This window comes from Trichoderma reesei, assembly GCF_000167675.1.
Source record: "Trichoderma reesei QM6a unplaced genomic scaffold TRIREscaffold_21, whole genome shotgun sequence".
Taxonomy (NCBI): Eukaryota; Fungi; Ascomycota; class Sordariomycetes; order Hypocreales; family Hypocreaceae; genus Trichoderma; species Trichoderma reesei.
The window spans coordinates 170,726-393,204 of NW_006711168.1; the positions used below are offsets into that span (position 1 = coordinate 170,726).

At 54.8% G+C, this 222,479-nt stretch overlaps 60 protein-coding genes across 60 annotated transcripts; 27 read left to right on the plus strand and 33 right to left on the minus strand.

Moving 5' to 3' along the window:
- Positions 1-725: 725 nt before the first annotated feature.
- Positions 726-1,511, plus strand: TRIREDRAFT_123396 (uncharacterized protein; the record flags this gene model as incomplete). The annotated part of the gene is made up of 1 exon (XM_006968088.1): positions 726-1,511. A coding segment is annotated over one exon (411 nt), but the record flags the coding sequence as incomplete, so codon positions are not given.
- A 271-nt stretch (positions 1,512-1,782) lies between these two features.
- TRIREDRAFT_5249 (fructosamine kinase) lies at positions 1,783-2,926 on the plus strand (the record flags this gene model as incomplete). Its single annotated transcript, XM_006968051.1, has 3 exons — positions 1,783-1,969; positions 2,081-2,765; positions 2,830-2,926. The coding sequence occupies 3 exons, from the start codon at positions 1,783-1,785 to the stop codon at positions 2,924-2,926; spliced, it is 969 nt and encodes a 322-aa protein (XP_006968113.1).
- Positions 2,927-3,183: 257 nt separating this feature from the next.
- Positions 3,184-3,996, minus strand: TRIREDRAFT_5250 (uncharacterized protein; the record flags this gene model as incomplete). The annotated part of the gene is made up of 3 exons (XM_006968052.1): positions 3,184-3,393; positions 3,495-3,858; positions 3,959-3,996. 3 exons carry the CDS (start codon positions 3,994-3,996, stop codon positions 3,184-3,186), a joined length of 612 nt encoding a protein of 203 aa, XP_006968114.1.
- A 444-nt stretch (positions 3,997-4,440) lies between these two features.
- Positions 4,441-6,708, plus strand: TRIREDRAFT_110586 (uncharacterized protein; the record flags this gene model as incomplete). The annotated part of the gene is made up of 1 exon (XM_006968089.1): positions 4,441-6,708. The coding sequence occupies one exon, from the start codon at positions 4,441-4,443 to the stop codon at positions 6,706-6,708; it is 2,268 nt and encodes a 755-aa protein (XP_006968151.1).
- A 432-nt stretch (positions 6,709-7,140) lies between these two features.
- TRIREDRAFT_51130 (uncharacterized protein) lies at positions 7,141-8,240 on the minus strand. Its single transcript, XM_006968150.1, has 3 exons — positions 8,132-8,240; positions 7,404-7,689; positions 7,141-7,329 (listed from the first exon to the last, which is right to left on the minus strand). Exons 1-3 carry the CDS (start codon positions 8,139-8,141, stop codon positions 7,305-7,307), a joined length of 321 nt encoding a protein of 106 aa, XP_006968212.1. The 5' UTR covers positions 8,142-8,240; the 3' UTR covers positions 7,141-7,304.
- An 867-nt stretch (positions 8,241-9,107) lies between these two features.
- Positions 9,108-9,965, plus strand: TRIREDRAFT_23048 (uncharacterized protein; the record flags this gene model as incomplete). The annotated part of the gene is made up of 2 exons (XM_006968059.1): positions 9,108-9,437; positions 9,564-9,965. The coding sequence occupies 2 exons, from the start codon at positions 9,108-9,110 to the stop codon at positions 9,963-9,965; spliced, it is 732 nt and encodes a 243-aa protein (XP_006968121.1).
- Positions 9,966-10,062: 97 nt separating this feature from the next.
- TRIREDRAFT_80890 (uncharacterized protein) lies at positions 10,063-11,542 on the minus strand. The gene is made up of 3 exons (XM_006968151.1): positions 11,272-11,542; positions 11,046-11,208; positions 10,063-10,877 (listed from the first exon to the last, which is right to left on the minus strand). Exons 1-3 carry the CDS (start codon positions 11,526-11,528, stop codon positions 10,248-10,250), a joined length of 1,050 nt encoding a protein of 349 aa, XP_006968213.1. The 5' UTR covers positions 11,529-11,542; the 3' UTR covers positions 10,063-10,247.
- A 652-nt stretch (positions 11,543-12,194) lies between these two features.
- Positions 12,195-13,481, minus strand: TRIREDRAFT_67205 (uncharacterized protein; the record flags this gene model as incomplete). The annotated part of the gene is made up of 1 exon (XM_006968152.1): positions 12,195-13,481. A coding segment is annotated over one exon (1,287 nt), but the record flags the coding sequence as incomplete, so codon positions are not given.
- Positions 13,482-18,201: 4,720 nt separating this feature from the next.
- Positions 18,202-18,943, plus strand: TRIREDRAFT_67300 (uncharacterized protein; the record flags this gene model as incomplete). Its single annotated transcript, XM_006968090.1, has 2 exons — positions 18,202-18,277; positions 18,525-18,943. The coding sequence occupies 2 exons, from the start codon at positions 18,202-18,204 to the stop codon at positions 18,941-18,943; spliced, it is 495 nt and encodes a 164-aa protein (XP_006968152.1).
- Positions 18,944-20,663: 1,720 nt separating this feature from the next.
- Positions 20,664-21,656, plus strand: TRIREDRAFT_23050 (uncharacterized protein; the record flags this gene model as incomplete). Its single annotated transcript, XM_006968060.1, has 3 exons — positions 20,664-21,033; positions 21,147-21,215; positions 21,334-21,656. Exons 1-3 carry the CDS (start codon positions 20,901-20,903, stop codon positions 21,654-21,656), a joined length of 525 nt encoding a protein of 174 aa, XP_006968122.1. The 5' UTR covers positions 20,664-20,900.
- Positions 21,657-22,375: 719 nt separating this feature from the next.
- Positions 22,376-23,419, minus strand: TRIREDRAFT_110593 (uncharacterized protein; the record flags this gene model as incomplete). The annotated part of the gene is made up of 2 exons (XM_006968153.1): positions 22,376-22,971; positions 23,128-23,419. 2 exons carry the CDS (start codon positions 23,417-23,419, stop codon positions 22,376-22,378), a joined length of 888 nt encoding a protein of 295 aa, XP_006968215.1.
- Positions 23,420-24,871: 1,452 nt separating this feature from the next.
- Positions 24,872-26,470, plus strand: ypt1 (ras GTPase). The gene is made up of 5 exons (XM_006968091.1): positions 24,872-24,951; positions 25,242-25,365; positions 25,421-25,468; positions 25,535-25,762; positions 25,894-26,470. Exons 1-5 carry the CDS (start codon positions 24,941-24,943, stop codon positions 26,089-26,091), a joined length of 609 nt encoding a protein of 202 aa, XP_006968153.1. The 5' UTR covers positions 24,872-24,940; the 3' UTR covers positions 26,092-26,470.
- Positions 26,471-27,486: 1,016 nt separating this feature from the next.
- TRIREDRAFT_110595 (uncharacterized protein) lies at positions 27,487-30,369 on the minus strand (the record flags this gene model as incomplete). Its single annotated transcript, XM_006968154.1, has 2 exons — positions 27,487-28,348; positions 28,415-30,369. The coding sequence occupies 2 exons, from the start codon at positions 30,367-30,369 to the stop codon at positions 27,487-27,489; spliced, it is 2,817 nt and encodes a 938-aa protein (XP_006968216.1).
- A 6,744-nt stretch (positions 30,370-37,113) lies between these two features.
- TRIREDRAFT_67360 (uncharacterized protein) lies at positions 37,114-38,441 on the minus strand (the record flags this gene model as incomplete). The annotated part of the gene is made up of 3 exons (XM_006968155.1): positions 37,114-38,091; positions 38,183-38,351; positions 38,404-38,441. The coding sequence occupies 3 exons, from the start codon at positions 38,439-38,441 to the stop codon at positions 37,114-37,116; spliced, it is 1,185 nt and encodes a 394-aa protein (XP_006968217.1).
- Positions 38,442-39,054: 613 nt separating this feature from the next.
- On the plus strand, positions 39,055-41,687 carry TRIREDRAFT_67467 (uncharacterized protein; the record flags this gene model as incomplete). The annotated part of the gene is made up of 2 exons (XM_006968092.1): positions 39,055-40,920; positions 40,989-41,687. The coding sequence occupies 2 exons, from the start codon at positions 39,055-39,057 to the stop codon at positions 41,685-41,687; spliced, it is 2,565 nt and encodes an 854-aa protein (XP_006968154.1).
- A 5,662-nt stretch (positions 41,688-47,349) lies between these two features.
- TRIREDRAFT_27357 (uncharacterized protein) lies at positions 47,350-49,327 on the plus strand (the record flags this gene model as incomplete). Its single annotated transcript, XM_006968067.2, has 5 exons — positions 47,350-47,627; positions 47,743-47,841; positions 47,903-47,970; positions 48,038-48,454; positions 48,528-49,327. Coding segments are annotated over 5 exons (1,662 nt in total), but the record flags the coding sequence as incomplete, so codon positions are not given.
- Positions 49,328-50,159: 832 nt separating this feature from the next.
- Positions 50,160-50,945, minus strand: TRIREDRAFT_110599 (uncharacterized protein; the record flags this gene model as incomplete). The annotated part of the gene is made up of 1 exon (XM_006968156.1): positions 50,160-50,945. One exon carries the CDS (start codon positions 50,943-50,945, stop codon positions 50,160-50,162), a length of 786 nt encoding a protein of 261 aa, XP_006968218.1.
- Positions 50,946-51,676: 731 nt separating this feature from the next.
- Positions 51,677-53,029, minus strand: TRIREDRAFT_110600 (uncharacterized protein; the record flags this gene model as incomplete). The annotated part of the gene is made up of 2 exons (XM_006968157.1): positions 51,677-51,902; positions 52,137-53,029. The coding sequence occupies 2 exons, from the start codon at positions 53,027-53,029 to the stop codon at positions 51,677-51,679; spliced, it is 1,119 nt and encodes a 372-aa protein (XP_006968219.1).
- A 760-nt stretch (positions 53,030-53,789) lies between these two features.
- TRIREDRAFT_80904 (uncharacterized protein) lies at positions 53,790-56,090 on the minus strand (the record flags this gene model as incomplete). Its single annotated transcript, XM_006968158.1, has 3 exons — positions 53,790-54,977; positions 55,045-55,874; positions 55,952-56,090. The coding sequence occupies 3 exons, from the start codon at positions 56,088-56,090 to the stop codon at positions 53,952-53,954; spliced, it is 1,995 nt and encodes a 664-aa protein (XP_006968220.1). The 3' UTR covers positions 53,790-53,951.
- Positions 56,091-56,662: 572 nt separating this feature from the next.
- Positions 56,663-57,521, plus strand: TRIREDRAFT_67356 (t-snare, syntaxin; the record flags this gene model as incomplete). Its single annotated transcript, XM_006968093.1, has 2 exons — positions 56,663-56,941; positions 57,033-57,521. 2 exons carry the CDS (start codon positions 56,663-56,665, stop codon positions 57,519-57,521), a joined length of 768 nt encoding a protein of 255 aa, XP_006968155.1.
- Positions 57,522-58,048: 527 nt separating this feature from the next.
- On the minus strand, positions 58,049-58,831 carry TRIREDRAFT_67295 (uncharacterized protein; the record flags this gene model as incomplete). Its single annotated transcript, XM_006968159.1, has 1 exon — positions 58,049-58,831. A coding segment is annotated over one exon (783 nt), but the record flags the coding sequence as incomplete, so codon positions are not given.
- Positions 58,832-59,529: 698 nt separating this feature from the next.
- On the plus strand, positions 59,530-61,328 carry TRIREDRAFT_51153 (glycosyltransferase family 4). Its single transcript, XM_006968094.1, has 4 exons — positions 59,530-59,795; positions 59,889-60,024; positions 60,092-61,079; positions 61,147-61,328. Exons 1-4 carry the CDS (start codon positions 59,545-59,547, stop codon positions 61,323-61,325), a joined length of 1,554 nt encoding a protein of 517 aa, XP_006968156.1. The 5' UTR covers positions 59,530-59,544; the 3' UTR covers positions 61,326-61,328.
- A 471-nt stretch (positions 61,329-61,799) lies between these two features.
- TRIREDRAFT_80911 (Gamma-glutamyltranspeptidase) lies at positions 61,800-64,051 on the minus strand (the record flags this gene model as incomplete). The annotated part of the gene is made up of 7 exons (XM_006968160.1): positions 61,800-62,271; positions 62,375-62,915; positions 62,998-63,053; positions 63,119-63,167; positions 63,231-63,332; positions 63,387-63,711; positions 63,845-64,051. The coding sequence occupies 7 exons, from the start codon at positions 64,049-64,051 to the stop codon at positions 61,800-61,802; spliced, it is 1,752 nt and encodes a 583-aa protein (XP_006968222.1).
- A 1,379-nt stretch (positions 64,052-65,430) lies between these two features.
- On the plus strand, positions 65,431-67,227 carry TRIREDRAFT_72287 (uncharacterized protein; the record flags this gene model as incomplete). The annotated part of the gene is made up of 1 exon (XM_006968095.1): positions 65,431-67,227. One exon carries the CDS (start codon positions 65,431-65,433, stop codon positions 67,225-67,227), a length of 1,797 nt encoding a protein of 598 aa, XP_006968157.1.
- Positions 67,228-67,523: 296 nt separating this feature from the next.
- On the minus strand, positions 67,524-69,691 carry TRIREDRAFT_67272 (sexual sporulation-like protein; the record flags this gene model as incomplete). Its single annotated transcript, XM_006968161.1, has 2 exons — positions 67,524-68,879; positions 68,951-69,691. 2 exons carry the CDS (start codon positions 69,689-69,691, stop codon positions 67,524-67,526), a joined length of 2,097 nt encoding a protein of 698 aa, XP_006968223.1.
- Positions 69,692-71,454: 1,763 nt separating this feature from the next.
- TRIREDRAFT_67476 (uncharacterized protein) lies at positions 71,455-72,543 on the plus strand (the record flags this gene model as incomplete). The annotated part of the gene is made up of 1 exon (XM_006968096.1): positions 71,455-72,543. The coding sequence occupies one exon, from the start codon at positions 71,455-71,457 to the stop codon at positions 72,541-72,543; it is 1,089 nt and encodes a 362-aa protein (XP_006968158.1).
- A 531-nt stretch (positions 72,544-73,074) lies between these two features.
- On the minus strand, positions 73,075-75,065 carry TRIREDRAFT_67448 (aspartylglucosaminidase-like protein; the record flags this gene model as incomplete). The annotated part of the gene is made up of 4 exons (XM_006968162.1): positions 73,075-73,738; positions 74,009-74,528; positions 74,599-74,798; positions 74,911-75,065. The coding sequence occupies 4 exons, from the start codon at positions 75,063-75,065 to the stop codon at positions 73,075-73,077; spliced, it is 1,539 nt and encodes a 512-aa protein (XP_006968224.1).
- Positions 75,066-76,351: 1,286 nt separating this feature from the next.
- TRIREDRAFT_123408 (uncharacterized protein) lies at positions 76,352-78,187 on the plus strand (the record flags this gene model as incomplete). Its single annotated transcript, XM_006968097.1, has 6 exons — positions 76,352-76,472; positions 76,627-76,649; positions 76,724-77,001; positions 77,062-77,148; positions 77,224-78,057; positions 78,122-78,187. Exons 1-6 carry the CDS (start codon positions 76,438-76,440, stop codon positions 78,185-78,187), a joined length of 1,323 nt encoding a protein of 440 aa, XP_006968159.1. The 5' UTR covers positions 76,352-76,437.
- A 668-nt stretch (positions 78,188-78,855) lies between these two features.
- On the minus strand, positions 78,856-80,063 carry TRIREDRAFT_80920 (alcohol dehydrogenase; the record flags this gene model as incomplete). The annotated part of the gene is made up of 2 exons (XM_006968163.1): positions 79,940-80,063; positions 78,856-79,856 (listed from the first exon to the last, which is right to left on the minus strand). Exons 1-2 carry the CDS (start codon positions 79,998-80,000, stop codon positions 78,856-78,858), a joined length of 1,062 nt encoding a protein of 353 aa, XP_006968225.1. The 5' UTR covers positions 80,001-80,063.
- Positions 80,064-83,287: 3,224 nt separating this feature from the next.
- Positions 83,288-84,022, minus strand: TRIREDRAFT_80922 (uncharacterized protein). Its single transcript, XM_006968164.1, has 2 exons — positions 83,782-84,022; positions 83,288-83,623 (listed from the first exon to the last, which is right to left on the minus strand). Exons 1-2 carry the CDS (start codon positions 83,870-83,872, stop codon positions 83,466-83,468), a joined length of 249 nt encoding a protein of 82 aa, XP_006968226.1. The 5' UTR covers positions 83,873-84,022; the 3' UTR covers positions 83,288-83,465.
- Positions 84,023-84,855: 833 nt separating this feature from the next.
- On the minus strand, positions 84,856-86,238 carry TRIREDRAFT_5270 (uncharacterized protein; the record flags this gene model as incomplete). Its single annotated transcript, XM_006968053.1, has 1 exon — positions 84,856-86,238. The coding sequence occupies one exon, from the start codon at positions 86,236-86,238 to the stop codon at positions 84,856-84,858; it is 1,383 nt and encodes a 460-aa protein (XP_006968115.1).
- Positions 86,239-87,794: 1,556 nt separating this feature from the next.
- TRIREDRAFT_110615 (uncharacterized protein) lies at positions 87,795-88,584 on the plus strand (the record flags this gene model as incomplete). Its single annotated transcript, XM_006968098.1, has 2 exons — positions 87,795-87,942; positions 88,040-88,584. The coding sequence occupies 2 exons, from the start codon at positions 87,795-87,797 to the stop codon at positions 88,582-88,584; spliced, it is 693 nt and encodes a 230-aa protein (XP_006968160.1).
- A 505-nt stretch (positions 88,585-89,089) lies between these two features.
- Positions 89,090-91,650, minus strand: TRIREDRAFT_67483 (N-terminal binuclear Zn cluster-containing/DNA binding domain-containing protein; the record flags this gene model as incomplete). The annotated part of the gene is made up of 2 exons (XM_006968165.1): positions 89,090-90,856; positions 90,976-91,650. 2 exons carry the CDS (start codon positions 91,648-91,650, stop codon positions 89,090-89,092), a joined length of 2,442 nt encoding a protein of 813 aa, XP_006968227.1.
- A 5,035-nt stretch (positions 91,651-96,685) lies between these two features.
- Positions 96,686-98,980, minus strand: TRIREDRAFT_51171 (uncharacterized protein; the record flags this gene model as incomplete). The annotated part of the gene is made up of 2 exons (XM_006968166.1): positions 96,686-98,099; positions 98,155-98,980. 2 exons carry the CDS (start codon positions 98,978-98,980, stop codon positions 96,814-96,816), a joined length of 2,112 nt encoding a protein of 703 aa, XP_006968228.1. The 3' UTR covers positions 96,686-96,813.
- A 1,057-nt stretch (positions 98,981-100,037) lies between these two features.
- Positions 100,038-103,557, minus strand: TRIREDRAFT_67473 (uncharacterized protein; the record flags this gene model as incomplete). Its single annotated transcript, XM_006968167.1, has 5 exons — positions 100,038-101,360; positions 101,556-101,805; positions 101,861-101,896; positions 102,905-103,320; positions 103,378-103,557. 5 exons carry the CDS (start codon positions 103,555-103,557, stop codon positions 100,038-100,040), a joined length of 2,205 nt encoding a protein of 734 aa, XP_006968229.1.
- Positions 103,558-105,739: 2,182 nt separating this feature from the next.
- TRIREDRAFT_110620 (NAD/FAD-binding-like protein) lies at positions 105,740-107,441 on the plus strand (the record flags this gene model as incomplete). Its single annotated transcript, XM_006968099.1, has 3 exons — positions 105,740-105,965; positions 106,025-106,445; positions 106,508-107,441. The coding sequence occupies 3 exons, from the start codon at positions 105,740-105,742 to the stop codon at positions 107,439-107,441; spliced, it is 1,581 nt and encodes a 526-aa protein (XP_006968161.1).
- Positions 107,442-108,111: 670 nt separating this feature from the next.
- Positions 108,112-109,222, plus strand: TRIREDRAFT_80932 (uncharacterized protein; the record flags this gene model as incomplete). The annotated part of the gene is made up of 4 exons (XM_006968100.1): positions 108,112-108,401; positions 108,464-108,533; positions 108,601-109,048; positions 109,115-109,222. 4 exons carry the CDS (start codon positions 108,112-108,114, stop codon positions 109,165-109,167), a joined length of 861 nt encoding a protein of 286 aa, XP_006968162.1. The 3' UTR covers positions 109,168-109,222.
- A 591-nt stretch (positions 109,223-109,813) lies between these two features.
- On the plus strand, positions 109,814-110,562 carry TRIREDRAFT_23059 (ribosomal protein L24/26; the record flags this gene model as incomplete). Its single annotated transcript, XM_006968061.1, has 3 exons — positions 109,814-109,832; positions 109,907-110,019; positions 110,108-110,562. 3 exons carry the CDS (start codon positions 109,814-109,816, stop codon positions 110,384-110,386), a joined length of 411 nt encoding a protein of 136 aa, XP_006968123.1. The 3' UTR covers positions 110,387-110,562.
- Positions 110,563-111,832: 1,270 nt separating this feature from the next.
- On the minus strand, positions 111,833-114,387 carry TRIREDRAFT_110623 (uncharacterized protein; the record flags this gene model as incomplete). The annotated part of the gene is made up of 2 exons (XM_006968168.1): positions 111,833-112,130; positions 112,190-114,387. The coding sequence occupies 2 exons, from the start codon at positions 114,385-114,387 to the stop codon at positions 111,833-111,835; spliced, it is 2,496 nt and encodes an 831-aa protein (XP_006968230.1).
- A 4,843-nt stretch (positions 114,388-119,230) lies between these two features.
- Positions 119,231-119,997, plus strand: TRIREDRAFT_5275 (uncharacterized protein; the record flags this gene model as incomplete). Its single annotated transcript, XM_006968054.1, has 3 exons — positions 119,231-119,491; positions 119,556-119,624; positions 119,740-119,997. 3 exons carry the CDS (start codon positions 119,231-119,233, stop codon positions 119,995-119,997), a joined length of 588 nt encoding a protein of 195 aa, XP_006968116.1.
- Positions 119,998-120,348: 351 nt separating this feature from the next.
- On the minus strand, positions 120,349-122,178 carry TRIREDRAFT_67324 (uncharacterized protein; the record flags this gene model as incomplete). The annotated part of the gene is made up of 1 exon (XM_006968169.1): positions 120,349-122,178. The coding sequence occupies one exon, from the start codon at positions 122,176-122,178 to the stop codon at positions 120,349-120,351; it is 1,830 nt and encodes a 609-aa protein (XP_006968231.1).
- A 1,953-nt stretch (positions 122,179-124,131) lies between these two features.
- Positions 124,132-127,981, plus strand: TRIREDRAFT_67286 (uncharacterized protein; the record flags this gene model as incomplete). The annotated part of the gene is made up of 5 exons (XM_006968101.1): positions 124,132-124,291; positions 124,351-125,793; positions 125,915-126,154; positions 126,338-126,642; positions 126,740-127,981. The coding sequence occupies 5 exons, from the start codon at positions 124,132-124,134 to the stop codon at positions 127,979-127,981; spliced, it is 3,390 nt and encodes a 1,129-aa protein (XP_006968163.1).
- A 1,377-nt stretch (positions 127,982-129,358) lies between these two features.
- On the minus strand, positions 129,359-130,714 carry TRIREDRAFT_67215 (ribose-phosphate pyrophosphokinase; the record flags this gene model as incomplete). The annotated part of the gene is made up of 2 exons (XM_006968170.1): positions 129,359-129,739; positions 129,794-130,714. The coding sequence occupies 2 exons, from the start codon at positions 130,712-130,714 to the stop codon at positions 129,359-129,361; spliced, it is 1,302 nt and encodes a 433-aa protein (XP_006968232.1).
- Positions 130,715-132,720: 2,006 nt separating this feature from the next.
- On the plus strand, positions 132,721-133,262 carry TRIREDRAFT_110628 (uncharacterized protein; the record flags this gene model as incomplete). Its single annotated transcript, XM_006968102.1, has 2 exons — positions 132,721-132,852; positions 132,948-133,262. 2 exons carry the CDS (start codon positions 132,721-132,723, stop codon positions 133,260-133,262), a joined length of 447 nt encoding a protein of 148 aa, XP_006968164.1.
- A 147-nt stretch (positions 133,263-133,409) lies between these two features.
- TRIREDRAFT_5278 (ras small GTPase, rho subfamily) lies at positions 133,410-134,142 on the minus strand (the record flags this gene model as incomplete). Its single annotated transcript, XM_006968055.1, has 4 exons — positions 133,410-133,691; positions 133,802-133,957; positions 134,012-134,015; positions 134,075-134,142. The coding sequence occupies 4 exons, from the start codon at positions 134,140-134,142 to the stop codon at positions 133,410-133,412; spliced, it is 510 nt and encodes a 169-aa protein (XP_006968117.1).
- A 433-nt stretch (positions 134,143-134,575) lies between these two features.
- TRIREDRAFT_80941 (uncharacterized protein) lies at positions 134,576-136,465 on the plus strand (the record flags this gene model as incomplete). Its single annotated transcript, XM_006968103.1, has 2 exons — positions 134,576-134,658; positions 134,734-136,465. The coding sequence occupies 2 exons, from the start codon at positions 134,576-134,578 to the stop codon at positions 136,463-136,465; spliced, it is 1,815 nt and encodes a 604-aa protein (XP_006968165.1).
- Positions 136,466-136,665: 200 nt separating this feature from the next.
- TRIREDRAFT_110631 (uncharacterized protein) lies at positions 136,666-137,370 on the minus strand (the record flags this gene model as incomplete). Its single annotated transcript, XM_006968171.1, has 2 exons — positions 136,666-137,085; positions 137,197-137,370. 2 exons carry the CDS (start codon positions 137,368-137,370, stop codon positions 136,666-136,668), a joined length of 594 nt encoding a protein of 197 aa, XP_006968233.1.
- A 1,973-nt stretch (positions 137,371-139,343) lies between these two features.
- On the minus strand, positions 139,344-144,480 carry TRIREDRAFT_67350 (uncharacterized protein; the record flags this gene model as incomplete). Its single annotated transcript, XM_006968172.1, has 6 exons — positions 139,344-140,102; positions 140,271-143,475; positions 143,566-143,800; positions 143,954-144,079; positions 144,156-144,261; positions 144,397-144,480. 6 exons carry the CDS (start codon positions 144,478-144,480, stop codon positions 139,344-139,346), a joined length of 4,515 nt encoding a protein of 1,504 aa, XP_006968234.1.
- A 12,734-nt stretch (positions 144,481-157,214) lies between these two features.
- On the minus strand, positions 157,215-158,020 carry TRIREDRAFT_23062 (uncharacterized protein; the record flags this gene model as incomplete). Its single annotated transcript, XM_006968062.1, has 1 exon — positions 157,215-158,020. The coding sequence occupies exon 1, from the start codon at positions 157,674-157,676 to the stop codon at positions 157,215-157,217; it is 462 nt and encodes a 153-aa protein (XP_006968124.1). The 5' UTR covers positions 157,677-158,020.
- A 13,030-nt stretch (positions 158,021-171,050) lies between these two features.
- On the minus strand, positions 171,051-172,017 carry TRIREDRAFT_23063 (uncharacterized protein; the record flags this gene model as incomplete). The annotated part of the gene is made up of 2 exons (XM_006968063.1): positions 171,755-172,017; positions 171,051-171,689 (listed from the first exon to the last, which is right to left on the minus strand). Exons 1-2 carry the CDS (start codon positions 171,800-171,802, stop codon positions 171,051-171,053), a joined length of 687 nt encoding a protein of 228 aa, XP_006968125.1. The 5' UTR covers positions 171,803-172,017.
- Positions 172,018-173,232: 1,215 nt separating this feature from the next.
- Positions 173,233-174,006, plus strand: TRIREDRAFT_42462 (uncharacterized protein; the record flags this gene model as incomplete). The annotated part of the gene is made up of 2 exons (XM_006968072.1): positions 173,233-173,626; positions 173,813-174,006. Coding segments are annotated over 2 exons (588 nt in total), but the record flags the coding sequence as incomplete, so codon positions are not given.
- Positions 174,007-175,093: 1,087 nt separating this feature from the next.
- Positions 175,094-176,872, minus strand: TRIREDRAFT_110636 (uncharacterized protein; the record flags this gene model as incomplete). The annotated part of the gene is made up of 5 exons (XM_006968173.1): positions 175,094-175,379; positions 175,445-175,518; positions 175,578-175,742; positions 176,555-176,584; positions 176,642-176,872. The coding sequence occupies 5 exons, from the start codon at positions 176,870-176,872 to the stop codon at positions 175,094-175,096; spliced, it is 786 nt and encodes a 261-aa protein (XP_006968235.1).
- Positions 176,873-179,204: 2,332 nt separating this feature from the next.
- On the plus strand, positions 179,205-181,070 carry TRIREDRAFT_51197 (uncharacterized protein). The gene is made up of 2 exons (XM_006968104.1): positions 179,205-180,063; positions 180,123-181,070. The coding sequence occupies exons 1-2, from the start codon at positions 179,432-179,434 to the stop codon at positions 180,631-180,633; spliced, it is 1,143 nt and encodes a 380-aa protein (XP_006968166.1). The 5' UTR covers positions 179,205-179,431; the 3' UTR covers positions 180,634-181,070.
- A 2,307-nt stretch (positions 181,071-183,377) lies between these two features.
- Positions 183,378-184,602, plus strand: TRIREDRAFT_110638 (uncharacterized protein; the record flags this gene model as incomplete). Its single annotated transcript, XM_006968105.1, has 4 exons — positions 183,378-183,549; positions 183,640-184,044; positions 184,140-184,292; positions 184,379-184,602. 4 exons carry the CDS (start codon positions 183,378-183,380, stop codon positions 184,600-184,602), a joined length of 954 nt encoding a protein of 317 aa, XP_006968167.1.
- Positions 184,603-185,891: 1,289 nt separating this feature from the next.
- TRIREDRAFT_67446 (threonine synthase-like protein) lies at positions 185,892-188,006 on the minus strand (the record flags this gene model as incomplete). The annotated part of the gene is made up of 4 exons (XM_006968174.1): positions 185,892-186,833; positions 186,923-187,131; positions 187,292-187,667; positions 187,935-188,006. 4 exons carry the CDS (start codon positions 188,004-188,006, stop codon positions 185,892-185,894), a joined length of 1,599 nt encoding a protein of 532 aa, XP_006968236.1.
- Positions 188,007-192,996: 4,990 nt separating this feature from the next.
- Positions 192,997-195,230, minus strand: TRIREDRAFT_123422 (GTPase-activating protein; the record flags this gene model as incomplete). The annotated part of the gene is made up of 7 exons (XM_006968175.1): positions 195,215-195,230; positions 195,105-195,126; positions 194,994-195,003; positions 194,781-194,921; positions 194,257-194,720; positions 193,325-194,196; positions 192,997-193,254 (listed from the first exon to the last, which is right to left on the minus strand). Exons 2-7 carry the CDS (start codon positions 195,115-195,117, stop codon positions 192,997-192,999), a joined length of 1,758 nt encoding a protein of 585 aa, XP_006968237.1. The 5' UTR covers positions 195,118-195,126; positions 195,215-195,230.
- A 962-nt stretch (positions 195,231-196,192) lies between these two features.
- On the plus strand, positions 196,193-199,342 carry TRIREDRAFT_80956 (uncharacterized protein; the record flags this gene model as incomplete). Its single annotated transcript, XM_006968106.1, has 5 exons — positions 196,193-196,427; positions 196,485-196,775; positions 198,025-198,065; positions 198,119-198,282; positions 198,335-199,342. The coding sequence occupies exons 1-5, from the start codon at positions 196,384-196,386 to the stop codon at positions 199,340-199,342; spliced, it is 1,548 nt and encodes a 515-aa protein (XP_006968168.1). The 5' UTR covers positions 196,193-196,383.
- A 1,047-nt stretch (positions 199,343-200,389) lies between these two features.
- On the minus strand, positions 200,390-204,069 carry TRIREDRAFT_67418 (uncharacterized protein; the record flags this gene model as incomplete). Its single annotated transcript, XM_006968176.1, has 4 exons — positions 200,390-201,490; positions 202,137-203,244; positions 203,318-203,400; positions 203,617-204,069. Coding segments are annotated over 4 exons (2,745 nt in total), but the record flags the coding sequence as incomplete, so codon positions are not given.
- Positions 204,070-211,677: 7,608 nt separating this feature from the next.
- On the minus strand, positions 211,678-213,071 carry TRIREDRAFT_67523 (uncharacterized protein; the record flags this gene model as incomplete). Its single annotated transcript, XM_006968177.1, has 3 exons — positions 211,678-212,050; positions 212,164-212,514; positions 212,587-213,071. The coding sequence occupies 3 exons, from the start codon at positions 213,069-213,071 to the stop codon at positions 211,678-211,680; spliced, it is 1,209 nt and encodes a 402-aa protein (XP_006968239.1).
- Positions 213,072-216,103: 3,032 nt separating this feature from the next.
- Positions 216,104-220,009, plus strand: TRIREDRAFT_80958 (uncharacterized protein; the record flags this gene model as incomplete). The annotated part of the gene is made up of 6 exons (XM_006968107.1): positions 216,104-216,253; positions 216,348-216,392; positions 216,535-216,930; positions 217,123-218,716; positions 218,771-219,522; positions 219,592-220,009. The coding sequence occupies 6 exons, from the start codon at positions 216,104-216,106 to the stop codon at positions 219,823-219,825; spliced, it is 3,171 nt and encodes a 1,056-aa protein (XP_006968169.1). The 3' UTR covers positions 219,826-220,009.
- Between the last annotated feature and the right edge of the window lie 2,470 nt (positions 220,010-222,479).

The following is a 222,479-nucleotide window of genomic DNA, read 5'->3' on the forward strand; positions in this document are numbered from 1 at the left end:
GATAGTACTTTATTTCTTCAGCCTTGTTAGCTGCCGCAGTGGAGCCTGTAGATATCAGGAGTGGGAACTCAGAGCGAGCGAGCACAGCGGCAGATAGAGAGAGCGATCACAAAAGATGCACCTTGTGACGAACTTTTGGACATCTAATGTTTTTTTTTTCCATCACTTGATTGATGAATTCATGCCCGAAATAAATATCTTGGGCTTTACCTCGCCAACGAAGCAGTAGCCAATAAGGCAATGACAATCACTGAAGCAAGGCCCGTCACAGAAAGATTGCGAAATTCCGATGCTCCGCCGACAAAAAAACCAAGCTCCAGAATTTCTAGCACGTTCACGAAACTTTTTTCTTCTTCTCTCTCTGAGCTGCATGTACCTAATCTGGGACCTGGAACTAATACTAGACTAAGCGTGGACAGGGGTGTGCGTCGGCATTGTTCGGGTATGTGGCAGCCAGTCATCTTTCACGAATCCCCTGGCGCTCTCGATGGCGAAAAGAAAGGGCTTTTTTTTTCTTGGTAGGTAGGTATGACTGGGCTGTAGTGCAGTACTGTACAAGTCTGAGACGGGGTGCTTGATGAAATGTATATATAGAAGCTGGCCCTTCTGCTCTCCTTCTCTCGACTCGATCTGATATCCACAGGATAGAATAAGCTTCTTCTACTGCCTTTCACTTTTGAAAAAAAATATATAAATCATCTCGACTCGACTTGTTGACTCGACTCCGTCAACACACTCACTACTCAGAGCGTCCATCAAACCTTACACGACTCTTCCACACAACCACTTTTGCAACACAAAACCCAGAACCACATCTCCGGTTCACCACCTTTCTCTACAACAACAACAACAACAACAACAAATCTTCTTCACACAAAAACCATCACCATGCCTTCCAAGGGACAAAGCTGGTGGGCCCGCCACTGCACCCCGCGACCCCCCATCAACCCCGTCGTCGCCTGTCCCTGCCACCACTGCTTCAACATGGTCGCCGAGGAGCTCGACTACCCAAAGTCGTCCCACAGCTCCCAGGCCAGCACGCCCGCGCCCTCGCGGCCCGTCAGCCCGACCGGCCGCGTGAGCCCTGCCTCGTCACCTTCGGTGCAGCAGGTCCCGATTACCACCGCGCACATTGAGAAGGCCGCGAAGCAGTAGGCGTTTGATGAGAGGACTTGAGAGCTTTTTTGATTTCACGATTCGAAAGCGTTGAAAAGAAAAGACATGGCGACTTTTAACGCGGTTTCATATTATCGACATCATCAGCGGACGATTTCCAAACAGCGAAAAAAAAGTTCTTTTCTATAATACACGGATATTGGATGGAGGATGGCGAAAAGCAATGACCGGCACTTGTGCTGATCGCTTCGGCATCCGGCCCCACTTTAACGGGCGTGGTTGGACGGGAGAAGGAATAGAAGGGATTAATATGTGATGGGAAGGAAACAAACACAAAGGACGGGAGGGATAATAGTAGCAAGCGGATTCTGGTTTCTTTTGTTGTTTGGGCAGCGATGGTTTGGAATACCCCCTCTTGGTTGATTTTTTTTCTATAGATGTTTATATACACTTGGTTCAAATAATTGCATTTTGAACAATCATTGTGACTCTCATCCTTGTGACTGTGATCGACATGAGGCGTTGCTTAAGCCTGTTGACGTCACTCGCCTGCATACCTATCAACAGCGCATCTTCCATCTCATTGCAACAACCACAAACCACTCATTTTGCCATAGAATCACCAAACATTTATCCTCACCCTCCGACTTGTATATACACGTAACAATGCCGTCCTCTATTGATCCGGCCATCCTCACCGCGCTCAACATCGACAAAGACAGCGCTACACTCTCATCCGTCGGCGGCTCAGGCTTCTCATCCACCCTCAAGCTCTCCACCACCAAAGACGGCCAGCCATTCGACTGCTTTATCAAGACGGGCTCCGGCGAAGGAGCAAGAATCATGTTCCAAGGTCTGTTGATCATACCTTTTTTTTATTTTTTCCATCTTCAAATCTCACTCCCCTTGACCCCTTGAACAATCAAATGCTGACCTCTTTTGTAAAACCCCCTACATAAACCAGGCGAACACGCCTCCCTCAACGCAATCCACAACACCGTCCCCAACTTCTGCCCCAAATCCTACGCCCACGGCCCTCTCGCGCAACAGCCCAACAAGCACTTCCTCGCCACCGACTTCCTCCGCCTGGGCTACGCGCAATCACCAGGCTCCGGCGTCTCCTTCGCCGCCAAGCTCGCCAGGCTGCACTCCACGCCCGCGCCCGTCCCAGAGGGCTTCGATCGGCCCATGTTTGGCTTCCCCGTGCCGACCTGCTGCGGGGACACGGAGCAGGACAATTCGTGGCGGGCTTCCTGGGCCGAATTTTACGCTGACAATAGGCTGCGGTGCATCATGAGGCGCATCGTTGAGAATCACGGGCCCGACGACGAGGCGGCTGACATGCTTGAAACGGTGGCCGGCAAGGTCGTCCCGCGCCTGATTGGAGACGACCGCATCAAGATTACGCCCGTGGTGGTGCACGGCGATCTGTGGAGCGGTAATCATTCGTCGGGGCAGATTGCCGGCAAGGGCGGTCGCGAAGAGGTTGTCTTTGACCCGTCTTGCGTCTACGGCCACTCCGAGTATGAACTCGGCATCATGAAGATGTTTGGCGGCTTTGGGAGTTCGTTCTGGAGCGAGTATGAGAACTTGATGCCCAAGGCGGAGCCCAAGGGCGAATGGGATGACCGCGTTATGCTCTACGAACTGTGAGTACCTACATCACTTTACTGCACATCGAGAAGCATACGACTGGGCTGACTGCGTCTCAAGATATCACCACTTGAACCACTACTCGATCTTCGGATCAGGGTATCGTGGAGGAGCCATGTCAATCATGAAGAAGCTGGTATCCAAATACGGTAGCTAAGGTATATATCAAAGTACTCCGATGAATGAAGCGAAAACGACAAAGGAAGAAAATCCGCTAGAATCACGCAAAGCGTGTATACATGCGCAGAGGCAGGTAGACAAGATGTGAACAAACGCCGTCCCAGTGCTCGCCATGGTGTTGCAGCCATCTATACCGAAGCACAGCAAAAAAGGAAAAAAAAAAAGAGTCAGAAAGAACGCAAGCGCCTCGAAATCGCCCGTGTGCCCGCTATACCGTACCCCAATGTTCATCTCTCAGGCGGCCAGCATCGCCTGTCTCTCTGGCCGGCTCTCTTGTGCCGCCTCGGCTTCTGCTGGCCGTTCCGACACCGGCAGCTGCGCATTCGGAACCGTGGGGAGCTTCTGATCGACGCCCGACATCTCGGCCTCGAGCGCGGCGAGCTCGTCCTCGACCTCTTCCTCGTCCTGCGCCGTGATGCGCGTACCCAGCATTTCGCTGATTTCCTACACCGACCAATAAGTCAGCCAATGACCAGAATAAAAAAAAAAAAACGCATTGTCCACTGCTGAAAAAACATCAGAGAGAAAAGGGCGGAGATCAATACATTCTGATACGCAATCGCCTCGGCCGTCTCCCCCATCAACTTCTCCACGTGCTCGATGCCGCCCATTTCGGCGTGAATCTCCGACAGCACCTTGGTGCCCTGCTGCAGGCCAAAGACGACGTCCTTTTGGATCTGCGCAAACTCGACGCTCGCCGTCAGCTTCTCCAGCTGCTCCAGCTGCGCGTCCGTCTTGCTCAGCAGCGTCTCCTGGTACTTCTTGCGGCGCAGCGCCAGCAGCGCGCGCTTCTTGTCGCCCTTGGCCAGCATCTGCTTGGCAATGTCCGTCTCCTTGTCCGTCAGGATCGTGATGCGCCGCTGGTACTGGTGCAGCCGGTCGCGCTGGATCTTCATGTCCAGGATCGCCCTGGTTCAAGGGTGCACAGGTGCTCGGCGTCAGCTTGAGGAGGGTTTTGACTGGGAGAGTGAATCAATGCGGAGAGAGGAGCAGGATGGAGAAGTCGTACTTGTCCTGGTCGGTGATTTTGCTCTGTTTGCCGCCCATTTTGAGGCTTCGCGATGCTCTACTCTATGGTACTCGAACTGGCGATGCTCCTCGTTGTTTGACCGTCTGTTTGCGGGCGAATTTCAAGTTAAAAGAAGTGATGCGACGAGGGACGACATTCAGGCGGACAGGCGGTCCTTGTCGTCATTGTCTGGGAGTACCTTGTCAGAGTACCTTGTGACACGGAAAGCTTTATCGATAAGCAGGGGCTGTTGATAGGAACCGCAAAGCGAAAAGAATTTGGCACAGGGTTCAAGCTGGACAAGGTATGGTCTATGCGGCGGCTCCACCAGAATGATGGATGTGAGTGCTTCATACGGTTAGTGGCTGTCTAGGCCTCATCCCGCCTGGTGCATTCTTGATAGCGCAACTTTTTCTTTTTCGCAAAATCATCAAGAATCAAAACTCATCTTCACCCGGCTATTCAACCACAGCCAAGGCATCATGGCGCCCAACTTCAAGTCCCGGCTGAACCTCCGCCAAGGTCTCGATCGCGACGTCTACCAGATCATCAAGAAACTCGAAGAGGCCAATGACGGCAAGCCGTTCAAGACCATCACTGCCGCCTACGATGCCATCAAGCGGTCCAACTCGAGCCTCAGCAGGCAAAAGAAGCGTCCTCTCGAAGACTCCATAGAACGGGTCCTGCAATTCCGCAAGGAGGAACTCGAAGAATCGGAAGACTCCGAAGCCGCTATCGAGGAAGCCGAGTCGAAAAAGGTCGACGACGATCGATTCCTGCTCAATCGCCAGTTGACAAAGCACTGGCAAGTCGAGCCGGTATCTCAGGGCACCTCCGAACAGCCTGCGGCCAAGAAACGACGGATACAGACCGAGGGCGACGAGAGAGATGGCGCAGTCAGTGGCCCCGACACCGGCACCGAGGCGGCAATGAACGGAGACACGGCCAAAGATGCAACAAGGGGTGCCGACAGACTCGACAAGACGGCCCCGAAAAAGTCACCCAAGTCTACCCGATTCAGGGTCGAGCAACCGGAGGAGCCACTGCCCTTGGGAGGCGTTGGCGAGATGCACCGTCACCTGCTGCGTCAAACGCGATATCTGCTGAGGTGCCCAGAGCTCTACAAGGGAAATGGCTGGAGGCGAGTGCCCGGAATGCTGCTGTTCGGCCCTCCAGGGACCGGAAAGAGGTCGCTCATCCGCACAGTTGCGGCCAATCTCGATGTCCCGATCATAACCGTCAATGGCTGTCTTGAGGATCCCGAACGCGTGGAGAAGAGCTTGGCGGAAGCTTTTGACGCCGCCATCGGGCTGGCCCCGAGCATCGTGCTCATCGAGGACCTGGACTGGCATATACCGAAGCCGGGCGGCTCCAACCACAACGAGCACGGCCGAAAGGTGCTCAATCACTTTGCACGGCAGATGCAACGAGTCCAACAAGAACAGGCCAACGTCTTGGCCATGGCGACAACATCAAGGCTGGCCGATGTCGACCCCGTTGCGCTGGAGGCTGGCCTTTTTGAGAGGACAATTCAGATGAGGGTGCCGGACCAGGACGCTCGGCATGATATACTCAAGGTTGTCACGCGAGAAAAGATACTAGCCGACAGTCTAGATCTGGAGGAAGTAGCCAAGATGACGCACGGTTTCGTTGGCGCAGACATTATCATCATCACAACACTGGCGGAACAGGCGGCACAGGAGCGAATCCTCAACTCAGAGGATCCGGATGGGCGACAGCTGGAGATCCTCACTCGACCTCCCCGCAGAGACCAGATGGAGGTGTCCGACATCTCACTAGATCTAAAACAGCCCGCATTCGAAACACTGCCCATTGAGCCGCTGACACTCGACGACTTCCGCCTCGCCATCAAGGGCTTCACGCCGTCCCTGCGCAGAGAGGGCTTCACCGTCATACCCAGCGTAACCTGGGACCAGGTCGGCGCGCTGGAAAAGGTCCGCGAGCAGCTTCACATGTCCATCATCGGCCCCATCAAGAACCCGGAGCTGTACCAGGAGTTTGGTCTCCGCCGCCCTGCCGGCGCGCTCCTCTGGGGCCCTCCCGGCTGCGGCAAGACGCTCGTGGCCCAGGCCGTCGCCAACGAGGCGCAGGCGTCCTTCATCCTCATCAACGGCCCCGAGCTGCTCAACAAGTACGTCGGCGAGTCGGAGCGGGCCGTCCGCGAGCTCTTCCAGCGCGCGCGCTCGTCGACGCCGTGCATCCTCTTCTTCGACGAGATCGACTCCCTCGTGCCGCGCCGCGACAACGCCTCCACCGACGCCGGCGTCCGCGTCGTCAACGCCCTGCTGACGGAGCTCGACGGCGCCCAGGACCGGTCGGGCATCTACGTCATGGGCACGACCAACCGGCCCGACATGATTGACGCGGCCATGCTGCGCCCGGGCCGTCTGAGCGTGCGCCTCTTCGTCGACCTGCCCACGCCCGACGAGCGCGTCGACATCCTCCGCGCCATCTACAAGACGGCCCACGCCAGCGCCTCCGAGGCCGAGCTCGCCCGGCTGCCCGCCGTCGCGCTGGACCCGCGGTGCAACGACTTTAGCGGCGCGGACCTCGGCGGCCTGCACATCAAGGCGGCCGAGTGCGCGCTCCGCAAGTTCATGCTGGGCAAGAAGACGGCGAGGGAGATTGACGAGGAGGACTGGGAGTATGCGCTGGAGAACACGCGGTGCAGCGTGCTCAACCCGGAGTCGTACAGGAAGCTGGATCGGAAGCTGGGCAAGGGGGAGTAGGTAGATGCTGGGGCCGTTGTACACAGGAGATGGATGGCACACACAAGATTTTGGATCAATGATGTTTGTAGACGATACCAGGCGCATATGCATAGAAGTATTACTGATTGTTTCGTAGAAGGCATTAAATCACGGCCTTTTCTTCCCCCCATTAGACAATGCCTTGATGCAATGATACCTCACCTTGGCCCTTTATCTGCATTGGAGGGTCACAAGCGCAACACACATGGCAAACGGCTATTCGGGATCCCGTCAGCCAATACCGGGTTGCCGCTGAGGCCCCCTGTCCGTCAAACAGCTTTCCCGTCCAATTCCCCCACTACGCAAACCGAAGCACATGGAAAAATTTCAAAAGCTCTCACACCACACCGACAGCTGCTGCTCGTGTCAATCATGAGTGAGCAAAAAAAAAAAAAAAAAAACCACCAGCGTCGAGTCGCCCAAAAAAAGCGGAGTTGGGTATTAATGGTACAAGCACAGTGATGGTGCTTCGACTATTCTAAGCTGTGTCTGTGTCTATAGTACAATCGCCGCACCCCGTCTATCGAAATGTCTTGTCATTACTTTTCTTCATACTCTTCGTTTTCCTTCTTCGTTTATTTGGTAGCGTCCTTGAGGTAGCTAGACAATTGGCGTTAGCACAGGGTGAACTTGGGTCAAGAAACGGAGAATCATGGAAACGAGGGGCAACATACGCAATCAGGTCGTTGCGGTCCTTCTCCTTCTTCAGGCCGCCAAAGGCCATCTTGGTGCCGGGGATGTACTTCTTGGGGTTCTCGAGGTACTCGAACAGGGTCTTCTCCTCCCAGGTGATGCCGGCCTGCTTGTTGGCGTCGGTGTAGGAGTAGCCCTCGGCGGAGCCGGTCTTGCGGCCGAAGAGGCCGTGCAGGGCAGGGCCGATCTTGTGGCCGCCGTTGGCCTCGACGGTGTGGCACTGGGCACAACGGGTCTTGAAGAGGTTGGCACCCTTCTTAGCGTCACCTGCGGCAGAAGCGTCAGCAGCTTGTTTTATTTTCCCTTTTTTCTGCGAGATCAAGAAGGTTGCGGTTTGCCGACGACGCTGTCAAGGCCGGGGAGGGAAGGAATAGAGAAGGGCCAAAGAAGTCTGCTGGTCGGAATGACGCAGCGCTGACAACGGGGTGACCGGGGCGTGTCTGGGCCGGCATCATCATCGTGGCTAGCATCATCGAGCCGCCCTTGAAAATGACGCACGGCGCCGGAAGGCCTCAATGTTGTGCCAGATGACTGGCGAGCACAAATCGCACTTCATTGAGCGCGCCTGTGTTCAGAGAGCAAAAGGCACCACCCGATCGAGTTGTCAAGCATCGTGGCCGGCCTCAATGGCAACTCTCGCCGTCCCCTCGGAAACGTCTCGGCAACCGGATTTGTGTGTGTGTGTGTGTGTGCATAAGGCAAGACTTACCACCAGCCATTTTGAAGTATGGGTATTAGGTAAAAAATAAAAGAGACGTTAAAAAGTCGTTAGGTTGTAAGAGTTGGAAAATCCAAAGAAGAACCGGTTGATCTGCTTTGGAGACACAAAGATATGATTTTTCTCTGAAGATGAGAAGAAAGAGAAGAGAGAGAGAGAAGAAAAGAAGTATAGGGGAGAGAAGGAAGGCAGACCAGGAATTTCAAGGCAGACGGAGAAAAAAAGTGCAAAAAGTTTATGACAGCACCATGCCGTTGCAGAAACCAGCGGTGATGCGCCACAGCCTGTGGCTCGTGCGCAGCCAATCAGCGCGTCCCAATTACACAGTCAGGCGCATCGATCGGGCGACTCCCCCCGGGTAAAGTCGGGCGGCCAACGCGGCGTTCGTCATTTTTTTCGTGCTCAGGTGTCAAGGTTCCTTTCTCGGGAGGTTCGAGCAAAGACCAGAAAATAGGGGCGCCACAGTGAGGCTGGTGGAGCCCACTTCTTTTCGCTGCTTCTTTCCTGTTCCTTGATTGCCCTTGTTCCCGAGCTCTTTCCGCGCGGATCCACACGATTTTAGTCCCTTTTTCCTCTCGTGCTTTTCTTCTTCCCGCTTCTACCCCGGCGAAACATCGGCAGAAGGACGGCGTTTCTCCGCCCGCCTTTTGTGTCTGGGGGTTCTCCACTTCTTTTCGACTCCCGCTAGTTTTTTCCTGGTGGGATGAGCAGAGAGAGAAGCTTCATAGCAAGCAAAAAAGAAAGTGAGAAAAAAAACACACCCCCAAAGCTCTGGGCGGTGGTTTGTTTGTCACTTCTTTCTGCTATTCCCCTTCTTTGTTCCTACTTGACACTCATTCTTTTCTCTTCTTCCATCATTGACTGAAACCCACCGCTACGACGAAAACACATCGCCATTCATCCAACACCTCTCCCCCCTCCTCCGTCACCGCAAGAATCGAACAGCCCCCCCCCTCCTCCCGCAACGATGGTGACGAGAGCCGTCATCCCGCGCTTCCTGCTGCCGCTGCAGGGGCCGCTCTGGCGAGGCATCCGGATCCCCCTCTCGCAAAACGTTCACATCCGCTTCGTGTCGACCGACAAGCCCATCGTGCTCGAGAAGCCCGCGCGCTTCAACCCGCCGTCGCACGGGTCGCGGCTCAAGCGCAACGCCGTGCCCAGACACTACGGGCCCGCCCTCACCGAAGACGAGGTTGCCGCCCAGAACAAGAGGAGCTACCCGGGCATGATGGCGCCCGAGGGAACGTGGGCGCACTGGTTCTGGCATAGCAGGCTGCTGCATACGTTCATCACCATGGTACGACGACTCAATGGGATGGGGGGGAAGAGAGAGAGAGAGGCTGTTGCCTGTGTCTTCGGCTGAGAAAAGAGAGAGAGAGAGGGACGTGTGGGCTGACGTTTTAAATCCTTCTTTCGCGAATAGGGCGCGCTGCTGGCCATGGGCCTCTACACCTTCTTCATGAACTACGCCTACAACTCCCCGTTCAAGGACCTCGTCCCGCCGATATCCGACCTTTGGCAGCACCCCACCTACTTCTTCTCCCAGTGGAAGAACGTCATCCTCATGCACGAAAAGGACAAGGCTCTTAAGGCCTCCGAGCACCGGAACCGACACCTCGACGACGTCGCTAAGCGCAGGTACTTTATGAAGATGCACGGCATCGAGGCCAAGGATCCCGTCGCCATGGTCTTTGGCAAGGACGAGCCCAAGTCGGAGGAGGCCCTCGAGGCGGCCGCCATGGGACGCGAGCCGCCGGCCCAGCCCGAGGAGGCTGGGGCTGAGGCCCCTGTTGAGCAGAAGAAGAAGTGGCTGGGCATTTTTTGAACGAAGAGGGACAAAAGGGTTTGGTCGGAATCAATACGATCATGGGTCATATGTGCATTGATCAGGGCTGGGCTAGATGCTCCCCCCCCCCTTATCTGTTGTAGTAGTATTAAGAGGTTTTATTTTCCCCCCCAAGCACATTAGGCTTTCAAGCCATTCTCCAAAGGTCAAATGAGACCAAATCAGACATGATGTACCAACATATAACACAAAGAACAAAGCAAATGAAATAGCAAATGACCGCAGTTCCAGAGATGATGCCAACAGAGTGTGTAGTGTGCTTTACGCCAGATCAACCCCTTCCAGCCCGTCCAAGACCTCGTCCGCGACGCCCCCCTTTTCCAAGACGGCCTGTATGATGCTATCCAAGACAGCAAACGGGGTCCCTCCCAGAGGCGCCTTCCACACGCCCTCCTGTGGGACCTCGTCCGATGTTTGCTGCTGCTTCTGCTGCAGTGGCACGTCAGCCGTCCCACTCGCCGCCAGGTTCGCCGTGCTGGGCACCCCCGGCGGCGTCAGCCGCGAGGGGGGATCAATCGTCCGCATCGCCACCAGCCGCAGCTCGCGCCCGGAATCCACCTCCATGCTGCTCTGCCCGCGCTCCCGCCTGACCTCGCACAGCGACACCGCCAGCGCCGAGTCCGCCACCGCGAGCTCCTCCTTAGACGGATCGAACAGGATGCTGTCGCCCACGGCGACGACCAGCAGCGTGATGGACGGCCGCGAGCCCGCCGCCGCGGCGCCGCCCTGGCGCGGGTACAAGAAGGGCGCCGCCTCCCAGTCGTCGTCGAACATGGGGTCTTCGTCGCCTTCTGATTTGAGCCGCGGCAGGCGTGTTGCCAGCAGTGCGAGGTGTGTCGTCAGGGAGAGAAGCGGTAAGGGGTATGACAGTGGCGGTGATATCAAGAGAATCTGCGAGTTTGCCGCGTTAGCATCACATCCCCTCGAGAACTCGTTTGCCGCCCCCAGGCAGCAGCATTTTCCCGATCCCAGCCCCCCCCCCCCCCCCAAAAGCAAAACAAACAGCCTGCAAACTCTCGGCGCCCCCCCGCCCCCCCTCTTCTCTTTCTGCGCACTCACATCTAGATATAGCCTCCAGTGGAAACGCCGGTTGATCCATAGCTTCTTCGCAAGCTCCCCATCCGCAAGCAGCGCCTCCCTCAGCAGCTCGGCCAGAAACACCGTCCCCGCGTCGTCGTCCCTCAGCCCGGGGATCTCCACCGTCATCTCCAGCCACTCCCCCCTCGCCTCGCGCCGGTCCTCGTCCGCATCGCCCCCGCCGACGCCGCTCGCGCTCTTGACGTACTCGCGGTACCGCTCCCCGTCGTCGCCCAGCGGATCCGCCGTCTTCTCAATCTCCGCCTTGACGCCCACGATGGCCTCGGTGCCGTCCGCCAGGCACACCCGCGCGCTGCCGTTGGTCCCGGGCAGGATCCCCGTCTCGGCCGTCAGCGGGCGGAACTGCTTGGACGTCCTGCCGTCGGGGCGGATCGGGGGGCTGAGGGAGAGGGAGCTGTGGAGGTACGCAAGCTCTGCGGGCGACAAGAGTGTTTGCTGGGCCATTGTCACCGCGCTTCCATGTGTGGGTGTATAGTTGAGAATTGGGGTATCAGGGGGGGCGTGATTGTCTAGGTGCGGTGCGGAATGGCAGCTTGTCGTAAGCGATTTCAATGTTGATGCAAGGTTTTTGGACTGGACAAAAAGTTGCATCTATCAGCTCACCTAGGTGGATGATAAGATAAGATAGATAAGCTACGATGCGGGGGTGGGGCAGCTCTATCAAAAGTCGACCTCTTCCATACAGCGCCATGGCACATGGGCAGCTACTACAATAGATGATGGCAGCAACTAAGACGATGTTCTTCTAAGGCTTGAGAAGAGACATATAAGCCAATGATCCAAGTTAATGAAAACTTGTTAAGATACTACCTCTTTGATTGTATCGAATGGGTGCCCGTGCAAGTGAGTAAGGTAGGTATCCAAAAAAAATCGGCCTATACTTGAGATCCAGCTCACGACATCATCCAACACACAAATTACAACATCCAGGCTAAGGGAGAGAAGCTGCTGTGAACCCATTCTCTCATGCGCTGTAGTCCTAATCTATCTTCGTTTGCTATACCCGCTTGACATGCAATATCCTAATGATGCTCCTAGCACCATGGAGAGAAAAACATGCTAGTACTCCTGAAACTTACAAACCACAAAATCTCATGAGAGGATAGCCAATTAGCCTTGTCGCACTAGATCCAAGCAAATGTCGTCCATGAGGTCCGCCCCCAGCGCTGCAACCAGTTGTGCCACGCTGTGTCGGATGCTCGACGTCGATCTGATACTGCTGCGATTCCAGCCAGCCAAATCCGATGTCTCGAAGAGCGGCCCCGTAGGGAAGATCTTGAGCGGTATGTGATCCAGGTTCAGTTTCTCCATGGCGCTGAGAGAAGGAATCCCCGGCATTTTGGCTTTAAACAGGGAGCCATAGACTTCCTCGTCGTCTGTATCCGTGTCGGTGTTCCCTGGGCTCGCATCTGAAGCCGCCGGCATCTCCGCATCGTGGCTAGCAGATGCGGTTGCAGAGTCTGCGGACCGCGAGTCAGACGTGTTGGGGAGGGCTTCCTCCAAGCCTTTGGCAAAGCTCACGTAGGTGTCCTTGCCAAGGATGTCCAGTATAGCCTTGTCGAGGCGTCTCCAGTGCAGAGTGTCCGGGTCGAGGATATACTGCGGGCTGTATTCAATCTTGTACTTCATTTTAGGGCAGCTGTGGATGTAGTAACCGGGATACCACCATTTGTAGTTCTCCTCAATCGCAAGAGATATCTCGTAGAGAACGCTCAGTTTGCCAGGGGCAAATGGATGAATGCTTTCGTGGTACAGAAAGTACACGGAACTGACGCAGTGCGGTAGCAGGTCAAGCACCCCAACAGCCACCAGAACACCGTCTAGGCGATAGCATTGGTGGTAGGAACCTAGGCGACGCTTTCGCCCGTCAGGTCCGACCATCAACCGACGCCGCAGGGGTGAATTGCACAGAAAGCGCTCAAACGACTGCTTTGTGATTTCGTGAGGCTCATCCCCATGGACAACTCTCTGGTAGTTTTCGTAGACGAGAAACTTCTCTTCTGTGAAGATGTCATCTTCAAGGGTTACAACCCATTTGTGAGCTGGCTCCGGCGGCGTCTTCACTCGGCTCAGCTCAGCCTCGTGTATACGCTCCGTGAGGCAGAATTCGTTGTCACGCTTCTTGGTCTCTTCGCGTGACCTTGGGTATAAGCGTGCAGCCTGCTTCATGTATGACTCGCCAAGTACGTGTTTGTTGAAGCGATTGATTGTGTGACGCTGGCTTCTGGTAGGGTAGAACTCTTCGGAGTCCAGCCGGATGGTATAGTGAGGACAGCAAGATGCTCTCTGGTTTGGGCGATACAAAAGTCTCCCGGATCGCCTCCAGCCACGGTCCAGCATCCTGAGATAAAACTCCGGACTAAGAGACGAAGTATTCGCATAATACGAAAAGCCTAAGCGCCCAAAAGAGAAAGAGGTGATTAGCCTGACCCAGCCTACATAGGTATACTCTCCGAGGCTGCACAGCGCTTCGAGAAGCCAGAAGCAGACAGGGCTTTGGCTCTTGTGGTACGAAGTCCTGGATACAGCTAATTCACCAATGGGAATGGAACTCACTCTGCCCTCGAGTGCCGCAGTAACCGCATTTCGAAGAATTTGAATAGCCTATGCATTCTGTTAGTATAAACGGAGCCTCAGGGATTGTTCAGTGAGAAAGGGTTGAGAGTCTCATGCCCACAAGGCAGCGCCCGATTTCTCTACAAACAACATCATGATGGTCGTGTATAGCGGTGTGTACGCATTCATGACGTCGCACCAGTAAAGAGGACGTATGAGAAGTAGCGTTGCAACAAAATGCTATCAAAGAGGTTGCAACGTGGGGGACTGATGATAGACGGGATGGGGGGCACGATGATGGGAAACGGAGTTTAGAGGCTCGAATCACAGCCACTAGGCCACCCTCATGTCGCTGCAACAGCGCGACTTCCACGCTCTGTGTACATGAGAATGCTGAGCGACTCCGAGACAGCCGCCATGGTGCTCATGTTCATGTTCATGCCAAGCTGCATGCATATGAAAAGGGGTAAAAGAAGTGAAGTCCGAAAGCAGCTGAACAGGGAGTTTGCAAAAAGGCAAGACACTTTGCCGAAAAGGACTGAAATGCTCCGAGCCAACGACATGCACTGAAAGCAGCACGTGTTGATAGAGGAGGGCAGACGAGGAAGAAAAACGCCGTTTATTGACTCACCGATTGGGGATATAAGCTCGCTGCTCACAGAGGAAGCGTCAGGGGTCTGCCCACCATCTTGGTCCATGGCTGGCCTGGCTCCTCGAGCTTTCCGTAACAGGCAAGTTGGTGCGTGAGTCGTCAAGAGGGAGCGAGAGCGAGAATTGGATAGCGTAAGAACCGTAGCTCAAGAGGCGAGGACTTGCGTGGACAAACGTGGACGGTACTCGTATATGGCGTAGAATAAGAGTAGATGCCAAACGCCGTCAAGGGACCAAGCAATAAGGTAATGAGCAAGAAGAGGGATACAAGCAAGGGACTCTCAGTTGCCGTCTTTTTGATAATCCGGTAAACCTAGCGATTTAACGGGTGGGGTGGGATGAGGGTGACCCAACTGCAGTCATGGCCGCTTCTGCCTGGCCGTCTGTCTGGATGTCTGGTTGTCGATGCTGATGGTTTCAAGGCGTCCTGTTATAGGTACCTAGTGTTGAGCTGCCCCTGGAAGAGACAGCAGGGCCACGGGCGAGAACGCAGTTGCTTGGCTGGGTGAATCAGGGCAGGGCCGCTATCACTGCTGCCAGCGGATGGGCTTTGCGATGGATGGAAAGAAGAGAGCGACGATGCAAGCATCGCCAGCGCGCCTGGGCGGAGTAGGAAGAGGTTCACTGCTAGAGGAACAAGGTTGATGAGGTCAACCTCTCTAGTCGCCGTGGCGGGGCAAGTGAGGGGTTCTGAGTTCTGGGCTTTAGGTGCAATGTGCTCGATTTTTTAGTGAGTTTAGTGGACTTCCAGGGCGCGGGATTGCGTTGACAGCGCCAAAGACGCCAGCTCCAGCGGTCCGCCCAGACGCTAGCTGCTAAGAGGAAGCGCAACATCGATATCACGACATACCTACCAAGTACCTTAGGTGATACGGAAAGGACGAGACTTGGGCTCTGAATGCTACAGGTAACATGTGGATGGATGGAGACAGTGACAGCTCATGAATTTGGCTAGCTGGTAAGCAGTAGTTATCATGCACGGTAGGCAGAGTATTAGTCCATCTTGCAGCTACGGTTCCGACTGTCACAAGAAGGGAGTCAAGTGGAATCAGTTGAACTGCCCGCTTATAGGCGGGAGGCGTGTGAGCGTTAAGAACACAATACTAGCAGCGAGCTTAACCTCGAAAGCGTGGCAAAGCGCTGGCATTTCGTTGGACTTGTTCGGATATGCATTTCTCTGCAAGGGGGAAAGAACACGAGACGACGGCTGATCTTCACCGGATGTTGCAGCAGAAGCCTCATGCGACCATCTTTCGATGCCGGCTAACCAGGATGCATCTGCGCTGCCAGCGTCAGCATGATTCATGTATTTGGATGATGGGACAAGGCAGATGAGACATGTCTACATGTACGGACCTGGACGTCATGTTGACTTTTGCTGCGACGATGATACTATGTCAGTACTGTATGTACTGGAGTTTCGTATATGCATTGGTACGGGAGTTGCTCGACATTGACCAACAAATTGAGTTGATATTGATCGCTCAAGGGTGCTCGTATGGAGCATTTGGCCCGGCGCTATTGGACGAGGGCATCGGATGCACGTCGCCTGCATGGAAAGTGCCAGGGGGATCCAACTTTGGTGGTGCTGGTACATGTATGTACTGTATCTCAATCTTACTTTGAGAACCCAACATCCAAAGCCTGCTGCCGCCTTTCCAACCGGTTTGCTTCCCTCCCGCTTGTTGCTTGTACTATTCCAAGTCTCCTATTTGACTCGAAGCTGTGGCATCATGAGAAGGGATCCCTCGGGAGCACCCGAGAGACTTCGAACCTATTCTGGTCTTCAGCCCGTACAACGTCTCTTCCATGCCTAACCCTGCAAGAAGACCGTTGAAATGCTCGCCATCACTGATAGAGGTACCTTGTACCTCAGATGGCACACTTACCTATTCACTGTATGGCTGAGCAGACCTGAGCATCTGCTGTACACATGCCCTGCTACCTTGGTTCTCCCCTAGCACGTCGCCTTACCTCGCCTCTCATCATGACCGCCAACCTCATCATCATCATCACAGCTCCTCGTCCCTCGTCTCCAACACCCAGAGCCCTCACCACGTCCCGGCGCCACCGGCCCTGACGCACGACATGACTGGGCTGGCAGGCCTTGTCGAGCTCCATCCCGCTCACGACACTAGTAAGAGAGAATGGCAACTTAGTTTTGACTATGTAGCTAACGCGGATCCTTCCTCGGCCAGACCCCATCGAATATTGCCATGGCACGAGACATGCAGATGATAGCCTACATCTGAGAGACCGTGGTTTCAGGCCGTTGTCCCCCATTTGCCCACTGCCTGCCTGCCTGCGGCCTTCTCTTGTCCTTTTCCTGGTTGGTAGGATGGTTGTTTGTCACTGTCTTCAAATAGCTACACGTACAAGTGCTTTGATGCATTGACGGGAGTTGGTCTTCACTTGACGGCCTCGCGTTTCTACGAATGTTCTCCTTCTTGCTCCCTTCCCGCGTCCTCCGGCACCGCCTTGTCTATGTAGCTATTATAAAGCAACAGGCCGCAACCCCGAGCCGCCTCGCCATCCCGCGCATCTGGACGCACGTGTGCCTCCTCCCGTCGCCTGAGCCTAGTTCCATGCGGCCGTGTCCGGCTTGCTACCCCTGATATTGCCGCAGATTGCGCTGTCGGATATTATTTTGACTTGAGCTCTGCCAGGACCGCTGCAGCCTCTGTAGTACCGAGAAGTGCCTACTTGCTCATGTTGAGTTGCATCCAACAGCGCCAGCTTCCGGTTGCCCTTGGCCGCCCCCAATCTTCTTGCCTCTGCTAGTACTGCCTCCTTACCTACCTCAAGGTCTTCTACCAGGTACCTTTGCAAATTAGAGGTGGTACTTGTGCGCTTCACCTACACTGTAGCGGCATCACAAGTCCATCTTTGCTCCCCTTTACAGTACCTCTAGAACATATCACCGCCCAGTATCAACCAACCAACAGCCCCCCCGGACGAGAGTGCGCGACAGACTTTGGCCCCATCTCCGCGTTCTGAGCCAACATTGAGCCTGGCAAGCCCTTGGTCCCACTCCTGTTCCCTATTCTGCCCTCCAGCATCCAGCTCCAGCAGGGGAGAAGACCAGCGCCAGCACCCGGGACCTCCAGCTTCGAATCACACTGCGCAAAACGCCGCGCTTACAAAGTACTAGTTCCGCCGTGGGACGACTTACTAAACCCCCTTCTCCAGCGTGCTGCCCTGCCATCAGTTTCGCTCCTTTTCTGCAAGCCCTTTCAGGTTCAAGTTGCCACTGGCTGTGTCGTTTCGTACCTGCAGTTCGCACCATTGAAGGGCCAGAGTACATAAGGTACCTCGTTCAGTAGCTGGTACAAGCATCAACTGCCCTCCCCCGCAAACTTCCAAGGCACAGCGCACCTGCCCAGCTCGCGGGTCCCCCGACGCGGCGCCGAACATCCTGCTAAAGTTCAAGGCCATCAAGTACAAGTACACCAACGTACAAGCACGGAATACTTTTTTCTCTTCCGGCCGTGTCTAGAACGCCATCTCGCCCGCAGAAAAAAAAAATAGCAGACTCGACCTGGTCACCACCTGGGCCTGCATTCGCTTGCACCCCTGTCCTGTCTCTGCCCATTATCTCGACCGGCAAGACTGAAGAATCGACGTTGAGGCCCGTTTTCCTGCTCTCCCATCTCAAAATCGACGACGATGCAGCATCTGCTACTGTGACGCTTTCCCTGCCTCTCCGCCTGACGACCACCTCTCGACCGCCGGCAGAATCCCCCGTTTCCGGCAGCGTTTTTTCTTCCTCTCTCTTCCTCGGCCGCCTCTACTCCGTACCTCCAGACGAGTGGCCAATCACCTCCGGGTCATCGTCAACCTCTGCACACCCATTTACGTACACTCAAAAAATCGCAAACCCACGAGCACGCTGGCGACGACGGCTGCAGCAATGTCGGGCTCGGCCTCCAGCGGCGAGGGATCTAACAATCGGTCAATGCAGTCGCGGACCGGGCGGAGCAAACAACGTAAGTCGTCTCTCGAGTGAAGAGTGCAGCTTGTCGCATCCCAGATGCTCTCCCCATCCCCATATCCGAAATCGTGTTCCTCTGCTTCGTCTTGTTTAACCTCCCACATTTCCTTCCTTGTCTCCCATTGTTCTGTGCGCCGGCCTGCCGCTGTTGCCTTCTCAGCCGCTTCTTTGCTTGTCTGCTTTTGCTTCGCTTCGCCGACGCCAAAAGCCCGGGATCCCACTGACCCATCTCCCTCTTGCAGGGTACAATGCGCAAGGAGAACGACTTGTCGCCGGCGTCGTGCCGCTCAGCGCAGATCGCAATCGTGTCATTCTGATCCAGTCCACCCGGCGCAAGGGCTGGGTCCTGCCCAAAGGGGGATGGGAGTCGGATGAATCATGCCAGGAGTCTGCCGTGCGGGAAGCCTGGGAAGAGGCCGGCATCACGGTCAACATCGAGTACGATCTGGGCAACTTCGAGGAGAAGCGGCCGCCCAAGACGTCCAAGGACCGGTCTCGCTACTACTTTTATCAGGGCACCGTGGTGGACCAGCTGGACGACTGGCCTGAAAAGGACAAACGAGAGCGCGGATGGTTCACGTATACACAGGCAATCGAGGTCCTCGTCAACAGGCCCGAGCTCCAGGAAGCTTTGAACCGCTCCTCGATGAACAGGACATGAGCAGCCGTCCTGCCGAGGCCATGTGCTTTCAAGAAGACTCCTTACAACGAACCACTCCACCCTCGCAGGTTTTCCTTGTACATTACACATTCTCCCCTTCTCCTACGACCTCCGAGGGGATTGGCCAAGAAATGGCAGGTTCCTTGAGGACATGGAAGCGTCTTCATCGCAGCGGACAACCTGCGCTGCAGCCTTGAACCAGAGCAGATGGCCGAAGGGCCACGAGCACAAAGAAAGACGATGACAGTTGCTTGCATTTCTGGCTGCAGGGTCTCGGCGGCTCGTCTTAGCCACAGACGCCTAGTCTACTACTACAGACTTTTCCAACTCACAAGATAAAAAACAAAACCCCAGCTAACCATCCAGGGGTGCGATGAATTTTTGATTTCGGCTCAGGCGTTGCGGCAGGGTTTTTAACATAGAAGCTACCATGCAGAAAGAAAAATACTAAGACGGGGGCGGGGCCCATTGGGGTGTATTACAAGGCATCGACCAGATAATGCGCTTGACATAGGATACACAAAATTAATTCTTTGCAACGAAGACGGTGCCAGAGGTTGACGGAGCGGTGGCTGGTCGCGCATCCGCTTGTCGTGTCCTGTCGTGTCCTGTCGTGTCTGGGCTGCGAGATGATATTTTATAGAGCAGCCCAGACCTAAAGAGAGGGAATTGAGGCCATAGGTAGACATGACGAGGGAGCTGTCGTGTGCGCTGGAGCCAAGTAGGTAGTAGTAGTACCTGCTTTAGCTCTAGGAGGTACTAGGTAGGCTCCGGACACCCCTCATTCTTGACATGTACGAGCATGTACAGGTAGTAGCTGTACAGTATGGACCACCTCCAGCTGGAGGTGAGATGGGATGCATGGCCGATGACTCAACAGTCATTGTCACCATTGATTGTCACGCCAAGATCAGCGTGGCCCTTATTGGAGATCGCGTGCTGCTGGGCGGAATCTTGATTGTCTCTTGACTTTAACCGGGCATGGGGGTCGTTGCCAATGCAAGCAGATATATGCATGCAATTACAACTACCAATCAACTTAGTACCTAGGTAGGTAGTGGTAGCATATTTGCCCATTCGGAGTTGATGTAAACCGATAGACCGACGAGAACCTTTGGTGCAAGGTGCGCCGAGGCCTTATACCCCAGGACGAATGCGGATCATTGAATAAAACCAGTCGGTGGTGCCTTTGGTCATCACATCATTGTATGACAGCTATCGTAGGCTGCATCACGGCATGTTGGTACTACTACAAAGTCCCTTGACTGACTCTGTCTGATATCATCAAGCATGAGGCGTCCACGAGCCACCCCCAAGCAACCTCTCAACGCCAAGCATCAAAGGCTTCGTCTCCTTCCCTGTGAATCCAATTGAGCCACAGTATTCTATCTAATACTCACCTTGAAAGGTCAAGAATTGACCAGCTGCATCATTTTGCTAATAGGATTTCCCTCTCACTTATTCGCATGCCTTTCCCTCTACAAACCCTGAAACTTGTAGGTCGGTACTAATTCCGTCCTCTGACGTACGCGTACATGGTCTTAGACCCCCCACGAAGCCATTTGGGTGCAAGTCAAACCGCTGACACGTGATGTTCATCTATCGATAAGAGCACAAGGCGGGTATCCTTGGCTGGCGATAGCGAACCAACCTCGACCTGGGGTGACTGCCATAGCCTTACGTTGTGTTTGCTGCTCTTTACCTACCGACTTGCTGCCTCTACGAACCCACCTTTGCAAACGGCCATGTTGTTATAGATACGCATTGCAAACGGACCATTATAGCAGATCCATGGACGTCTGAACCGGACCAGCGACACGACACACACACAGAAGATAAAGACAACATTTATTCGCTCCCTCGTCAACCCGATACCCTACCCGACGCAAACACGCACACAGAGAGGAGCGATTCCCCCCCCTCCACCCTCCCCTCGTCGCCCACGCCCCATGCTATCATGATGGAAAACCTCGCCATTTCAGACGCCCCTCCTCACCCGCCTCCTCCCGGGGGCCCGGCTGCGCAGCCTTTTGCGCAGCTGCCGCCGCAGATGTTCACGACGGCGGCGCAGCTGCTGGATCTTACTGATAGTATGACTTCTCTTTTGGGCTGACATGAGTTGGCTGGGAACATTTGTGCACCTATGGAGGAAAATAAGAGACGGGCAAGAAGAGAAATGCTGTGCTAACAGGGGTTCACGTAGAGAAACTCATGGTGGTTTTGCGTGATGGGCGGAAGTTGATTGGAGTATTAAGAAGTTGGGACCAGTTCGGTGTGTAGTTCCTCATCCCCTGCGAGCTATCAAGCCATCCGCAAATTTTTGGGAAACAAGAAAAAAGGGGGGGGGAATCCCTTTGGTCATCTAACCTGTTTTTTTTCTTTTCGGACAGCCAACATCGTCCTGCAATCGACAACGGAGCGGATATTCGCCCCTCGTCCCGACAACCCCCGATCAGAGTACCCGTACGGCTACTTCGCCGACATACCGCACGGCATCTTCCTCGTGCGAGGCGAGAACGTACTGCTCCTGGGCGAGATTGACCTGGACAAGGACGACGACGCGCCTCCCGGGTATCAGCTGGCGGAGGTGGATGTGGTGAAGAAGCTCGCGGAGGCGAAGAAGGCGGCGGATAAGGCCAAGGAGAAGGCGCGCTTGAAGAAGCTGGTGAGGATCGGCTTTGAGGGGGAGAATCTGGGAGACATTTTCTTCTGAGCGAGAGGAAACGGGGTTTTTTTTCTTCGCTTGGAATTGGGTGTCCAATGGAGGAGAGGATATCGTATGGGAAGAAGGAGAGGTGAGGTTGGAAAGGAGGGGGGGAAAAAGCCGACAGCAGGGAATTCTTGCTCTTTGCTCTTGCAGATGGCCTTACATCTGTGAATTTCTTTGTTATTTCGTTATTTGATGCGCTGCGGCAGAAGGGCGGTCCGGTGGCAGAATATTGTGAAATGCCCCGGACCGAGGGAGTGAGGCTGGTGCAGTTGAGCTCATGTGCAAGAGAAGAACTACTATGTGGTACCTACCTAGACACCTGTATGTCCTAAAGGGCTAGATACATCTATTCTATGTAACCGCTGCTTTCAAGATGATGGTATGGAACAGCTTCGGTGGAACTTGTCCATCATCATTATGTAACTTCATTACCACAGCGTTTCTAACCCGTGAAATACTCACATTCGAAGCTGTGTAGAGAGTTCTTTGCTAGTAAATACATAATCATACAGATACCCTCTGAACGGGTAAAATATCGTTACAACGCATCCGCTTTTTTCTTTGACCGTAAGGACAACCAACTATACCCGACTCAGGTGGAGAGAGACCGGCAGACAAACGCAACCATCAACGCCAGAAGAACCAGACCATTTCCTTTTTTCTCCTTTTCTTTCAGTTTCCGCAAAAGCACGCCCACTTCCCCCCCAATTTCTCATATCTTCTCAGCAATCCCAACGGCGCTTGCTCTCAAACATGGGTATTGGTGTGTCGCCCGAGTTCCTCATCCCGCCGCCCAGCAGCCAATCCGTCAAGCCGACAAACTTGGCGCCCATGCCCTTCTCCCAGTCGCCCCCTTCCTGGGCCTGCTCAATGGTGTGCGTCAGTATCCTCCCTTCGGCATCAAAGTCGAAGATGAAGAGCCCCGTGAAGGCCTTGTGCGGATCGACGCCCCGCCGCAGCGAGGGCAGCGAGATGCCGGACCCGGAGCCGGACTCTTGGTCCTTGTGCTTGCGCTTCTCGCACCAGCGCACGACGAGCTGCTCCGGGATGGCGCCGGGCCGGCGGGGCAGGAAGGTGAGGGGCTCCGAGGTGACGCGCTCGGCGAGGATCTCGAGCTGGACGTTGCCGATGATGGGCACGCGGTTCCAGGCGATGGGGGAGGTCCAGAGGGCGGCGGTGTAGGCGACGCGGCCGGAGACGGCGGGGAGGTGCGGGTGCGTCGACGGGAAGAGGCGGAGGGAGATGTTGGGGGCGAGGATGTCCTGCGGGAGGGGGGACTGGAGGAGCGTCGGGAGGTGTTCTTGGAGGATCCGGAGAGCTGGCGGAAAAAACAAGGTGTGTAAGTAAAGAAGCTTTTGACTTGTCTGACTTCCTGCGGCCACACTTCTCCGTCTCTTGGCACCTGCTTTTCGCCATCGATGTAGAGACGATGGAACCTCGCAGGGGTTATAGACCCAAGATTGATTTTACTTACTTCTTCCCAGTTTTGTCTTGTTGGGATCCGGCGGCTGGTCTCCTCGGCCTCGCACAGCGCCAGTACTCTCAAAGTAGGTCCTCGGCAGGCTACTTCGAGTCTCGGACTTCACCCTCCGCAGCAGCAGAGCATCAGGCAGCGGCTGCTGTTCAGGGACCGCCTCTGCGGGTGGCCGCGCAACGGCCTGTGCCGGGGCATTCGCTGGGCCGAAGCTGGTGATGCGGCGGACTGAAGCGCCGGGCAAGGACCGGGGCAGCGGGCCGGTCAGAGTGTTGCGCAGGGGCGCGGCCATTGGATGCGGTTGGCGCTCCTGGGGAGGAGCCGCATGAGATTCGGAGATGGGACGAGGGTTTTGCTTGCTGCTTGTTGTTGTTTATTGCTCGTGTCAAGAGGTGCAATGGATGGATGGGTGATGCTGCGACGGCATTGGACCGAGGGGAGCCGGGGAGATGGTCCAATCTTTGTTTTTTTTATTTTTTTGACTACCTAGTAGGTACGCCTTCTTGGGGCTTCGGTAGTGCGGTCCAGTTGCAAGGCGAGGCTACTCGTACAGCGGTTCGAGTGGGCTGCTTTAGGGAGCATCGCTGCGGGGCCGTTCCGCTATTCCGGGTCACGGAAGGGACGCTGGAGTGGAAAGGTCTTGGGCTCTCCAGAGGCTGTCAGGTAAGGTAAGGTAGCCAGAGCAAGCACAAGCACAAGCACACGGAAACGGAGGAACTCGGGATGTCACGCATGATGTCACAGTGAGAAGGCAAGCCTCGACGGGCCATGAGATCATGGTGGTTTGCGACGGGATTCCCATGTCTTCCACGCCGATCCATTGTGCGCGAAGTGGTGCTGCCGATTGGGGAAAAGCGACGAGACGAAATGGCGAATTGGCGGGCATGGCTGCATCTCAGGTGATCACGGTCTTGCGAGTGCGAATCATATCTCTGAATCACATGCTGCCGCCTGGTCCAACGTGCGCTGCTCTTGTGTGCGGCAAGTTGTGGCCAAGTGCAGGCTGCAAACCCGGCGAGGTCACTTGCAGTAAGAGCATGAACATGTCGGCAAATCTCGAATTTCTGTCTGAAAGTAAGGGGGAAGATAAGACGAAGCAGTCAGTGAAGCTGCATGTGAAATGGGAAAATGGCATCTTGTGACAGCGAATGGAGGCGCTCTCCCATAAAAAAGGGTCGAGTTCCATTATTACGGGGTTGCGGTCGCAGGCAGATAAGATAAGGTACCGCACTGGGACTCCCGAGGCCGCACCAGTTGCACAGCCTTTTGGTGATAGGTAGTGGTACAGAGGCAGCAGACGGAAGTCCATCCAGGTTCTTGATGCCTCGTTCAACGGCAGTGATTCAGTGTTCTTCATGACGGAAATCAGGGATCAAAAGCGATATAAACGCTTTGCTCTCTCCGGGGTTCTTGGCAGTACCCCCAGCATCCGTCCCCTGTGTTCAGTGCTCTAGCGCAACTGGCTCGCCAATCCACGGCGAGAGGTACTGCCTCGTACCTAATAATAGCGTCAAGGTACCTGCCACTTGCCAATTCCTTACCAACGGAACTGAAACCCCCCAGCCCGAGGCTGACTGGCCGCTGCACGTGACCCGCGCTCCCACCGCCCATCCCATCCTCCCAGCCCAGCCCAAAGTCCAGCCAACGAGCTTGTCCTTCCCTGACGTACTCGAGACCTTGGCCAGCCGACGCTCCTTTGACCTCGACCAACCATCCGCCTCGATCGCCACTCGACCATCTTGCATCTCTCCAGAGCCTCAGAGCCTGCTTTCGTCTCCTGTCCCAACAGCAAACGCAACACCAACCGCCCATCATGAACCCTGAGTGGTACGCGCCCATTCCCCCGTCCTCCGTCGCTTGATTGCGATACTCTCCTGAAATGCTGTCTGTCGTAATCTGGTGCTAACGGATTCTGCAGAGTACCAGTGCCAAACGGGCAATTTCCGTCGGTCCGCTGCGTCGAGTCCATCGCTGCGTGCAGTGCGGTGCACTTCTGCTCGGTAGCAGTCCGGCGATGGGCTGGAACGATGCCTATGACGACGGCGCCTGTTCCAGACAACGGGAAGGGGATGGGAGATGAATCTTCGCTGACACGCCGCTTCCACCAACTCCAGATACGACTACCTCTTCAAGCTCCTCCTCATCGGTGACTCCGGTGTTGGAAAGTCTTGTCTGCTGCTGCGATTCGCCGATGACACCTACACCGAGTCCTACATCTCCACCATCGGTGTTGACTTTGTACGTCAAGCCTCGTCTTCTGTCGAGATCATCAACTTGCTAATATCTTTGGCAGAAAATTCGAACGATAGAGCTCGACGGCAAGACTGTGAAGCTGCAGATTGTAAGTTCTGCGTGTATCCTAGTACACTGATCTGATGCAGTCGGCTGAGACTTCTCAATCATTTAGTGGGACACCGCCGGCCAGGAGCGTTTCCGAACCATCACCTCTTCCTACTACCGCGGTGCGCACGGCATCTGCGTCGTCTACGACGTCACTGATATGGACTCCTTCAACAACGTCAAGCAGTGGCTTCAGGAGATCGACCGGTATGCCACCGAGGGCGTCAACAAGTTGCTCGTAGGCAACAAGAGCGATATGTCCGACAAGAAGGTGGTTGAGTACACCGTTGCCAAGGTGAGTTAGCGCTCAGCTGCAGCCTGGTGTCACTCACCAGTCACCTGCGTCAAATGCTGCCTGGCATCTCCAGGCTGCCGTCTCTAGGCCTCTCGGCTCTCCGTCATTCTGAAGCTAACGGCCGAATCCAGGAATTCGCTGACAGCCTGGGCATCCCCTTCCTCGAGACCTCCGCCAAGAACGCCAGCAACGTCGAGCAGGCTTTCTTGACCATGGCTCGCCAGATCAAGGAGCGCATGGGCACCACGACGGCCAACAACACGAAACCCAGCGTGCACGTCGGCCAGGGCCAGGGCGTCGGCAACTCTTCCAGCAGCAGCTGCTGCTAAATGTTTCGTGTGTTTCTGCTTTGTCGTGGCCCGAGAATGGTGACAGGATGATTAGAGCAGTATGACTTCCCATGGGGAAACGACTGGACCATGTTTGTTATGACATTTCCCTCCATGATTCTAGGGTTTTCTCAGTTTGCCCCCAATTTCTGCGCATTAGAGTACATCATGTCTCATTGGATCTCGCCCCCTTCGGACGCACGCACGCACGCACGCACAACGTGGCAATCTCGCTTGCTTTCTAGGACAGACACATTGGGGTCGGGCGGGAAAGGGAGAAGGACGATGAAACGGGAGGAAGGACGTGATACTGATACACTCTGGGAACAAGGCGCAAATATCAAGAGAGACGAGGACCTTACGGTTGCGCTAGCTGTACTTTCACGTCTTCCCTTTTTGCCCATAATGACCTCCTCCCACAACGAGAGGTTTTCCATTTGGGAAATTAATGGACGCTGATGGAAATTGTGGCCCCTGCAGCAAGCTTGTTTTTTTCTATTATCTCGGTCTCTTTATTTCTTCCTTTATTTACATTGGTATTATCTGTTTGCTATTTCCATGACTTTTCACTCGTTCGTTCACTTGGTGGTGCTCCGTTGCGAAAGGCTTATCTGATTTTGTGTCTTTTGTAGCCTTGCTCTTAATCTTAAGGGACATGGCATAGGTACCTTGATCCTCTAGGCTGCCACCATGTGCAAAGTCCTGAGAATGAGGGCTGGTAAGTCATGTGTAACCTCGCTCGCTCGCTCGCCTGGCAAGACAAGGGGGTGGTTTGCCGAAGCGAGAGCGATAGGGGGGAATGACCTTTTTCCTGAATAAGGGGCTCTGTCATAGTACCAAGAGTATCTGACAGCATCAAAGGGGGGAAATGGTGAGATCAAAATGTGCGCAGTGCTTGAGATGACACTGGCTCTTCGTTAATGAAAAAAATCGTAATTGATTAATGTGTAGGTATCTGAACGGTCTGGCGAAAACTCAACAAACAACTGAAAAGCCATTTCGCAGCATGTCGCCCCCAATATCCTCTATAACTTTGCAGTACACTTGTCTAGGTATATTCGTGTTTGTATGTTGCACCCTGATACAAGCCAGATCACTCCATAATTCCATCTAGAACAAACGCTAACATTCGAACGCAAGAGGTCATGAAAGACCACTTCAATCAGAGACGGGAAATGGGAAAGATGATCAGGGCAGGCGTAGGTAGAAAACAGTGGCATGTAAATGGGTTCATAATTCGTAATTGCCAGAGAAGCAGCCCAGCCACAGGCCAGGCGCGACTCATGGCAAATCAAGACGTTGCGTGATGAAGACAAACAATGATGACGGAAAAGAGAAAGAAAGAGAAGGGAAAGGTGGCAAAGATAGCACGCGCAACGCTCGGCATGGGCACCGCTATTCCAAGCCTAGAAACTTGAGAGCTTTCCGGGTGTTATTCTTCGGCTCGGCGGGTTTCAAGAACATGGGCATGAGCCTACGCTCCTCCAAATCCAACTCGGTGTCTTCGCAGCCACTATCAAAGGTGGCCATTGATAGCGGATCACCACGGAGTTGTCGTCGCGTGAACCCGCGGCCTTGCACCGTGTCTGACTGGGGAGTCAAGATATTGTCCGTGAATGACTGGCGCCGAGAGGATAGCGTCAGCGATTCGGGGCTGGAAGTGGCCCCAGCCGATGTAGGCGACGGCTCGATTTCAGTTGACATCGAGAACCGGGTAAACAGGACATCCAACGGAGCGGGCTTCGATTTCCTGCTGTTTCTGTTGGGCGAGGTTTTGATCTGAGGCGAAGACTCAGAGTCGCCGTCCTCGACCTGGATATTCCAGACGGTAGATACGAACTTTGCAATGTCTCTGTCAGTAGCTGTAGACGCAAGCAAGAAGTTCGCGTTCGAGACTGTGATATCCGAGCTCGATGGCTGTGGCGATAGGCTGAGCGTTTTGGCACCCGCTTTGGCCCCGATGGCAGGGCCTCCAATCTGTGTAAAAGGCAGACGATCTGGCTTGTTGGGGTCCACAATCTGGGCCACCTTGATGAAGTCCACGCCTGCCAACTTTTGCAGAGCCAATATGGTGTTTAAATGTTCAGGAGGGTACTCCAACATGAGGTACCGAATTTCTGGGTGGCGTGCCAAGTACGTTTCAAGATGGGGTATAAGCAACGTCGCAAGAAGGTACGGGTTGGTAAACGGGTTATCGGACGTCTGATTCGTCAGGGGAAGAGCCGTGAATGCTTGCATGGCATTGGCAAGTAGGTACCTGTTGGCCGGTTAGCCTCTCCGTTCACCAGCTATACCGTGCGCATATCGTGTAAGGAAAACCTACCGGAAATCTACCCGACCGCTGCGGCCCTGGCGGTCGCTCGCTTTCGTGCCGATTGACTCTAGTCGCTTGATGATTCCGGACGAATACACTCTATCCACATCTTGTTGAGACCCAATCGCCAAGATGTGATCGCCTCTTCGGCTCGTTTCCCTCTGTGAACCCTGAGACTCTGGTTCTCGAAAGACCGGCTTCCACATCCCACCGAACTCGGGAAGGACAGAAAATTGGAATTGACGGTAGCCCTCAGATTCTGGGGAGAAGTACTTGCTCAAGATCGATCGAAGCGAGTTCTGGATGGCGACGGCAGTCTGCCCAGATACGATGTCGAGATCGCAGAATCTGTTCTCTTTTGTGTTGCAGGGAGGCGGTGTTTGTGCTGGCGTCGGAGGCCGAACGACATTAACGGTGGGAACGATTCTCTTCGGCGGATGCACTGTTCGTGTGTTGGTGAAAGGATCCATATCATCATCATCTGCCGTATTCAATACAGACGTCTCGTGGGCTCTGTCGTGATATCTTTGGTCAAGTGCGGTTGGCTGGTGAAGAGTCGTTGCGCCGGGAATGCCCGAGGATTGCCAAGAGGGCAATGAGGAAGGCGACAGGATGGGATAGCTGCCAGCCTTGAACGACTTGATGACCGAAGACAGCAACGGGCTGGGTGTCTGATCTTTGAAATACACGACTAGGTCTTCCAGCCAAGGCAGTAATGGCTGGAAGTGTTCCTCAGCCCCCAGAAGGACTCCAGAGGTGTTGTGGCATTTCCTCATACTTCTATCCTGGGCGTTTTGGTCAACCTTGGTCGATGGTTGTCGGCCTTTGGATCGAATCGTTCGTCGTCGATCGATATAACTGATCCTCCGGATAAGCGAAGGCTCCTCTGAGCCTGGGATCATGAAAGACTGGGAGCGGGGGGCAGCATCTTGCTCTGCTTCCATCTCCGTGGAAGCTCCTGAAATGCAGAGGTCTCTCAACTTGGCACTGAGCGGGTAGATTCTATCCAAAGACCTGACTCTGTGCGGCGCCCCCTTAGAGCTCGAAACTGACGCGCGTACGTCGGATGTTGTAGAATCTCCGCTGCCCCTTCGGCCATGGGTGCGGGCATTGAGCAATTCGGATCCGGGAGAGAGCATGTCAACGTCGCGGTGCACTCCAAGACTCGAGCCGAGAGGCGATTTGCCAATGATGCCACAGGGAGACGCCGGCCTGATATCCGCAGAGTCCAGCGCCAGTTCCTTTGACGGTCGGTTGTAGTCAACAGCGGCAAATGTTGGCGCCTCGGGGATCAGAGGGCCGCCGTCATCTGTAGCCTCTTCGTCCTCAACCTGCGCGCCAAAGAGAAAGAATGGAGCGGCGTCGCCAAATCCATCTGAGTAACCGTACAGTGGTAGGCTGAGACTTCGCGGTCGAGTAGTCGCGGCAAGGTCGAGCAAGTCATGTGGTTGTAAGTTGGCTGTCTGTCGGTCCAGGTCATCGGCGGCTCTCATGGCCCTCGTTATGGGATCATTGAACTCTTCGTTGAACGCTGCGGCATCTCCAGACATGGCGTGGCTGTGAATCTGGCTCTTAGCCTCAAGACCAGCCAGACCGTCCTTGGCCAGCTGGGTGTAAACAGCCTCCGCTTCGATCCTGTCTCCACTCGTCTCGTGCTTCATGATGGCTTTGATACAGAGGGCGTGGGCACTAGGCGTGCCCCCGTTAAGGAATGCCAGTCGCTTGTTCGACGTCGTAGCGCCATGTAGGAAGCAACGTGCAGCTTCATGACGGGCGGCAAGGGCATCGTGAACCTTTCTAACGTAGGTCCGCACCTCAAACTCCTTGTCCGAATCATCACTGGAAATGTAGCACTGAACCGCGGGAAGGATGAGTATCTGGGGTGAGGTTGGCAGCAGTCGGAGCTGAGTTGACACAACGTCAGGGGCGCCTTCGAAGGCAACAACGCTGCCATACTCGTCCATTCTGACGTCCGCCATGGCAAAGACTATGTTCTGATCGACGTCCAAATCAAGGCGGGACGCGGATAGATGAAGGAAGAGAGTGGCTCAGGGAACGGGAGCGGAGCCGCAGAAAGTCGGCATGAATTTCTCGGCTGTTGATTGCACGCAGGGCCCAGGGCCACGGCGGAGGTGCTGATGGAGAACAGGGACGAAGTGGAATGGCGGTGGGTGAACGGCCTGCTCCCGCCGTGTTTCAGTCTTCCTTTCCCTGGTTGTCCTTTAGATGTTCGGTGAAGGCATGACCACAACAACGCAGCTAAGGCTCCCAATTCGCCGAGACAGGTGAAGCTACGAGAGCCCGAGAGCTTGTCGGGAGCTAGAGCTGCGCTTTTCTATCGGCAGCGGCGAATCCTGGAAAATGACAAGTGACGGTAGGAGACGTCAGCAGGGGTAGCGAAGAAAGGGTTGACTTGCAGGGCCTGGATGACCAGCAGCAAGGAAGTGGGCAGGACTACCGAGTACGATGGGAGAAGCCTCCGGGGGGGCAGTGAAATCCTAAAAGGGCGATAGGAATGGTCTTGAAGAGAGGAGCAGAGAGGAGAAGACAGGAGAGGAGGTGAGAATCAAAGGAACAGATGGTGGACAAGAAGCGAGAGGGGGAGAACAGGCGAGCATCAGGAGGAGGAGGAGCGAGTTGATGTATGTCGACGTCAGGCTGGTCAACGATGGAGATGCATGAGGATCTGGAGGTACTTCGCAAGGTACCGTAAGGAAAGGTAAGGTACCTTAGGTACACTCTTCGCTTGGTGGCACAGAGCAGTTTGTCCCAGCGTCGAATCAGAGGCGAGAGAGCTTCGTCCAGAGCTTCTGGCGGCTGGCAACAGCTGCTGCCGCCGGGTACCTGGGCATGCTAGCACGAGTGCCCAATACCTGCAGATCGGTGCAGGCGGCGAGCGTCGCGGAAGTACCGAGAAAGATGCAGAAAAGGTACAGGTACGATTACGGAGCACGGAGCAGGTCGTCCTGCATTGCACTTGCCTCAGACCGCACTGGCCACTTGGTCTGCACCTGCCTCATATTGGTGGCCTGTAACACCCCGTACCTGCCTGAAGAACGAACAGAGAGACACAGCACAGCACAGAGGGCGAGAGGTAGGTACATGTCCATGTACAGCCTGAAGAGCAGGTACAAGATATGGGCGCACAGGACCAGGTACAGAGTACGAACGAGTGCGCCCAGCCTGTTGCCAGCGCCACTGCAGATGTCGTGCGTGTGCGAGCTGTGCTCATCGTGCAGGTCGTACAGAGAACCTGTCCGGCAAGCGCGTGCACTAAACGGCAAGTCTCTCGAGCACAAGCCGGGACTTGACCACCGACTCGGCTCTGCGCCCCACTAGAGCAGCAGGAGCAGCAGGGATCAGCTTGGCCCAAAATTGGAGCTTCATCCATCGCCATTCTGGTTGGCGCCAACATGAAGCTGTCTGGTGTGCTGTCGCCCGTATGACGATGGATGCACCACTTTGTACTAAGACGACCACCTTGCTGCTCCTGCTGCGACCATGACCAACCCCAAGCTGCTTCTGCTTCCTCCTCACACCTCTTATTGCCGTCAAGCACCACCTCAGCATCAACATCACCACGAAAGATATGTCCGAGTCTGGAACCACCCCGCCTTGCCTGGCAAGGTAGACAGACGCTCGTTGGCAGCGGGTGCGTTGGCGCACGGTTTGCTGGCCGAGCAAGGATACGGCTCATCAACTGCTCTGTCCGTGTGTTTCGTCTTCTTTCCCTTTCTTCTTCGATTCCTATTATGGAGTCGCTGTTGCGCGGGCCATGGTACAAGCAGTATCCGATCCACGGAGCATCAACCACTCCGTTCGTCCAGTACTTGGGGCAGATGCTAATACTACCTACTCCTCCGCATTCCTCGAGACGGAACAACAAGAAACAAAGACACGGCTCGGCCAACCTGAAAGAGAAAATGGAATTTCATCTGTCTGATGCCGCTAGGCCTCCGGTCTCCATCCTCCCATCTCAGTCCCTCGGCCGACGCGGCCATACTGCCATGTCCAATTCGCCAGTCTTCGTCTGTTCCTTCAGCGAGGTGGTTGCATCGCGAGAAAAGGAGACTTCGAAGTCGCTATTTTAGGGTTTCTGATCTGACAGTACATGTTGTGTGTACCCTTCCGGATCTTGGTGGGAACCAGGGGTTTGTTCTTTCGGGCTTGGGGTGGGCAGGACGCGAAAAGTGGCTGACAGGGGTATTCTGACATGGGGAAACGGCGATGCGAAATGGAATTGGACAGTTCATCATGCCCCCTGTGGCCAACGACCAGGTCCTTTGGACGCCAACAACGACAGAACGTCCCTACGGGAGCACAACCTGTCACCTCAGCAGCACTTATGTTTGGCTGATCCGAACATGCATCACTTCAGGTTGCAGAGTGCCCGTTGGTTCTCTCGCTAACAACTCCCAGTGCACATGTCATGGAACAAAGTCGTCTCCGACCATCTCACCCCATCGCCTCCAGAGGATTCAAGACTCAACGCACCATTCAGCCCACTCGCCCACACTCTCGTCAACCGGACGCCGGGGACCCCACACAGCCAAGAGTCGCTCAAGAGACATTCTTGCAGGCGACCATTGGACAGCGAGAGGTAGTACTCCGTAATACAGGCTAGTGGTACTCGTACTCACACCTGCAGAAACATTTAGCCAGCGGAGAAGTCTGGCGTTGTCTCGACCAACACAGGCACCAGGGACGATCATGTCTTAGACCCGATCGGCAAGAACAGCCTACTTGTACAATGGCGCTGCGGAACTTGACTGTCGCATGTTGAAGTGAGTCAGCATGAAGATACAGTCAATGTGCAATCCATGCGGGATAGGACTCCTGCGAGAGACTGGCAAACGTCCAGTCAATTACTTGGCATAAACGAAGAACGCGCCGTGACACACGATTGATATCATGTTGGGCATCGCCCTGTCCAGACGCTGGGATTGGGGGATCGAAAGGACAGCTGACCTCGGTCTAGCAATCGTGACGCACTGCTTCATCGCCGTCACAGCTCCACCCGTTTCGATTGGCTACACTCCAAGGATGCAGCCGCCAGCGTCCGTATTACCATACCCGCGCTTCGGGGAGGTGTTCTCGGGGAACATGACAGTTTCAAACCATCACCCGGAGCCAAAAAGGCACGGCACCAAGCACGAACTCGAGGTTCGACCGCTAAATTCCCGGTGGTGTCGGTCCTGGTGGTGGCAGCACCACGACCTCTGCAGTCAACTAGCTGTCTCCCGAAGACACCAGGCGACATCCTTGCACGCGGACGCAGTTGAAGCAGCGTGTGCGTTTGCTCCCCAATCATGATTCAACAAACAGACTATCAGCACTTGCCAAACGATGGTCAATGCCAGCAAGGGCGAGCTGCCGGCTTTCCCACCTAAAGTCTCCGGCATCTTGAGTCCTTCCTCTCGCCGTTGGGTGCGCATCGCTCACAACATGGTTGCGCTGAATGTCCAGATCCATGCATTCGGCGGCCTATTCTTGCGCATGTCATATCCTTGGCTTTCAAAGACCTGGGGAGAGACAAATCGCGAACTGTGGCACCAGGACGGTCCTTTGTACTACACTTGCAGTCAACAGCTCGTCATACATGCATCTTGACGCCCTTGGGTGGACCTTATCCGATTGAAAGGGTACTAGTAGTACATGTCGTGGCGAATGTCTGCTGAACTTCAGTTGTACTAGACGGCATCAAACGCCAATTCTCGTGCTCAGACGTGGACTGCTTCCATCCCATCTCCAGGAGGTCACGCCTCTAGACCAACTCCGCCAGCACTTTCCCTCAGGATGATCACGATCACACTTCCCAGTACTTGGGGAGTCCAACAGCGCCACCAAACCATGTAGTGTGGCTTGTTTCAACTTTCTCGTACCTCGTAAATGCTGAACGACGTAACCCAGGGCCTCGATGAAACATGTTGTCAACAGACCCGAGCCACCAGTACACCGTCATCAACTCACACAACTCCTGAACTTGGCGCTTCAGTTTCTAACGAACCGTTACGCCGCTTTGTGCAAACTATGAAGCTTAGCCAACAATAAGCAGGGGCAAGGCATCAAGTGACGCTCGAACGTTCATTTTGTTGGGCCCGGAGTCCCAGACGATTGTCTACTACCTACCTATTCAAGATAACATGACCACTGCTCAGAGCAGCTTTTGGCGTTTGTCTGTGGAAAGGGACATCTCAACAACATTTCCAGTGTGGTAAATAGCAATAGCGCGATACGTCATCTCTGGCTCGTCTCTACCATCAACACTTTCATGCTCGGGCTTTGTCCCTGCCACAGGGTCATTCCTGTACCGCCTTCGAGTTGAATGTCTCGCAAGGGATGAAGAGACCTTTCATGTAAGAGAATTGAGAACACATGCGACCTTCAGAAACGACGAGGGCTCAGCCACCTACAGAGGTACTTCATGTTGACTACATGACATTCAAGTCCCGGCAATCTTGCCGTCTACAAAAGACAACATCTATGAGGCAATATTATGTCAGTCAAGGCAGATTTTGCCAGCAGCACCGCAAGTCCCATAATGACCTTGGGACGCTTCGCTTGCAAGTGGCAACATTCAGTTTGAGGTCTGGATGCCACGTTATACAAGGTACGTCTGCTGGCATTTCCAGCTCATATTCACGTTGCAGGAGTTCGCAAGCGGTGCTCTTCGTTCATCGGTTTATTGGTCCAATATGTCAATTCCCATGACACTCAAAGTTTTTTCTGTACTGACTTACCTGCCAGGTAACAAAATCCGGCTGCGACATGCTTGTGCATCTCAAATCCGAAGCCCAGGACTTGTCTCGCGGGGACAGCTCAGAGGCCATCCGTTCGGGGACGGTCCGCCGCGATACAGACACGATCTTGGTGGTTGTGAGCGAGCCAAGGGGGGTCTGTGCTTCAAACACCAATTCAAGGTCGTTTCTGGGAGATTTGCATCAAGAGGCCCTGGTCAAGCCTCGTTGTACCCAACAGACATTTGGCTTTGAGCCCAAATTTCAGCTCTCGCTTAAGCAACTCTCTGTCAACGTTCAAATGGATGCAATATGAAACACAGGCCAGAATCAGGCAGGCTTACCCTATAGTATGTAGGTGTTCCGGAATCGGTAGCATCTTCGCTTCCTCGGATGACCCAGCCTTGACCTCGGCGACATGCTGCCGCGGCCAGCAGCAATCTCTCTTTGTTGCTATTCTTGCTTTCTGAGTCGAGTGTCTCGCAGATGAAGCCTTTTGCCTGGGTTGAGCTGCGGCTAACCGGGCGACCAATAGCACATGCCTTGGAGATGGGTGCGCAGAAACCCCTGAAGCTCCACAATGCAAGGATCTCCAAGTGTACATGTGCCGGACCGATGGCGAAGCAAGATAATCTGGCAGAGCAATCAAGCAAGTAATTTGCTATGCGCGGCCAATACCTGTGTGCACCGACAGAACTGATGGCTGCCAAGGGTTGCCCGTCAAACGCGTAGTTGTACGGGGCACGTTCGCGCAACTGATTCAGCAAGCGTTGCAGCGTGGGTTTGATGCAGTTGACCCTCGTCTACGACATACATACACATGGTCCGCCGGCAGAGCAAACACGATGTGCAGTTGAAGTTGGTGCAGGCCACATTCGGGGAATGTGTTTGAACTACTACTAACACCATTCGCTACTAACAAGTAGCCTCGAACTGCTGGCCATGATGCCACAAGCACGATGCCTTTGCCACGATGTTGGAAGCGTAGCGGAGTGCTACCGGAGGTTCAGAACCAACTTCAGCTAGCCTTGTGTCATTCAGGGATAGAACTGGCCCTTGACCAGCGTCTTGTCCATCGCAGTTCATCAGTGCTAGGTGCCTGATATCGGAAGTAGTAGGCATTTGTATGTTACTCTATTTGTCTAGATATAACTTCGCAGCTCCGGATGCCGCCGACTCTCGACCCTTCTTTCATCACCATGTTGCTCCCCCGGTTGCTAGTATTGCTTCGCTGTTGTGTTACCTCATTTATTTCACTACTTGGGTTAGCCATCGGATGTCGAACAAAATGCGGCTGAAAATGAGCCGTCGCATCGCCCCTTTTTCCAACCGGTACGTGTGGCCTAGGAGGCGATGCGAGCGAATACAAGTGGATGGCTTTGTGGTAAAAGAGCTCTTGTGTACATACAAGGCCGTTGCGTCCAAGTACAACATGTCATGCGTCGCCTGCCACCGGATCTCTATCCACACGAGATTGACATAGTGAGTGACACCTCATCTTACCTATCTCTCACCAATCAACAAGGGTTCTTCACTTGTTAAAAGGGGTGGTGGTCGAGGACAAGTTGCGGCGACATATCAGGTATTGTGGCAAGGTATGCACGAGTACTCACATGCAAAGGTAACTGCACGTTTGCTTGCCAAAGTGTCGCGAGAAGAGTCGGTGAGTATGGTTTACCGTTGGATCGTTTCATGTCAAATGCAGTGGATGGATTCAACAATCACGAACCTCCGTTTGCGGCACCGAGGTAGTATATCAGAGGATGGAAAAGCAGGTAGCCGTCAAGGAGGATTTCGGCGCCAACGTGTACACGTCTGGAGACAACCGCGGCCGCCCAACAGTCAACCCCTGAATCGAACATGCTTGACAGATGAGGCGTCTTGAAATTGCGACTACGTATCTACTACCTAGGCAGTATTCGTCATGTTTGATTATTAGCTGAGTGAGCTAGACTGAGCTGCATCACCCGATCAGTCCTCCATCAGCTCAGCCAGTTCCGCCTCCTCCTCTGCAGTCAACAGGCTGCCTCCCCCGGGTTGAGCTTCCTGCTCCACCGGCTTCTTGGACTCTTCAATCTTCTTGACCACCTCGTCCAAGTCGCCCTTGTTCAGGGGCCACGTACGAATGGTGCCATCGATGCTCACGCTGCAGACCTTGTCAGGCAGCCCTCGCGAGTCGCGCAGCAGAATCAGATCCGTCACCTCCTCGTAGTGCCCCTCAAGCGTGCAATACAGCTTCCCCGAAGCCCGGTCCCAAACCTTGACATTCTCATCCCGGCCAGCAGTGATGACCCAGCTCTCGGTGGGGATCACGGCGCGGACGTAGTCGCCGTGCACATAGACATCGTCGGCGGCAAAGTTGCGCGCGCGAGACAGGCACTTTGCGGTGCCGTCCGCGCTGGCGGTCCAGAGATCGCCGTCCTCAGCGTCGACATCGAACACGAGCTTGTAGACGCTCGTGTCGTGCTCGGCGATGGTGAGCTTCTCCGCATCGGGTCGGTCGTGGAAGGCCTCGGGCAGCTGCTCGAAGCCGTCGAGCGTGATCTTCCACCTGCGGATGTGAGGGTCGCTGCTGGCGCTGGCTACGACGACGGCGTCGGGCGTGCTGAGGACGGGGTCGACGGCGATGTGCTGCACGGCGAGCATCGTCGTCGTCGGGTCCTGCAGGGTGTGCAGACGCCTGCCGGACTCGATGTCCCAGACGAGGATCTTCTTGTCCGCGCCGCCGCTGATGAGGATCTCCTTGCCGGATATCCTGGCGCAGAGGACGACCTTGACGAAGTCGGCGTGGCCGCTGAATTTGCGGCCGGGCTGGGCGGTCTCAACGTCCCAGGACCAGATGTCCTTGTCCCAGCAGCCGGCGAAGACGGTCTTGTTGGCGGTGCCGCCGACGGCGACGCACGTTACGGGAGCCTTGGGGCCGCGGTAGGTGGTTTTTGTAGAGCCCGACTAGTAGTAGGTATGAAGAGACTTGGATGAGTGAAATGTCTCCTCGTAGATACGTGAAGCTGTAGGCGGCAGCTGGTGAGGAGTGGCTTACTGAGAGGTCTATGCGGCGGACGAAGCCTGCCGATTCGGCGATGAAGATGGCGGTTGAGGGCGAAAAGGGGTCTGGGACGGCAGCGAGGATCTTGGACTTCATGGCGATGGGGTCGCCATTCTTGTTGCTGGACTTGAGAGCCTTGCGCTCCCTCTCAGCGTTGGAGGCACTACGATGCTTGTCAGTCGAGGCGGCGGGAAAGTATTGGCTCGGGGACTCACTCTGTCTGGAAGAAGGCGTCTCTGTCTGAGGTTTCCATGGCGGATGGTTGTGAGGTTTCGGATTTGTAAGTTGAATAGGAGTGAGGGAAAGCAGATGATAAATGGTTGCTGAGGTGAAAAAGGGGTGAAGCAACGCCAGGTTTATATACGCTTCTGATGTTCAGGAATTAAGTCTAGGCTGCCGAATAACCACCAAATAGAATCGTGATGATCAGTTCTTTTTTGTTCTGTTCATCAAGAGGATGCAGAATGGGCAGACATGCAAGTTGATGATTAGGTACCTAATCTAGGCTCCGACCCAAGGTGTCGAATCTGATGGACCTACAAAGGAATACCTGGACTACTAACGTAGTAATGGAACCGACAGCAAATGGCGGGGCTTCAACTGCTAGTATTACTTAGGCCATTGGGCTGCTGCCCGCTGAAAATCAACCGCGGGGCCGCGCGACGCAAGACTTTAATTGACAAACGCGCTCAGACGCGTCTCCCCTCCATTCGATATCACAGACGCATCTCCAAATCTGAGGCTCTCGCCAACTCTGCAGCTGAACCCGGCTCAGTCGAACCCGAACTTGAGCTCTTCAGTCCGCCACCAGATGACCCTCTGACCTCACCATCCTCCAGAACCCGACGAGAGCTCAGTCTTCGGCAATGGACTCGACCGGCGCGCCTCGTCCTCGCCCACGGCCTGCGCACACCCAGGGCACGACTCGATGCGCCTACACCAAGGACGGCAGCCGGCTGGTGACGGTGGGCTCCAACAACACGATCCGGCTCTACAAGACGGGCTCCGACGGCGAGCCGACAAACATTGACGACTGCCAGGAGCAAAACGTCGCCGTGGCCGCGGCCCAGGACTTCTTCGTCGTCGGCTCCGAGGACGGCACCGTCAGCCTCTACTCGCTGGCCACGGCCAACTTCGACCGCTTCCTCGTGCGGACGTCGCTGCCCGTGCGGGACGTGGCGCTCTCGGGAGACGCGCAGTGGTGCGCCGTGGCCAGCGACGAGCTGACCGTCAAGGTCGTGAACACGCAGGATATCAAGCAGCTGCGGCACCTCAACGAGCACGGGCGGGCGGCTCGATCCGTCAGCCTGGATCCCAACGGCCGGATCGCCGCCTTGTCGTGCGTCGACGGCATCATATACATCTATTCGCTGACGGCGGACCAGCCCGAGCTGATACACAAGGTGGACGGCGTGATTGGCGCGGGGGAGGCAGACTCAGAGGCCTCGGTCAAGGCCGTTTGGCATCCGGACGGCAGGGCGTTTGCGGTTGCGACGCCGACGCGGGACATCCAGGTCATCTCCAAGAACGACTGGGAGAGGCAGCGCGCCTTTACCGACGGACACTCGGCCGACATCACCGCTCTCGCCTGGTCGCCCAACGGAGTCATGCTGGCGTCGGCCTGCAAGGGCGGCAAGGTGCTGGTCTGGGAAACCAGCACGCAGAACGTCATCCAGCGCTACGACTATTCCAACGTCATCGACCTGGCGTGGCACCCGTCCAAGAACATTCTCTCCTTCACCACGACGGAGGGAGAGGTCTACATCTACCCCGACTTTCTCTCCGACCAGTTCTCGCCGATGCTGAAGCTGCCGGTACAGCCAGCCCCTTTCATTCACGACCCCCTCTTGGAGATTTCGGCCAACAGAAGAGCTGCTGTGGCCAACGGCGCGAAACGTGATATTCCTACACGCCCTCGCCGGGACTCTCTGGGCAGCCTTGACTCCTACCTGCAGGACGAGAACTATGCAGATGGTGATGACGATGGCTTCGTCGTGGACGACGACGGCGCTGGGTATACCGTTGGCCAGAAGCGGGGCTATGTAGGCGATGATGTTCTTGGCGGTGCTGAATACTCCAACAAGCGGAGGCATCTCATGGAACCGCAGTATCACGAAGCCTTTCAGCCTGGATCGACGCCGTGGAGAGGGAACCGCAAGTATCTCTGCCTGAACCTCGTCGGTTTCGTCTGGACGGTGGATCAAGACGGGCACCATACCGTCACGGTTGAGTTTTACGACCACGAGTTCCAGCGGGACTTTCACTTTACGGATACCTTTCTGTACGACAAGGCATGTCTCAATGAGCGCGGCACCCTGTTTTCGTGTCCCCCAAGGGATGACCAGCCGGCAACCATCTTCTACCGCCCTCACGAGACCTGGACGCAGCGGACCGACTGGCGAACACAGCTCCCCAAGGGGGAGGCCGTCACCGCCATGTCACTCAGCGAATCCTTTGTGACGGTCGTCACGAGTGCCAACTACGTGCGCATCTTTACGCTGTTTGGGATCCCATACCGCGTCTATCGCCCCAAGAGCGCGCCCATGGTTACGTGTGCGAGCTGGAGAGACTATGTTCTCACCATCGGCAACGGCCCTGTCACCGCTGACGGCAACACACGACTTTTATACACGATTGAGAATGTCAAGAGAGACGAGATTTGCCAGAATGAGGATACGGTGGCGCTTCCTGAAGGCGCGACATTAAAGAGTGCCTTCTTTTCTGACAATGGGGTTCGTGTTCAAAACTTACATTGATATCTTGCATGGATGACATTATTAACAGTTGGTTTTTTTACCAGGATCCTTGCATCTATGATTCAACAGGCACATTGCTCACACTGCTGCACTGGCGTCAGCCATCGCGGGCGTCGTGGGTTCCCCTATTAGACACCAAGCTTCTTCCCCGTCTCGCTTCTGGACGCAAGAGCGAGACGTATTTCCCCATTGCCGTAGCAGAGAACAAGTTTCACTGCATCATCCTCAAGGGTGGCGACCAATATCCATACTTTCCCCGGCCCCTGCTCTCCGAGTTTGACTTTTCTATTCCGCTACACTCATTACCGGAACCAAAGACGAAGAAGAACAGGGTCGATGGAGAGGATGCGGTAATGGACGACGACGACGACGGTGATGATGACGAGGAAGAGGAGGGCGCCGAGACGAGGAAGCTGGAGCAACAGTTTTTGCTCAAGGGCGTGCAGGCGGCTCAGCTCCGTGACCTGGTCGACGCCACTTCCGGAAGCCATGCTCAGCGGTCACTGCTGTCGCGGATCGAGCTGGAGATTGACAAGACGCTCCTGCAGCTCCTGGCGGTAGAGTGCCGCGAGGGCGAGGAGAGGGGCATGCGCGCGCTGGAGATGGTGGAGCTGATGCGTGACCGCACCGGCCGGATGATGGAGGCGGCGTACAAGGTTGCGGAGCGGTACGGGCGGACGATTCTGGGGGAGAAGATTCGGGAGGTTGGGGAGAGTAGGGTCAGTGGGGAGGATGATTTCTGAGTGTGGCGGGAGGAGGAGGGCTCTGTTGGGATGCATGTGTGTCGCAACTTTGCATGATGCTGCACGGTGATGATTACTGGGTTTTTCTTTGGGTTGGCGTGGAAGGTTGATGGGATTACACTCGGGTTGTGGTTGGGTCTATGAGCCAGAGGAAAAGGTGGTTTGATCAATGCTTTAATGTAAGACAAGCACCGAGATGAAGGACTGGACATGACATGTCTTGGTCATATATGTAGAATGCTGACTTGATGCTTGATGGAGAGTGGTCTGTTGCGTAGATTAGATACCAAAGCAACAGCATCGACTTGTCTGGTATATAATTCTCTCTCTCAAGAGGCCTCTGGTTTATAACAGTCTCGCCGGTTTCGTAGAACAGAGACATGGCTGTCTGTGTGTTATATGACTGATGGAATATCTACCCGGGACGCTCACGATATGTGCTGCTGCCCCCTACCGATTGTAGACACACACGCTCTCTCTCTCTACATCTTACAGAATAGCAGTACCATTCAAACAGGTATCGGACAAGACAGGAAAGCTCTTGGACAAATTCGGCGTTAATGAAACGGTGCTTTTCGGTCTTCATTTTGGCAAACAGGTGGTTTCTGTAACCTTCACAAAGTTTGGGGAGATAAGGGACTTTTGCCGCAGTTTTATACGTCATATGTAAGAGCTACGATGTAAGATTCAGGACGAACGGTGTTTGGAAGAGCAGGAGCTTTGACTTGAATTCAATTTTCCCCTTTTCTTTCTCTTCCTTGTACCGGAATAACGAAAAACGAATTTTTCAAGCTTCTGGTGCGATAGAAGCACTGGTTTTGTCGCTCAAACGAAGCAAAATCAGGGAACAATAGGCACCTGAGATATGTAGACAAGGCAACCAAGTGTATTCTAGGTGCACTTACATCACACGGCTCTGGGGGATAGAACTGACTGTGGCTGGAACTATTAAAGCTGCAGGAGACCCTTGTTTTCTCCTTATTTTTTTTTTCTTTTCTGGCAAAAGAAGTAAATGACCAGATAGGAAGAGAAGGAGAATCTAAACCTTTCTCAGTTGTGGCTAAGTAATAGTTGGCGGCATCGTGCATGTGGTGGTTTCACGAAAAGAAAGAGAGAGGAATAGAGATAGAGAGAACATCTTGCTCCTTTGCCCGTCCCGAAGCTTTTGCACAATTGCCCTCCGCATCAAGAGACGTTTTTCCCTTTGTAATGACGACGAGGAGGAGGTTTGTTGAGCTATTGTGTTGTCTGCATCTCTCGGGCCAAGTTTGTGCCTTTGATTTCTGCTGGTGAGTGTTGTTGTTGGTTCATACTGTACATGTACATGACGAACAAGGAATATGGCGAATTGTCTGAGGTATGCAGCCGGGTTGGGTTCTACTAGTCTTTTGCTCGGATGTTTGCTCTCTTCATCCCATCTTTGTCTCTTTGTGAAGAATTTGAAATACTCATGGCACATGACTGGGGCAGGCGTTTCCGTCACAAGGAAATGTGCATTCATGTCCGGTTCCTTGAGCCTACTACTACTTTTTCTTCGGGCAGAACAAAGCTGGCAGGAATCGTACATATGCCGCGCGCCGCTTTGACGGGCAGTGCATATCCAGTTCGTTTGTCTGATTTGGCGGCGTCCCGAGATTGGGCAGCGGTTGTTGGCGCCCGCAGCAGCTTTCTGCATGTACATGTAATACCTCGGTTGCTCTTCCAGTCTGGTACTTTGCACGAAATCGTCAATCAGGTCTGCTTCTTGTGTCTGCGGTGAAGTAGGCAGGGTTTATGTGCAAAGGAGGAGAAAGAGGAAGTCTGAGAGTCGCAAGGACGGTGACGTTCTAGGGTTAGCTTTCGGAGGGCTGAGGATCGTGGGATGTCCTCCTGGTTTAGATGCCGATGATGGCAGGGAATGGTACAGGTAGGTAGTCAAGGAACACCAGGTGCTTCTTCGAATTCTCCTTCAAGGACATGATGTCGATATCCAGTGCTTCGCAATGCAACCGTGATGATGCCGCATACTCCTTCGATTATGGATGGAATTGACTGGCGGAAAGGGGCATTTGCTCGTACTGCCTACACATCTGTTGGCCCATCTCGCTACTCCGTATCGAGTGGTACGAAGCTGCAGCAGAGGTAGCATTGCCTCCTATCTCGAGCAGACCAGACCCGAGCGGAACTGTTCCCCTCCCGCAACTCGCATCCCTGCCGGATCGGTGAGAGTCGTACTCGTACTTGTACCTACGCATCGTATGGAGGTACATATGCACGCACGGGCGGGACAAGCGGCCAGCAAATGAAGCAATTCGTCTTGTGTGGTGCCACGGTTTGTATGCTCGGCCTAGTAGTATTGGGCAGATTGGACCCGGCTCGATGTTAGGGGGAGATTTGCAGAGGCAGACAGAGAGCAGCGCAGCGTGGTATTACTACTACTAGGTATGTAGATGGGCAGTTGTCGGCAACACACATTGATCCGTACCCTGTGCTGATCAACAGCAGCGAGGCGGTCCGGGAGTCCTCTTTGAGAAATACAGATTGCACTGTTTAGGCAACTGAAAGTAGGTGGCAATCTGGGTTGTGCGTCCATGGCGGGCATCAAGGGCTGCATGGGCAGTTGATCTTCGCATGGGATCACCAACCTTCATCTCTGCTTGGCCATGATAGGCTGCTTGTGTGTATCACGGAGGAATACTCTGAACCGACGTGGTAGAACATTCAAGTCCGGGCTAGCCCCGTGTAGCCCCAAAGGCAGCTTGAGCTTTGAATCTGTCTGGAACCGGGAAGCATGGGGGGAGGGAAGCAAGGAACTGGCAAGGAATAGGACAGAAACGCACAGACGCAGAAAAAAGGGACAGGAATGGAACTCTCCTTTGCTCCGTATCTCCTGATTGAGACAGATGGGGGATGGGGATGAGACGCCGCCGACGTAAGACTGCGAGCTACCAAAGGCAGCTTAGCACGGACGAGCTGGATAAAGGGTTCATGTGCCATTGCTTTTTTTGTCATGTGAAAGTCGAGCTGTTGGTGATGCAGCTGTCAAAGGGAGAGAAGGACAGAGGGAGGGGCACTTTGACGAGAAGGCTGTCGTGCTTTTCCCCTGCAGGATCAATCGAACAAACAAACAAACAAAGATGGTGTTCGTCATTGTTCTCATTGATTCTGCTTCTTCCGTCCTTCACTCCATCTTCTATTGCCTAGCCTCACGTCCTCCTCCTGTGTTACCGTACTAGAAGGCCTGTCAGCAAGCCACCAATACAGGCCTTTGTTATTATGGGGGGACTTCTCATCTCACCCCTCAGGTAAGATCGATCTAAAGTACCTGGTAATGATGCGCCCAGCCTAGTGGACTGACAGCAGTACTGGCTTTGTCTGGCTGCTGAAGACGAGGCATCTGGTTGGTGCTTTTGTGGTGATATCTCGAATGTTCCGCATTCAGCCTCTGGTCTTGGCCAACGTAGCTTTGCTACTGCTGCAACATTCACCTTGGTGAGTCTCCAATTGGACGGTGAGTATCAACTGGGGAAGCCTCAGCTGTCCACTTGAACGGTCAATTGTATCTGCGTAGCCAGTGATTGGTAGATGGGCTTGCTTGGATTCATCAACCTCCTTCACCAGCCCTGCTGCTCTTTGTCAAGTCTCTCTCCTCCTCTTTGTCGTGCTACCTACAGCAGTATTACGTACAGGGCGCTCCCCGTATTACCTAAGTCCCTATCTCGGCAGCTTGTCAAAGGCCTTTGACAGCTTCCAGCGGCCGATGGCTCCAATCAGTAAGCTGAAGCGTGCTTTTGTTGACATCCAAGGTCATCGGTTTGGCTTTGATACGAGCGGATCGGGATCCGGTCATCAGCCTGTCACTGATACGCGTACCAGCAGCATCGCCCGAGCTCTCTCAAACGACGGCTGGCAGTCTCTGGTACTTGTATCACCTGCGCTGCTGCTCTTCCAGCCCGAAGTTGCTCTCTGAAATACATACCTTACGTAGGTAGGTATGTAGGTATCCCGGACAAGGCGTACAAGACAAGACAGCTGCCGAGAGCTCCATTCGTCCACCGCAGCTCGGCGACCAGAAGCCACCAGCAATCCAACACGAGCACACAAGCTCCGCGCGGTATCCAGTACTTGTCGCCCGCTTAGGACCCCCCAGCCGACGTCGCCGACCGTCTGAGGTACACCGAGGTCGCTGCCAAGTATCCCGATCGGAGTGTTTCCGGCAGATTCTCGAGCGAGTATCAGCTACAGGTACTGCCGGGATACCATCCCACCCTCCAGCGACGGCGGATTAGCTAATGCACGGGGCAAGTACCGCATACCGATCCAGCACCTCCATCTCGCCGCCCGCCATTTGCAGCTCGTTGCAGGCGATCCCACCTCTGTAAACGACTGTGGCCGCCCTGTTGCACCGACTTCGCCGAGGCTCGTCGACCGCACGCGAGTTTCTGCGCTTCTTGTTTCGAGCTGTGCATCGTCGTCGTCGTCTTCGTTATCTCCATCATCTTCATTATCTTCGTCGTCTGCTCAACCGAATCAGCTCACCGTCTTGCGTGTCTCCGCCTGGCGGTTCTGCCGTTGCGGCGAGCGTCACCGCCTCCCGCCTCGCCTCGCCTCGCCTCGCCTGAAGCTCTGCATCGTCGAAGCTGCTGTTAGTGGCCTCTCTTACGCTACTAACCTACCTACCAACTCGACCACCTCCCCTCCTACTACTACTACTACTACTAGCAGCAGCATCGTGCGTGATAGGTATCACAGAGGGCTATTACCTACCTCCTACTACATAACCTCTACATAGGTACAGACATACCTACACACCTGGGCCTACACACCACAAGTCGCCGCGCCCGCGCAATCGCACAGCGTGTCTCCGTGTGCGCCCTCGCTGCTGCTGCCCGGAGCGTCTGGCATCGACAGCTGCCGCTTCTAGAAGCCCCAGCGCAGCGCCCAACGGTCCAGGGGGGGCGACTCCCACCGCGAGGCTGATATCGCCGCCTGCTGCGTCTGTGTGCCCTCTGTGCCTGTCCCGGCTGTGGGCGTGGGCGTGAGCGGCCAAAGGCAAGGCCCCCAGAGAATTCTCCAGAACTTTTGTCATCTTCGTTCGCTGCTTTCGACTCCACCCAAGCTGCGACGACACGACACGATCCGACCCGACACGCCAGCCCGTCCTGGCCTGTCCTGCCAACCCTCGGAGCTGCGTCCCGCAGACATGAGGTGAAAGGTGAGTTGAGTGTCCACGGAGCTCCTCTCGAGCTAAGGCAGCCCGCCAGCCAATGCCGGTTGTCGCAGCTCCGAGCTCTTCTTTGCGCCTCCTCGCCCGCTGCCCTGCCCTGCCCTTTGCTTTGTCCTCCGCCTTGTGCATTTCTGCATTTCTGCCTTTCTGCATCCTGCTGACCCTCGCCTTTTCCCTTCCCTCCCCTCCCCTCCCCTCCTCTCCTCTCTCCTCCTCGACCGCCGCTCTCAGAGCCTCAACCCTCGCCGTCGTCCCCCACCCCCCTCCTCACCCTCTCCCCCATTCGCACTCGACAAAGCTTCTTCCCCCCTTCGTCGCTGGCTGACCGCAATGGGGACAGTCCAGATGGCCCACAGGACTGAGACCTCTCAGAAACCGATCCCGGCAATCGATAGACTTCAAGACTCGACCGGCTCCCGAATCGTCCCCGTTTCCATCTCCGTCTCCGCGCCGCCGCCTACCATCAGCATGTCTCCACCGAGTCCCGTCGACCATCCGATGGAGGGCACGTCGCCAGAGGACAACTCGCCCACGGGCCACGGCCACGGCTCCGGCTCCGACCCCGAAGGCAGCTCCAATGGCAAGCCGCCCGTCTCCCGGGCCGGCAACGCATCGCCGCAGGAGCACGGCGCCCTCACCACCTCGAGCAACATGCCCGCCCCTCCTCCCGCCGCCGCCGCTGCTGTTCACCAGCCCAAGATCGTCCAGACTGCCTTTATCCATAAGCTATACAAGTGAGGACCCTGGCCTCCCTCTCTCCCCCAAACCCCCCTTTCCCCCTTCAATGCTTCCTTGACCTGCCAAGGAGGGCCCCGAGACTAAAGCGACAGCTGCTAACGGCGCAAATAGCATGTTGGAAGACACCAGTATACAGCATCTCATATCCTGGTCATCGTCCGCCGAAAGCTTCGTCATGTCGCCCTCTGCCGACTTCTCCAAGGTATTATCGTAAGCAGTGCCCCGACAATCCTCGCCCTTTTCTGGCCAATTCGCTCATTCTCGCCCCCAGACAATACTTCAAACACACCAACATATCGTCTTTCGTGCGTCAGCTCAACATGTACGGATTCCATAAAGGTACCTCCTGCCCCCGCTTGCTTCTGCCTCGAACCTCCGAACCTCGAATGGCTTACCATGGATGCAGAACGAGACGTGTTTCATACCGGCAACCCCGAAACGACGCTCTGGGAATTCAAGCACGGCAACGGCAACTTCAAGCGCGGCGACCTCGTCGGCCTTCGAGAGATCAAGCGTCGCGCCAGCCGACACGCTCTCGTCAACCGGGAAAACACCTTTCCCAAGACCTCCACATCTCAGCCTGGCACGCCCATTGAGCCTGTTCAAGTCCCGCCGGATAGCATCGAGGCTAGAATAGCCAACCTGGAGCACTCCCTGTACGATACGGCTGCGAGACTGCAGAGAAGCGAGGAATCGGCCCACTACATGCATGTCAAGAACCAGGCCATCATGGAGACACTCAACCGACTGCTCTTCTTCAACCAAGAGTTGTCCAAGGGGATACTGTCGCTTGTACCTCCAGACAACCCTGTACACAGAGATGGTTTGTCACACGAAACAATCAGGACGATACGCTATTCATGGGAGACGATGAAACTGACAATGAGGGCTTCAAGTCATGACACTCCAGGGCGAAATGGTGAGGCAGGCAGAAATGCTGCGCTCGCTCGACGAGCCGCACGAGCCTGTCTATTCCGCCAGGCAACAGTTCTTCGGCACGGTCGACAACGCCCCCGTGTCCCCGCGGCAGCTTCCTCAAGACGACAACAGGCGAGTCACGCTCAACGTTCCGCAGGGCCGGAGTCAGCCGTCGTACCGACCAGCCGTCCCCTCGAACCTGTCCGCCGGCACGCGGCGACCCTACGGATCCATCAGCGGCGGTGCCGGCTCCTCACCTCTGCGCAATGCCGCGCCGGCACCCCCAGCAGGGCCGCATCCCCTTTCCAACGTGGAGACCGTCCCCAGCAACCTGGCCAGACGCCATACCGCCGCAGACATTCGCGCACACGGATGGCAGCCCAACGCACCGCCTTATCCCCCTGGAGCCGTGCCGCCGCCCGTATGGCCTCAATCTCCCAATCGGCCCGAGGATCAGAGGATAAGAGACTCTCTCTCTTCGTTTTCCCTGCAGGCCCCATCGGCTCATGGACACCCGCACTCGCGGCCGGCGACGCCACCCCACGCTCCCTTTTCAAACGGCGCGAGCGGAGGGTCGGATACCTTTGGCAGCTGGTCGTGGGGCGCGGCATCGAACCGCGAGAGCAAGACGATTGGAGCGTTGAAGGAGTCGTCAGCGCCGCCCACCAGGAGGGGCAGCATGGCACACATCCTCAACCCCAGCGATACCGCTGAGCGATCAGACGAGGACGAGGACCCCCGGGGCGACGACGACAGAAAGCGAAAACGAAGACAGTGATGCCGCGCCGTGTAGCGTTGAAGAAAAGAGGGGGACTGGATCATGGCCATGGCACATGATTTTGGCGCTGGTTACAACAAGGAGTCTCTTTAATCCAGGCTGGCGTTTTTTTCGAAATATCCCTGCTCCGCACTGGTTCCTGGATGTCTTCAGGTTTCCATCCGTTGCGTTTTCATTCCTTCTACCGCATCTTTGTCTCATTTCCCGACATTTCAGATTGGATATCTTGGCGCTGCAGTAAGTCTGTAAGCTATGCTCATTGATGACGGCCTCGGAGAATACACTTTCGCCTTTACGCCTTGATTGTATATTAGCACATATTCCTGAACCGGATCATGGCCATAGGCTTGGCACCACACGTCCCTCAACAAATGCGGACAAAAGTTGCTGTATCAAGGAATCGTCGATTCGGGCTGGGAAGCCTACGGTTAAAGCAAGAGGGAGGGCTATCATGAGGGCGAAACTGGCTTTTTGTTTAGTATGGATATGGGAGCCAGAAGGCATTCATTGGGAGGTCTCTATGACAACTCGGCAAGACTGACGACGATGTGCATTACTATTGAGACTCGCCAGTGCTATGAAGGATGCTGATTCGGTGATTGGGCATTCGACAAGAGTCAGGCGGACTCTGGCGTATATAGGACGGTCTACCCGATGAGATTTCCGTTGTGGTCCGTGATAGTACAAATGACTACTATAGGATGATACCTCCATCTTTGGCATTTGTGAGGACGCTTTCTGGTGCTTTTGTGAGATTGACCCATGGCCTGAGTCGAAACGCCGACTCTTATGAGGATTTGTGTGTTCCGTAGATTCTCTCTGCTCTTTTTATTCACTTTTGCTCTCGTTTTTGCCTTTGCTTTTCCTTTTCCCGCTGCCTCTTCTTCCTCTTCTTGTTCTTTTTCGCCTCGTCAGCTGTGTTATCACTTATTGTTGTTGTTGCTGCTGCCACCTCCTTGACCGGAACAGCTCCGTCGATGCCATTGCCGTGCTTGCAGTCTTCCCCCTCGACCTCGTCCCGTCTTTCCTCTTGTCCCCCCATTTCCTCCTCTTCTGTACGTGCCCCTCCGATTCCATCCACATCCACCTTGTCACCCTCAGCTTCACCCTCAACATTACCCCCCACAGCAGCCTCCTTTTCTTCCTCCTCCTCCTCCACATCCCTCCTCGGCCTCTTCCTCTTGCTCTTCCCCAACGCACTCCTCCCCTCCTCCTCGTCACTCTCACTCTCAACACCACGCTTAGCCAGCGCCGCCGCTGTCACCCCACCAGGCTTTCCATTCTTGTTGTTCTTGTTGTAGTTCTTCCCAAGGAGTTTCCTCCGCAGCGTCTGCTCCTCTTGCGCTGCGCCGGAGTCGGTTTTCTTTTCGGGGACGTAGCCTACGCCTTGATTGGGACGGGGACCGGAGAAGAGCTGTTCGATGGCGTCTGCGGTGGGGGCGTGCTTTCTTGATGATGATGTTGATGATGATGATGAGGTGGTGGTGGTGGTGGGATTGAGGGTTTTGAGGAGGGCGGTGCGGCGGGAGAGGAGGAGGGAGATTTCGTTTGCGATGGAGGCGCGGTTGGGGGCGAGCGGGAGGGGTGGTGGTTTCGAGGAGGAGGAGGATGGCGGCATTCTTGAGTTCTCTCTCTCTCTTGATGTTGATTTTGGCTGGTGGGTAGGGTTTGGTTTTGTTTTTGGTTTCGGTGAGAGGGAGTGAGGGGGCGAGGAAGAGAAGAGAAGAGAATTTGGTATGGTTTTGAGTTGTTGAGATGGATGGGGAATGGATCGAATGAGTCTCTGAGGCTTTACATTGAGTTTAGTTTTGATCGCGAGGTGTCGTTATGATATCATTGCTAATGGGCTGATGTTCTATCGACGGTTGGAACCAGAGAAGAAAAGTCGTGATCGTCGTGGGGGAGAGCTGCAATTGCAGGACAGATGCAATGCAAGGTTGATTGAGATATCGAGGTCGGAGGAAAGATGAATGGAAAAAGACAAAAAAAAAAAAAAAGGTTGTAATAGCGTCACTCTACATGTCAGCAGCTGGAGCTATGGTGGGGCCTCGTGCAGATGGCATGGATTGATTGACACAGCTTCGTTTGGCTTCGTACAAATGCTGTAAATGGGACTGGTTGCATCTGTTAGAGAGGAAGAGACAATGTGGGAATGAAGAAAGGCCATCGGCCATTAGCATTATCTATCAAAAATACATCAGACTGCACAATGCTTTTCAACGCCTAAAACTCCCTTCGAACCCCCCGATCCCAGTAGAAAGTACAAGTCTATGCTGTTGTTCGATACGCCCAACCGTCCGTCCAGAACCCATGACATCCCTTCCCTGGCCCGCCTCGGCTGCTCAACACCTAGTACCTCGTCGCCGTCGAGTCCGTCAAGGAGAGGATATACGGCAGGTCACTACCGTCTCCATCATCAGCCAGCCGGATGACGGACCCGGAGCCATCCGACGACCTGGACCGCGCGCTGTCGGCCGACGACCGCTGGCTCGACGTGTACGTGCGCCGCAGCTGCGCGAGCCCGCTGCCGCTGCCGCTGCCGCCGTTGCGCGACGCCATGCCCATGTTCCTCCCGCTGCCGGGCGTATCTGGTGCCGTGCGGTACGTGAGGGCGCGGTTCCTGGTCCGTCTCTGGACTGAGCGCTGAGTGCTTGCCGTAGACGGCCTGCTTGCAGTCGACGGCCGTGAAATGCTTCGTGGGGTGGATGGGATCGTTTCCGCCGGAGCATCGTTGTCAATGTCGCTTTCCACCGCCTCTCTTCTATCCATCCTGCTCCCTTCGTATTCGTCTTCTACTTCGTCTTCATACAGATTATCTAGGACTGCCGGATCCAGAGGCTGTATCGATCGCAGAATTTCCGCAAACAGATGCAGCAGCTCGCGAAACTCGGCATTGCAGACGGGCTTTGTCGAGAAGCGAGCGGCTTCGTATCTCGTCAGGAAGTCGGTCACCGTCTCGTCCATGACGGCAACGCCCAAGCTGGCAAGATGCGCAATGTATTCGCGAAGGCTCATGCTGGGAAGGCGCTGCAGCAGCTCCGCGGCCTCGGGATCGAGCATCGGGGGATCGGTTTGCGAGGTCGGATCCGGCGGCGCAAGACGCAGCGCTTGCGCCTCGATGAGGTTGGGCATTTCCGAAATGACGTTGCTGTACTGCAGGTTGGCGAGATCGGGCGAGTTGGGAGACGCCCAGCCGCAGTGCTCGATGACGCCCCAGACGGGGCGATGCGGCGGCATGGGAATCGGCTCGTCGCGGTCCAGCGCCTGCTCGCTCCACGCCTCCAGCTTCGCCCGCGTCCGCGCCTCGTCTTCGAATTCGTCGTGCGCGTCGTCTCCCATCATCTCCTCGTCGACCCGCGGCCGCGCCGCATACGCAATGGCCGCGCTCCTGCTCAGCCCGGCGGCAATCATCTTATGGATCGCCTCCTTCACATCGCCCTTATCGATGGGAACCCAGGACTTTGGTATCGACGCCAGCACCGTCCGGTTCACGTACAGCCGCACGATGTAGACAAAGGCGACGACCAGCGTGGTGACGACATATCCCGACGCAATAATCCAGATGTTGTACCACTGCCTGTTGACGACGGACCGCTGGATGGCGTCGCCGGGAGTGACGAGCAGCAGCCCGCACAGCACCACGTAGAGAAAGAGGTAAGCGGACCGGTAGAGGAACCGCAAGAAGACCTTGTGATGCGCCATGGCAAACGTTCACGCGCGCGCGACGCCCCCCAGGCGCTGGATCTCAACTGATTCGTCGCCGCCCTGCTGATTCGGATAAGGGTATTGATCGCGGTCGCATGGCTATTGCTGGAGATGACGCATCCGAAACGCTGCCGTAAGTGCTGCTGAGGAGAAAGGGGGGGGGGCGGCAACAAGAAGCGATATCGTCAATGTGAAGTGGTGAGAGAGAAAGGGAAGAAGTGGAAGGGAAGAGAAAGTTGGAATCAGGAGCGAGATTGCGTGGGCCTTAGGACAGAACCTTGGAACTGACCTAGCTAATACGGGTACCTAGCACGAGGCACCACTGAGTTCTTCAGCAGGGTCACAGGGGGGTTTGCAGGCATGGATGGGTCTCCAGGGCTCGCTAGGGGAGTGCTGTAGGGGAGCTCGGGGAGCTCGAATGGAGCAGGTGCGCGCTACAAGGTACCGCCTGGAAGGGGGCTGGATGCGCGATGATGTACAGCTACTCCGCGAGCAGGCCGTTAGCGCATGCGATGCAAGGTACGCGGGACCTGCGCCGCTAATCACGGGTACCTCCGGATTGCTGGTGGACGGCAGTGCTGGGCTCGCTTGTGGTTCTTGAGACTTGCCTTGGACCTAGAAGGCCTTCAAGGTCAGGTTCCATGGATTGCTTCAGTACCTTCTAATACCAGCAGTAATACTACCTCCATATGGATGACAGGCATCAGCCGGTAAATGCAGGCTGTATGTACAAAGATATCCTACTCATTCGTTGCTCTTTTTTCCTTTCATTATTCTCGGTTGATGACAGTGAACCCTCAAACTCCGGTATCGTCTCATGCGATATGCGACAATCATGACCCCCCCCCGAAAAGATTCTCCCTTCGTATAAGTACATTTTGCTCTCCCTACCTCACTCGAAACCCATGAAACTTGACGTCTATCGAACCTGTTCCATCTCGGGCAGCCTAAACCCCCTCCGTGCCGGCTTCGACAATCCCCAATCTTCAATGGTTCTCGTTTCAACGGCGACTTCTTGCTGGCTTGTCATCAAGAATCTCGCCCTGGGCTTCTCCACTTCGGGTTTCCCATAGGCCTCCTTTGCAGTCCGCAAGTCGGTGCGCGTAAGCCTAAGATCGGTGCTGTAGGGCTCAAACTTGACAATGACCTGCTCCAGTCCCGTCTTCAAGGCCACCAGCAGCTCGTCCACCTCGGGACAATCCTTGGCTCCCTTGATGTCGGTCCAGTGCAGAGGAAACTGTTCCTTCAGGGCCTCCACCTTCTTGATGATTGATGTCAGGGTCCGGATGATGGTGGGCACATCTCGGTGCACGTTGCCATACGAATCTTCAGCCAGGCTGTTAACCGCCAGCTGGCAGAGTGCGGTGGCCGCGTTCGCGTACAATGTCGGCTCAGCATACGGGCTTCCCAGGACAGCGGCGGCGAACTGCGTGCGGAAGTCTTGTCGGATCAGACTGCCAATCCATCCGATCGACAGCAGTCTGGTAGCAAACTCCTGGGCTTGGTCCTTCAGATGGTCTGGAGAGACCGCCTCTTGCTGTTCCCTGCTCAGCACCCGGTCTTTCGCCGTCTGCCAAGTTTTGCGAGCAATGGGGCTGAGCTCTGAAGCGGGTGTTGAGCCGGGGTTCCGTGCGAGTCTCTCGAGCGCCTTTTCGATGCCCGCCTGCAGGGGAGTCTGCCTAGCTTGGCTCGTGAAGATGGGATCTTCCCTCAGGGGAGCTGACGAGCGATGCCTCTCTTCCATCGGTTGGGGTTTAGGAGCCTCGTGCGCCGCCGGTTGCCCATAGGCATCGACATTGCTCTCGATGCTCTGAAGAGTCTCCAGGCAGATGGAATAGATTTGGGACCACATGGGCCCCCCCTTGCGGTCGATGTCATTGAAGATACTTTGCCTCCGGGCCGAATCATTCTGCGCAATAAGGGCCAACTCCCACATGGCAAAGGCCTGTTGCGATGTTCCGCGTTAGTGATTGCGAGACTCACGTCTCTCTGATATAAACTGATGCTCTCACCTGAATGGAGAGCTTCTTGCTCTTTAGGCCGTTCAACAGACTGCCATTAGGATCCTTCGACTCAGATGTCAAAGGAATGCCATTCTTCAGCGGCTTCTTAACCATGAAGAGGGAGAAAGCCTTATTACCCGCTGTCCACAGGAACCCAACGCCGGCTCCTGCCACGACACAACGTGCCAAGAGGTAAATGTCCGTAGGCCACGACGACGGGAGCATGTTGGTCCGGGGCATGTTGTAGAAGGGGCGCAGGAACGTCAACCCCCACGACCAGGCAAACGATCTCAAAAAGAGAAAGTACAGGACTATCGCCCCGGGGACAGCCATGAGAGATATCTTGAAGCATTCTGCTAGAGCCATAGGAAGCTCTTCCAGCACAGCTTGCAGAGATCCCGACACGATTCCCGTGCTCTTTTGCTCCTTTACGGGCTTCCTCTCCAGCGCGCCAAGATCCAGACGGTCCACATCGTGTCTGTAGTGCTCCACGGTCTGCACCAGGGCGAAGGTGAACATGTAACAGGCGAAGAAGACGGGTCGCTCGTTCAGCCGGGCGCGATCGCCGCTGTAGTATGTGATCCAGTGGAGGTTCGCGTCCTCATCCCTCGTTCCAAGATAGATGGCGCAGTAAAGCAGGCTCGAAACGCTGTACCAGAGCGCCGTCTCGTACGTCCGGGCGCTAAGCAGCAAAGAAGCAAGCGTATAGAGTCCCGAGCCGGTCGTCTTGATGCCCACGTGATAGCTTGCGATCCGAAGAATGAGAATGGTGAGGCCGCACGAAAACAGCAGCAGTGCTCGAAAGCCGGCGGGGCCTAGCGGGAACCAGGACCAGAAATCTGCAGCGTTCGAAATCGCATTCAGTTAGATGAGAACAGCAGGGTGGTGACGCAGAAAGACGCTTGTGGTTCCTTACAAGACTCCCAGCTGCTCAGCAGGATCGATTCGAGATACGACACGGCCAACAGCAGGCCGGCCGTGGAGGAGAAGCGTCGGTGCAGAGCAGGCTGCAGAGTGTCCTTATAGGGAGCTCTCCGCGTCGGTGTACCCGCCATTGTCGCGGCGCATTCCCTCTGGGCAGTGAGTCCTCGTGTCGGGGAGAAGACGCTGCCAGCTGGAAGAGGGGTTGAAGGTGGTTTCGGTGGACAAACCGCTGCACGAAGGTATCACGTACGGAGTAAATAAAAGAAAAATCGCCGGCTCAGCAACCAGAGCTTGGAGCAGAGCTGCGCTAGGACGCGCCAGAGCCAAGTCCTATCGCAGGGCATCACGTGGCGATAAGCGGATGGTGGAATGGCAGACACCGGCTCTGATTGGCGCGCGACGGTTCGGAGTGACTTTGCATGGCGTAACTGTGCCGTCGCAAGAGCGTTACGTAGGTAGAGAGCCCCATCCGCTTCCATCAGGCGGGTTTCGTTCGTCCTCCATCTTCGCATCCCGAGATACCGCCTTAGACTCGCCGTCTTTGTTTGCTCGCAAAAGCGCTAGAATCGCATCGCGCCTCTTTTGCTGTTGTCTTTCTGTGGCGCACATATCTATACAGGAATTACTGGACGCAGCGACGCTTTTTCTCTCCCCTATTTGTGCTCTCGTTCCTCTTCCGTTCGCCCTTTGATCCGCAGCAACCATGGCGTACGACCGACTATCCAGCCTCGAGGCCGGCCAGAGCAACGGCCGCTATACCGACGACCCCGCGTTTCAAGACCTTCAATACGAGCTGAAAAACAAACTGCAGACTCTGCTGAGCAACAACCGCAAGCTTGCCAACGATGTCAACGTCCTGGGGACCAAGAAGGACACTCCCCGCTTGCGGGAGCGGGTGCACAACACAATGGAAAAGTCGCGGGAAATCTGCAAGGATATTGGCGATGGCGTGAAGAAACTGCAGACGTGGGATGATCTGACTGTATGTCCTCGCTTCATCCTTGCCTTGTGCGTGGACGAGGTGAAAAGCTGACTCATATTGCTAGAAACAACAAAAGTACGAACAGACAAAGGTCTCGAGCGATTTTCAGACGGCCTTGCAAGAGTTCCAGGGTCTGCAGAGGAAGGCTTTGGAAAAAGAGCGCGCATCCATAACGGCAGCCCGCGAAGCGCAGGCATCAGAAATCACGGGCGCCGGGGGCGAGGAACAGCTGCAACTGCAGCAGCAGCAACAGCTGTCGCAACTGGCCCCGCAGGATGAGGTGGATTTCCAGGAGGCCCTGATCATCGAGCGCGAAGAGGAAATTCGAAACATCGAGCAGGGCGTCGGCGACCTGAACGTGCTGTTCAAGCAAGTGGCGCAGATTGTTACCGAACAAGGCCAGCAGCTCATCACCATCTCGGATACCGTGGAGAATATCCATGAAAGCACCCGCGGCGCCGACGTCGAGACCCGTCAAGCAGCGCGGTACCAAAAGGCAGCTCGCAACAAGGGCTGCTGCTTGCTGCTGATTCTAGCCGTCATTCTGACCATTGTCCTGTTGGCGATTTTCGTGGGCTGAGTTTGAATTGCGCATGGCGATGCACCGGACTCGATTAGTGCTTCTCTTTTTGTCGCTGTTTCCATACGGAGTTTCTCTCTTGTCTGTTCCTGGCAAGTTTATAGCTGAGTTTTTTTTTTTTTTTTATACAGTGTCCCGCCGATCACGTTGTCGAAGTTGTATATAGGTAGGATTCGGGTCACCTGGGCATTTTGGAATTATCTCTTGAGCGCGTTTGAATGAGAATTTTATTTCATCTGTTCGGGCCTCGGCTCTTCTTTGGAAGCCTTGACATCCTGACTCCTGAGATATGGCAGGACTATCGGTGGTTTCTGCGTAGACCTGAGTGTTCCCGACGATTGGTGTGGAAACAATCGCCCTAAAATGGCTTCGTTGACATCGTTGAGGGCAAAGGTCGACGCCCAGTATAAGAATATGGCGCTAGGTAGGTCGGCAAAGAGGATGGGAAAGAGAGGAACCAAGAGAAGGGTTCGCCCTACCGCCGTTCGGATCCTCATGGCAGGAGTCTGTGGAACCTGAGGCGGCCCGACGCTCAGCAGGGCCCGGAGCTGGTCCTTTGACAGCCTCCCCCATGACGTCCGGGCAAGGAGTGCCGAGCAGATGATGGGCAGCGCAAAATAAGGGTCCATGGCAGTCAGATCTGTGAACCAGAGACAGCCCCCGTCAACCAGGGACTCGTCGAGATAGCGGCGCGACGTTTCCACGGCTGACGCAACGGCCTGGGCATCCACCAGTCCGAAGGTGTGACTGAGCCATCCCGTGGGGGCACCACAGAGGCGCCTGAGAGCTTCGGAGACGATGATGAAGGGGGCCATGCTGAGGAAGGGGGCAAACGACTTCCACCTCTGAACGCCCCAGCTCTTGTATATTCGTGCACGGGACCGCTCCGTCAGGCCAGCCACCCTCAGCCGCCAGAGTCGGGCTGCTTCCTCGCCCTGGCCCTGGGGCACAGTCGCCGCATGCCGCGCGCTCCAGGCGGTGACCAGCGGCGTCAGCTTGTTCCTGGTGACCACGAGGCGCCTTGTGTAATACTGGACCGGCAGTCGAAAGGTGAAGTTGACGCCCACGGCTACGAGGGGGATGGAGACGAACCAGGGCAGGCCGGTGTGGTGGAGGAAGGTGATGCTGTCAGCTGTCCATAGGACGGCGTCTCCTACGGCGCCGAGATGAAAGTTGCGTCGGCCCGGGGCTGTGGCATTGTTGGCTCTGCTTCGGATCGCGCCCAGCGGTGTCTGGGTAGTGGTATATGGAGGCGAGGCCTTGCTAATATGAGCTGCAAGGCCCCTGGCTGATTTGCTGAAGAAGGCCATGGCCGGTCATGGCTTGGAGATGCTGGTATCGCTCAAGCCGGAACTATTCCGGTTAGTTCCCTTGCGTCCAGCACATGGACAGTTGGAGCATTCAGTCAATCAGCAAATGACTGGATCAATGCTTCAGCGCATCGATGAGCAGTTCGTCATGAGAGCAGCAGAAGATGAAGCGTGAACAAGTCCCGTGAGCGGATCCTGAAGAAATTCAGCACCTCAGCACCTCCCCCCCCCCCCCCCCCCCAAGCTGACGCCACAGCATCAGTACAATGGGCACATACAGGCAGTTGAGTGCTGTGGCTTAGTGTCCTGTTTCCCCCCGACAGGCCCATCCTTTTAGCGCTGTAGAGCTGCTTGTGCTGACGCTGGGACAAGCTGTCAATACCGAGCAAGTCATACACGCAGGATCCCCCACATGCCTTTCTACACCTTTCCCTCTTCTCGCTCTGCTCTGTCTCGTCACGCTCTTTTCTCTGCTTCGTCTTTGCACATCCTTGTTCACACAGGCAATGCCGCCTGCTTTTGCCTCCAGGCTTGTGGCACTGCGGGCATCTCAATAACCAGCATCGCAGCGACGCGCAATCGACGCTCCAGCATCGCCGACTCGGACCGTTCCGTTGCCCATGGCGGATCACTGCTCGGCAGAGGCGGCGACATGCAGCCAGCCGCCCGGATCCAGCTTCAACTCCCCTTCGGTGGTGATCGCGGCGACTTTGATGGCAGTTGCGCCGTTGCTGCTGCTCCTGATTCCCTACTTTGGCGCCGGCATCGGATGGATCCTGCGAACCAAGACTGACGGCACGCGGAAACACCTGGTCAACCTGATGAACGAGGAGCACAAGAAATACCTGCAGCAACGCAAAGGATCGGACTCGCCCAGCACGACCAGCGACTCATTGGACGAAAACGGCGAGCTCAAGGCCTCTACAGACTGGGATGGAGTTGTTGGCTTCTTTCACCCCTTCTGGTATGACTCTCCCTCCAAGTGACCGTGGCCCCTCCCTGTCGTCGCCGTCGGCCCTCGATGCTTTGCCATTGCGTTTCGTTAACACCGCGTCAGCAATGCTGGAGGTGGCGGAGAGCGAGTTCTGTGGGCTGCGATTCGAGCGACGCAAGATCGATGGCCGAGGGCCAAGTGCTTTGTGTATACTGGAGATCGCAGCCTGGCCAAGGATGCGGTTCTGAAGCGGATCAAGGTGAGGATCTAGAAGCAGCAAGTTCCCCAGCAAGGAGAGGCAGCAGCATCACTAAACCAGGTTGCAGACCCGATTCAATATCCAGCTCCACGCCCCGACGATCCAGTTCCTCGACCTGTCCAAGACACGCTGGGTCCTCGCTTCCAGATGGCCAGTCTTTACTCTTCTTGGACAGTCGTTCGGTTCGATAATCTTGGCCTGGGACGCCTTCACCCTTCTGGTTCCCGACATCTTCATCGACACCATGGGCTTCGCATTTGCGCTCAGCTTTTCGAAACTCTTGTTCCGGCGCGTGCCGACTGGCGCGTATGTGCACTACCCGACCATCTCTACCGACATGTTGGAATCTCTGGATCCTACATCTGCAGTAGGCTCCCAGGGAGTCAATGCGGGTCGCGGTACCGGAAGTAAGGGCGCTGTGAAGAAGGCATATTGGCGCTTGTTTGCTCAGCTCTACTCTGTTGTTGGATCTTCCATCGACGTGGTCATGACCAATTCCACATGGACTCAGGGTCATGTGAAGAGCTTGTGGGGTCCATATCGTCAAGACAAAGATCGGGAACACCCCATCACAGTCGTATACCCCCCGGTGGCTGTGAGCGAGTTCGAGAAGGAAGTCGAGGTCTCCGCCGAGAGCGAAACGAAACGCGAGCCGATCCTGGTGTACATTGCTCAATTCCGCCCCGAGAAGAACCATCAGCTTGTGATTGAGTCTTTTGCCAACTTTGTCAAGACCAAGACGAAAGCTGCATCGAGGGCGCAGCTGGTCCTGATTGGAAGCGTCCGAGACGACTCGGATTCCAAGAGGGTCTATAAGCTGCGGCTGTTGGCCAATGAGCTCGGTGTCAAGGATCGCGTTCAGTTTCACATCAATGCGTCTTGGGCAGAGATCCTCGACTGGACAAGGAAGGCCTCTGTTGGCGTCAACGGCATGTGGAATGAGCATTTTGGAATAGGGGTTGTGGAGTATCAGGCCGCCGGTCTGATTGCCGTCGTTCACGACAGTGGTGGCCCTAAGCTGGACATTGTCACCGATATTGATGGTCAGCCAACAGGTAAGCATGCTGAAAGCCAAAGATATGAACAAAAGAAGGGACTGATCTGACGATTTGCAAACCGCAGGCTTCCACGGATCAACGGCAGCCGAGTTCGCGGCGGGCTACGAAGCGGCGCTTTCGCTCGCCGATCCGCTGGCAATGCGTCTGCGCGCGAGGAAATCAGCAAAGAGATTCTCCGAGGAAGTGTTTGCGGAGAGGTGGCTGGCGCAGATGGACCGGCTGGTGGCCCTTTGCAAAAGGTGAAGCAAGGGGATGTATGGTTTGGCTTTCGTGTTTATTGCAGAATACTAGGTATATAGATCTAGGAGATACCCCCCCTTTTCTTTTATTCATAGACTGGTTAGCAGGAGGGTACAGGTTATAGATGTTGCCTTGAGACGATGGTATGTAGACGGGCTGAGGAGCTCTTATGAAGGGTCATGGAGAATACACAGCAGAAGTAGAGAGAGCGCGACACGTAAATAGTAGAGCAGGGATGACGGATAGCTGTCTATGTGTATTCTATGGAAAAGCTTCATGACTCTCTACTCTGTAGATGAACTGAATGCAGGCACCGGCTGTTGTCAAGGTCAAATAAGCTGCTATAGAAGAAGAAGAAATTCAACGATATTGCGCCAAAAAGCCCATGGTATCACGGCTGTATCCAAAGTCTATCCATCCATGAAATCACATCCTCTCTCCTCTTCCCCCCCTCCCCTCCAAAGAACAAACACTCGTCTATATCGTGTATCCCGCGCTATTCTTCTGCCTCGGCTCACTCGCCGCCTCAAACACCCCATCCGTAAACCTCCTCACCGCCTGCACGGAGCTCAGTCCCGGCCTCACCCACGTCACGTTATGTCCCCTCCTCTCCAGCCCCGCCGCAACCTCGTCGTCGTCAAACAATTCCTCCAAGAGGACCGTGTTGGGCATGAGCTGGTCGTGCAGGCGGGGCCTCCGCAGGGCGCCCGCGAGCGCGGCGTCGTGGCCGTCGAGGACGTGCCAGAGGACCTGGGCGGTGGCGGAGATGATGCGGGAGCCGCCGGCGGCGCCGATGGCGGCGTAGAGGGTGCCGTTGGGGAAGGCGGCGATGATGGGGGTGATGGAGGACAGGGGCCGCTTGCCGGGGCGGATGTAGTTTGCCGGGGAGGGGGCGAAGCCGAATTCGTTGCTGACGCCGGGGATGGAGAAGTCGTTCATTTCGTTGTTGCTGCGGCGATGATGAAGGACTTTGTCAGTATGTTGACGTAAAAAGGGGAAGAGGGAAGAGTGGAAGGCCGGGGGCAACGAGTAGGGGGAGAGGGGGAGCTTACAGGATGATGCCGGTCTTGGGCTCGACGATTTGGGCTCCAAAGAGGAGATTGACGGTTGTTGTGAGGGACACGGCCATGCCGGACTTGTCGGCGGCGACAATGTGCGAGGTGCCGTGGTTCTCGGGCACGTAAAAGTCATGCGGGTTGTAGTACTTTGTGGCCTGCGTCTGGTTATCCCAGATCCTCTCGTGGATGGCGTCAATGTTCTTTGGGTCCAGCATCTCCCTCTCGAAGCCGTCCACGTCGCCGTCCACAAAGGCCGGATCGCCGAGGCTGATGCGGGCGGCATATGCGAAGCGCATGGCTTCGGTGAGACGGTGGCGGGACAGGTCTTGGTCGGCCCAGTCGTCCTGGCCGTAGCGCTCCATGATCTTGAGGATCTGGAGGCTGACGGCGCCGCCGGCGGGGGAGCCGATGCCGTGGAGGGTGAGGCCGCGGTAGGTGACGTTGTGGACGGGGCGGGTGAGGACTTTGTAGTTGGCCATGTCGTCGAGGGTCATGGAGCCGCCGGTCTGCTGGACGTAGTCGACGATGGTTTTGGCTTGTGCGTGATGGATGCGTCAGTACGGCTGAAGAATAGGCCAGTCATATCTTCATATTATCCCCCTTATTGTGAGACTTACCGAGTTCTCCATTATAGAAGATGTCAGACCCCTTTTCGGAAATCTTTTCAAGGGTGCTGAAGAGATGGTGAGCACCTTATCCAAGCCACATCTGGGCAGTTTGAGAGGACGAGGAGCTTACTCTGCATAGCGCTTCCGCGTCATCCAGGAACCTTCTTTGACCAGATCGCCTGGGCAGTGTAAGTCAGCATACGAATCTCTTTGGTGGACATCATCCGCCAGCCTCAACGAACCATCAGGGGCAAAATCCGTAGCCCAGTTCGGGTCCTTGGTGAGGAACGTCTCCCCGTCGGCCTTGACCGTGTTGCCCATGTACCGAACAAGATCGCTTGAAACTGCACCACGCTTTAGCATCACACCGCTACGTCAACGCCTCATGTTGACAGTACCTCGAAATCCATTACGAGCCACGTGAATGGCGCCCTGCATGACCGTCTTCCAGGGCAGCACGCCATACTTTGTGTGCATGTACTCGAGGCCCTTGATCTCGCTGGGCACGCCGACGGCGAGCCCGCCGCGAACACTGGCGCTGACATTGTGCTTGTACATGTCCTCATAGGCCGCGGCCGGCGCGGCCTCTCGGAAGTCAATGGCCTCGTACTCGCCGTTGGCATCGCGCAGCACGGCGAAGCCTCCGCCTCCTATGCCGGAGTGATACATGCCGATGACGCCGACGCAGAACGTCGTGCCGACCAGCGCATCAACGGCATTTCCCTAGATGCGATGAAAGAGCGCGCAACAAAAAGGTTAGCTTTGCGCTGACGGTGAGTAGATAAAAGGTGGACGGGTGATGATGGAGATGGCTTCGGGTGAGATCTTAGCAAGAAGTGCTAAAAAGGCAACATACCCCTCGCGCCAGCAAATCTCGCCCTATGGCGCTGCATTCTCTGCTTTCGCTGGCGACGCCACCGAGATGCCCGGGCGCCTCTTTCTGGAAGACTATCTCCTGTATCGCGGCGGCATGGACGGTGAAGGCATGGGGGAGGGTGAGGGCCAGGAGGAGGAGAGGTGGTAGGAGGCGAGAGCCGTGAGCAGCCGCTGGTTCTAAGCGCATGTTAGACGAGCCGCGGTGTCAGGGAAAGGAAGATGGATCAAGGGAGAAAAGAGGAATAAGTCTAAGATAATGAGAATGGAATAAGGAGCAAGGAGTAGGATGGGATGATATACAAAAAAAAAAAAAAAATGAATGTACACGTAAGAAGAGATGAAAAAGACAAAAGAACCAAGGGTTGTCACTCACTCATTTTGGATGTCCGACAGAGATCAGATGGGCGGTCGGTTGTCGGGGCCGGAACATCGGCAGATGCTGCTATTAATAATGAATACCCCAGACGACAAGGCTTCAGGTACCGTATTACTCGTGTCGAAAGGGAAAGGCGGTAGTAGCAGTAATAACGAGGAGAGTATTAAGCAAGGACGTCTGTCCGTTATCGCCAGTGACGCGACTTGTCGCCTTTGCCTCGGGCCTCTTATCTAACAAGCGACTAAGTGCGGCACACGACTCACTCACTCACTCACTCACTCAGTCGCTGCATGTCACCGTCTCTGGCTGTGGTGGAGAGACGGGAAGCAAAGTCAAGATGTTGACGAAACAAAGATGGATATCCGTTCAAGTTGTTGTCTAACAGAGACCGACGAAGACGCAAAAGAACAACGAGAGTCGCTGAATGTACTATTCGGCACACGATTCCAAAGAGCCGGAACCGGATCCATCACCTCAGCCCGCCCCAGAAGCACGAAACAACTTACCTGCCGCCCTGTGGATCGTCCGGCTCCGCATTGTACATGATTCAGTAGTAGTACTACTGTATCAGTCAGTGTCACTGGGTGCTGCCAGAGCCATTCAGCAGTCTCTGGCGCCTGTCACGAGGCCATAAAGACACAAGTCATGCAGCGCCTTACATACAATACTCACTAGCGCCAAATGCTGCTAGGAATGCTCGACAAAAAACATGGCAATTATGGCCACATGCTACCTAGAAAAAAAAAGAGGCTTGAAATTCCCCTGTGACCGCTTACCTTGTCAGCCACGCCACATGTCTTATCAATGCGCCAACCAATCAGATAGCCTGGATTAGCTTCTCGTCTGCCGTCTACGGAGCAACCCCAGGGGTACTTCCCTTTCGGTAACTTTATTTTTTTTTTTCCTGGGAAAATATCTTGACGACAGGAAAATCGAACCTCATCTCCAGAAACTCGGCGCAATCGACGAGACAGTTTGGCAGGCGAATCCTAATAGCAGTCTGAATGATTGTGTAGCTGGACGGCATACGATTGTTTGCCTTTGCTCAATTGCTGCACCTCCCGCACCGTCTATCTATGAGAGCACTGATACGACCCTTGGCATCGTATCCCACCATCGCCAAGCTCGTCCTTCACCAGTGCCGGCCACGACCATCACCGACTCTCCTCCTCCGTCCATTCGCACACAAAATGGCCACCGTTGAAGCCCCCGCGGCTGCTCCAGCTGCTCCAGCCGCTTCCGCTCCCTCAACAGCCGCCCCTCAAGCCAGCAGCAGCGGCGCCAATGGCAACCGACCCAAGCGGCCGAATCCCAACAACAACAGCAGCAACAGCAACCGCAACTGGAAGCAGAAGAAGACCAAGCGGGAGAAGAACATCACCGAGGGCTCCTCGGAAGAAGTGCTGCGCTACGATATTGAGGCCCTCCTAGAATCGCGCAAGTCCGGAACCAACGGCGAAGAAGCTCCCGCCGCCGCCGACGCCGACGCGCAACAACAACAAAAGGAAGAAGAAGAAGCACTGCCGGCTGAGGGCACCGAGACCGAAGTCGAGGTCCTCGAGCTCTCCTCCACCGGCGACGGCCTCGCCATGCGGCCCGGCTCCGACCAGGTCTACGTCGTGCCCTTCACCGTGCCCGGCGACGTCGCCCGGGTCAAGGTCTTCCGGCACCTGCGCCGCGAGAAGCAGACCGTCGCCGACTTCGTCTCCGTCGTCAAGCCCTCGCCGCTGCGCGACGACGCCCGCATCAGCTGCAAGTACTTTGCCTCGTGCGGCGGCTGCCAGTTCCAGATGCTCGACTACGCCGAGCAGCTCCGCCGCAAGCGCGCCATCGTCGTCAAGGCCTTCCGCAACTTTGCCAACCTGCCGGCCGAGCTGGTGCCCGCCGTGCTCGACACCGTCGGCAGCCCGCTGCAGTACGGCTACCGCACCAAGCTGACGCCGCACTTTGACGGCCCGCCCGGCTTCCGTCCGCACAGGCGCAACAACAACAACAAGGGCGGCGGTCCCAAGCCGCACTTTGAGAGCTGCCCCGACATTGGCTTCATGCGCAAGGGCCAGCGCAAGGTCATGGACATTGAGGACTGCCCCATTGGCACCGACGTCGTCCGGCTGGGCATGAAGCGCGAGCGCGAAAGGATGCAGAAGGAGTTTGGCCAGTACCAGCGAGGCGCAACCATTCTCCTGCGGGAAAACACCCAGCGGTACGCTGTCGACGATCCCGCCGCCCCTTCGCAGGACAACCTCCCCCCTTACACCGTCCGCGCCGAGAGCGAGTTCGGCATCGACATCAAGACGTGCGAGACGGACTCCAAGGCCACCACGCACGAGTACATCCGCGACCACCACTTCACCAACCCCGCCGGCTCCTTCTTCCAGAACAACAACTCCATCCTGCCCATCTTCACAGACTACATCAAGCAGCACGTCCTGCCCCCGCCAGTAACCTCACCCACGTCCTCGTCTTCAAAAGAAGAAGTAGCCCCACCATCATCATCATCACCATCATCATCATCGGAAATCAAGTACCTCATCGACGCCTACTCCGGCTCCGGCCTCTTCACAATCACCCTGGCCTCCGTCTTCCAGCACTCCACGGGCATCGACATCGCCGCCGACTCCATCGCCTCGGCGCGCCAAAACGCCGCCCTCAACGGCCTCGGCGAGGACCGCTGCAAGTTCATCGCCGCCGACGCCGGCGAGCTCTTCAAGAGCGTCGAGTACAACCCCGATCAGACCACCGTCATCCTCGACCCCCCGCGCAAGGGGTGCGACGCCGACTTCCTCGGCCAGCTGCGGCGCTTCGGCCCCAGGAGGGTCGTCTACGTCAGCTGCAACGTGCATACGCAGGCGCGCGACGTCGGTGTCCTGGTCAGGGGCGAGGGCGAGGGGAGGAGATATGAGATTGAGAGCTTGAGGGGCTTTGATTTCTTTCCTCAGACGGGACATGTCGAGGGCGTTGCCGTGCTGAACAGGGTTGAGAATTAGCAACATGTATAGAGTTGAATAATCATTGACATGACATCACGAATATGAGATCGTCAGGTTTCTGTCATGGCTTCAAGGTGCATACTGCTTCATCGAAATGTAGAGGAAATCATACGTGAATATAGCACGGAGAAGAGGACAGAGACCAAGGCAAAGAAGAAACAAGAGCTCGCGGGAGAGATTCAATTGCTGCCAAAATTGCTATATGCCCTGATGGCTGTAAAGCAGGCGTAAAAGAGCTAAACGATATCAGTAGGTAAGCAGAGGAAACGGCTGGCATCCCTCCGCAAGTGGCTCTACTCCTGACCCAGAATTGCCTTCAGAGTCTCAACCGTAAGCTGCACAACTTCTGGCCTGCGGCTCATCTTCAAAGACTCCTTGAGCGCCTCGACGCCGCCCACCTCCTTGACCTTTTCCCTCGCAAGCTGACACACTTGCGCATCCCCGGCGACCATGTTGTACATCGAAACCACGCCTCTATGGCGCAGCCCTTCGTCCTCATCTGTGCACATGCGCAGAAGCACCTCGATGCCCCCTTCTCTCTCCAGCACCAGTTTCGCAACGCTCTCGTAGCCTGTGAGAGAGGCCAGAGCGCCGCCGGCCGCGCTGCGTGTGCCGTCGTCTTCGGCGTCCGCCAATGCGAGGAGGATGTGGATTCGGTTCTTGGCTTGCGGGTTGCCGTCCGCATAGAGCGCTATGCCTTCTGGTGCCTGCATCAGGTTGCACACCAGCTCGACGGCCGCTTGGGACACGCGTGCATTCGAAGACAGCATCTGTTCCTCAATTTGGTTCCACGCGATGCTTATAATGGAGCGAGGAATGTCCGGATCACTCATGGACGCCAGGTTGGTGAGTGCCATGAGGGCTTCAAACGTCGGAAGCAAGTCTCGTCGGTCGGCCGCGGGATCGGGGGGCAGAATCGAAGCCAGGGGCCGGATGGCAGCATTGACTGGGTTTGAGCGATTGCCTCCAAAGACGAGGTTAGGATCGGTGCTGATGAGGATGCGGGCGATTGCTTGCGCGGCCATGTTGCGGCCCGTCGTCTCGGTTTCCGGAAGAGTTGCCCACGCCGTCAGCAGCAGCTTGATGGCTCCCTGTTGAGCCAGCGGGCCACGGAGGGCTTTCGTCATGGAAAATGAGTGGATGATGGATACGATCGTTGAGAGTGATCTTGTAGACCCGGTCTTGCTGTGCGTGACAAGAACAGGCGTGAGACCGGCCTCAAAGACGGCCTTGCACCTCTTGGTGACGTGCTCGTCATCATCCAGGACGTCCGGCTCAGCCAGTTTGCCCGCTGCGTCGGCGTAGGCCTTGAGTTGCGACATCTTCTTCTCCTCTTCAGTAAGAGAGGGTCGGTATCGAGTCAGGTTGAGAAAGATGCTGAGAAGCCCATAGGTCATCGGGGATCGAGGAGGTGCGTCCTTGAGCGTTGTGACGAGCTTCTTGAGCAGCTCGGGATTGTTGACAATGGATTCTTTAATCTTTGGTTGCAAGGATGCATAGGCAAGACCTTCTATAGAATGCTGCTTTCCGTCACTCTCGTCACGCAGAATCATCTTGGTAAACATGCCGGATAAATCTTCAATGCTCGTTACCGCCGCATCCACCCTGGGTTGATTCGGATCGCTCGTGTTCGGGTTTGGTGGCACAGCCTTCATTCTAGGTCAGTCAGCTATTAACAACCATCGTCTAAGGAGGAAATAAAGAGCCTTTGGTCTCTCACCCTAAGTTTGGCCAGAATGACAGCGGCCAAGTGCCGGACCTGCTCCGAATGCTTCCGCATGTTGACGGAGCCGCCCTCGCTATGAACATTGGGTTCCGAATTCATGCTGCGGACCTCGCCGTCCAGATCCTGGTCAACCACCTCCTCGAGCCACTCGACGCAGTACTTTTGTATGGCCTCTCGACACGCAGCGTTCATGCAGGAAGCGTTGAGCATCTCCAGGCAGGCCGTTTCGACCTTTCTGCTCTTCCACTTCCTCCTCATCAGCGGGCCGAGCGAGACGAGGAAGCCCTCGTTGAGGAAGAGCTCGGCGGAGACATCCGGGACGATGGGGAAGATGGCCGCCGCCACACAAAATGCCACAATGTAGTCGTCGTATGTACCCCTCTTAACGCGGTCAAAGAAGAAGGCAGACAGCCTCTCGCGGCCTTTCTCGCCCGCGGCCCTCAGGTAGGCGGAAGTCGTCAGAGTGGCATGGCCCCTGACAACCTCTGGCTGGCGCATGTCGAGATAGCACAGGATGGTGTCGACGCAGTCGCCGTCAATGAGCTTGCAGATGGACTCGTGGTTCTTGTCCTTTTCCTGGGCGTCGGCGTCGTCGTTGAGCAGCTTGGTCAGCCCGTCGAGGTCTCTGCAGGTCTCCTCATCCTCCTGGCCGCCTTCCATCAGCCGCGCAAAGATGAGCAGCGTCTGGTCCTCGAGAGACGCGGCCGGCTCCGAGTTGTGAAGGGTCTCGGCCATGCTTTGATCCGGAATAGGATGGCGATGTAAGTATGGTGACCTCAGGGTTCTGGATGCATGAAGCAAGTCGAAGGGAGAGAGATATTTCCTGTCGATAACGAGTGGATATATGTCCGGTGCAGGCTGGCGGCTGCTTTTGGTGGTCTGCGGCAGTCGAGTGAAGAAGAGGCGTGGGATGAGATGGAAGCGATGCTGGCTGATGATGCGGGCAGGTGGGAGGTAATCGAGTCAACAAGAACGTCACAGGGTCGTAGCTTCGTAGCCGAGCAGAGTGATGAGATCGGAAGGAGGATATGAGCTGGATTGGTTGCAATGCAATACCTAGTAGGTAGGAGGAGGAGTATGAGAAGGAGAAGAGTAGATAAGGTACTCGTAACAGACGGGAAAAGGAACGAAAAAGAAGCTTGAAGCCTTGCGTCCCACTTTGACGGCAGTGGGAGTTCAATGCTCAAAACCCCACCTGCTGCCACCCTCTGGCGTCACCGTCGGTGTTAGTGCTGCTAGTCGCTGCTGGTGCCGCTGTTTGACGACCAGTCATGGTGCCTGGAATGCCACCAAGAACGTACTGCCGAGTCCTTGATGCACCCGACCTATGTAGTGCTGCAATTGGGCTCAAGCTGGGGGGTGCCGATTGCGCTGAAGACGGGTAAGAAACGCCGTAAGCTCTCAGGTACCGCATCAGCCCAGGGCGACATCACCGTGCTACAACGCACTCGAATCACCTATGTGACGAGGTAAATACTAGTAGGTACTAAGTAAGGTAAGATAATTGACAATCGTTTGTGAGGAGGTTCATACCTGACTCATTCCCTGAAGATATTACCTATCAAGATATACTACCCCTAGTCAGCGCCTCGCGGCTCCGAGACCCCCATCTTCACCTCAGGCCCAGCGTCCGACTCTACATAGAGGTCACCCAACCCGCAGTCAATATAAGGTAGCGAAAGACGCAATCACTCTCTTGTCCGCTATCATCGCAGAGTCGTGGGCTTTTTCTGCAATGACGAAAGGCGTCCTTGGGGATCTGCAGGCTTAAACAGAGCTTCTCCTATTGGTCAAGGTGAGTTCAGTCTGTACCTTACAAGGTTTCATGTATGAATTATTCAACCATACCTTATCAACGCCTTCGCCTTGTGTTCCAATTTCCATGATACTTTAATGTCTCACGAATCCCGTCCCAAGTTGCATGAGCACCAGGTCTATTTGTGAAAAACTACCAAGGTACCAATTAATACTTCCATTGACTCCAGTTCATGCCAGTTCACGACGGTTACATGCATCCGTGTACCTATCCCATCACGTGCCTTGGCGTTTTCTCCACCATCAAGAGCCGTGTCATCCTTGTCGCCCTTTTTTTCCACCTTTCAGCCTTGTCAATGACGGAGCTGCGCCGTGCAGCTGCTAGCCTCCGTCTCTCCAACTCTGGCTAGCGAGGCCACGCCCGCTCATGTCATGCCAATTCTCGCTCCTCGATATCCGGCAATGCCTCGTTGATCTATAGCTTGTCTGTTTCTCTTGTACAATTCTTCTTCGTCGAACGGATAATCACCTCTCGTCGTCAGTTCTCTCGTGCATATATCCCCCCAGTGCCCACTCATCCTCGATCGAACGATTCCCACACACACGACCACCACCCAGCTCCTCCGCGTCTCTGACTTAAACAACCAATTCTTTTCCACTCCTTCTTCTTCTTTCTCCTCCTCCTCCTCCCCATCCTCCTAACTTGACCTCGTAGCTGTCTCCGAAAGTCAAAAGCCCACGCCATGGACGCCGTCGACGTCTCGGAGCACTACGAGGTCACCGCGGCCGACAACTCCCCCTCCCTCCTCTCCATCGTCCTCGACACCAACCCGCGCGCCTGGGCCGCCCTCGACTCCTCCCTCTCCCTCGCCCAGGCAATCTCCAACATCCTCGTCTTCGTCAACGCCCACCTCGCCTTCAGCAACGCCAACCAGGTCGCCGTCATCGCCGCGCACGTCAATCGCGCCGTCTGGCTCTATCCCGCCCTCCAGCATCCCTCCTCCACGACCGTCAAGGACAACTCGGGCGATGTGCAGATGCACGACGCCTCGGCAGAGACAAGTCTCCCGCCGCCATCAGCAAACAAGTACCCCCAGTTCGCGCAGATCGAATCCTCCGTCTTCTCCTCCATCCAGACCCTCATGGCCGAGACCACCGTCCAGGACCTCGACCAGTTGACGACACAGCTCTCGGGCGCCCTGACCCTCGCCCTCTGCCGCATCAACAAGGCCGCCCAGGCCCTCAGCTCATCCGACACCACGCTCTCCAACGCAGCCCCCGTCAACGCCACCGCCCCGCCTCCCGTCAAGGGCCGCATCGTCGTCGTCTCCGTCTCCGACTCCGACCCGTCCCAGTACATCCCCACCATGAACGCCGTCTTCGCCGCGGCGCACAACCAGGTCGCCATTGACACCATTTCTCTCGCCGGCGACTCGACCTTTCTCCAGCAGGCATGCTTCAACACAAACGGCATCTTCCTCAAGGCTGCCAACCCGAGGGGCCTGCTGACCTACCTCATGTTCGGCCTGATTCCCGACACGGAAGCGCGCGCGTCCCTCATCACGCCGACCCACGACACAGTCGACTTTCGAACTGCCTGCTTCTGCCACGGCAAGGTCGTCGATACCGGCTACGTCTGCTCTGTCTGCCTCAGCATCTTCTGCACACCGCCCGACAACGCTGAATGCCTCACCTGTGGCACAGTTCTTGCGCTGGGCAACTACGGCGCTAAGCCCGCCGTCTTGCCTCGGAAAAAGAAGAAGAAGAAGAAGATTGCCAACGGCAGCGGGCGAGAGGAGACGGGCAGCGCGACGGGGACGCCAAGGCCGTGATTCATGGGTCGGGCTGCTGGAAACCTCTGTATATCGGGGGGAGCAGAGGAAGAGGAATCAGAAAAGATAGCAGACATTTTGTGATTATATGAAGGAGGGCTCTTTTTCGACATCTTGTAAAGTTGGAGCTGCCCATCGAGGAGTAGGCAGTTGCGCATGGATACCCAAGCGGGATGGAGATGAAACATCACTCGAAGTTGACTCGGCACCAGGCTCTAAGTGCAAGGATATAGAGTTCAAAAAAGAGATATCTATAGGGATAGAGGAGGATAATCGCTGCTCGACTATCATACAACAAGATTACAAGGTAAAGACATGAGGTGGAATCATAAAAGAGGAATAGGGGTGAGGAGGATGAGACAGAAAGGCCCTAAATGACAACAACGCCAGTGTATGTATATGTGTATCCCCCTTCAGTGCTGTCAAAGTGACGGGTTATTCGAGCCAATGCACCCTCCGACCTGCTTTACCGTGTTTACCGTGACATTGCTCCCCAAACACAAAACGCCCTCAACCCCCTTGGCTGGCTCGTTATTCCAGTCGAACCTTACGCCCGCCTTTGGCAATCTTAGCACCGTCCGGGAGCCTCGACATTACACAGCGCGGCTCTCTCTCCAGACCGCCCATGGATGCCAGGGCAAAGGAGTCTGTGTTGTGGGCAAAGTAGAGGTAGTAGCCGTTGCGGTTCTTCTTGACGGCCATGATGCCAATGGCGCCTGCGGAATGGCAGTTCTTGACCCCCGGGTGGTCCATAAAGTCCTTAGCTATGAAAGATTCCATAATGGCATCTTCGTCGTCGTCCTGGACGTCGATGCCAGAAGGGCCTCGGCGCGTCCCATGGTAGAGACGCTCGGCGCACCTCTGGGATGCCATTGTGGTGGCCATGTGTTCCCCCGTTCCGCTTGTCACGGCCGCGACGGTGAGACTGTCGGTGTCATCCTCGGCGCAGGGTACTACGGCTGTCCCGATGCCGACCAGGGCAGCTGGTCCAAGGCGACCTCGATGCTTCATGCCGATACCGCCAGATGAGGATCCCGCTGCAATGTGGCCCCTATCGTCGATTGCAATCGCACCAATAGTGTCCGTGACCAAATCCTCTCTGGAGCTATCAGACTGGAATCGGCGCTTTGCCGGCTGCGTTTTCGAATCTTTGTTCTCGTTCGATATGCTAAGCGGACGCTTAAGACCGCGGATACTTACTGCAGCGGAAGCCACCTCTTGATCTTGATCACCGTCGGACTCGTCCGACTCTCCGTAGAGCTCGTCGAAATATTCGCCCGGAGGCTTTACCTCGTCAACGTCGGTTGCTTCGTGATTTCGCCTTGGATTAGCCTGGTCTCGGGCGGCGTCGGCGCTCACTCCGTTATCGCCATTGCCCTGGAAGGTGTTGGGGTAGTGGCGTCTCGGACCTTTGGCAGATGAACCATAAGCCAAGTCGCCAGTCGCAGCCGTAGGTGCTCCATACATGAGCACTGCAGGGATTGACCGCGGAGACGGTCGGGACACAGATTTCGGGGGAGAGGCGAGAGCGCGAGCATACGTTGTTGGATACACCGGAGGATCGGAAACGTTGATTGCGTCGGACACTGGCGTGCCGACATATGGAGAGTCTGGCTGGCCCTCGTTCCAAGTGCCCGCCATAATGGCTGCAGTATGGTCGCGCGGAAAGATCCTATGAGGGTCCGGTACCGCCATGGTGTCATACTGGCATGGAGCGCAGCCCATGTTCATCTGGCCAGCAGAGCCGGCCCTGGACTCTCTGGACTTCATCTCGGCTCTCTTCAGGTCCTCCTGCCACCGTAGAAAGCGATCCCTGGAGTTTCTGGACACGAGATACTCGTTGGCAAACGTTGCCATGCCGTGCTCCTCGGCGAAGCTTCGTGCTCCTTCGCCGACGAGGGCATTGGGAGGGACCCGGCGGAGGCTCAGGGGTTTGTTGCTTGTGTCCAAGATGAGTTTTGCCAGCGAGATGGGATTCCGAATATCTATCACCAGTCTGGTTAGTTGTAATTGTCGTCATATTGTGCAGGTCCAACGGATAGCAGTATAACTCACTTGGAACAGCTCCGCAAGCACCACTGCGTCCTAGATGGTCAACAATGGTCGCATCACATTCGACTGTGCCGTCAATGGACAGGTTGGACCCGTAGCCTGCATTGGTAATCTCTTTATCCTCGAGGATCCGAAGAGCGACCTCGACGGCTTCGGTGGCAGTGGCGCCGGCTTTGAGGAACTTCATGCCCATCTCGCAGGCCCTATGGTGCAGACAGGTCAATAAATGCGAGGCGCATGTGCAGTCGAGAGGAAAGGCAACGGCTCAGGAAGAAAGCAAGACGCCGATAGCAAGGAAGGAAAGGAATGCCTTACGCAACGCAGGCCTCGAGGTGGACATGCTCGTTTTGGTGGCTATGGAAGCCCGCTCCAGCATGGATAAAGATTGCCGGGACACACTTGGGTTGTTTCTGGTTGAGGCCGAGAACACGATCGAGTGCACCGTCAGTTCCATAATCGTGTTTCGCCATCACGGGGGAAACTTCATCATTGTCACCACCACTGCTCATGCTTTGGTCAACCCGTGGATGTAGGCCTCCGGAGTCAAAATATGTTGAAGAGATCTGCCAGGCAGCCGGTCGGGAAACGAGGGACGCGGTACTGATATAGCGGCCAGAGAGGAGCGGGAGAAAGGCGGACTAGGGCTTGATAAACCCCTTGGAGAGGAAATAAAGAGTGAAAGAATGAAACGAGAAGATGGATCTAGGAGGCGATGGGGGTTTTTTGTCCCTTTGAGGAGCGTGCAAGAGACCCTTTGGCTGTCCAGCACTGGCCAATGCCACCGCCTTTTGTTCTGCCAGCCCTCGGACCGCAGTCGCCCTGTGGCCAGAGACAACCGAGAAAAATGCTGCGAAAGAAAGGCGTCACGACGAGCCCCTCGAGGTGCCCAAAGCCGGAGCTTCTATAAATATTCAACGGGTCCGTGAAGAGGGCAGGCGGGTTCTAGAAGAATGGCGATAACGAGGCCAAAGCGGTTAAACAGTGATGATGGATGCCGCAACAAAGCAAGGCAGTGACTTGATGGCGCATGATACGGACATGAATTCGCTAGGCGACACCTTCCTTGTTGTCAATGGCGATGCTTGACGTTTGTGTTGGATCTGGCAGAGGTGACGGTTTGTGTGGCCTGTTCCTCTGCACTGTTTCTTTCATAGGTAGTTCGGATTGGCCTGGAAAACTCTTGCTCTGTTCAGCAAAAGACGACCTGGACAAATGAGTGGTGATCCGGTCATGCATGAGAGGGCATTCATTCACTGATGAGGAAGCTGACGCTTAGCGAGAAATATGGCAAGCTAAAAAGAGAAGAAAGGAAAGTCAATAGAGCCCGTCGTAAGAAATAGCAGAAAGCCCGCGCTGATGCTGGCCAGATACCGGCTCGCGCATCTCCAGGTTTAGAAAGATACAAAGAAGAGAAGGCGAAGCTATTCGCAGCCCTTGGTGCATGACGTCGGGCCAGTTGCACGTTCTGGAAGCTCCCCACAGCCGCCCCCTTAAGCCCATAACCCCGGCCTTGCGGTCGCCGGCGGGGCTGGTGAGATTCGTCAGTGGCATCAACTGGAGCTGCTCCCCCATGGCGCTCTGTTTTAGCGGTCGCCCTCACTAATACCCGGTGCCTAACGAACACCTGGGCACTGGACAGGACTGGAGTGGTCAGCACGTTACGTACCTCCAGTCGTGTATCCGCCTTCTCCCCACTCGGCTGTCCCTGCTAGAGTCCAGCTGTCGAGCCATCCGTTGCTTTGCTGTGCTCTCCCGAACTTGCAACCATCTCCAAGCTTGCAGTCACCGTCACCGTCACGAGTCTGGGAGGGTCTGCCTGTGCTGCCGGCACCTTCTGCAATCATGGCGAACCAAACTCCCGCCGTTGTCATGGACAAGTAAGAAGCCACCGCCTGCTCTCCTGTTTCCCCCCCCCCCCTCTGTCCTGTTTACCCCCCCTCTCCTCTCCTCTCCTTTAAACGGACGCCTCCCCTCGACTGCCTCCCCGTGACGAATTCTGGGCTCAAGGTTGCTAACTCAAGGCTCTCGCAGCGGCACGGGCTTCTCCAAGCTAGGTACCATCTCGCCCGTCTCTACCTCACGTCCGAAGAACAGACCCCGACTGACATGTGCTCGTTCCCCCTGCCAGGATTCGCCGGAAACGACTCCCCTTCGTTCGTCTTCCCGACCGCCATTGCGACCAAGTCCGGAGCTGGTGGGGGCACCGGAGGCACGGGTTCGGGTCGTCCGGCCGTTGCCAACAAGCCCTCGTTCCTCACCGGAGGAGCTGGTCCCAGCGGCCACCTGAGTGCAAAGCGCGGAACCGAGGACCTGGACTTCTACATCGGCGATGAGGCCATTAGCGCCGCGGCCGGGCCCGGATATGGCCTGCATTATCCCATCCGCCACGGCCAGATTGAGAACTGGGTATGCGTCTCGGGGGAGCACGAGATCAAGAGGAGACAATGGGGTCTAACGGGCATATAGGACCACATGGAACGCTTCTGGTCAAACTCCATCTTCAAGTACCTGCGAGTCGAGCCTGAGGACCACTACTTCCTCCTCACCGAGCCTGTACGTGTCCCGCAAATCAACCCCCCAGGGCTGGATTGGTGAGGCGAGGAGCCCTGAGTTGCTAACGGTTGGTAGCCGCTGAACCCTCCCGAGAACCGCGAAAACACGGCCGAGATCTTCTTCGAGTCCTTCAACTGTGCCGGAATGTACATTGCCGTGCAGGCTGTTCTTGCTCTGGCGGCTTCGTGGACCTCGTCCAAGGTCTCGGATCGATCGCTGACGGGTACCGTCATCGACTCCGGTGATGGCGTCACCCACGTCATCCCCGTGGCTGAAGGATATGTCATTGGATCCTCAATCAAGTCGATCCCCGTCGCCGGCAGAGACATTACCTACTTTGTGCAATCGCTCCTCCGAGACCGTGGCGAGCCTGACTCGTCTCTGAAGACCGCCCAGGAGATCAAGGAGGAGTACTGCTATGTCTGCCCGGACATTGTCAAGGAGTTTGCCCGCTACGACCGTGACCGCAGCCGCTTTGTCAAGCACGTGGTGACGCAGCCCGGTGGCCGCCAGGTCACGGTCGACGTCGGCTACGAGCGCTTCCTGGCCCCCGAGATCTTCTTTAACCCGGAGATCTACACGTCAGATTTCCTGACGCCGCTGCCCGTGGTTGTGGACGGCGTCATCCAGCAGTCGCCCATTGATGTCCGACGAGGCCTGTACAAGAACATTGTCCTGTCTGGTGGCAGCACGCTGTACAAGGACTTTGGACGGCGATTGCAGCGAGACATCAAGCTGCTTGTGGATGCCAGGATCCAGGCCAGCGAGCAGCGCAGCGGAGGAGCCCGCAGCGGCGGAGTGGACGTCCAGGTGATTACGCACAAGAGACAGCGACACGGCCCCTGGTTCGGCGGCAGCCTGCTTGGCCAGACGCCCGAGTTCCGCTCCTACTGCCACACCAAGGCTGAGGTATGTGACGATTCGCCCCATTGGGATCAGTTGATGATGGCAATGACACTGACAAATGATATAGTACCAAGAATACGGACCCAGCATTGTGCGAAGATTTGCTCTTCTTGGCGGTCCCGGCGGTTCATAAAAGGGGCGGATTGGTCATGGGTGGGAGGATCATGAGGAGGGGCGGGGTGACTCCGTAGAATTTAGTAAGATGATTTTTGCCCGGAGAACTGCATTATATACACATGTATCTGCTCGATGCCAGTAGTCTCATTGTGCATTTTCACTCTAGTGAGTTGTTGTCCGTAAGGTATGGATGATCTTGAATTGCTTTGAGACTACCTAGGTAGTAGTAAGGTTGAATACTACCTAGGGTGAAATACGGCAAGATTGAGCGAGACAACTAGGGTCTGGTGGAAGCCATATTGTCATTATTATTTCACTGCACGTAAGGGAGTTGACAGTATTTCATCTCATATCTCATTAAACAAGAAAAGATCTGCTCATCGCATTGTAGTTGTACATCTTTCATCGTCATCTCATCTCATCATCATGTGTATCCGCAAACCAACCGACCAACCCACCAACCAACCCACCAACCAACCAACCCAGCTCCCTACCACCAGCTCATGCTCCCAATTCGCCCGCATTGATAACTCAACTCAATCTCACTTTTCAGCTACGCCCCTGTACAAAGTATATCGAGAATGCGCGAACCGTTCAAGAAGCAAAAAGAGAAATAGAGAAAAAGACACAAAAAAAAAAAAAAAAAAAAAAAAGAGAGAATCAATTGCCACCCCCTTTTTTTCTTTATCTCGTAGGATCGACAACGTAGCGGCCGGCAATCTTGGCCTCGTGCATGAGTGTGTAAATGTCCTGCAGCTGGCTGAGGCCAATGGTCTTGAAGGGGACGGTGATGAGGCCGCGGCGGAAGAAGTCGAGGGCCTCCTGGGTGTCGGCGCGGTTGCCGACGTAGCTGCCCTTGATGGTGATCATGCGGATGACGGTGTCGAAGACGGGGGCGCTGAGCCTGGCGCCGGCGGGCAGGCCGATGCAGACGAGGACGCCCTTTGAGCGCAGGTACTCGGTTGCCTGCTGGAAGGGCTTCTCCTGGGCGGCGACGAGGAGGGCGGCGTGGGGGCCCTCGCCGTCGACGGTGGCGGCGCGGACGTCGGCGACGAGGTCCTTGCTGGTGGAGAAGTCGACAAAGGCGGAGGCGCCGAGGCGCATGCACAGGTCGCGCTTCTCGTCGCCGGCGTCGATGGCGATGGAGCGCAGGCCCATGGCTTTCGCGTACTGCAGGGCGATGCTGCCGAGGCCGCCGCCGGCGCCGACGACGGCAATGGTCTGGCCGGGGCGGGCGAGCGACTCCTTGAGGCCCTTGTAGACGGTGATGCCGGCGCACAGGATGGGCGCGACGCTCTCGAGGTCGCACTCCTTGGGGATGCGGGCGACGTGCGCCGCCTTTGCGATGGCGTACTCCTGGAACGTGCCGTCGACGGTGTAGCCCGACAGCAGGGCCTTGTGGCACAGGGGCTCGTCGCCGTTCATGCAGTAGTTGCAGCTGAGGCACGACCCGTTGAGCCACTTGATGCCGGCGTAGTCGCCAATCTGGATGTCCTTGACGAGCTCGCCGCGGGCGACGACGACGCCCGCGCCCTCGTGGCCGCCGACCAGGGGCAGCTTGGTGTCGAGCGGCCAGTCGCCCATCATGGCGTGGAGATCGGTGTGGCAGACGCCCGAGTACTTGATGTTGACGAGGACCTCATCGGGGCCGGGCTTCTGGACGGGGATTCTCTTGTAGACGACGGCTGGGGAGAGGAGAGTTGTGTGTTAGCTTGGGGTAGGTTGAATGCTGGATGTTTGAAGGGGAAAAGGGGGGGAGGAGGCGTACGTCCGCCGGTCTTTTCGACGACCTGCGCCCACTGTTCAGAGGGGATATCGATGCTGCCCATGATGGATGATGGCTGTGGTTGTTCTGTTTAAGATTGTGTGGGGTCGAGTGGTGTCGAGAGTCTTCAACTTTTGTTGTGCTGTGTCAAGTCTGTCTGTAGGGCAGAGACGAGGAGGATTGATGATGGCGAGAGTCGAGTCTGGAGAGACAAGATGAAGGAACATCTCGAGACAACAACACGAGGCAGACAGCAGCCTTTATACCTCTCAATGGTATCAAAAGCCATTTTCAGCTACCTACCTCACACACATGGGAGTAGTAATAGGTACAACCACACAACAGGCGGAGGTGATATCATGGCCGGCTCAATTGATACGAAGCAAAAGTCTCGTCCGTTTCAATTCTCCGTCTTTCGGCTGGGCGGAGCTCGTCCTGACAAGCCCCCCCATGATTGGGTGGCTGCCTCTTTTTCGCCTGGACAACGGATGCCGTGACTTGATTTTCTGTGGGCAACCAGCCAAAAAGCCGCACCGGAGTCTGTCGATTGTCCGGGCCAGCCAGCAAGAAGCGAGGCAGAGAGATGAAGCGAAGTTGGAGGTGGTCTATCGAGCACGGCTAAAGGTATGGAACGGCTCGGAGGAAGCAGACCTGGAAGCAGGGAAGGCAACGGCGCCTCTACCGGCTTACAGGGGTCTCAGAGGCCTGTGCTGTGCTAATCGTGCACTGGATTGGATCGCTATAGAACTGGAGGTACCAGCGGGGGCGCTAGGCTAGGGCGGTTGAGCTGCAGGCGAATGTCATGCCATGTCCTGTGTCATGCCATCTGATCAAGCCATGATGGAGACCATCAGATGCTCCAAAGCAAGCCACTTTTTCATCCTTCCCATGTCTTGTCGTTTTGGCGTGTTGGGGCGGTTGAAGATGTTTCCGTGCTGTGGTAGGTATCTTTGTTGCATCATGCAGGATTCATTTAAGGCGTATCTATCACATACTGTATTGTATGATGGGCAGTGAGCACGTCGTCGTGTTATCGTGTCGTCACCATGTAAGTTGCTCCTCTTTTCTCATTGTTTGCAGCAAACATGACGACTCAATTGATATCTACCTAAGGTACTTCGTATCTGGGTAGTGTAAAAGACTGGCGTATCTGTACAGTAGCATTGCCCTCTCCGTTCAGGTGATGGCGCAGGTCAAAACACCAACATCTGCATCTTCATGATTCATTCCCCCCCGTCTCCAGCTCACAAGCACGACCATCCAACGTATGTATTTACGTCGCTCTGCAAGTGGAGATGATACACGCATACGTGAGAATGGCTGTGCTGCAGCGACTCAGCTTCGTGTAGATCCGTCCATACATACATCCTACAGCAATGAGGAGAAGCAACGACGAGAGCCGAGTGGTGCGCAACACTAGGTTCAATGGAACCGGTGGCGTCCCAAGCTTGGCTTCAACCCAGCCCCCCCGAGCTGTGAATGTGAAGCAATTCATACTGGCTGGCTGGCTGGCTGGCTATCGCATGCAGCACACGCACTGCAATGACATGTACAACAGCCCTCGTCCAATGGCAACCAAGCAAGGGAGACGGGGCTTCCTTTTAGATGCGTCACTACGGAAAGCCACCGATCCAGCTCAACTTCACTTGATACGGGTATTACGCAGGCTACCTACGAAGACACAGATTGAATGCTGAGCGGCAAAACGGGCAAAAGTGGGTTCCTCCCCCTTGGTGTGAAGCGGAGGCGGGATGGAGATGAATCCGGGGATGAGTGGAGATGGTATTATATCAGTTGTCACAGAGGAGGAGGAGGAGGAGGAGGAGGAGAAAGGAGGAGGAGCAAGCTTTGAATCTCAGCGTGTGTGGGGTTGGGACGAGATCGAATGGAGGCAAAGGCACCGACATGGCCGATGCTTGAGGTGGCAGCATGGGGGTTTCCGTGATAGTCGTAGTAATAGTATGCGGCTGCCGGCTCACCTTTGCATCGTGCCATGGGGGCTACGATTACCCCAGGTTGTCCGTGTGACCGGAGGCAGTCCATTGCCTCTGTGACGTATTACCTGTGTGATATACCTCGTCGGGGGTGACATCTCGACGTTCAGGGTTTGTATCTTAGGTATGTAGTCAACTGATACAACAAATGGCTATGCTATGTATAGATAGAGCGTCAAATAGTTGACTGACAAGTGAACAACATTACCTTAGCCTCCATCATAACCAGATCACATCCCGTGTTAGTTCAAGTTAGAGGAGCGAGAGATAGTAATAGTACCTCAGCAACACTGCCTAGATAGCTGCCTAACGATAACCATCCCCATCAATCATCGACACCAACAACATCCCAGCGACTATCATTACCCCATACTTCTGTCTCCTCATGCCTTCATCCCCCGTTCCGCCGATAGATGCGGGACTCGATAGTACATAGCAAGCTCCTTCGCTCGAACGGATCACCACTTCGATGCCTCCCCCAACACAAGCCCTTCACGGGAGGCGCTTCCCCGGACCCGTTGACTAGCCCTCTCTCGTTTTTAGTCTGGATCTCATCTACCCTGTTCCTTTTGCTTTTTCCGGCCTTTTTACGTACTGCGTCTATCCTGCCTTTTTCCCTTGTGGAATCCGGGGAAGGATGCGTCCACCGACGGGACCAACACACCGTCCCACTACCCTGTACTACTACTACGCCAAATGTAAAGAAGGCGTCAATGCTTTGTCTCAGAAACCCCTCCAAGCCCGGCTCTACGGAGGGCCAGATTGGATCTACTAGATGCGGGGAAAAAGAAGAGGCGTGAATCTGGGCCTAGAAGCTGGTGCCTAGTGCAGGAGGCTTGCGGGAATCTGAGGAAGAGGAAGAGATGATTGCTGTGATGACCAATAGTCGTGTCCGGATAGATCTACTCGATCTGGTCACATACTAGCACCAGGGGCCATCGTCGCAGAGATTTGCCCGTCTTAGCATTTCTTGGAAAGATGAAAGGCGGTGGGAGCTGCAATACAAGTGGACGAGGTTGCTACCACCTGGTCTCGGCTTGCTATGCGGGCCGTTACCTGCTCGAAGCTGAGTTCTGGGAATATACGCCGTTCTACATCTCCTCCCTCACAGGTTGAGGAGGACCCTTGGGTCCGAGCCTTTCGACCGGAGTCTGCTTCTTGGACCTCCTGATTGAATCCTTTGTTCTCCATTCGACCCCAGAAAAAGAAGAGACAAACAGACAAAGGAGACAAGCATGTTCGTCTGAAATCTGCAGACCATGGTCCCCTTCTACCAAGAACTACGGACTTGAGAACTCCAAAAGAAGCCATTACTTGAAGTCCAAAAGGAGGCATTATTTCGTTATTGAAAAGGAGACGAAGCGCTGAATCGGTTGAACAAAATAGGAAAAGGAAAAAAAAAACAAGTGTCTTCTCCCGCTCCCCTCTCCGTCACCTTGTTGTCCCTTGTCGCGACTTTATTCTCCCTCCCGCTCTGCAATTCCGAAGGCTTATTTTTATCTTTTGCTCTAATATGCACAAACAGAACCCGTCCCCTACACAGATACCTCGACAGACTGCGGCACGCCGTCGGCCGTCGCCGAGTTGATCTTCTTGCCCGTCTTGGCAATCTTGGTCAGGACCGTCTCGTAGGGCAGCGCGGTGACGACCTTTGCGGTCTGGTTGTCGAGGGAGACTTCGTAGCTTTCGACGCCTGCGAGAAAGAAAGAAAACCAACCGAGTCAGTGCTGTGTTTTTCTTTGGAGGGGGAGGGGCGCAGACAGTGCTCCTACGGCATGACGGAGGAGAGAGAGGGAGAGAGAGAGGGGAGGAGAGGAGAGGAGAGGGGAGAATGATTGTTCAAGAACGTACCCTCGAGCTTCTTGAGGACTCGGTCGATGGCGCCGGAGCAGCCGCCGCAGGTCATGGTGACGTTGAACTCGTAGGTGTGCGTCTCAGACATGTTGTCTATATTTCTCTTGTCTATGATTGTTCTTGTTTTTTTTTTTATTTGGCTTGTCGTGTCGACGTGAGGTGTAGCTGTTGTTGTTGTTGTTGCGACGAAGAAAGTAGGAGAAGCGAGGTGATGCGCTAGATTTGAGAGTGGTCGGTGGAAATGCCGTTAGACTTGATAAAGTGGTTTGTAATAGGTATGGGATTGGATGCAACAAAAAAGAGAACAAAGGGGTGACCCTCTTGTCTCTTATAACGAGGCAGAGAAGGCTGACTTACCCGATGACAAGACACGGAGTCGTATTAATAATATGCTCTCTCTCTCTCTCTCTCTCTGTATTTGTTTGTATTCTAATATATCCTGGGTAAGAAAGGATGTAGAGACATCAGCTTGTTGCTCTCTCGTCACCACCGCGCGAATTGCGCCACACCCCAAAGTGTCCAAAAAAGGGCGTCCAGGGGGACTCGGCGGGAAGAATCAAGTACAGTAGACTCCTATCTTGATCGGAGTTATTTGGGGTTTAGAGGGGCTTTTGGAGGGGTTTGGGGGTCACGAGTACTTGGCGTAAAGCGGGGTGCGAGGCTGTTTTGCAGTTGAAACTTGCTCACTTGTCGGTTTTGAGGTCGTTTCAACTGCGAGTGAAAAGAGGATGATGATAGGGGGCGAGCTTGATAGGTATGATGTTGCAGGATCGGGGAGATGCTGTCCTTTGATATGTCATTGATATGTCTTTTTTTCTTCTCTTCTTTGAGCTCCTGAAATAATATATCGTCTCGTTTGATACTACTACCTGATTCAAAGCAAACAGGGCATCAAGCATGATATTCTAGCGTCGACAAAGGGCTACGGCTCCTTTTTTGCCGTGTCCTGTAAAATATCGTCACTTGCCTCACCTCTTCTTACACGTAATATCCACAGCAGACTACACACGGAGCCCTTCATAATACATGACAGCAACATCTTCATGACATAGCACATCACATGTCTCCCGGCTAGAACCGCGCCTCAACCTTGTTCAGCGTGTCTTGCAGCGCCCAGTCGCTCCTCGCCCGCCGACTCATGACGGCCTCTGCCTGCTCCCTCGTGAACCCCCTCGCCTCCACCGCCGGGTTGTATCCCAACCCATTCGCCTCCCCGACGGCCCTCGAATCCATCGCCGGCGCCGCCTCGCCATCGGCGCGCCTGTACACCGTCACCACGACGGCTCCGCCGAGCCCCAGGTTGTGCTGCAGGCAGTGCCGCGTGCCCTCGACGCCGCGGTTGGTGGCCCATCCGCGCAGGTGCCAGACCAGCTCGGCGCACTGCGCGATGCCCGTCGCGCCCAGCGGGTGGCCCTTTGAGATGAGCCCGCCCGAGGGGTTGACGAGGTAGCGGCCGCCGTACGTCAGGTCGCCTCTGCGCACCAGCTCGTGCGCCTTGCCCCTGTCGCTGAGCCCGAGGGCGTCGAGCGCCACCAGCTCGTTTGCGCTGAAGCAGTCGTGCAGCTCCACGACCTGCACGTCGTCGCGCGCCGAGATGCCCGCCTCGCGCGTCGCCGCCTCGACGGCCCGCCGCGTCATTTCGTAGCCCATCAGGTCGATGGCGCTGCCCGAGAAGACGCTCGCGCCGTCCGTCGCGAGGCACTGGCCGGCAATCTCCACGGCCTGCGCCCTGACGTGCGGCGGCCGCTTCTCGAGGAACTCGCGCGACACGAGGATGGCCGCGGCGCCGCCGTCGGACGTCGGGCAGCACTGCAGCTTCGTCAGGGGCGCGTGGATGGTCGGCGACCGCCGGATCTCGTCGAGCGTGTACACCTGCTGGAACTGCGAGTACGGGTTGTTGGGCGAGTGCGCGTGGTTGACGCGCGCAATCTCGGCAAAGTCGTCGGCCGTCGCGCCGTGCCTCTCCATGTACTCCCTGCCGGCGTTGCCAAACATCTGGGCCGCGCCCGGAGCGTCCGCGACGACGCCCCTCGTCTCGGCCATGAGCTTGAGCGTCGTGCCCGTCGGGTTGGCGCGGTCCCTCCAGAAGCTCTGCAGGCTGCCCGGGCTCATCTTCTCGAAGCCGACGACCATGACGCAGTGCGCCGCGCCGCCGGCGATGAGCGAGCGCGCCATGGCCAGCCCCGTCGACCCCGTCGAGCAGTTGTTGTTGACGTTGTACACGGGGATGCCCGTCAGCCCGAACTGGTACAGCACGCGCTGCCCGCAGGTGCTGTCGCCGTAGCAGTAGCACGCCACGGCCTGGTCCACGTCGTCGTAGGTGATGTGCGCGTCCAGCAGCGCCTTGATGCCCGCCTCGAAGCCGAGCTCGGTGTAGTCGACCTTGCCGCGCGGCTTGATGAACTTGGTCATGCCCACGCCGAGCACGTAGACGGGCGACTTTTGCTTGCTCATGGTGAGGTTAGTGAAGATGGTGACGATGGTGGCGTTGGTGATGGGTGTTGGTGATGGTGTTGTTGATGATGGTGATGAGGTTCGTTTAAGTGGAAGATGGTTGTACTACTCCCACCCCCTTGGCCTCTAAACCATCAGACCAGCGTACGAGAAGTAGATACTGAGTAGTCAAGACTGCAAACTGATACTTGTGTCCCTGATAGTATGTATATTGGTGCAGATTCCGATTCCCAATTGCAGCATCGCTTCAGAGTGCGGGGAATCCGGGGTACTAACCAGCCCGGCGAGCGATGCCGAGGTAGAACGGCGGCCCGTTGATGCCGTTGCATCAAACAGACATGGGGATTGCCCAATTTGATACAAAAAAGCACATGCTTTAAAGAGCTTCGGGTTCCGCCGTAATCTTGTTCCGAGAAAGAGGTCATCCATAGGATGCTTATCGAACAGAGATGCAGCGAAGACGCTGTAAATGATCAAGCCTTATCTTCAACTCCATGAGAAAATCATAGCAATGGCTACACCAAACCGTGTCTCAAACGATAAGCCGTCTTCCCCAGGTAGCCACGCTAGGCCCAACCAGACCTACAGTAGACTGTGCGCTGCGTAGCAACAGATGGGCCAAAAGCACCCAAAACCCCCCTTTTTCAAACCCTCCTATCAGTAGAAGCCATTCACAACACACCAAATAAACGGCGGAAAACAATGATTTACACCAAATCTGACACAGCTGCCAGAGGGGCCATTCTCGCCCTGAAAGCCACAACAGACCCCATTTTCCACAGAAATAGTAGCACAGCTCCTCCAAGGCGTGTCAGTCCGTCACGTCAATCGCATTCTAGAGCCGTGCCATCAAAGCCGGGCTTCGATCCGTTCAGCCAGACCGCTACAGATGACGGGATGCCCTTGTGGCTGACCGTCCCAAGAGCGGAAGACCGATCAAGAAAATATCAGACTCATGAAGCGCGCCGACTTATAGCTCCAAAGTGTCAAAATGCGAACGCTATGGCTTGGGAAAACTTATGTGCTGATAGGTACCTACTTCTACCTGGAGAAATGACTTATAAGTAGTAGACAATACTTATGTATTACATAGGGTCCCATAGGGGGACCCAGGAAGGATCTCGGCCGATAGTATTAGACTTCTGACAGGGCCAACTCTTAGTCAAAACGTGGAGTGTGAGATTTACGCCGGCTGCCCCGGCCGAGTCGTACGGACCCGAAGGATTGTATTATCGGCCGAGTCTCATGGGTGTCTTTAAATCGTCCGAATGGCCATGAAGCGAAATGTATATATATAAGGCCTATTGCCAGAGTTGTTCAGCTCACTTTACTGTTCAGTACATCTCTACAACAGACAAAGCATCCACTTCAGTCATACAGTTAGCCAGCCGTCTTGTGAGATATCGCAGTCTTCCATCTCAATTACACCAACAACTCATCTCACCTCTGCCCCAGCAACCTCTTACTCAACAACCATATACCAGATCTTGCTCGTCTTTTCTACAATCTTGCCTGCACTGTCTTGTCTTTTTACAACCTCTATCATCATCACCAACATGCACATCTTCATCTCCGGTGCCACCGGCCGCAACGGCCGCATCGTCCTCTCCAACGCCCTCTCCCGCGGCCACTCCGTCACCGTCCTCGCCCGCAACCCATCCTCGTCCTCTCTCCCCTCCCATCCAAACCTCACCATCATCCAAGGTACGCATCAAAATCTCAGATTTTCTGTTTCCTCCCCCCACGTTCGATGCACTCTTGCAGTCCCAGTGTGAACCATATCATGCTAACACTGGAAAAGGCACCCCCTTCTCAGAGCAAGACGTCCAGAAAGCACTCGCAACACCCCGTCCCCCCAACGCCATAATAATAACCCTCAACCAGCGCCGCACGTCCGATAATCCCTTCTCCCCCTTAACCCCAGATTCACCACCCGATCTCCTGTCCACAACCACAAAAGTCCTCCTCGGGGCACTCAACGGCCTCTTCCAAGCTTCACCGCAGGCAGCCCCCAAAATCATCGCCAACTCCCTCTTTGGCGCCCGCGAATCATGGGATTCCCTATTCTGGCCCGTCCGCGCCATCATGTGTTGCAGTACCATGAAGCTTGCCATCAAGGACCACAACGAGATGGATAGGTTGATTCGCGAGAGCGGGTTGGCGTTTGTGTGCGCAAGGCCGGCGAGGTTGATTGATGGTCCGGCGGGGGAGGTCAAGGTTTGGTCTGATGAGGGCAAAGGGTGTGGCTGGAATGCGGTGATAAGTAGGGAGAGTCTGGGGGCGTGGATGGTGAGTGCGGCGGAGACGGACGAGTGGGATGGGAGGTCGCCTGTTTTGACGAATTGATTGAGATGAAGGAGGGACGGCGAGAGGGCTGGTGGGTGGTAGAGATTGGTGCTTTGATGATGGCCTTGAGGTATAATGTGATGGCAAGAGGAGGAATGGAGCAAGAGAACAAAAATGATTCAGTTCATCAGCCATATCATGATTCCTTGCCTGAATCATCCACCCTCTATTGTAAACAGGAGAAGATTAGAAGAGAAAACAAATCGTATCTGCTCAATATATTCATACGTAGGGGTATCTCCATCTCACACACTCTCCCATATTTCCATGAGACCAAACCAAATGTGCCCGACCGTCGTACTCAGATCCAAACCTCGCAAATCAATGACCTTCCTCTCACGAAACCGTGGTCATACCGCATGGCTTAATCAAGCGTAAAAAGAGAGAGAGAGAGAGTAAAAAGAAGAAGAGAATTATAGCCCAATTACAACACCGGACGATGAAAGAAGGATTAATGAAAAGAATGAATGTATAAGAGACGCACAAATGTAAGACCGACTGGGCATCAATCCCAGCCATCCCACATGATCCAGCCGCCCAACTCCGTCGTCTCCGAATGGCCCCCCATGCCGTAGCCGTGCTGCACAAACGGCATCCTGCCATGGCCATACGCCTCGTGCTGGTACTCGTTGCTGCTGCTGCTGCCGCCGCCGCCGCCGCCTAGTGACAAAGCGTGGAGCTTGTCCAGGGTCATGCTGCTCGCCCTCAGGCAAGCGTCCAGCAGGCCAAACAGATTCTTGGTGATTTCGTCGCTTCGGATGTCGGGCCTCCTCACCGTCTCCAGCACGACCGCGACGCACAGGATATCCTTGACGTCGCTGCCGCGAATGAAGCCCACGAGGAGATCAATCGTCTTCTGCACCGTGCCAATGAGCCGCGACGGCGACCACAGCATCAGGTCGTCCGGGACGTACGCCGGGAAATCGTCCGCGGGGCTTGGCGAGGCCCGTATGCCGTGCTGGGCGAGCAAGACGCTGTCGGCAGCGGGACGGACGGCCGGCTTGACAAAGTAGCAGACGCTCAGGGCGGCCTGGATGACGTCGCGCCGCAACATCTGCAGGTACATCTCGGACACGTCTCGAAAGTGCGGCAGCGAGTGGTCCAAATCGTCCAGGTAGTTGAGAATCACCATGCACGACCGCAGATACGCGCGCGAGATTTGCGCCGGGGCGTCGGGCACCCCCATGGCAAAGGGGCGGTACAGGGCCAGCAGAGGTCGCCGCACGTGCATGTCGAGGACGACGCGGTCGCGCCAGAGCCTGCTCTTCTGCGCGTCGCTGAGGGACGCATGCCGCGGGAAGATGTAGTTGATGTCCTCCATGAACCGGTCGAGCTTCCCGCCCACGTCGAGCACCTCCTGGTAGTCGCGGATGGTATCGATGCGGTTGATCATGTGAGCCACCTTCATCCGCGTGGGAAGCGTCATGATGGTGTACATCTGTATCTGGCTGTCGGTCGCCTGGTCAAGGGGCCGAGACGGCGGCAGCTCCGTCATGTCGGGGAACAGCTCGCTGTCGTCGACGTTGCGCGGCGGCCGGCAGGAATAGTCGCCGTCTCGGGTGAGACAGGGCATGTTGGAGGCAAGCGACATGTACAGGTCCATGTCGAGGACCGTGAACCACAGCCTCCGTCGGATCTCACCCTGGAAGGGCGTCATGCGCGGCTCAAACTCCGAGGGGTCCCTATGAAGGCCCATGGACATGGCCATGCGCACGACGAAGCCCAGATGGTTCCACGAATCCTGCGGCCGCTGGATAATCATCCTCTGGGCAAACAGCAGCAGCACTTCGACTTGCAGCGTGGCAATCTCCACGAGCTGCTTGCCCTTGAGGCTGTCGAGCCAGCTCCGAACGAGCGCGCACGCAGTCGGGATGTGCACGCCCTCCACGCGCTCCTGGTGGCCCAGCCCCCTGGATTTGGTGTCGAACCTCGACGCTACCGCCAACACCGACAGCATCTGGGGAAGAAACTGCTCGGGCTGCGGATTGCCCTGCCAGTACTGGTTATACTGCTCCCAAAATGTCGGGGTGTGGAGGATCCTGTATTGCGTCTCCGAAGTGTCGAAATACGCCGCCATGAGGCGGTCACAGACTGCCTTTCTGGGCAAGATGTCCATCATTCTCTTGTGGATAGGCATCATAGAGTCGACAAAGACGGTGATGGGGGTCAGAGACTTTGCTAATTCGCTTCGCAGATGCCTATGTAGCTTCTCGAAGCTGGGGAAGGGCTCTCGCCGGAAGTTGTGGGCTATATATGCCTTGGCATCGTCAAACTAGGAGAGAGAGAAAACAGAAAGAGTCAGCTCTTGCTGCCACAGCAAAGGGGATGGATCAAGGAAGGGGGGATCAAATCGAGACTCGGACCTCCAATGGTTCATCAGGGCCAACTTACCAGGTTTAGCATCACCCGGGAGTCGTTCTGCCCAAAGTACCGCGTCCTCGTGGCCCCCCGTTTGACCGTCAATCCCCGTATCGTCTCTGGCGCCCCGGCGACGATGCTGCTGCTGCTGCCGCCGCCGCCGCCCTCAGCCCTGCTTGGACTCCGCGCGAGGATCTGCTTCTCCAGGCGCTCCATCCGTATGGACAGCTCCTCGAGCAACGGGAGGCTGGCGGGATCGCTCGCCTTGGCCGGTCTGGGAGCGGCAGCATCGCCGTACGAGGCGGCCAGCGCAGGCAGCGCGCTGTGCGAGTAGTTGCGCTTGGCTGGGCGGCCCGGCTCGGCTCCCTCAGCGTCCGAGCCATCGGACAGGTTGGCCGAGTCTTGGTCGGGAGCGTATCTGCAGGGACGGTTGGACTTTTGGCATTGCGAGCAGGGGCAGAGGCGATCGCAGCGAAGCTTTCGTTTGCGACACTCGGTGCAGGACTTGACGGGCCTGGGCCGCTTGACGCTGCGCTGCTGTTGCTGCTGCTGCTGTTGTTGCTGCTGCTGGGTCTGTGATTGCTGCTGTTGTGACGGCTCGTTCTGTGGTTGGTTCTGCTGCTGCTGCTGCGACTGCTGCAGTGCCTGTGAAGACGCGCCCAGGAGATGCTGGTGCGGCTGCTGTCGCGGCGAGGGCTGCTGAGACATGGACGAGGTGTCGTAGGGACTGGCTCCGTCACTGGGATTCGAGGCATCGACCAGCATGGCCGGCGACTGCGCCGCCCCGGGCTCGGAGACGGAGGGAAAGGTATGCATTGAGGCCATCCAGAAGGGAGGGAGGGGAGGGGCAGGAGAGGAGAGGCGATGGGACAAGAGAACGATGGGGAGGAGGGGCCAGAGGCGACTGACGGGCGTGCGACTGGATGGATCGGGACAAATGGACGAGTGGACGGCTGGGCGGCCGAGAGATTCGGCCGATCGGAGAAGGGGGTCAAAGAGAGGGTCGCATCAGGTAGTCAACCTTGGTAGAAGTAGTATGTATAGTAGTATGCCCGGGTTGTGATGAATGTCAAGGAGACGAGGCTGGTCGCTTATCTAACGGCAGCACGATGAGCATACTGGGGAGCGACAGACGCAGGGCAAGCCAAGGAGGAGATTCTGCTGCGAGTGCGATGGAATGACGGCACAGGATGAGGGATGGATGGATGGATGAATGAATGAATGAATGAAATGGATGAGATAGATGGAGGATGGATGGATGGATGGATGGATGGATGGATGGATGAAGGCAGTCGAGGCCTCAGGGAGGCGTGCTGGGACGAGGCTCTCCTCCTCTGGGAGACGGCCTGTCCAGGTATCGTCTGCGTCAGTCTCAGTCTCTTGTCTCTGCCGCTGCGTCTTGTGTCTTTGTCTGCCGTCTTTTTCTCTGCCCCCTGCCGTCCCCGTCTCTCTTTTCCTCTTGCAATCACACCCTTCAAATCCTCTCGTGGATGAAGAAAAGAGAAACACACTCTTCTGCTGGTGTCGTCTATTTCGATGGCAATCACACAAGGGCCCCAGACACACACAAGAGAGCTGCAGCTCCGCCCTGCTGTGCGCCCTTGAGCCTCTCGGGTATCAATCAATCAACCAACCAAGCTCAGGGCTCTGGCGTCGTCGAGGCTCTGGCCTGCGGCTCGGGCGCATCAGTGATGCCACTCTCGCCGGCCTCCAGGGAATCAGAGACGAGAGAGAGAGAGAAAGAGAGAGAGGTGCTGTGCTGTGCTGTGCTGTGCTGTAACTGCACCTGAAGGGGAAAAAACAAGACGGCTGGCGAATGGCATTGAGGTTGTGATCGGCGGGCTGGCGACTAGCTGCCTGCGACGTGCGTGCCTCTAGACCTGTAGCAGGAAAAGGCGCCTGCAAGAACCCATGTCGCGACGCCGGAGCAATCCGTGCCTTGTCTGTTTTTGTAAGACAGCTGGAGCCCATCTGCTTCTTTTTATTTTTATCGGTCTCTACAGTACTAGCAGTATCATTATCCTTGTTCTGTTTCTTCTATAATAATCATTAGTTGCTTTTTTCTTTTCCATCTCTCTCCATTTCCTGGTCAGATTGTTACACTCCAGATTATTTTGGCTTAGCCTCTTTATTTCTTCCCGACTTTCCAATCTCGTCCCTCATCTTCCATCTGACCAGTCATGAGCCAGCCGAATCCTAGCTTGGATTTGATAGTACATAGGTAGTATAGTAGTAGTAGCAGCTGGTTCTGGATTCGTAGCGAGGCTTGGTGGCTCGGCCGAACCGCAACCCTGTCCATGTCTCGCCCTGTCTTGTCCTGTCTTGTCTTGTCCCGTCTTGGCCTTGCTCTTCTTTTGGTATCCTCGGGGTGGGGGAGAGACCAGCCCAGCCGGAGCTACTGTTGCGAAGAATGGACAAGTCATACAGAGAGAAGAAGACAAAGGTACCAATTGCTACCTACTACTACTACAAAGTGAGATGCTACAGGCCCTCGGACATGGGATCGTGGTTGGCCAAGAGCCCCCGTCCGATCAATAGACGAACCGCTCATTGCCGGATCCAGTACGTGAGGGGAGGCTCGAGATAGACGAGTCGGGCTTGTTGAGGCTGAAAATGACGAGGTACTACTAGGCGGTCAAGGATGGGCCAGATGTCTCGACCTGTCTGTCCCGGCATCCATCGCCGCACTTCATCTCACGACGCCTGTAGGTGAGACGAAGCGGCACACAAGCTCTTACGCTGTTGATGAAGCTTTTCCATCGATGCGCCCGAACAAGCTGTGGAACTCTATCTTTGATGACATTTTAGACCTTCTCCTCCTCCTCCGTCTCCTCTTCCTCCTTACCCGTCAGCAGCATCTCTGGCGCTCCAGCATCCCTGGAATCCAGCGCCTCGCAGCCGCAGCAGGGGCGCTGCGCAGGAGGATACCTATTACAGTTGAGATACCTAGACTGCGTGCATATACATGCATACACACATACATACCGCAGGGTGACGAAATCGAGCCCTGCCGGACGGGGATTTAGACCAATCTTTCCATCATGCTCGGCAGACGGTAAGAACACGGGCAACAACAATTGGAGAAGTTAACCCATGCAAAAGACATCAAGCCTCAAGCCACCACAACTCGGCCGTGTCTTGCGGACAGAACCTCCGGCCATCACAAGCTCCCCCCTCCCAAATAGGCTTCCTCTGGCGTCTTTCTCTAGCTCCCAAGTCATCCTCCTCCTCCTCCTCCTTCTCTCCTCACCCTTCTTCTCCTTCAAGCCTCACTCTCTTCTGCGGTGAAATTAGTGCTTCTTTCAGTCAAGCCTCTCACTCACACACACTCCCTCTAGCTCTCTCTCTAGCTCTCCCTCTAGCTCTCTCATTAGTCCCGCCTCCTCCCGGCCGAGACACAAAAGACGTGCAACCCTCCTTCACCCGGGGCCGGGGGGGTTGCTCCAGAATAGTACATACATAGTCCTCACTTGCTTCCTCCCCCCTCTCCAAGGCCGCCCATTGGCTGGTCCGTAAATGTAAGTCCAAAGGGGAAGAGGGGAGGGGGGGAAGAGAGAAGAGCCCTTGCAACTAATAGCCTTGGGGATCGTCGATGCAACTAAAGCAGGCTTTTTTTTTCTATTGCCAATGATGGAAATTCAGGAAAAGACGGGCGTTGCACAGTGCTCGGCCGAGGCATTTTGAGCGCTGTTTCTTACTGTACATCTGAGAGCTTGTTGCCGAGGTCTTCTGTGTACAGTACGTAGGTAGATATGCCTGGCCATTCACTTTTCATTGATGAGAGGCCCAGTTTGGTATTATCACGCCGAAAAGGCTCCTCACGCGACACCAAACATCATCCGTGTGTTTTGGCTCTCATCTTATCTCACCGAATATCACTTTTTTTTCTCTCTCTCTTCTTCTCATACAACTACATGCAATACAGAGATGATAGTGATGCATACATACATACAGAACGAGTCAAGATCCCGTCCCGCCTATTCTGTCCCCTTGATTGGCCCTGCTGGCCATATTACACCACCCCCCTTCATTTCTCCGCCGCCTTCGTCTTGAGCCCTCAGCAAAGGCGGTTTAACCGTCCAATGACCCTCCCTATTCGTCCCAAACGCGTAGAGCGAGAGCAGCAAGGGCGCCCTGTTCAGCCCAAGACGAGAAGTGTGAAAGGATGTGAACAACAACGGCAACAAGGTTGGTTTCCGGCTGACACTGGGTTGGTTGCCAAGGCCTGTCAACTCGACTCCATTTGTGATACTGTTGTTGCTCTCTTTCTCTCACGGCTCATTCGCACAGTTCCATCATCAATCTTCAGTAATCCCTCGTGCACTGAATCAACTCCTACTGTACCAGCCTACATACCTCACTCCTACTACTAAGTACCGACCTGGCAGCTCAACCCCCCATGTCCCCCGTCCCGAAAAGCTACGACCAAGTCCCTTTTATTTCCCTTTCTACTCTCGGCCGGATCCTATAACTGCACTCCGAAATCACCACTAAAAAGGGCGGCAGTTGTCCTCAAAGTCTCGTCACATTCTCCTCTTCTTTTTTCGTCTTCCAGTGCTTCCACGCCCATCCCGAGCCACTCAGCACCATGACAGCTCCACGATAATAAGAACGTTCAAAGAAAAGAAAAGAAAAGAAAAGAAAAAAAAAAAAAATGCTAGCTATTGGCCATGCATTTACCAAGTCGTCGCACCAGCCAAATCCCAGACCTGATCGGTGCAAGTGCCGTGCTTACCGTCATCTTTTCTCATCTATCTCTTGGTGTCGGTAAGGGTTGTGAGCATTATGATTGGACTGTATGAGCGGAATGACATTCCGTCTTCAATATACTCGTATGTGTGTGTGTGTATGTTTTTTGTCTCTTATTTTCTTTTTCTAGGCTGCTTCGTAAAGGGTCTAGAACTTCGTTTACTTCTCCCCAAGGAGTGACACGACAACATACTGGCATCGTTGCTGTTCGTAAGACTCGTCCATATCATCCCCTGAGGCTTCATTTGCATGCACACCCACACACGCCAACCATAATCCTTCTTCCCGTCTTAGACAGCCCTTTTCATAGACAAAAGAGACACAGAGCATATCGTGGTTGAAGGTCTTGACCATGCTGCAATTCTAATTTGTCTCATCAAGATCAACGCCCTCTAACCCCCTTCGGCCTGAACTGCTCCAAACTCTGCTTTAACAGACACAAGCCCTTTCCCCAAACAAGTCTTTAAGCACAACAACAACAAACTGCTAAGATGGCGATCCGACTGCTTATTACGCCTCAATCCAACAAGACGACTAGAAGCATCCTACCGCCTCCACCGGCACATTTCCGCCCTCTCATCGCATCTTCTAGCCAAATCTCACCTGCCGGGGGAAGGGAAGCCGGGGGTCGCTTCTCTCTCACACACGTTGCTCATTCCGCGTCATACTAACTAATACCACAACCTTGACAGGTGAGCCGCCCGGTTTCTATATTTACAACCGCCTTGATACCTTGTTTGACTCAATTCCAGTACGGTACCTTGCAGTATCGCCTTGCCTTACCTATCATGCCTTGCCGTGCCGTGAATCCCATTATACCTGTAGCATCACCACAACAAGCCATAGTATAATCTCTGCCGGCACATGGACATGGGGAACACAAATAGGCAAAACAGGGAGAGACATACATGGCGCACGGAATTCCCATCGGCAGTTGCACCATTCGAGATCCCATGTCGATCTAAATCCTACTAGAACTACATAGATAGTCGTACACTGTACTCAGCTCTCTTCTATACATCCAACAGCGACATTTCGCATCAGCGGCCATCTCCGTACCAATCGTAGACCAACAACATCGACCAACATTCATTCACCAGGAAACACGGCTACTCCCGTCTCTTATTCCCGCCGACCCTCCTCGGAAGGCCATGCCCCTGGAAGATCCGCGGTCCCCGAATCATCACCGTCGTTGTTCTCCTCTTCCCAGTCATACTGCTCTCCAGCTGCATCGTCTGCCCCTGTCGCGTCCGCCGCCGCCTCCGCCCCTCCTCCAAAGCCAAACATCCGAACGAGCGCGCGAATCATCCCCCGGTCTTCGTTGCTCACCGGCACGGCTTCCCCGGGTGTGCCGTCCTCGGCCTCGCGGTTCTCGTTAAGAAACGCCGCGTTCTGGAGCTCGTCCACCAGCCGGTCCTCGTCCTCGTGGGTCACCGGAGGGACCCGCCGCGCAAGGAGGTCTTCCAGCTGCGCTATCATGGCGTCGAGCCGCCGCGAGCTTGGCAATGCCTCCCGCCGCTCCTCGAGCCAGGGAAGTCTGCATCCATCTGCTGTGAAGATGTTATCCTTCTCTGCCGGCGGCAGAGGATCGAATTCGTAGTTGGGCTGTTGCTCCAGCATCTTGCGTGGCACCAGCGCCAGCAGTGAGGTCTGCCCGTCAATGTAGGCCAGTCGAGCGGCGCCTAGGTCAATCGGCAGGTTGTCCTTTGGCAAAGCCTTTGCGTCGACCCGCCCGAGGCCCTTGGCGACATCCTTCAAGAGCTCAATTGTCCTAGGATTGTTCCATAGATCCTTAGCCAGATAGAGGTACAGCTTCACCCAGAAAGCGCTCGTGTCCGACTCGGCATTGATGCCCCAGACAGACGGCGGTGCGTCGAGGTTCAGCTCCTGGAACAAAGCGCAGTATAGCCAGGGCACCCGCTGCATGCCTTCGGCAAGATGCTCTCGTGCTCTCTTCTCGTCGCCAATCTGCAAGTCCGCCAATACTCGGCTCTGCAGGATGTACGCCGTGTCATCCCGGCTGCTCTCCGGATCCAGCTGATTCAGGAATTCGAGAAGCCAGTCCGCCTCGTAGGCTCTGATGGCTAAGAAGTGAATCATGTGCCTCATCGCATATGGATCGGTGCGGTCCAGGGTGTAGAGAAGCTTGGCCCACTCTAGCGCTGTCCTGTAGGTCCCTTTCCTGATGAGACTCTTGATGTAGTGATATCCAGCCAGCCACAGTTGGCGGTTCTCCGGCCGCCTAAAATTCATACGGGCCGTTCCCTGCTCGAGGTGCTGTTTGAACGAGGGCGGAGCTACTCGTCCAAAGCTGAACAGGGCGCGCTCACACAGCTCTGAGGCGAGCGCCATGTTCTGGTCTTGCTTCGCCACGCTGCTCACTTGTAGCAATGTCGAGACATGGTAGGCTATCCAGATGTTAGCGATTTCCAGATTCGACGGGGGGGACATTGCTCTTCTTACGGTATTTGACGAGGAGGTGCACCATCCTCATCGGGTCACCCATCTGCACCTGTGCGAAAAACATGTGCTGCGTTCGATCATACTCTTGGTTGTGGAAAACGGTAAACTCGACTCCTGTCCCATCGTACGTCTTGCCGAGCTCCTTCAAGGTGAGGCCCCCGGGGGAGCCCATCGGCCAGTGCTCTCTTCCCTGGATGAAGATGTTGCGTCTTCGGGACACCTCGGGAAGCTTGCGAACGTTGGGCGGTCCTCGCAGAAATGTCTCCAGGTCCACATTCTGCGGCATGAGTCCTTGACGTCGCTGCTCCGCTTCCTCTGCGTGCGCCGATTCAATGGTCTCTCGGCCAAACAGGTTTCGCATCTCATGGACCTCCTTGAGGTTGTGGAGGTTGATCTTGAAGAGGCCGTTGGATGCGGGAGTGGCGCCTGGAGCAGACGCCGCCTGGGGCTTTGGCTCAATCTTCAATTCCCTAATGGCCCTGTCGATTTCATCGTCCTCGCTGTGTTCGGCATCCTGGGTCGGAGCTGCGGCCTTCTTCTTGCTCTTCTTCTTTTTCTTCTTATTCTTCCGGCTGGTAGCGGTGAGAGCTGGCGCGTCTGCTGCCGGTGCTTGCTCTTTGCTCTCATCAGCATCGTCGGCTTCGACCTCATCTTCATCTTCGACCTCTTCCTCCAGGAGCGCAGCGAAGAGATTCGGCCGCGGTTTGGCCACTACGGGAGCGCTCTCTTCATCGTCTCCGTCGTCTTCACTGCCTTCGGGTTCTTGGATCGCCTTGGCTTCCAGTTCCCGCTGCTTCTGTAGCTTGCGAAGCTGTCGTGTCGACATGTCTCGATGTGATTTTCCCTCGCGGGGCAAAGCAAGGTTGAAGTTAACCAGGAGGTGGAGTGAATGAAAGAATACAAGCAAGATGAGAAGCTCGCAGTGTGTGAGGAATAGGTAGATGTCAAAGTAAAGATACTGAAAAGGCCGTTGAGAGTGTTTATAAAGATTGGAAATTAAGGCGACGAAAGCCACAAGTTGAAGTTTGTTGAATGTGGTTTAGGTTCGTCGCACTGACAGCTGCTAAAATACCTGATGCTTTGATGCGTCACGCCGCCTTGCGCCTAGCGGGGCTGAGCGGCGAAACTCTGTCATCTTGGACAATGGAACTTCGACATCAACGATCCATGAGAGCTTTTCACGCTCATCACCGCAAAACCATCGCCACGCCGCTCCCAATCGAGCGTCAATTGTGTGCATTTACGTTTCACTTGCTAGTATTACATGGCAAGTTGCGCAGTTGTCCACAAAGGTCTGATGAACGAGCTCAGCAGAAAATCGCTGCCTGGTGTCTCTGACCCAGTCCTGGGGATTCATTAGGATTGTACAGGTTTCGCTATATAAATCGCATGCTTGTCCTCGGCTTCATTGTCCAGTGCAAGAATCCAGCTTGATCCTAAGCGCCTTCCTCTACTCCTGAGGAAATTCTTCTGTTTTTTTCATTCATCATGCCTCTTCAAGATTCATGGAAGGCCCGGTTGCCTGTGCCTCCTGTAAAACGCAAACCAAACTCCCGCATCGTCGCCGAGTTCCGCGACCAGTGAAATCCGTAGCTCCTATCCTGAGCTGAAAGCAAAATCGAAAAGACTAGTATATCGTTTTCCAGCTGCCGCAAGGCAGCCTAGACGATGCAAACATTGGAGGGTTTTGGTACATTGGTGCAAGAAGATTAAGAGGGAATATTGGGGGTAAAATGGGTTCGTAGTCGTGCTAGGGGCTCACTCCGACGCTGATTGACGTCGCGTTGCTCATGATGTTGCCTGGAATGTGGTACGGCAAACCGCTCGCGAGGTAGCAGCGTAGAGTCGGATGGAAACGGCGGGTGCCTGGGATCAAATGATTCCTACTGGCCAGCAGCAGCAGGCTGGAACTGAGGCCGAGGACCTCCACGTCCACCGCGGCTGAAGCCGCGTCCCGCACCTCGGGTCCCGCGTCCACGACCACGTCCACGGTAGTTTCGATAGCCACCGTCGACGCTTCCTTGGCCAAACGTCTCAATGTTTCTCCGTTGCTCCTCTCCGCGCCACTCGCGTCCACCGGGCTTCTGACCGTTGTTTTCAGCCCTCTCCTTTGATTCACTAGAGATGTTGTCGAAAAACGACCTTGACTTGTTGTATGCCACCGGAGCGGCGCCATCCTGGGGCTCTGAGCCTTCCTCTGCAGGCGCAGCGGCAGGCTCGTTCGCCGGAGAGCCTGCGCCAGCTTCTTTGACAACTTCTTCCTTGTTGAACTTTGCGTTCGACTGAGCAAAGTCAAAGTCCGCATCGGGAACCTCGACCTTGGCTGGACGGCCGCCGCGTCCACGGCCACGGTTGGCCGTGCTACCTCTACTGGCGTTGACGCGCATCTCGTTGACTTTGTTGGTCAAATTATCCATGGCATTGCCGCCGGAGTTGCTCAATTGTGCCATCGCCAGTGCCACAGCTGCTCTGGCCGCACTCGTAGCATCCTGTACGCTGCTTGGTCCTGCGGCTGCAGGCTGGGGAGCAGCTTGAGCCGCCTTCTCCATCGCAAAAGGGGGCTGGAAGGGCTTGGACGTAGGTCCAGCAAGTGGGATAACAGGCTGGACACGGTTGCCCCTGGGACCAGTGGGAATAGGCCTAGACACATCATTTGCCTTCGCAGCGCCGTTGGCCGGGACTGCTGTGGCAGCTGCCTTGACCTCCTCGGCCGACGGCTTAGAATCGACCGGAGGGGTTGGGGCGTTGGGTGGTTGTCTTGCTGCTTGGGTGTGCGACTTCGGCTCTGTTGGGGGAGCTCTGGGCTTGTCTGCACTGGGTCCAATGGGAGGAGGTTTTGACTCCTGAGCCGAAGAGGGCTGTTCGGGCGCGGTCCGCGGGCCTTGAGCGGCGTCGGTACCTGAGGGACCACCAGGGCCCGGAGGAAACGGTGCGTTGGCCCATGGGCCGGGACCGCCGGGACCGGGAGGGAAGCCCTGGCCGGGAGGGAACCAGCCTGGTGGCGGAGGGTACATGTTGCCAAAACCTGGTCCACCCATCGGGCCGGGACCACCCCGTCCCCAGGATCCTGGAGGCGGAGGGCCACCATAGAAGTTGTTGGGAGGATATGGGTGTTGTTGGAATCCTGGAGCTCCGGGAGGGGCTCCTTGGGGAGCTCCCGGAGGAGGATTCTGGGCTGCTCCTTGTGCTCCGGGGCGGGCTCGGGCCTTTTGCAACGAGTTGTCAGTTCAGATGTCTTTAAGAAGTAAGATCTCAAAACACAGTGAATGGGATATTTTCCAGATCAGAAGGAAGGCAACGGAAATCTCTACAGGGTTTGCGCATTCAGACGTGACAATAGATTTACATCCGCAATATTTCATCATGGAAGGGTGAGGTGTTGGTGGCAATGAAGGAAGGACATGACTTACGCCGACAATGGCAGGGTCGTCAGGCATGACAGGGGGCTTGTTCTCCTTGATGGCGGGGTGCTCCTCAATCCGCAAGTCCTTGACATCGCTGCCGCGGAAGACGATGTACTCGTAGACTTGGTCTGATGGAGCTATCTCCTCCTCAGGCTTGCCCCTGCGACCCTCTGTGCCGAATGAGCGGACATTTTCGAGAGACACTGTCGACTCGTCCGAGTTGATCTCGTGCAAAGTGCCCACGTAGCTTTCACTAGAGGTCAGCGACCGTCTTGGTGAACGATGAGCGCGGAGATTCTCACCGAATATCGCTCTTGGAGATGAGGGAAATGCGGGATCTGGGGTGTCGCGTGTCAGCCAAAGGGTACAAGCCACTGAGCTAAGAATCCATCTGCATACCCAAGGAATTCAGACATGGCGGGGGCCGTGAGGCCACGTCAACGACGTAGCGAGCGGCGACTAGAAAATTCCGAAGTAGAAGGATAAAAGTGCGTCTATGCACCAAAAGTAAAGAAAGTACAAAGAGAGTAACGAATAGAAGGGGTACCGAGTATGAGGGGAAATCGTTGGGGGATGGAGAGGGTGGAGGATGCGGAGGGAGGCGATGGATGTGGTTTGTGCGAGGAAGAAAGTTTTGTGAGGCCAATAATAAAGGTTGGACGAAAAGCCTGAGAGCTCTGCGAGGAACCCTCTCACGTAAGCGGCCGCGTCAACCTCGGTATTAATTTGGATTAAGCTCGGGAGTGCGAAGACGGCGGCTTACCCCACAATCTGGTCATCCGCTCCATGGTTTGTACCTGATCTGCTGATGTCGCTCCATTTTGAGGCTTGAGAGGCCGACAAGCTACCTAGGGTAAGGTAAGGTATCGCAACAGTTTGAACGGGCTGCTCTTGGGAACTCATCGCAGAATAGTAACTAGCACGCCTCTATTGGAGCTGTATGGGATAATGGAAAGAGACCACAAAACAGATAAACAAATGTATCTCGACAGTGCATACTTCAAAGAAGTAAAAAAAAATAAAAGGGCCCTCGACCAAGACAATTGCCTTCCTCTAGCCGAACGGACGGCATTATGGCCCTGTTGTCATTGCTAGCGATATATGTGCGTCTGTATGGTGCAGAAAAACAAAGAATCAAACACACGATAAGTCCAGTGTTCCAACTCCGAGTCGCCGACAAAACTCCAAACAAAATCCCCACGTTTATCGAAACTTGCTGAAAATCACAGCAATGATCAAGAGCACCAAGATGGTGATGATGGAAATCGTAATCACTCGGTTGGTTGCCATGCTGTTCACCATCAATATCCTGTGCCTTGAGATTGCCGGTCATGGATTTACATTACCTCCGAGCCATCCCCCTCAACGTCTTGACACTGCGGTCGACATAACCCTCGCTGTCCAAAAGAGTATCGTGCGTATGGCGAATGACCTCGCCCTGCCTATGCAAATCGGCCAACGTCTCCGCTCCGATAGCCTCGGTCTCGTGGGCGAGCCTCTGGCTGGAGAGCAGCCTCTGTGTGCTCCGATCGAGCCTTTCAGTTCCCGAGAGCAACTGTTGTCGTTGTTCCAGGTTGATGTCCGTCGACCCGGATGGCTCGTCAGTGTAGCGTGAGCCGAATAGGGCGGCTCGATTGGACGACAGGCTCGTCAGCTTCCGGCGGCTGGTATCGATATCGGACTCGTAGTTGCGGAAGCGCTGGTTGACTTTCGCTCGCGCAGATGTCGGGATGTTCTGTTTCTCGAGGCGCATTTGGCCAAGCTGTGTTTCCAATCAACCGTTAGCCTTGGTTCTGCAGGTATGCAAGGGCAGCAGTACCAGTTCATCTGCCTCCTCTAAGGCGCGCTCAGCCTGGCTGACGGCAGCCTTGCGCGGCTCGCCTGTCAGTTCAGGAATCTGGTCCAACTTTTGCGCCAGGTCGGCCTGCACGAGCTTGAGTTCCGCCTCATACGAGCTGAAAAGCTCGGAGCCAGCATCCGTATCGAGAGGGTTCGCCATCTTGGCTGTCGGGGTCTAGGAGTGAAGGGGGAGGGGATAAGGAGTGCAGCAACAATCTGCTGTCAAATATGGTGTCGCTGTAGATGCTCAAAAGGAGAGTTCGGGTGATGGTTTCGATGGTTTGCGAAAAGGCTCGATGCGTTTCTCCGGCGATGTTAGAAATGGCCGCCGAGGAGCGCCGTCATCGTACGTATGCAAAGACGACGCTGGACAGGGTGGTTGGGCAAGAGGAGGGGGTACCGCCCTGTCGTGGGCACTGAAGTATCTGACCCGCGCACGGCCCGCGACAGGTTACTTTATCATTGTCCATCTACGAGTATCCATCTGCTTTCTGCGCCAGTGCAACACGTGCGGAGGATAAAGAGAGCGGCTAAAGTCTGGCGAGTGACCAGCGCTGTCTTAGGTAAGCGGAACATGGTCCGTGCTTTTTTCTTGGCCGATATTATCTCCAAGCAGCGGGCAGAGATTTTGAATTTTTCTTTCTTTTCTTCCATAAAGTTGATTCACCCCAGCTTCGAAGAATATACAGGCTAAGCGTCCAGACTTTGTCAATGGCGCACAGTTGAGATGCTGGGCAGATTGATGCAGGTTTTCCTACACGGCGCTTCTAAGAATTGGTGACTCGTTTCCCACGTTTGCCGATCCCGTTGAGTGCTCGACATGCCGAGGCCTGATTGCGGTCTCTTGATTTTTTCTTCTGTCAGCAGTGCTTCGTATTACGACGTAACTTGGTATTACTGGTATTACTTCCTGACTCCTGGCCCCAGGCGCTTCTAGAAGAGCAGGCAGCAAGCCCTGAGGGCGGTGACCGATTCCTGGCGACGATGAAACCGCCGGGCATCCGCTCATGCCATTTGCCTCGCTCTCGAAGCATGTGATAATGGAGGTGAGGGTGTGAAAAAAATTCATGCTCCACTGAGGAATCTCCACGTCGAGGCGTGCAACGCATCAGGCCATGGTTCTAAGCCGAGTTGGTGATGGGCAAATGCGTGCGTTATCGCATCCTGGGCAGCACTCACATGTAAGAACATGCCTTTCATGCAGCACCGGTTCGCTGTCGAGACCAACCACTCGTGCTGCTAAGACCACTCCGTCATGGTGTTCATTTCAGCTGCAGTCGGTCTGCCAATGATGTCTCTTGGCAGGTGAGGATGTGCCGCTTTCGTTGGCTACCAGTCCTGCAGGTATAGATACGCAGTGTCCCCTGCGGCCTGTGTAGGTATTACATGATAATGCATGAACTCTGTCAGCAGCCTACCTAGACTTGACGCCCTCCCATGATATGTACCTATGTATGTATCAGCGATAAGTAGCATCAACTTCAAGATCCATGGAAATCTCGACGCACCGACATGCCCTTACAGCGTGAAAGCGTCCCTCCTCCAGCCACTGTGGCGCTAGCTCAGCCGCTTGCAGACGTTGAAAAGTGCTCAAATCGCCGTCTTGACATGGCCGAGACAGGCAGCGGCCCCTGGCAGCCGTGAAAGGAGTACATAAGGCAAGCCTCTCCTGGCTGGGAAAATCCCCGAAGCTGTTCCTGTGGTGATCCGATCCCTTGCTGTCGGCGCGCATCGCCGAAGACGCACCCTATTCCGTGCTCCGTACCTGGCCTATACCTGGCCCTGCCCTGCCGTGCCCGACTCCGTCCTCGTACATAACGCGTACATGAGAGGTGCTCCATACGTGCGTCTGATGTACATGTACTGCATGCACTCGTCGAGATCGCTGCATGCGCTTCAAGTGACGACCGGTATTACGAGCTGCACTGCCGCTGCTTGTACAGTACCCTGAGCACCCTGAGCCACCCTGAGCACCCTGAGAGGTATTACATACCCTGCCTGCCTGTAACAATCAAAAAGATGCCCCTGCGAGCAGAGCCGCGGCATGTGTGAGTTGTTTGATTCTCCTGCGTCTCTCTATGCCTACCTTATCTCCCGCGAGCCCGTCGAATCAGGGCGGCGACACTTATGCACAACTCCCATGGGTGGCGCCGACAGCTTCGCCCCCCCTTGTCCCAGCCATTTGCTCGAGGTCGGACCTTTTGACATGTGCAAGTCGCTTCTCCGTGCTCTCGGTTTCCTTGTTGCCTTTTCTATGGCGCCTCTGAGGCCTTCCCCAACTCCCAAGTCCCGTCTCGTGTCCCTCACCATCTCCTGGCCCGACGACAGCAACCACCGCCCCCATGAGCCTCTCCGTTGACAGATTTACCAGGAAGAAGGTGGCCATCGTCGGCAGCGGCTGCTCGGGCATTGCCGCGCTCTGGGCCCTCAACCGGACGTATCACGATGTCTACCTTTACGAGGCTGCAGACCGCTTGGGCGGCCACACCAACACGGTGCAGTGGAAGGCTGGCAAGTACACGACGGCCGTGGACACTGGCTTCATTCTGCTGAACTCGGCGACATATCGTGAGTTGGTCTGAGACGTGCGTTGTGTATGACTACAAGTGACTCACCTCAGCATCCAGCAAACTTCTTGAACTTCCTTGGCAGGATTGGCGTCCCGACTGAACCTACGGAGTTGACGTTGAGCGTATCACGAGACCAGGGGCTATTCGAATGGGCCAGCACAAGCCTCAGTACCATCTTTAGCCAAAAGAGAAACCTGTTCTCTCCAAGGATGTGGAGGACGCTGTTTGACATTGTCCGCTTCAGCCAGTTTGCGCTGGATCTGCTCATCGATGACGATGATTATGAGCCTCGATATGGCGGGGAGCACATGATGAACCACATCAACAAGACGCTGACGATTGGCCAATACTTGGAGCGCGAGGGGTACTCGGACGGCTTTCGAGACGATTATCTGATTCCGCTGGCGGCTGCAATCTGGAGCACCAGCCCCGACAAGTGCGCCTTGGAGTTTCCCGCTACAACGCTGGTCCGTTTTCTGTAAGTCAAGGCCCCTTGCATCCATCCCTGAGGACACCTTAGACCAACGCTTTCATACTTAGGTGGAATCATCATCTTCTATCGCCTCTCGCCCCTCAGCCACAGTGGTTGACGCTCAAGAATGGTGCTCGCTCCTACATCGACGCCGTCATGAAGGGCTTTCCTCCCAATCACCTGTTTCTCAAGACTCCGGTCAGAAACGTCTCAAACGACAATATCGGCAGAGTCTTGCTGCATCTCGAAAACGGCAAGGCGGAGGCTTACGACCACGTCATTCTTGCAACCCACGGCGACCAGGCGCTGTCCATCCTCGGCGCCTCTGCCACCGAACAGGAGCGTTCGATACTTTCCTGCTTCCAGACATCACAGAACGAAGCCGTGTTGCACTCGGATGTGTCGCTGATGCCGAGGAACAAGAGGGCATGGTCGAGCTGGAACTTTCTGACACTGTCTTCACCTTCAACGCAAAAGGCCAACATGGACAAGGTCTGCCTCACATACAATATGAACATCCTGCAACGCATTCCAAGGAATCCCTTTGGCGATGTTCTAGTCACGCTGAACCCAATCCACCGCCCTACCCCGTCCAAGATTCAGGGGAGGTATTTCTACACTCACCCGCTCAATACCCCGTCCTCTGTGCGCGCTCAGAGAATGCTGCGCTACATACAGAACAGGAGAGGAATCAGCTATGTCGGGGCGTGGACGGGGTATGGGTTCCACGAAGACGGATTCACCAGCGGACTGCAAGTGGCTCAGGATCACCTAGGTGCTAAGCTCCCCTTTGAGTTCCGAGACTCGACCTATAGCAGAGGCAGGGTCCCGAGGCTCGGTCTGTTGGATCACCTGCTGCGGCTCTTCATCCTGGCATTCCAAGTGTTTGTCATCCAGATGCTGGAGAGACTGGCGCAACTGGCGCGGTCTGGGAGGCAGAGAGTGATGCAGCCGTTTCGCAATGGCCTCAAGAAGAAGCAACCGCGCAAGAAATTGGCTTGAAGGCATCTTCACACTGAGCATCAATGATTGCATTTGCCTTGTTCTTGTTTTTTTTTTTTTTTTCTATCATCGTTTGGGAGCACTACCATAGCGCATGGAGCAGAACCCGAGTTTGCATGACGACATGATCCAAAGAGTTGCTGCGATTGCAAGACTGTTTATGGCACTTTTAAGGAGAACAGCATTATCAGAAGCATCAAGACTGAGGCCAGGATATAGGGCATATAGAACAAAAAAATAGCGAAAGCATGGTTATGGTTATCCTGTCGAATCCTCCTGTGACAATGATGTCTGTAGTGGTATGTAGTAGCAGGTGGCTAGGCATCCCATCTCGAGTAATTCCAGAAGTCCTCTCAACACCATAAGATGCATACCCAATATTCCCACTCTAGAGCCTCAATGGACCAATCGATCCGTCTATGCACCATCTCTCCAAAAATGCATCACAGAGAATCAAGGCAACGGGTGCAAGTGCCATGGATACATACCTTATCTCGTCAGAGCCGGGTTTTTGACTTCCGCGCCGAACCGCTGCCCCACCATTCGCGATGTCATGCCACTGAGGATCGGCTGGATGACAGAAGCTGGCGCTAGCTCCAAATCGAGGCAAAACCATCTTCAAGCTCTCTATTCGAACCGCTTTCCCTTCTATATCGCGACAACAGCAGCCATGAATAACGCACTGCGCCTCGTGCGCAACGCCCCTTCGCGGACGACGACCTCATCCTCGTCGCAATGGGCCTGCTTCTTCTGCCAGAACGCACGGCCTCGGACGAGCAGCAGCCGCCCCAATTTCGCCGAGTTGCGGCGCAAATTCTCGAGCTCGCGGCCTCGGCGAGAGCAGCAGCAGCAGCAGACGCAGACGCAGACGCAACACCAAGCGCAGCAGCAGAATGCCACCTATGCACCGTCCATGGACAGGGTGCGGGAGCAGTATAGCCGGAGGAACAGGACGATAGCGTATGATGGCTTCTTCCGGACGGCAATTCGAGAACATTAGGCTCATGGCTTTCTTTGTGCAGCTACTACACCCTCAGTGTCATCATGGGCACGCTCGCCCTGTCCTACGGCTCGGTGCCTTTCTACAAAATGGTGCGTCAAACATGCACAAACTCCAGGAGAAGCCTTTGACCCAGAGAGAACTAACCAGGGTCTACAGATTTGCCAAACCACCGGCTGGGGTGGCCAGCCCATCCGAGCCTACGGCCAGTCCGGCGAGAACCAAGACATCTCCAGCCGCCTCGTCCCCGTCACGTCCGCGAACCGAATCAAGGTCACCTTCAACGCCGCCGTGTCCGACATCCTCCCCTGGAAGTTCGTCCCCCAGCAGCGTGAGGTCCGGGTGCTCCCCGGCGAGACCGCCCTGGCCTTTTACAAGGCGACGAACATGGGCGACCAGGACATCATTGGCGTGGCAACGTACAGCGTGACGCCTGCCCAGTGCGCCCCCTATTTCAGCAAGATCCAGTGCTTCTGCTTCGAGGAGCAGAGGTTGAATGCCGGCGAGACTGTGGACATGCCGGTTTTCTTCTACTTGGACCCCGACTTGTTGAATGACATTAACATGAAGGGCATTGAGACCGTGACGCTCAACTACACATTTTTTAGTACGCTTATGCCCTATCCATCGTTGCGACGGCTGTTGGGTCAGTCAATGGCTAACTGGAAAGCAGAAGCGCGATACGACAACAATGGCAGATTCATGCCTCCTGCTACTCAGTCATGAGCAGTTAGGATGGCCTGCACGATGCAACCAAGCGTGGATGTTGCGGTCTTTGTACGATATCATAGACGAAAGACCAGGATCATTGGGCAATCTTTTGTACATCACAACCCATGGGAGACTCTCAGCCAGGGAAGAAAGGGGGGATGGACCAGGATACGGAGTATATAGACGGGAATCGCGCTTTCCAGAGGACGTATCCATTCGTCAAGACTGGGGTAGGGGCGCAAAATGGAAAATCCAGCTCTTCATCACACCGTCTGCATGCCCTGAGCGTTCCTCCGCCTCTATGCAAGTTTTATACTCATCTTGCTGTCTCTCCGTGGCCATCACGGTCCAAATGAATAAAAGCCAGTATCTCAGTGATTACTTAAGCAAAGGTTTGGCTCCTTGAGACCTTAGGTAAGCGCCTGGGCTTTGCTTCTCTCCAAACTTGCCAAAAGCGGGAAGCAGAAAAGGTAGGGCAGGATAGATCACGTGGCTCCAACTCCACTCACTAAAAAAAAAAAAAGTGCGCCCACAACCAAAAGTTTCAACGACAATTTGTCTGCTTTAGGAATCTCTCTCTCTTCTCTTCCTTTCTTCTCATCAACCCCAACGCCCTCCACGACACCAGGATTTCCTCGTCGCCTCCCCCCAAACCGTCAAGATGGTCAAGCTGAACAAGAGTGAGTCCCATCGCTGGCCTTGCTCATGGAGCAATTGGAGCAATTTTGTGTATTAATTGTCGTGAAAATTACAGACCTCTCCTCCTCCCGGAGCAAGAGCCGTGCCGCTCACTTCAAGGCCGGCTCCGGCCAGCGCCGTGTCATCATGAGCGCTCCCCTTAGCAAGGAGCTGCGCGAGAAGTACAACGTTCGTCTCCCCCAGTCCACCACCGCTCATAGCCGCAAAAAAGAAAAAAAAAAGAGACAACAAAACTTACAAGTCTCCGCCTTAACAGGTTCGCAGCATCCCCATCCGCAAGGACGACGAGGTCACCATCGTCCGTGGCTCCAACAAGGGCCGTGAGGGCAAGGTCACCTCCGTCTACCGCCTCAAGTACGTGATCCACGTCGAGCGCGTCACCCGCGACAAGGCCAGCGGCCAGAGCGTCCCCCTGGGCATCCACCCCTCCAACGTCGTCATCACCAAGCTCAAGCTCGACAAGGACCGCGAGAGCATCCTGGCCCGCTCCAAGGTCGGCCGTGAGCTCCGCGTCCCCAACAAGATCTCTGCTTAAATCTTCTCTGATTTAAGCGGATGAATCTGGGAGCAAAAGAAAAGAAAAAACTGGTTGAGACGAGGAGATGAACACTTTTTTTTTCGACACGAAACACACTCAACACAGGGGGTTTTCTTCCCCCCCATGTGATGCATTCCACGGCAAACAATGATACGGGGCAAGGAAATGGGCACAAATTAGGTATATTCCGGCGTTTTCTAGCGATACCCCGAGGCCACACCACTTTTTCACCTGCAGGTCGCGCGGCATTTCTTCTCAAGCAGGGTAGATCGAACCAAATCGAGAATTTTACAATTCTCAATGGCCGTTTCACCAACTTTGTCGTTGTGTGAAATGCTCCATGGGAGGTGTTTCCCGAAGCCTTGGCTCCTTGTCCCACAAACTTCTTTGCTCTCGTCTCTGTGAGACCCTCACATGTCAAACTCGATTTACCTTGTCGAGGGGCTGCGGCTCACAATGGCCCAGTCTTATGTAAACTGACCTCACCTCTCTCTCTCATTACGAAGCAGAGCAGGTCACAAGCCAAGGTAGGTCTTGTGCTCGCTTCTCTCTCTCGTCTTCTCTCGTAGTTTCGTGAAGTGTTTCCCACCCCGCTAGATAATCTCCGCGTCAACCAACAATACTCATGGTTTTCGAGGTATACGACTGGCGGAGAGCAAACCCGACTGAGCTTCATTACCACGAAGCTCTGCCGCTCGCCCGAAGATTTTCATCTTGCCTTTGCTGTAACGAAGCTGGAAATTTGATGGTGAGGAACATGATACTGTCCACGAGAAATGGCCTTTTGCGCTTCTGCCCTTCGGCCCGTAGATTCGCATTGTAGGGACAGTATCAGTGTATACCTGGGCCAGGGGAGTTTCCCAGCACTCGATCGTCCTCCAATACTTCCCACTACCTACGTTAATTTATTTGGTAGAGTAGACGTCAGAAACCAGCGAGGCACTGTCCTTCCATGTAAGCACCGAGCTCTCTTCCAGCCTTTGCCATCCTATATATCTAGGCAGACGACCTTTTTGGCCGACATACACAAGCTCTTTACATGTCCACACGAAGCACTCTGAGAATAACTCCACGGCCCCTTCGCCAACAGGAGCCTTTCAGTTTCTACATTTTATCTTTTCATTAATCTAACAAATCTCAACGTACATCTATAATACAATCGAACTCTAACAATAAGTGACGCGCCTTGAGTCTGTTAGAAAGCAATGATTGGCCGCCCTTTGGCACCAGGCAAATGGTGAGGTTGACATGATGCTGTCCTCAGATTATTCGTCAAGCCAACGAAGTAAAGACAGAGCTGAAAGGAAAATAGAGCCGAAATCAAGTAGCCGGCCGTGATAGCTATTCATACAATCCATAAGTGTGCCTGCAATAAGAGATGATTCGATTGAACCTTCATGTGGCTGCTCTTTTTGCAGAAATACAGCCTTTGATGCTCCTGAGCTAGAGGACCTGGGGCCGCCTCTTCGAGCCTTGAACGCCTGGAGGTCGGTTTTCAATCTGTCGCTCTGCCACGGGGCCAGCCGAGCCATTGTCATTGGGCGTGCCCGACTTGCTTGCCTGCTCTCGAGGAGAAGAGCTGATGTTGGTCGCAGTGGGTGCGAGAGACGCAGTCGCGTGGCCGCTGTAGTGAGGCAGAACGCCCTGAGCTGTCGTAGACGAAATCATTCCAGGAACCGCGTTGCTGCTGGACGTGCCGCGCTTCATCATGTCGTGCCAGATTCCGCTGCGAGGTCTCTGTCTATGAATCACACCATGTTAGTTTCAACAGTCCAGTTATAGTGAATAAAATCGACCTACCGAGTCTGGCGCAAAGAGTTGCGACCTTTGAATACAATACTCTTGTCGTCGTTTTCGTCCGGGCTGTCACTCTCAGATGGAGCATTGGGAATGGCCGCTGTAGCGATTGAGTGACGGTTCTTGTCGATGCCACTCTTTCCGGTATCCTGAAGGGTAACGTGAACGGCCAAAGCGTCAACGCCATTGCTGGACGCGCCAGATTGCTGAGATGGATCCGACTCGACCGAAATGCCCACACCACCTCGCCTGTACTGGTGCTGACGTCGAGATGACTGGAAGGAGTCGACGCCAGTGTTGGCATTCTTGCCACCAATGTCATTTGCGGGTGCCTTGAGGGCCAGGAAGTCGGGCTCATCATGGTGTTTCGACTCATCCTTGGGGCTGGTGGCCGGAGAAGGCGGATAAAAGTCCTTGCCATCAAATCTGGGCAGACCCTTCGGAAGCTCGTGAGGAGAGTTACCCCAATACAAGTGTCGAGCTCGGCGCTCCTCGTCGGTCAGTTCTCGAGGATAAATGTAACCACTAGACCGAGCCTTCTCAGCGGTCAAGCCGGCGCGAAGCTGTCCAACAAGATAGGGCTTGCCAGTTGCGTTCTGTTCATGAGCGGATGCTACAGAGAAAGCCAGCCCGTCGCGAATAGCGTGACCGCCTACAGCACGAGGCTGGAATGGGGGTGCAAGTGCTGCGGTGACAGGCAAGGTAGATGATCTCTTGTTGGCGCCAGTGGTCTCAGAGATGCTCAGCGTCTGAATGGTCGAGGTGAGCTGAACTGCCTTGTTCTCGTGAGTGGAGTTCAAAGTGCTGTGCTGATGATCCGATTTCTGCTTGTCAGCCCGCACATTGAAGGACTCTTCCGGCAGGCTAGAAGCACTTTCGACGCTGTTCTCTGGCTTTGCGCTGCTGGGTGGGGGGGACTTTGATCGTTCTTCATCTGCAGATACCGACTCACTCGTGCCTTCCTTGGCTTGATCTTTCGGGAGGTTTCTTTGTTCATTGGCCACTTGTTCGGCCTCGACCTTTTCGAAGTGCTCAATCGAATTGCGCAACGACTGTGCATGAAGCTCCATGGTTCGTTCATCAATCTGATGCTTGTTGTACTGAAGCTGATCCTCAGCCCATCTGAGGGAAGCACGAAGAACCGAGAGCTGCTTCTTGGTGATCTGGCTGGCTCGGATAGAGGAGTGGTGCTGTCCAGGAGCTGGGGCAAGACCTGGCACCATAGGGAATGCCATAGGATGCGGCATGGCGATTGCTTGGTGCTGTGGCATCTGCGGCGTCTGTCCGTTGCTCTGAGCCACAGGAGCCATGACATGGTTGGGAACGAATCTGTGCCCAGCAGCCATAGGCGACATCATTGGGGGACCTAAGAATCCAGGATGAGGTCCCATAGCAAAGTGATGAAGGGCGCCAGGCGGGACCATCCACTGTGCATTGTGGACGACAGGCCGAGCAGCATCACCATTCTCAGCAGCGGAAGCCCGAGTGGGGGTGGCATTCTCTGATGCAGCCGCCTCACTTTGCTTGTCGTTCGCCGCTGGGTTTTGGTTCGGAGGCTGCATTGCCACCAGACCTGGGACATGACCCATCATATGAGGAGCAGGAGCCATTCCCATGGGTGCTCCCATGTTGAAGCCCATCGGCCACATGAATGGATACGGTGCAGCTGCTGCTGGCACGCTCGCCATAGCAGGCATCGGGGGCATCGCATGCATACCAGGCATTCCAGGCATACCAGGCATTCCATGCATGGCAGGAATCATTCCCGGTGCAAAGCCTGGAATCATAGCGTGATGCGGAAAGAAGCCGATGGGCTGTGGCATAGCAAACTGGCCTTGCTGGAGAGCCTCCCGGTTTGGTGGGCGGTTGGCGTTGTTTTCGGCTGCTTCCCCCGCGGGTTTGTCTTTGGGCCACCTGGTGGTGGGCGAGGGAGAGCCGCGTGTGTTGGGCACGATGCGGCCTCCAGCAGTCACTCGGACATGGGTAGGCGACACGACTGCTCGGTAAAAACGTTGGAAGCCTTCGTCCTTCTGGGCAGCAAGGCCAGTCGGAGCAGACATGGGCTGGGCGCCAACAGGTTCCGGGTCGTTGCGGCCACGATATCTCCACTCGGCCTCGGTACCATCCAGCTGCCTAGCTGCTTCACCACGGCGTGGAGATGTATTGTCCGAGTCCGGAGGCATGTCGGCAGGCTCCTCCATGATGCGTGCAAGGGAGCTTTCGAGGGGCATTCGTAGAACTTCACCTAGAGTAGCGGGTCAGCAAACAGGAACAAGCAGACGTTGCGGAGCTTGAAGAGCTTACCTAGGTCTTGATCTTGGCAAAGCTTTTCTTGGAGCTGATCGTACAGCTGCTTCTTCACAGAAGTGTTTTTAAGCTGGAGGAGTTCGTGGGGCTTGTATGTCCTCAGTGCCATTGCGAACTCGACGACGGCAGCAATAGTGAAAATCGCTGTTTCTCCTTGGATGAATAGGAGAAACGAAGTCAAAGAGCAGTGTAAAACACTGACCAAAAGCGGTTGTGCGTGTATGAAGGTGAGGCAAGCGTGATTGCAACTGGAATCTGGTTTCGTCAGAACTCTGCGAGATCAAAGAATGGGGAGTGAGCCGACTGCCTGTAGGATTGTAACTCTGGTAGGGGAACTCTCATCGACAGCAGACGCGTCGATATGGGATAGCAGAGCGTGGTGTTGCGGCTTATGTGCTACCGACCGACACAACGACGGGCTTGGCAAGAGTGAAGAACTGCCTAAACTTTCAAAGTGCAGGTGGTTCGTGAAGCAGATCAACGAGGCTCTATGAGGAGCGGTCGTAGTCGGCATAAAGGCAATGCGTGGAAATCGGGTGAAGGTAGAGAACAGGGAGATTGACCGCGTCGCCAGAAAGGAATCAAAAGGGACTTACCAGACAGCTACCAAGCGAGCAACAAGAGGTCTGTATGCATACAAAGCCTTGAATCAGGCTTCCAACAGGGTACTATCGAAGACAGCAGACTCGAGAGGGCAACAGATAGGGCGGGCGTTGAGGTAGGCTGACGATCGAGAGAGAGTAGCTTGAGGCCGTGACAAGACGTGGAGAGCTGCGAAGAAGCAGATCGAGTATGCGAAGAGCACCGACGAGCTGCCTTACTCAGGTGGGTAGCACCGTACCTTCTGCGGGAGTTGACGAGGTTAGCGAGAGCGAGGAGGTGCGGAGCAAAAGAAGCGATAAGGCACGAGGGAAAGAGGCAGGCAGGGACTTACCAGCGAGCTTCACGATGGAGAAGCTGCGAGGTCCAAACTTGGAAGCCGCAAGCAGAGGCTCGAGAGAACGTAGGGCAGGTACGAACCAAAACCAGCGTCTAGGTCGGGGCCAAAATGCAGGACCAAAATGCAGGTGACGTTGAGCACCCGCAGCTGTGGTGATCAGCCTCTCTACCCAAGGGAGGCGAGGCTGGTCGATGAGCTTTCCAGGTTTGCAGTTGAAGCTGCGCCAGGTCCTTGCCAGAACGCCTTGGCGATGCTGAGCTGCTGCAGTCACAGACCCTCAAGAGGATGTGCGGCTGCAGGCAGGAGCCAGCAAAGGGCAAGAGGGCGACGGCGAGGCACTGCCGATGAGTGTCTGCGAACCAAGAGAGATGGTATATCTAGTCAGGCGTGATGCCTCGACTGGATACTCTGGATCAGGGGCTGCAGATGAGCTTTGGCTGGATGTCGACGAGTGAGAGGGATGTGTGTGTGTTTGTGTGTGTTTGTGTGTTTGTTTTGATGGAGTTTTTGAAGTGGTTGGGGTTGCAGTGGCAGTGGTAAAGAAGAGCTGAGAGCTGGGTGAGAGGGTGCACTTGAGAAAACCTTCAAGGTGCTGGAGCTTGGGGGGAGACTCTGCTTTGTGTGGGCCACTGAGCTTGCGGTAGGTAGGAGAAAGGCTGGAGGGAAAAGGCCCTGGTTGCCATGGCACCGCACGCTATAGGGCTCAGGGACATGACACCTTGCTGGCCATTCTGATAGGCAAAGCCATCCTACTTGCTGAGGAGGAGTGCCAGAAGGGCTGCCAGACGCGTGCCGGCTGGGCAGACCTGCAACCCCCTAAGCACACGATGGCTAGTGAGCTCAGTGCTTGCAGAGAGCCCTATAGAGATGCAGGACATGATGTGATAGGGGGCTGAGATAGCCGAGTCTGCTTGGGTCTGTTCAAGCATACCATCTGAGCTCACTGCCTCCGGATAAGACTCGTTCAGTTCTTGATATCTCGCTCCAGCACATGTGAGAGAGTGATGCCTCGACATACTGCCTGCATGAACTCTGAGGCATAACTAACTGCAACGTTGGAGGTATATGACTGATAGCTGAGAAAGTCTGTAAAGACTGTCTGATAAGGCATCAGAATCATGTTTCATGACTCTATTGTCCTTGGGTAGCTCAAATTGAGCAAGTTATGCAGCCCCATAAAGTGAGATGCACTCCTATGCTCTTCCACTATAAGGTGCGTCTGTAAAGAGATGTTAGCAACTGAATATGCAGTAAGAGGGATTTTTAATAATGAATCTGTAGAGAATGATATGTCTTTACCTATTTGCTCTCTTCTTTTATGGCATATGGCTTGGTAGGCCAGAAGTTGGAAGCCCTCCAGTCTTGCCGATCCGCAAAGTTGCGACAATAGGAAACCTGGTGTTGCACAATAGAATGACAGCATAACACTCGGCAGGGCCTGGCATCTACCATGCACCCATAGAAACTGACAATACTCATGATGCACAAATGGCATTGGCATAGCTGGAGTCACCCATCGCTGTGACGACTCCCACTGCATGTGCCATCACAACTCTCGTGCATGGTCTTACATGAATCATTGCTTCGGACATATCGCCCATCAAAGAAGTGCAGATCTTCTGGTAATAATTTGTATTGTTTCAGATTAGCAGAGAACTGGCTAGGGAGAAGGTAACATGGATAGGTAGGCAGGGGGCGATGTGGTCTGTTTGTCATGATCGAGGCCGGAGTAGATGGCAAACCTGGAGCAGGGCGGAACTACAGGATCCGGTGATGTTGTCCCGCAAGGTACGCTCGGAAGATATTGAAGAGAGGATGGGCCATCACACCATGTCGCTCCGTGCTATGGTCCCATCTGGGAATCAACTTTTCCCAATTCTGAGCGGCATATGTCGTGCTATACTTTTTACGATGAACCTCGCCCCTGATGGTAGCAGCAGTTCCGAACCTCAAAATGAGCATTATGATCTATACAAGCCATTAACATCGGGAACACAGAGCACTCCTCGCCTCAGTCAAGCCCAGCGAGGATCAAAATCCCGACTCTGGCTCTGAGCTGGATCCGGCCGCCGTCAAGGACATCCTGTTCGTCAGTAGCTGGAGGAGACAAGATACTTAGCGCTTGAAGAACGTGATCCCACCAGTTACTGTAGCGTCAACCTTGAAGCACCAACACCACCACAGTGTTGAAGGACGAGAGAAGTCTATTTTCACGAAAGACTTCAAGATGATTGTGCTGCGGCTTGTAGAAAAGAAAAAGATGCGGACTGCAGATGTGGACGAGAGCTGAATTTTTCTTCATCAAGCAAACGCCCAAAACTCCAAAAAAGTGGATATCACGCACTTCTCGGTCCACAGCCCTCGTGGCTTTTGGTGTTTAGGCAGCCCTCGGCTCGTCAATGCGGACGCTATAACGTGCGACAATTGGATTTGCTTAGCGAAGCTGGCTCAAGGCGAGGCGTGAGGAGTGAACTCGGGCGAAGCCATACGCATTTCTGAGCTTCAACGGGGAGCTGTGTTGGGCATGTCGGCATCAGAGGGCTGACAAGAGAAGCAGAATACCTCCAACCCAGGCAACCCAAGCAAGACAAAGGGGATGTCACATTCTCTGACTCGTTCACGGATGTCTTCCAAACATGTATTCTTATCTGTGAATGAATAAGGTAGGATGCCTGACATGGTAGTTGGCATTTGGATGGTGAACAACAGGTCAGGAGGCGGAGGACATCTCGGAAGTGGGGTCTCGAAGCGGCACATACCCTAGACTCAGCACATGTATGCGGTCGGTACTTTGAAAAACAGTCCACGTCAACTCAGCAATTCTGAACCTCCAGAGATGTAATGATTGCAGAATCACATGCCAATGAAAGTGCGGTAAACGTGCGCCAATTCTTGTCCTTCCGGGAAGGATGAGCCATGCAGGTGTGGGTTCACCTTCTTGAGGGGAAAATATCGTAAGGAACATTCATACATGCAACCCGGGGTTTCGAATCAGGGGGTTGAAGATATCGTGACCTCGACTGTACACTCTCACGTATTTCGGACTGCCTTCTCATTCTAACGGAGATGATGCTACGCCTGACAATCTACAAAGATGCCCATCAGGTCTTTCTACTGTACTTCTGCTTCTCGGTCCAAAGGCAGTCTGCCCCTTGCAACAAGGCATCGCCACAATGCCCGTTGCTTTACCAGTTTAGGTGACGAACTAGCATATGATAGGCTCTAGTCCATCACAAAACGAACCTCTCCACCCAAAGGACAGATGGATCAGAAAACTGACGAAGCTTACCCCGCTGTCTGTCGCGAGCTATTACTACTGATACTGTAGTTCTTGCAATAAAACACTGGGGGTGGCTGGTGAAGCCAAATGCCCGGGTTCCGCGTGGAGCCGCTGACATCAAGAGCTTCCTCGGCAAGCCGGGAGAGGGAGCAGGACGGGCTCTTACGGCCCGCGGCTGAGCTGGATTGACTGGCTTCTGGTATCGGCGGAAGCTAGAGAAGCTTGAAGCTGGAGTTGGCGTTTTGAGCCTGTTTACCGTATTCTATATAGCTTGGTGGATGGCCCGGGATCTGGCAAGGGGATTGACTTTGTCCAAGGGCGGACAGATGGCTTAGTAGCTCACAGCTTGATCAGCACTAATCGACTCGTATCCGACGTCAACAACTGCCTCTCATCACCTCTTGAGCCTCATAATTGCCCTTCCAGCAGAGTCTTCCTACTTCATTCACGATCAAATACTCGCCCTCTCTCTCTCTCTCTCACTCTTGAGTCCCATCTGGACCAGTACAATTTCACAATGTCTCCCGTCAAGCCATCCTGGAAGCAGCCGTCCCACCCCGAGATCCAACAAGTCATCGCCGGCAACGCCGAGGACTTCACGACAAAGAGCTTGTCCAAAGTCTCCGTGCCACCCTTTGGCCTATTTGCCAAACTCGAGTTTCCGCCTTGCGAACTGGTCGCCGAGGCGACTTATGCTACCGTCCAGATGGACAAGGACAAGCATCTGACTCTCAACAGCGACTTGCTCTACATCAATCACTCTTGTGAACCTTCTCTTGTTGGTCAATCCCTTTGTAATAAAGTGGCAGTTCTTGGATAGTTGCTAAGAGAGTGTTCTTTAGCATTTCGATATGAGAAACATGAGAATTGTGGCGGGACCAAAGGGCCTTCAGCCTGGAGATGAGCTCACAGTCAGTTCACCCACCCCTCACTCAGCAGCTCGAAACAAACACGCAAACTGACTTGAACCGGTGATCTCTCATGCATCAGTTCTTCTATCCGTCGACCGAATGGAGCATGGCCCAGCCGTTCGATTGTTTCTGCGGCAAGCCCACTTGCAAAAAGACCATCACTGGCGCCAAGGATATGCCATCTCATTTGCTTGATGGTCTGTGGCTCAACGACCACATTCATCAGCTTCTGGAGGAGCAGGCACTGCTTCGCGAGACTCAGCAGCAACATGGACGATTGCCTGAGAGTGCGGGACATGGATTGCTTCGTCGCGGGATAACGTCTCGAGAATTGAGCGGAGAAATGAGCGGCGATACTGTGGCAAAGGCTTGAATGCTACCGGCCTCTTTGATCCGAGGTGCTGTTTGTGCCTAAGGTAAGGGAGGAAAAAAGAAGGTCTGGTAGCTGGCATGGATTCAACATCCATAAATGCCTCAAAAATTGGTGATGAAAAGTCAAGGAAAGATTCAACATCCGAAACGAGCCGTGCCTTGACCAAGAGAGAGGAAGGGAACAATAAGGGACATGCATCTAGCTATCTCGCCAAGTGCATACTAAAGAACAAGGGAAATATATGTACAAGAAAGCTGCCTATGATTTGCAAATGGCATTCGATTGAGAAAAAATGTACAAGAACATTAATCATTGAACATAACGTCAACGACCATCGCCGCCGTCATGCTGTCAGCTATGGCCACTGAGGCTGTTTCTGATCCCCGATTTTGACGGAACTTCCTCTGCCCACTCTTCACGTTCTAGGAGACGCCGTGCGCTGAGCGCTCGTATGAACCGCCAAGCCTCGGTATCAGCCATGTTCCAGGCCTCAAGAGAAGAACGCATCTTGGTCCCATTCGTCGTCGACTTGTTCAGCATGACGACACTCTTGGCTTTGTCCAGCAGAGCTCGCTCGTGAGCGACGGCTTCGTCCGAAGCAACGGGTCCATTGAGCCTATCCGGCAGCTCATCCTCAGGCTTAGGCAAGCGGTCCGCAGGCACTGGGCTTTGCGATTTCCCGTCATCCATGGACTTGTCGGGTAAGGTAAATCCAAAGTACCAGTCCAGATCACTGGGCACTTCGTTTTCGGCTGGAAGCCACAGTGAATCGCTGGTCGCAACCTCGCCAGCCGCGAGATCCTTGAAACGCATGACCCTGCGACTTGACGTGACTCCAGAGCCGAGATAGGCCATGGTGACAGCATTCAGCCATGGGTCTCGGGGTGATTCCAGGATCCAGGTGACATTGATAGACTCCCTGAGGTTGTCTACCATTGCAAAGGACCAGGGATGCGGGACAACGCCGATTGTGAAGATCTGGGGCGAATTACGGAAGCGGGATGGTGTGGAAACGGTCATGGGGGACGCTACGCATGGGAAGCATTTGGGTAAGTTGGGAGGGCATGTGGACGGCATCAGCGACGCAGGACAAGCTGCCAGAGACTTGGCGAGCTTCAGGGCGCCGGCCACCATGGCTGTGGCATGCTCTGGGTGTGGTTTCAGGACGTCGATGCCCTCGGGAAAGTTGTTCTGCCAGGCCACCAACAGGTGGTAATTGATGAGCTTGTTCAGGTTGCGGAGGGTATCTGCCTTGCTTCCCTGTTTGATGACACTGCCGTACTTGGCCTCGATGATCTTGGGGCTGTAGTAGGCAAGAGGCATCTTGGTGTGATTCACCGTGACGGTGTCGCTTGACAGAACCGCCGTGACACTTGTCGCATCGTGTACATCGGCTTTCTGTATAACGGCTTGAATGGCCAATCGAACATGACTTTCTGATCCGACGAGGAATGCGTCGTCGAGAGCAGCCCATCTTGTTAGGTTGGCGTATTGGCCTTGTCGTAGGAGGAGTAAAAACGGATCTCGTCGGGAAACGGCTGGGAGAACAGTAAAGTTCGATAGTATGCCTCCATTCACAGTGTCCCAGGCGAGCCATCTCATGAGGTCAACTTTGAGCTCGGATGATGCCGTCATTGTCTGGAACTGCTCGTAGCTGGGGCTGTTTCTGGCGTCGACAGCGCCCAGCACGACCGGACGGAACCCTTGCGCCCACCAAGCCCGGCGCCATGTCAGCAGCAGCTCGTTCTCAGCATCCCTTTCATCCTTTGTCTTCTTGACGGATGAGTCATGATAGCAATAGATGGGCGGTCGAGCTTTCAGAGGAGGAAGCAGTACCCGGCCATCGTCTAGCGTGATGGAGTTGGAATAGGGAACCGAGAGCCATCTCTCGTCTGCCACCCAGGACGATCCGTCGTACTCCTCGATCTTGTGCTGCGCAGGCGATGCTTGTGGCGACGGCGGCGGACGGTTGAAGCCCGTGGGAGGCGCGTCACTAGCGTGCGCAATGCTGGTCGAGATCCTGTGGCCGTATGCAGAGAGGCCCGGTGAGGCTGGAACCGCCCACGTCAGGCTGCCAATCAGGAGGACGGCCAGGAGGGACAACAGGATCAGCAGCGCGGGAAGACGGCGAGGCGACAGACGGGAGACTGGCCAGCCGCACGGACGAGGTGGCTTGAGCATGTTGCAGGGCAGTCAGTGGTGGCTTGTTCGTGTTCGACAAGGCGGCAGTGCGAGGGATCCCATGCAGTCGACCCAGAGCAAAGGAGATAGAGGGTGACACAGCGTTGCTCGCTAGCAGGCATTGGGACTGTTCGGAACAGCTTCGAGATCGGACGGCATGGTATCACCATCAATTGCCGGTTGTTGGCTCTCTGAAGCTCGCGTATCTGGGGCGGGATGAAGGTGACGGCGCGTGGGTGCGGCAACGAAGGTCAAGTAACATTTGATGCCGGTTTCCTCACCAGAGACGCGGGATAGGTACTAGGTAGTTACCAACCTAACAAGCAACCAAGACAACACACTAAGGTACCTACTTACTGTACTTAGGACCTGTAAATTGCCGTTATGCGGCCCCCACCTCTTCCTCCCTGCACGTACTCGTATCTGTCTGGCCTTTTGGAACAGCAGACATCATGGCAGCATCGTGCCTGATATTAAGTCCGTTAATCTCGACAAGTTCCGGTGTCAGTGCCTCTTTCTAATGGTCCAGCCAACACCCGCCCGAGCTGCCCTGTCGTCTATACAGACTCGCATCCCTCCCTCCCTGCGTCCAGGACAAGTCATACGCTAATGCCGGCCCCTGTCACGACACCAGCATTGCTCGAGCAGTTACTGTACGGCTGCGTGGGAGAGGCAACGAGTCTGTGTAACGTCGTTAGTCATGCCATCAAATCAGCGGCTGCCAGACATCAATGAATGGCCATGACGGCATTTGCAAGATACGGCAACGAGTACTTCGCAGGCAACAGCCCGGATTCCCCACCAGGCTGAGACCCGGGTATGTATGTTGTTGTGGCGAGCTCATCCTTCTATGTTTTCTTTGGAGGGGGACACTCGTGTGTTGTTGGGTAGAGGTAGGTATCGACCGCATATGGTCGTCCGCCGGATGCGAATGCTTCATACTCTTGCGAATCCGAGATGACTTCACTTGGTGTATTGGATGGAAAAGACTCCACAAGTGTGTTGAGCCTGCAGCTGTTGTGAATCGTCGTCCACGGCCTCTCCAAGTTGAAACTGCCTCAGCCTTCGCCTATCCACCGGGATTCCTCTCCACCACCCAGGTTGATTCAACAGCCAGCTTTCATGCAAGGGAGCTCGCCTCCATGCAGTCGGATAGCGTACGTGTACACAGCAGTTTCTCTCAAGGCCAAAGTACTGCAGATTGATGACGGGCTTCCGAGGAGGAGAACAATAGGCGTGTGTGCTTGTCAATAGAGTGTGTAAGTGCGTCCTATCACCTCACGATGCGCTCACTTTGCCCAACCATGATCAATACCTAATTGACTGCTTATGCACTCAGCTGCTTCTGCCAGTCACCATTTTGCTCCATATCTTCTGTACCCGATCCAGCCCGGGTTCGTTCTTTTGCCCTGTCTGAGTATCAGATTGCGTTCACATTGGGCCCGAGCCGGCTGGCCCTGCATGCAGCTGCTCACACTCGGTAACTGACTGGCAGACTTGCGCAGGAATCTGTTGCTCTTGTCTCTCCTCACTCAAAAGTCTTTGTTTGCTATTCATCCATTTACACCAATTGCGCTGCTCAAGCTGAGTATAAGGGTCTCCTGGAGTCCTCACCTGGTGCCTGCCAATTTCAGTCCCATCAGCCTCCCGCAAACTTAATTCTCTTTCTTCCTCTTCTTCCTCTTCTTCTTCTTCTTCACCATCATCGTCACCATCTTCTTCTTCTTTTCTCTTCGTCTTCTCTTTCTCAACACCAACTCATTGTTGCTTTATTCCTGCCTTTACTTCTCTTTTCCCCCGTATTTCTTCGTGCAGCTCTATAGCGAACTTTGCCATTGTGGTCTCCTCTCTGCCGCAGCATTTACCTCAAGACCGTTGCGAGTGCTGGCACTCGCTTGCGCATCTTCCACCTGCCTGCAACCAGACTGCCAAACTCTGAGGACCTCGTCAATCATGGGCTTGGAACAGTTCAATCAAGATCTCGCCGCCTCCAAGAAGCTGGAGATTCATGGCGTATCCAGGGTCCGGCGAGGAGACTCTGACGGCGAAGTGGTCTTTACCTGGGCGCCCAACGACGACACACCTCCCCTGGACATCCAGATCTTGATCCTTGGTATATGCCGTTACCCCCAGCCATTAGACAAGATCGTGCTTGTTGCTAACGCCTAGCAGATGTCGACTCTTACCCGAGAGACTCGAGCGTGTTGATCTTCACGGGATCAGAACACTCTTCACCCGATGTCTCCTCTCTTCTCGAACGCCTGTCAGCGTCTCTTGCCAACAAGAGCATCCAAACCATCATAGAAACTACTGCGGCAAAGCTTTTGACCAAGCCTGAAGCCGACGCCAATGCGAGTGAGACTGCCATAACCGATTCCAGCGAAGATGACGAATGGGAAGATCAATACGACGATTACTCGGACGACCTTTTCGAAATTCCGTGCGGCTCCTCCAGATCGCGGGTGACAAACAGCGACAATGCTTCATCCTCTGCCGCACGTCTGAAGAGAGAATTGCGAATCGCCCACGCAGCCGGTATCTCTATTGGCATTTTCCCCCGGAAGTCGGTCCGAAACGCTGAGTTCTACTCACTCTCTCTCCGAGTTAAGAAGCTTGGAATTCCCGAACATGCTCTCGAAGCATGGGGTCTTGAGCGCTGCGAATACCTGGTCCTCCTGTGTCGATTTCCAATCAGCTACCTGCCCATTTCGCAACTTATGGACTACCAACTCGACGACTTTAAGCTACAATTTCGCTTTGGAAAATGCTCCAAGCCCAAACCGACCGTCGATACAGCTCGTCTCGCCTTTGCTGTCCCGTCTGACGGAGCCCCTGAAAACCCAGAGGGCCCTTGCGAAGAGGTCAAAGATGGCAATGGGAGCTTTATACCTCTTTACGTATCCAACTCGATCAACATGCTCATGAACACTCACTTCGTGGCTTTGTTGAAGATGAGGCGACGTGACGGGTTATCATGGGACGGAGCTTTACGCCGTCTGCCAACTGGCTCACGCAACAATCCTACATTGCCCACGGCCTGTACAGATGCAAGCGCGTCTAAATATTTCGAAGCTCCAGTCTCCGAGAACGCGATACCTTCATTGAGGCACGACTATGCTTTGGACGATAATGATAAGTTCAGTCTTCCCATGGTTGCCATGCAGTTCGCACTACGGCACCTAGCCCGCTGCACAAAGTATTGCATGGTCTGTCACCAAAGGGTAGAAGATGGGTTTGAGGCTCTCAAGCCCTACGTCTGCTCTAGTCCTCTTTGCAATTACCAGTTTCTGAATCTTGGCATGGGAGCAAGCATTGAGCATGAAATCGTCAGTAACCCCTACGTCGTCGACATCCTCATTAGCTTTTTCGCCGCCGCCCTTGCAGTCCCAAAGAGCGTAAGAAAGTTGCCTACTGGTCTCAACATAAAGAGTATCTTCACCGGGAACAAGACCAGGGAAGCTGTTCGCATTGCTGCCGAAGTGTGTTTCTTCGACAAGACCATCCGCCTTGTTCCGGATGCGAAGAAGGCGAACATCAACATCAAAGTCGGCGATAAACTTATGATCGTTCTCAACACCGCAAACACCCTTCCAGTGCCGGCAATACTCGATGGAAGTAAGTAGACTAACCGATTCCCTCCCGCACCCAGCAGTCAGGCTTGCCCACCCGCTTTCATATAGATATCCCTTGTCTGACACCTCCCCCAACACAGAATATGAAAGACACGTCTGCAAAGTGACAAAGGTTGAAGGCGAGCTCTACACGTTCGAGGTCATTATCACCTTTACACTTCCCCTGAAGGTGCCGAGGTCGTCGCAAGAAGAAAAGACTACACAGCTTTCAGAGCGCAAGAAAGCATGGATCAAAGTTATGCTTCTTCGGTACGATTGTGAGATTGATTTTCTGGACGAATACAGCCGAGGCGTTGCTCTGGCCATGATCTTGCACGGGATGCCCTCCGTCCTGGACATGAGGAGTTTCCTCTTGAAGAATCCAGGACAACGCCTTACCTCCTGGAGCCGGCTCGACAAGCCTGCACTCACTCTGCTGCAGTGGATCATATCCTCTAATCGGTCTCTGATACTTCAAAACGATGCGGTGCCGCGGCTACAGGGGGGTGGCCATGCCATTGCAGACCCGAATCCCAACCGAGTGGAAGGATTACCGCCTCAATGGATGCAATTCCGCTTTCTACAAGGGACCCCGGAACGCGAGCGTATCTTCACGGGAGAGATTGCGACCCTCTCAAAGTCCGAAGAAGACACGGCAAAGTTTCCTACCATATTTGCATGGCATGGCAGCACTCTGCACAATTGGCACAGCATCATACGAACGGGCCTTGACTTTAACAAGGTCATCAACGGACGTTCCTTCGGAGACGGCGTGTACATGAGCAACAATTTTCAAGTGAGCTTGGGTTACTGCCAGAAAGGGGCCAATACTAAGACGACAAGCCCGCCACCGGTAAGATTCCGACTACCCCTTAATCCTTATTATGTACAGTGTGCTTGCTTTCAGACCTGCTGGGGACCAGTTGACTGACCTGAGTTGTGCGTAACAGGTACCGTACTGGCCGAACTCCGTGCTCAGGCCGTCCTCTGCCATCAGCATCTGTGAGGTTATAAATCGGTGCGACCAGTTTGTGCAGACTACACCCCATTATGTGGTCAATCAGATTGAGTGGATTCAGTGCAGATATCTGTTCGTCTGCGTCGAGCCGAACGCAGAAGCTTTAAAAGAGCCATTTCCTACCAAACCAAGAGAGCCTTGTGCTGGCTACGTGGCTCAACATCCGCCGAGAAAACTCCTTGCTGGTCTACACAAAGAGGTTAAGATCCCCTTGTCAGCAATACTCTCGACTCGCCGGCTCCTTGGCCATAAGGCTGATGGTGAACTCGATGACGCTGAGCTGCGCCAACCGATGAACCAATCTTTGGAGACGGATTCTGAATCGCCTGACAGCGATCACGGAGATACGGACAACGAACTGCTTTTCAACTCCGAGGATGACGACAGTGTTGGTGTACGATCCAATAAGCGGCGAAGCTCGTCGATAGACTCTGCCGACCCCAGGAGGCCCAAGCTCAGCTCTGCAGAATACTCGAAGAAGATGCCTAAGGAGAACGCAGCTGTGACGTTTGAGACGGACTTTGTGCCCGGCACCCTGGATCTGGACTCTCTGCCAAGGCTGCCAGAACCCAGCTGGGCATCGACCTCGCCAATGGCCACCAGGACCCTCAACCGCGCCATCAAGGAGCTGCATGACATTCAGAGCAAAGAAGACCTTGCATCGCTGGGGTGGTACATTAACTTTGACAAGCTAGACAATGTGTTTCACTGGACCGTTGAGATGCACAGCTTCGATCCCGAGCTCCCCCTCGCAAAGGACATGAAGGAAAGGGGCTGCACCAGCATCGTGCTCGAGTTCCGTTTCGGCTCAAACTTTCCCTACAGCCCCCCGTTTGTCCGTGTCATACGGCCGCGATTCTTGCCTTTCATGAGGGGAGGCGGCGGCCACGTCACCGCGGGCGGAGCTATCTGCTCGGAAATGCTCACGAACTCGGGATGGTCGGCAGTCATGACGATTGAAAAGGTGCTTTTGCAAATCCGACTTGGACTGACGGAAATGGATCCTCCGGCGAGACTGGACTCGATGGGAGGGGTGAGCGACACTCGGGATTATGCCATCGGCGAGGCGATTGATGCCTACCAGCGGGCCGCGACGGCGCATGGGTGGCGGATTCCGAGGGATCTGAGGAACATTGGGTCTTCTTGGGCTCCAGAGCCGAAGAAGCAGGAGTGAACGACTCTTTGCGTCTTTGAGAAGAATAGCGAGTGACAGAGAGATGAGGAAAGGAGTAGCGATGATGTGGCTGTCGAGGATGAGGCGAAGGGGGACTGCTGCGTCGTATAGCTGAGCGAGGTTTGCAACAGGAGACGAGGCATACCGTCAAACAGCTGTCGTGGAGGTGGATGAGCAGAGAGGATAGCTATTTTCCAGGACCGCCCCCCTTTGAAAAGCGAATAGGTAGCATAAGCAAGACTTCTGGATCAAGGGATCTCCGTGTCAGACGAGCTGGCCTCGTATGGCTGATCCGCACAGAAGCAGTTTAGAATCAAAAGACAATGCGTTCCATCAGTTTGTTCATTGATATCGTCATTGAATAAGAAATGGTCTGATCTTCTAACGCACTGATAGACTACATGAAAGGGTACAGTTTGAGACCCAATGCTCGATATGCTACATGATATACAACTACATACTTGACATTTTGACTCCAACCCCCTCAACGCCGTAACCATGAAAAGGTGAATAAACATCTCTTTCCACAAGCGCAAGGAACACACCTAGAATTCCGTGGGAACCTCAATACAAAGTCTACGATCCGATTTTTACTGTCTATATGATTTTACACTTTTTACTTTTTTTTTCGTTCTGATATGCGGGGATGTGCTTCCCCTTCCACCCTCCCTTTTTCTTAAAAGAAAAAAAAAAAAGCACAGAAAGAAGTCCACTTCCCTGTTTCTTTTTTTTTTTTCCTTGGATTGATTTCCCCAAAGGAAACAACGTAGGTAGATGCCCCTTTTGTGACAGCCATGCCAATGCCAAATGTCATGTGCAGATGCAAAGAAAGAAAAATGGAAGAATAAGCATGGCAGGCAGGCAGTCGTAATGATAGGGGCTACGCGCTTAAGGATGCCGCCCATGCAGAGCAAACTCGGACGAGAAGTTGTCTTGTAAATGCAACAACCTTACTTCTCGCCATGAGGATTCCCAGGCATCATGGAGAGCCAGTCATGCCGGGAGGGAGGCCCGATCGCAGCGGCCGATCAAGTAAATGCAGCAACAGTCTTTGGGACTCAAGCAGCTGAAGAAAAAGCCGCACCTCCTTTGTGGTAAAACTCCAGTTGATAGTCAAGCCTCATGGTCCAATAGTTTTTTGATATCGACCTCTCAAAGAGCTAGGGGTATTGTCGATAGAGTGAAGGAAAGGAGGTCGATAGGGGAGGGAGAATGGGAAGAAAAAAAGATGCATAAACCATAACCAACAAGCGACCCTCAGAACCATCAACCACCCGTTCCGTTTGCTCCCTCATCAGCAGTGCACTGATGGTTTCGCGTGTTGCATCTGGCTGATCCTTCAGCCAACATCAGAGCAAGTCTTCGTCCAGCCCAAACTTAGGCATACTGGAAGAGCGCGCTGATGGACTCGCCGTGGTGGACGCGGCGGATGGCCTCAGCAAACACTGGCGAAATATCGAGCACTTCCAACTTTGGGCAGAGACGGCGGTGCTCCTCCTGCGGGACGGAGTTGGTCACAACGATCTTGTCGATGGCAGAGGCGTTGACGCGGGCGATGGAATCGCCACTGAAGACGCCGTGGGTGATGAGGGCATACACCTTGGTGGCGCCCTCTCGCTTCAGCAGCTTGGCAGCGCGGGTGATGGTGTTGGCGGTGTCGGCAAGATCGTCGACCAAGATACAGACGCGATTGGCAATGTCACCGACCAGCATCATGCTGGCGTTGCGGTGATCTGTGAACTTGATGGGACGACGTTCCTATTGCGGGGGAAATGATGAGTCGCGAACCAGAAGACTATGGGGTCATATTACCTTGTGGATGAGGGCAAAGTCCATGTTGAGACTGTCCGCAATCGCGGTAGCTCGCTTGGCACCGCCGGCGTCGGGCGAGACGATGACGGCTTCTCGAAAGTCGGGGATGTGGGTCTGGATGTAGTTTTGGAGGAGGAATTTGCCGTAGAGGTTGTCGACGGGGATGTCGAAAAAGCCCTGGTACTGAGGGTCGTGGAGGTCCATGGTGATGATGTGGTCGGCGCCTGCGCAAGTGAGAAGGTCTGCAACAAGAGTGCCGGCCTGGGCGACCCATTGCTTGTAGCCAGGCTTGGGTCGGAAGCCGTTGATGTTGGTCTGGTTTTCGTAATCGTGAGTCGTAAAGCTTCGTTGTGTGAGGTCGGGGTAGACTCCGTTATTGTTGTTGTTGGAGGCGGAGCTGACGCTGGAGAGGGTGTCTGATCGCTTCGGCGCCGCGTCGCCATTGGCCTCTGCTCCAGGGTTCTTTGTGAGCTTTTCGGTGAGGCCATTGACGCCGTTGGCGAGGCCGGCGCTTCGGGGACCGCCGGGCCGCGGTGTGGGAGGGACGCTCTCAAAGGTGTAGTCCTTCTTAGCAGACTCTGACGACTTTGAGAGGGGCGCGCCAGCCTTGTTATACGGCCAGTCGGGCTGTCTCGAGTAGGGGAAGAGAGGCACAACGGCGGTCACCCGCTTGGCGGAGCCGATTTTGCAGGCCGAGATCATGATGCAGAGGTCGATGAGGTTGTCGTTGACATGGCCGGAGCCGGACTGGATGATGTAGACGTCCTTGCCGCGGACCGAGTCCTTGATCTCGCAGCGGCTCTCGCCGCCCGAGAACTTGGACAGGATGCGGTTGCAGGCCGGGATGCCGAGGAAGTTGCAGACGTTCTCCGTCATCTGCGGGTGGGAGTTGCCTCCCAGAACGACAATGTTTCTAACCATGGCGACGGCGGCGTCAGGCAGGACCGAGGCCGAGCAGGAAACGAAAGTCTTTCGAGCCGGCTGGCGAAAGAGAGAGAAGGGGTCTCTGATTGAGCACTGCGCAAAGCAGCAGCGGCAGCAGCAAGCAGCAGCAAGCAGCTGGAGAGATTTGGAGGGGTCGCGTGAGGGCTTGAGCAATGCTCTAATGCTCGTTTTTTTCTTCCCTGGCAGACCCGCTGTCCGTCGAGTGGAGCAGAGCAAATCGCAGATACACAGCCGTGGTCCAGAGATCCGTTGCCGATTGCGGCCGAAGCGGGAGAGGGCGGGAGTTGACGGAATCACAGAGCGGCGGGCGTTGAGCAGGGCGGCGATGGCGGAGCCACGAGGCAGCAGCAGATGGGCTGGAGAGGGGATTCAGAGCGGCATGATGGTGAAGAGAGAATGACGGGGAGAAGAGTGGAGATTGGGGGACAAGAGAAGGGAGAGGAGGAGGAGGAGGAGGATAAAGAAGAGAAGAACGAGAAGCGGCTCTGAGTCAGGACAGCCGGTTCGACGGCTAGCAACTCCAACACCAAAAAAAAGAAGACAAGAGAAAAAAAAAAAAAAATCTGAGGCCGGTCCCGCATCCCGGCGTGCGTCGTGGTGCCGAAACGTGCATGAGTGGGGCCCGCGCAGGGCACGCTTCAGCGGGATGCAGGAGCCTCGCACAGGCCTGGATGCGCTGTAACTCGACCGCTAACAGCCCAGGAGGGCGCCCTGTTTGGCTGCTACCAAGGCTGGCCCGCCCCTCCACTTGGCGCTAGGCGGGGGAGACGGCACTGTGACGGCACTGTGCGTCTGAAGTGATGCCAGTAGGTACTTAATTGATTGACGTTTGACCAGACGAAGTTGGTTGAATTTGGACGACTAAATTGCACAGAGCATGGCTGGCCCGTTGAAGTATACTGTACAAGTAGAGCTCAGCAGATGAGTACTTGGCATCAGTCTTACAAGGAACCGCTGGCACAGATCCTACTGCAACTCTGGCTTCCGTTTATTGTCCACCATGTCTGAGAATTGCGCCATTGCTGCGACATCACGGTAGAAGTAGGTACATGTGTACATACAAGGACATGCTGTTGGCTCAGCTTAAAAAGACGTCAAGGTACATGAGTTTAAACGTTGGTGCCATTGGACTGCGGATCGAATGCCTTCAGCTAGGTAGCAAACAAGCGGTAGCTCAGATGCGAGGTACCTACGAGGACTTACCGCCGTTTACACGCGGCATCTATGAAACCCGTGAGGGTTCTCTGGAAATCGTCAACGTGACTCCTGTACCTCAAAACGATATTTCTGGAACCGAACCCTGTTGAAGCCCCAATTGCTTGCTGATTGTGGCCGTTTGAACCTGGCACAATGTCCGGCACCATTTGCGTCAGCGCTTCACGACAAGCAAATGGCGTCACTCGACCAAAGTTGCCTACCTAGGTAGGTATTCAAGGGATCTACTACCAGGTACAATAAGCACTGTAGAAATCGCCAGCCAGCCGCTTGATGAATTCGAGCAGAAACGGTGACGCACTGCATTCCGTCTCATCGCCTCCAGGCTCGGCAGCCTGCATGTGATACTATTAATATTACGATGTACTTCCTTTCGTCAAGATTGGCTGCATGTTTCAGCGCTGCGTGAGTGCGAATACAAAGACGACGGCACTGTGGCACCCAGAGCCCACTGGAATTTTCCTTAGCGGTCTGCCTGCTGCGACGAATGAGTGAGGGGCAATTGGCGCTGCTCTGATTGGACCGCCGTTTGGCTGACAGAAAATGCTTGCTTGCTTGCTATCCTCCCATCTTTTCTTAGATGCAGCGGTTTTGATGCTCCGGTGCAGTTTGACAACTGGAGACGAGGCGAGACGAGACGAGGCGAATTCTGTTCGAGAAGCTGAGAAGACAAGGCAAATTGGCTCATTGATCTGGCTGACTGGACTCACATTTGAGACTGTTCTCGTCTCCCACAAGCTGAGGAGAACAGAGCCTTCGCCGCCATCATGAAGGTCCTCGAGGCTCAGGCGGCGGTACTCACTAATTATGAAGTGCTGCAGCATCTGACCCAGCAAAAGGAGCGATACAAGCAGAGGAAACGCCGCGGCCCTCCCAATCTCGAGACCGTGGTCAGAGAGGTTCGTCAAACCAATCGTCGTCACGAGATGAAGCCCGTTGGCCCGTTGAGCCGCTCACTGACTGACACACGCACACTCACACTTGCTCCCTCTAGCTCATCCAATATCTCCAGTCATATCCCAACCCTCTGAGCCAAAAGCCCAGCACATACACCCCCGACTGCATCTCGCGGCTGCTCGAGCGCCTCAGCCCCTACGAGCTCTCCAAGGGCGAGGTCGTCATGATTCTCAACCTGCGGCCGGCGTCGGTGGCGGCGCTCAACACCGTCATTGAGGAGATGGCGGAGCGCTTCAGCGATGAGCAGCAGGAGGAGATGGTGGCCATCATCTCAGAGGTCCTGGGCCAGTTTGACGCGGCGCAGGGAAGCGCAAACGACACGGGCGATGGCGCCGAGGCCAATGCTTCATGACGAGCTTCAGCACACATACGGCCGTTGAGACACCTTTTTCCATTTTGAAATGGACGAACAAGCAAAAAGACCCTTGCAACACCTACCCGCCAATTTCGCTCTATATACAAAGAACCACAATGGCAAGCGGCTATGCAACAAAACGGCTCACATGATTGTGCACCCGCCCTCGCTCTGTCCGCCCTTCTCCGTCGTCGTCTTGACGGCCGTCTTACAAATGTCTTCAAACGCCGGCCCCACGAGCTCGCCCGTCACCGCTGAGCACTCGACATAGCGATCTGCTCTCATCTCTTGGGCCATTCGATAGGCGTCTTGCGGGTATATGATGCCGTTTGGATCATTCTCGGACCGCAGGTCCCTCTTGAGCCCCATGACGACCACCGGTAGGGAGTCTATGCGGGGGAACGACTGTTTGACCTCGTTGATCCACTACTGGGGCATTACTATGGGTTGTATAAATTTTTTGAGAGATACGGATAGACAGGGGATTTATCAAGGGGGTTCAGAACAAAACCAAAACAATGAGAAACAATACTGACATATCTCTTCATGTTGATAAGACTCAGTCGCTGGCTGATGTCGTAGCAGATGACAATGACGTCCGGATCCAGCAGCCGCCAGTTCTCGGGGCTAGAAGTGTCGTAGAACTCGAACCTGTAGCTCTTGGAAGAGACATTGACCGAAAAGATGTACGGCTGGTCAATGTCGCGGAGGAGCGGGATCGGGTTGATGTGTTCGCCGGCCCTTACTCTCCTGCTTGTAGAGTCAGCATTACAGATGAACTGATGGGGTGAAGATGGTTGGCTACGGACGAGAGAAAGTAGGTTTTGCCGCATTTTGCGTCTCCCACGAGAAGGAGTTTGACGACTTCATCCTCCATTCTTGCCAGGAGACGCCTCGTGGACGAAGATGGGGAGAGAGTTGAGATGAGAAGAGATGACATGAGGTTGAGTCGGGATACTTTGGTACTTGGGATTCGAGTGGCGCTTGGTCCACCAGCCACAGTTGGCGGGTTGTCCAGCCACAACTTGGTTTTGAACTTGAAAATCCAGTCATTGAAATCGGCACAGAAGAAAGAAAAGAGCCCCTCAAGCAACGGAAAGGAAGAAGGGAATCAATGAGAAAGACAAAAATGATATGAAAACTTGAAGCAAGTTCATTACATGCGACCTTTCCATCAGGGAAACCTCGGCCGCAAAATCTGTGGGAGAGCCATAACCAGCCGGCCGAGCAGGGCCAGAGAAGGACTTGCTTTTCACTGCCGCTTGTCAACCGTCAACAACCTGCAACTCGTGCGAGAGCGGAGGCTCAAGATGTCGGACCAGGGGAACTACAACAGCTGGACCAAGGCCGGGCTCATCCAGCGGGTCAAGGAGCTGGAGAAGCAGCTCAAGGCGTCGTCATCATCTCACGAGCCCGCTTCAGCAGCAGCAGCAGATGAACAGCAACAGCAACAGCCGCCATCACAGAGCAAACAACATGGACAGGAGCAGAAGCAGGACGAAAACGAGCACGACGAGGCCTCCGCCGCCGCCCAACCGGCCAAGAAGCCCAAATCCAAGGGCAAGAAGAAGATGGACCCCTCAAAGTACGCCACGCGGTACATTGCGCTGAAGCTGGCGTACCTGGGCAAGAACTTTGGCGGCTTCGAGTTCCAGGCCATGGGCAACCAGCCGTCCATCGAGGAGGAGCTGTGGAACGCGCTGACCAAGGCGTGCCTCATCTTCCCCGAGGACGAGCGGATCGTCGACTTTGAGTGCTGCGAGTATTCCAAGTGCGGGCGGACGGACCGCGGCGTGAGCGCCTTTGGGCAGGTCATTGGGCTGAGGGTGCGGAGCAACAGGCCGTTGCCCAAAAAGCCGGTCGAGGGCGCCGAGGAGATGGACGTGGAACAGACAGGGCCCCTGGCATCAGCTTCAGCAGAGCAGGAGACGCAGCCGCAACAAGACAAAGACGACGACAACAAGGCCAAGGCCAAGGCAAAGGCCAAGGCAAAGAAGCAGCCGGAGCCCACCAGGCCCTTTGACGACATCCGCGACGAGATCCCCTACCCGCACGTCCTCAACCGGCTGCTCCCCAAGGAGATCCGGATCCTCGCCTGGTGCCCGTCGCCGCCGCCCGGCTTCTCCGCCCGCTTCTCGTGCCGGGAGCGGCAGTACCGGTATTTCTTCACGCAGCCGGCCTTTGCCCCCGCGCCGTCTCACGTCGACAACACAGCAGCAGCAGCAGCAGCAACCGGGCAAGGAGGAGCCAACGGCAAGGCTGTCAAGTCCGGCTGGCTGGACATTGACGCCATGCGCGACGCGGCGAAGCGGTACGAGGGAGAGCACGACTTCCGCAACCTGTGCAAGATTGACCCGGCCAAGCAAATCACCAACTTCAAGCGGCGCATGTTCGAGTCGGACATTGTCGAGGTCGAGGACGCCGCGTCGGCGCTGCCGTACCTCCAAGCGGCGGGCTTTGCCCCCGAGAACCTTGAGGCGCTGGACTCTTCGTCGTCGTCGTCGTCTGCTTCGGGGGCCAGAAAGGGGATGTATCCCAAGGTGTACTATTTCCACGTCCGCGGGTCCGCGTTCCTGTGGCATCAGATCCGTCACATGGTTGCCGTGCTGTTCCTCGTGGGCCAGGGGCTGGAGAAGCCGTCGGTGGTGAGCGAGCTGCTCGACGTGGACAAGAACCCGCGGCGGCCAAACTACGTCATGGCGGACGAGGTGCCGCTGGTGCTCTGGGACTGCATCTTCCCGTCTGATCTGAGCGCGTCGACGGCGGCCCATCGCGAGGACGACGCGCTGCGGTGGGTGTACGTCGGGGATGACGGGCCGAGCGGGCGGTTCGGCCAGTTTGGCATCATGGACGACGCGTGGCAGATGTGGCGCGAGAAGAAGATGGACGAGGTGCTTGCCGGGCAGCTGCTGCAGCATATCTCGAAGCAGGGCAATAACACTGCTACTTCGTCCAAGGCGGCGGCGACGACGACGACGACCGCGGCGGCGACCAGCGTAAAGGTGTTTGAGGGCGGTAACGGCGGGAGGCTGAGCGGCAAGTATCCTGGCATCATGAACATGAAGTTGCTGGAGAGCGCGGACGAGCAGAACGACAAGTATGCCAAGAGAAAGGGGTATGCGGATGCGGAGGACATGAGGGCGAAGAAGGGGTTGAAGAGTGCCAAGGCGGAGGAGGATATCACCATGGCGGATGAATGAAGAGATTGCATGAAGAAGATAATAAGGGCCTTTTTGGGTATATAGATTTGCTAAACGCATACATCTCCGTGGTATCTCGCACCATGACGCTGTCTCCCTCTACAAGCTCTCTCTATGAAAAGGGAGACGGCTGGTATATATATCCCATCAACACGCAACAACAACAACAACAACAACCTCTATAACTCTAGCCAACTCGGTCAACTTCCCGATTTGTCAACCCGATCCTCCCCCCTCCCCTCATACAAACACTCCCTCACGCCCCTCCACACCGTCTCGACAATCTTCCGCCTCGGCAACAGCCCCGGAAACACCACCACGACATTCTCCTCGCCCTCGACCACCACGACGAGGTAATACCTGACCTCGAAGCCCAGAAACGCCTCGTTGACGAGAATGTCCTGGATCTTCTCCGTGGGGATGAAGCGCGTCGCCGCGCCGGCGAGGTACGTCGCGGGGCTCTCGCTCGTCTGCACGCCCAGCCCGCGCAGGACCAGCAAGCTCTCCTCCTTGTGCACCCTCAGGCTCAGCGCGTAAAAGACGGCCGCCGCGACGGGCAGGAGCACAGGGAGTGATACGGATGCCGCTATGCGGGCGAGGAGCGCTCCGGCGGGCGTCGTCTGAAGGAAGGCATCGAGTGCGAAGACGAGGCGGTCCAGCGAGATCAGCGGCGGCGGCGGTTGCGGTTGCGGCTGCGCAGGCCCGGCGGCGATGGAGCCGCGTTCTTGGACCCAGCGCGCGTAGAGGATGAGCAGCGCGACGAGGGACAGCGAGATGCGCAGGGCGAGGAGAAGGAGCCAGAGGAGGCGCAGGGCCAGCGTCCGCGGCGGGAGCGTGGTGACGGTGAACTCGGCGGTTGTGGGCGAGGGGCGGCGGATGCGCAGCCGGGGGGCTGTGGTGAGCATGTTGGTGGTGATGATGATGATGATGATGATGATGATGATGCTTCAGGTGAAGAAGAAGAGGCTTTATCAAACAGAGTCGTGGGTATGTATTGTCGGGATTTCTGTCTCGTCTCGTCTCGTCCGTCCGTCCGTCTTTATCTCGATATTCCGTGGAAGCTTGGTGGGAGTGAGAGAGGGGGAGAAGGCGGACGGAGATTCTGTCAATCAAGTGGCGCCGGCCATTCTACGCAGAGCTGGTGACGATGCGCTCCAGCGGTTGTAGAGATTGAGGCGAACGAGTAGAGACGAGCCTGGGCGCGTCAATTGGGCGACGATGCCATGATTGCATGTAAGGTTAGTAGTCGCTGTCAGAGGTTGAAGCTATCAAATCTCCAGCACCAGCAGCTACAGCACCAGCTACAGCACACCTTACAGCACTCCCACCCACTAATGAAAACCCCCCCCACACCAAGGCCGGGGCCAAGGTATATAAACGACTTTCTCATCTCCTCCCAACGGCTGTAATGGTCAAACGGTGAAGGCTCTCGCACAAAGGCCCGCCACTCCCCAATCCCACCCCCGTCAGATCCCCTCCGTTCGACGCCCAGCCCGAACGCCGCGGTGGCCGCCCGCTCGTACAGGTAACTTACGATGTCGGAAACACTTTACCGTGGCCCTAAGCAATGGAGATGACACTTCAGGGAGGCTTCACTCTGCAGAGAACTCTCCCCCGTCGCGTGGCGGGCTGGATTACGATCGCGGAGGGCGTGGGTTGGGGTGGTGGGACGGAGAATGCCAACACCTTTTTTTTTTCTTTTTTTTTTTCGCATTTTTTTTCCTTTTGCACATTGATCATGATGATAATGCTTGATGAAAAAAATATACGAGGATAGAACAGTCATTCGAGATTCAGCTTAGATGCACAAATCAAGGTCAAAATCGCGGCAATGTGGTGAAAAACACACAGTTGAACCCCTCCCTCTCGATCCATCCGTCACATTCCACAGCAGAGTTGAAGCCATCACCACCCACCAACCCACCACCACTAGCACCAGCACTAGGTATTATGTACCTACTCGCCATCAACAACCTGCATTCCACCACACACACACACACACACACACTTCAGCACACACAACCATAACCAGGGCAAGCCATAATACACACCTCTCAATCTCATTAGCTACCTTCGACCAACCAGTGTGCCGCGAGGCAGCCTTGTATAAAATAGTAGCTAACCCTGCCCGGCATCTCTCCTTTCCCTCACTTTTCATTTCTGCACGCTCCCACCCTTTTGCAATCATCTTTGCATCAACTCCTCTGCCTCCTCCCACCGCATGAGACGTCGCCATCTTCCGCATACCACCTACTTGCTTCTCTTATACCTCCGCCCAGAAAAAGAAAAAGAAAAAGAGGTGCCCGTCGTCAGTCATAAAGAATCGAAGAAAGAGAAAAAAAAGATGCAGTGAAGGAAAGCGAGAAAAGAGTCTTCAAGCCGGGATATACATAGCTTGCATGGTATTTGCAAGCCGCCATTCCATAAAAAAACCATCCCCTGGACATAATGACGTTGCCAAAGCAAATGAAGAGAAAGCATCCCAGCACCCAGTTTTGCACATGCTCACTAAAACACACTTGGATAAGAAGTAAGACAGCTTCTTCTTTCCTCAAGTGGAAAGGAAGGGGGGAGGGCTTTAGAATTGATGGACCGAACGAAGAGAAGACAAAGGAATGGCCATGCCAAATATCAGAATTGAAAAGAGATATTCCCCCGAAGGGACACACAGGATATCGTCCCATGCTCACAGATGCCAGACACCGGGGGGAAGAAACCTCCTCGATCAGAAAAGAAAAGAGCCAATGAAAGCAAGCAAAGTCATGGCGACAAACGCATCGTATGCAGGCGTCGTATGCAGGCATCGCAGAAGAGCCTGACAGCGAATACCGAATAGGCCCCAACCTCTTGTGCGACACAACAAGTCGCCCACCCAAGCCTAAAACATGCCGTTCTCGTGCAGCCCCATCGACATCTTGCGGCCATGCCCCTCAATGGGCGATCGAATGGCGTCCCGGTCATACAGCACAGGCGGAGGATTGCCCGCCACGGGCGACCTGAGCTGGTTCAGCGAGTTGGCATTGCCCTCACCGCCGTACATCTCGAGAGGGGGCGACATGACGCCGATGGATCCTTTGCGGCTGCGGCTGCCCGAGCGGAGGCGCTCCGTCGCCTTGGTCCTACGCCCGGAAAGGCTGCCCTCCCCGAGGCTGCGACCGCGGTTGTGGCCCTTGACAGGGGGTTCGGGCTGGGCGAGCACCGGCACCTTGCCGTCGTTGGGAGCAGCCGACATGGGCTCTTCTGCCTCGTCGTCGTCCATGACAATCTCAATCATGCCCGAGGCCAGTGTTCCAGCCACGGGCGGCTGGCGTCGCACGTGTGGCAGCGGTGCTGGCGGAGGAGGGGGCGGCACGGCTAGATGCTGCAGCTCCTTGAGGAAAGTCAGGGGAGCCGAAGGGGGAGGTGGTGGTGGAGGCGGCACCAGGTTGTTCACTTGTCGACGCCACTCCGTCTCTACAATATCGTCGAGGCCTCTGCCCTCGTTAGCACTCGACTTTCTCCCGTATCGAATTGCGTGAGGTGGCTCATCAGGGATCGGTGCCGACATGCTTCGCGGAATCATGGGGCGAGACGGCGGTTGGTAGACAGTGGACGGCAGCTGATAGACAGTCGATGGCAGCAGTGTCAACGGCGGCTCCTCCTCTTTCTGCTGAAAGAGTTGTTGTTGTTGCTGCTGCTGCTGCTGTTGCTGTTGCTGCTGCTGTTGTTGTTGCTGCTGCTGTTGTTGTTGCTGCTGCTGTTGTTGTTGTCGTTGTTGCTGCTGCTGCTGTCCCTGCTGCTGCTGCTTCTGCTCCTCTCCATAAACACTACTGCCCAACGTGTATTTTGGAGAGTACTGGGGTGAGTTCTGCGGCGAATACTTTTGAGAAAACGTCGCCGGCACCGGCGGAGCAGGGAGATCCTCGTACTGATTCTCGTCAGACCGGATAATGAGCCTCATCGCCTTGGGAGTGGCAGGCAGGCCAATCTGCGGCCTGTTCTGAGCATACATGCTCCTCGGCGGCTCCGCCGCTCTCGGAGGCTCCGTTGCAGAGCGCGGCGGCAGATCATCCGGCAGCTTTTCGTCGTCGGCCTCTACCAGAACCGGCGGTCTCCCGGGAGAGATCTGGCTTGGATGGGGAATTCGGGGACCGAGCTGTCGCTTGGCCAGAGACTTCCTACGCTCTTCTAGCTCTCGCGCAGCCTGTTCCTTCTTCCGCTGTCTCTCGTCCTTCATCTTCTTCAGATCGCCGGCGTGCTCGGTGGAAGCGGCTCGTCCATATACTGTCTGGCTCAAGACCACGGGTGCAGCCTCTCGAGTCTCAGTCGCTTCCTTTCGTCGGCTTTCCGAATGCTCACGCCGGCTTACGGCGGGAGAATTGACGTTGTGGCCGACGCTGCGGCTGTGCTTGGCCCTGAACTCTTCCTGCGCCCGCATGGCTGCTCTAAAGTCCTCCTCGTCCTCCGATCCCTGATAATGCAGGGCTGTTGCCGACAGCGGCACCGGGGACGGCGGTGACCGCGGTACTGATCCACCCCTTCCGCGGCTGGATGTCCGCCCGCTGGTCTTGCCTTTCGCCACGCTCGCCTTTCGAATCGTGAGGGGTTCCACGGAGTTGTCGAATGTCCGGTTGCTCAGCATGGCCAAGTCTTCGGGGGACATTGGAACTGGGGATGTGGGCGATCGCTTTGGCCTTGTCCAGGATCTGGCTGAAGCCCTACCGCGGTCTTCCGAAGGGTCGCGCGACTTGGTTCGTCGCTCTCGGCTGGCGTGGCGGCCGGTGGACGCGTCTCGTGTCCGTTCCTTGCTTCCGGTCCGACTTCCAGCTCTCCTGGAATAGTGCTGAGCCGCTTCCAGGCTATGGATGTAATCATCCCTTTGTCGAGCGTTCGATTTGTGACTCCGACCAGCGCTGGAGGTGGATGTCATGGAACCTGCCACTGATGCGGAACTAGGGCCAGTACCGCGGCGACGAGACGGCCAGTGGAAGCGAGCGGATGAGGCGCCAGATTGCTCAGGAGACATTGCATCCATTGATGGCGGCTGCATCGTCTGCAGCTGCAGGCTGAGGTGAGCAGGAATCCGGTCACGGGAGCCGTTTCGCTGTGCCGAATGGACTTCTTGCAGCCTGCTCATGATGTTATGGTCGGGAGACGGCGGTCGCTCTCCTCCGTACCCTTGCACGGCGCGCTGGTACTGGTCCCTCATCATCATTGGGCTGGCCGTAGCAGCGCGCTGCATGGCGAGCCCGGTCGCCATGTTATCTTGAGGGGCGGACGACTTGCGAGAATGGCTCGGCCGTTTCTGGGGTGCGTCCACGATGCTTGCAATGTTATCCAGGGGCTTGTTGGCTTCCCCGATGGAGGGCAACCGTCCGCGGCTGAAGCCCTGACCGATAGGGCGGGCTGACGTTGGCGTGTTGAACCTGCTGTTGCCCGACGGCCGGAGGAACGCAGTCGCGGGATCATAGGCGCCTCCCGGAGAGATGGCCGACTCGGCAATGGGCGTCACTCCAGCTGCAATCGGTGTCTGGCCGCCGTCAGCCTGCGAGTAGAACTTGGCCTTTTGGGTGGGATCTCCAAAGGACGTAATCAGCTTCAGTGCCGATGCCTTGGCGACGCTGCGCTGGGGGCCCCTCTGGATGCCCGGGGGCGACAGCGGAGGGCTCAGCACCTCGGGGATGCTCGGGGTGATGTTTTGGAAGTTGAGCTGGGCAGCCGATGGAGAGGTCCAGGGCTCCGAGGACTCCTGGTCGGTACAGGCAAAGCAACGAATTGCCAGTTGCTGCTGGCCATGCTTGACCGCCCACTCGCCCCATTTGCGCACAATGGCAGCTTGACGCTCCCAGACGCTGGGAAAAGCCACGCAGGTGAGAATGAGGGCCTCCATATACCGCTTGTGCGAGATGTAGACCTCAATGGCATCGTTATAGTCGCCCATCCCAAGCATAATCGTCACCGCAACATGGACATCGCCATTCTCTAGCAGGCGCTGGACATAGACCCGGCCGAGCTTGTGCTGGGATGCCTGGCCGCCAATGCCGCTCAGTGCCAGCAGCATCCAGTCTTGGGAAGTCATGTTCTGGGAACCCGCGGCCATGATGTCTGCGTCAATGTCGCCCAGCCACTTGGCTAGCAAGATTCGGTTCGCCGACCCTGCGGGATAGCGACTCATCTCGTCTCGAATGAGGTCTTCTACTTCCTTGTTCCAGCCAAAGATAGTGCTGAGCATCTGTCGGCGCAAATCGTCATTGGTAGGATGAGATCGTTGCGTTGGCATCGGGTGCTTGTACGGGAGGTCGCTGAGCCGCGAGCGAGTGTATTTGAACAGATCCTGCACGTTGGCCTCGTCAGGACTCCTCGGTACTTCGTGTCTGAGGCGAGAGGGCCGATGCCTGGACCGGGACGACGCCAATGATGGGCCGCTGGTGCTAGGGAGTGTGTATCCCATGGAGTAGTTGTCCGCCTCGCGCTGGCCGACTGTCGAAGTTTTCATGGATGAACCAGCGGAGATGTATGTCCCCTCCGTCATTCCCCGCGACCTGAGGGAGCTGGCCTGCCTGCCAGGCGTACGAGAGCTGGCCGAAGACTTTGACAAGGATGACACGCCGCTCTGGCTAGAGGCCGCGCTGCCTGTATCGTACACCTCGTGCCTGGCTTCGGGGGCATTGCGCTTTGCTAACCGCTGGAAAGGAGATAGGTGGTCGTCATCGCTTTCAGAGATGCCCATCTCGAGGGGGACAGAGCTCGACTCGGATTCCGAGGTATGAATGGTCGTGGCAGAGTGCACCGACCTGCCCCCTGTCTCCTCGGAGGTGGGTGGAGATGGCGGAAGGACGCCCGCGGGGTGCTGCACGTTTGCCACCATGATGGCTGGGGAGTTGAGGTCAAACTGCTGCACGGTGTTGTTCGGTCCAAGGGTGAAGAGACTGGCTCCTGGGCCATAGACGGCCAGGCCTTTAACATGCTCAAGGGTCGGGATGGAGTCCTTTGTGACATGTTTGGTTCTCACGTCCCACGAAAACGTTTCCCTGCACAACGAGGTCAGCACAACAAAAAACCAAACCAGCAGAAGCGGGAGGCCGCGCGCTTAGGCTGTGTCCACTTGATAGGGGACTTACGAGTCCGAGTATTGGATGATGCGGCCGTTCTTGGACCACCCCATCCAATTGGGCCCAGCCAGGAAGTTCTCGTTCCTGCGGAGCACCCTGACGACCTTGGCGGGATCTTCGGCGCTGTACGACTTGGCCACACTCCAGACCCGCAGGTCGCCATCGTGCGTCTGCACGGCCAGCATGTCTGATTTCTGCCTCGAGGAGGACGCGTGCCAGGCGAGGGTGACAATGGGCGATGGCCCTCTCGAGGTCGTCAGGTTGTGTAAGATGGTGAACCGAGGCTGCAGAGTTGCGACCAAGAGAGATCCGTTCTGGTAGCTACATCGGATGGAATCAGTACGCCGTGGCACATTCGCGACAGACTTCTCGATTCATGGTCGAACACCAACTTAACCAATGGCAAAGGTCCGGCAGTCAGACGAAGGGGCTAATGCTGTCACTGCAATCTGGTCTAGCGTCCGAGCCGAGATATGCTCGGATGTAGTAGGTTCAAACATGATGATGTTTCCCTGTGTGTTGCCTGGAAGCCCAATCCGTTAGCCACCTCATGTCACCAGCTTAAGGAGAGGAGGGGGGGCATCTCTGGCTCCGCTCACCGAAAGCAACGTTCCCATTCCGCATCCAAGCGGCGACTGTGAGCGTCTCGTACGAAACGAAACGCGAAATCTCATCGCCCGTCATTAGATCCCACACAATGGCAGTCTGGCCAGCGTCATAGCTCACGACGAACCGGCCAGCGCCCATGTCGCTCTGGTTATCCACGGCAAGCAGCTGGACATCGTCGACATGGCGTGAGAACCTCCGGTCGATGGTGAGCGTGTCGTGATGGCAACAGACTATCGTTGGTCCCTGGGCATAGAGGAAGATGGACGCCGTGGCAGCGGACGGGATGAAGTATTTGAGATCCGCGGCGGACGGCATCTGTGCGAACTCGGGCGGCGCTGGGCGGCCCCGAGCGGTCGACGACTTGCCGGACCGATTGGAGACGGTCTGGATGTGAGATGTGGAAGACATGTCTGCGGTTTGCTCTCGATGTGTTTCGACGGCCGAATCTGTCGGGCCCAAGCTTATATTGGCCGGTCTAGACGGCCTCCTCCTCGAGCCAGCTCAGAGGGCACTGTTCCGCCCCTCCAAGCTCGTGAGACAGTACCGGCTTTGGTGTCACAATCCTGTCGCCAAGCCAAGGTCAGACCTCTTCCGAGAACGCTTGTCGAGGGATGAGTCCACAAGGTGGCGGCAAGCTGCGGCGCTCTTCAGGTATCGATCATGACATGAAACCCTGCTACTGCCCACTCCCGGACACAAGGCTCAGCGCTGCAATCCACCAGGTGACCGGTTCCGTTCGGGCCGTCGACGGGGATGGTGGAGGTTGTTGGTATCGTGGAGGCGGGAGCGTCGAAGAGGGTCGATTGCCGGGCGAGATGTAAGCTGTGATATGCCGTGGAGGATGTTCCCAGAGATGCAGGAACTTGGTCGTGACAGGCTACAGCAACGAGATGAGGTTGAAAAAGGGAAGAAGGCTGAGCAGCCTAACGGAAGAGGGCAGCGTCACGGTTTTGCATGTAAGGGCAAGCTTGGACAACGGGTTTCTGTGATGTGCTGCAGAGCGTTAGGGGAGGGGCTGATCTGATTAGCTCGGCGCTTGTTCGTACCGCCTAGGGGATGCTCCTGTTTGGAGGATCAGGCGTAATGGGAGATGCAGGCGGATGCAGGAGAGGTTTGGGCTGGATGTGGGATGCGGGATGCGGGCTGGTTGGTCACGCAGTTGGGAACAAAGAGAGCTGCTCAAGCCGCTCCGTTTCCAGGCCGTCTTTATTCTCCTTTCTTGCCCTCGAGAAGCTCTGGGAGAGTGTACAAGTTCGGATGATGAGAGGGAGAGAGAGAAATACAGACAGACAGAGCGAGAGAGAGGAGAGAGAGAGAGAGGGAAGATTGTTGAGTGGAAGAGTGAGAGAGTAAAAGAAGCAGCAGCAGTACTAGGTAGTAGTAGTAACGGGCCCCCGGTGCAAGACGGCTCCCTGGTACTTGTACAGACGTACAAACAAGCTAAATCAGATGGTACCCAGAGACACGCACCACTCACGCACGGTGAAGGCAAGCTGCCAGCAGTATTTGATGGACACGGACAGGTTGAAGAGGAGGGCTGGATAGGTAGGTAATAAGAGCAGGCTAGGGTGTGATGGGTCCGATGGAGAGGAGCCAGGCGAGCATGGCGCCTATGCGGCCTGATTGAGGCCTGTCGATGGGATGGGGTTGGCTGCCATATAAAATTAGAGTGCAGAAGCTGCTAAACGGCCGTCTTTGGCATGGAGCGGATACGGTCCGGCAGCTAAAGACCGGCCAATGTGCGTCAAAGCAGCGCAGGTACATGCGCAGGCCGACCAGATACCTCCCGGTGTGCTTCCCAAGATTTGTTGCACGGCGCCCCATGTTTCGACTATCTGCAGCATCACGGTTGGCGAAGTCCGGCTTTGTGGTAGCGGTAGAAGGGAGGTAGTATCTCTCTCTCTCTCGCTACCGACTGCGGGAACCGAGCAGAGCGTGCTACTACGCTGCCATTGTCATGGTTTGGAGCGAGGTCCAGGCGCCCTCTTTTCCTTCTCTTTTTCTTCTTTTTTTCCCGCCTCCCTCTCCCTCCGTTTCGTCCCAGCGAGCCGCCATGGGTTAGGCTCTGAGTCTCTCTGCTACGCGCGTGCGGCCGTGGTGGGCCCCCCCCAGCTAGGCATTGATGAGGCGAAGACGGCGGAGAGGCAATGGCGATTCCTGGTCGCCTCGCAGCATGGTCGACTGGAACTGGCAAGCAAGCAATCATGGGCTCAGATCCTCGAGACGGGCGGATTGAAGACGGGCGATGTACACGCGCTAGCGGCCCATGTACATACCGCTGAAGCAGAATTCCCTATAGACGGCCCTCCCTCCCCCCCTGCTTAGCCTCTCAGGTCGTCCGTGGACCCTTGCCAGACATTGGTGACGGGCCTATCAGAAGCTTCATAGGCCATTGAGTCTCTGGAGGGCAGGAAAAGACTTGGAATTGAAGCAGCGTTTGACTCCGTATGCCATGTCTCGTCCGTCTGCGCATGAGAGCGCATTTGCAAAGACGGAGCGCGATTTGCTGCACATGAGTCGTCGTGCGACGTCTGACACCTCATATGGGAGCGAGTAGACGGCCTTTACCCCGACCTGCGGCGCCTCTCACCGTTGCATCGGGGTGGTTCCACGCTGGCGATCTGGCCTCTGTGCGAGCATGCTGCAGTCTGGATGATTTGAAACGGTACCTTGCAGTTCGCCGTGATACTTGTGATACCGGGCTGCCGCGAGGGGACAGGCGGTCGTTGAGCTCTGGAGGGCGGCATGCTCGTATATTGTTGGCCAGGGGAGGGAGGGCATCACCCAATGGACAGGCGGGCAGTTGCTTCATGATGTCAGTTGCAGTTCGCTTCGTGTGTTCGCCTCAAGGGGGGGGAACGAGGCGCTCAGCTGCTTTTTTGCCACCGTATGTAAAGACAATCTCCAGCTCTGCCAGTTCATGTACTCGTACCCGCATGCATGTACTCTGTCGCTGCTCGTTTGTCGCGTCGTGTCAAATCAAGTCGAGTCCAAGTCAATCCAGGCAAATTCATAAGAGGTGGCGCCCAAAAGACGCATGGCTGGAGCTTCTGGGGATTTTGGGGCTGCGGTCCAGAGTGGGGCGCCCGAGCCCAGAGACTCAATGGCAGGCGCTGTCGAAGCGCCGAGGTGTGTCGCGCCTGCTGATTGGGCGCGCCAAATGCAGGTGCGCGGCGCAGGCTGACCAATCGGCGGCTTGATCACGCCTGCCTGCAGGGGTCCAATCGCTGGACCCCGGCCGCTAAGGCTGCTGGCCGGGATCAGGGATCGAAGCCTCACTTCACTCGCTCAGGCCTTTTTGCTGGACCTGTCACGGCTTTTGCAGGCGATGGGAACGATGGAGGTGGTGGTGCTCGATGAGAGGGAGTGGTCATTACATACGATATTCTGTACGGATATCTTATCAGGCATTGATTGCACTGACTGCACTGCACTGTACTCCGTAGGTGATGCTCACCGGTGCAATCCATCCCGAGGTCCTTGCAACTGCTCCATGTTACAGTCACCTAGAAGCCGTGTCTCAGCCCATGTCTTGATGCTTCAAACTACAGTAATACTATGCACCATCACGAATAGAACTAACATTAATACCTACAGTACTCCGTACGTACATACTACCAGCTCAAAGCACACAGCAGCCTCGGAACCCGTGGCATGACTCTCCCCCCGTCACTGCAGCATCACACGATTCTCGAGACGGCCACTCTCCATCCTACTATCTTCCTACCACGACCCCAGATCGAATCCTCTTCAGAAACTCCATCCATCTCCTCTCCATCTCCCACTAGCCTCAAAGCTCCCCGTCCTCTCACCTCGCCGCGCTAACTTTTCACCATCCATCGAGCCTCAATGCCTCCGGCACGCATGTCCGCCAACTCCGCAATCTCATCTCGCCGACTGCTTTGTGCCCAGGCATCAACCATCATCACAAAGTAGTAGTACATACTTGCAGAATGGCAAGAGACCCCCCCGGTGCGGCCACGGCTATTAGAACCCATCCACCATAGCCCGCTCTCTTAGCGAAATGGCGTCCCCATGCGCCCATTGACCAAAGCTCGTCCGCTCGTCCCTTGCCCTCAGCGTCGTACACAGTGACGAGCTCCCCAGGGCACACGTGCGACATACATTGAAATGTCTTGGAGCTCTGTTCAGACCGTGGCCCTATCATCGGTCTCCCATCCCGGGGCTCCTCTCCTCCCACACTTGCAAGTCTACTCATCCGCGTCAATTGAGCTGTCGTAGACTAAAGCTGCCACTGTAGCATCGTACCCACCTCTTCCGAAACCCCTACAAGCACACGAACCCCGAAGGATTCGAGAGAAGGCCTTTCAAGTCACAATAACAGCAAGCGAAGCCAATGCTATATCCAGACCACGGAGCGGTGATGACCTGCGCGAGACGTAGGCGCCGACCACGCTGGTCCTCTTGGGCGACCAACAACGACTTCACTCGATTTGGCAGTCTTGAGGCCCAACGGCAACGTTTTCCCTTGGATATATGGCTCTAGCCTCGCTTTTCTTTCCGCACCCTGTCGAACTGTGACCTTGTGACGCAGTTTTTTTGGGCTTGGCTTTCGTTTACCCCTGGAATCGTCTTTGTCATACTCGGTGGCTCAAACTAACAAAGCCAACACGCCACTTGCTGGATGCTTTCTTGATGCCATCGAGCATGACACCGCCACGTTTTATGCTCCCATACGAGCCAGGAAGCCAATGCTTATATGCAAGCGTCTCGCGGGTGCTGGTGTGGTGTGAGAATGAAGTCTCATACTGCTCGTCACTCCTCTTTCCCATTCAATACCCCACTGAATAGTTGATTAGCGATATCAGGAATACTCTGCCGTGTCGAAACGGCACTCAACATTCTCGAACAAGGGTCTATCTGGAGGTTGGGGATTGTCGTTATCGTTGGTGTCACGCCAGAGCGGAGAGTATTGAGGGACGCTCAAGTGAACGAGATCAGGGAAGTGAATAGTATAAGACCGAGCCACCCTTGCCCAGCCCGTAGACATTGTGTAGCGATGGTTCCTGAACCATCCGGCTCCTGGCATTTCCGGTCTCGCTTGGGTCATGAGGAGGTATGACAGACTTTCATCTTCGTTCCTTGTCTTCTTAGTTCAATGTAAAGCGAACGGAAGGTATCTACTACGAGTAGTAGGATTGGTACCAAAGGTTGTCATGTCATCAAAGATAGGAAGACCGAGAAGCCATTGTACTTGCGCGGCAATACTTGTGCTATCTGAAACGAAGACTGTCCCGACTTTCACAGATGTACATTTCTAGTGAGATAGCTCACAGTTTAATACAAAGCAAATCGAGAGGGACTTGCTTGAACAAGTCTTGGAGACTAGTGTACCTGTCTCTCGAAACCCAATATGGAAGCACGTCTCAGAAACCACGCTTTCTGTTTCGACTTCTTTATTCCCTGTGCTGATATGGACTACTTCTCACTCATTTGCACACAAAACGCTCCCTGCAGTGGCCTAGTAGTTTACAGAGTTCATCACTCGTTCTGCTGTGCAGTTGCCTCCCCCTCCTCAATGAAAGAAGGTGTTCTCCTGCAGGGTATCGTTGTATCCACTCGTTTCGCTGTCTGTTTCAGTCACTTTAATGCGCTTAGATATATGCCATGAAGTTTGATTTCGTCTTCCCAAGTTCATATATGTTTTGGTGAGAATCCAGCGTCAGTCCTGCAGAATATGTGCTGGCGTCGGAGCCCTTCAGGCCAAGTGACCCCGAAACATCGACAGAACTGGTACCTCTGAAGGTTCGGAGTATAGCGAACAAGGCTCTCTGTAAGATTCTATAGGAGCTCTTATGTACATGTCCGTGATGCTGACGAGACTCAGTTATCCCTTCTTATGTTATCCGGAGGCTCCATCATCCTATATAGCGATGGGTCCTCCTATTTGCGCCGTACCGGACCTCTATTGGAACCATGTTGGTCTATGCCACTAACTAGGCCAACCCTCTAAGTACGAGTTCCCATACACTTTCACTGGAATACAGTGTAGTATGCTGGCAATTATTATCATTAAGATCATAACAAAGAGGGCGTAAGACATTACAAGTAGGGAATTAAGGTAAGTTGATTTGTTCAGATATAGCGTTTTCCTTGCCTCTCTATCGACCGGCTGTCCCTGCCTCTACTGCTGCCTCTATTGCTGCAGTTACTGCTTGCTACTGCGGCCGCTCCCTTGGTCCTGTGGCGATATAAGTGCTGTTGGTAATCTCGCGCTGTAACAAGGTGGTCAGCAGCGATGAGGTCGGCTCCGAGGTTGTGGAGTTACCATGTGTAAAGACAAGCTTCCCACTAACTCATACTGTAAATAGATTCGCGGCGATAGAATTGGCCATGTGTTCCTGGGACTTTTTCCCTGTGCATTAGACCACTACGGTTCAGATAGAGATATGCTACGGTGCGAATAGGAGGACTCATGGTAATATCCAAAGGCCCTACTATATTGACGCCTTTGCCTTCGTCTTTATATCAGAATATCCTTCTATCTCACAAGTATGAGGACTTGGCATTTTAATAGCAGCGTATACTTCTAGATGTATATCCTTTGCAAAGGTTCTTGTAAGCCTACTTACCGGCGCCGTGTCTCGATATCAAGCTGCCACCGCTCCCTGGCAAGCTTGACCAATTCGCTTCTACCCAGGTACAAGTCAGCAACAAGAAGGATAAACGCAGACTCGTGAACGTAGATATTGACAAGGCGAGTACTCTGAAGGTGATTACGCCGGTTGTGAGTGTTCTTAGCTCAACTGGCAGTGAGTCAAAGACATGTCTGAGCCGTCATGGTCTACAAACGGTCTTGTGAGAGATATTGGTAAGGGTTTTTTTTTTTTTTTCTAAATTCGAGCTTCTGTCACTCGTTTATAAGCTTCATGTCGGCCGGTTCGCTTCTACATAGGTACGTCTCGGAGATAGGGGAGGAAGCTCAGTCTCGTAAGGATGAGTATCCAACGTATATGATAGCCACAGCTATGCCTAGATGGACATGGTTTGCCGCAATTCCCCTGGGGCTACTTTTGGACTGAGTAATTGTGATATAGAGTTGCCATCGTCACTCTCTTGCAATGTTGACTAGAATCCCCAATACTGCACAAGATCCGAGAATGTGTTCCAGGACGGCGCCATCAGAAACGCCAGGGTTGGTACGAAGTCCGTTGAGCAGTTGAGTGGGATGACTATCGCACCTCGGCAACGGACGAGGGAGCTGTGGGCCATTTCCATATCATACTACGTATATACTCCCCGTCCCCGTTCTCACTCATCAAGTTCGCAGACCTCCTTCAAGCATTCATATGTACGCCTTCTTTATCAACGTGTTCACTTGCATAACTATCACCGTACTCCTTTGACAGCTTTGTCAGTGTGATAGAAGGGGTTGTTTTACTTGAAGCTATCGGACTACGTGCACGTAGACTGTTGGCAAAGGAGCTTTGAGAAGCAATGTGGGCTTAGTGGAGGTCAAGAAAGTCTTATATGATGATAGACGATTGATGGATGGATCGAAACCAATCCATCTGTATGCGCTAGACGATAGTCTCTTGAAAACTACAACGAGGACACATCTCGCTCAGTGGCAGGTCAGATTCACTTCTATTGAACGCCAGGAACCAGGATGAAAAAAATTCCATCACAGAGAAATTTCAGCATCTAACTCGATCGTATGGTAATAACAGTCATCACATCATCCACACCAATCACAGTCACGCAAAAGACCCCAATAAGCCATCGTTAGCACTCCACGGACAACCGTCATCACCAATATCAGACATCACACAGCACCGATCCTCCACCCAGTTCTACACACCAACGCAGTCACCCATAGCGTGCATCACATCTACAGCATCAATCAAGATTGAACCCCCAACACGCCCCAGATGAAAGAACAACGCCGTCTCACAAGTGGTCCAAAACATTTCCCACCCCGTCTCACATTCGTCTGAAGGAGGATTCTCTCTCTTCCCCCCCACGGTCACAGAACATCGTCCAAGCGCGCAGCTCAGCACGGACTCCCGACGGCGTCAACTCCAGATCACAACACCTGGGGTAATTATTAGAGCTTGGACTGAAGAAGAAAACACCCTTGGCGCGACGTCAAGGCGTTTTGGCGCCGCTGACAGCCCGATCACAGCCATTCACACGGGCCATCACACGGGGCGTGTGTGTAAATGAAGGCACCGGAACCGACTCTTGGTGCTTCGTCATAATTCGGGCTGGTCATGTTGGGCTGAAAAGGACTCGCAATGCCAAATGACTCACGGCGAGCGTCTATTCGTTTTGTTTTTTGTTTTTCGAATCGCATAGCGCGGCCGTTTGCAATCGTCGTGCTGAGAGATTCTCATTCTGTTGTTTGAGCATCGTCGTTCTTAGCCGAGGTACCGACGAGCTGCCATATCCCACGTCTGATACGCCAGAATTATATCGAGTCAGAGCTCACGTGGTTGTGCATTTCCACCCAATCAGCACATTCCAAGCAGAGCATTGGCCAACGACCCGCGACGAATTAAAAGGCAATAGCGCATCTCGACAAGTCCATTGGCCTAGATCCCCCAGTAGTCTTATTATACTCCTCTCTCGCCACCCCCATACTATCCATATCTGAGGGGCGAATTGATCGACCTCGACCCTTTCTGATAGCGCGGGGAAAAAAGAGGAGGAGAAACAAAGACAGAACAAGGGGACAAAGCCCTCAAATTGGGTAAGATTTCGCGTTCCGGGCTGTGCTCCTCTTCACGTGCTGCGCCTGGATGGACCAGAGGCAATTAACCCCCAGAGAATCTCAGGAGGAGCGGGAGGCACGGAGCCAAATCCAACGGAACAAAGCATGGAAGGCTAGGTAGGTAAAGCACCAAGCAAAACCACCCCCCTCCCTCATGGCCAGTACAACGTTACGGTCCCTCCCGAAGAGAGCAAGAGGACGTACAGTACAAGACGGAAAGGAAAGGCGCATGTCGGGGTCCGTCCGGGCCAAGGGCACGGATGATCGTGGCCCACCGAGAGAGCCGTAGACCGTGCTTGGAAGGCGGCTCAGACATCAGTCAGATGGACGAGGGAGAAGAGCATGTCTGTACATACATGTAGGAGAGATGCGGCATAATGTGAACCGAGCAGCCGAGCTGCCAAGAGGGAATGAGGCAAAATACACCTCGGGGAAAGAAAAGACGAAAATCATTGACAAGGGCCGACCTCGACCGACGATTTACACACACCCCTCCTCTCCATCTCCGTCTTCCGTTTCTCTCACTTCCGTCTCCGAGATAAACAGGATATCGCAAGCAGTAAACGGCGAGTCAAAGGGAAACGTCGTACGCAGTAGCATTCAGGCGAATATCGGAGAGAGAGAAGACTATCATGAACCCTGCATATGCAGCCCTGACACCCGGCCGATAGGGAGGATCATGGTTGCGCATGCAAGCACACTCTTTTCTCCCACACAACTCACAGCTCTCACACAAGTCTGTTTGAACACGGATCTGTGCCATTCCGAACATACTTGTGTGTCTGCCTTCTTCGTCTCGTTACTCGCTATTACTAGTCCGAAATGCTTCGTAGTGAGATCTGGTCCTGAGGGAGCCCATGTGGTTGCACGCAAAATGAGGTAAGCAATCCCCAAGGAAGTCTGACAGTGTCTGCCATTGCGTATTACTCCGTGGAGTTATCGCTTATCAATTCACCGTCCTTTTGTCAAGCAAGGGCAAGACTAACAAAAAGGCAAGGCAAGTAAAACTCTCAGTGACGAAAGCTCGGAACAAACAGGCGGAGAGCAAAACAGACAATCCATGCACGCAAGCACCTCATTCTCGTCGCCCGTCCGATCCCTCCCGCACCTTGTACAGTATTATTAGTATCTGGCGGCTGCTTTTAATACCTTTACACCGACATTATCAGCTGCAAGAGCTGCCAGAGATAAAAAGATGCCCGCTGTACAACGTGTTCGCCAGCAACGGCTCATGCACTCGGTGTAGCTGCCGCCAGGGATGCATCGCTGCAAGGGAGAAGAGCAGGAAAAGGAAATGAAAGCATGACACGACATCAAGTACATACGTTCACACACCTCGAAACACACAGACTGGGCAAGGGGAAAAACCGGTCAAGCAAAGCGGTGCGGCAGGCTGGCAACGCAGCAGCAACTCAACATCGGTGTGACCTCTTTTTGTGCCCCATTTCGCGTTTTGCAGTTCTTTTCATTCGGCATCCTTCCCTCCCGTCCTTTCCCCGATCGATCGTGGCTCCGAAAAACCGTTGTCTCCCTTTGCATGTAGGTATGGAAAGGTGCAATGTATGTATGTATGTATGTAAAATGTACGTCGTGCAGTTCGACATGCACACACCCTCTGCAAGCTGCAAAAAGCTGTTGCTATCACACATCAGGGCAGCCCTCTCTCTCTCTCTCTCTCTCTCTCTCTCTCTCTCTCCTTGCCGATGTGCGCTTTGCTCAATCGTGCCTTATCTGATAAATGGCGCGCATGGCTGTGCGTGTGTGTGTTTGCTGTCGTTGACGCCCGACATCGCAAAAGATACAGTAAATGGTATTAGAGGGTGGGATGCTCATTAATCTATTTTCCTTTCTTCTTTTTTCCGCCCTTTCATCTGCGGGCCCAAGTCGTCATCACACAAGCTCCAGCTCAAGACACCTACCCAAGCAAGTAAGAAAGTAATAATCGCATATCAAATGTGAACAGTAAGAAAGAAGGGTAATCAAGGTAGTAAACAGGAAGAAGAAAGTTCAAGACCACAGACGCCCTGCATCTGAACAGACCAAGCATTGAATGAACCGTTTGACCGATCACCAACTTGAGGTATGTACTGCCTAAGGTAGTTTCGCATCTCTCAGCCCGCTCTAGAAAGCATCTTTGCAAGCGATCCAACCAACACCGCCCGTTACATTTCTTTCCGCGCACCCTAAAAGCAGGTTTTTTTTTTTGCTTTTTTCCCCCATGTAAAACAAAAAAGAAAGAAACCAGAATTACTACTCAAAAGCAAAACGAGACAACAAAAAGCAGTCACGCACGCACGCACTCACTCACACGCCCCCCCTCAGACAACAAGCACTATCCAGCCCGTCATATGTCTTGTTTTCGCATCTAAGTAGTATCGCATGTAATAGACTTTCCCTGTGCAGCAAAACGGGTACAATACCACCCCGTGGCTTTTTTTTTTCTTTTCGATCCCAGCACAGCGGACAATCTACCACTATCGCAATCACAATCACCACCCAGTTCCTCAACCACCACCACACGCCTCCCCCCCCTTCATGTGACAGTAAACACAGCACGGCGAATAGGATCGTCCACCCGCGATCCCCGGCGAGGACGGCTTTGCCGCCCGCCCGTCCGACCGTCCAGCTTGTAACATCTTGTCCATCCTTGTGCACTCTGTCCCCTCGCATCCGGGCAAATAAAAAGCAAGGCCAGCAACAACAACAACAACAACAGCGCAAAGAAAGAAAAAAGGAAAAAAAGAAAACAAAAAGCCGCCACCGAGTCGCACCGCATGCAATCGGTGAGCAAAAGCACCCTTGCACCGCTGCAGCCTTCAGCCAGCTTCTTGGTTGCTTCCCGTGTGTGGCGCTCAAGATAATACCTAGGTAGATTGAGAGCGCAACGGAAAAGATGTGTTAAATTGACAAAAAAAGGTGGCGTTGCCTTTGCAAGTTAAGTGGTGGTGCTGCGTGTGTGGCAGAAGCGAACAAAAGGGTCACCGCTTCTTTTCTTTTCTTTTGTTTGTTAATGCATGATACCATACTAAGTACCTTACCCACCACTTGTAGGAAGAGCTGAACATGGCTGGCGGGCGCGGTGGCAGCAAGCCCTTTCTCTATTGCCGGACGTCGGCGAATGAGATCGGGATGCATGTGTCGCTGAGGCTGCCAACGCAAGCCATGGCGCACCTTTTACAGCGGATAAAACACATGGCAGAGAATAGCAACACTAAAAAGGACAAAGCAAAGCAAAAAAGCCACCTCAACTAGGTAGTACCTCGTCAGTAGGTAGGTAGCAAAGGGCAAAGATCACAGAGGATGATGAAGCGAATGTCTTTGTGAAGAGTTGTAGAAGAAAAAAATGGTATTGGTAGTAAGGGGGTATCTTGCAAAGAAAGCTATCTAAACACTATGCTAATAATTCCTGGTATGTAAATGCCTGTTGCCAGTCCGCTTCGTAGCGGAGGCCTGTGTCCCAACGCCTAAAGCAGTGGTTGTATCTAAAGTGAGGTGTTCCCAGAATAAAACACACAAAAGTCCATGTCGCTCTTCCTATTCTTCGGAAGAGGGTATCCTAAAAAGTTCCAAATGCCCGCTATGAATTGATCGCTAAACCCAAAACAAATGAACTCCGATAACTATGCCGTCGTAAAAAAGAAAAGAGGAATTAGATAGAAGTAGAAGAGAAGAGACGAGAAAGGAAATGGAAGAAAAGGCTGTCGTAGAGACGATAACCCCTTGGCCAAAGGAGGGGTTGCTGGAGGCGTCCAAGTAAGGAAAAAAAAGCTCCGGGTATCGAGTGAAAGGAAAATAGAATAAGCCGTGGTAAGGCTGGTCCCGTTTTAGCCGATCTAGCTGCCATGTGTGTGGCAGAAGTCGGCTGAAGTTGGTGGAAGAAGAGAAGAAGAAGAGGGAAATGCCTCGGCGATGGATTAGGGAGGGATGAGTCAGATGCAAGCCGGACTGTGTCGCTCCCGTTCGGCATCCCGATTTTGCCCATGTTTTTTGCGCCGCGGATCAATCCTATTGATAGCGCGCTTGGAGCGGTGGCTGTGTTTAGACCACATGTGGCCCGGGTCTCGGTCGTAAGAAGAAAAAAAGTGGAAGAATTGTAGTGGTAAACAGAAGAAGAATGAGAAACAAGTTCGTAAAGTCGTACACCGGTTTGGTGTGTGTGCGTTGTTGTTGCGCAGTATTAGTGGTTATTTTCGTATGAAGCCGGGTAGAAGTAGTTGTTGTAAGAGAGACGGAGAGAGAGAGCCCTGTTCTGCGTCCAGCGCATGACCCAAAAGGAGTAACAAAACAGACAAAAAGAAGAAGCTGTTTGCTTGATTTACTCGGAGATGGGAGTCATGGAGGCAAGCTTGGACTTGGGGCTCTTCTTGGAGCCGGGCGCGGAGCGGCTCTTCTTCTTGGCGGCCTGCTTGCGGCGCTCCTTCTCGAGCATGATCTGGCGCATGCACTCGCGCTGCAGGGCCAGCTTCTCGCGCTGCATCTCCAGGACCTCGGCGTCGGTCAGGCGCGGGGGTGACTGCATCATGATGGGCGAGGACGAGGCGCTGGAGCTGGCGATGCTGTGGCTGTCGTCGTCAAAGGGGTCCGACAGCAGGAGGTCGTCGTCGGAGAGGAACGAGGTGGCGCGCTCCTCGCGGTCGAACTCGGAGAGCGACTCCCGCCTGGGCCACGAGGGAAAGGCGCACGAGGCATCGCGGGAGTTGCGCAGGTTGGAGGGGCTGATGTCGATGGCGGCCGACATGGCGCTCATGGAGCTGTATGAGCTGTATGAGCCGTACATTGTGTGTGTGGATGTGTGTGTGAGAGTTGTGAGAGAGTTTGGTGTTGTTGATGATGTGCAAAGGAGATCTGCCGTTTTCTTGTACAGAAATCCGGGGTCGAAGATGGGCTTTATCTATAGATAGAAAACCCGCGTCGACAACAATGGTGGAGTTTGCTCGGCTTCCAGGAGCTATTGATTGTATTGATCGAGTGTGTGTGTGTGTGCTTTCGGGCGAATCCGTGGGGTGGTGTGGATGCAACGATGATTATCCGGCCGAGCAAGCTTTGGGAGGATGGAAATGGAGGATTTCAGATGGTAAGCGTCGTCTTGGTTGTTGTGATGATGATGACTGCTGATGATGATGTGTAGTAGCAGGTGGATAGATGAGAGATGAGACGAAAGATGCTTGGTGATGACAGGCAACGCAGACCGGAGAACTGAGGGAAGCCTGGAGGGAGCAGAGGCACTTATATCGACGCATCACGGGCGGCACATGTGTGAATCACTTGGGAGAGAGCCGCTCGGCGCTGGGGCAGAAGGGGGGGGGGGCAGAGAGATGGGGGATTCCAAGGGGGGGGGGGGGTCGGTCAGAAGGGGAGGGGGGTGTGGCACAAGGGAGTCAGGCCCATTGTCATTGCGCTGCCAGAGTTTCTGCTGGGGTTTTATCAGAAGGGCAAAGAGGTTGCAGCAGGGCCTGTCTCCGCCCACGCCCCCTCCCCTGTCGCAGCATCTGGCCGGGGTCTGAGCAGACGATTGAGCGAGTCGAGGGAGAGAGATTCCGCACACCCCACGCCAGCCCGGCAGACGCCACGCCGCTGGGGGGACAGAGAGAGAGAGAGCGCCAGCCCAGCCCTACTGGACTACTAGTAATAACGGAGAGCTGTGGCTCCGTATTGTTGTCTGGTGCTCATTGCTCGGACAGGCAAGCCAGCTGCAAGCCAAAACGGTATGATGAGCGTGAGCCGTCCAGCACATCCCATACATACGTATGTACCTTACTTTACGAGGCACCGTCACACGCTGGCGCACGCTTCGAGTGACACACAAATGGCGGTGTTCAACTCTCGCTGCCTTTCTGACCGCCACGCCCGGCGGTCTGATTGGGCCATGGGCAAGCAGCCAGAGCGAGAGCGGCGGCGTGCTGCAGTCGCGTTCAATTTATTTTTTCCCAATATACGATGCAGCTGGCTTAATTGCTACGGCAAAGTATAGAGATACTAGATAGATTGCTGGCTGTGTGTGTGTGTGCTTGCAGAGTGTGTGGAAGCAATGATACGGGTGCGGTCATGTTTGCGCCCGTATCAGTGCGGCGTATTCCTTTTTCTGTCTCTCCCTTTGCCGTTTCCCTTTGTGCCCATCGTCTACACCGTAAGGTAGTATCGTGTTCCATTCATTCAGCTCGTTCATTCAACCTGTGCCATTCACCAGTGTCACGGAACACGTACCCCCAGCACCAAAAGAGCCCACCAACAGCAAGCCAAAACGCCAGCAAACGGCAACAAAGAAAAAAAACGACGACAACACAAAAAGCAACAAACCGCGGGCGGCAACAAGCTCCAAAGAAAGAAAGCGAAACCAACCGTTTCAAGACACGGTCCGGGGAAGAAGAAGCGCCGCCGTCTTTTTCATGCTGCTCCTACTACTAGTAGTAGCTTCTGGGAGGACCGAGCGCCGTAGTATAACAGCCAAGTCAGACGCCCTGGCGAAGGAGACAAGAGGAAACAACAAAAACGCCAAAAAGCCACTCGCACAAACAAACCCGTCGACGGTGCCGACGGGGGCTCGGACGGGGCGTGCCCTAGCGGCTGGCTGTCATTCATCATCCAGCCCTTCAATGTCAAGCCCTCTCTCTCAAATTAGATGCTGTACGTATTACTACTAGTAGTACCTCCAGCCTCTTTGCGCAGCTTCATCTTGTCAACCCGTCGCGCTGGCTGGCAGGTTGCATCGCGACTAGCATCGCAAAAAAAAGAAAAAAGGAAAAAAAATTCTCCCTGGCCCAAACCAGAAACCCATGCTCGCCTCTTTTTTTCCAAATCTCCCACCCCATGCCAACAAGTGGCTTCGCTGGCCCCCCCCTCTCCCTTGTCGCAACCGAACAGCTCTCTCTCTCTCTCTCCCTCACCCCCGGTAGTATTACGCAAACCCGCCGTTGGGCATCGGGGCACACCGCCCCAGCTTTCCGGTCAAGTCAGCCAGCAAGGGAGAGGGAGTTGATCTCGCTGTTCACTGTCGCTTTGTCGCAAGGGGGGTCCCCCCCTTCGAGTCGCCAGGCTGGTCGAACGGATGGGCTTCCCCGGCATTCCGTTTTGCTGGATCGGCCGCCCTGCTTTCGCGATGCCTTGTCTCGGTCTGGTCTGGGGGGAATCGGAATCGAGCAAGTCGATGCCTCTTTGTCTCTCCTCGCTGGTTGTGCCCTTTGGAAGGGAGGATCGCAATCTGATAGATCGCAAATAGTGCCCTCTGGGAGAGGCGCCACCGTCGGCGGGAAGAGCCCGCCCGCCCGTTCAAACGGGACTATCACTCACTATCATCCGCCCTTCTTCGAGTGGACTCGAGACAAACGGCAGCTCGCCTAGCACTGGTGTGTGCCAACAGCCTGCCTAGGTAAGTAGGTAGGTAGGTAGCAAGCACAAGCGCAAGCAAACAGCAGCAAGGAGAAAGGCAAACCGGGCTCTCAAGGGATTTGACTTTGGGGGTCATACGCGTAGCGCTTATGAGCCATGGAAGCAACCAGCAGAGGGATGCGATGCGATGCCGCGGATAAGAAACGGGCAAGAGGCCAAAAACCGAAGAGAAACTTGGAGGCAGATGCCCGAAACGGACAGGTCGGGTTCCCGTTACAGAAGGAGATGAGAAGCCTCTACCCGCCTTGTTCACATGTCCCCCAGCACATGTACAGTAAGATGAGATGGGAGCGAAAACGGGCCGCGACGGAGAATAACCGTGGGCTCGATACGGAGTAACACGCGCGGGATGGGCATCAGCAGGCTAAACGGAGCTGGAGGGCAGTACCATTACGAGTACAAACGCGTGCTCCAGCCCCAGGCAGTGAGTGGTTGGACCAGAGGCGCCGACTGAGCTTGACCGGTGACTGGGCGATGGGGGGGGCCCGGGGAAGTATTGGAACACGCACGCACCACTCTGGGGAGGACGAACACGAAGTCTCAGAGCGAGCGCCGGGGGTGGACGGTCCATGTATCAGGCCGACACTCCCCCCAGAGCCAAAGGGCTGGGCGAAGCAAGCAAACCCCCCCAAAACTGTAGCCCAACGGCCACGACAACGTCTGGTCTGACCCCGGGTCCTGGCTTCTCCGGCGGCCACGCAGAGCGAGCAGCGCACAGCCAGAGCCCGAGCGAGCCAAGGCAGTCTCTTTCCCCCCCGTTCCCCCATGCTTCGTCCATGTATGTACATGTATGTACCATGACCGCGATACGGAGACGAATCCTGCCGCCTCCTCCCTCCGGCAGGTCGCCAACGTCGCCAGCTCGAGGCATTCCCATCGCTTGTCCGCCAGTCATGCCGCACCCTCTGCTGTGGCTGCCCGCCCACCAAGCCGCAGTCTGCGCTCTGCGATTGGGTGCAGCAACCGTCCAGGCGGTCAAGGTCCCTGTGTCGCAGCCTGACGGCGACCCTCATGATGCCATGATGCCATTGATAAGGCATTGACTCGGAATGATGCCGGGTACTGCGGTGCTACCTGGGCGACACAACCACGCCTCGTCGCCAGCACACGTACCCGTAACTTTGCGACGGGGCTCCGCGCTGCCGCAGCAGCCGCACCGAAATGAAGGCGGACTGAGGGCTTTGTCCAGGTAGAGTGTACATGGCGTCCACGTAAAAGGGTGCTTGTACAGACGAGGTACCGCATGCGCGTCCATGACAACTTTCTCGCTCGCTTTTTCTGCCCACCCAACCTTGTATTTTTGTTTTCTCATGTCGCTGCTGGCGCCTGGACAGCTCACCGTGCTGCGAGGGGAAAGGACCCGACAAGAAGAAACGCCAGCTGGCCGTTTCCCCTCATGAGTCAAGTCCCCCCATCAATGGGCTTCGTGCACCGCCATTTGCTGCCCGCCCCTCAGTTGATGTGCTGGTTCTTTCTTCTGTTCTGTGCCCAGGCAGACTGACTGACTGGCCCTCGTCCGACTGGCCCTCGTCCCGTTGGCCTTGGGCTGGGGAGGAGGGGGAAGAGGAAGAAGCGAACGAAGAGGAGACGGAAACGGCGGGCTGCTATTCCTGGACCTGGAGAAAGAGGGCCATCTCTCTCTCGCGCGCAGGGCACACGCCATGTTCGAGTTGCCATGCCATGGATGGGCTGTGCGATGACGAGCACCGACCGACTCGAGGGTCAGACGCCCCCCCCCCTCCGATGAGATATGGAGAGAATGTACGATAAGTCGTATGGAGAGACAGCCTGACGTCGGCGATGCGAGCGTGGCCGTCTGCCTGCCCTTGTTGCTTGCTGGTACGCGCAGTTGCCCATACACGGCATCCATTCTACCAACACCACAGTTTGTAGATAGTTTGTAGTATGTATTCTTACACATTCCCCTAACGGAGTCGTCACACATTGAGGATCCCCCGGGGGCATGAGGCTGCGCTTACGGAGTACGACTTTCCCTTTTTTTTTTTCCCTCGGCTTCATAATCCTCGCAAGGCTGCGGCGGTGGTGGCATCGTATTACTCCTCGTGCCTCGCCACGAGTGCGACGATGCCACGCCGGCGCAGCACGTTATCTATCAGACTACCTTACCTTACCACACCTTGCCTTACCACCATCTCTGCCTCCGATACCGATGCCTCTACCTCTACCTCTACCTCTACCTCTACCTTACATATCGGGCTTGAATGCTCTTCCACTCGGCACGCAAGCTTCTGCAGTTCGGGGGGGGGGGGGGGGGGGGGGGGGGGGGGGGTCATTAATCGGGCATCCCGGCATGGCGGGACCCTGTGGCTACGTAGCATGGCTGCATAATCAAAAAATAAACCCACAGGCAGCAGCACATCAATATCCAAGTGGACATCTTGTCGATGCAGTTCATTTTTTTTTTTTTTTTTCCTTTTTGCACACGTGCTACCCTGATGTCTGGAGGACGAGATGCCAAATTGTGGGATCTTGCTGCCCACCACCCATCCAGCTCACCCACAAAGGCTGCAGTAGTAGTAGTGTACTAGTAGTAATGCTATCACCAAGTATCCGCAGCTGTTGAGTGGTGTTGTCATTACATACCTTACGGTCTTTTACCATCCACACGGTCAGCGTACTATCAATGCACGTCCGCCCAGGGAATCTCATGCGGCCTTCTTTGTTCTAGACTAGAGCATGCCTGCCTGCCGTCGGGCTGATATGTATGTGCATTCCACGTCTCGCCTCGCCTCGCCTTCCGGCCCCCCGGGGGGAAAGGGATTCCAGAGGGGGACATGTTCTCTGACGTCAGTTTGGGGCGCACAGGATACGATACGATCCTGGGAGGTGCATCGCTGCCTCCGCCGACCGCCGGGCTGGCGAGACATTGTCTATCAGTCAATACTGGTCACGATGTGTAATGATAGGGCTTGACTATCCACCATACATCGTATTGCTAGACACCATACACGCATACTGTACGGTTACTGTAGGGAATGGCTAGCCAGCATCCCAACTTGGCTATCCAGCACCCCGGGGTACTTGCAAAAAGTATAGCAGCAGCATGTTATGCGAAGTACCCTCACTACTGCTGACTCAGCGCTTGCATGCTAAGTACTCATACTTACCTCTTTAGAAAACTAACCTTTAAAGGTGCCGCATCAGGATATCAGACTATAGCAAAAAGACACTCATTCTCTTCTCCTTGCGCGCAACATTTTTCTGATGCAGTTTTTACTTATGCTTTAGATTTTCAGGTGTTGTGAACGGTCAAAGCTTATCAGTAACCAGAAGTACACCTTAGTACCTCTCACCAAAATCCTGGGGTGCTGGATAGCCAAGTTGGGATGCTGGCTAGCCATTCCCTTACTGTACAGCAAAGTACCTCCTTCAGCGCACGCACTCGCTATAACACGCCTGCACTTATACAGCCACTACCTACTACTGCATACTTACATACCTACCTTACAATTCACCTCTAGCAGTACCTTATATCTGGATGCCTCTCATTCTTAGTCAGTCAGTATGTATATTCTGCAGTATAGTGTATACTAGCAGTAAGCATTACAGGAAGGATTCCAGGCTGCAGTAAGTGTTATACTAAGTATTGCAGTAGGTAGGTGTAAGCAATTGCTGTGATAGTGTAGGTGGCTACTTTGCGATGTAGTAAAGACTGTGAAGCGCGCGCACGGTACGACGTCTTGTACCTCTCTCAGAAAAAAAGTCACTTTATCCACTTGTGTATGGTGTCTAGTGATATGATGTATGGTGGATAGTCAAGCCCTAATGATATCGCGAGACTCGGCAGGTGTTGGTAATCCAGGTTGATGACTCAACCACTTGAGATACTGATGATGATGATGATGATGATGATGATGATGACTGTGAGACAGTAGGTTAGGCTGTATCACATAGAGAAGTAGGTAGATATCTGTAAGGCGTGTATGTATGTACATGGTAGATCTCTTGCCAAGCGCCTCTGACTCTTGTAGTAGTAGCATCGTGACTCTTCCCAATGACGAGGCGGACACACCTAGGGCACGATCAAACTCCACAAAAGCTGTGAGAAATTTCTCCCAATTCGATACACAAATCAAAACAGAAAAATCAATCTCGGGAATCATTGGACAAGAGGAGAAGAAGAACAAAAGAAAAATGTTCTAGCCCCCTCCTCCCAACGCAACTAGAAATCCCCCCCCCCCCGGCGCATTTGCCATGCTGGCCGTGCATGGGAGGCATCTCAACATATTACTGCTAGTATCAAGTTGCCGCCCAGACAGACGTAGCCATGCAGCCAAAGCAGTCAGTCAGTATCCATCCGTCTTTCTTCTGAGAAAAAGCCCATCCTCGGCCCCGTTTTCGCAGCTGGGCGTGTGCAGGAGAGCGACGCGCATGGGGGGGGCATGCATCCTGACTTGCCTACGTGCATATACTACTACCGTACCAACGCATTTGATGCACATGCTTCACCGTCTTGTCCGCCAGTTGTCCGTCGTTATCTATCAACACCTACTACCTACCTACCTCACAGTAGGGTATGTATCAGGAAATGGAGCCCGTCCTCCTCCTCCCCCGCCATCGTGCAGCATGCATTGCATCGAAACAACGTCCAAACGCACGCACGCACCACACCTCCAGCTGTTTTCCTTCCCTTCGCTTTCTTCCTTCTACCTCTAAGAAAACGCACAGGCTTGTCTTGACCGCTTCCTGCAAGACGCACCTCTGACACAAGATGCGCGACACACATCGGGATGGAGTGGGTGGGTGGGGAGGGAAAGGATGTAGTAGTATGGGTCCCCCAAAGACAGAGAGAGAGAGAGAAAACGGCGGCACACCGCAGTCAGAAACGGAAGAAGAAGAAGAAGAAGAAGAAGAAGCCAACGGACATGGGTACCTTGGAAACGGATACTACCAGCGTTCCCGGCTTCGAAACGGAAACTTGTGCTGGCATTCATGTTGGCATTGATGAGAGAGAGCCCGTGCTTCCCCGTTGGCCCTTGCTCGTCCCGTCGCTTAAACGGCCCGTTTTCCCTTGGCTCTGTCTTGTCTCCTGCTAAACGGAGCAAGAGAGGGAACGGAGGGGGGACGTCTTCCATTACCTTGGCTCCACTACCTTACCCAGCACCGTAGCCTCTGATTATTACTACTACCTACTTCTCCTACTTGTTTAGCACCAAGGAGGATCAAAAACTTCTCCCCCCCCCCACTGCCCAGGGCCGGCCCGAGTCCCTAGGCTTACGGTACACTCATCTTTTTTTTTTTTTTTTTCTTCTTCTCTTCTTTGCTTTTTCCTCTTCACCTTGATGACTGATGAGCTCCATCAAGAAGAACAGAACGGATACTATTAGTATCCCGGACTTCTCCACCCGTCCCGCGGAAGATCCCGCCGTTTGATTCTAGGCTTCAAAATGTCCCTACCTTTGGAGAAGGAAAGAAAGAAACACACGCCCCCAATAAGAAGAGGAACCCAACAACCCCTGTGATCCTCTTTCCCTCCCCACCGAACCAAAGAAAAAAAAGTCCATTGTCAAATTTTTTTTCGTTGCAGAGATTTCTTCTTCTCGCTGCTTTCGTTTCAGATGTATTAAGAGGAGCAATCTCACGGGGATTCTTTTTTGCAGGGGGTTTTTTATTGACAACCCTTGCCCTTTCCTCCCATGTCACGGAACCGTTGTGACCGTGCCCCGGGGGAGGGATTCTCTGAGTCTAGAGCTTTGAAGATTTTTTCTCCTCTTGCTTCGATCTCCTCGATGCCTGCTGGGTATTAATCGTAATAGACTTGGATGTAGCTTGTATTTCTCCTTTGGTCTAGGCCTAATAACCAAGGTGTCGGCTTGACAGCTGCCGTTTAACCAAGGCTGGTAAGTAGTAACTGCTGGATTTGGATTTGGCGGGAATGTCTGGAGGTTCAACCAACAAGGGGGATGAAGATGGAAGGAAGTGTTTGTGCGTTGAGGGGATGCGACGGGATGGATTTCCCCGTCAGCACAAAAGCATGTCCGATATCACGATCTGACTAACAAGGTACGGAGTTGAATAAACCCGCGACAGCCAGGCTTTTGAAGAGCAGTCAGTCATTCTCCGGACACGCCTCAGCTTCCAAGTGTCAACAATGGACGTTCCGGATCACGAATCGCGCCTTTGGGTGTATGTAATGGAGATTGCCGTGTCTGACAAGACTCATGTGCACACATTGCGCCTTGTCCCCGGTCCCTAGCCACGAGCCTGATCCGCAATCAGAATTTTCTCATTGGGCACCGAACCCAGACTTCTGCCTCTGAAGTGGGAAATTTCTTTAAAATTTCGGAGATGGATACTAGAGGTGAAGCAGAGGAGGGTCCGGCGATCAGCGAGCACGGCATGGGACTCCATCGTGAAAGTGGACTTCTTTTGTCTTTGCTGTCTTGCTTCTGCTTCGCCTTGGCAGTGGGTTTAGACGCCGCGAGATCCACGCGTGGATGTGGATTAGTTCAAACGGATGACATCCCGGCACGCCGAAGGTTATGATTCCAGTAGGTAGGTATTGCAAAGGATGGATGGGGAGGCTTCCTCCGATGAAGCAGCTTACCTTGATACCTGACATGCAACCTGTCGCTGCTGCCGTGCCATGAGTCGTAGCATGAACAATGCTCGGACAAGTCCTACAGTAAGACGGCCAACAAGAAACGCACTACGGTCCGTTTGCTGTCCCTGACCGGGCCGGCCTCCACCGCCAGCGAGGCCATCGCCAGCTGTCAAGCCACAAAGAAGCATGCGGACGGTAATACGCATCCATGCCTGCAGGCAGGCAGGCAGGCAGGCAGGCAACAGGCAGCGAAAGCCGGGAGACCCCCCCGTCCGATGGAAACATTCTGCAGAATTTCGAAGCTTCCAAAGGGTGGGGCGCTGCAATTTCCCGCTGTAACGTCGGCATCGTGGCTCGGCTCTGGATGAAGCTAGATACTGTCCGTCCGTATGTAACTCTCTCGCCACGGCTAAATGGCACACTGCTCTGTTTCCCTCTCTTCTCTCTCTGCCGCGTGGGTAAAGGCCGGGAGAAGTAGAGGTGAGCGTAATAGGAAACATGGGCGCCAGCTTTGACCCGTTGTGCCGAAACGTCCGTCGAGTAAGAAGGAGCCGAAGGAGACGCCGTTTGGGCTTTTGTTCCTCGGTCAAGTAGCGTGAGAGGGAGTCAGTGCTCGGTGTTCGCCGCGGTCATGACTGATGGCTCGAGTCAGCATTCTCTTCGGAGTATTATTGCTGCTGATGGTGCTGTAGAGTTTTGTCGTCGCCGAATGTTGCGGCTCTGGTTCTGTGGGATACAAGACGTCCCTGAGAGAGGCCTCTTTTCTGCGACAACCGACGCGACTCCCGCTGCCGCTCTGAAGGAAGCATCAAGTAAAATGCGACGCTGAATCTTGAAAGGCTAAAAGGCGACCGCGCGACGAAGTGAAAGGAAACGCTTGGTTGGCGATGGCAGCTCCCAACAGCGACACCGAGGTCTCGGTGTTCTCAAGGGGCAAAGGGCAGCCAAAGGGCCATTCAGCCGGCCGACGGCTAGGCACCGGCAATCCTCCCTGGACATCCGCTCGCCCTAGCAATCTAGCCCTGAAGCCCCCGTGTCCGTGTCAAACGCTTCTACGACTCGTAATGACGGCCAGCTTGAATCGTGGGCAAGCGGCCAATTTGATCGTGGCGGACCGAGACCTTGGATCCCACAGCCCCTCTGATCCCCGTGCCCTGGTAAATGAGCTTGTTTCTCTTCCGGCATCTTGGGAATTGGGCCGCCTTGCTGGGGGAGGGGGGTAGACTTTCAGCAGACGGTTCGGATTTCGCTCGGGAGGACTAAGATTAGACAGTCACGATGGCGTCAAAAGAATGAAGGGGGGAGAAGACAAGATGGCAGAAGGAGAATGACAGGCCAAGGGGGGGGGAGGGGGTGCGATTGAGGGCCAGCCCAACGGCTATCGCATGAAATTGCCGAGTAATCAACGCTGTCCTTGACCTTGACCTTGTTGCTTTTTCCTCTGCCTCTGTCTGCAAAACGGCTACCAGTAGTAGTAGGAGGAGGAGACAGCTGCCACGCCCCTAGCTTCCTCAGCCTGGCGCTACCCCGGACTTTGACGAGAGAAGAGAAAAGACGTTCAGCCGCAAGCCACAGAGGACGCTGAAACAATGAAGCGATGAAAACCCCACGCCGAAGCGACAGGTGTGGCTTGTCGTCTCTCCAGCTCATGACCGGCTAGAATATGGTTGGATGGCGATGCTGAGTCATCATCGTCCTCATCCTAGTGGCCACGTGCGTGGCGCAGGCCCGCCGCGCCTCCATTCGCCGGATCGCTTCCCCGGCCCGCTTCGTCCGCATGGCAAGCACCCCCATTCAATTAAATGAGTAGGCGAACCCCTGGGCTGCGGTTCCTTGCAAAAGAGACAACTACCCCCGTCCCGGACATGGATCGTGGGTTTTTCCATTTTGGGCATACGGCCACAGAGAATAGACGAGACGAACGCTTGGGGGCACGCTCCCTCTTGATTTCCTTTCTTTTTCTTGGGCTTCCAAGGGCCACCGGTGGCAGGGGAAGGGGATGAACGGCGTTTACCAGCTCCATGGAACGTCGCGTGAGTCGTTTCCCTTGTCTCCATCATCAACCTGACAAGCTCCAAGGCCCAGCTTCTCTCCAACCCTAGTCACCGGACAGCTTCCGGGTGGACAGGAGCTCGAGCTGGAGCTATATCCATGTCGTTTCTGCCTCGTCTCTCTGGTGCTCGTTTCTTTTTTTTCCCTTACCCGTTTTACAGCTCCAATTCCCTGGAGTCTGGTTTCTGGGTCCTTGGTATCGCCGACGGACCGCTGCCGGGTTCTCTCCATCATCATAATTCAGAATTTTCTTGTTGTTTTCTCGCTACCCCCCCTCATTCATATGTTGACTCTTCTCTCTTTTAGTCTCCGAGGTGACATGTCATGCAGGAACCATTTCCCAGCTGGTTGGGTTTTGCTTTTGCTCGTATCTTCGCCGAAGCAACGGCGTCGTTAGGGTTCGCAACCGCGTTTCTGGAATTGCACGAGGGAGGCCAAGAAGAAGGAAGTCAAGAAGTCGCCTATCCGACCCGTCGGGACGGGAAATGAGATTGAAGCTCGCGGACCTGTAGAGCTTTGCCTTCAGCACCAGCAGAGGGGTGGGCAAACAAGGTCAAACTGTCAACATGGTACAGAGACGTAGCAGCGGCAGCTAGAGGCTCCCCAAGTTCGGTCCGCAGGTAGTAGCATCGCAGGGGTTTGTCCGACGCTTCTCCCGTTGTCCCCTGGCTCCTCCGTTGCTTGCCCAGCCAAATTTCTCACACGCCCTGCCCTTTCTCTCTCTCTCCGTGTCCCGTGTTGTCGGGTCCGCAATGTGCGATCCGCCCTCCTTACCCATCCTCTAGGCGCTCTCTCTAGTAGTAGTATCGGCCGAACCAGTAAAAGTGCCCTGGTCAACTCCCTGGCTCAACTCATTCCAAGCGTCCACGCTTGTCGAAATAAGGCCCCGCGGATCCTGAGCCGGTTGCGCTATGTTGAAGAGGTTGGTGATGAAGGAGGAAAGGAGCGTGCATCTCCACAGATGGCCCGAGAACTTGGTTCCTGCAGCCTGGAACCTATTTTCTTTGCCTCTTTCGCGCCGCGGCGCGGATGCAGGGCCGGGGAGCGACGGATCTCATGCAGATGCCCAAGGCAAAGGACAAGGAAAGGTGCCCAACCCAATTTGTTGGACAAGGGAAGGATTGTACAAGTAAGCAGAGAAGAGGACAGCAATTGGTGTAGAAGGATATGCGGGGAGCAGGATAATGGGCTAGGCTTCTTAGTCATTATTTGAAAGTGAAATTTACAAGTCACTAGTACAGCGCGTCATTGGTCTAGGGGTTAGGATTCAACTCTTCCATCTCACCGGTGAAAAGTTGAGGCCCGGATTCGAGTTCCGGATGACGCATTTTTTTGCTTTTTACAGCAACACCTTGTATACTTCATTTCCAGAATTTTTATGATTGAGAAGCAGATGAAATTGCTCAGCTGTTCTTTTTTTCCTCTTCTTTTCAAAGAGAATCGGGTGAAATCTCCAAAACGAGGTCAGGTTGACGCTTCCACGTCTACACAGGCACAGTATGACCCAGCTACCCGGGAGGGAAAATATGGATATGGAGGAGACAACGCTCCTCTTCTCTGGCCTGCATACGATGATGAGCAAGATGAGGCAACTAGATAGTGGACCGAGATCTTCCATCCCACCTGCGGATCATCTCTTTCGTATGGAGCAACATTCCGTGCTCCCTCGCTCGCCTGAGTCCACAATCCACTTCCCCATACGAGCCCAAACTCCATCACCGCTTCTTGGGTCACTCGACCAAAAACTCCACCGTCCATGCTCCAGATGCCAAGTCAGTACCGAGATCCAATGCCGGTATCCCTATGGGGAGGCAAGTCACCCGTCAGCCCACCAAGGGGCATGGCTCTCCCGTACTGGATGGCGTCAGGCACAAGGGGGGCAGTATATCGGTATCCAGGGTCACCGCTCTATATATATCATGCAGCACGAACAAGTCACATGAATCTCCATCCCTAGTCGACAGACTTCGCTGCCGTGCCGGTCGAAAGATATGAGAGATTGGGATAAGGTTCCCCGAGGAGGTAGTATTATGCATGTATAAAGTGTATATCTGAAGGCCCCCCAAGCATCCAAACGCCGAAACACCGCTGCCTATGATCCAAGTCACGGAACATACAAAGCCCCCCCTCCCCGCAACCGCACCCGCTCTAGCTGCGCAAAGCATCTAATCGGTTCCTCATCTGATCCATCATTGCCTCTGCGTCTTCCTCGTCCTCCTCTTCCTCCGCCACCGGCTTCTGCGGCTCCGGCACCGGGGCAGCGGGCATAGATGGCTCCTTCCGACTGAGGACTTCGCCCAGGATCTTTTCAATCTCGCCCTCGGCCTCTTCGTCCTCACCCAGCAGGTCAACGTCCTCGGGCAGCGTCTCGTCAACCATCTCCTCGATGATGCCCGCCTTCATCAGCTCGACGCTGAGCTCCCGCATCGTGCCGGACAACTCGGGCAGCCGGATGAGGTGGTTGACGTCCTTCATGATGCCGACGCTGGCCCGGATCGAGCCCTCAATCTTGCGCACGGCAAAGGCCTCGTTGACCTGCATCTGCACCGAGTTGAGCTGCGCCTTGGACGTGATGAGCCGCGCCGACGTCTTGCGCGCGCGGACCAGCTCGCGCGCAAAGTCCCGGACCTCCTTCTGCGCCTGCTTGGCTCTCGTGGGGTCTCGCTGGGCGCGCTTGTCGGCCGCTAGGATGAGGTTCTTGGTCTTGATCTCAACCTGCTTAACCTGAGCAATGTCGCGATCGAGTTTCCGGATGTTGGACCGGATCATGGCGTTGCATTTTCGGGCCTGTTGGAGGTGAAGGACTGGTCAATGGCAAGGTTCTAGAGAAGAGGCTGGGTGGAGCGCCGTACCTGTGCCTGGGGGTCCGGCTTTGCGAAGAGGGACTTGAACGCCTCCATGGCTGGCGCCAAGTGCTGTGCGAGTTCAAGGAGGGGAGGGAGTAGAGAGGGCGACTGGCGGGAAGGATGATGTTGTGCGCGGGCTCGGCGCCCAATGCTGATCAAGACTTGAGGCTGGCCGTCTGTCTCATCCGTAAATGTGCGCTGAGGTAAGGAGGCCAAAAGCACAAGGACGGCGCTGGTGGAGCCCGAGGCTGTGGCCGCAAAGGTGCGTGGTGACGAGGATCGTGGTTTCGCTCGGTGAAGACGCAAGGCGGAAAGAATACTGTAGAAGCCGTCCTGGCTGGGAAGACGCAACTCGTCACCGTGCTGTGGTGAGGCTGGGGGGAGGATGCGTCAGCCACAGCGTGGCTTGAACCGACCACTTGCAGCCGCTTTACTGCGTATGTATTACCCCGCTGCGACCTTTGGGAGGCTGGTGCAGTTGCCGAGAATGGAAGGCCTCTGTTGGGCAAATACTTTAAAGTTGTGACGGTGATGTTTCGAAGAAATGCATGCTGATGCTCATGTAAACCATTGTTGAAGTAATCTTGCAGGCCTTACCTAGTACTTGATATCAAAATACCTGCTCAGCCCTCAGACTATGCCATGCTTATTATGTTCTGTTGCTTATCATACCAAGAGCTGAGCTTCAACCCCGCAGCAGGTACATGTTGGCTGCAATCGTTGGAAAAGGTAATTGCACTTGCTACCTACTTACCTAGTCATACCGGGAAATGGCTACCTTTTCTTGCAGAACATCGACATCGATAACTACCTACTATCCTAATAAGAAGTACCATCTACCGTACCTAGCACCTGTATCTGATGAAGAATGCCAATCATTACAGCTGGCGTGGCGCGCCCCAGCCATCCAGCCTCTCTGGCAGCGCCGTCCGTTAGCGGGGTACCTGCTTGTCGCATCAGCCGCCGCACTCGCGAGGGGTACCGCCGCATCGTGCCCCTCATCAGCCCTGCCGCCAGATCTTTTGCCTTCTGACGCTTTCCATAACTGCCTTGGAGGGTTTCACTCCAAGCTGCTGTGCCTCTTTGATCCTTGACCACAGCCTGATTCACCCAAACCTCAATTTTTCCTCTCTATACACACACACACACTAAACACACATACATCTATCTGCCTGCGCGCAACGCTCGCGAGTTTTTGCCAATATCCTTCAACCAGCTCTTGCTTTCCACTCTCACAACAAAGCTCACCCCCGCACACACCATGGCTGAGACGTTGACTCCCGAAGGTGGGTTCTGGCCTGTTTTGAGTTGAGCCGCGTCGTTGGTGGTTTGAAAGCTGGCGATCGAGACACACGATGCCGTATCGAGGCGGACTTGTGCTTGCAAGCTGCACTCCCCCCACGTCACGCTGCTCTGCTTGCTCGGAATTGCCATCGCGGCGCTCCCCCTCGAGCTTCGAAGCTGACGCTGTCGCCTTTCTTCTAGTTCTCTGGGCCCAGCGCTCCTCTGCGGCCGATGCCGCCAAGAACTTCATCTACCTGACCATCTCCGTCCCCGACGTTTCCAAAGAAGACCTGAAGCTCGACCTGAAGCCCACCAGCGTCACCTTCACCGGCACCTCCGCCACCCTTAAGAAGACGTACCATGTCGAGCTTGAGCTGTACGCCGAGATCGACCCCGCCGAGAGCCGCGTCAACCACACGGCCAAGAACATTGAGATGAAGCTGCAGAAGAAGGAGCTCAAGGAGGAGTACTGGCCGCGGCTGCTCAAGTCCTCTCAGAAGCTGCACTTCCTCAAGACCGACTTTGACAAGTGGGTTGATGAGGACGAGCAGAACGAGGCTGCTGATGACGATCTGTCCAAGTTTGGCGACATGGGTGAGTGAATTGTCCTTTTCCCTTGGCATGCGCCGAGGTGCTCTAGCTTATTATGTGTAAATTGGCCGTCTTATGCTAACTTGATGAACTAGGCGGCATGCCCGGAATGGGTACGTGACTCTTGCGATCCCCAGCCACAGCATTGACCGATACCCTTCGTTCTCGCCCTTTCTCGGCCTTACCAAGCTAACGACTTCTTTCTAGGAGGTGACTTTGGCGGCATCGACTTCTCCAAGCTGGGAGGCGGCGCCGGTGGCATGCCCGACATGAGCGGCATGGGCCTGGAGGGCATGCCCGAGTACAGCAGCTCCGGAAACCCCGACTCCGACTCTGACGATGACGACGACGAGATGCCCGCGCTCGAGGGCGAGGAGGAGAAGAAGGGTGAGGAGGAGAAGAAGGACGAGGGCGAGGCCGCCCCCAAGGCGTAGAAAAAAAAAAAGCAAAATCTTGGGCGGAGGCGCCATCCATTTTTATAATGAGATACACCTGGAAACGGAATCCTTGGCGAGTGCCTCGTTTGTTGTTTTTTTCCCCCGAGGCGCTGACGGCGAGTTTTTGGGAGTACGGGTTTTCTTAATTCATGTACGAAAGTAACAAATTCAACAAAATGCCGGTCAAGTTGACTTTGATTTGCCTCCCATGTGCTATGCTGTAGAGTCGATGCTGCTTCGGAGTTTGTGAGGCGGGTTACGGGTGTACTTGGATGTGTCAAGGCAGCAGTATGATTCCATCTTGATTTGTCCGCAAATATGTGATATTGACAACTTGAGGATTATCCAAGGCATCAAGGAGAACTTTATCTGCATATTACCTACTACATACATGTATACAAAGCCCTGCATGCCTCCTGGTCTTTCTCGATGTTCTTGCCCCAGAAGGACGTGCGTGGCTTGAGGTAGCTAGATGAATAAAGGGAAATATCAAACATCTAAGGCAAGTGACCAACAAATAAAAGCGACAACTGGCGCTTTGACTCATGGATCGTTGACAATGAGAGACACATCGCTTTAGGTACGATAATAGACCATACTCACACTTTCCTTGGCGCAGAGATAATTCCGACGGCCGAGTGTTTCGCTTATTATTACTACTGAATACACTTGACGACATCCCATCGCCTAACCTCAACCTCAGTCCAAGATGATGAGACAAAGCTGGTGGAAATAGAAAAAAAAAAGAAAAAAAGAGCAAACGTAAGTGTCTCAAGGAATTCCTCTTCCAAAGCCTCCCAAGCACCCTTCACGTAAACGTTCTGTCACAGAGGCAGCACGTCTGTAAGCGGCCCCCAATGGCGCGTGATACCCCAAGCGCGTGCTGAGCCACCTTCATTCTTTTTTTGTTTTCTCTCTTTTGACGCATTGATATCTAAACCACAAGTTCCATGCAACGCCGTCACACCGAATAGGAAATCAGCCAAGCATATTTACTACTGCGCATGTTAGCCTAGTCCGGATCAACGGTGAATCAGTGCAAGCATACCATAATCTCGTCTTCCATAGCGGCGTCTCCGTTGGTAGGAGCAGGAGCGGCAGCAACCGGAGCGGCTCCAGCGGCCTCGTTGTTATTGGCGCCGACAAAGTAATCCGCCATCTCGGAGTCGAGCTCTTCAGCAGTCTTCTTGGCAGGGCGGGCGTTGCGGCCGCGACGCTTCTTGTTAGCGTTCGCAGCGGCTCCCTTGGCACCGCCGGCCTTGGTGGCAGCCGTGTTCTGCTTCTTGCCAGCGGCAGACTTGGGCTGGGCCTTGGGTTGACTGCTGAGAGTCAGCTGATGTCCAATACGCTGAAAAAAGAAGAGAAGAGGGGGGGGGGGACAAACGTTGTGCGCTCAGCCAGAGACTTGATCGGGGGGATGACCTTGTCAGCCTGAGCAGCTCCGACGATGATCTCAATCTGTCATTTCAATGGTAAGCCGAGGTCTTCCTGCCTATCGCCGGCCCGAAGCAACCTACCTTGATGGGACGGCCATCGACCAACAGTCCGTTCAGTGTCTGCAGTGCCCTGGAAGCACCATCAGGCTTGCTGAAGGTGACGTTGGCGATGCCTCGGCTCTGGGAGTTGGGGCCATAGGAAAGTTCAACCTTCTTGATGGGACCAACAGATTGAACAAAGTATTCCTAGGAAGTAAATCGTGTCAGTTAGGCGGAAGCGATGGGGTTGTACGAGCATGCCAGTCTCCGACTTCGAGGTTTCGCCGATCCAGTCCCCAGAACATCGCATTACTCCGACGGAAGAAAACGTAGTTAAACGACCAGCGAGCATAGCAGTGAGCAGCAACCCAGAGCGCAGCGTGAATCATTGTCGAGCAGTGACCCCCCCGGAGGCACGCAGTAAACAGGAAAAAGCCCAAAGTGCCAGAGGAAATGCCGCGCGAAAAGCCCATGGATGAGCTGATTTGCTGGGTTCGCCAGTGCCAACACAGAGAACATCATAATGCCGAGCCGCCGACGATTGCCTCAGAAGTAGCCCCCGAGAAGGAATGCACTCGAAAAGAACGGGCTCTGACAGTTGAAAACCGGGTTTCCTGGATGTACGTGCCCACTGCTTTGCTCGCTGACCGACCGACCGACTGATGCCAGGATTTTTTTTGTATTTGCTCAAAGACGATTGCTTGTCTCCAAAACGCTTCAGCGTTTGATCGGAGAAGAATGCCACAGTCCTCATAATGTTATCGCATGCTTCGATAATGCTGACCAGGCATTCTGAAGGCATATTGTGCGTAACGAGGACGGTCTCGACTTGCCAGTGGCGCGCATAGCGTTGGGAAACGAGCGCCGCCAAAGGAAGGAAACTTGAACAGTACAAGGGCTTGAGCCACAAGGGCCGTACAAAGCCTCTGAAAGGGATGGCCGTCTCAAAGGATCGAGAACGACGAGGAAGAAAACGTCGAACAAAGTCCGGAGACGAAAGAGTCTCAACGGAAACATACCTTGATCTGCTTCTCCGTCACGTCCTTGGGCTGGGCAGCGTTAGCGCAAGTCATTTGCTTATTGAGCGAGGAGGGGGGACGGCATACCAAGTTGCTGACGATGACTTTGCTCTCGCCGCTAGGAGCAGCGGCCTTGAGGGGGGTGGCCTTTGCGGCAGCGCCGCGAGAGGGCTTAGCAGCCGTCTTCTGAACACCACCGGCAGGGGCGGTAGCAGCAGGGCGGCCAGTGGTTGAGCGTCGCAGGGAGCGACGGCGCACCGAGTTGCGGCGCTGAGCGGTGACGATCTCGTCAAGAGGCTTGTCGAGCTTGGTAGACATGGTGATTGATTTGAGAGTCGAGGTAGACGGGAGAGAAAGTGTGGCGTAGCAGAAAAACCTGTCGAGTAGTCGGGATGTCGACAGCGGTTGGTCAGGATTGACAGACGTAAAGCAGTCAATCACAGAGAGGTGATCAAGGTCGAAGAGTCGCGAGAAGCGATTCTAGTAGGCTTAATCGAAGAGATGCGCGAGCTGGCGATTCGCGAACGATGACTCAAGATCACGAGTGCGATGCAAGGAAGCTTCGGCAGCGGCGCGTTGTTTCGAGTCGTCAAAAGTGTCCGAAAGAGTTTGACGAGAAAAAAAGAACGAAGGAGGCAGTGGAAGTGCAGCAGAGAGTCTGTCGGAGTGGAGGAGAGTCGGGTGTCGTTGGCGGCTGTGCGGAAGACACTGACTGGGCTTGGAATGAAGGAGATGGAGATGGAGAGGAAAAGGCGAGGTTGAAGGAGAGGGGAGTGCGAGTGGAAGATAAATGCCACCAGACGGGCAACGCGGGCGCAGGAACGCGTGCCTGCTGGAGGCTCAGCGCTGCCTCAACTGTCTCAAGCCTCTAGTGCCCTGAAAAACAGGGGGGAGGTCGCCCTTCACTACAGGCGCTAAGGCGCTAACAGTAATATTGACAGCCTTGGAGGCGGCATGCGGGAGTTACTTGCGCCACCGCCGGCCCCGCCGCCAGAGCGCTTGTACCTTTGCCGCTGGCCTCAGCTCAGTTTCCGCGATCCAACGGCAGACAGACGGTCGCATCAGTCAGCCAGCCCGACTTCTGGTAAGAACACGCAGTCGGAAAATGGTGAGACAGAGTCAGCCCGGACCACTAATGCAATAAGAAATCCCAGGCCTGGCATAAGCGCCATGATGGCCCTGTGAGCAGGCTCCAGGCTGGGGGCAACTGCTGACAGCGTTACAAGCACGTAGCCCGATAGTAGCATGTTTTTGCCACAAAATCATCGGCAATTATGACAGTAGCGAGGCGTACGTACAATCCGGATCTTACTAGATACTACCTACCTTAGGAGCATCTCTGGCTCCAGATGTGAGCGTGCGTGTTTACTTGCAACTCGTCTCACGATGCCAGCTCCAAGAGCAAGGCTGTGATGGCCGTAGTCACATTGGCCCCTGCGAGACAAGTTCTTTCCGGCTTGCCACCGAACTTGGGTCAGTATACGACGAAAGGTATCCAGCGATTGACTATGGGCGTGCTGGCAGGGTGACACGACCGGGAGGTGCTCTACATGTAGCATCTCTCCGCATCCATTATGCATCTTTGGCCGAAGTTGAGGTCAAGACGAAATAAAGACTGGCTCAAGAGAGGAAAGGGGGCAGACGTATTGCTACGCATGTTGACCCTTGGTGCCCGAATTCTCGAGGGGTCAGCTAGTCAGCCATTCAACCAGATGCGTAATCACCCGTCGGAGTCATGAAGGTCTTGCGGAGATCGATTCGTATGGTTTGATGTGGTCAATTCATGTCGAGCGTTTGTATGGCTCTCTTTGCTCTTGCTCTGCCCTTAGCCCCTTTGTCAATGGTATCAAAAGCTGGCAACGCTTTGCTCTCAACGCCCTGTCACGCCCGTCCCAAGAACTCTGCCTGGAGCTTGCTCTGGCGTCCCGCTAAGTATCGCTCCCCCAACATTTTTGAGTCTATCGTGAAATCCGCTGGTTCGACTTCGCATCGCATCATGGTTCGATGTGCGTGGTCGCGTCTTGCCCTGCCGTGCCCGCAAATCCTCTCGTGCCCATCATGATGCTTTCTTGCCTGCGGTCGCTGGCGTGGGTTCTGAGTTGACTTCCAGGAAGTGGTAGACCACAATAAGAATCATGGAGATTGAGCCGAGGAAGATGGCAAGCTTGTAGAGCTCGTCGTCGGAAATCATCGTGGAAGCGCTGGAGCTGGAGCTTTATCTAAGCTAATCCGAGTATCGCGATCAGAGGGCTGAAGAAACGGCAATTGGTCAGCGAGAAAAGCCATCAAAAGGTGCGCAACAGGAAAGCCAGCTAAGAAATCGCATCCTCACCTTTGGGCGCTGCGATAATCGTGATGACAGGCTCTGGGCGCAATCACATCGGGGTTCGACTGGTGGAAGGACACCTGTAAACGAGCAGCAGCTCTGGCTGACGACGTCGTTGCAGTGGCCAGTTGCTCGAGTCCAGATGCGGCTTAGCTCATCTGCCGAGGAAGATCAAAGTCCACCTGTCTCGATAGGTGGAAAAAAGCGGGCCCATCCACGTGATTGCGGTGACTTCATCCGCCCACTGGCGTTTCGACAAACCCACCAAAACCTGGACCCAACTAACTTTGTGTCCCGCGAAGAATCGCCGCCACCATTTTTTGAGGAGAAAAGTTGACCGTGCCATTTCCTGTCTTTTCTGGCGATCACTCAAAGAGATATTCTTGCGATACAGCATACAGCAGTGTCGGGAATCTCATTGCGGCACTCATTCTCGACATCGCCGGCGCATCTCATCTCCGGTTTCCATCGAATCCCAGCGTCAATTCCAACCCCACTAGAAGCGTCCCTCGATCATCACCCATCGACACATTGTCCATCGATTGCCCATCATGCCGCCGAAGAAGGAGAAGCCTGCCGCCGGCAAGAAGCCGTCTGCCGCCAAGCTGGTGGAGGACCGGACGTTTGGCATGAAGAACAAGAAAGGAGCGCAGGCGCAGAGACAGATTCAGCAAATGACGGCCAACTTGAAGGGCAGTGGCAGCGCCGAAGACAGACGGAAGGCGGCCGAAAAGGCACAGCGTGAGAAGGAGAAGAAGGCGGCAGAGGATGCCAGGAGAGAGACCGAGGCTCTCTTGAACAAGCCCGCCCAGATCCAAAAGGTGCCCTTCGGCGTGGACCCCAAGACGGTCGTCTGCATCTTCTACAAGAAGGGCGACTGCGAGAAGGGCAAGAAGTGCAAGTTTGCTCACGACTTGAGCATCGAGAGAAAGACGGAGAAGAAGAACTTATACACGGATGTCAGGCAGGAGGAGGAGGAGAAGAAGAAGCAGGAGACGTCTGCCGACTGGACAGAGGAGCAGCTGCTCAAGGTTGTGCTGTCAAAGAAGGGTAACCAGAAGACAACGACAGACAAAGTCTGCAAGTACTTCATCCAAGCCATCGAGGATGGAAAGTACGGTTGGTTCTGGATCTGTCCAAATGGTGGTGATAAGTGCATGTACAAGCATGCTCTTCCGCCCGGGTACGTCAATCTAACCTTGGTCTATACATGGTATTGATTACTGACGTCAACTATTACAGGTTCGTGCTCAAGACGAAAGAACAGAGAGCAGCGGAGAAGGCGCTGCTTGATAAGTCACCGCTCAAGACTCTGACTCTTGAGGATTTCCTGGAATCGGAACGCCACAAGCTCACAGGAAAACTGACGCCAGTCACTCCCGAGACGTTTGCCAAGTGGAAGAAGGAACGCTTGGATAAGAAGGCTGCTGAGGAACAGGCCCGCAAGGCCAAGGACAACACTGGCCGTGCTCTGTTCGAAAGCGGCAAGTGGAAGGACGTTGATTCCGAGGCAGAAAGTGAAGACGAAGAGGATGATACCTGGAACCTCGAGAAGCTTCGTCGCGAGACTGAAGCTCTCCGGCAGAAGAAGGAAGAAGAGCGACTGGCAACGCTGCACGGTGGACAGGTGCCCATCAGTACACCTGATACGCCGGAAGAAGCAGCTGGGAGCGATGAGGGCAACGGCGATGCTAGCGGGACTGCGGAAGAAGCATCAGTCGCACAGGCGAGCCAAGAAGTACCGGCCTCTTGAACGGCCGTGGGAGAATGCACAAAGCCAAGGCGACTTCAGGTCCCCTCCCATCTTGAGGAGTTGCTGCGAGAGGGAATTCCGAGCACCTGCTGGCACCACAGACGCCGATGGTTGCCAGGAGGGCCGCGGTGACTTGCTATTCGTCAAAGAAAGCTCGTCGCCTTGGATGTGTGGGCGGCTGCGGCGGCAGTCGTACACTGACCTCGTACTACTAGTCTACATGGCCCCGTATAGAATAGTACCGCATCAGTTTCGCATTGGAAATGACATTGATGAGGGGGGAGTTGGAGAGGAACACAAGAGAGGGAGACGGGGGGACATTGTGGCCAAGGCTTCCTATTCTTCCAAGGCCGTGAAGGCCCATTTCAGGAAGCAAGCCACAGATGCGGTTAGAAGATACAAGACATGTCATGAGTGTATGAAGCACTCCACAAGCTATTTGACGTTTCCAAACGGAGCATACCAGAACACGTGTGATGCATTGAACTCCTACTGTTCATCCCTTGACCTTTTGATTGGCGCAGGACGTCGTCCCGGGGCTCACAGGAGGACAGCCGAGACAATGCTTGTGATGTTGTCTCGGATGGCTGAAGCGCTGGCCGTACTCAAGACTGTCCACGTTGCCTTGCCTGCTTTGCATCCAGGCATCAAACCGCGTGTAACCGAACAAAAGGAAAGAAAAAAAAAAAAAACAAGCCGGTCTGGCAGACGTCCAAGAACAAGGTATGACGCAGTGTCGTTGCACCTCTGAGTTGCATATGGCAAAAAAAAGACATGGCTATTTCCTTTTCACCTGCAAGGTTTCACCCGCTCTCCCGCTTTTTTTTTCTCTCTTTGGAGGGCAAGGCATGGGGTGATAAGCTGCGCTTCTCCTCCTCTGCCCCCCCCGGCTGATGACGTCCTCAGGCAGCACGGTAAAGAAAACACATGGCAAGCCGTCCCACGGGTTGGTTGCAGGGATGATGGGGACCCTGGTTTTGGTTGTTTGACCTGGTTGGAGGCCAAATGGGGAGCGTGCGGAGGGGGGGGGGGGGGGGGGATTGAGATGCATGTCTGTTTATTCTTGTGTGATTTATCACCTGTAGTATTACATGTACTTGCTTGTGAATCATTCTGACTTTGAATGGTAAGACGATATACGCATACCCATCAATTATCTACAGTCAGAATTGAGGCATGTGACGACTCGTAGTAGTACTGTATTATAGGTACCAGGACCAGGTAGTTGAGCTGTTGGTCTTACTACCAAGAAAAGGACAGTAAGGCTTTGACGTGCTGTCACTGTATTTAACACCTCTGGCAGCGAGATACAGCGCCAGGTTAGTACCTTAGTTGAGCACGGTACATGTACTTGTAGCCGGCCAGGTCACCGGCGTGGTGCATCTGCGGGGGTCGGATGGCGGCCCAGCACCAGCACCAGCACCAGCGCAGTGACCTCATGCCCTACCCAGCACTAGTCCCGTAGCGGCCTGGAAGCTCTCAATACCTGCCTCTACAGTACATTTGCTGTACTTGGAGCATGTACTGTACCTACTGCTCGTCCCTCACCTCACCTTATCCACCCCCAATTGCTTCCCCACAGCCGGCTCGCACTCGGCATCTGATCAACTCCAAACAGAGGCCAAAGGACCTGGACTGAAAAAGCATGGGCTCGATCCGAGGGGCTGCCTTTGCCTTCAGCTTCTGCTGCTGCCCTTGTCTGCTGTAGCTTCCACAACGTCTTTTAGCACCCGGGAGGCAACCCCCTCACCAGCGTCGTCCGTCTGTCCGTCTGTCTGTGTCTCTCCATCTTCACCTTCATTCCTGGACGTTGTTGCGGCTGGGCGTCGAGCAGCTGAAGCTGAGCGTCTGTTTCGAGGTTGACGTGACATCGAATTGCTGCCATCATCAACTTGCCTCTTGGTGCCGGGCGGCGTGGCTGGAGCATCAGCATCAGCATCAGCATCAGCAGTTAGCAGCTGCAGCAGTACCGGCATCGGCAACGGCATCGCCTGAATCTGCATCTGCATCTGCATCTGCGTCTGCATCTGCGTCTGCACCGCCATTGGCATCGGCATTGACCTCTCTGCATTGGCGCAACCGCCAGGCGTTTCACGATCCCTCAACAGGGCAGGGCAGGGCAGGGCACAAAGCTTCACGACAAGCAGGCGGACTCGCGTCTTTGCATTCCGCATCACCTGTGCCAGAGTTCGGCGGCTGATTGACCCAATTCCACTCGACTGAAGCTCCTTCGAACCAGCTCTGCCAACCCCCCTCACTCTTCGCCTCTCTCTTTTTTTTTTTTCCAATCTCGGTTCAGCTCCAGCGCAGTCCGACCCAGCTCAACTTCGCCATTCCGTCGACTCCTGAAGAGCAATCTCCAATATCGGGTCGAACTCCATCGTCTTCACCAAGTTCCCACGACCTGTCATATCTCGAATTCTTCGCTCCTCGAAACTTGACACGCAAACCGACATACAAAGGCCATCCATCGTCCTCTGCCGACGACACAGACCCCGGACGGCTGCGTTCGAGGCTCTTGATGGACAAGAGGCTGCTGGCTGCTGGCCGTGCTGCGATCCGCGCCCCGGACTCTGGTCTCATACGGGGCCGCCGTCTGAACGCGCTGTGACCGGACGCCATTCGCCAGAAGCATGAGCGTGGAGGCCAAGCGTCCCTACCAAGATGTCACAGGCCGCTCCGCATCAGCCGTCATGCCTCACCCTGGGGGACGAGAGAGAGATCGGGAATGGCCCAACGCGCTCATGAAACGATACCGCATCGAGGTCGCTGCCAGCACATCCAGCGTCTTCTCCACACTCGCCGCTTTCCCGCTCGACAGCGTCAAGACGCGCATGCAGACGTACCAGTACCGGGGCTTCCTGGACTGCGTCAAGCACACCTACCGCACCGAGGCCTTGGCGGGCTTCTTTCGAGGTGAGTTGTCTCTTGCGTCTCGATACGATACGCCCTATTCCAGTTTCGAGACCATGGCCAAGCTGACCTGATTTTGTCTACTGTATCTAGGCGTCACCGCTCCCATGGCGAGCATTACCCTTGTCCGCACCGTCTCCTTCTCCATCTATCGAAGAGCAAAACACGTCTACTCTGGTTGGATCAAGCAAAAGTCTGGGTTCGACATCCACCGCCACGTCAGCACTCCCGGAACATACCCCAACCTCTACTCAGTCGCCTGCTTTGGCGCCGCTGGCGCAACCGCAGGCTCCGCAATCACCTTTCTGGCCTGTCCGTTCGAACTCACAAAGCTCAGCGCTCAGGTGTCAGTGCTGCTAGCAGAGCGCTCTGGGGACTGCCAGCGGAGTCGCGAAGTAGCAAAGAGCTACCAGAACAAGGGGACGTTGAAGACCATGGCCAACATCATCAAACATCGGGGAATCTTGGGGCTCTATACCGGCTTCCAGTTGCATCTTTGTAAGCAATATCTGAGGGGCATTGGCCCCTGTTTCAGGGCTGTTATTATTGTCTGTTGCATGTGTGTCTTTGGCTAACCCTTGCCGGCTGGATAGTGCGTGACACTTTGGGGACGGCCATCTACTTCATGGTATACGAGAGCGGGAAGCAGCTTGGAACGACGTTTGCTGGCGATAGCCCGAATAGCAACAAGCTGGCCGTTGTGGCTGCCGGTGGCCTTTGCGGGTTGGTATCATGGGCCATGATTTGTGCGTATTAACCCCCCATGAAACGTCACTACGTCTGTCGACCTCAGGCTTGTGAACCCGGAGCTAACTGTTGTCGCCCTCTACAGATCCAATTGACTCGGCAAAGAGCATTTACCAGAGAAACGCCCTTTTATACTCTCGAGGAGAGAAAGTCGAGCCGGCGCCCAAGATTGAGTTCTTCAAGCGACACATGTACCGCGGCCTGGGCGTCTCCATGATCCGGTCCTGCGCCGTCAACGCCATCTTCTTTTCGTCCTTTGAAATCATCAAGAAGCGAATCAAGAACATTGACGACGAGCGCAAGGTTTGAGGAGTGAGCTCTTGATCAAGAAGGGGGCCGCTGATGGAAAACACTAAGCGGGAACCTGTGGTAATTTTTCTCTCCAATTCGTTTTCTTCGTTCTCTTTCGGTGAACAAGCCAAAGAGAGAGAACAACAAAAAAATCCTTACAAAGGCGGTGTACGATATTCATGAGTAGCTCTCCATCCCCCTTCTCCCCCTTTCTTTCCTCTTATCTATCCATGTCATAGCCAAGGGGAAGGCTCATAGTTGCCTCTGGCGTTTGCGGACTTTTGGTTGCATTTCATGGTTGTCTCGTTGGACTCCATCTTATTCGGTGCTGTGCCCTTTGTCGGGGAAGAGCCCGAAAGTCCACACAAGTTCAGTTTCTTGTTTGAAGTATGTATTGATTATGGCCTTGAGGTTATATGAGCTCTTAGGCACTTTGACAGAGTCTGTTTAGTAACATTCTGTTGTTGCAGCACAAAGCGAGAAAGGAAGGGGCCATGAAAGGCAAGGGACATTGTTTCGGCACGAGGCCGTGACTTGTAAGGTACTCGTACTCGTGGTCGAGGTACGGAGGGGGAAAAGGAAAAGAAAACATTTAATACAAAATTATGCTATTCATCGTATATCTACCCTTTGGCTCGATGACATGTTTGCGCTGCGTTGAGAATTGTGCGATAACATAGAACATTTCTTCTAACCATGAGCTCGATACCCCGGGGCCCTTACTGGTTGAAAGGGCGTCGATATCTCATCGAACGGTGGATAGCGATGTTACTACAGTATGAATGATCTATCCATTCTGCTGCTGATCTATCTGTTATGCTACTGATCTGTCTTTCTTCTGCTGATGTGTCTATAATGCTACAAGTACAGCTACACAGAGCTGGCAGCTAGAAACAGAAAAATTAAAGGCCTGCATTCGGCTCTCATGATGATTCTATTCCCCATCCGTCTACGAGCATGCTTCAGTTGCTTTATCAATCGCCAGCAGCCACCACAGAAAACCCCTTAAGCTCATCTGCCTGCCATTTGATATCTTACTCAAAATGCATGTTCCACCTTGCCCATTTTTCTTCTTCTTTCGAACAAAATCATGTCCTCGCCTAGGTGATTGTAGCTTTTCCCCCCCTTTTCTTAATAACCGCCCTTTCCATCCCTCGATCAAGAAAGAGGTCCAATACAGACTCAAGACCAATAGATGCGTCCATGACATGGCAGGGTATATATCATAGCGATCCCTCGATCTCTTTGCGTCCAGCATACATGGTCTCTCCTTTGCTTTCAGGTGCCCATCAGCCAGCAAAGCACGGTCATGCGATGCCGCCGTGTCCTCTCCGGGCCCTGATGTACTCTCGAACTTTTTGCCAATCATTCTCCATCGGAGTCACCTTCTTCTCCCTCTTCTCGAGATCGGCAAATTCTGCAGCTAGCACCTTGTCCTCCACGCTGAAACCCTCTTCGCCCTGAAGCGCCCTGACTATCGTATCGGAGAACTTGGCCGGGTGAGCTGTCGAGAACGAAATGTGATGGATAACGCCGCGAGTGCGGTAGATTGACCGTACTGTCGCGGCAGCGCCGACGGCAGAATGAGGATCCAGTACGTATCCTGAATGTCGATAGAAAGCTCTGATAGTGTCGAGGGTTTGCTCATCTGTGATTCGTTCGCTCTCGAATTCCCGCCTCGCACACCTGATGACGTCGCGGTATACTGGGCCAAACGACCCCTTTTCGTCGAGTTCTCGGAACCACTTACATACTTCCTGGCTCGCTTGTCTCTGGTTCCAATAATGGTCCATGCCGGCGCTCGACGCAAACTCGCAGGCGAGGAACCACAGAAGACGCTCAAAGTTGTGGGATGTCAGGACATCCATCGCAGGACTGAGAGTCTTTCTGAGGCCGGATCCAAGCACGGCGCCAGAGGGCCCAACACGGCCGGGGCGCTGCTTCTCATACCGTCCCGTCCTCCAGAAGCGATCGAGGATGTCATTTTCGTTGGTGGCAATGACGAGCTTCTCGATTGGCAGGCCCATATGTAATGCGAAATATCCGGCGAGGATGCTACCGAATTTGCCAGTTGGAACCACAAATCGGATCTTGTCGCCGAGCTTGAAGGACGCAGACTGCTTGGTAAGGGCAAAATACGAGTAGAAGTAGAGCACTATCTGGGCCAGGATCTGAGCCCAGTTCCTCGAGCTGACAAGGTCAAAATCTTCGTTGGCTTGCCTATCGGCGCGTAGGCTGCGCAAGATATTCTAAAAGTCTCAAGCTTAGGAAAGAAAATCAAATCAAGAACGGCTCGAGTCATGGATCAGGCCGGTACGGGTACAGCATGGCAACATACCTGACAGTCCTCAAAGGTGCCATCGACGGCCAAACTAGAGATATTCTCGTCCGGCACTGTCGTGATCTGAGCTTCTTGAACAGGGGCAATCTGTCCTTCAGGGAACATGACAACGACGGAGATGTCTCTCTTGCCTCTCAGGCCGTACATGGCAGCGGAGCCGGCATCACCTCTGGTGGCACCAACAAAGGTGAGATGATGTCGATCTGCTAGGAAGAAAAAATTGGTAAAGGTATAAGCGAGTCCCCATTCGCATAGAAAGAGCCCCATGCCCGTGTTCGTCTCACCATGTAACATCACTGATGTATACATGGCCCTCTGTTGAGGTGACATCGACAGGGTGGCACGTGGACAAAATGTATGGCATACCTGCGGTGCTTGTTTTGCTCTCGTTCTTCCTGATGAGGAAATACTCGAGCAGGTTGCCCAAGAACTGCGAAGCAATGTCCTTGGAGGCAAATGTAGGGCCATGGAACAGCTCAAGGAGATGGTGCTTCTCTCTGAGACGGACTAAGGGCGTTATCTCTGGGGATCGAAACGTGGAATAGCTGCGCGCAATGATGTCTCTGAGGTCGGCGGGAGGGATTTCGGAAGGGGAAATGTAGAGTGACATGATCTCGAAGGCAAGCTCTGGGAACGTGAGGTTTCTCCACGATTCCCACGCAGTAGCACGTGGGATTTCTTCAGGGATGTATAGGCCACCATCAGGGGCGACGCTGTTTAGGACGACTTCCTCAAATGAGAACTGGAGAAGAGACGAAAGCGTTAGCTGCTGGGATGTATGAATGTGCCGGCATTCACAGCTCTCGCAGAGGGCCACGACATGTTGACGGTGGACGGCAGAGAGAGGCAAAGGAGAAAAAGAACATAAGCGGGAAGAAAAAAAAATTTGAGAGAGGGAGAGAAAAGAAGGAGGGGGAGAGAGAGAGGGAAAGAGAGAGACAGAGACTGGAGATCTTCTGTGCAAAAGAATAATGTGAGGAAGAAGAGACTTAGGAAAGTGTCCTCATACTCCAGTATCCTCTCCGCGAGTGCTCAGGTATCGATACGACGCATTTTCATCGGGCGTGCCATTTGGCTCCATAGCTACCTAAGCAGCTCCTGGAGGCACGATAATATAAAAGGCCAAGACGTAACAGGGAGAAAAGGAGGCGTAGCAGCGCGGTCGAGGGGAACGAAGGTCGAGCAGCGACACGGGCAGGGGGTACAGGCAAAATCAAAGGAAGAGAGGGAAAAAAAATCCACCAAGGCTCGAGAAGAGAAAAGAGGGTGCGGCTATCTGGAAGAAGCTGCTGAGGAGTAGAGGCAAAGAGGGCTGTAAGTCACTAACAGGCGTGCTAAGGTAGGTCGAGAGATATCGATCAACTTGGCGTATGACCGGGAGTATTCAGAACGGCGCCATGAGCCCCGGGACAAGTCGCGGCTACCTAGCAGGCACAAGGACACGGGAGAGGCAGACCAGGGGCTTTGTACCCAATACCCGGCTGGGGTCGTCGCCGGCCATCGTCAGAGGCGCCATTCCATCAGCTCCAAAGGTCCCAGTTACGCAGAGACGACCGTGGGGCAAAATCACTCTCGGCGCCATCTCTCTCCTCTGGCCAGTGGCAGCCCCTCCCGCGTCCCCTTTGTGCTTAGTGCGGGGTGGCCTCTCCTCGTTTCCCTTGTGTCGGTGACAGCCTGCGGCTGCATGTGCCTTGTGCCTCTACTCGCTCTGCCTCGTACTTGTACGTGGCGTGTGCTCGGCATCGCAGCAAGGAGACTGCTGGCATCGGCGTCTCGGCGGCTTCAGGAAGCCTAACGCGCTGCCCCCGTACATGATGCGAGTGAGCGTATATGCATATTGCGGATTCCTGCGGCGACGCGGTGCCAAAAGGGTTGCGCGCGCTTCCAACAAGCCCCTGGTCGACTCTTGCCTGTTCCATGGCAAGGTTGCCAACCCTAAAAAAGAACCCAATAGACAATATTTGTTGACGGTCACCACGCCGTTGTGCGGATCCTGGTCCGCGGTTCATCAATGCTCTCGAGATTTTTTTTTTCACTGCGACTGTCCGCGGCTGATGCTTGGACGGGAGACCTCGGCCCACGACTTGTTCAGGGACAGGCCAGCTGGGCGGCGCACTGTTTTGGGATATCTGCTGTTTCCGAATTTCCCAAAGGAGGGTAGCTGTTGGCCCAGAAAAGGAAGAAAAGGGGGGAGAAGAGGCTTGAGTACTTGCCGCACGACCTCCTCCAATGCATCTTCTCTCTTGTTCTACACCAGCAAGCCTGCTGCCGCACTCACACCGGTCTTACATGTCGCTGCTTTAGGCTGTTAGGCGATTGTGGCTCGGACGGTTCATACCATTGGCCATGCCGACAGAGCTTGTAGCAACTAGCCAAGGACCCGCAACAAGAGCCCAGGAAAACCCAAGAGCTCTCGAAGGAATGTCCACCTGTCTAGTGTGCCGGAACAGTCGATTCTTCTGCCGCTGAGGGCTTCCTGTCTGCAGCTCTTGAGATACCCGTCCAACATGGCCCGTGGTTCTCAGGGCGAATATTGGACAGTTTCGACTAGTGCTGCATTGTCATAGACTCTTCATGGGCCGGGGGCTGAAGCAAGCCTCCCCGGACCTCATCAACGTTTCATAAGTTGGGGCTTCAGCGAATGGTTCAACCGAGAGCACAGAGTGGTCGCGCGATGCTGGGCGGGGACTTCCATAAACATGTATCATTCGTTTTGCTGTGTGCCAGTGGAATGCGCGCCAGCGGTCCAACTTGATGAACTCTGCCGTATGCAACATGGGAGGCCGGCACTCTTTCCCGCGAGCGGAATATAGATGCTGTCATGTTCGTTGGTGTCCAGTCGCACTGATACATGATACTGCTCCCTTTCATCGTAGCAGATGAAATCCACTCGCTGTCACCAACAGCGACTCGCATTTTCGTATCGGCTTCGACGGGACCGCTCAGTTTGGACGTCGACCGGGCCATGTCCAAATTTTTCATCACCCTGAAACTTTTTTTTTTCTCTATGATCTCGCATTTGCGCGACCGTGGACGCGACCCATGTCCGAAAATGACGTGAAAAAGTGGTGCTTGCTCACCAGTCTGTTGTAGCCATGCAGGCGCTCTGCATATCCGAGATGGGCCTGGGTACCGAGTATGGAGTGGCCCTCTGCTTTCAGCGCCAGTGAGGCATGGTGACGTTGGCCATGCCCAAATACCTACTAGAAACCCAAGCCATCCAATAGAGGCCTATCCGCCTTGGCGGTCATTGGCTCGTGGACTGCCTCCCTGGGGTCACTTGCGAGAAGGGGTCACCTTCAGCCATCGTATGTACACCAAAGCCGCAACCTTGTTCGCCCGTGTGCGAGCATCTCGTCCCCATCTCTACCCAACGACGTGTGTACACACTCCATACATGGCGTGGGCATCTCGAAAACTCTTCATACTGGTAATGATTCGCCCGGCATAGTCTTGGCGGGTCGCACCAACCACCTCACTTTTGCTTTCTCCTGATGGGGGGAGGCAATAGAAGCCAGCCAAGCACTAGAGATGGCTTTTTGTTTCATGGGAATAGCCGCTGGGCTGTGACAGCTGTTGCGATTCGGTTCAGAAATGTGACACGGCCGAACGCCACATCTTCAGATACCCTCGTGCGATACTGCATTTTGTGCCTTTCTCGTCTGCTTTCTGTCACGGTTTGCGTACCGACTTCAGCAGCGGGGCAATCTTAAATCGCTTGCTCAGCCCAACCCTGTACAGGGGTTTGGACATCCCTTGTGCCGAAGATCCCTTTTTGTCGCACCCCGATTTCTGTTCTCTCGCTCGTGCAGCAGGCTGCCTTGGCTCCTTGGGTACGTCTTCCTCCTTGGGCTTGTCAGAACTGCTCTGGGAGGCTGAAACATCCTTTGTTTCCCCTCTGCTGCCTAGAGCTGCCTGATCTTGGCCGCATCCTGTGCTCTCTGCCGCGGACGAGGCTTCTTTGGCAGCCCCTTTCACGTTGGCAATCGGCGGCGAGCTTTGCGCAGTGGCAGCTTGGATGTCGTCTTCATGCATATCGTCTTCACCGTCTTCGTCAGCGGACGCTCGAGTCTTCTCCAGGACCATAGTGGCTGCCGTATCGCTGCCAGCAACAAGAGCAGAGACGGCAGTGGCGGCGGGAGAGGGAGCGCTGTCTACAGCTGCCTCGGCCGACTGTTTCTTGGGCCGCCCTCGCCTCTTCTTCTGCGTTGTTGCAGCTGGCGTTGTTCCCTCAGTCGCCGCCGATACAGGACCTGCAGCCGCTTTCATTGGCAGGGGCTCGTCAGTTTCTGGGGGCTTCCTCGGGCGACCCCTCTTCTTCTTGGGCTTGACCATTGGCGTGGGATGTGCCACGAATTCGGCCTCATTCTCCCCCGACTGCGACTCTCGTGGTGGGGGCTGATGAGCTGAAGAATCTCTTCCGTCACGATATTCCTGATCGGGCTTGGGCTTGGATATTAGATCAGGTGAAAGCTCTGGCTCATACTCCTGAGAGTGTGATTAGCCCGCGTCGTGTGATGCTCTGGGATGCCAGCCCACTTACCGCAGTACCTTTTAGAACTGGCGCCAACGTAGAGATGATGTCAGGGGATGAGCTCCTCCGTAGACTGTAGTTTCGGTACTCTGCTCTTCTCGCCCCCACCCGGACGTCCGGCTCTTCGGGAGCCAGGCTGCTAAGAATTTGATTCGATAACATTTGGGTTCGCTGTGTGTTGATATTGGTGGCCGTTCCACTTGAGCCAACAGAATACTGTGTCTGTTGCTTCAGGAGAAGGTTGTTGTACTTGAGAGCGCCAGTAGGTGCCGAGTCCATGTCAAGATGAGACGCCTGTTCGCGTGCTGTCGGGGATGGGTGTCTCGGGGAAGATATAGAGCCAGCGTCAAGGGGTATAGTAGGGAGTGATGTACTCGATGCTGCTGCGTTCGTTTCCCCATCCTGGAGCATGGACTTGCTACTCGAAGGCAGCATAATCAAATCAACTTCGTCAGTCGTGGACAGTGTACCCTCGGACTCATCTAGTCGCCTCCGTTTCTTGCTTCGACTTTCAGCAGAGTCCTCGATATCCCAATGGCCGTCCGAAAGCGCATCCTTGGCAATGAGTGCTCCGTCTCTCTTATGCGCCTGATCTGGCATTGTGTGGCTATGCCTTTTCGACTGCCTTTCCAGTGGTTGTCGTGGGGCTTCTGGGCTGCTTGGGACTTCCCACGGGTCCACCACACCGGTCCGTGTCTCATCATGCGTTACTGTCCGAGAGGGCATCCGAGGCCAGCCAGCGCAAGGCTCCGCAGCTTGAGTATCCGAAAGCTTTTCCAGATGGGAGTCTGTGGTAGTTGTGGTGGATGAATGATAGAAGCCCTTGGTGGTTCGCTGAAAGGGAACATCAGGGATGGTCATGGCCGAGCTTTCATGCGGCGCATCATCCGAGTCCCGCTGCAGCTGCTGGGCTTTCTCAAGAGCGGCGCCATTCTGCTCATTGAAGACCTGCTGGAAGAGGGCCGAGTCTGTGGACGCAGTTGCGAGGCTTCCGTGCTCGGGAGATCGTATTTGCGCCGGAGGAAGCGTCACAGCTGGAGCGGCTGCAAGGTGCTCGCTCGAGTCACTTTCGTCATCAGAATCAGCAATGACCAAAGGTGTCATGCTGATAAGTAGCAGACAAAGAGAGAAAACGAAGAAGAAGAGAAATGAACACAATCCACCACCGCCTGATTGCAAACCTCCGAGTTGCTTGACTGAACGCTCGCTGAAGTGGCTGTGATGGTCGTTGGGGCGTAACGCGGTCTGACGTCCACTGCGAACGCGAGAGCACGTGACCTCTTTGTCGTACCTGCCTACTACCTTACCTAGGTACCTTACTTGCCCAGCGCTCGTATTCTGTCTGGCAGGTAGCACCCCCTTTTGACATTGACAGTCAAGGTACCTTACATGTACTACAAGCAAGGTAGGTAGGTAGGTATTGTAGCTGCCTTTTGCTGAGTTGAGTATACCTAGGCAAAGCAATCTGAATCTTACAGATATTAGGCGGGTTAATTACTATCGCTCTACTGCTTCGCAAATATGCTACCATTTCGCGCTATAACTGGAGGTTCCCAAGCAAGGGACGCTGCGGCTGGCCCTTCAAGTGAGCAGCTGAGCCTTTGTAGAGGCTCTGCCAGATGAAAGCCTCGCTGAGGAGAAGCTCAATGTCCTTCTCCGTCCATGTCTTCGTCGGGAGGCTCTGTAGGAACATCATGACCTCCTGAAAGTCCATCTTGACTAGTTTATCAGACCACTTTACGAGGAGCGCAGCGCAAACATATAAATGGAATTCTGAAAAGCCCTGTTCTTCGGCCTGGTCCCATCGTCGTTAGCTGGGCCGTGGACTGTTGGGGGGTTTAAGAAAGCAAAGGCATTTCACTTACAAGGTATGTATCCCACATACGGATTGTGTTCTTGACGCTGATTTCGCGCATAAGAAGACAGTTCATCCATCGGAAACTAAACTGTATGAACTCGACGCCTTCTTGCTCAAGATGCTTTGACAAGTTGGAGTCAATCCTGGCAGTGAGATCCCGCAGGGCTGCCACCTGCCTTTGAATACCCGGTTGAGCAACAATATAGTGATCTTGAATGCCATCGAGAAGCTTGCTGAGGCACCAGAACGAGTCTGCTTCCACAGCATCCAGGACGGACTTGGGCAATTGCCCAGGATCCATGCCCGTCTCGATATCTGGATCGGTAATGTAGAGCCCCAAGAACACTTCCCAGAATGGCGTGACCAGATCGTTGATGCCCTGCACGTATCCGCTGGCGGGATGCCTGACGGCCCAAACATAGAGGATGCGTTCCAGCGACCTCTGTGTCGCCTCATAGCTATACAGCTCAATGTGGGGATTCGTCCTGGGTATGTCAATGCTGATCTGATGCCAGACAGCTTCATCCAAGCCCCTGGCTTTTCCGGCGGAAGAGCTGCTGGCTGCTGTCCCCCCTCTTTCGAACGCTTGCTTAACGCCGTCCAGATACTCCTTCCGCTTCCTCTCCAGAGTGGCAACGCGCCTCTCACTATTCGTAGGGAGATAGCTAAGGAGGAGTTGCCAGGTCATTGCGCGGACTTCGTGCGGTACACCCGACCATGCTAGCGAGCGAAGGTCAGGAAGCGATATTGAAGACGCCTGTAGCAGCCGTTTGAACTTGTTTATGCGCGTTATTCGCGAGTTGATCGCGTCGGCTTCTTTCTGCGGCGCACTGCTGGGTATAGAGGGATAGCTGATCAGATGGAGCGCATTTGCGGGATCTAGTTAAGGGGTCAGTACTCCGTGTAAGTAGACGACAAGCCAGGAGCCGCCATTCTTACCCTTCAGGATATCTTTATACTGTGGTCGGAGAATCTTGCCCTCGCTTTTCTTGGGCATTGGATATGTTGATGCCGGACGCTCAGCTGCAATATCGGCGCTGTTGGAATAACGCCGTGCTTGGACTCGGCCAAAAGAACCGTCGCCCACGGGGGACAACGCTTCCTGCCATGGCTCCGACCTGTTGTTTTGGGTAGCTATTCGCTTCGATCTTCGCTTCATGTTTGAGAGACTGGGGAGCCCAAAATCATCACCGTCGTCATCTTCGTATCCCAGCATCTCATCTTCATCGGCCTTCCAATCATCATTGGTATTCGACAGGAAGTTGATGTAGCTCTTGAACGGGGGGGAGGAGGAAGCCAATGCGCCTCGTTGAGGTGGCGGCGTGGTTTCGGGCATGCGATGTCTCGAGGACGATGTCGAAGGGGGGGTCCGGGGACGAGGCGAAGAAGAGCTGGAGAGGTTCCTGGTCTCAAGGTCAGCCATGGCGGGACGGGGACAGCGTGCCGATATACGGGTCTCATACAAGGAATCGAACTTGAGCATGTCCGCATGAGAATACGCCGCGCCAACGACGAGGTTCGAGCCATCTCGACCTGCCGGGTTCGTAACGCTTCTTCTAGGGTTGCCGTCTCGTGGCGGCGGCCTCCAGAACGGCGAGGCTGATCTGTGAGACGGAGTGGCGTTAGCAGACAGCGTGAGGTGTTTGGAGAGGAACGGAGCAGGCGAAGAAGCATACTCGGACCGGTCTAACACGTCGAACGATTGAAGTGCGGTCAGTAACGGGAGCCCATTGCTCTCTCTCCAGGGCGCACGATCCGACGCGACGGAAGGCCTTCGAACAACGTACCGACCTGGACCATCTCCTGCGGCTGGGGACCGGCTGTTAGCATCATCATCACCACCACCATGCCGACATGTCGCCGGTTGCGCCACAAGGCCAGGGCGAGGCCGACTCACTGAATTGGCCGGCTTCTTGCCGCTCCCAGAGGACGACCACATGTTCACGAATGGTCGTCGAAGGCGCAAAGGTGAGGCGTCATTCTGCGGGGTTCTGGGGGATCGGACTCAATGCCCGTGACAAGCTGGGGAAGCGTCGAGCCTGGCCCGGCGATGATCCTCGTTCGACTCTTGTCCACCTTTCTCAGGTTGTCTTGGCCAACAAGCTCCAATTCCAGGCAGGGTGGCCTGTGGTTCTGGTTGGGTACTTGATGCAAGCGGCAATGTCTGGTGGGTGTGCTGGTACCGATGCAGATACAGGAGGCACCACGCTGCAGGGCCGCTAACGGTCCAGAGTGTTGAGGCGGGGTAGCGGCTCTGGAAGGCGCCTGAAGGCACAGTTACAGTGGGAGCATGCGCTACGAGGCTGTCCTGGTGCGCTGGATCTTTAGCTGGTGGCAAGGCTGGACCTGCCTGGAAGATCCCCGTCTGCAGCAGGTTCGTCTGGGCCTACCTTGAGGATACCTTGAGAGTAGCATTTAACGGCCTAGATTTACGCCAAGAACGTTAAGCATACCGGTATCTCTATGTATCCGCCAATGAGCGTCAAGACACGCAGCCTTGCTTCACGCAAGGGGGAGGAAACAAGGCGCAGCAAGGCCAGAAAAAGAACAAAAGCCACTGGTCTTTTCACGATCTGCGTCCCATCTCACAAGTCATTATTTCACCTCCTATTTCACTTCTTCTCCGAAAGGCATCATCACGGCTTTGATGAAAAGCAGGGCCATGCCTCCAAGCTGTGGAACGCTGACCCGTCGGCCTTCTCCGGGCTGATGCCTTAGTCAGCAGCTGCCCACGTAAGGTCCCTTAGTAGTACATGTAGCAAGGCTCACCCTAGTAGCGCTTCCCTTCCGTTAAGCTTTCCAAGGAGCAACTTAACTTCTTCCTCAACCTCAAATCCCAGTTTTCTGCGCGACGACGTCGAACATCTCGTCCATCCCCAATCACTCCTTCGGCATCAAATCCATCCCTTATTCATCTGCTACGAGGGTTTCCCATCTCACCGAGACAATTCTACAGCGTCCGATATCCACGTCTCGACGCTGCTAGCGGTCCATACGCAGTCGCGGTTGTCGGTTGTTCTCGCCTCACCTCACCCTCCAGCCCATCTCCTCCACATAATTGCCATCATGACGGAAGCTGAGAACTTTGAGGACGATCTCTTCGCCGATCTGTAAGGCCTTCTGACTCCAGGCCCTGATTCCTTCCGATGTGCTGACCTGACGACTAGCTACGAAGATACTGACGCAAAGCCTGCCGCCCCGGTCGCGAGTGCGGCTCAGAATGCTGACACAAAGGTCCACGACCAGCCCGAACCAGCCGCTGCCCCAGCTTCCACTGGCGACGAGGACAACTCTGGCTACGAAGCCATGAACCAGGATGCAGACGATGATGAAGATGAAGTGGACTTCAACTTGGGAGGCGGCGGCCCTTCAAACAATACCAATGCGAACCCGCAAGACGACGCGCCAGCGACTCCGCCCTACGGGACCGTTCACAAAGCCAGTGCTAAGGAAGATGGGTGAGTTTCCCTTGTTATGTGAAGTTATGATATTGGTGCATGAGTTCTTTTACATTACCTGCGACAAGTGTCGTGCGCAATGTTGCCATATGATGATGAGAGGCTTCCAGCCAGCGCGTAATCCTGCACCTTGCAACCACATGATGGTATACACCTGCTTAGAGCAAGTGGCTGGCTTGATTATCGGGGAGAAGAGTCAGATTCAGCGGCGGGACAAGGCCCCTGGTCGACCGGAGAGCAAAAATATATCAACAAGCATGAGAGCGCGGTTGGAAATATCCAGAAACCTCCTGGAGGAGAATACAGTCGAGGCGCCATCCCGACTGATTAAGTTTCCCGGGGACAATGGAGCAAAGGGAGACGATGGCGCTTCGTCCATCGACGAGGCTAGGGAAATCCAAGCTTTGACTAAGCTGAGAAAGATATGCACCCGCCCGACGACCTATTTTACACTCCAGTATGAACACGATGCTTGTCCTTCATAGCTCTCGGTCGCAGAGGTCTCAAAGATAGCCAGACGAGAGCATATGCGCTTCTCGGAGGCTGTAGCAAGATTGACAGCGGGTAGCGCTTAGGGTCAACTCGTACCTAGCAACAGACAGTCAGAGACAGAGTCAAGAGCGATAGCACACAGACGAAAGATCAGAAAAGAGAAAGGAAACAAATACGACACTTGTCTGGCACCTTGCGTCCCTCTGCAATCGCTGTATGCCCTTGGCTGTCTCACCAAGCATCGCATCCGCGGGGGCCTATGAAGCGCCATCGTTGACAACTCTTTGACATAACCTCAACTTTATCCTGTCGCAAAGTAAAGAGGCAATGCATCGGATCCTTGCCGCATCGAACCTCGAAGTCTCGGCAACCCGTCACGCCTCTTGAGGCTATCCGCATACACTTTTTCGAGAATTGGTCCGCATACGACCCGGCAACAGGGGCAAAGCGCATGGCTTTGGCGGATATTTGCGTGCTTCCTCAGCTGGCCGGCCTTGCCCAACGGCCCCGACGTGGTGACAGCGACGACGTATCTGGCTCCATGGATCGACAATGGCCCCTGTCCATACGCCGAAGCAGGCCGGCAGTTGCTGCATCTCTCATATCATATGTCCTGCCCCGAGATCTCTCTTCTGTTGCCCCATACGCTACTACTGCTAGGATCTCGTTTCGCTCTGTTGCTTTCTTATGTTTGCCATGTTATTTGCGAGGAGACTCTTTCGCGATGAATTGACGTGCTGACCTTTCGTTTACTTAGGAAAATGTTCATCGGTGGACTGAACTGGGAGACAACAGACCGTACGTCTTACTACACACTCTTGGCTGACCTTGCAGATGCTAACGGACGGTAGAATCCCTGCGAGATTACTTTTCACAATTCGGAGAAGTCGTCGAGTGCACTGTGATGAGAGACAGCAGCTCCGGCCGGTCCCGTGGCTTTGGCTTCTTGACCTTTAAGGACCCCAAGACGGTCAATATTGTCATGGTCAAGGAACATTTTCTGGATGGCAAGATTGTAAGCTTTTTGTTCCACTCAAGCAAGTGTCCGATTTACTAACGGACAATAGATTGATCCCAAAAGAGCTATTCCCCGTGACGAGCAGGAGAAGACGAGCAAGATATTTGTGGGAGGAGTAAGCCAGGACACCACTGACCAGGAGTTCAGAGAGTACTTTGCCCAGTTTGGTCGAGTAGTCGACGCCACATTGATGATGGACAAGGACACCGGCAGGCCTCGTGGCTTCGGCTTTGTCACCTTTGAGAGCGAAGCGGGCGTGGACGCCTGTATCAATGTGCCGCTCGAAATCCATGGGAAGCCTATTGAGGTTAAGAAGGCTCAGCCGAGAGGCAACCTACGAGAGGAGGAAGAAGCGTCCAAGCGAGGAAAGTTCCGAAAGGGCGATGACCAGTCTGTCCAGGGCGGTATGGGTCAGCAGATGGGCGGTAACAACTCGGCCATGACGCCGCAGCTCATGGCTCAATACTTCCAGCGAATGCAGCAGTACTTTGCCATGATGCAGTCGCAGATGGCCATGTCTAGAGGCATGCCCATGAACCCGGCCATGTGGCAACAGATGCAACAGATGCAGCAGATGCAGCAGATGATGGGCCGCGGCGGCGGTCCTGGACAGAACATGATGGGCCAGATGAACCCCCAGATGATGCAGCAGATGCAACAGATGCAGCAGCAGATGATGGGCCAACAGGGAGGCCAGGGCAACGGTGACGGCGGCTACAACGGCTACGACCAGTACCAACAGCAGGCCTCTCAGGGTCCCCACGGCGGCCGACGGGGTGGCCGCGGAAATTATGGAGGTGGCGGATACGGGATGGGAGGAGGAGGCGGAGGAGCCCCCACGTCCTGGGAGGGCATGTACGACGATGTGCCGCAGCCGAATGCGAACCAGGGGTCGTCTCGGCGCGGCGGAAGCGTCGGCCACGGAGGAGGCTCGGATGCCCAGCACTCTCCGCCAGCAAACGCCCCGACCGGGCCCAAGAATGCCGGGAAGCCTGGCGCCAACTACCGCGGCGGAGGACGAGGCGGAAACAGGGGCTTCCATCCTTATGCCCGATGAAGGCAAACGGCCGACATTTTGCATGGCTGATTGCATTCATTCTTTTCCACAGAGGAGGCCTGAGAGACGACGATAGGAAAACCCCCCGGAAAGTGCCAAACTGGTCAATGACTCTTCTTTCTACTTTGAACAATGGATCTGTATTATTATCACAACAACCCCCCAGATGAAATGGCTAGGAGAGAGAAATCCACCGCGATCTCACATCTCTCTTGCAACAAAGGGGGGGAAGCAACGACACAAACGCTTTTGGACGTAAGGAAGAAGGTTATCTCCCAAATCCTTTCCTTCTTCTCATCGTCTTTATCAGTTTCTTTTCTTTCTTTTCATTTTCTTGCCTTACATCCTGTTTTCTCCTTCTTAATTAATAGCTTGCTCTTGTGTTGGATTGGACTCTCATAGGTAGTGGACGGGGAACAAGACAGGGGACACAACAGGAAACAAATGAAGAAAAAAAAAACACAATGAACCGAAAAAAAAGGGGGGGGAGGAGGGTTTTGTCTCGGCTTCTTGTTTTTCTTGAAGCCTTTCTTTGGTCTCTTTTTGTCTTAATGATTTTCAGAAAACAAAAAGCATCAGGCAGACGTAATATATGTGATTTACACAATGCATCCTCTCTTGTCCATCACATTCGCCATTGCTGTGTAGGAATAGCTGTGGTTGGAGTGTCTGCAAGACAAGTCCATACTATAACATCTCATCTGTATAGATCGTGTCGTAAGGTATATATATATGTGTGTGTGTGTGTGTAAAAATACTTGCTGCTATGCCACTCCCTCTGGACAGTTCAATCGATTCCTCTGTCAGGAGCACACAATAATTCAACTTGCTATAGCTCTACTCGTAAGCAAGCTCCAAACTCCATGTCCTAACCGTCGCCACATAATCTTAAAGTGATAATGTAAAAGTGATCAAACAGAAAGAAGAAACAAACAAAGTGCCATGCTCATGCATATCATAAAAAAAAGAAGAAGAAAAAATAAGAAGAAGGAAGGATGAAAGGATATCGAGACAGAAAAAGAATACATCGCTTGCCCTCGGTCCCAACTAGAACCGTCTATAATTGTCCCCCTCCTCCAGCTTCTTCAATACGCCCACGGCATCAGCGAGCAAGATGCTCCGCCCGCCCAGGCAATCCTTCTCGAGCGACGCCCTTGCGAGGTTGACCGCCCCGGAGCCGGCCTGCCTCTCCTGCTCCGACATCTGCTGGATGCGCCCGGGCTCCATGTCCGACGCCTTGAGGATCCACTGCACGGCGGCCCTCCGCGTCGGCGCCTTGCTGGCCTCGGAGCGGCTGGCGGCGCCGACATGGCCAAAGGCCCAGCAGATGAGGGAGCACACGTAGATGCCCCAAAAGTCGGAAATCTCCTTGCGCTGCTGCTGCTGCGCGCGCTGTTGGAAGGGGGTGGGGATCGAGGCGGCGGTGCTCCCGTCCTTGCTCACGCACCTCTGCAGTCCGAGGAACAGCTTGAGCGCCCGCGAGGCAAAGGCAACCGCAACGGCGGCGCTGCCAGAATCTCGCCACTTCTCCAGCTGCCTCTGGTGCTCCATGAAGTCGGTGGCCTGGAGCACCTTCTTGTTGAAGACCCAGCTGTCGCCCGACACTGACAGGAGCGTGTGCAGCGGGGTGTAGTGGAGGGCGAGATGCGACATGGCAATGGGCGAGTACGGGAACAGATTGATGATTCTAAAGTGGCTCATGCTGATGCTCGATGCATCATCTAGGAGGTTGATCTTGGTGAGGTACCGTCGCTGGGGCAGCTGTAAAACGTATGCGACCAAAAACAGCGAAGCGTCAAAGGCCGGGATCGAAGCAATATCCGCTGCGGTGATTGTTTCGAGAATCGTCGCCCCAACAGTCGCTGGCATGGCTGGCTGGCTGATGCTACTCCATTCCTGGTAGTTTTGCGCATCCCACAGCTGCAGCGTGGCCATCGACAAGGGGATCGGGAGTGTCCGAGGATCACTATAGTCCAGGCCGAGAACCGCGGCTCGAGGCTGCTCCAGGAAGGACATTGCATGGACATCAAGCAAGAAGCATGCGGATAGGAGGCGCCTCTTTGATTCCATGTGGACCCAGATCCTCCATTGCTGAGAGGCATCGCATGGTCCCACAGTCGATGGGTAAGTGGTTTGTGCGTGAATGACCTGCATTGAAGGTACAATGAGCAAGAGATAATAAAGATGGTTGGGTTGTCTCCCCGGCAGAGTACGATGAAAGTAGAAGAAGAAGGAAGAAGCACCAGTTGGAAACAAGTCAAGATAAGAAAAAGGGGGAGAAGGGAAGCATAATAATCATAAAGTGAAAGCAAAAGAAAGAAAAAAGAGACTGCTGTAGGAACTTTTGTTTTTGTTTTTGCGGACATGATTGTACACAAGACAGGAAAATCGTGAAGCATGAAAGGCCCACAGAAAAGAAAAAGAGAAAGAGAAAGAGAGAAAGAGAAAGAGAAAAAGAGAAAGAGAAAAAGAGAAAGAGAAAAAGAGAAAGAGAAAAAGAGAAAGAGAAACCCGTTCACTCAGAGATGCCAAGCGGCATGTGAACGTAGAGAACCATGAGAAATCTAGCGGGAACTAACCATTTGGTACAGTGCCTCAAAGCGAGGCGACGGCATATATGCCTTCTTGTTCCGTCCCCGGAAGCGAGCATAGTACTCGCACAAAAGCGTAGCCTGCATAATGGGCAATGGCCATTCCGGGGTGCCAGAGTTGGCATACTATTTGAGAGAAGGGTAGGTTAGCTGGCTGCTCTTCCGACATCAGCCGAATCTTGTTGTTCTTGTTCGGCACTTACCAGCTTCGCCTTGTCCATCGCATAGGTATGTAGCTGGTGCCCGTTGGCGCGGTGCTCCTCATGCTCGAGGAATTGGGTTGCAATGGCCGCCATGGCGCACTGGAGAATCTCCAGGTGCTCCTCGGGCATGTTTGTCGGGTTCTCGAATGTCGGTTTATGAATGATGGGGTACATGGAATGGACCTTGTCCCAGTACACCTCAATGTAAGTCGGGATCATGCTTCGAATGCCATGGCTGAGAGCTGTCGGCATAAGGGTGTACAGGCCAAGAGCATCGACAGGCTCGCGGCTGCAGGTGCGAGGATACATCATGCGATCCACAGGCAACGCAGCCGGCGCTGCGACCAGAGTCTCGGCGGACTGGCCCACCATCAGCTCTGGAGGGGACATGCTGCGGACTGTCGTGTCAAGCATTTGGGGGCTGTAGAGGTTTGCGCCGTGTTCGAAGCCAGCAAAGGGGGTTCCCATGCCATCCCCGTAGACTGACGAATAGACCTGTGGAGGGGTGGCAGCGTAGCCAAAGGACATGGGATATCCATTGTCCGTGATGACGGGGCTCGGGGATGTGGTGTAAGAGGGCATCGGTCCAGTCCACTCCGCGGCAGGGGCCCGCGCCGACGACTGTTGAAAACTGGAGCTGACGGATGCCGGCGTCGAGTAAGCACTTCCTGAAGAGGTCGACGGGATGCCCGAGCTGTCCGTCGTCCATGTAATGTTCGACGGAGTCGCTTCAGGTATACACAGCTCTGTAACTTGGGGGTCGATTACACCCAGTCCGGCAGGCCGCGGTTCACTGTAGGTAGAGACCACGCCGGCCGTGACGGGGTCGACCACGCTCATATCTGCCATGTGATAGGCACTCTGCGCATCTCGCATGTGTGGTGATTGCATTGTAGGCCCTGGCGGCGTTGACCTGTTGACGGACGACCAGTGGCCCGCCACCATCCCGACACTGGAAGCAGGCGTGGCGGCAGCGCCAACGCTGTATGGAGAGGAAGCTTGTTGCATCGCGGGCGCTGGCGGTGAGCTGCTGTATGGTCGAGATGGACTGCTGTCGGAGCGTCGCCGTCGTGATGAGTCTCTGATCAGTTTGCCGTCGTGTTCGCCACTACATCATCTCATGTTCAGCTGCCGCCCCTTCATGCTGAGATGAGATGGGGAGAATGGATGAGAAGCCTTACTGTCTCTGTAAGTGTCGGTCCAGTAGGTCTTTGCGATAAAAGACCTTCTTGCAGCCCGAGACCGTGCAGGAGAGCTCCGGTGGCTGATGGCTAAGTTGATGTCGTCTGAGGAGGGGTAATACCGTCAGCAACGCTGTTTGTGAATATAGGGAGTGATGAGGTAGACGACATACCGTAGATGCTCTGCTCTTGTGAACGTCTTGAATGTGAGGAAAGAAGAGCCCCCGAATGTTAGCTTCATATGGTACAACAAAACAACATCGGAACCGAACGAGTGAAGCAGTGAATGTGCGAAATACCTTTGGCGGCCGGCAGGCATCACAGGTATGAACAGGAACTCCCTTCTTCGCGCGACTGACCCTCCCAGTGATGGGCGTCAGCTTGACAGGGTGATCCCCTGAAAGGGTTCCTGGCATGATGGGCCTCATTGCTGTTGCTTGGTAGTAGGCTGTATGGCTCTGGCTCTGTCCGTAGGAAGAGTCCATGGAGTCGGTGCTAGTGTTGCTGCGTCGGCGAGCGCCAGGGTGGTTGTTATATCCTAGTGGTGGCGCTGCAGGGTGGAGGATGTGAGGAGGTGATGTTTGCCTTGACAGATCCACCGGGATGTGATGATTGTATCTGGCCATGGGGACGGATAGATCGTGATCGAGCGAGGTTCTCGAAGCCGGCTTCCGGTCCCTTCTTATGGCGTGCGAGTCAACGTGGTCGTCATCGACATTCATAATGTTCCTGAGGCTCCCCATTGTGGAGAGAGCTCTCAGACAAAGATCGAAAGACGAGATGCAGTGGTAAAATAGAGGTGAAGGAAGCAAGGTGCCGGGGCCGTCGTGGAGCACAGAAAGTCTATCTTGGTATACACAGCCCGGAAGGCTGCGAGAAGACGCTGCTAGTGATGTGACGTGAAGTGAAGTCGTAGAGATGATGGATTATAGGGCCGGCTATCTCCAAAAGCACGGGTAAGGAGAGCAAGGGTATGGTTTGATGGTGTAGGAAGAGACGAAAAAGGGTCGACTTAGAGGGCAAACATGCGTAGCAGCCCGCCGCTTTGGGATGGGAGAGCCAGGTACGTCGGCGATAAACTAGCCTCAGCCTCGTCCGTGGAGGAGATGTCCCCAGTAGCGATGCGACCACAGAATGCCCTTGAGGAGACAAATATAGGAAAGGGCACGACAAGGCACTTGCCGCTTCGTGCTGCGGGAGATGGCAGTGGTGACGGGCTGCGGCAAAGAAGCAGAGAGCGCGCGGAGAGTAAAGTAACTGGGAGGTAGTCTACATGTAGGCATGTAATACGTGGTATGTTATGTTGATGTGGGAAGCGAGCCCGTGGGCAGCAGGACCCAACACAGCCGAACTGCCAGCGTCTGAAGCGGACCTGGAAACATGATCCTGGTTCCATGACGAGCCGTGGGCTGGCAGCTGAGCTATGGGGTGCATGTAAAACGACGTGGGAGAGGGCATGGGCTGGCTTGTTGTCGCCCCGAAGCGGTGTCGAGGCCATCAGCTCTCTGTCTCTCTCTGTCTCCTCTGTCTCTCTCTCTCTCGCTCCCTCCCTCCCACGCGGTTCGTGCGAGTACTGGGTACATTGCGAGGGGGGTGACAGGGCCAATCTCTTCTCTCTGGCACTCGTGCTCACACCCACACGCCCCCCCGGCCCCAACTCGCAGCAGTCGAGGCTGACAGAACCATGTCGGGACGAGGGATGCACGGTGGAGACGCCGCCGCGTGGTTGAGCCAGCCCTGCCCGCGGGAGCGAACGGGCCAGGGCTGGGGTAGAAGCCAAAAAGCTCCGTCCAGACGAGCGCGCCGAGTCGTCCTGCTGTCGAGCATGGCCGTCATTGGGCGCAGCACGGGGAGAGGGTGGCGGCGACTGGTGGAGGGGTAAGAAAAATATCCGCCTGTCATAAGCAGAGCCGTGGTCGAGGCGTGTTGCTGCCTCGCTGCTCGTTGGCCACCAGCGGCCGCGCCAGTGTTGGGCACACAAAGGATTCGCTCGCTGTCTGCAGACATCCATACCTGGTCTACATGTCAAGCTGGTAGCAGTCTCCATGCGAGGTACTTCGTACACGGCATCCCCATATTACCTGGACATGTGCGCGCCGTTGTACCCCGTCGTCGAGCAAGAGCTGGCTGCCGTGAGTGACGGAGGATATTATTAGAAGCCATGCTCTTATCGACATGCAGGCTGATGTGTCGGCTTTGCTGATCTCCTCTTTGGGTTCCAAGATGCGCGCAGGCTACCTGAACACGATTGTCCCGATTTGCCCACCCGGCTGTGCATACTATCGCATCATGAGGGAATGCGGGAAGCAGCACCAAGCAGTCGAGCACAAGCAGGGCGTGGGCACCTTGCACGCACGAGCACACAGACGCCGCAGAACCAAGAGCGGAGTGCATTGCTTCCCGGCGGAAAAGAAGGCCCTGAAGAAGAACCAGGGGGGCTCAACGAGAAAGGCGCGGGTATGGCGTCAACGTTCCCGGTCCGGCGGCTCCAGCAGGGTTAAAGATGGGAAATGAGCGCCTCCCGTGCCAGCCCCCCGCGGACTGCTCAGCTATCGTCCCCGTAGAGGCGGTAATAGTATTCTATCATCTCCCTCGTCTTGGATAGTGTCGTCTTCTCTCCCGGCATGTTGAGGATCAACGTTCCGCACGAGCAAATTGTGAGACATGGCGTCCTGAACGGCTGGATGTGTGTGGGCTCTCCAGAAGTGTGCGCTCTTGGCGAGAAATTACAGGGGCGGGATCTCGTCTAATGACAAGAGCCTGCCAGCAACTGTCGGTATGGAGTACTCGGGTGCCATGTACAGCACAGTATGACGCAGCAGCCAGTCCTGTCAGGTCTTATGGGCTTCGTCTGCTGGATGCCAGCCAGAATCCGACGGTGGTGGGGCAGGCTCGACTTGTCGCCAGAAGACCAACAGCCACAGAAAGGTGCGTTTGCCGGTCCTGAGCACTTGGTTGGCGCCGTGAGGATCCGAAGGACAGGAGTCCGGCTCTTGTGAAGGAGGCAGCAGACGCAACAGACGACTCACGAGAACAGCGTCTTCTGTTCGCCACCGGAATCGCAGAGCCGTAGACAGACTCAGCGACAGCCGGTGTTCCGTGTATTGACTTGAAGACCAGCCACAAGCTGACAAGCGGTAGAGTACTATCCACGCAAGTGCCGACTCACTATTGCAGTATGATCAGCAGCTTCCAGGGCAGGGATTCCCGAGATGTACACTAGGTGTGTAATTGCGCGCGAAAGAGCTCACTTTGGCGCATCAGCGGCTGCGAACACTCGTACCCTGTACTTTGCATCAAGGACGTCTGGGGGAGACAAGGGTCAGACGAAGAGGTTTCCCCGTATCGTGCGTGTCCTTGTTGATGAGCAGAGACCTGGTGTTCCCAGCCCGCCGGAGTCTGTGCTAGTACGAAGAAAGACGACACCCATTTCTTCGAACGCTTTGCCTGGAAGGATTTCCAGTAAGACCTTGTACAGCGCATCCCACTCTTCCATGCCTCCTTTCTAGAAGAAGGATCCCGTATGTAGTAGCAGCTACTCTCAATGCAATGGGCTGCGGCAGGTCATCAACTTGCAGACGACGATGTATGAGACCTTGACCGGAGAGTACCTGAAGCGCAAAATACATACCTACATTTGCGCTACTCATGCGCATGCGCGCTGCAAGTGTGTCCTCATGCCCTCCCGTACCGCACAACCAATTGCTCCTCTGCTCCAGGGAGGCGGACAAGCTGAGGAGGAATGGCCTCAACAGCTGCGGCGGCCACCTCCGCCCAGGTCGACCCGGCCACAAAAAGCTGTGAATCAACCGCTTGAAACCTCTGGAAAGAAAGAGGAAAAACCCGGTGAAGCTGCCCCATGTGCGCATCTCCCTGCTTAGGCGTAGGTTGCAACGGACGAATCAGCGCCTGCCTCTGGTTCCAGCTATGAGCACGAGCACTGCTAGACATGCAGTGGCGGCCACCTCTTGCTTGCTCAGCTCGCGACCGGCTGCAAACGAAGAACTGGAGGATGGCCCAGAGCTGAAAAAGTTCCCCGTCTTTTGCGTGTCGACGCTCCGCAGAGCTGACGGGCCGGTGGGCCAGGGGTTTGTCTAACGAGCGCACCCCAATCGTCGAGGGGCTCTCTAGTGCTGCTCAAGGGAGGCACGTCGGTATGTCCTTGTAATGGCCTCCGCGTCCACGAGGCCATGGCCCGCCCCGTGCAGCCCGAAGGCGCCCGCGCGCGTGCTTCGTAAATGCAGGCTAGTTCCGCCGGTTGGTGGACTTGAGGCGGTGGTCATCACGATGCTGCGCGGATAGGATCTGTATGTCGCAGTGCTTGCAGTATGTGGCCGCGGAGCACATTCCGGCACAGCGGACAGAAGTGTCATGGCAACACGATACCTATCTGCGCGAGCCCTTGGAGCTGGGTAGCTGTAATCGTTCCGATAGTAAGTAGTAGTACCTGATAATTATCGTTGACGCAAATCCACCTCATCTGATGCACTCGGTCGGTCAGCAAGGGATTTCAGAGTCAAGCGCTGCGTCGTCGTCTTTGTTCCTCTGTCTGTCTCTGGCCATGCTCGTGCCGTGTGCAACCACGGGCTTCAAACCACGTTTTGGTCGCACCCCTGTAGATCTGGTCTTGTTGGAATCGCCATCTGATCTCGATTCCCTTGATGATGAAGCATCCTCCATTGCAGGCAGTCCGGGATTTCTCTCGCTCTCTCACTCACTGTCGTCCTCTTCCATCTGCTTCCTCAGAAGACTGCCAGATGCACTGACATGAGATGAACAGCAAACCGGCTGCTGAAGATTTGGGGGCTAGTGGAAAGTTGGGGGCCAGATTATCTAAGGGGGTGGACTGACGGGCAGGTGCGACCCATGTCTTCCCGCGGCAGGAGCTGGGAGTACGAGCGTCCAAAGTACCGAGTACCTCCAGTTCCATGTAAACCTCTTCAACCTTGGAGCTGTAGCCGGATCATCGCGAGTGTCACCTCAGCCCAGGGCCATGAGAGGGGAGACTCGGGACCGAACTCGTCTCCTGGGGTGCTTGCTCACTGTTTGCCTTAGCTAATTACCAGGCGAGGTGAAGAGAGATACTATTACTACTACTGCCTACCTAGGTACCTACCTTAGGTACCTCTCTTGACTCGCACTGCTCCTACTACCTACTAACAGTATTACGGAACGCGACCCCGTCAACGCCATCCCACGGCAACTGCTGCTATCCGTCCGTTGTCAAAGCGATCCCCCACAGTCGAGATATCACACACACACACACACACGCACACCCAAAGCGCAGGGGCTTCGGGGGAAGGATGTGGGATCATCAACACCCGTTTCATCTCTCAACGCATTACACACAACACTGGGAATGAATGCTACCAAAAGTACCGATTACCAAAACCGTACCCTTTTCGCGCTGAGAGCGGACCGAGTGAGTACATAGGTAGGTAGGTATCAACTCAGACCGGTGAGCCCCAAATCACTGGTCTCAGACAGCACGCGGATTCTTTGATGCAAGGCTTCGCCTGGGCATGGCAGGGTAAAACACCACGGCCCACGGCGGTATTATCCCCCTTGTCCATCATCTCATTCTGGATGTACCACTCGCTACGCTGCACAAAAACGAAAGCACCCGTTCAGCCCACAATTGCGGCATGTTTCAAAACACCAAAAGTTGCCCGTTGGCGCTTATCTCACTGCCAGCAAGCGAGATCCATTTGCATGTCGGCATGATGAGGTGAGGGTAATACCAGCACTACCTACTTACTACCTAGTAGTAAGGCACTTGCGCATCTGCCGCAGGGCTCTGCTGAGAGGTAGGTATCTGAGGTACATGTACGAGGGTGTGGCGATGCTCCCAGAGACGCGCATGCGCTCACTGCATGTACTTGTACAGTACTGGTAGCATCATCTCACCAGACAGACGATCGACGATGGAGATTGAAGCCGAATGACAAATATCGCACAGCCTTAACCGGGCCAAGGTCAGAAGAGAGAGAGAAAACCTGCATCTGTGCCATTTCGCTTCCCGAGCAGACGAAAAACCCTTGCTTCGACCTACATGGACGCGACTAATGCACATGGACTGTCATTCTCGGCGCTTATTCTTGACCAGGGGGCACGAGGTTGGTCGACCCAAGCCAAAAGAGAGACAAGACAGACGACCCAACCGGCTCTCGCCTGGCAACAAATGCTGTCACGCGAAAGACTTGCCCCCTGTTATTTTTAGAATTCGCGTGTCTTCTTGAGACATCCACCAACAGGACGGATACGACTTGCCTTTGTCCGCTTGCAGACGCGTATGAGAAAGAGTCTACACACTAATACATGCATCATGACGAGGACAGACCCGACATCAGACGAACATGATATCCCTGGCCAGACGGGAAGAAGAACCACTGCACCTTTGCATACCTACCTTACATACTACCTTACATAGTACCTACATATCTGTAAGGCGGTATTAATGGGGTTACCGCACACACCCACACACACACACACACACACACACACACACATACAAGCGCGTTTGTCGCCAGGCGAAGCCCTGTTCATTCTCTCTCTGTGTACAGCACAGTATACAGTAAACTGCAAGCTCAAGAGTTACTACCTGTTCCGCAGCAACAAGAGCCGAGCGATGAACAAGAAAAAGAAACACAGCCATCATCCCCCCCGTACAACAACAAACTTCACAGCCGCCCTGCTACATCCGCATCGCCAACGCGCCTCTCCCATTCGTCGCCTATGCGCCGCTGCTACCCTGTCCTCTGCCCCATCATCTTGCCCCAGCAAAGTAGATACTTGAAGAAGCAATTCGCGGACGATAATGGCGGCGGCGGGGAAAATCGCGGCTATGAGAGACATCGCCAGCCCGCTCTGAAGGTGGCACGAAAGCCAGGCGCGGCGTGGCATCCCCGTAACAAGCGCAGCCCTGTGGATTTTGTGTTTTCTTCGCCTTCGTCTCCAAGCAGCTCGTATCGTTCCTGTTTGTGTCTTTTTTCCCCCCCTTGTGTCCAAATCGAGACTTGACTCCTGCCATCAGGCACACTTCATCCCGGACAGATGGAGAGAGAGACACTCGCACACAGTCTGCCCTTTTCGACTCACAGCCCTCGTGCCAGTGTTGTCCCTCGTCAATGTAACGCATCCATTTCACGACAAACATGCCCAACACATCGGCTAATAGCCGCCGTCAATACCCTCCACACACGCACAAACTCTCACACAAACCAGGCTCGATAGCCGCGAGGGACAGAGCAGGAACAGACATGAGGAAACGCACAGAAACGGAACGAAACGAAACGAAACGAAACAAGACGCCTGTCGGGCTAGCGAGTCGTTCGACAAGGTGACATCGCCTTATGGAAACAATGTCTATGTCTCTCACTGTCGTTATTCCTAATATTAGCAACCCGCATCGAGAGGTAGCAGTGACTGATGCTTCTCAAGACATCATCCCATTGAAACCGCATGATTAAGAAAAAAGAAAAAAGGGAAACGCGGGAAGAAGCAGCTCCGGGTGCAATGAACAAGGCCCCTCCTTTCGATGGTGCACAAGGCTGCACATCTGCGAGTAACAATGGTAGTAAAGTCGTAATCATATGGAACATGTGCCCCATATTTCGTGGACGAGGCTGATCAGAAGTTCTGCTGACCCTGATGACATTGGCCGTCGCATCAAGTTACAAACCTTCCCCTCATCGCAGCCTCGTAATGTCCATTGCGACCCATCAACCTATCATCTCCTTATTAGTGAATGTAAGCCCACGGAGATAACGAGAGATAGAGAGTTGGGACGCCACCAAGGACTGTCATGTCTAGACAATGTCTAGACACCATCGAGCAAATCTGTATGCCCGGGCCGATGGCTCTTTCGATCAAAATAACTCGTCGTTTGCTCTAGGCATCATCGACCGTGAGATCGATAGAAACGATCCAGAGGAGATAGGAGACGTGCTATATTTGGGAGCAAAGCAAGTCATCATTTTTTTGAAACCCTAGAACGAAACCAAACGCGCCAATAGCACAACCACCGTAGCCCGTCTCATTACCACACATTAAAACGTTCAATCCTTTTGCCACATGTGAACCTCTTCCCCCCCGCCCCCCTTCATATGTCGTTGCGAGGCTGCCTCCGTCGGAAAGCTAATATAGTCGCCCACGATTCCGTTGATACTCGGAGCAGACATCTTTGATGTTAACAGGCATATCTACGCTTGGCTGGAGGCAGCCGCTGTGTGGTTGTTCTCTGCCGGCCTGCCGTTGCCATCGCTCTCCTCGGAGTCGTCGTCGCTGGCGGGGTGGCTGTTTGGTACTGTCCTGCGGTTCTTGGTCATCTGCGAAGTGAGGAAAAGCGGTCATGTCAGCTTTTAGAAAACGATAGTCAAGACACGGAGAGGGCAACGGACCCATGATCGCACACCACCGACTAGTCCCAGCGCATAGCCAGTGATGAATTCTTTCGAATTGCCTGTCCCTCCGGGGGCGGTGGGAGACCGCACATTGTCTGCACTGTTGAACCGGGCTGGGCTCTGTGGCCGGCTGGTGGGCCAGAACTGCTTGAGCTCCCGGCTGAGCTCCTGGCCGGTCGTGGTCCAGTTGTTGGTGATGTTCTCGCGGAGGTCCTGCACGTGGCGCTTCAGTTCGATCTCGTTCTTCTTGAGCCAGCTGACGTTGAGCTCCTGGCGAGAGGTGCCGCGCTTGAACTGCCGACTGATGTACTTTTCGTAGTCACGAACGATTCTGTAGGCGAGGCAAGTCAGAGGGGACGGGGTTCGGCAGCAAATTGTAATGACGGACTGTCCAGAGCTGAAGTTGTGGCATCGACTCTGCCACAGCCGGTGGAGAGAACTCACCTCGTGATGATGCCAGTCGTGCTGACACCCTCGGTGCGCTGGGTAACGAGGAACCTGCCAGCTTCCTTGATGGGCTGGTAGATGTCGTCTCCCTCGTCCGCGCCATAGGGAATGTCGTCGTGCGCCACGTAGTCGAGGCGATGCTCGTCGAGGAACTCGGGGGTGACAATCCAAGGGCAGTCTTCAATGACCTCATCCACCCACTTGCAGTGTCGCACCGACTCTGCACGCTCCTTGGCGGACATGACGGTCAGTCCCTTGCGCATGTGGGTTTCCTTGTCGCCGGTGACGCCCACGACGAGGGTCGTGTCGGGGAATGCCTTTTTCGCTTGCTCAAGCTGGCGCATGTGTCTGCCCGATGTCTCGGTTAGCACGCAGTCCACGACCACGGAAGTTTTCACCCCGGATTGTAGAGGCACTCACCCGAGATGGAACAGGTCAAAGACACCGTCCGCATACACCCTCACCGGGCGGCCAACTGGCGGAGGGTTCGTCTTGTAGCCCACGGGGTGCGTGAGCTTGCCAATTGGAGGCGGGGGCATGGTGGCCTTCTTCTCCTCCTCGACGTCCTTGGACGTGCTCTTGCGTCCCTTGCGCCCGACCCTCTCGGCGATGTCGACGCTGGCCTCGGTGGTGTCGCTGGGCTCGCCGGGGTCGAGGACGTTGTCGCCGTTCTCGGGGACTCGGTCGGCACTTGCTCGCTGTCTCTTATTAGGGTTCAAGCTCGTGCCATTGGAGGTCCGTCTGGTCTGGCGTGAGGACTCGGGCGCGGTGGTGTCGCCCTCCTCGCCCGAGGCATCCCGCGACGACGTCTGCAGAGCGCCATCCGGGAGGCTTGTGGTGTCGGCGGCGTTGGCGGCGTTTCTCTTGCGTTTGCCGCCGTGGGAGGAACCCGAGGGTGATGACATGCTGGCGGCGGATGTATGTAATTGACGACGACGACGACGACGACGATAAGCGTCGTTGCTGGTCGGGCCCCGATGCAGCCTGACGTCTGTGTCGCTGCTGGTGCTGCGTCTGGTCTCGGCCTCGTCTGTTCCGCTCCGTCCTGTTCTGTTCTGTTCTGTTGACCAGCAGTTTGCGAGCTCAGTGATGATATTACAGTATGTAATGACCGCTTGAGCTGTGTATGTGGTATCGGCTCGGCTGCCTCTCGTCGACGGCTATCGAAGGACTCGGAGGGAAGCAGAAACAAAGTGCCGGCTTGGCTCTGGAGCTCGCGTGCACAATGTGTGGAGAGAGGCTCCGGGGTTTGACGCTGAAGGTTCTGGATTCTACCGTGCAGGTCCGTTGGGAGCTTGTGATTTTACCCACCTTGTGCGGTCGCCAGCAGAAAGCGAGCCAGAACCAATTTCCCGCGAGCCTGCTAGAGCAAGCTTACCTGCACCCGAAATGACAGGTGGCGTGACCATGCTGAAAAGGGGCCGTATTTTAATGCCTGGATAGGTATACGCCGTATTCGGGTTGCATTTTTATGTTGCTTTTCTCATCTCTGTTATTTCTTTTTTCTTTTCTCTCAGTGTGTTTGTTTGCTAGTATGTGATATATTTTTCTAGATATTGCTGGGGATTGTTTATCATTTTTTACAGGCAGTGTAGTAGTAAGTAATACTACTTCTATACCTACAGTATGCATGTGGCAGTCAATGACACAAAAATTCATCGTTGCGTGGGCCCTTTTTTCCCGCTTCATTGCTCAATTCTTCCTAGCACTAGATCGAGGCCAGTCCTCTAGCTTCATTGCCATGAACATCCATTGAATCTCGGAATAAAAAGCCAGCAAGGCTAGGTACCCGAGCGACTTCATAGCCTGCTTCCCCAATGGCATTCCGCCTGAAGAAACTGAAGCTCGGGGAGACGGACAGGACCAAGAGGAAAGCACGTCGCTTGCCATCTCACCGATCGCGATCCAGCAGGACAAACTGGATGATGCTGCCGCACACAACATTGCGCTCGGTTTTCTTGCCAGCTACCTATTAGCGTCAATGCCTCTCCAACAGCTCCTCCAGTAGCCTGGACTAGCAGTGCCGCCAATTGAGCCTTGTGCCGCCAATAAGGGGTAGCAGATCATTGGCCGCTTCTCACCTGGGCAGTTGAAAACCCGTCGTCGTCTTCGTCCATCAGGCGCGTCATAAGGCTGTGGCAATCAAGCTTATATCGCACAGTAGGGAGGGAGAACCTCGCCAGACAAGCCTGGAAGCCAGAAGCCAACGTTGTTCAGGGTGCGACAGGCGCTGGAAGAAGCCGGGTAACCCTAATTGCTGGCGATCCAATGGAAGCCCAGCCGTTTGCCTGCAATGGGGCAGCAGCGCTACGTCATCTTATGATGGGGACGTCATTTTGTCTTGGAAGGGATGCTTGAAGCTGTGCAAATGCATTCATTCAAAGCCTGCACCTTTGAGTGGCTCGCGCCAAAATTACAGTGCTTGCTTGTTATAGTAGCAGATAACGCCACATATCCCGGCAAATCGAGCGCTTCCCTCCCAGCACATGGCGCAATCCATGACATTGACGCGTGCCCCTTACTAAGCGGTCTGTCCTGAACTCACAGCTGCGAGAGTCCGAATGCCTTCGTTTGCACATGCTTGGACTTTGTACGAGTAAATATGCGGACTCTGCCTTCGTATTACCACTAGCCCGCTCAACAGAACAAACGGAACCTACCTTCTGTGACCCATGGCTGCCGCGGAGACCAGGGTGGAACGCCGTCTTAGACACTGCAGCTGGACTCACATGTCAGGACTCAGGACTTGCTTGCCCCGCATCACGAAGGAGCGCTTTTATTCCTGATCAATGTTGTGCTGTGTGTTTCCCCTGGGCGGCCGCCTGAAGATTCCGGCCTCACGTAAAGCTTCGGTGCGTCTCATTAGCTGCTGCAGTTGATGGTGGCTGCATCCTGTGAGAGATATATTGCGGGCGTGGTGAAACACGGCGTTTTCGTGCTAGTATTCAGTTGTTGAGGACGAATGGGCTGGTATCATTGGCTGGGACAAGTCATGGCCGTCACGGCAGGGACTCTACGCGCAGAGGAGCTGCCCAACTGGGTTTCGTATGCCATAAGTCGAGTGTGCTGCAAGTTGGAAAAGAGGTCGGTCAGTGTTTGTCTTGAAATCGAGGCAAAGGCAGCTGCCAAGGGAAGCATCACGTAACGTTGGACAGCCAGAGCTGAGGGATCTCCGACAGTACGATCCAGTTGTCGACAGGCACTGTGGCTTACAAGATACATGCCCCCAATGACGTCGACATGAACCCAAAGGACGCCTGAACGACGCGCAGACATCCAAGTCAATGTGACGGACAGCTGAGGGATTCATATCACTCTGCCACTGCATCCCATTCGCCGCTGCTTGGTGTCTGGAATGCCCGGCAACCTCACGACGAGCTCCAGCTCCAGCCTCCAGCCACGGCCGCCTAGGGGTCGCGTCTAGGTCCAGGCCTAGCCACAGGCTGCCAGAGTAATACCGACCGAGGCCCGGCCCTTGAGCCGCTTTTTCTCATTATCAGCACCTTTGACTCCATACTTTGACAGCGATTATGAGGACGCAGCGCTGCATGACCGCCTCGCTTCTTTAGAATAGTGGAGGCTGGTTCCGGGGCGGTATCGAATAGCAGACGGGGGGGCCAGTCCGGAGACGCGGGTGCCTTTAAAAGTGTAGACGGACCTGCATCTCTGGCGGTTCTGCATCAATCCGCATCGCCATCTTGCGTCTTTGTGTGTCTGTGTCAAAGTCGATCGAGTCGAGCTGAGTCAACGAGCTCAGGTTCTCAGTTGAGGGTTACCTAGTCGATAGTCGTCGCCTCAGCCGCTGCACAGTGCGCCACCACTGTCCTCCCCCCCCCCAGCGCCTTAGCCGTAGCGCCTGCCTCGGGCCCTCCCTCCCCTACGGGCACAAGTACAAGTACGACAGTTGCCAGCGCTGCTCGAAGCTCTGCCCTCCGCCATGCGTATCCTCCCGAACCGCCTGCTGTCTTCATCACCAGCTTCAGGCGCAAACTCGAAGAACGAGAGTCCAATGCGAGCAAAGAACGATGCGACGGGCTCTGCGGGGGCCCCTGTGAATGGGCTGGCGCTCAGGGTGGCCATTCTGCGGGTATGGTTGCGCTCTTCTGACCTTGATTCTGATCTGCTTTGTTGCTGCGGCTTCGAGCGAGTCGAGCTGGTTACTAAAGACGTGAGGCATATAGGCAAGGAATCTGGCGGCCAAGGATCGCAGTGGAACTTCGGATCCGGTGAGTGGAAGCGGCAGCACCCGTGTTTGCGCTTTGCGAGCTGCCCAGCAGAGAGGGCATTGCCTCGCAATGGCCGCAACTGCTTCATCCCCCTTTTACCGTTTGGAACATAGAAGCTTACAAGCAAACGTCTTTCCTCTAGTACCTCGTCGTAACGCTCGGCGACGCTCGCGTCGTCACCCATTCCGTTCCCAAGACGCTCAACCCCGAGTGGAACGTCATCGAGGAGCTGCCCATAAGCTCCGTACAAAGCCTAGTGGTGGGCGTCATATGCTGGGACAAGGATCGCTTCGGCAAGGATTATCTGGGCGAGTTCGACCTGGCGCTCGAGGAGATCTTCCAGACCGAAACCGCCGAGCAGGAGCCGCGCTGGTATCCCCTGAAGAGCAAGCGCCCCGGCAAGAAGACGAGCATCGTTTCTGGCGAGGTGCAGCTCCAGTTCACGCTGCTCGACACAACAAACCCCTCCATTTCCAACCAGCAGCTATTTGAGAAATTCTACAATCTCATCGGTTCGGTTTCCGTCTCCTCCCGCAACGTCACACCAACGGAGACGCCATTGTTGACCCCGAGCGCGGCACGGTCGGGAACCACCTCGTCGGCCGACGGCCTTGGAGACGACGACGACGACGATGACCTTACCGAGCTTGAGGAAGATATTGGCGATGAGACCGAGGACCCGTCCAAGCCAGAGACGGCCGAGAAGCGCCGGAAGCGACTTCGCATCAAGAGCCTGAAGAAGAAGAGGCGACAGGATCCCTACGCTTTTACCAATGGCGACTCGGACGTTGTCGGCATCATCTACCTCGAGGTCAGCAGGATCACAGATCTTCCGCCCGAGTCCAACCTGACGCGGACTGGCTTCGACATGGATCCCTTCGTCGTGGCATCCCTGGGCAAGAAAACGTACCGCACCAGGCGGGTCCGACACAACCTCAACCCGGTGTTCAATGAGAAGATGATCTTCCCGGTGCAGAACCACGAGCAGCAGTACTCATTTGCCTTTACCGTCATCGACCACGACAAGTACTCTGGCAACGACTTCATCGCTTCCTGCAACCTGCCCGTCCAGACGCTCATAGAAAAGGCGCCCAAGGCGGATCCGGAAACGGGGCTGTACGAGGTCCGCACTCCCGAGCCAGAGCCTGTGCCGGCACCCGCTGTCCCCAAGACTCGTCTCCAGAAGCTGGGCGTGTCCCGCTCCTCGTCTACGCAGAGTCTGAGCAAGTTGATGCGGTCGCAGACGGCCCCTGTCAAGTCTCCTCCGTCAAACGGCTCTTCCACGCTCACGGTGCAGGGCGATGGAAGCGCAATCCAGCCCGGCACCACGCCGTTGGCACCTCTGGATGCTCTCGCTCCCGGCATTGACGCGTCAGAACCGGTCTCGGAGATGGACGACCCCGACCTGGCAGAGTACGCTCTGCCGCTGAAGATGAAGAACCTGGACAAGTGGGAGAGCAAGCACAACCCCGTCATCTATCTCAGAGCCAAGTACGTGCCGTATCCGGCTCTGCGTCAGCAGTTTTGGCGGGCGCTGTTGAAGCAGTACGATACCGACGACAGCGGTCTCATCAGCAGGCTCGAGCTGAGCACCATGCTCGATACCCTTGGCTCCACGCTGAAGGATTCGACAATCGACAGCTTCTTCCAGCGGTTCCCGCACAAGGCCGCCGACAATGAGGACTCGTGGGAGCTCACCTTTGACGAAGCCGTCATGTGCCTTGAAGATCAGCTGCAGGCCAAGAGCCGATCCGGCAGCAAGACGCCTGGCCTTGATGTCAAGAGCCTCAGTCTCTCGGGCAAGTCATCTGGGGACTCTGTCGGACAGCCGGGCTCCGAGGGCTCGGGCAACTCGACGCCCCAGATCACGGTCGATCCGCCACCGGGGGCGACGATTGGTCCCGAGGTCACCACGCCCAACGAGGACGGAGAGGAAGGGTACTTTGACAGGGAGGATACAAAGGAAGAACACGTGGTGGAGATTCGGGAGTGCCCCATCTGCCACCAGCCTCGCCTGAACAAGCGCAGCGACGGCGACATCATCACGCATATTGCGACATGCGCCAGCCAGGACTGGCGCCAGGTCAACACGGTCCTCGTGGGCGGCTTCGTGACGGCGAGCCAGGCGCAAAGGAAATGGTACTCCAAGGTCATTACCAAGATTTCCTACGGCGGATACAAGCTTGGCGCCAACTCGGCCAACATCCTCGTCCAGGACCGTCTCACGGGGCAGATCAACGAGGAGAAGATGAGCGTCTACGTGCGGCTGGGCATCCGGCTGCTCTACAAGGGACTCAAGTCGAGGGACATGGAGAATAAGCGAAGTAAGTGTGCATCGTGCCGGCTCAAATGTATCATTTGCTAACCATGCATGTCAGTCCGGAGAATGCTGAAGAACCTCAGCATCAAGCAGGGCAAGAAGTTTGACGACCCTGCCTCGCGAGACGAGATTGAAAAGTTCATCGATTTCCATCGGCTGGACATGTCCGAAGTCCTGCTGCCGATTGAAGAGTTTAAGAACTTCAACGAGTTCTTCTACCGTGCGCTCAAGCCCGGGGCCCGGCCGTGCTCGGCGCCGGACGACCCTCGCATTATTGTGTCGCCGGCAGATTGTCGATGCGTCGTCTTTAACCAGATCTCGCAGGCGACCAAGATTTGGGTCAAGGGTCGCGATTTCAACATCAAGAGACTCCTCGGGGATGCCTACCCTGATGACGCCCCGCGGTACGAGAACGGCGCCCTGGGCATCTTCCGACTGGCCCCTCAGGACTACCACCGATTCCACATCCCCGTCGACGGTGTTCTAGGCAAGCCCATTACTATCGAGGGCGAGTACTACACGGTCAACCCAATGGCGATTCGCTCAGCGCTGGACGTGTACGGCGAGAACGTGCGAGTGCTCGTGCCCATTGACAGCGAATGCCACGGACGGGTCATGGTCATTTGCGTGGGCGCCATGATGGTGGGCAGCACGGTGATTACGCGCAAGGAGGGCGAGCGCGTGCGTCGGGCCGAGGAGCTGGGCTACTTTGCCTTTGGCGGCAGCACGGTGCTGCTGCTGTTTGAGCCTGGCAAGATGCGCTTTGACGACGACCTGGTGGACAATTCCAACGGAGCTCTCGAGACTTTGGTGAGTTTTGCGCGACATTGATCTTCTCAAGCATGGGTAAGGGAGCAGTTGCTGACGTGACGACGACAGATTCGTGTTGGCATGTCGATTGGACACTCACCGAACACGAGCCAGTGGACTCCAGACATGCGCAAGAATGAGCAGGACATTACGGAAGCCGACAAGCAGGAGGCGAAGCGACGAATCCAGGGCAGCGCAGCGCTGGAGGAGGAATCGCCCGGCGACAGCGGTGATGAGGACCGGGGCAAGAAGCGGTCATCGCTTCCGCCCACGGTCAACACGCTGGCTGCCTCGTCATTGTAGAGGAGGGAGGGACGGCTATGGCTGGTTCAAAGCATGAAGCCAATTGTACACTGGAATTGCGAGCCTTGCTGTGGTTGGATACACTGTGCATTGAGACGATGGTTATGAGATGGCATGTTTAGCAGATTCACGTTTCGCTTTGAAAGCATTTCTTGAGATGAATACAAGACTTATTATTCGATGTAACTCCTTTCCCAAGTACCTAGTAGCCAGTTGAAATAGACGTGCAAGCTAGAAGACGGGGTTGAAATGACGACGGTATCGATGCAATCCACAGACGAAACCAAGAGGATTAAAGGGGATGTCGAGCAACGAGACACAAATCATCCCGCCACCTCTGCATAAAACAACCACTTAAGTCAAAAAAACAAAACAAAAATGAGAAACACAGAACAAGAAAAGACACAAAGAAAAAAGGTATCCCGACTTCAAACCTCTAGCGCACCAGGTGTAAGGTAGCGAAGCAAAAAAAAGTCTCCGTTGATAGAAGAAAGCGAGTCCAAAAGTCCTTGTTCAACAAAAGAATCAATGACCAGACGGCGAAGACGAGAGCGACGACGAGTGCGACGACGCCGTGCTTCCTCTTCGCTCGGGGATCTTTTGCGGGGAGGAGGAGCGGGAGGAGGGGAGAAGTGGTGAGGAGGCTGCTGCTGGTGATGGCGATGTGGTTGAGGGGGTACCGGTTTGTTGTTGTTGTTGTTGTTGGCGGCGGGATTGGTTCCATGATGTGTAGAATTGGCGGCAGAGGTGTGCGGACATTGTGTATGTGGGCGACATTTTTTGGGGATGTCGTGTGATGGTAGGTAGGTAGGTTTTGATGAAGTATTGAGTGGAAGCTGCTGCTGCTGCTTTTGTTCCCTCGTCGGCGTTGAAGGTTGTGAGATGGCCGAGGGTAATGAGGTTTTTCTCTCCTTTTGTTTTGTTGTGTGAGAGAGTTGGTTGTTGGGTTTTGTAGCTTTTTGTTTGTGTATTGATTGGTAATACTTTGGGTGCGCCTCCTATTGTTCCTCTTGGTTGTTTTGGTGTTGACGAGTGTCCCTGTGTAGGCGAGAGAGAGAGAGAGTGGGTGTGTTTTCTAGCTGTTCAGGAGGAAGAAAAAGGGAGATGTCAAGCAGACGATAGGAATTGAAGGAAGAAGATGAAGAAGAAGAAGAAGAAAAGAAGTCAAAGAACTAAAAAGGTAAAAAAAAAAAGAGGGTTACTTTTCTTCTTTTGTTGGAAAACGAAACATCGGATCAGATGAGAGAGCAGATCAGGCAAGGAGGTGGCCGCCGTATTTAATTGTTAATTAATACTGTACACACTCCTCTCTTTTCTTACCTGACCTACTACCTACGGATCCTTTACCTACCTTAGGTACCTACCTTACCTTGCCTCTATTGGCGGCACTGTATGTACTAGGTACGGTATATCGGACAAGGCAACCAGGTACAAGGTAGCAGGACGGAGTACGCCGTTGCCGGTGTCGTGTTTTTGCCTTTGCTTTTCTGGGGAATCATTCGAGTGCCTTTGGGGGGTTTTGAGGGGGGGGGGATGCGTTTGCTGGTCTGCTCCCCCCTTTTTTTCCCTTGATATTTCCAGCACAGCATACTCTTTGATACCTTACTCCTGCCTACATGTACCTCCTTATGTTATCTGTTCGACTTTGGATCGTGAATGGTAGTAATAGTACTTTGGACAGGTGCATGATACAGCGAGGGCACCATCGCCACACTTCCCTTTACAGTTGACACCCTCCATAAAGCAACTCCGATTCCAGCTGCCCCCCCGCCCCTTCCCGAAAAGAGAATCCAGGATTCGGAGCAAAAATAAGGCACACGACCACCAGGGAAGAAAGAAAAAAAAAAAAGGCCCAAAACATCACATCATGCTTGCGTGCGAAATCGTTCCACCTCTTGGAGCCCGGTTGACACTAATCAGGCTAAGCTCAGTACAACTACCTATCTCAGTGTACCGTACTTCTTCTTACAGGGCGGAATTGTACAATGCTACCGGATTAAGAATAACGGCTCTTCTTTTATCTCGGGCTGAGAGAGCAATCATACGAGCATGTACAGCTGTTGAGCAAGAACCTGGATACTTACTGTAAACAACTTGATTTGCTCTGTTCTTGATTCTTTGGCTTTTGTTGCCGCATGTTATGTAATAGGGAGTCAAGTCAGTTGATACTCTCTGTTCGTCTAAAGAATCGGTGTGGCCTGGCCTGGCTCTTCGTACTCGTACGCGTATGATGTACCTTACCTTGGAAAAAGGGGGCTGAACGGAATAATACTGGAACCTTGATGAATCTCACTTGTTGCGATCACCGTGATTGACAGACAATCCCATCCACAAGGTACCTCAATCAACTCACGTCAAGTCGCCAGGTAAAAGCGAATGCGGAGATGCAGAATCTCCAACATATAAAATACTAGGACCTACAGAATAAAAGTGACTCAGCCAACCACATTAAAAAGTACAGGTGCGAAAGAAATAAAGTAGAGAAAAAGCACAATCCTCCCCCCAAATGATGCAAAGCCGCCCATCGTCCAATCACCATCCATCTATTTCCGCTGACCTCCTAATTTTTCTTTTTCTTTCTTTCTTTTTAATTTTTTTTATTATTATTATTTATTTCTTTTCTTCTTTGAATATCGTGCTCCTGGCCTCTATGC

What these genes read in the sequence shown, in the direction of transcription:
- TRIREDRAFT_80922 (XM_006968164.1), bottom strand. Translation starts at nt 83,872, where the DNA reads ATGTCTGAGACGCACACCTACGAGTTCAACGTCACCATGACCTGCGGC. An exon ending in AGTCCTCAAGAAGCTCGAGG is followed by an intron (nt 83,624 to 83,781) that starts GTACGTTCTTGA and finishes TCTTTCTCGCAG; the next exon opens with GCGTCGAAAGCTACGAAGTC.
- ypt1 (XM_006968091.1), top strand. An exon ending in CCACCATCGGTGTTGACTTT is followed by an intron (nt 25,366 to 25,420) that starts GTACGTCAAGCC and finishes TATCTTTGGCAG; the next exon opens with AAAATTCGAACGATAGAGCT. An exon ending in AGACTGTGAAGCTGCAGATT is followed by an intron (nt 25,469 to 25,534) that starts GTAAGTTCTGCG and finishes TCAATCATTTAG; the next exon opens with TGGGACACCGCCGGCCAGGA.
- TRIREDRAFT_51153 (XM_006968094.1), top strand. Translation starts at nt 59,545, where the DNA reads ATGGCAGTTGCGCCGTTGCTGCTGCTCCTGATTCCCTACTTTGGCGCC. An exon ending in GGCTTCTTTCACCCCTTCTG is followed by an intron (nt 59,796 to 59,888) that starts GTATGACTCTCC and finishes ACACCGCGTCAG; the next exon opens with CAATGCTGGAGGTGGCGGAG. An exon ending in TATTGATGGTCAGCCAACAG is followed by an intron (nt 61,080 to 61,146) that starts GTAAGCATGCTG and finishes TGCAAACCGCAG; the next exon opens with GCTTCCACGGATCAACGGCA.
- TRIREDRAFT_51197 (XM_006968104.1), top strand. Translation starts at nt 179,432, where the DNA reads ATGCCGCCGAAGAAGGAGAAGCCTGCCGCCGGCAAGAAGCCGTCTGCC. An exon ending in AAGCATGCTCTTCCGCCCGG is followed by an intron (nt 180,064 to 180,122) that starts GTACGTCAATCT and finishes CAACTATTACAG; the next exon opens with GTTCGTGCTCAAGACGAAAG.
- TRIREDRAFT_51130 (XM_006968150.1), bottom strand. An exon ending in GACCGCAACGACCTGATTGC is followed by an intron (nt 7,330 to 7,403) that starts GTATGTTGCCCC and finishes CCAATTGTCTAG; the next exon opens with CTACCTCAAGGACGCTACCA.
- TRIREDRAFT_80890 (XM_006968151.1), bottom strand. Translation starts at nt 11,528, where the DNA reads ATGGCCCAGCAAACACTCTTGTCGCCCGCAGAGCTTGCGTACCTCCAC. An exon ending in GACGGGGAGCGGTACCGCGA is followed by an intron (nt 11,209 to 11,271) that starts GTACGTCAAGAG and finishes GCGCGAGGCGAG; the next exon opens with GGGGGAGTGGCTGGAGATGA. An exon ending in ACTGGAGGCTATATCTAGAT is followed by an intron (nt 10,878 to 11,045) that starts GTGAGTGCGCAG and finishes GCAAACTCGCAG; the next exon opens with ATTCTCTTGATATCACCGCC.